Below are 259214 nucleotides of genomic sequence, written 5' to 3' on the forward strand. Positions count from 1 at the left end.
TATCTGGCAAACATTATTTGTTCCACCATTTCAATTATTTCTTTTTAGATGTGAATCTAAAATGTGAAGAATGTGAAGTCTGAAAATACATTTGTTCAATTTTGAATAATTTAGGGTATTTCTATTGGGGGGGGCGTGTCTCCCCGTCCCCCCCAGGATCTGCACCCATGATTGTTGAAAAAAAACTCTCACAAAATTGAATACAATTTTATTTAGCTTTTATCACGTCAACAAAAGTCAAGTAATTTTGGACAAAAACCATGACATCACAAACACATGATACTCACATCACAGAGCAGTGCATCTATATGTTTCACACCTGTTAAAAGATATGTTTAAAGATATTCTAAATCTCATCATAAATCTTGTACATGTTTTGAAATACTGTCTGCACACAGTTTAATTAAATCTAGTGGTTCTTATCACACCATCATAAATGCTGACCTTGCTGTCATTTAGCTGCACCTAGTAATAATGAATCTTCATTTAACACTGCAGTCTGGTTAAAAATTTCAAATTATGCTTCATATGTTTTGGGGGTTTTTTGTCAAGAGTCTCAGCAAGCATTCAGTAATTCATCTGTAGTTTGATATTTATTCCAGACACCAGTGAAATGTTTGTGATGTTGTTTCACATGTTGGTCATTTTGGTGACTGCTTGCTCTGATTGTGTTGATATTTGCATCTGTTTGTCTAATATAAAGAGATTAGAACATCACTCTGTCTGTTACAGATTCTCCATGTTGTCCAGCAATTTCTCCCTGTCAAGTATCTGTTTCTCCAATTTTTCTCATCTCAATCTCATCCAGTTTCCACTGAGCCTGTAAGAGGTTTTCCTATTCTCTTTATAATTCCTCCGGTTTGTCAAACATCTTTTGTTATTTCCCTCTCCACTGACTGAAGCTTTCTCTTTCCTCTCTCTCTCTCATTTTCATCAAGTTGTTCCCTAAGTCTGTGTCTCTGTTTCTCCTGTACGTCTTTCTGTTTCTCCATTCTTCCTTCTGTTTCTCCTGCTTTTCCCTCTTTTTCTCCAGTTCTTCCCTCTGTTTCTTCTGTTCTTCCCTCTGTTTCTCCAGTTCTTCCCTCTGTTTCTCCTGTGCGTCCTTCTGTTTCTCTGTTCTTTGCCCTGTTCATCCAGTTCTTCGCTATGGTTCTCCAGTTCTTCCCTCTGTTTCTTCTTTTCCCCCTCCTGTTTCTCCAATTGTTCCCTCTGTTTCTCCAGTTCTTCGTTCAGTTTCTCCAGATTTTCACTCTGTTTCTCCTGTATGTCCTTCTGTTTCTCAACTTCTTTCCTCTGTTGTTCCCTCTGTTTCTCCAGTTCTTCCCTCTGTTTCTCCAGTTCTCTGCTAGGTTTCTCCAGTTCTTCGCTCTGTTTCTCCAGTTCTTCACTCGGTTTCTCCAGTTCTTCACTCGGTTTCTCCAGTTCTTCGCTCAGTTTCTCCAGATTTTCACTCGGTTTCTCAAGATCTTCGCTCGGTTTCTCAAGATCTTCGCTCGGTTTCTCCTGTATGTCCTTCTGTTTCTCCAGTTCTTCCCACTGGTTCTCCTGTTCTCCCCTCTGTTTCTCCAGTTCTTCCCTCTGTTTCTCCAGTTCTCTGCTAGGTTTCTCCAGTTCTTCGCTCTGTTTCTCCAGTTCTTCACTCGGTTTCTCCAGTTCTTCGCTCAGTTTCTCCAGATTTTCACTCGGTTTCTCAAGATCTTCGCTCGGTTTCTCCTGTATGTCCTTCTGTTTCTCCAGTTCTTCCCACTGGTTCTCCAGTTCTTCGCTCTGTTTCTCCAGTTGTTCCCTCTGTTTCTCCTGTTCTTCACTCTGTTTCTCCAGTTCTTCGCTCAGTTTCTCCAGATTTTCACTCTGTTTCTCCTGTATGTCCTTCTGTTTCTCAACTTCTTTCCTCTGTTGTTCCCTCTGTTTCTCCAGTTCTTCCCTCTGTTTCTCCAGTTCTCTGCTAGGTTTCTCCAGTTCTTCGCTCTGTTTCTCCAGTTCTTCACTCGGTTTCTCCAGTTCTTCGCTCAGTTTCTCCAGATTTTCACTCGGTTTCTCAAGATCTTCGCTCGGTTTCTCAAGATCTTCGCTCGGTTTCTCCTGTATGTCCTTCTGTTTCTCCAGTTCTTCCCACTGGTTCTCCTGTTCTCCCCTCTGTTTCTCCAGTTCTTCCCTCTGTTTCTCCAGTTCTCTGCTAGGTTTCTCCAGTTCTTCGCTCTGTTTCTCCAGTTCTTCACTCGGTTTCTCCAGTTCTTCGCTCAGTTTCTCCAGATTTTCACTCGGTTTCTCAAGATCTTCGCTCGGTTTCTCCTGTATGTCCTTCTGTTTCTCCAGTTCTTCCCACTGGTTCTCCAGTTCTTCGCTCTGTTTCTCCAGTTGTTCCCTCTGTTTCTCCTGTTCTTCACTCTGTTTCTCCAGTTCTTCGCTCAGTTTCTCCAGATTTTCACTCGGTTTCTCCTGTATGTCCTTCTGTTTCTCAACTTCTTTCCTCTGTTGTTCCCTCTGTTTCTCCAGTTCCTCCCTCTGTTTCTCCAGTTCTTCACTCTGTTTCTCCAGTTCTTCGCTCAGTTTCTCCAGATTTTCACTCGGTTTCTCCTGTATGTCCTTCTGTTTCTCAACTTCTTTCCTCTGTTGTTCCCTCTGTTTCTCCAGTTCCTCCCTCGGTTTCTCCAGATCTTTGCTCGGTTTCTCCAGTTGTTCCCTCTGTTTCTCCTCTTCTTCATTTGGTTTCTCCAGTTTTTTACTCGGTGTCCCCAGTTCTTTGCTCAGTTTCTCCAGATTTTCACTCGGTTTCTCCTGTATGTCCTTCTGTTTCTCAACTTCTTTCCTCTGTTGTTCCCTCTGTTTCTCCAGTTCTTCCCTCCGTTTCTCCTGTTCTTCACTCGGTTTCTCCAGTTCCTCACTCGGTTTCTCCTGTTCTTCACTCGGTTTCTCCTGTTCTTCACTCGGTTTCTCCTGTTCTTCCTTCAGTTTCTCCAATTCTTCACTCTGTTTCTCCAGTTCTTCCCTCTTTTTCTCCTGTTCTTTGCTTGGTTTCTCCAGATCTTCGCTCAGTTTCTCAAGATCTTCGCTCGGTTTATCCTGTATGTCCTTCTGTTTCTCCAGTTCTTCCCTCTGGTTTTTCAGTTCTTCGCTTGGTTTCTCCAGTTCTCCCCTCTGTTTCTCCAGTTCTTCCCTCTGGTTCTCCAGTTCTCTGCTAGGTTTCTCCAGTTCTTCACTCTGTTTCTCCAGTTCTTCACTCTGGTTTATCAGTTCTTCGCTCGGTTTCTCCAGTTCTTCCCTCTGGTTCTCCTGTTCTTTGCTTGGTTTCTCCAGATCTTCACTTGGTTTCTCCTGTTTGTCCTTCTGCTTCTCCAGTTCTTCACTCGGTTTCTCCAGTTCTTCACTCTGTTTCTCCAGTTCTTCACTCTGGTTCATCAGTTCTTCGCTCAGTTTCTCCAGTTCTTCCCTCTGGTTCTCCTGTTCTTTGCTTGGTTTCTCCAGATCTTCACTCGGTTTCTCCTGTTTGTCCTTCTGCTTCTCCAGTTCTTCACTCGGTTTCTCCTGTTCTTCACTCTGTTTCACCAGTTCTTCCCTCTTTTTCTCCTGTTCTTTGCTTGGTTTCTCCAGATCTTCACTCGGTTTCTCCTGTTTGTCCTTCTGTTTCTCCAGTTCTTCACTCGGTTTCTCCTGTTCTTCACTCTGTTTCTCCTGTTCTTCCTTCAGTTTCTCCAATTCTTCACTCTGTTTCTCCAGTTCTTTCCTCTTTTTCTCCTGTTCTTTGCTTGGTTTCTCCAGATCTTCGCTCAGTTTCTCAAGATCTTCGCTCAGTTCATCCTGTATGTCCTTCTGTTTCTCCAGTTCTTCCCTCTGGTTTTTCAGTTCTTCGCTTGGTTTCTCCAGTTCTCCCCTCTGTTTCTCCAGTTCTCCCCTCTGTTTCTCCAGTTCTTCCCTCTGGTTCTCCAGTTCTTCCCTCTGGTTCTCCAGTTCTTCCCTCTGTTTCTCCAGTTCTCCCCTCTGTTTCTCCAGTTCTTCCCTCTGGTTCTCCAGTTCTTCCCTCTGGTTCTCCAGTTCTTCACTCTGGTTTATCAGTTCTTCGCTCGGTTTCTCCAGTTCTTCCCTCTGGTTCTCCAGTTCTTCCCTCTGGTTCTCCAGTTCTTCCTTTTGTTTCTCCAGTTCTTCACTCTGTTTCTCCAGTTCTTCCTTTTGTTTCTCCATTTCTTCCCTCTGGTTCTCCAGTTCGTTCTTCTGTTCCTGCAGTGCAGCAACTGTGTCGTCCCATTCTTTCTCCATCTTTTGTGATTGAATTTGAAGAAGCATATTTTTCCTCAGTAAATCAGCTTTGTCACCTTTTGTGAAGAAAAGATATGACATGACACCAAAAAGGTGTTTTTAGACAGCAAACAACATCACAGTAAATGAAACATGTCCTCCTGTCTTTTTTATCAAAGACATTTCTGATACTGTATGCTTTGAACGAACTATGAAAGTAAAAACCATGATGTAGTGTAAGTTTTTTCCACAACACACAACATAAAACTAGACAAAATATTATTGATATTATCAAGCTTAACACTGGGTTGGTGCTTTATACTGACACATGCTTATAATGTAACCATCAACAAGCTGTAGCTCATGTATACATTTCAAAATGAGACAAAAGCTATTCATTATTGGAATATCAGTTTCAACAACGTTTCTATGGTATTTGAAGTGATAAAATCTGTGTTAGTATTCATTGTTTTTTACTAGAAATGAATCATACTGCATATCACTGAAAATGACAGTAGTGGGACTTACGTTTCCATTTATATGTGGCACAAACAGCAAGAATAAAACTAAAAGCCAATTCAGCCAAGACGACAATCGACCACATGTGTTGAGACAGTGTGAAAATGGATTGAACCAAATCAGCTGAAATGAAAAGACAAATAAAAATTAAGTAGTAACACCTTTTCAATGATAAACAGTGTCATCTGTTATAGAGAAATATGCTTTGATTTTTAAGCAGTTGTCATAAAATTATACTTTCTGTAAACCACAATACAAAATGATGATGCAACAATGATGCACTGGAAGGAGCTTCACTCCAGCCAAATTCATCATTGTGTATAAATCTTAGAAGTCAACTTGAAATTTATCGATAACATATCATGTATTATAGTATATATTACTATTATAGTAAACATTACGGAAAAACCAAAGTGTTTGAGTTACCTCCACAAGTGTGTATTAATAGAATGAAGAATACTGTGTCAAGGTCGAGGGCTGTGAAAGCAGGTTTAAAGAACAGTCTGTCCTTCTGGTTCTGCATTGTGTTATTCTGTAAAATGGAAAAAAAAAACAAGCTATAATTCCTGCAAAAAGTAAAAAAGGCAGATAAAATGTTTGATAACAGTGATATCCCTATTGGCTTCAGCAATCTCTCTGTGTGTAGTAGCTATCTATTATCATCTTTCTCTGTCTGGTCCAGTTCAAATTCTGAAAAAAATTAAATAAACCAGCTGTAATTCACAGAAAGCAAAAAACAAAACAATTGACAGATTTTTTTTTCCAATAAAACTCCTAAAACTAAATGTATAAAACAATTTAATATTGATTATAATATAATACAATTTCAGCTTTTTTCAAGTAGTATACTAGTCCAGTCAAGTCAGTTATTAAAGCAGGGGTAAATATATCAAACCAAAAATAATCCCCCATCAGGTCTACTTCTGAGAACTTCCTCCAAAACACATGAATGTGCACTGCTTAACCACTTTGACACAGACGGCCCTGTAGCTGTCGTTGGTCAGCTGGGAAATATGTGTTAACAGCTATTGTAAATACATGATTTGATATATTTTCATCGCTGCAATCACAAACACAAGCAAAATAGACTTGACGAACAGGCCTTGGTCAAAAAATGCTACTTAGCGTGATAGGTATTCCCTATTTCTGTAGGTGTGTGTTTTGTACTGCTGACCTGGCTACTGACCAATCACATTGCTGCTGGAATGACTCTGTTCTTTAGCTAAGGTGTTATTTGCTTTGTGCTACTGAGTTAGCTGCTGGACGACGGGCAAAGAGGCTGCCTGGATGTGCTTATTAGTGGCCTACAACAGCCACAGACTTTTGATTTATTACCCAGCGTGTTTAATTTGAGTGCTCTCAGTATGTTAAGAGATTCACTCCATGTATAACAAAAATGCCTCTAGAAGAACTTACCAACTCATGCTGTAATTGGCATTATTAACTTACATTTACTATACAGAACACTAATATGATAGGATATATGCATAAAAACTGAAACCAATGTCATAATGGAAAGTTATTTGACTGGAGTGAGTTTGTCAGTCCTACAAGATGTTTGCAGCAGCAATGTGTCAGATATGTTGTTAGAAATAACATCAGAAATGTACATCTTTCTTAAGCTGGTGTTATTCCTCATTTACTGACGCTATAGCAGAGAGCATAGGCAGCTTGTTGAAATTACAGAAGTAACTGAGGAGAATAAGAGAAAATTCTTACATATTTACACTTTGAGCTCATATATTGTAGTCTATGATACATGTATGACATGTATCATATGTTGGCTAGTATACTCAAGATAATATAAATGATTATTCCAATTACGTTTTTGCACAAAGCCTTTATCAAAGCCTTGACAGTTGCATGAGGGCGAAACACACCATGCAACAAAGGTCCTCAGTGGGATTCAAGCCTTCATGTTTATTTTAAGATAAAGTTGCTTGACCAGTTTCCTTTATTTGTGCAGATTTTATCTAAGAAGAATTACATTCATATGCAATTGTCTCTCATCCTGAAATGAACTACTGTTTTGACATACAATATGGCACATTCGTATTGAAAATCTACAAAATGGTGATTGCAAAGTTATATTGTCTTTCCCTGTTTCAGTTTCTGCCTAGTCTGTGCAACATTCAGTCTTACCTTTTGAAATTGTGGCTGGAGTTGAACTGTCAAGATCTCATTGTCCTTCATCTGTTCTGTCAAAGTAGTCAGTGCTTTTTCTGATTCTTTCTCTTTGTCCTGTGACTTGATCGTGTCCTGGTCCATGTTCTCATCTTTTCGGAATCACAAAAGCACAGCAGGGATAAAAGCAAAACTTGAACCAGTGAATCATTATATGGCCGGAGATAAAATTATAGTAGCAAGTCTTTCACCTATAATTCCAATAAGAACAGAACAATACAACCAGATTTATTTTCACAAACAGTCCTCTAAGCCTACATTTTTGTAATGAATATGTTTGTATCTAGTATGATCATCAAGAGCTGCTACTTACATTTCCACATGGGAATGAGTACAAGAGCCACCAGTAAGATGTAACGCATCATGATGACACAGGAGGTAGGACTGGATGAGACAGAGTCAGCAAACAGCACGGCTTTCAGAGTCACTTCATATGAATAAAACAGTTATGCTGCAATCCAGGCATGATAGTTATTTTTATGTAACAGTGTTGTACAACTTAAGTAGAATAAGCAGTTTAATATAACTGAGTTATTGAAAAGCGTACGTACCTGCAGTTTGTGTCAAAGTGGCCTCCTGTCAGAGAAGCATGCAGTAACCTGCTGATCAAAGTCCTCCAATAAGAGAAGTCGTACTCTGATCCTGTTCATCTGTGATCACTAAGGTGTGTTCTCTGTCTGATTTTACCACCTGCCTGCTGTAGCTTTAACACACTGTATGTGAAGACTTTTAACAAAACAAACTGTCGATCACACATTACTCTAGTTTATCTTCTCTCTATTTGCTCCCTGTCACTTTAACCCTCATGTTGTGTTCGTTTCATGTTAAACAATTTAGTGTTCCCGGTCAAAAATGACCGGTCCATTTAAACTCATCATAAAAACTGTATAATACATATATTATCACTACTTGTTGTATTAGATCTTTTTATCAACTTCAGTTCTTGTGACCATTACAAGTTTTGAACTTCTATTTGTTATTTATGGCCTGTATACCTCACTGATCTGAGCGTATACATCTTGAATTCGAGTTCTGAAAAGCATAATTTCTGGATTATTTTGACTATAAAAAATAATCAGATGAAACATAGTATATTGTTTATCACAGACTACTTAGGGTCAAAGTTACCAAGGACATTTGTTTTGAAACCATTTAATTTTTTTATACAGTCACATAAAGTAACACTAGTCGTGTTCCCGGTCAAAGGTTAAGGTGGGTCTCAGGTGGGGATGAAGACCAGGATAAGTTCCCATTCTTTGACCTGAATGTGACAGCAGCCTCAGCATGGCCATCCTCTTCATCACTGGATTCCTTCCCATCAGTTAATTCTTGGTCTGGATTATATTCTGTGTAGTCTTCATCTTCTGACACTTCCTCCTCTAATCCATCCTCACTGTCAGTTTCCTGGCCTCTCTCCTTCTCACCAGCGTGGTGGTGATCACATCAATAGCCTCACTTATGGTATATCGACGTGCCATGGTGCTGCCACACAATGAACTGTGAGCAAGGCCTAAAAAAAGCATTTATATAGGCTACCAAAGCTGCGAGAAAAGTTCAATATTATTGAAACAATGTTCCAACAACTTTCTGAGAACAGGTGTTGTTCCCGCGGGAGAGAGACTCTACTGGGCTAAGGGTCCCGTGGTGGTTGCCTGGGAACCAAGGTGTGTGTGTGTGTGTGTGTGTGTGTGTGTGTGTGTGTGTGTGTGTGTGTGTGTGTGTTTGTAGGTGTGTGTGTGTGTGTGTGTGTGTGTGTGTGTGTGTGTGTGTCCATATGACAAATGAGGATGTACCTGAGATCGGTTTTTTACACTAATTGTAGTCTCACCCATTCATTTTAATGACTGGTCATTTTTGACCGGGAACACCAAGAGTGTACAAAAGTTGAATAAAATACACAAAATTGTATGCAAATAAATACTATTTATTTTGTGTGTTGAAATCCTCTTTGTGGACAAAGTCATGGACTCTTAGGTCAGTCTGATCAAATTAAGTACATTTTTCAGAGATAAAACTTTTAAATCGGACAGATTTGACCGAAACACAACATAAGGGTTAAGGATTGATTACATTGTTTTACTTGATAGTGAATGATCAATAACAGGGTGTGCTCTTGTTTTATGTATTTTCTTGATTTTGAAACTTGATATTAACTTCACAGTATAGATAACTTTGTTGTGACATGTACACTTGTACTTATTCCTCTCCTCAGCGTTTTTCCTCCTGTGAAGCACTGTAGGTTTTGTTTTTTTTTAAACATCAGTTATTTCATCATTGCAGTTGCCTCCATCACAGAGAACAGAGAACAAACTTATGGTAAATTGGGATTAATGTTTAGAGAATCCAACAGTAATTCATTTTTCTGAAAAAAATAACTCCCACAAAACCTTATTAAATTAGATTTTATTGAGATTTTTAACATGTCTTCAACAATCAAGAAATTGTGAACAAAAACCTTGACCTTAGAAACACATGATAAAAACATCACAGAGCAGTTCATCCATATGTTTGACACCTTTCATAGATATGTTGAACGATATTCTAAATTTCATTAATACATTTTGCAGATGTTTTGAAATACTATCTGTACACAATTAATTAAATCTAGTGGTTCTTATTACACCATCATACATGTTGTGCTTGCTGTCAGTTAGCTGCACCTAGTGATAATGAAACTTCATTTAACACTTGTGTCATAACATTTCAAATTATACTGCATATGTTGTTTTGGTTTTTTTGTCAACAGTCTCAGCAAACAGGAATTAATTCATCTGTAGTTTGATATTTAATCCAGACACCAATGAAATATGTGTGATGGTATATTTTTTCACATGTTGGAATTTTGGTGAGTATTTGCTCTGATTGCGTTGAAATTTTCATTTGTTTGGCTAATCTATAGAGAATCGAACATCACTCTGTCTGTTACTTCTCAACAGATCCTCAGTGGGCTCCAGCAATTTCTCCCTGTCAAGTTTCTGTTTCTCCAACATTTTCTTAGTGTCATCCAGTTTCCACTGAGCCTGTAAGAGGTTATCCTTTTCTGCTGCACCCAGTGATTATGAACCTTCATTTCACACTGTGTCATAACATTTCAAATTATACTGCATATGTTTTTTTTTTTTTTTTGTCAACAGTCCCAGCAAGCATTCATTAATTCATCTGTAGTTTGATATTCAATCCAGACACCAAGTATATATGTGTGATGCTGCATTTTTTCACATGTTGGTCTTTTGGTGACTGTTTGCTCTGATTGCGTTGACAGTTGCATCTGTTTGTCTAATATAAAGAGATTTGTCTGTTACTTCTCAACAGATCCTCAACGGCCTCCAGCAATTTCTCCCTGTCAAGTATCCGTTTCTCCAACATTTTCTTAGTGTCATCCAGTTTCCACTGAGCCTGTAAGAGGTTTTCCTTTTCTCTTAATAATTCCTGCGGTCTGTCAAATATCTTTTCTCTCTCTGTTATTTCCCTCTCCACTGACTGAAGCTTCTGCTTATTCTCTTCCCTCTCTCTCTCATTTTCATCAAGTTGTTCTACAAGTCTGCGTCTCTGTTTCTCCAGTTCTTCCCTCTGTTGCTGCAGTTCTTTCCTCTGTTGCTGCAGTGCAGTAATGGCGTTGTCCCTTTCTGTCTTCAGCTTTTGTGCCTCATCACCTTTTGTGAAGAAAAGACATGACAATGAAGAACACAGAAACACAGCCAAAACTGTCATTAGACAGCAAACAAAATGTAAATGAAATATGTCCTTCTGTTGTTTTTTATCAAAGTAAGACATTTCAGAGACTGTATATGCTTTGGATAAACTGTGAAAGTGAGAAGCATGATGTAGTTTTCAGTTTTTTTCCACTACACACATCATAAAACTAAATCAAATGTTATTAAATATGAACAAGCTTAACACTGGGTTAGTGCTTTACACTGAAACATGCTATTTATGTAACCATCAACAAGTTGTAGCTTACGTTTACGTTTCCACAGAACAATGAAGATTACATAACCAATGAGAAATAGACCAGCCAAGCAATAACCCACAACCATGGTAAAAGAGGTGACAGAAGTGAGACTAGATTTATCCAACTCGGTTGACATTTCACCTGATGAGGAGAGACATGAGCAGAAATGTCAGACTGTTGAAAAAAGCTGATCATATGAAACTTATTTAACTCGTCAGTTAAACTCTAAACAACAACTGATATCAAGATTTTACTTTGGTGACTCCTGGTTGAAGTTTTAAAACACAACTAAAGAAATTCACCAATCATCTAATTGTCACCATGGATCTGACTGTACAGTTTATATATACATGCAGAGCAGATTGAGTGTGTGTGAATCAACAGCTGCAACTGGCAAATTGAAAGATTTTGCTGATGTCGCAGCACATCGTCAAACTACAAGCAACAGATAATCAGTGATAACCTAATGGTGCCTTGTTGTGTTACACTCGTGTCTGTTTCTGTATCACTTAAACATAAACCATGGTATAAGTAACGTAGTTGTTTGTAAGCGGCCTCCACAAATGAGTGTTAGGAGAAGGAAAATAACAGCAGGAAGTTATGAAATAGTGATTAGTAGAAAAACAGGTATTAGAAGCATTATTTATTTTCCAAAAATCTAAATAAATGTGCAATCTGTTTTAGTGTAGAACATTTATTGTCATTATGATTGTCACATGTGAATAAATAATTAAATGTGCAGCATCAGCAGAAACATAATTCCTGATTAGCCTGTCACACTTTGAATTAAAAGCCTTATTCAGAAGATATTAAGGAATGAAATGAAATTCATTTGAACCTTTCATTCATTAATAGTGTCTGTACATTCAATAGTATATTTCAAACAAGAATTGCTAATAGCTTATTTGCCATAGTTTAATACTTTAACCCATTTGTGGCTGACAGAAAAACAGTCCATTTGATGAGATTATACTGGGTTTACTTTTCTGAGGGCATCATATACTGTATATGTGTCATCCATAAACCATATGGATGAGACAGAGTCAGCAAACAACACGGCTTTCAGAGTCACTTCATATGGCTCTTAGAACAAAAAGGTTATGCTGCAATCCAGGCATGACAATGATTTTTATGTAGCAGAGCTGTTTGTTGTTCAATTTAAGTAGAATAAGCAGTTTAATATAACTGAATCATTGAAAAGCGTACGTACCTGCAGTTTGTATCAAAGTGGCCTCCTGTCAGAGAAGCATGCAGTAACCTGCTGATCAAAGTCCTCCAATAAGAGAAGTCGTACTCTGATCCTGTTAATCTGTGATCACTAAGGTGTGTTCTCTGTCTGATTTTACCACCTGCCTGCTGTAGCTTTAACACACGGTAGGTCAAGACTTTTAACAAAACAAACTGTCGATCACACATTACTCTAGTTTATCTTCTCTCTATTTGCTCCCTGTCACTTCAAGGATTGATCATATTTTTTTTACTTAATAGTGAATGATCAAAAACATGGTGTGCTCTTGCTTTATGTATTTTCTTGATTTTGAAACTTGAGATTTAACTTCACAGGATAGATAACTTCGATGTGACATGTACACTTGAACTTATTCCTCTCGTCAGCATTTTTCCTCCTGTGAAGCACTGTAGGTCTTTTTTAAAACGTCAGTTATTTCATCATTGCAGTTTCCTCCTTCACGGAGAACAAAGAACCAAATTGTGGTGAATTGGGATTAATGTTTATAGAATCCAACAGTAATTCATTCTTCTGAAAAGAAAAATAACTCAAAACAAAACCTTATTAAATTAGATTTTATTGAAATTTTTAACATGTCTGCAACAGTCAGCAAATTTTGAACAAAGACCTTGACATTAGAAATACATGATAAACACATCACAGAGCAGTGCACCAACATATTTGATAGACATGTTGAAAGATATTCTAAATTTCATTAATAAATCTCGTACATGTTTTGAAATACTGTCTGCACACAATTGATTAAATCTAGTGGTTCTTATTACACCATCATAAATGTTGTCCTTGCTGTCAGTTAGCTGCACCCAGTGATTATGAACCTTCATTTCACACTGTGTCATAACATTTCAAATTATACTGCATATGTTTTTGTTTTTTTTTTGTCAACAGTCCCAGCAAGCATTCATTAATTCATCTGTAGTTTGATATTCAATCCAGACACCAAGTATATATGTGTGATGCTGCATTTTTTCACATGTTGGTCTTTTGGTGACTGTTTGCTCTGATTGCGTTGACAGTTGCATCTGTTTGTCTAATACAAAGAGATTTGTCTGTTACTTCTCAACAGATCCTCAACGGCCTCCAGCAATTTCTCCCTGTCAAGTATCCGTTTCTCCAACATTTTCTTAGTCTCATCCAGTTTCCACTGATCCTGTAAGAGGTTTTCCTTTTCTCTTAATAATTCCTCCGGTCTGTCAAACATCATTTCTCTCTCTGTTATTTCCCTCTCCACTGACTGAAGCTTCTGCTTATTCTCTTCCCTCTCTCTCTCATTTTCATCAAGTTGTTCTACAAGTCTGCGTCTCTGTTTCTCCAGTTCTTCCCTCTGTTGCTGCAGTTCTTCCCTTTGTTGCTGCAGTTGCTGTCCCTTTCTGTCTTCAGCTTTTGTGCCTCATCACCTTTTGTGCAGAAAAGACATGACAATGAAGAACACAGAAAAACACCAAAACTGTCATTAGACAGCAAACAAAATGTACATAAATGAAATATGTCCTTCTGTTGTTTTTTCTTCTTTTTTATCAAAGTAAGACATTTCAGAGACTGTATGCTTTGGATAAACTGTGAAAGTGAGAAGCATGATGTAGTTTTCAGTTTTTTTCCACTACACACATCATAAAACTAAATCAAATGTTATTAAATATGAACAAGCTTAACACTGGGTTAGTGCTTTACACTGAAACATGCTATTAATGTAACCATCAACAAGTTGTAGCTTACGTTTACGTTTCCACAGAACAATGAAGATTACATAACCAATGAGAAATGCAGAGCAGATTGAGTGTGTGTGAATCAACAGCTGCAACTGGCAAATTGAAAGATTTTGCTGATGTGGCAGTATACTGTCAAACTACAAGCAACAGATAATCAGTGATAACCTAATGGTGCCTTGTTGTGTTACACTCTTGTCTGTTTCTGTATCACTTAAACATAAACCATGGTATAAGTAATGTAGTTGTGTGTAAGCGGCCTCCACAAATGAGTGTTAGAAGGAAGATAACAGCGGGAACCATCCTGGAGTGATAATAATTCAAATACGTTGTTATGAAATAGTATTTTGTAGAAATACAGTTATTAGAAGACAAAAATGTATTCTAAGATTGTTACATGTGAATAGATCATTTAATGTGCATTATCTGTTACAGTATCTTAATTCCCAAATAGCCTGTCACACTTTCATTGTAAAGCCCTATTCAGACATTATTAAGGAATTAAGAAGAATTAATTAGAAGAATTAAGACTTTTTCAGAAGAAATTCATTAATAGTGTCTGTACATTCAATAGTATATTTCAAACAAGAATTGCTAATAGCTTATTTGCCATAGTTTAATACTTTAATACTTTAACCTGTTTGTGAAAAACAGAAAAACAGTCCATTTGATGAGCTTATACTTTTCTTGCTTTCCTGAGTGCATCATATGGTGTTAGCATGTCTTTGCCTAGCAGATTGGTAAAACTTTTTAAGTGTTCAAATTTCAAATTGAGATGATTAAGCACAAGAAAAATCAATGCTTCATGCAAAAAAAAAAAAAATAAAAAAAAATAAAGATAAAACCTTAGATGTTCACTTTAAACTGCAAGGACAAGTTCAGGAGGAGTTTGCTGGAAATCGGTGATAAATCACCTCATACGGGCCACAGACTGGACTCTATAAATATAGTGAATTTAACTGAAAGCATGATAGCAGCAATCTAAAAAACAATGGATTAATTTTAGAAAATTAAAAATACCTGTTGCGTGCTTAAAGGTGTCGCCTCACTTCTCAGTAAACTACACAGTCAAAGTCCTCCAAACGATTTGTACTTTGAACTTATCCGTGTATAGTGTTGCTTTCGTCAACGAAAATTATGACTAAATATCGTCGTCAACGAACCTTTATCACGTGACGGAAACGAGACGAGACGCAACGTAAATGTTGGTCATGTGACGAAAACTATAACCAAATATATAATGCAATATTGTTGACGAATAAAAACGGGACTAAATGTGGTTTACAAAATAAAAACTCTGCTAAAATATCTCTTCATTTTCATTGACCAAAACGAGACGAGATGAAATGTTATAACGTTATTTCGTCTCCCTGTTGTTATTATTTTGCAACATTTCTCTTGGGTTGCATCAGGTCGCACTGCGCAGACGCAGGCGACGTTACTTCCTCAATACCCACTCGCGCGGCATTATTAAGAAGATGCAGCTGCGGTGGGTTAACGTTAACGACAGCTCAAGACACAAAGTTAAGTCTGACACAAACAAAGGGACCGATGGCTGGCCAGTCGGGGTTCTGTGATTCCCAGGTGTGTCCCCTGTCACTCTAAACCCACGGACAGTTTGTAATCACATGGATGCTGTTATGATATGTAGTGATTGAGATCCTGACCCACTAAACATCCTGTAAAGTGACTAAGTTACGTTTTCGCTCTAAATTAAATAATTACATAATCGTCATCAGTAAACTGAAAGCTGTCTGACTCCCTCACTCGCGGGGACAGAGGCTGTTTTTCGGGGGAAAGTTCACTTAAGTCTCGGTCCGGAGGGCTGACCGCTGCGGTGATTTATGTTCATCACAAACACTCAGTGAGTCAAAGTTTTTTTGCCGGTGACAGACGCTGCTTTTCATGCAGAAATGTGGAGAAGAGTGGGTAGGACGGGCGGGAGGTCAGACATGAACATGACAGTCGGCCAGCCGTGTGTGTGTGTGCTGCTGTTACCAAAATGGGTACAACATAGCAAATGCAATACAAGTACAGATAGAAATTGCATTACTAAAAAGAAACTAAAGTACAATTTTCATTGACTAAAACTAGACTAAAACGTCATCAGTTTTCGTCGACTAACACTAGACGAAAATAGTCAAGGATAATTCTGACTAGAATAAGACTAAAATGCTCAGACTTTTGGTCAACTTAAACTTGACAAGACTAAAAAGAGTATAAAGGTGACTAAAACTAATAAAAACTAAAATGACAGTTTGACACAAAGACTAGACTAAAACTAAAATTAAAACAGGCTGCCAAAAACAACACTATCCGTGTATTATAATATGAGGTGTGTTCACTTCATTGCACAAACATGCACGTTTGCACAATCAAATAGATGTCTTGTATTTGTATACCATTCAGATTAAAAAAATGTATCCAAAATATTGAGGATATGTTTGCTTTCATGTCTTGAATCATCAGTGGATTGTGTGAAACTCTCCTCTATACAAATTTGTGTCTCAATAATTTTCTTACCCACAGTTGTAGGAAATAATTTACGAAAGGCTTTTACAATAATGTTGAAACTAAATATAATACACTGCCAACAACACCAGGTTTGATGTCAGGATGATCAGGTGACTGGTTGTTTTATTATAGTCCAGTGTTCCAGACTGTAATCATTGCAATGTGCGACCATTTTTTATAGACAGATCTTTATAACTAGGAGAACCTGTGTGACTTGCAAATGGCCATCTTTAAACCTAGCCTTCATTTTGATCTCAACTAAACCATAAAGTTGCTTTATCATCTCTGATTTAAATCTCTCTTCAAAGTTAAAAATATGTCCTTATTATTTAGTATTATTTAAAAAAAGTTGCATGAAAATAACATAAGTGAATCTTAACATAGAGCAGAAAACTACATATGTGTACTTTATTAAACATGGTATGTCATACCCATAATACTTGATGAGCTCTATCTATGTTAAACTAAATAACTCACACAATAACTCCTGTGTTTCACAGTAGAATCCAATAGTATTAAGAAGAAAAAAGGAAAGCTTCCTCTTTATAGAAGATTTTATTCTGACACATTTTAAACATTGTGTGTACACAACAATTATACCATCATAACTATCGTCCTCACTGTCATTTTGCTGCACCTGTTGATCCTAAATCCCCCTTTTCCCACTCTACCCTGTTTAATGAAACTTTAAATTACACTCCATCTTTTCCACAGGAAGCATGAAAAGATTTGTCTCTGGTTCACCATTTATGCAAGTTCCAGGTGTACTAAGGAAATGTTTGTGATTTATTATCTTTTCAACTTTTGGACTTTTGGTGACCATGTTTGCACTGATTGATTTCAACTTCTCTATTCCGCTAATTCTAATTGAATTCTAAAATCCCTCTGCCTGTCAATTCTAGTAACCTGGTACTCTATGCGCCCAGCAATTTTTCTTTGTTCATCATCTGTTTTTCACAAAGTCTCTTTGACTCGTCCAGTTTCTACAGAGCCTTATTAGAGGTTTGTCAAATATATTTTCTCTCTGTTATTTTTGTCTCCACTCACTCTCCGTCTCAACTTTCTGGAGTTGTTCTTTAAGTTGATCTCTCTGTTTCACTAGTTCTTTATCCATTCCTTCATTTCCTTATTTTGTTCCATCACTGGTGCCGTTTCATCCTGTTGTTTCTTCTTTTGTGTCTCCTCCGTCTCCTTGTCTTCATCTTGAAGCTTCAAATCCACTTTTGTATCTTTTGTTAAAAAAAAGTAACATCACAGAAGCATCAAATCAGTAAATGATGATAAGTATATCAGAGTATGATTTTCTTACTTCCCTGATTGCATTTTATATCAAAATAAGACATGAAGTACATGTTTTATATACTAAAGGATTAAAGTAAATGAATGATGAAGTGTTCCATTTTCACTTACATTTATCTTTATGACTTATATTTATCTTTATACATGAAAGACCAAAACCAACAGCCAGGCAAGCGCAGCCAACAATGTACCTTGGGAACACTGCAAGTCAAACTGAATTGACCGATTTTAACTGGAATTTGCCACTGATAGTGAAAGCAGACATGTCAAACGTACGCAAGATCATCAATCATTAAATCAGAAAATGGCAATAAGAAAGACTGTGCTGCCCAACACTCCTTGATCATTCTTTTACTATTTATATTGTTCATTTGTATTACTGAGGAAGATTGTCACGTAAAACACCTTGAAACATTGCAATATATATTTATATATTTCAATGTAATAAAGCCACTCAAAACTTAAACATGTTTAAAATAATAATAACATAAAGAAGACATGCACTTGTGATGGCAGACCTGATCTTATTTGACAAATAGGTATTGGTTTGCTTGCTGTAGTTACAACTTCAAACTAAACCTCAGTGTGCAGTCCTCAAATAAAACAATTTGTTCCTTTTAAGCAGGTCAGCTGTAATCAGATAAGGTTTGTTCTCCTTATGTTCCTGTCAATAAGTTTCCATTGCATGAATGACAATATGTGCAACTTTTAACATTCACCATGTAACCACATGTCTAAGAGTTCACATGCATATCCAGTCTATATACTATCAATAATCACTCTGATTTAATGACTGCTTTTGTCCTTTTTCCTGTAAATCTCATGGGACATCGAGCTCAGTGTGTGATGAAAAAGTCCCAACAGCAGGATATTCCGAATGATTCAAGTTAATGAACAACTTTTAAGAAGCAGTTTAAGTTGGAGGTGAGTTGCACTAATAAAATACCCGCCTACGAGTTTAACTGTCACACCTTTATTGAAAAAGGGGGGAAGTCTGTTAACACAATTAAAACTGGGCCACAAGCCAAGAAGTTATCTCTTTGTCATGTTGTACAGTCTAGCAGTAATAGTGGCTGAGGGACTGCAGAGGGCAGAGTAGGACTTCTTTTAGATGTTTATGGAAATCATAATCTTATCAGAGCGCCTAGTTCTGCAGAGTGATGGATTAATTGCAAACGGCCAAATAGCAATACAGACCAAATTTCATGTACAAAAAAGTCACAGGCTCAATTCCCCAAACATTCTTAAAGACTGTGGTCTGGCTGGGTGTTCTTGATTAAAATACTGAATCTGTACCTAGTAAAACAATATTAAAGTCTAGAGTTTCAGGAAAAACCTCAGTGTTTTTTGGTGATACATTTTTGGGCAGGTTATGTCATCTCAAGAAAGACAAAACACTATTAGTCATTATTTAAATGCCTATATTGACTTGTGTTTACATATAACTGAAAAAGACCTCTAGTGGCTGTGTGGATTATGACTGCTGTTGTGTCACAGTAGAGCCTGAAAACTCTGTAGTGAGGTTTTGGTTGGTGGAAGGGTCAAGAAAAATAATTATTTCAGTTTTTTCTCAAATTATCATTTTGAATTTTTGTCTCAAACTAACAAAAAACGAACTCTTCCTAAGCTTACCCATTTAGTTGTTATGTGGAAAAATATAAAATTGATGTGTAAGGAAAGAAAATTAGTATTGGAATGGTGATTTGTAACAGTTATTGAAGGCCCTGACATGCTATATATGCTCGTGCTGCTATGGGCGTGGAAGGCCATCACAGACTACAAACAGTATGGAAGACATCAGTCAAAACATTTTAAAATTGCCAATGTTTGCTCCCATGGTAATCAAGCCAAGTAAATGATGTAGTCCAGATACTCAACACAGCAGTCTGTCATACTTTGAGTTTGACTTTATTCACAAATACCACTTCAAACATTACAATAATACAGTTGGGGCACAAAGTCAATTGGGTAGAGGGAATGGGTCCCCCAAAGGAAGCTAGAAAATCTTATAGGTGGGGGCCCATGGTTCATGAAAAGGTAGTGGTACAGACAATAGTATACACAGTTACCACCTGTAGCCAGATGATGATGAGTAAATGCATCCAAAAAGCACACCAGAACATACATAATATTACATTACATACACATACAACCATACACATACATCCCAGTAGTCCATGAGGAAACAGTTTTATATTAGATATAGGTTAATAGAAAGTGATTTTTTCATTGTCTTTTGAAGTTGGAGATAAAGGGCAACACCTTGAGGCCATCATCGATCCCGTTCCAGATCTGCGGCCCCCTACAGACAACAGTCATACTGGTGCGCACATGTCGGCGACATTTTCCTGATATAAGTGGTTTGATTCTCGTTTGGTATGTGTGCTAGGGGCTGGAGATGGGAACAAGACTACTCAATCTAGAGTTCAGCCTGTTGACAATTTGAAACATAAGGCAGGCATTATGATATTCATTTAGCTCAGCCAGTCTTAGTAACTCAAAGCGGTGGAATAGAGGGTGGGTACAGTTCAAACTGGATTCTTCTAGCTCAGAGAGTGAGTTGGTGCTCAACTCCCTGATTTTATCTTTTACACTGGGAAAAGAAGTTGTCATACACATTGTGTGTCATTTATGTAGATCGAGGATATCAAGTTTATATTTCTGAGGACAGTGTTTTTTGGTTGTGGCCATTGAGCTCTCACTTTACGTGCAATATTCGAAAAACAACAAAGGAGGCTCACCATCAGTATCAGGTTTTATGACTCTGGCTGTGAGAAAGCCAATGACTGACACTTTAGGCTGTTCCCCTTACTTTACAATAGCAGTTGTGCATCTTGAAGATATTTCTAGACCTACAGTTCAAACCTGCTGCTGCATCAACACCAGAAATAATACAAACAGGAAGAGGAGGTACCGACCTGCAGTACGTCTTAGTTGTACTTCAGTCTGTGCTGCAGCAATCAGCAGCAAGACATCATGGACATTACAGCCCTCTGCACCAGACAGTGTAAGTACTGAGACTTTTTGTCACTCAATTACTGTCACTAATCTGTATTTTTAGCCATTTGACAAATATTTCTATACTGTATTTGGTAGACAGCTCTTTTCGTCTGTCTCTTCAGTAATAGATGTGTTGGTCCTGCTGGTTGCACAAATTGGCCATAGTTACTCTGCTCAGAAAGCTGGTAAGTTGGATATATTGACTTAGTTTCTGGGCTAATATCCATAACACAGCTTGGCCATGACATATTCTTGATAACTATCTTCATTACTTAAACTTGCTCTCAGTACTGTGTGTAGCATTTGGTGAAATGAAAAACTCAGACTAGAAACCTTCCATATATGTTCATACTGAATCAGATTCCGATATGTCCTGTTGTGCTTTTTGTTTAGACCTTTGCAGCAAATTGATTAAACAAAGAGATTGCCATCAACAGTGCTTAGAGACCAAGAACTATGTTATGGTGTTACAGAGTGAAAGCTAATGTGGAACTTAACAGACATTGTAACCACAACCACAGCCACCTGCTTCTTTGCAAGTTGCTTAAAGTATATTAAATTGTAAGCAATGGTACATTTAAGGATGTGTATTGGTTTTGTAAATGGTGAATATTACATGTGGACCACATGTCTTCATCTGATTGTTGACTCTCTGTGTTTTTGTCTCAGATGAAGCTTTTCCCAGTGTTTCTCCAAACAGACTGCAATTTTTTGAATATGAGAATTTCACTGTAAATTGTGAAGTGTTCACTGGTTTGACTGAATGGAGAGTGATGAGGAATCTCCAAACTCCAATAACTCCAGCAGTTTCTCACACCTGGAACTCATCAGCCCCGTCCTGCAGCATTTATCCTTCCTATAAACGTCATAGTGGAGAGTACTGGTGTGAAGATGCAGAGGGAAGAACGAGTCGTGCTGTCAACATCACTGTCACTGGTATGTTTAGCAAAATGTAAATCAAGAGAGTCTGATTTATTTGAGGGAGAGACACAGTTAGCCCAACTTAGCATTTTGGAAGTCGCTGTTTGATTAAAGTAGATGTCAGGTAGTCCTGAAACACCTAAACATATTAGTTAGTTCAAGCATTATCAAACAGATGTGTCTTACTTTTTTTTTTTTTTATGTATATGTCAATTTTCTTCGACAGGCCAGCGTGTCTACATTTTGGGATAGTGTTGTTTCAAAGTGTTACGTCTGTTAAACTTCGCTGCTGTAGAAGTGAACAGTTCACCACTTGCTTGCATATCAGCAGTCACACTGGCTTAAGTTTAATTTCTGATTATTTTCTCAGTCAAAAGATTTTTTTTCTGTCTGTGAAAAGTAGAAAAATAGTCCGAAACAGTCCGACCTCCGAAGATATTGAGTTTACAATCATAAAACAGAAAGAAAAACTGTAGGTGCCCACATAACAAAGGGAGGAATTGCAGAATGTTTTTATCTTTTCTTTGCCATGTTTTTTAATCATGCGTCATCTGCTTACTGCATGACCAGGATCTCTGACTTTTGTACCCACAATTTACCAATCAACTGAGTAGTTGGAATTTGTAGCTCACACTGAACCCTTAGTCGGATTTATCCAACTGCAACTGAAGTAAGATTAATAAAACAAGTAATATAATCTCACTAATATTTCTTTAAACTCTTCGGCTTTAAGACAAAAGCCGGTTCTGACTGATATACAGTAATTTGTAAATGGGATGTTTACTTAAATATGGCACTTCTTGATGTTTTTGCTTAAAATTAAGGTTTATGCTGTTGTATTATTTCAGGATTTTCAATGTGTTTGCCTTTGCATTGTTGTTAAATTCAACAATTTTGTGTAATATATAAATAACACAGGAATGGATGAGGCATATGTTACTGATGTTTTCTAATGAATAAAAAAGGAATATAATGTTAATATAACACGTTTTTACCACATTGTTCAGATGGTTCTGTGATCCTGGACGTACCAGCCCGTCCTGTGGTGCAGGGACATGATGTGGTTCTTCACTGTTTGAAGGAGAAATCTGAGTCAGAACACAGTGCAGATTTCTACAAAGATGGTTCCCATCTTGGTACCTGGTATAAAGGTGAAGCAATGACCATCCAAAATGTTTCCATGTCTGATGATGGACTCTACAGGTGCGAAATCTCTGGAGCTGGAGAATCACCAGAGAGCCGGCTAGCTGTTTTAAAAGGCTATGAAGAGACTCCACCTTCCAGCAGCCCCTCATCTAATCTCCTCTCCCTTCTGTGGATTGTTGTCTGGGTTTTGTTGGGGGGTCTGCTGCTGTTGGTGATGGGACTACTTCTCTGCAGGAAACAAAAAGGTAGAGTGATGCTGTGTCCTACTACTTTAAGCTAGTACGTGTTAAGTGTTGTTAATCAGTCCTATTGTAGCGGTATGAATTACTTTATAATGGTGTTTTTCATGTTTATTCTCATCCACTTCTCCTCCTCTGATAGTACAGGATTTAATGTCTCCAGTGTCATTTCTAAAACACATACACTGAAGTTATTCTTTTAAAGAGTCATGTATTGATGACATTTGCTCTTTTCTGTCCTTCAGTATTGATCTGTTTTTCATCTGGAAAGCCAACACCAGGATCACGTTCACATGAACATCATACAGGTGAGCAACTCCAGTAATGTCATAGTCATTATCAAAGTCATGTTTGTAATGAAGGCAAACCAATACTTTACACATCAAGGCCTTTTCTGCAACTTGTTAGGCTTTACAGTTAAGAGGTACAACTTTTCACACACACACACACACATCATCGATCACAGATGGCAGAGGCTGCTATGCAAGGTGCCGACATGCTCGTCACCCATTGAAATAGAAACATATGTACCAATATAATAGCCATCTGGAGCAGTTTGGGGTTCAGTGTCTTCAGTGTAATTTCCTTCACTCATTTTAGATTCATCTCTTTCAGACTATGTGTGTAGTTGGTAATGTGTTGTGATATTTTGGTCTATTTAAGATATTTGATTTCATTAATACTCTCAACCCTTTTTGTCAGATGTTTTGCTGAATCTCAGCTCATTTTCAACTATTTTAGGCAAAGAAAAAATATTCTATTTGCACCTACTCACAGAAAAATAAAACCTATAGTTTAAGCTATCGTAATGTTAGGCCGGACTTTTTGAGACTTATTAGTTTACCTTTGTCTTCCTGTCTTTGATTTACTGTATATGTGGCTTTTTCTGATAAAATACAGCAGGTCAGTGAATGTTGTCCTTTTTTATGTTTCAGTTTCAGGAGAGAACAGTGTTGTCACATATGCTTTTGTCAAAAAACAGGGGAAAAAAGGTACATTTTGTTAAAGTTCTTCTTAGAAGTATTCTCTGGTGTTCTTGGGATATTTGTGGTAATCTGCACTTTTTAAATTATTTTACATGTAGTTTATTGCTCATTTTGTGCTTCATGAAATGTCTGTTTGAGGCAGAGGAAAGGCTATTGTTCTGGTAGAACTTGTTCAAAGAGGAAAACTCAAGGTTGAATTTGTCTTGATGTGTTAGGTCTGATTTTTTATTATTTTCTTTTATATTGCAATTACTGTATTCCCCCTATCTTGATGTTTTTACTATACTGTATACATTGTATGCAATATATTATCTGCAGCTTTTTCCAATAAAACACAGCATGACAGTTTTATGTTTCAGTTGTAGGTGCGGACAGTGTTGACTATCCACAACATGCAACATATGCTCTTGTCCAAAAAGGTACATTTTGAAAAAATGCTTCTACTTAATCTTAAGAGTTTGTGCAACAGTTAGTTTGTTTGTTTTTTCATTTGGTGTACTTTGAATATTTGTGTTATTCTGCATTTTTGCAGTTATTTTGCAGATATAGTTTTGGGCTCATTTTCTGATTTAAGAAACTTCTGTTTTAGGCAGAGGAAAGGCTATTGTTCAGTTAGAACTTGCTCAAAGAAAAAATTCAAGAATTAAATTTGTCTTGATATATTGGGTCTGAATTTATTAGATTTTTTATATAGCAATTACTGTATTCCCCCTATCTATCTGTCTTTGCTTTACTGCATACAGTATCTGCAGCTTTTTCTAATAAAATACAGCATGACAGTTTTATGTTTCAGTTGTAGGTGCGGACAGTGTCTTCGATCCACAACATTCAACATATGCTCTTCTCCAAAGACCAAAGGAAAAAGGTCCATTTCATAATGAAAGTGCTTCTTTCAAGCTTGTGCAACATTTTTATGAATTATCAAAAATGTGGTTTTAATCAATATCTGAAGTGCTATTTAATGCCACAGATGACAATGTGCACGAATACACAAACCCTTTATGATAAGACAGCTTGATAATGAAAAACAGGATGTGAGAAACTGTCTTTCTGTTTTTTTAATTTTTTTTTTTTATGTTACGTGGTCCACAGGAGAAAAGGCAGTTGATCCAGACGATGTGACATATGCTGTTGTTAAAAACCAAAGGAAGAAGAAAGATAGTTTCTGTTCCTTCCACTTCACTGTTAACTGGGGATCACTTCCTTTCAAAATGAGACCATATGAAGTTTTCGGGGTGATACTGTTTTGTGAATGTTCAGGTTAAAGCTGAATTAGTAATTAAAAATTAATCAGTTTCCAACTTGAACAGGGTCGCAAATGTCACGTTAGTCTTGCGCTAAAATGATAGAACTACATTAATCAAATATTTTCAGACATGTCTGCAGAACGCTGTTTCCTTTTAAGTACTTTGGTAGCAGTTGATAATTTATAGCTGTCAACCACATGAGAAAACCACATGGGCCCCTCAGTAGCCTAGAGGTTGTGAAAGGTGACATGCACGATGAGATGGAAAGTTTCAACATGAACACACTGAACAGTTTAAAATAGCCGACAGGTCTATGGTATATCACCTCTGCACAGTTTATTTCACTCACTTTGTTTTCTTCTAATGCTTTTAAAAGCCAGAGATGCAGAGTGTCCTGAAAAAAACACCAACCAGTGACAAAAACGCATCGTAAAATGAAGAATAAAAAAATCCTAAAGTAAAAATGAACTGCTTTGCCTGTTATCAGTAACATTTAAAAACAATGAACTTGTATGTTTATTTATTTCCTGAAACAGGAAGTGAAAGGACCAAGGCAAGTTCACCAGAAGAGAGTGTCATCTATTCTTCAGTCTACCAGAGGTGAGGCTGATTCAGAATCTCATTCCTCTAATATTACAGGTAATGTTCTTGCACTCAATCATGTGGCAACCAGAGGGATGGCATAACACTTATAGTACCGCTTTTAAAGTTTAGAATATGAACAAGCTTTGCAAAGACTCCAATGAAATATACACCAAATCGATTTATTTGGGGAGCAACGAACATTAACAGCTATAATCTCAAACAGTGATACAGCTGTCTTTGGCAATAAAATGGTCATGTTGTTTTTTATTTACAGTGAACTAAACATGGAATATTGATGACACTGTTGTAGGGCCATAGTGAGAGAAGTCATGTAGGATTATTTTCAGTTTAACTCCCATCACTTTTGGTCCAGTCAGAATGTATTTCTGTGAAATGTCACACTTACAGTCAGGCTGCCTAGATATGAAATTTGTTACAGATCATATATGTATTACTTGTTAAAAATCACAATGTGAAAAGTTTTGTCCAGTACTTTGGTCTATGGCCAAATACCTTAAAATCTAATTGAATTCCCATCTGCCTCAGCTGTCCTTTGTGTTTTGAGCTAATCATCAATTTTTACCATATTAACAGGCTAAACTAAGATGGTGAACTTGAACATGAGCATTGTGAGCACCTTAGCATGCTGACATCACTGTAGCTGCTCCCATATATGTACAAACCCCACATAGATTCTTAGTCTTGTACACTTTATAACAAACATTTTTTTTTTTTAATAAGGCAGAATAAGACATTATACATATGTATAACTTCCATGCTATTGTGTGTTTTACAGGCCACTTGCACCTGACTGAAGGACTGAGGACTACTTTACTATTTAATTTAGGGGCGGTTGGGGGGCAGGGAGGGCTACTTCTTCTTCTTTACTTCTTTTTTTAGTGTATATATTTCTAAAATTGTAAAAATAAAAAAAAAGTATATGTGAAAGAAAAACTGCTTTTATTACAGTGTGTTTCCAAGTCATTGTCTGGCTGTTTGTTGCTGAGACAAAGAAGAACACACATCTGATCCAGACACCAGAGTGATGGCAGAAAACCTTTCAGTTCTTTAACAACTACGATAGTTAAGGCCGGCTTTTGGGTTTAAGCTCTCCTTGTTCCTCCTTTCTAAAACCCACACCCACAAGAGGATTGTCAAGATTTTAAGGGAACAAAAACTTTTTTTTGTTTGTTTGTTTTGTTTTTGACCTCACCTTTGGGAGGTGAATTGATCTCACATTGTGACAGTATATTGTACATGGTAGATTTTACTTTTAGGGCAAGATTATACGTACTTATACTTATGTACTTATTTTCCAATCAACTTGCTCTTGCAGCAGAAAGTAGTCGAGCTGTTCACAGTTTTGGAAAGGGTCGTGTGGTTTATGGTCCTCAGCCTTTATCTGTGGTCACTGACTTTGTAACGCCATCAGTGAGTACTTTTAAGAGTCGGTGGTTTATTAGTGTGTGACAGTTAAACCACATTGTTCCATCTGCTCTGTCTGGTCACGTTGTTCCATCTGATCTATCTGTTCACACGTCTTGCGATGACGTTTATAAGATCGGAGCTGCTGCTGCTTCTTAAATACACTCGGTGTGGTCAGCAACCGCGCTGATACCGTTGCAGCAGTTTGACATGAAGCAGACACGCTGAGCTTAAAAAAACATTCATCATAGGTTGCATTGATATATTAAACCACTGATATCCTACACAGAGCCCCTCTTTGAAGCTAATGCAGATACAGAGACTATACAGCACGTTCCATTCTTTTTTTTAAAACCCACTCCCCAGTGGTACACTCCCTAACAGTCCAGTTCTCTCTGCTTTTGCAGTTTTACATCACTGGACAGCTGGTATTGTTGTGACTATCAGTGAGTGTACTGCATGTGGTGAAGATTTTGTTCCACTTCATGAATTCTTAGTAGTGTAATACAATGTCAAATAATATGTTTGCATGATCAGCCTGTCTCTGGAAGAATCAAAAACCTAAAAGTTACAGCAACTGTAACTCTTCAAATAAACTTCTCTATCATTTTGGAAATGTGCAACGTTTTGAATTATTTATTAATGATTACTTGGTGATGATTAGGACATTTTAATATGTTACAAATACTAAATTCTCCTGATCATTTAATTAGAATTGTTAAATATACTCTCTCCTCTGTGTTCCATCCCTAAGTGAAGGACAGCTCAGTGCTGCCCCCCGGTGTTCAAATGTTATCAATCCAGGGTTTTACTGTTCTGTACTCTTCGACAGTCAACTGCCTTCAACAATTAGCAGCTATAAGAATCTCAGATTTCTCAGACAGTACAAAGAAGGTAGTGTAGAGTGTTGTATATTAATAATGGTTGAATCAAACAAATGGATCAGTCAATTATTAGAATCAGAATTTGCATTGTTCGTGTTCATAAGAGGAATTTGATACAGTACATATTAACATTTTATAAAACATGAATACAACAGTACACCTCGTTTACAATGTCTGCAAAGAAAAAGCATGTCAGCAGCAGCTGCAGTCCTCTTACAGGGTTTTAAAAGTACAATCAAGCCTCAGTTTGCAGAACACGAGTGGAATCAGAGCTGCAGTTTAGGTAACTATTCATTAAGACCAATTTTTCAGAACTCAGATACATATGACACTCCATGAGTTCACTCAGATGCACTTGGAACAAACTAGGAACAACAACGCTGCAAAGATGTCTGCTTCATCTCTGTTCCTATAAACTTAATGTGAAAACATCATTGTCTAATGTTATTTATCCGTATGACTAGCAGATTGTAACTGCAAATTAAATATGGCCAAGTAATTGTGAGTGGTGAACTAATTTTTTGTTTTCAGTATGGTCAACAACACCACCTGGGGGAATTTGACCCCTGTGAACTCTTAGTTTAATCATTTTGGAGACCTAAAAAGGTCTCAGTGGTTCCACAATACACAAACACCACTGTGTACACAACTAAGAGTCCTGCTCATGGTTCCATACTATAACAAAGCTAGTAAACAATAAACCCTTTACACAATTTAAAGAAAAATGAAAAATTGGCTTTGCTAGTGTGTAGTGGGGAAAGAAATTGAACATGTTTTTAGAGCATAATGATGTTGACAACATGAGAACACTAAATGTAAACAGAACTGTTCATTTACAAGAAAACTCCAGGGGGCGCCTTTAAGCTGTACTGTACTGATGTGAGAGAACTTTTTAATAAACCATATTATTTACATTGAAGTGCTATGATTGTATCCCCTATTTGTGCGTGAAACATTTTCACCTTTTTCTTACATTCTGCTCATCATTATTCATCACCTATGTTTTAATAATCACATCCTCTGACATCTCTGATAGTTTCTGTGTTCAGTACGTAGGCTAATCTCAAGTCTGTCCTTCAGGTGTCACATAGATATTATTCCGTAATATGTCCTTCAGTTTGTCATTCTCTGCCTTGAGCCACTGCTCTTCAATTTGTGAGGTCATCTTGGTTTCTGATAGGTAGAGAAAGGTAACTGTTGATTTGATTTCAATGTGTACATTGAGATTATGTGTGTTCTGCAGTTCTGTTTTTGCATGGAAACAGTGTTTGAGTAATACTGAGTAGGAGAGACACACATATCTGAAAAAATGACTACTAAAACTTACAGTGTCTTACAAGTACAGTGTGCTAGTTAAATGTAAACCTAGAACTGATGGCAGGCAGTCTTTATGGGTTTCTTTCCAAAACACAAACATTTCTAGCAGGAATATAAGTCAGCTGATGTTTACTGTTAAACAACACGGACAACGGCATCTGCAACACATTTCTGTTCTGTCAGAAAAGGACTTTAGATAGTCAATAACTCAAACAATATTTCACGAGGTTTTTTTTTTTCTTTTAATATTTGCATGGATTCATTTTTGTCACAAAAAGAAAGATGCCAATTTTCACAAATGGTGGCTCTAATATGCATGTTTGATCCCAACGGCTGTTGAAACGCACTGTTTTAACTGATTTGATCAATTACATTAAATATACACGAGGCATTTCATTTTAAAAAAGCAAATATTTCTCATATTACAAACACAGAAAACTAACTTTTTTTGACTCCTGAGAAGAAGAAAGTATTGACTCCTTTAAAAAAAATGGATCAGTTTTGTGTTCTGTTCAGTTTGCAGAAACTTTATCAACTGGAGAAATGCCGTCTACAAAATCCTTTTTTACTTTTGGTTATGCATGAAGCTTTGTCCTTCTGTGTGTAGAAAACATATCGGTTTCTACCAGTTATGTAGCCTTTGTATTTATTTGCATACAGCGAGGAAGAGACCACCCCTGGTGATGTAACAACTCTTCACACCTATTCATTTTGAAAGGGCATCAGCCAATGGGGGGGTGCTACTTGACTGTCTGCACAAATACATTAACTGCGTCACTCACTCAGTCACAGACAAACACGTGTCAACATCAGAAATAATCTCCACCGGAAGAGGAAATTCTCAACTAAAATTCACTTCCTCTGCATTTCAGTCTGATTTTCAGACAGTCAACAGAAAGAGGACATGGAGGTCACAGCTCGCTTCATCAGACTGTGTGAGTACTGAGTCCGTCTCCTGTGCAAGAATTGATTAACAAAGTATTACACAAGCTAAAGTATTCTACGCAATGCTTTATTTTTTTAATCAAACCTATTTTTATTTGCAGCAGAAATGCTTGTCTCCGTAAAGTGTTTTATGCATTGTACTGATGTTTTAATCCATTTGCTAAAATATCTGCACATTTCTTTGTTGGCTCTGTTATTGAGAAGTTATTATAAAGCTGGGCACTATTACTATTACAGTATACATATTTATATTCAGTCTATTTTTTCTAACTGACTATGTCAAGTAAATCCACTGACATCTAATCATATACTGAAGCGATGCTGATCAACAGAGCAGCAAAATACATAGTTTTCCAAAAAGAAATTCATTTACATGTAAAATCATCTACGTCCGATCCACACGTCTCTTCCTTTGTCTCTTCAGTGGTGAATGTGTTGATGGTGCTGGGTGCTCAAGTTCAGAACAGCGATTGTGCTCATAAAGATGGTAAGCAGCAGTTAGTTCAATTAAGAATTTTGCTCTTGAGTTCAATACCAATGTTTTAAAAAACATGTTTTTAAAAATGAAATTAATGATAGTAAAGAATTCAAACAAAACACTGAAACAAATTGTTTTAAAGGCAATTTGTAAAAGAAAGCAAAGCACACACACTGTTAACCTAAGACTGCCCACTCTTATATGCACAGTAGAAAAGAAATTTGAACGTACATGTTGTTTTTCTCAGCCAGCCGCCTCATATTCTCCATCGCACACATGCACTCCTATTAATATCTGAACAGTTGTAGAAGCAGGGTGCATAATGGCTCGTGCTTTATGAAGTACAGTGCAAGTTTAGAAAAGTAACCAAAAGATATTTTACGCTTCAAGTCTATTTTCTTCAGTTTTATGCCCTCAACTACAGTAATCATGTGTTGTGCTCTACTTTCAGACAGCTTCTGCAACCTGCATGGATGATGCATACTAATTCTATACAAATAACTGTGTTTTGTTAAATTTATGAATTGTATTAATTTCTGTAACATAACCAGCAGAGTTTAAAAGGTGAATCTCTTGCGTTTCTTAGGTGCAGCTTTTCTTCATATTGTCCCAAAGAGACTGCAGTTTTTTGAATACGAGTCCATCTCTTTTAATTGTAAGTCTGATGGCTCAGGCGAATGGAAAGTGATGAGGACACTCACTGAAATCACCCCAACAGTCATTTCTAACTGGGTGACATCAGCAGGATCTGGCACCATTAAACCTGCCTTTTCATCAGACAGTGGAGGATACTGGTGTGAAGATGGAGATGGACTAAGAAGCAATGCTGTCAACATCACTATCAGTGGTATGTTTACCCAGTGACTCAATATATATTAGGATGCATTTCAGAACAATGAAATCTGATTGATACATGATTAAGGCATTTTTATCACACATTTACACAGTAGAGGAAGTCTGAACGATGTGTCAAACCTGCAAAACCTATAACGTCAGGATTTGCAAAGCCCAAAAAGTCTACATAAACATACTGTACGTTTACCATGAAATATGTGTTTGTTCAGCTGGTTCTGTGATCTTGGAGAGTCCTGTTCTACCTGTGAAGGAAGGCGACCATGTGACCCTGTACTGCAAAAAGAAGAAAAGCTCCGCTGAACTCATCGCTGATTTCTATAAAGATGGCCGCCGAATCAGGACTGGCTATAAAGGGAACATGACCATCTACAATGTTTCCACATCAGATGAAGGCCTTTACAAGTGTAACATCTCTGGAGCTGGACAATCACCAGAAAGCCTTCTGGCTGTCAGAAGTGAGCGTAAGTGTACATACATGATTGTTTCTATCATGGTAGACCAAGGTCCGATTTGTAATTGTTATTTTTGCTGTCTGTGTTACAGCAAACTCTACGTCTTAACGATAAAGAATGTTCTTTATGTTGTTTTATTCAGAACCTGATAAAGAGACTCCCCCTATCCATAGTCACTCCCTGGATCTCCTCGCCCTGCTCTTACTGCCCGCCCTGCTGCTATTGGTGTTTGGACTACTGTCCTGCCGGGAACCCAAAGATTCAGAGGACACAACTGAAGGAGGCCCCAGCAGAGGTAACTGTTCACTGCTGTAGATTAAAGGAAGGCTGTTGAGTTTAGTGTAAGGAGACACTTCTTGCTCTGATCATTTAATTAATTTATGATTGATAACATAATATCATCATATAATGATAGCCATGCAAATCTGTTTTTATATGTAAGTAATAGTTCCCAGATGATGGATCATAATGATTCCATGACATTTCCACTACTGCCACCAAGAGGTTGATACGTGAAATTGTTGCATGTTAACAGTAACTGATAATCACAAAACACAAAGAACAGCTGAGGCTGTTGGAAATGTAACCAGTTTGTCAGGCATTTGGTCAGGAAGTTAGGAAATCACAACACTTTTTGCAGACGGGGACATGAACGTTTCAGATTTCATGGTAGTTCATATCACAACCTTTAACACTATAAATCAGAACACGGTAGATATTATACATGCTAAGCTTCAGTGTTTTAGCATTGTCGCTGTGAACGAGTTGGCTCAAAACATGTAAATAAATAAATGTGGAGAGCTCAATAAACAATAATTCATCACATGCTTAACTTCACAAGCTTGCCAGTTTTCTCACGGCATGTTTTTTTCTGGTTGAGAACTTATAGATGCAGGTGATAATTTTAACCTCTCGGTTATAAACCACATGAGTAAACCACACACAGAAAAGAAGACAGCCCCTGAGTGAGTTTATTTAGCCATCTGCTTACAACACGTTTCATAGCTGACCGAGTAACTATGAAATGGACGATTTTGAAAAAGCCATACAACATAAAACCATCTGCAGCTGGGGTGTAGGAACCCTAAATATACCTTTTTGATATAAACAATATAACAAACATGCAACTATGTAAATGTTTCAATCATTCGTACATAAAACATGACTTACAGGGAGATTGCAGTCAGGTTTTAATTAAAGTTTTTCTTTAATTTTATCTTATCTATCTTTATCTTTATCACTATAGGAGAAGACATTTACTGACACATTAAGCTGAAGTTGAATTTCTTTGTTTCCAAAACGGTACCAAAAGTGTCCAAATCAACTACCAGGCCATGTGCACCGGAGAAGAGTGCTGTTTATTCTTCAGTTTATTACACTCAAGGTAAGACTGATGCAGCATCTGTTTCCTTTAATGTCTCAATAGTCACTGTATGTCTGGCCTTTCTGCAGCAGTGAGGGAGTAACTTGCTTTTCCTAGTTTACAAATAAACAACACAACACATAATATACTGAGCACTTTGTGTACCTCCTTCACTTTATAGAAATTAAAATATGATGACTGTAGGGCTGTCAAGTCTCAGCAAAGCTTAACACTATCACGCTACAGCTAATTTGTGTTCCCCCGAATGTAACTGAATTAGTTTCAGTCCATCTCTTGTACTGAATGCTTCTTTTTTAAAATACGATTTGTATTCCCTTACAGGAAGCGTGTCTTACAGGCCACCGAGAGCAGAAACGGCTGACTGAAGGAAGGAGGAAGATGTGAACCAGTGCCTTTTTTATTTTGTTGTTTTGTTATTTTCCATCACTTTAAAGCCTTGCATGTATTACCTCACCATCATTGATAGTGTTTTAATGACTTGAGTAGCTTTGTCTTTTTCAAGAGGCTTCTTGTTTTATAAAACCATGTGCAGTATCAGCACGAGTCAGGAATGCATTTATGTTCAGAGCTGCTTTTCAGCATTTTTGATAACTTTATGTGCAATTTGAAAATAAAAACAGTTGAATAGAAACAGACTTTAAGGCAGTTGACCTGAATTGACAATGTAAAAGTTGTCAAGTCGTTCACAGCATCTGAAAAGGATCATGTTGCTCATTGTCCTCTGTCCTAATCTTGGGGTGTTTGGCTCAGCAACGGTGTCAGTGGCTGTTCTAACAGCAGCGTGCTGGCTGCTGACCACAGTGAGTGTATTTAAAAGCTGCAGCAGCTCCACTCTTATAAACAGCGTCTTCAGAGATGTGATCAAACAGAGCAGATAGAACAGTGTGGTTTAACTGTCACATTTTAAGTGACCGCTTATTCTTAAAAAATATGTGCTAATGACTGTGACACACGTGCTCTTGTTGATGCTACTTTGGGATCTGATCACTGAAGTGTTTTTAACAGCGAGACTTCTCACCACGGTCAAGTACATTTAAACTCAAACAAAGCGCTCAGCTCGAGTTCAACTGAGTGTCACAGTAGTGCATTTTTTAAATCACTTTATTTTGTCAGCAGTCTGTCGAATTCCAAGATTTGGACACAAACTGACATATTGTGTAGATTTTAATGTATGTACAAATCTGTGCACAAACAAACTCAGAAGAGTTTCAGTCTGGTTTCACAGCAAAACACAGCACAGAGAATGTTGTTGTCCAGGTAATCGATGATCAGCTTTTAGCTGCTAACTCAACATGCTTATCCTCCCACATCTCACTGCTGCTTTTGATACACCCTTGCATGTGCCACTTGTCCATCACTTCTGCCAGTTGGTTCTACACGGTTTGACTCGTTGCGGCCAAGATTTTGCATTTTCCACCACAACTGAGTGGCTTAAAACAGAAGGTGTGTCTTAAACTAATGAAGCACTCAAACAATGAAATAATCAATGGTTCTTTACCCTGTGATCTGATGAATGGAAACGTGTTGAGTATTGTTTCTTTTAGTTTTTAACGTTTTGGCTTTTTTTCTATTTGCAATCAATAAATCATCTCCACTTTGGAACACTGGCATCAGTAATATTCTTTTCATGATCTTTAGTCCTGCTTTGGCAGCGCTTTTAGACATCAGGTGGACAGGCCTCTCTTTACAGATTGCCGGCGTCAAAGTTCATGCATTGAGGACTTTGACTGCCGCTTACGTTACCGCAGTGAGGCGATCGTTGACATGAACAACAGGTATGACATTTTGAAAAAATTTACTTTTTTATCATTTAATTCCTAAGAGTATTGATGTTCTCATAAATGTTTCATGTTAAGGATTTAGCTGTCTGTAACTTAAGCAGGTCCATCATAAAAACTCAACAGTATTTTTCTCATCTCAAGGGTACAAATTCTATACAAGTGATAATGATAGTCATTTGAATGACAAAACAGTTTTAAGTTGAAATTTGAGTCATTTTCTTGTCTGCAATATCACTTTGAAGCCCAACAACAAATACAGCAAAGTTTAGCGAGGTGTGTTTTTTTTCCCCCTTTTTAAAAAGTATAATAGAAACAAGTCTCATATTATAGGCGGTTCACAATAAGAATTACAACAAAACGTCAGTTTTAGAAAAATGTGTTTTTGTACATAATTACTCTGAATGTAAACATGCAGTATGAGAGTTGTTAGAGGTTTGTATGCAGCTAGTAAATGTTTAATTGTTTTTTAATGCTGCACAGCATGGGTTTGTCCATGTTGGGGTGAGACGCCTACACATATTGACGGTTGACCTCACAAAATGGACGTCTGAGGCAGGCACGTGCACACATAAGGCCCAAGGGGTGCTTGAGCCCCTGCCCTTTTTACCTCCTATTATAAAGTGCCCTTTTTGTGTGTTTTTTTAATGAATAAATAAATTCCTGTTGTGCAAAGGGATGTCAAAAAACGGCGGTAGAAAAACGCCACTGTTATCTGCCGTACGCATTTCATACGTAATATGGTGTTGTGTGTGTGTGAGTGTGTTGAGCCTAAAGCCTCTTCTCTGTTCGCTGCTCTGCTCTGTCTCTCTCCATGAACGGTCGCTACTTTCAAATTAAAAGCCCCTCGCTAAGAACCGAATTCTAAACTCCAATGGGGTGCAATGCAAAGGTCTGATTTTGAAGAGAGATACAGAGAACTCCACCGTGCACGTAGATGAGACGTGACAGTGGAGCGACTTGAACCTTTGTGAGTTATAAATCCATGAACATAACTTCCTTGTGGGGGCTAAAAAGTCGCCTTTCACTTATTCAACGTGCTTAAATATTAGTCATATTTCAGAAGAGTGTCCATTTGTGCTTGTTAAGCTAACTGCTTGTTATGGTGTCTTTTTCCACCAATAGGTACGTGTTCATATAAGGAGCAGAGGAGATTGACTTGATGTAGCTTGACCTAGCTGTAGCTTGGCGTTTACCTTTCGCCCCCAAGTGTTGGCCTTTGCTAGCTTCGTCAAACTTTGCAAACTCCGCCAGGTGATGTCGTTTTAAGTGTTGGATGAGATTGGTGTTATCCCTTCACGCCCAACTTTGTCCTTGCAGGTGTTTCATATTGTATACTTATTGTCTTATTCACTCACGATGAAGAATTTACATACAGCTGACATGTAATGTCATGTTGTAATCCATGAGGTCTACTCTACTACATGTGGCGTGCACATGTGGTGCCGATGCTGCGCAATGTTGATCACATGACACGCAAGATCATTAAGACGGGCATAAAATTGGCATATCTTTTACTAATCGGCAGGTCGCAGGTAATGGCCGATCACGTGAAAATCTGCCAATTCCTGTCACTGGCCGATCAATTGGTGCATCCCTATTTATCAATGACTTATACCACATACATTACAATGTCAGGCACAGTTTGTGAGTTGTACGTAAGTTACTAGAAGTGTTAAATCATGTGGAACGCTTGTGAATATTCTCAATTCACTTTAAAAAGATATTCTAAAAGATGCTTCTCATATAATTTTTGTCTGTTTTCCGATGATATTACTGATCACAATTTGTGTCATCAAATCAGAAAGAGCAAAAAAACGTCCTTTCAAACAGTGAGTATCGGTGTGCAGTGATGTTTCTGCATCTGCACACAATAATATGCATGTTCTCAGGAGTCAGTTCCCTGTCAAGAAGAAGGCTCTGTCAGTGAACTGGAGCTGGTCCCTCTGCGCTATACAATGGCAGCTAATACTGAAATGAACTGAAATTTCATTTCCCTATAACAAAGTGTGCCTTTTACCTTTGCTTTTACATGCAAGGGCGGCAGCAACCAAGCTGCGCCTGATAACAGTGTATCAGCCTTTGTTTGTATCTGAAACAATTTGGACAGTGTTGTCAACTGATAGCTGTATGGTAGAACCTTTACTTACTGTTGGTGACAGCCAGTAGCACTTTGCCCTGAGTGTTCCTGTTTTCTAAGTACCTTCTTGTTCTGTATCATTTCAGCTGATCCCACCAGTTCTCCAGATTGTCCCGGCTCCTTTTACTATGATGGCTTTATTGTTGCGGTTGTTGCTGCCGTTGTTTTCCTCATAATGGCTGTGTATTTTTGTTACAAATGGAAAGGTAATATACAGTACACAACACACAACTACAAAATAGGGCCATTGAATTTGAGTCAAGTCTCAGTTTTATGTCTAGTTTCTTGAATAAAAGTCTCATACTATTTATTTCTTCCTATAGGTGCAGTATATTTGATTTATTTTTTAATCATAATGGGTACATGTATTAGTGTCAGAGACTACACAGATGTAAGTGTATGTTGGTGCCAGGTTATCGGGGAATCATGTAAATGAAAACAGAATAATCCCTGCACACTTACTCCATGCCACAAAGTGCTAGTATTGTCTGATTATCAACACAAGCAGTACTGAAAATAGGTACACTAGCTCTCCAGTGTTGTGTGTGGTTGGCTCTCAAGAAGCCTAGAATTTAAACCAAATCTGCAAATGAAACGTTGTGTAATTAGTATTAAAAGTGAGGGACGTTTTACATTTAAATGTATATTTTATTTTTATTTTCATTTGTTCTGAAATAGAGAATCACCTATTTGTATTGAGAATAGCAACTTCAGGACAATGTCAAGACAATCATGCCCCTGACCATCGCACCCCTAAAATGGTTAATCCAGGCTTACAAAAGAAAAAAAATACAGATACAGAAAGAAAGGCAAAAATGAGAATGGGAGACCCCATTCACTTTGCCACCATATCTTACAGTAAATATAACCACTGGACAACATTATTCTAGTTAACTTGAGCATCATCCCCTTTGTTTCAGAAACAGCCAAACAAGATCTCTCACCGCTTACCACCTCAGCTGAAGGGACACAAGGTTGGTAGGATATGAAAGTAATTTCATGCTATAATTTATTACAGTTTACTGAAAGGAGGTTACTTCAATTAAATGGTTTTAATGTATTGTATAAAGTTTATATAAGTAGGTTGATTTCGATCATATTTCTTTGCAACTTTTAGAGGGATCTGTACTTGTAACAGAGAGGGAGTAAGGATGCATTCAGACCAAATCCAGCTAAATGCCACCGGGCAGTGTCATATATATATATATATATATATATATATATATATTTATCAGGGGTGTGCAAAGCAGCCGGTTTGTATTTGTTGAGGGGGGAAAAGTATTTGTATTTGTATTCGAGTAAAATTCAAAATAGGCGTAAAAATCCAATTTTTTTGCATTACACTTCTAATTTACGTTATAGTATAGTAAGTATTCTGAAACATGAACATGTAACAAGGAACGTCATTTAAAAGAAAATAACACACAATTCGACACAGCTACACAAGCCTTGTTTTAACCTTTTTAACCGAACGTTAACATTACTCTGTCAACAGCCTATTGTCTAAATCAGTGGTTCCCAACCTTTTTTCCTTGAAGCCCCCCTTGCCTGTGTCCAAGACAAGCCAGCCCCCCCAACCCGCATACACTAAAAGAATAAAGTGGTTAATTACAAACTTTTATTTGCAAAAAATAAACAACAGCTATATTCTCCTAGTTTTACAATGTATATAGATACATTTCTTCCTTTTTGTGTCATCAGGTGTATCACACACACACACACACACACACACACGACCAGAATAGGCCTACCAGAGAGCAGAATAGGCCTACCTCACAGGGGTGTTGGTAATAAATAGCTTAATGAATTTAAATGTGGACCAAGAAATATGTTTCAATTTGGATTATAGAGAGTTTTTGATTGGGTGTGTTACTGGGATTTTATGCAGTCCAGGGTATAATTGGCCATTTTGACTATTTTTGATTTTACCATTATATTTCACCTTAAAAACTATTTACCTTGCCTTGTTTGGTGTCATTATTTTCAGCACAACTTCACATGTGTGACTGTACAGTTATTTTTTTCATTTTGACACACATCTCTCAACTCTCTCACCGTCACTGTCGGTCCCTCCACAACTTCCTCCTGTCTCCCAGCAACCAAATCACCTGTCTTGCCATGTAATTTTGTGATTGGCTGGTGTGGTGCCTTTTTCCACCAATAGGAACGTGTTTTACCGCTCGCAAACTTTTCCTGCTTGCCGGCACTTTCGTGAGAGAAGTTCGTGTTTGTCTCTTCCTCCACCAAACGCGCACCAAACGTGACGGTAATGTTACCAAAATAGCGTGCCGTACATAACTTATCATAAGTCCGGTTTTACTTGGCCTATCAACACAATTTAAAAACTGGTACACAGCTTGAAGGCTGCTCCAACACGTCGGACCGAGACTCACTGAGGCTCCGTCTTGCTGCAGACAAAGTTGTGCACCCCCCCTGTGATCTCTGGGCCACCCAGGTTGGGAACCACTGGTCTAAATTACCGAGCTAACAGAGCTACCTAAACAGAGCGAACATGAGAGCACCCGACTGCAGACGTCAATACTAAAGGTAGGAACACACCGGCCCAACCGTTGGACGTCTGAAGCGTTTGGAGAGGCTCGGAAGAGGTCGGGAACATATATGTTTGGTGTGTGCAGCTGTGTTGGAAGCTTTCAGAGCCGCGCGGACGTTGTCGGATCCGACTGAGCATGCGAAGTCTGAGGAGGAGGGCCGTCGGACGTCTGAGCCATTGGATCCTCTGATTGGTTGTGTGCCAGCTGAATGGCCGTTCTGATTGGCGGTGTGCTGGCGAATCAGCGCGGTGTGTGGGAGGGACGGAATACTGTGTGCGCTTTGTTTTTCTATGCACTCCGTTCCGTCAATTAATTTGTGTAAGTTTGGTAATGCCTCGCTGCATGTTTAGTATGCAGCTGTTTTTTATCGTTAATAGTTAAGTTTCGTTTTGATCGAAAGTAAAGAGAGTTGCGTGCATAAGGTTCTCGTTTACAACTCACCCCCAATTTCCACTGGATACGTGTCCGCTGCGTTGCAGCTCCGATCCGGTTTTGCTCCGCTGTCCGCCGTCCGGCAATCTCCACCGGTTGCGGTTTGAGTCCGCTGCGGCGCAGTACGGTAGACAGCTGGCTCACGAGGCAGAGGAGTTCCCGCGATAATCACATGATCACTCACGACCGCAGTTACAGGTCTGTGTTATTAAAATCAAGAACACGAAGTGTTCCCGACCGAGGGATTAGCAGAAAAGCTTGTGTTTGTCTCTTTTTTTGAGATTTATGTACTGGTGTCAACACCGAGTGTTTTATTTTGAAAGGTAACCGGATGCTGTTTGTTATTTTAGCGCTTGACTTCCTGTCTGCTCGGTGCTAAATTCAGCTGAATTGCTGCGTCGCACTCCGGCATCCGCCAGATATAGAAGTCCTGCGTATCTGTTCCGGAGAGCTCCGGACTGCCGGAGCTGGGACGGAGCGGATACGCAGCGCAGCGGACCTGGTGGAGATTGACACATTGACGAAAGTGAAACGTATTTGCTCCGCTGGCGTGGCGGAGACGCAACGCAGCAGAGACGTATCCAGTGGAAATTGGGGGTAACAACACAAGCGCCAGCCGCTTATTGCATCTCGCGCAAGCGCAGAACGTACACGCTACTGTGGCGTAGGCAGCACGTTGAAGCGGTGTGTTCAATGCAACTTTTCTGCCGAACGGGTCAGAAAAGAGGCAACGGAGTGGTCGGAGAGTGGTCGGATAAGGCAGTTGGACGTCTGGGCGGTGTGTGGGGGCCTTAAGCATAATGGAATAATCTCCCGATCAAACTCCGCTTCCCGAAAGTTATAAACTGCCCCCAGAACCCAGTTAAGGTACAAAAATCTATTCAACAAAAATAGTGATGCAGTTAAGTCTTTTTTCGCTCAGCCGAGCCTTCTCTGTTGCTGTGTGGAGCAGCCTGTGTCAGTCACCTCTTTTACTCCCCCCGTCTCCTACTGACCGTCACTCACTCACTCATCCGGGCATGCACTGCGGTCTCATGAGGAAATGCAGCTTTTTGATATAATGTTTTTCTTGCTCCCGAATACAATATTTTTAAAAGTATTTGTTCTAAATAAGTATTTGTAAAAAACACATTATTTGTGCCTTTCCGAATACCGTATTCGGGTTCGGCTCCACCCCTAATATAAATATATATATATATGTATGTATATATATATATATATATATATATATACATATATATATATATATACACATATATATATATATATATACATATATACACATATATATACATATATATACATATATATACATATATATATATATATATATATATATATATATATATATATATAATTTTTGTTTATTATTTATATTATATAGACAAGAATACAGACCGGAGGCAACCATGAATGGAGTGATATTCTTAACTGTTATGACCCCCTCCCCTCCTTTAGTAAGAGGGTATGTTTGCAATAGTTTCACAATGACATTTCTGTTCTTCCTCTCTTTCTTATTTAGTGAATGACACGCACCATACAGAAGATGAGAAACAGAGCATAATTTCTGCACTGATGATGCTGAAACCTGAAACAGCAAAGCTACAAGATGAGCTTCAGTCACAGCTAAAGGAAGTAGACACTAAACTGAAGGGGAACAAGAAGAGGCGTCAGTCAGTGGAGAATAAACTTGGGAATGAGACCGTTGGCCCAAAAGGGGAATTATTAAAGGATAAAGAAAGTATTTTGTCATCCATTGACCAACTTGATGAGAAGAAGAAATTATTGGAGAAAGTGCAGCTGCCGATAAGTGAACTAATGAAGATATTAGATAAACTCAAAGAATGAGAATAAGAAACACAATCTGATGTTTCACGTTAACTGATGACTCTGTTGACTGACCCTGAGCCATTGACAGTTACTCAGGTCAGTATGTCAACAGCAGTTTGGTACTGTAGAAGCAGGTGTTTGTAGATCCATTATTATCCTTACTAATCATAATGCTTTTGTGTGATTTAAGTGTATTCCTTTTAGGGAAGCACAATATGAACTTTTTCAGCAGACAGTATTATCTGTTATATTTATGGGCTATAATGGCATTATCTGTAGATAAGCAATAATGTAAATTTTACATTATAAATATATTGTGCATCCATATTTCTTTCTATATGACAATGGACTTTGTGATGAAAATTACCATTTACATTGATTAACAGATCCTTGTAATTAAATATTTGTTATATTGAGAGATGAGCCCAGACAGGCCTGTCAGGAGTCAAACCTTATCACAGCCTAATGTAAAAAGCTTTTTACTTCTGGTTATTTACCCTTCAAAAATCATAGAAGTGAAGATTTTCTTGCTAAACCAAATGTGTAAGTATCATAAACTTAGTTAATGGATGCAGTAGATGCATGTTAATGTATCTCCATAACTATGTATGGGTATATGTACATTTATGTACATCTATGTAAATTTACTGTATATCATTTTGACATTATGGGGGAATCAGTAGGTGTGGGAGTGGCTAGGCTTAGGAGAGCTTTTGTCTGCATATGTGTGAATGTATTTGTGTTATCTGGCTTTATGCACTGTATTTTCTGTATATTGGCATCAAGGACTCTCCTAAAAAACAAGATGGTTTATCTCAAGGGGTTTAACCTTCTAATAAACTTAAATTTTTACTACTTATTTTTTGCAATAATCCAATTCAATCCGATTTTTGTCAAGGAAACCAGGGCAATGCTAAATTCTGGGTTAAACCTGACTTTAACCTTTGGGACTTTGTTAAAACATTTAGTACAGAGCACCATGAATCACACCCTGCAGCTGGTTGGTTAGTCTGATGGATGTGTAGAAATGAGAGGCATGACTTTGTGGACAACTGAGTCATGTTAAGATGGTCAATGGGAAATAATATAACAATTATGACGTTATTTAACCCAAAAATACTTTTATATGGATTTTAGCATTTCTTTTGATAATGATTTTATCATTAAATATTTAAAGATTTTAACAGAAGATGTCATCTCTGTTCATCTCACATTTCATACACAAACTGCATAAACCATGTGCACTCGCATTTTAGTGTGACATATATGAATCTGTATTTGTTGTTTTGTGAATATCTTTTGTGCCCAAAAATAATGCAATATTCCAGTCTCCAACTCAAAGTATACTGTTTGTACCCATATCCCAATATCCATAACTCATTTTGAGTTTTTTTCTGTGTAGTTTAAAATAAAATGTGAGGTGAACTTTCTCAAGGTGTAAAATGTGAGTTCCACTCTTTGGTTTATCATTTCAGCTTTTTTGGTAATAGTTCTATTTAAAAAATAATCTAGGTGATGTATCGTAGGCAACTGGACTTGTTTCAGTTTCTTGAAGATTTTTCACCCAGTTATTTAGAACTGAGGGAGTGTATTCAAGAAAATGAAACAAGTCCAGTTGCCCACGATACATTAGCCAGATTTGCCATGACCTGGGTGGCTGAGAATGTCATCAACAATGAAAAATTTAACTCCTGAAACCTGAGCGAGGGGGGTAATCTATCTAAGGAGGGTCTATGGCACCAGTCCTGGCCCAAAGATTCTGAGCATCAGTGCCTCACGTTCATCAAAATGCATTAACTCAACTATAATAATAATTGATAATTGATGATAATAATAATAATTATACATTTTATTTACAAAGCGCCTTTCAGGACACTCAAGGACACTTTACAGAGGGACATCCGAAAAAAACATTGGATAAAAAAAATAAAAATAACAAATATCAATTTAAAACATTCAATAAGACAACATTCAAACATCCAAATACAAAGAAAGAGAAACATACAATTAACAACATTTCAAAAACATCAGTGAAAATACAGTGTGCAACAAAATTGAACAACAATAGAGGTAGGGCGGTGTAACAGTTAGGGGTGGAGTGAATAGGCAATTTTAAACAGGTGGGTTTTGAGTCTGGTTTTGAAAGCAGGGAGGGAGTTGGTGTTACAGATGTCGGGTGGTAAGGAGTTCCAAAGCTGGGGAGCAGAGTGACTGAAAGCTCGGCTCCCCATGGTGCGGAGGTGTACTGGGGGGATAGTGAGGCGGAGGGAAGAGGAGGATCTGAGGGAGCGTGCTGGATTGGAGATGCGAAGGAGATCAGACAAATAAGGAGGGGCGATGTTGTGAATAGCTTTGAAAGTGTACAGGTTTCAGGCTACAGGTTTCTTTCATCTACTAGATTCTTAAGAAGATTGGCAGTAGCAGATCCTATAAAGAGCAATAAGACCTCCAGCCCACACAACACACACACACAATACAGGTTCATGGAAGATAGAAGAAACCTTCATGTATGTATAGTGTCAAAAAATTACTCAAATAACTCAATTGAATTTTCCACATTCAGAAATTAAATGCGCAACTCAGTATTTTCAGTTTCCAATCTTTGCCCTTTCAAATTTTGAAATTCTTCCAGTTAGGGTCCTTTAATAGAAAAAAATAAATAAATATCCTTCAAATAAATTGTTCCTTTTTAAGCTGCCTCACAGCATCGGTCTGTGTTCCTTTAAAAGGCAGTATTAATTGTCAGTGTCAGTGTTGGGACCAAAAAAATGAATAAATAAATCTCAGGATAGATCTCAGGAAAAAAAAGTGCAAATAAAATTAGAAATCCTCTCAGTCAATTTCAAGGTCTCATGCTTTCTACTGCCCCCTTGGAACGGCATACATCAGCATCCAGGTGAAACCGCAGCATCCACAGGCAGCAAAGGTCTGGATTGCAGTTGAATCATCCCTCAAAAAAAAAAACAGCCTGCACGAAAGTATGCAGAGCAGTTATTTTTCAGTTCAAAAGTCCCTCTTCACTTACTCATTGAAATTAAATGATAACTTACAGCACAGTATAAATACAATAACTTTTTTTTTAAAATGAACTTTCTTCAGTGTCTTCCTTACAACTCTCAACCTTCTGAATTGCAAAATAATACACATTCACACTTTACAGTGCATACTTAACAGCTTTAAACAATGCAAATACTCACAATAACCTCATGAGCTTTACCTGAGCTACAGCAGCGGCTATGAATGTAGCACTTCATTACCTACACTCAATATCCTGACTGGTTTTTGTCTTACGACTCTTGGAAATAAAAGTAACACAATACTTACCAGTTTCACATCGGCATTTTGATGCTAGTCAGCTAACTCGTGAAGCTAACTCACCAGGATATCCACGTTAATTGGAGACAACGCCGGCCGGAGTTTCTCTCGCTGAATCCTCTCAACAATAATTTAGCAACTCAGTAGTTTCCCTCTCTTGGCTACACTGCCAAGTCCTCTCACTTTCACTACAACTTGGAAAAATCAATCATGAAGTTGTTCTATATCTAATCCGACCGATCAGATGTCTGTTTGTCTTTACAATCAAACCAGATACAGCACCAAGTGAAATCACTGAACACATGGGGGGGTGAAAGGGAACTGTTCCCTCCAGACAGGTGAGCCAAACAGTACACCTTATCTAACACAATTTAATCATTGTGGTAAATGGTTAAAGTCCACTCCTCATTGACGTGCAGGAATGAAGGAAACAGCTGTGGCACACTCACGCGGTTCTGGTAAGTTTTCGTTTTGCGCTGAACCTATTTGGTTTTAGACACAAAGAACATGTTTGGAATGTTTTAGTCACAGTTTGGTTAACAGTTCCAGATAAGATGAATAATTGTTAAATTGTTCTAGATATGAAGATGAGATTTTAACTAGATAACCCATTTTGCAATATTGAAGTGATCTAATACATCTTCCTGAAAATGGCCACTGTCAGAATGTTGTTCTCCTTTCACAGAACTTTAGTTGTCAATATGAGCAGATTTATTGTGATGTTCATCTTGTTCACGGCCTTTTCTGAGAGGAAAGGGCATGACCTCAGCTCTCTATTGCCAATTCAGTTTTGATTAAACCATTTTCTCAATTTTTAGTTTAACTTATAAAATTAGGGTACCTTGACCTGCTGGTGAAAATGAGAATTATTCTAATGAATATTTTTGGCATCCATCCGTTGCAATGGCAGTTGCAGATGATATTTTCCATGATATTGTTGGGGCTTTTCCTACATTTCTTTTGGAAAGTAAGTAATAGCTCATTATAACCTGTTAGAGTATCACAGTAAAAGCTTCAATTTCAAAATAAATCTGATAATACTCATGGTTATAAAAAAAAGAAAACAAAACTGTAATTTATATTGCATTTTACTTTGATGCCGTATCCAAAAAACTAGGGATCATGGAAGGTATACCTCATCTTATCCTCCAACATGACATGATGATGACACTAGACCAAAAGAAGAACATGGCAGTTAAGCCTGACTCGGCCAAAAATGTGTTGAATGGATGTGAAGATTTTTGTGAGTGTGGGAATACCTTTAATTACATAAATAAAATGGGTATCATCTTCTTGACAATAGATAAGACAAAAGAGTTGGATGAAACGAAGGCAGAGTTACAGAGGACAAAAGAACAACTGAGAGATTTAACGGTGAAACTAGAAAACCAGGAGAAGAAAGTTTCAGGAAAGTCCAACTCCACCAAATAATAGGAGGAAATATTTTAGTGAGTTTGAAATTCGGGAATACCTGCAAACACATTAAAATGGGTCAAATTAAATGCCTGATATACATACATTGTGCATAGGAAAAAATTTTCTATGCTGAATTCTATTTTTATATTCAAATTGTCCTCATGGTTTAACAGATTTGGAAAAGAAATCATCAAAACAAGATGAAGAATTACAGAAGAAAAATAACATTGTTCATTTGCTGAATGAACAAAATGTGGAACTTGAGAACTTCAAAGGTCAACTCAAATCACAGCTTGAAGAGGTGGAAGGAGAGAAGAAAGAGAGGAGGAAGAAAATAGCCAAGAGTGAAATAGAAAAGACAGATGAAAACCAGGGATTATTAAAAGAGAAAGAAAACCTATTGGATGTCAGATGGAAACTAGATGAGCGAAAGACAAACCTGGAACAACTGGTAATGCATATGAAACAACTACTGCAGAATATCTTGATTAGTATTTTGACAAAGTAGAAGGAAGGACCACAAGGATCCTCAAGGCTGGAGGAGAACAGAGGATGGATTTAGCTCCAATTAGACTCCTAAATCTGATTCTATTTCATATATATAACAGAACTTGCTGACATTGTCTCCTTGCACTCCCTATCTACTTATTGAAATATACAGCATGTACATCTCATTTGAAATAGAAAAATGCATTGTAAAGAAAATGTAATGCTGGGCGCATTTTATGTTTTATGTTGTAAATACTGTTTATCAGTCCTGTCAATTTGAAAGCATCTGCATCTGTGGTATCTGATACTGTCATCTGAAACATGATGAACATTTGTATGGCTAAATTTGGCAGCTGATTTTATTAAAGGTGAGGGAAAGATGCATGTCTGTTTTATTTATACATTGCTGAGCTGAAGCAAAAGATGGGAGGTGATAGGTTTGTCAATAATTAACCAAATCGTCATGGGGAGCAGGATGAGGACCTTGGTCTTAGTAGCCACAGTTCTATGCCTTCATCCAAAAATTATATCATCATATATTTCATTTAGTCACACATTTAATAAAAAATAATCAACTGTTCTTTTATCCCGTAATTAGATGAAGAAAAATGTGTAGAGTATTTTTTTTTTTTTTTTTTTTTTTGTTATTCTTTGTTTTACATTTAGTCTTTTATTTTCTATTTTCACTCAGTCAATCATCCCTCCTTTGGAACACTGACAGGAGTGATACTAAGTTGGGGGTCTTGCTATTTCATGATGTTTAGTTCTGCTGCCTGATGAGGTGAAACGTGGCTTTTAGTCGTTAGGTGGACACGCCTGTCTTTTTAGATTGCCGGGATCAAAGTTCTTTTATCGAGGACGTTGACTGTAGTCTATTTTACAGCAGCGAAGGGAACATTTACGCAAACAACAGGTATGACATTTTCAGAAATGTATTTTTTATCATTTAATTCCTGAGAGTATTGATGTTCTCACAAAATTTTCATTGTAAGGATTCAACTGTCTGTAGCATAGGCAGATCCGTCATAAAAAACTCACTGTATTTTTTTCATCTCAAAGGTACAAATTTTATATAAGTGATAATTATATTTATTGCAATTTGAATGTAAAAACTGCTGTCAGTCGAAATGTGAGTAGTTTTCTTGATTGCAATGTAACTTGGAAGCTGTACAACAAATGCATAAAAGTACAGTAAGTTCTATTTTTTTCCCTTTTAAAAAAATCAAATAGATTAAAGTCTCAGTTTGGGTCACAATTATAATGAAAATTAATCGTTTTAGAAAAACGAGTTTTTGTGCATAATTATGCTTAATGCTAACGTACACTCTGAGAGTTGTTCAAACAACAGTAATAAACTGAAATTTTATTATGAGATATTATAAACCGCCACAGTACAAGTTTATATGCAGCTAGTTAATGTTTCATTGGTTTTACTGCTGAGCATTGTGGGTTTGTCTTTAGACAGTAATTGTGAGTGGCTTCAGGGCACCATCTTGGGGTGAGACACCTACACAAATATTGACAATCGACCTCACAAAATGGATGCCTGGGGAATGTTAAGCACCTGTTTGAGTGTATTTCCCAGATTTTTCCTGTGTATCTTTACCTGTGTGTTATGTTATGCAGCAACATAATGCATAATGCTCCTGACTTGAGCACTCACTTGTTTTTTTTTGTTTTGTTTTTTTTGCAGACCTCCACGATGCTTCTCCTGAAAACGAGGCAGTTGAAATCTAAGCTCACTGCTTCTAGCTCTTCAATTTTTTTCTACACCGCTGTGCTGCTTCTCCTGACACACTGCTGTGGAGGTAACTGACACACAAACACAATGTTTAAAAACCATTTAATTCAAGTGATAAATGTTACATTGCAACAACACACAAAATCAATGTAGTCCAACTGTATTGCTCAGCGTAGAAAGACATTTAAACTGGAGCATTTTCTGTTGTTAGAGATATTTTGCGTAATGTGTTACTAAAAAATGTTGTCAGGTCTTACATGTCTGAATGGTAATGCTATTACAGTAAACTGACAGTGTTAAAGGGATGATATAGAAAAGTTTGAAATGGCCTGATTATGTCTGTATGATGTTTGTTTCCAGGTCAGTTTCAGGTAGTTGGTCCACTGCAGCCAGTGATGGTAACCATCGGTGAGGATGTTATTTTGCCATGCCACCTGAGACCGGCTGGGGATGCTGTGGGTATGACGTTTGAGTGGGCGAGACCTGACCTGAATCCCAGATTTGTCCATGTGTGGCATGAACGTGAAGACCTTCATGTCAATCAGCATCTGTCCTACAAAGGACGAACATCAGTGTCTATCGACAAGCTGAAGCAGGGAGACATTTCCCTGAAACTCTCCAGAGTCAAACTCTCTGATAAGGGGACATACAGATGTTACTTTCCAGATTTGGATAAAGACTCAACTGTTCAGCTTGTTGTTGGTAAGCATGCACACATTGTTTTTATCATTATTATTATTATTATTATTATTATTATTATTATTAGTTGTCGTTGTTGTTGTTATACTGGTGGTATGAACATAACCAGCAATACAACAACCACAGGTACCAAGTTTATATGATGTGACAGTTGGGATGGAAAAGATTATCACAAAATTCATTATGTGACTGTTACATATCTTCCTCCCCTCTTCAGCGACTGCTGCTTCGCCGACCATCAGTTTAGCAGGGATTGACAGAACCTCCAGTGGAGTGGTTCTACAGTGTGAGTCCACGGGCTGGTATCCAGAACCTGAGGTGTTGTGGCTGGACGGTGAGGGAAACCTCCTCTCTGCTGGACCTACAGAGACAGTCAGAGGTCCTGATGACCTCTATACTGTCAGCAGCAGAGTGACTGTGGAGAAGAGACACAGCAACAGCTTCACCTGTAGAGTCCAACAGAACAGCACCAACCAGACCAGAGAGGCACACATACATGTTCCAGGTAGGAAATGATTTATAAATGTATGATGTGTTCATCACTTTCACATCAAACAGTGGAGTTGTGTTTTTTGGAAATGTGGCTCAACATTTTCTGTCTTTATTTCAGATGATTTCTTCGTGGTCCCGTCTGGTTCTGCCGCCTGTATCACCATCAGCTTGGTTGCTTGCTTCACATGTGTTCTTGCAGTTGTCTTTGTTGTGTGGAAATTGAGGCGGAGCAAAACCAGTAAGTTACAAAGTCATTATTTTTTACCTTCTGCCCTTTTTTCCAAGATAAAAGATGGACAGGCGGAACAAACAGCACAACATCAAACAATATATTCACACTTGGAATAAAACTGTTCCTGTCTTTATTTCCTCACAGAAACCAAGATGATCTCACAAAGAGAAGAACAGCGACTGATGGCAGAGAAGGACAAAATGAAGGATGATGAGAAGAGACTGGCAGGGATCAATGAAGAACACAAAGGCATGGTTGACACCCTGGTGAAACAGAAGGAGGAACTGAAGAACCAGAGAGATCAACTGAAACAGCTACGGACGAAAGTAGAGAAACTGGTGGAAGACAATGAACGTCAGCTTCAGTCAGTGGAGAAAGAAATGACAGATAAAGGATTGACTAGTGCACCAAAGCATAAAGAAATGATATCTAACAACAAGTGGAACCTGAGTGACAGAGTGAAGGAAGTTGACACTATGGTCCTGAACACAGAGAAGTTATTATTGATGACAGAGGATGTGATTTTTAAAATGACAAAAAAGAAGGAAACAGAGAACCATATAAATGAAGAGTAATGTGGACTGAAGAGTGTTAAACACTAAACATGCACATTGAAAGATATAGTACAAACACAAAGAGATAAGAGAAAATATATCTTTATATACATGTATATATATGGGTGTGTGTGTGCGTGTGTGTGTGTGTTTGTTTTTTTAATTTCTCAAAAAACTTGCAAAACCAATATCTTATTTTATCTTATTAGTTTTTATTTGTTTAATAGCATGTTCTTCTGTTGTTTTTTATAAATATAGTTATGCATTATGTGCGTATTGTTATGATTTCATGTTGTGAGTTGTTTCATTGAATTTCTGTCTTTATGTTTGACTGGTATAGCTTTTTTGTGCTTTGTTGATATTGAGATGTCAATTTGAGCATTTGTGTGAAGGTTAGTGACCATCTAGTGTTATAAGTAAGTTAACTAACAGTTCAGAACAGTGTATCTGTGGTATAATGTGAAACCATCAGGACTGTATTTACCGTTCCTCGTGTACTCGTGCAGATGCACAATGCAAACAGAATGAGGACCCATGGTACAGTGAACTGCTGTGTGTGTGGTTTTAAAACTGAAATGAATGTGGTGTGAGTTCTTGCTGTTATCGATGCTCTTGTGAGCGGACACCAAGGGGAGAATCAGCGAGCTGTGACGGTTGGAAACTTAATATAAATGCGTCTCTGAGCTCGGTGTGTCTGCTTCAGTTCAAACTGCTGCAACCACATCATGTTGGTTGCTGACCACACTGAGTGTATTGAAGAGCTGCAGCAGCTTCGTTCTCATAAACAGCATCTTCAGACGTATGAACAGAAAGAATGATGTGGTTTAACTGTCATGCTTCAATAAACCACTGGTACTTAAAAATGAGGATGAAGGCTGAACCGAAGATGATACGAGTGTGCTTCATCACTCTGAATCTCTTTACCCTGAGAAAAACGGTAACAATGTAACGGACAGTTCTTACGTACATTCAGCTGTGTGTTCACTGATTTTATTGAACAACATGAGATAAAAAGTTTGCGTAATTTACATCACAAGTCACTTTATGATAAAAAAATGTATATATAAAATGGTAAGAAAATCAAGCATATTACTATATTTTCAAATCGTTACAGATTTAATCATATATAGATTAAAAAATAAAAAATACTGAGCTACCATAAAATCATCAACTAAAAGTTAGAAAGGGAGATAACTTTACACAGATGATCTCCTCTGTACTTCAGTCAGGTGTCAGAGGCCTGTAACACACAGGAAAGACACAAACTAAGAGATTTTATCTCAAAGGGAAAATGAAAAGAGCTTCAGAGTTTAAATCATCAGGTCAGTCTACCTTCTGGCATTCCGTAAAACTGGAATGCGAAAAACAATTGTATTGTTATTGTAATAAACAGCTGTTAATTTTCACTTTGGTTTAAACCTCCAACGTACATTTCACCAACTCCATTATAGTCATTGCAAAGCTTTTTTTCTAGTGGAGAGCTTTTTCATCATCTGCGTGGTAAGTATGAACATTGTGGTCGTAACTCAGTGCAGATACATAAACTGTAATATCAGAGGAAACAGCCTCAGTCTTACCGATAGTAGACTGAAGAATAGACTCTCTTGTCTGGTACATGTGGCTTGGCTCCATCTCTGGATACGTCTGGCTCTGTTTGGTGAAAAGTCGGAATAATTCCCCACATAGTATTAAATGATGTTTGCTCAGGTTAAGAGGTACAAAAGATGAAATGTGGGAGAGAAAACTAAACGCTGCTGAAGTGTCAAACCATAACATCTGTAGATAACTTCGGACTCTTTGGTCAAATCGACAGTAGAGTATTACGGACAGAGGTTTTTTCCATTATGCAAAAAGTCAATGTGAATAAATCAAATAAAATCAAATCAAATCAACTTTATTTATATAGCACCTTTCATACATGTAAAAATGCAACCCAAAGTGCTTTACATTAAAAGAAAAGAAAATGAAACAAACCCCCTTAACATCCCCACTCCGCACCCTCATTCATGTAACAAGAACACACACACACACACATACACAAGCACACACACTCTTGAGCGTAATACACTGATACATACACCCCACCCCCACCCCCCGCAAGATACAATGGAATTCGGCCGAGCACTGATAGATCAAGTGCGGAAACACCATCGTATGGGAGCCATCCCCACCGAGAGCCGTCCAAGCCCACGTCCACAGGGGACGCCGCCAGAGACCGGCCCGACCCAGACAGATAGGGGCTAGTACCACCTCCATAAAGCTCTGGGGCAGGACTCCCCAACTGACGGGGCCCAGACAACCCCCAGGACGGTACCCCCGTAGGCAGGCTAGACAGAGCTCCCGGTGTTGATGGCCCCCATGAGTAGAACACTGGAGCTGGAAACTAAGAAACAATAAATAAAATAAGTATTTAAAGAAATAAAAAACCTCCTAAGACAACATAAATGAATGTTAATATAAATTACTAAGAGCAGAATATAACTTTTAAGCACTAAATCCGTAAAAGCAGCATTAAAAATATAAAAATATAAAAATAAAAAAATAAAAAAATAAATGAATGAATGAATGAATGAATGAATGAATAATAAAACCTTTAAGAGAAAATAAAAGGACAAAGGAAAAATGACAGGACAGTATAAATGAGTGGAACTAGATGAGTTGACTCAGTTAAAGTAAATTCTTCCGGTCCATCAACTTCAGTTAAGGGGGCGACTGACAGCTATGCACAGTCCTCATACTGATGATACACTGTGTTTATGAGCTAAAAGATAAAATTATGTCTTCGTTACTGAAGCTGATTGTGAAGTACAGATTCACCAGTTTATCCACACAACGCATTTTGTTGATGCAATCATATGAGCTGACTGATCTTGAAATGTCGATTTTATTCTCTATAGTTAGATATAAACATAACACATTGGTAAAAGTCGGAGGATAACCAAAGTCAGTATTCATCCTACTGACTTTGGTGAGCTCTGGCCTTTGTCGAGGTTCTTTGAGAAAACAAATCAGTACAATGTAAATGTAATATCTAGAAGTCAAGGTGACATTACCTGTGTCTTTCCAACTGAGAAGAAATCCCATCACCAACAACAACGGAGCCACGAGTACAACAGTCCACAGCAGAGAGAGGAAATTAACGGGCTGACTGACGGGAGGATGAGTGTCTGCGTAGGAAATGAGACATTAAACATGTTTTTATCATCTCGAACCTGGAAAACATCACACATGCTCACACATGAAAAGAAATTAACAACCTAGTCGCCAGAATACATTTTGCCAAAGTGAAATGTAAAATACATACAGTAGCGTAACATACGGCTACGTTGAAACTTTTAATTTTCAAAACCTTAACTTTAAAAATATTAACAGCATGGCTGCAGTGTGGCTGCAACAAAACAAATCACCTTCAGTCCTTTGGAGAACAGTCAGCCGGCTCTCTGGTGATTCTCCAGCTCCAGGGATTTTGCACATGTAGAGTCCTTCATCAGACGTAGAAACATTTTGGATCATCATTGCTGCATTTTTATACCAGGCACGAAAATGGGAACCGTCTTTGTAGAAATCTGCACTGCGTTCTGACTCAGATTTGTCCTTCAAACAGTGAAGAACCACATCATGTCCCTGCACCACAGGACTGGCTGGTACGTCCAGGATCACAGAACCATCTGAACAAGGTGATGAGAAGATATTTTGTGTTAAACGTTATTTCTATATATGAAACATCATCCAGGTACTATTCCAATTAAAAGCCTTAATAAGAGAGTTTAAGAACATCGCCGGATTAGGAATAAAACGTTCCATTCCTGTGTAATGTCTCAGTTTTAGGTAGTCAACAGGAATTCAGTCAATCAGTGGTGCTATTTAAATTGCATGTAAAATGAATTCATATCTTTTCTATTTGTCCATCATGGCGGAAAAATGTTGGAGACCTTTCTCGAATACCAGTAGCCTGTTAATGACTATATTTACTCAGTATTGTAACTCAGAAGTGGCTATTTTAGGTAGTCAACAGGAAATTCATAGGATTAAGATTGAAAATGATATTTGAGTTACTAATGTGTATCATTCTCCATATACCAGCCTTTAAGGGAAAAACAGCCTGGGAATTGTTCATCCCTGACTCATGTGTGCTGAGACCCTATTTGTACTGTTGGTGCTGTTCTGAGCATTATTTGTGGCATTTTGGTGGCGGTTTATATTTGGATCCATTTTCTGCAATGTATTGTTGTTGTGCGGTTGATAAAACTCCGTAAATTAGCGGTCTGCTAACTTGATCTCTCGAGAGGGAGTCTAACACAGATTCACAGTGTGTGAGACCATGGATTAAATTAACACCGGAATATCCCTTTAATGGACCTCATGTCAGTAATTTCATGGTCATATCCTCCACATGGCAGCCTAAGAAAATTTGCTGGGAAGAACTAAATGTAGTTAAATTAAGTATGTCTTCCATACATCAAAATGTTCGATTGTTTAGCTGAAACTCTTTTCCAAAATGCTAAATTACGCTAACTGTGTCTCTGCCTCAAATAAATCAGACTCCCTCAATTTGGTATAAGCTAAACATACCAGTGACAGTGATGTTGACAGCACGACTCGTTCTTCCCTCTGCATCTTCACACCAGTACTCTCCACTATGTTGTTTAAAGGAAGGATTAATGCTGCAGGACGGGGCTGATGAGTTCCAGGTGTCAGAAACTGCTGGAGTTATTGGAGTTTGGAGATTTCTCATCACTCTCCATTCAGTCAAACCAGTGAACTCTTCACAATTTACAGTGAAAGTCTCATATTCAAAATGTTGCAGTCTGTTTGGAGAAACACTGGGAAAAGCTGCATCTGAGACAAAAACACAGAAACACAACAATCACGTGAAGATATGTTCAAAAGACGAATCACAATGTGTTAAAAGTATCACAACACATTATAGTATAAAACAAACGCACATACCAGGAGCTAAGACACTTATCAGGAATATCACACCAACTGTTCGCAATTTTTAGACTGGCAGCTAATTAATAAAGTCCAACTTACCAGCTCTCAGAGCAAAGCAGCTGTGGTACAGCTGTACAACGAGCAGGACCGACACATCCGTCACTGAGCAACACATGAAGAGAGCGTTATGTGTTAACATTCTCCGGTGAAAAACTAAAACACGTGGTTGAATTACAAATCAAGAGAGTCAACTTTATGTTTTTGCTGTTATTTCTGTGTGTGTGTGTGTGTGTGTCGCAAGTAGACTAGTGGCCAATTAGTGGAAGCTAATGAGGAGCCAAATAAAACTAATAACAAATGAAGTGTGTGCAGATGTTAACAACTATTGACTGACAGAAGTACTCACAAAGCCTGATGCAGAGAGCTGGAACGTCCATGATGTTCTGCTGCTGACTGTCACAGCGTCAGACTGACACACAACTAAGACTAAATGCAGGTCGGACCCTCCTCTTCCTGTCTGCATTATTTCTGGTGTTGAGCCGCATGTTTAGAAATATCTACAAGAGGCACAGCTGATATCGCAGACGAAATTATCTCACTGGTTCAGTCCTGCAAAAAACAACAAGTGTAGCTGAAGATAAAAGCGTGGTGGTCAGTCTTGAAATACGCACGAGTCTACAGCGGTAAGATCATGAAACGTGAAGCTGCACCAACAAACACTTTCCTGATACACTCTAAATGACTGAGCAAACTAATACATACATGCGAAACCTACATGTGTATGACGAAGACTTCATTTCTCATTTATACTTTAAGATAATTTCAATATTAGGCAATTGAGCTCAGCCGAGCTAATTTGAACCTGGGCAGACAGCTGAGTCTTGGATCTGGGTAATATCACCTACCCAGGCTTGATGGCTGTTTCATTAGCTGCACACAGAGGCAGGAAAAGTAAAGCATGTTAATGTTTGGGCCCCCCAAAGAATTAAGCTGTACCGTGCACAGCTGCGACTCATGATCAGTGAGTGCATCGTGTTAATGATCGCTGGCTTTATCAAAAGGGTTATTTGAAATCAATTTGAAAGCCATCTTATATTAAGGTTTTAATTGTTGTGATTTTTAGTTACTTAGAATCTTCTAATATAAACATGGAAAATCATTAACAAGACATCTGGAGCTAACCCTTGGTGTCAAGAGTATGTATCTCATAAAATAACACTACTGAACACTGTTTGGTGAAGACCCCTTAATCGGACTCTACAATCGGACTCTACAATCGGACTCTACAATCGGACTCTACAATCGGACTCTACAATCAGACTCCACAATCAGACTCCACAGTCAGACTCTACAATCAGACTCCACAATCAGACTCTACAATCAGACTCCACAATCAGACTCTACAATCAGACTCCACAGTCAGACTCTACAATCAGACTCCACAATCAGACTCCACAATCAGACTCTACAATCAGACTCCACAGTCAGACTCTACAATCAGACTCCACAATCAGACTCTACAATCAGACTCCACAATCAGACTCTACAATCAGACTCCACAGTCAGACTCTACAATCGGACTCCACAATCGGACTCCACAATCGGACTCCACAATCAGACTCTACAATCAGACTCCACAGTCAGACTCTACAATCAGACTCCACAATCAGACTCCACAATCAGACTCCACAATCAGACTCTACAATCAGACTCCACAGTCAGACTCCACAATCAGACTCTACAGTCAGACTCCACAGTCAGACTCTACAATCAGACTCCACAATCAGACTCCACAATCAGACTCTACAATCAGACTCCACAATCAGACTCTACAATCAGACTCCACAATCAGACTCCACAGTCAGACTCTACAATCAGACTCCACAGTCAGACTCTACAATCAGACTCCCATTGTTGGGAGTAACGGCGTTTAAGTATAATTATAATAATTATATATATAATATTTTTTCAGCAACGGAGTAATCTTATAAATTACTTTTCCCATCGTTACAACACCGTTACCATTACCGACTATAAAATGTGGCACGTTACAAATTGAAGTTTCTCATTGAAGCTTTTGTCATCCGACTTGGCTCTCAGCAGGGCTGCTTTATTTTTCTCCGGTGAGGCAGGACGGAGGGGCGGGACAACCGCAGAGGTGATGATTGGCGCTCTAAGGTAGAGTGAGAGTTTGTAAGCCAATCAGAGACTGTGTTCGGTTTACACACAAACCACACGCCTCGCACACACAAACTAGCAGAGGTGAGCTTTCAAAGTGGAAGCACAGACACTACTTTAACCTCCTTTGTTCACGTCCGTTTTAAGCAACTCTAATGAAGCATCTCTCAACTGCACGCGCTTCTACAACACTAGTGGCCAAAAACCCGTTGTTGACACTGTTGATGATGATAGCAGGTGTGGCTACCGTGAGCTCCGCTAACACAGAAGAACACGGCCGTCCGAGCAGCTAAAGCTGGATGTTTCTGCTCCAGCTTCACTAAAACTTGTGACACAGACTGAACTGAATGCAGTGATAGCAGGTATGTTGTTGAGAACATGCTCCTGTTATCAACAGCTGACTCAGACTCCTTCATTGGCTAAATACCAGGGAGAGCAGGTGCCGGTCCGCCATGCAGAGAGACATGTTCTAAATACATAGATGCAGAGTACATTAAAATCAATGCCGAGCTCAAAAGGGGAAGAAAAGAAAGTAACGCAAGAGTTACTTTTCCTGGTAACTAATTACTTTTATATTGGAGTAATTCTGTTACTAGCTCAGTTACTTTTTGGGAGAAGTAACTAGTAACTATAACTAATTATTATTACTTAACTAACTATTTAAAAGTAACGTGACCAACACTGCAGACTCCACAATCAGACTCTACAATCAGACTCTCAAATCAGACTCCACAATCAGACTCTACAATCAGACTTCACTTCTTTTGGTGTTTTCAGGTACCAAACAGATTCAGGTGAAAAAAATGGAAATAATATAGTCAATTTGCAATAACTGATTGTGTTTAACAAGCATAAATATATTAATGTTATTCAAATGGTTGATATTCTTTTTGGCGCTACTCAAATGTCATAATCACATGGCCAGAATAAATGTTAGCCATGTAGGTTTCTGCAGAACCATGGATATAGCTGGATCTGAAGCACCAGATGTGTCGACTTGATCCTCCACATTTCGACTTCTTTCTCAAGGTGCATGATGAAAAACAAAAAGTCCTCCTCTTAATTTTTTTTTCTCACCCCTGGCCCTAATACTCTTTTGTCGTATCTGTATCTAACATTGAGCATAAATGAGCCATTAGACCGCCTGCTATTACTATGCAAGCAGGAAAGGCAACTTGAGCGACACTCTGACCCAGATGCAATACGAAAGGCTTTACATGAGCTGAAGAAATAGAATTAAATCACAGGTATGAGCAAACTTTAAAATCAATAAAGATTCATAGACTAGAAAACTGGTTAAGAGTGATCACTCCTTCACTGGATCAGTCTGTTACAGGGTATACATTAATTCTATACTAAATTAAATTAACCTTTTTTTTAAGAACATTTTAATCCAAAGTTTGGGTGGAGTGACGTGAAATCTAATGCACATCATATAAGCTTTAGAGTACAAATGTGTGCAGAATTACATATAAAACAATACAATTGCTCAGTGAATTCACTGTGATGAATTTATTGAAATATGTAAAAACAAACATTTTAACAACTAATTCAGTTCATGTCACATTTTCAGAATTCTTTGTAAGGACAAATATTCTGATAATATCATAAGCTTGCTTTCGTCACTCCAGTGAAAGACAGAAGAAAGGATGCTGATTAAATGTTCAGTCTGAAATACATTCAGCTATCAACTCTACACAACAGCAAAGGTCTACACGACCGTTGGTCAGACAGGCTATTGCAAGAACAATAATGATGGCGATAACCAGAAGAATGATCTTATAAGCAAGAGTACATGGGCGGGTTGTCATCTGTAATGATAAAACACAAAACAATGCTGTATTTACAGAGTGAGCATAAAGTCGATGAGGAAAAACTTTTGTCAACGACCTTTTGTCATAATAAATATGATGAGCTAAAAATAGATCTTCGATAATAAAACCATGACAAAAAGTATGTTTTCGTTGACGAGAAGAGACTAAAATGTGAGTGGACTGTTGGACCTTCAAACAATTGTGCATCTAGTCTATCCATCAAAAATATAACTATATACATTCCTGTTGACTGACGCTTTCCAAACTGACAGTAAAGGCAGACTGAGAGATGACCGGTGGATGTAATACAAACAACATAAAGAAGGCGTTCCTACTATTCGTGCCTCAGTGAGTGAGCTAAGCATATCTGCAAACATTAAGCCAGTGAAACTGAGCAGTCGGCCACGTCAACTTATGATGGAAAATTTGTGGTCTTAGCCTGTGTGGACAGCAGTTCTTCCCCTGGCAAGGTTTGCAGTTTGCAGTAACAAAATGATGTCTGAATGAGTCTGGCTTCAGGGCTAATGTTGGCTTGGAAAATGTCTTAGCTAACGTCAGTTTGCTAGCTTAGGTTGTTAGTGAAACATGCAGGGCTTTACTATTAATGGTATATCTTGCTAGGACTAGTCAACATTCTGGTCGGACAAATGGATTTCTTTATCATATATCGTCCTTTTGTTCAAGTGAAACATATAGGGAAATGTCATGAGTCTAATATATACCTCACTAATTGTTTCAGCACCGGTATCATTTTAATTGTAGTGTTTGTAAGTACAGATGACATAATAGCCCGATCAGACTGTCTGACATGTTTGAAGAGCATGGAGCTGCTCATTATGCAGAGGTTTGGTAGTCTAACTGAATGAGTTTAAAGAGAGAAAAAATTCATGTGTGATATTTGTAATTACCGTTCTTGTAGCTTCTAACCTCCACCAGCAGAGGACTCTGCTTCACAACACACTACCTTTTTAAACTCAAACTTAAAAGAATGCACATGTACAGTACTTGAATGCACACGTTGCAATATTTCTACTTACCAACATTGAGAGATAAGAATGATTCTTTGTTCAGCTCTTGAATATAGCATCTGTATATGCCGTCATCAGAGAGTTTCACTCTGGAGAGTTTCAGTGACAGGTCTCAGCTTGTCGATGGACACTGATGTTCTTCCTATGTAAGACCGGTTTTGACCCATCGGCACATCCTTGCCTTCACGCCACACATGGACCAATGCAGGATTTAGGTCGGGTCTCGACCACTCCAGAGTCATGGAGGTAGCATCCACAGCAGGTTCCAGGTGGCATGGCAGGAAGGTGTCATCACCTACTGCTGCCACTATTGGCTGAGGACCTTTAACTACCGCAGACTGACCTGTGATAGAAACATTAAATTATCCACCAGTAGCTGAGAGAGCTTAGTCATTAACCTGTCCTGTCATTTCAGATACCTGTTATTCACGGCCTACCCTGTAGTTGCCCTCTGTTTATTCCCACCACTTACCAACATCACATGACCACCTAACCTACCAACGCACCTGTTCCCCATTCCCGCAGGAGCTGCCCTGCATATACTATACAAGCTCTGTTGCCTTGAACTTTTGCCTGTTTAATGTTTTACCAAGTTTTACAATGCAGCCTTTGGTCCTGTATTGTGCCTACCCCCTCTTTTTTTATGTGATATTGTGTACGTGGGGCAGCAGCAAAATGCCTTTTAAGCCATCTACAAGAAGACTCATCTTCAAAAATCAACACTTTTATATTTTCCGTATGTGCAGTCAGTGCCAAGTGTAAAGTAGTAGTTTGGATTTGACTTCTTGAGAAAGGTGCGAGCAGGAATCGTAGTTCAGAACGGGTACAATTTGAGTGGGCACTGCACTTGTAAATATGTAGCAGAGAAAGAAACATTTTCAGTTGAATACTTAAAGATGAAAACCAATGTATTTAAGTCAGGACTGGATCTGTTTTCACCATTTATTTTATGATGTTTAGTATTATTTATAAAGAAATAACAGAGATCCTAATAACACACTTTTTTGTGGAGATTTTCCATGAGTATTCCCTTATTAAAAGTCCTGTTAACCCCAATTACAGACATAAAACACAAGAAAACCTATTTCATATCGCGAGTTCTTACAGCTGTGGTCTCTATATTTAAATTTGTATAGAAAAATGAAGGATATTGTGTCACAAAGTTACATTACCTGTAGAGAACTGCCTTAGAAGAAGGAAGATAAAGGCTTGCACAACTGTGAAGTCCCTGAAAGAGTTTCCAGAGGGCATCCTGGAGATCTCAATATGAAGTGAAATGAAAGAAAATCAATGACATGTCTCCGATGGATCAGAAATGATCAAGTTTGTGCACAGGTAAAAATAAAAAATCCTTCCTGACCTTCCTTTCCTGTCAGCACTCAAAGTTTCCTTGTAGTCAAGTGAGACGGTCAGTGGGAGCAGAAAAAAAGAGAAAGCAATTTAGACACCATAATTTTTAAAACCAACTGGCAGTGGCAATCATAAAGGTGGACAATCTCTATCTGTATCTTGACAAACGAAATAGGTGTTTTGAGCAAAACCATGATGTTTTCCTAAACCTAACCAAGTGGTTTAGTGCCTAAATCTAACCAGAGCATATGCACAGCCATGTGACAAAAGAAAAAAAGGGAATTCAACCTAAACAAATGAAAGTATCAGTTTTATTCAGTGAACATCAGTCAGATTTAACTAGCGTTGTCAAACGTTAGCGCAAATTCCTCTTAAAGCTGCTCATTTTTTTCACTCTGTTCGCTCTGTAGTTTGGGAAATCAGGAAGTGCAGCAGAACATTGTGGATGGCAGTAGAAACAAACCTCCTTGAGCAGAAATAGATAAAGAAAAGGGTCTTTTGAAAGGCAAGTTCAGCATCAATGCCCTGCCAGATGGTTCTCTCCACAAGATCAACGTTATTTACATTTACTGTCGATGTGAACTGAGTTACCAGCGGAGTATATCGAGGCTCAAATACCACTTGCTGGCACTAGCACACAGCTGGTATAGAGAGCCCTCCAGATTAATTTGCAAGTTAATGTGGCACTCTGGACATTTTATTAGTTCAGATTATGTCCAGAAGTAGTATTTTATTACTTCTGGTGAGTAACTTGGTCCCCCCACCAGTATTTTTCTTATTAGTTTACTTTAAAATACCTTGTGTTACTACAAAAACACAGGAGAAGCTCACCTGCTTCATTTTATGTACCTGTTGGGCAATACCCATGGTACATATAAACATGGTGTTCAGTGGCCATTATAACATTAACAGTGAAGATAAGCAGGTTATATAGTTACATGTTTTACAAATTAAGTCGGTGATTAGCAGCAGAGGTAACAGTGAGCGGATGATATAAGCAGCAAATTTAATCAATGCTTTATTGGCACGAGCAAACAATTTATATGGCACCGGCGTCTTTTGTAATCACCATCATCATCATCATCATCATCATCACCATCATCATCATCAGTGACACAGAAAGACAGAATATATTGAAACTAAGAAGCAACAATAAGAGAACTTTACTGACACACAAAATGACATAAGAAACAATATTTGTGATGTTTGTGCAGCTTGACTGTCACACACAGACTGTGCTGAACAATTAAAAGTGATGTTCTGTGGTGACGCCAGCCATGTCATCAACATGCTCGTTAACCATCTGCATGGTGACGGTGCATGATGTCGCCGTGGGGGAGGAGCTCGAGTGGAGTTTTGAGTTCCAGGCTCGGTTGCTGCCCATCTTCCTGCAGCAGCATATGGACACCATCAGGCCTGTAGAGATGCAGTACGGACTAATGGCCACTAGATGGCAGAGCAGTTTGACCAGAGGAAAGGCAGAGAGGGGGGCTGAGGAGTTGGTGGGAGGAAGAGAAGCAGCTGTGGAGGAAAGCCCTTACAGATAAATATGTTATATTATATAAGCAAGTTCACTGGAGTTCAATTGAAATTAGATCGGGCAGGGAGTTCAGCTTCTGTTATGACACAAATAATTGACACATTGGATTCTTAAAGGAGAACTTTGGTCGATTTAAACATGCAGCTTCATTGCTCAAGCTGCCCTTGACTTGCCAGTACCGAAGACTCGAACACATTTGGTCCAACCATTACAGAGCTCCGTGAACGGAGACTTAGCATTGACAGCTAACAGCATGGGGTCAGAACTTTACACTGTGTTTTAAGCGTCTTAACATGCTCCACATCTCACACCAAAAGTTATGCAACATCAGCATGTAACCCTGTTAAAATGTGTTCAAGACTAAGATAATATAATTTAATAAATAAGTTCATTGGGTAATAAAAAGCACTTAAGGTTAGAATGTTCAAATTCATTGACCAGCAGTGAAGTTAAAATAATGCTCATTGAGGGTAATTAGTATTGGATATTGTTCAGGTAATATGTAAGGTTTCATAAAATACAGCATTTAAAATGTTAATGGTTGGTTTTGTTAAAATATGTAAAATGCTTTGAATGTACCTGTAAGAATAGGAAAGGAAGAGTTATACAAATGTTTGTGAATTTGTCCTTCTTGGACCTTTGGTGATTTTATGTTATGTCAGGACCTTTCTTATTCCTGGACCAATCTCATTCGAGGTCAAAGGACCAGGGGCGGGATGAATGCTGCTGACCAGGAAGTGAGAGAGAGTGACGAGCGGAGGAAGCCGAGTGATGTACGTTGTCTGCTGTAAAGTAAAAAGAGAAGAACTTTCTAGTTAATGTCTACGCCAGTTCGAGTGAAGTTGTTCGACCAGGACTCTTTTAAAAGCTTGAATGGTGGTAGAGTTATGTTTTAGTGGACTACTCAGCACAAGAAGACATTCCGGAGTTTGAGTTAGCAGCTGACCTAGCGGCTAGCAGTGCGTGCACGGACTTTGCTAACAAGCTAGCGACGAGCAAACTTGATGAGTAGAGCCGGTGTGGAGCTGTAAGACCGACGACAGACACAGAGACCCGGACGGAGCCGGACAGCGTTGCCGAGTGATGGACTTTGTCGAAATCGTCAGCGGTGTGAGTCTTCTCTTCATCTCTCCTCCTGTTTCTGGCTGCCTGGATCGTGAGCGCGGGAGGCGAAAGCCATGAGTGACGGTACCAGTGTTTGATTTGCCTTCGTGGTGCAGCAGCCATTTTCTTTAAGGCTACAACGCACATGAGATACCTTCAGGCCTGCAACGTTGAACTGGGTATTTTCATTTAAGCTATTTTATTGCCGGCTATTTTATTTTCTTTGGGCCCATGTGTTTGAATGTGTCTGTGAATGCACTATTGTGAGTTGTAAAGCATTTGATAAGACCATTGAAAGAAATATTTAACCAGTGAGTTCATATTTTTCAAAGTAAATAACTCATACTTTTTCATAAAACAGGTGTGGTTATTGAATACTTTTGATGTTTTAAGTTAAGACAAAGAGTGATTTGTGTTTTTGATAGATTAAGAGTGTTTAAAGGATGAAAGTGTTTAAAAGGAACAAAAATAATCCTAAATACATTTCAGTTCATGGTAAAGTTTAGTTATTAATAGTGATCTAAAAGGTAAAAAGTATTGTATTTGAAGGTAAATGATCATACACACAGCAGGAAATCCCAAGCCACTTTGAATATTTAAAAGAACACAGGTTAGCCACCTCTCACTATAGTCAAACACGCTAGAGAGGCGCTACAAGCAGACATCAGCATTCGTCGACCGTGCACTTACACCCTCACTGGCGGAGACGGAAACGTATTCCAGCATTTTCGTGTTTCTGTTCATAATGTACATGTCCATGTTACAGCCTGTCATGAGCCTTGAGCCTTGCAATAGCCTGTTAAGTGCACACTCGATGGATATGCTAGTTTGGTCTAGCTACCGGAACACACGGATGTCAACAAACAGGTAAGTAGCTGCTTGCACAAACACACTGTTTTAACTACTTTTTTAATTCATTTTGAGTCATACACGCTACAGTGCTGTGTTGTAAGGTGTCTGCTGATGTTGCATAACTTTTGGTGTGAGATGTGGAGCATGTTAAGACGAAGAGAATGTGTTCGCGTCTTCGGTACTGGCAAGTCAAGGGTAGCTTGAGCAATGAAGCTGCATGTTTAAATCAACTGAAGTTCTCCTTTAAGGCTGTTTGTTTGGTGAAAAAAAGTTTTGTGGATTGTCTAGATGGCTGGTCTAGAGTCCAGTCAAGCCCAAGTCCAGTTTTCACCATTTAAAAGCCATTTGGCATGCAGTAAGCAATAAAGACCAATTCCCCTAACGTTATCAGCAGCCTTATCAGCAGAATAAAATGTTGGCAGTTAACGTTTCTGGAAACCATGGTTATGTTCAAATGTCTTTGTCCATACTACATACTATATACCATATTGGCATTTCTACAATAGCTGACTTTTATGACAGCCGGAGACCACTGTTGGAGACAGCGCCTGAACATCTGTAGTAGTGAAGCCACTGGATATTCTTTTAACAAGACTTCTCCAGCTGTGTTTGTGGCGATAAAAACAGGCATGTCTAAGCCCAAAACATGATCTTTCTTAACTGTAGGTAGTGTTTTTTGTTCCTAAAGTTAGACAGACCATAAACACAAAAAAATGTATCCTACACGCAAGTAAAGTTTCAGCATATCTGAAGTATACCGGTTCCTATCTTATTCTGCCCATTGGGTTGTCTAAATGAAGGATATCTAAAAAAAAAAGAAGAAGAAGAAAACTAGGTACTTAAGTTATTTAGCCATACTACAGGTGCAAATACTGACTTATCAGTCAACTGTTGAGTATGATATGTCAGATGAAGTGGATAAACTCATGAAATTATACAAATACAACCTGCTGTTTTCTTGTTATAAATCAGATCACGGTTGCTACATTCATTGGCCTCCACTATATTTGGAAACTCTAGAACATTTCTTTTTCAAACCTCTGAAACTACAGTCGACACTTCTTACTACGAGTTCATGAACACGGCTCCCTTGTTTCATTACCTCTGACACTCAGCTTGCTCGATGGTGATGTGGTCCGATCAGTAGAGCACCAGTAGTAACCTTCATCAGACCGTTGGACATTCCTGATGGTAAACTCTCCGTTAGGTGCAGCTTTAAACGGGGCGGTATGTCTGCCAAACTTGAAGAAGTTAACCGGGACAGTTGAACCACGTCTGTCCATGCAGCGCAGAGTCACATCACTTCCTGCCATCACAGGAAGTGCAGGGATCTCCATGATAAAAGGCCGTTCTGAAGCACACAGGGAACAAGCACATGAACAGGAACATAATGAGGAGACAGAAGTTCAGAGACTATTCTAGATCAATTTAGATTTTAAAAAATTGCCACTGGGGGAGCAGAAGAAGCTTTAGATAAAACATTATCATATCTTATAAAGCTGTTGAGTTACTTTAGCATTTGATTTAAGGTCATGTTTCTGGCCATCCAACATTCACTCTCCTTTTATCTCTGGTTTGGTCTCCTTTAAATCACCCAAGGGAAATGTTTGGCTCTTCGGTTGCTAAATGCTGAAGTTTGTTCACCTGCTGGTCGCTACACATGTCGTTACATGTTGGGCGAGCAGCCTGCAGAGGGTTTATGTAAGATTTCTTGCTGAATCTGATCTGCAGAGTTCTGTTGATAACTCCGTGGGATTTTTATCACCAACTACCCCGTACACGTTACACATGATCTTTCATCAGTTTTTAACGCAAAAATATGGTGCAGCTTTTAAACCGACGTAAGTAAAACATCTGCTCAATGACTGCTGTGGATTGAGATGTCATTGATCATTAAATTGTTTGGAGCCGTTCTTTGTCAGCTTGTTATTCAAATCGATCTGCCGTCTTGTTCTGTGTTCATCAGTAGGTCTCACATCGTGTTCCTCTTTGGGAGGGAAGTTATTTTCACCAACCCATGAACATAACTGTTCTATTGACTTAATTTAGTCACTATAGAAACTCCAGAATTGGTTGCTAGAGGCAGTTAACTCTTGACGTGACTTGCCACGTTGATCAAGTAAAAATGTTTACAGTATTTAAAATCTGTAGATCATACGTTTTACGCCTTTCTGTTAAGAAATACAGCAATGAGTCTCCAGCTTTCTGTGAAACTTCGACCACTATTAACACAAGACATGCTAACCCAACATACAGTCGCTCTTCTACCTGATACAGTGACGGTGATCGTTGTGCTCCTCTGTCCGCTGTGGTGTTCACACCAGTAAACACCTTGACCTGATGAGAGAGAGAGATCAGAGATGATGCAGGTTGAACGATTGAGTCTCCCGAAGCCTTCATCAGCCTCGCACGTCTCCGTCCGTATGAAGGATGTCCTCTTCAGCGTCCATCCAGCAGAGTTCCCGTCTTTCTCGCAACTCAGACGGACTGACTCGCCTGAGAAGAACTGCTGACGGTTTGGACTGACGTTCAGAGAGACTGGAGGAAAGACATGCAGGACAGAGTAAGATGGATGGCTGAGAAAAAGACAAAAAAGTGTGTTTGTATCAGTGTATCTTTGGTAGCATTTCACTTCTCTCAGCTTACTTGCAGAAACAGCCAATCCAGACACAAGCAGCACAGCCAGGTCTGCAAAAAGACAAGAAGCAAAGGTCATCAGTTAGCACAGGGCTAAACATGTCAAGTTCCTCAAATCTACTCTCATTATTCTCAAACAAGGTGTATACCACATTAACTGCATGCTGTGATCAGAGTAAGAACTTCATCGGATAATTGCGTTGCATCATTCGTTTTTCAACCTCTCAGACTTGTGTTTTGTGAAATTCTTCTTGCAGGGCAGAAAAGAAGAACCCTGCAAACCACAGATGTTTGCTTTTCTTCTGATTTCTGTGTGAAACTACGGGTCACTTCTGCAAAAGCCAGACATAACACCAGTGACATGTAGATCTACTGAATGTGACCAAGTAACCACAGCTGATAAAATCAACCATGACATGACCTGGGTAAGCTGAACTGCTGTTATCTGCTGTTGCAAGCTGTCTTTTGTATATTTATATGTATATGTTTGTTGTGGTAAACTAACTAACTATCTGAATTAAAGTATTTGGACACTGACTTGCATTCTCTGTTATTTTGTTTTACCTCATACGTAGATTGCAAGTAAAATAAAACATTATGTAAAAGAAGCAGTACAATTCGCTTGTTGACTGATGCTTATACAGCCTCTGGTCCTTTCAACTCACCATACCATTGCTAAGAAAAGTTCAATAGCTGGATACAAAAAATAAGTTTGTTGTATTTAGAAACAAGGCGACCAAAGACATCATTGCTGAGCTTCAGTCTAAACTAGACGAGCACAAGTTAGAAATGCTAGAAATGCTCAGGGGTGTTTTTGTATCAGAGCTTCAGCAGCAACATCAAGATACAAACTGAAATCAGAATCTTATTGTCGAGACTAAAAGAGCTCGTACATCCTTTCATCTCCTTGATACATTTCAGCTTCTTTCAAGGTCTTTGTTTGACTTACCGAGGAGCAGAGGGACAGATGACGCCTCCATTCTGTCACAATGAAGAGTGACTGTCATAGGAACATGGTCCTATCATACTTATGTTGATGTTGTGCCATTTTTAGTGACCGACAGTGTTAAACCACAGGTTCTGCATTCTTAAAAGACTTTACATGTAAATAGCTTTGTGTCTTTCGTCCTCACACAGGACATCACACATCCTTCGTGTTGACTTGCAGACAGAGACGTTTTATTTTGCTGCAGTTTGTTTGTTGCTTGTCATTTTAAGTTCCCACAGTGCCTCATCTTCTGCAAAACTATGCAAGTCTGCAGATTAACATTTACTCAAGTACTGATCTTAAATATAATTTTGAAGTACCTTATTGGGTATTTCTGTTATGCTACTTCTGCACCTCCGTGTTTCACAGGCCAATATTATACTAAACTGCTGTTGCTGGTTACATGTTAGTAACTTTGAAGATATGAGAATATGTTCTCTGTATGAAATAAAAACATATAAAAACAGTATAACAAGTAATTAAAATAAAAAAATAATGACCAGCTATAACATAAAACACTGAGTACTTCTTCAAATACATTTTGCCGCTCATACTTCTGTACGTCTACTTCAGTTAGGCCTTGAATGAAAGACCTTTCCTTGTAGTTGAGTGACCTTGCTTGACTCGAGGTGACCTTATTACTTTCTCAGCAACTGCAGATTTAACATTTTAGGCCTTTGCACACAAAGTCTGTTTGTTTTTAATGCGTTTTTTAATATTTTCTTCATCTGATAAATGCACAGAAACCTTGCACATTGAGGTCTGATGCCTTTATTATTATTTGTTTCAAATATTCACAAAGACAAAGCAGTAATAGCCAATCGGTAACAATGGCTTCATGGTTCTCAACCCCTATTGGATGTCCAGTCCCCCAGTTTCACAAAAAAGTGCTGTACTTCAAATTATTTCCTCCATCTGGACTTCATCGCAGTTTCTTGTCTCTTTAACTTGCCGTGCTGCAGAAACAAAATCACAGTTCATCTCTCTACAGTCAACAATGGAGCTGAAAACATCTTTAAAATCATCTCCATCCCCACAGTCACACTCACTTTTAGCCTTGCCTCTGTATAGGACTCCCAGTTTGATGGTGGACAGCAGGTAGGGAGTCCCCACCACTAGAAGACATATGAGTCTGGAGACATACAGGTGGGAAGCTGCAGGAGCACCAGGACCTGCTGGTGTTCAAAACGCAGCATGAGGTCATGAAACTGTGAACCTCACCTCTCCTGTATTCATAAATCTATCTCTGCTGGAATTCAACGTATTTAAAGCAGGAGACACATCAGCCTCAGGACCTGTGTAACATGTTCTGTGGTTAACTCACCTTCTGTCACGTTTCCAGTAAAACCACCAGAAGGTCGAGCTGAGTCCTTTTTCTCTGTGACTTGTTCTGTGCATAAAAAAAACAACATTTTCAAGATGTTTAAAGATAAAGCTAACGAGCAATCTCATATGACTTCATGCTGAAGATGAATGCACCTGCAGTCTGATCCTCTATTTACTGTGATTTAACACTGTAATAATACCAGCCCAGTCCTCAGAATAAACATTAAAGTCTATTTTTTGCAAAACCACAAACAAGTTCAAACTGAACAATGCTTATGCTGCAACTTTACGATTATTGCTTTTCCAATGTTCACTTGTGACAACGCTGCTTCTGCTCTGCTTGGGCGTAAAAGCGAAATGGAGTCAGGAAAACATCATTTTTTTGCTCAAAACACTTGTTTGAGTAACAATAATACGTCTGAAGATGTCCCAGGGTCTCTTTAAAAACACAGAGTTCCGCTCGCCAAACATACAGGTGCAGTCGTGTCGAGTTCATGTCCAACATATCTGTTTTATGTTACCACAAACACGGTGAGGTCTTCTTAAAAATATCAAAAATAGTTGCCAGTTCATTTTCTGTCCACAAGTTTATCGATTCAGCAGGTTATTTGTGCAAAACCCAGTTTTAGAAACTCTTTAAATATCTGAGTCTGCAAAGTAACATGGGTTTTCTTCCTGGATGTCTTCACACCACCATTAGTCTGCCGAGAGGATCCATTCTAGCTTTGAACATCAGATGGCAGTGTTGAGAGATGTTTTGCTGTTACCAAGCTGAGTGCATCTTGAACGGCCTCATCAGCAGCACAGTGGATGGTAAATAAAAGGTCAATATTAAACCAACTTTAGGAAAAATGGGCAACAAATAACTGGACAAGCTGCGAAAACTTCAGTGAAGATGCTGGAAAAACTAAATGTATTTACATTAAAAATGATTTAGAAATGGTTGTCAATACATTTCAATAGTACTGTAACCGTACAGCTTAAATATAGAAAAAAATGTTCACAAATGAGTCTGGAGACAGACAGGTGGGAAGCTGCAGGAGCACCAGGACCTGCTGGTGTTCAAAACGCAGCATGAGGTCATGAAACGGTGAACCTCTCCTCTCCAGTATTCATAAATCTATCTCTGCTGGAATTCAATGTATTTAAAGCAGGAGACACATCGACCTCAGGACCTGTGTAACATGTTCTGTGGTTAACTCACCTTCTGTCACGTTTCCAGTAAAACCACCAGAGGGTCGAGCTGAGTCCTTTTTCTCTGCAACTCGCTCTGTGCATAAAAACCAAGATTTTCAACATGTTTAAAGATAAAGCTGACGAGCGATCTCATATGACTTCATGCTGAAGATGAATGCACCTGCAGTCTGATCCTCTGATCCTCTATTTACTGTGATTTAACACTGTAGAAATACCAGCACAGCCCTCAGAATAAACATTAGTATTATATCAAAGTCTATTTTTGCAAAACCATAAATAAGTTCAAACTGACTTTTGACTGCTTTTGCTGCAACTTTACGATTGTTGCTTTTCCAATGTTCACTTGTGACAACTCTGTTTCCTCTCTGCTTGGGCGTAAAAGCAACATGGAGTCAGGAAAACATAATTCTTTGACTCAAAACACCTATTTGAGTCACAATAATACATCTGAAGATGTCCCAAGGTCTCTTTAAAAACACTGAGTTCTGCTCGCCAAACGTACAGGTACCTGTTTTATGTTGCCACAAACATGGTGAGGTCTTCTTAAAAATATCCACTAGATGACTTTAAAATAGTTTCCAGTTCATTTTCTGTCCACGAGTTTATCGTTTCAGCGGGTTATTTATTCATTTTTAGAAACTCTTTAAATATCTGAGTCTGCAAAGTAACATGGATTTTCTTCCTGGATGTCTTCACACCACCATTAGTCTGCTGAGAGGATCCATTCTAGCTTTGAACATCAGATGGCAGTGTTGAGAGATGTTTTACTGTTACCAAGCAGAGTGCATCTTGAACGGCCTCATCAGCAGCACAGTGGATGGTAAATAAAAGGTCAGTATTAAAGCAAAATTACGAAAAATGGAAAAGATTTGAACATATCTGAACAAGCAGCAAATCTTCACTGAAGAAGCTGGAAAAACAACATGTTTTTACTTTAGATATGATTTTAAAATGCCAATACATTTTCTGTCAATCAACTATTTTTGCAGCTGTTCTGTAACCGCATCGCTTAAAAGTTACAAAACAATGTTTACAAAAGCTGAAAAAGGAATCTGAATCTGCAACATAACAAAAGCTCTCAAAAATTTGTGGTGATAAAAGATGATGTGTGGGAAGTTAAACATCAAGCCACCATACGTCCACATGTTCAGTGCTTCATCTCACCTCTGACAGCGAGCCAACTCTCTGCCGACGCCCCGACATTGGTGATCACACACATATAGAGGCCTTCGTCAGACTTGGACACGGCGGAGACGGTCATCTCTCCTGTGATCGCGGCTCCAACCGGATTTCTGTCCTTCATGAAGATGCTGGCTCGCAGGTCCGAAGAGTTGCTCTTAGTGGAGCAGCGCAGAGTCACAGATTCTCCCTCCATCACAGGAGACACGGGACTCTCCAGGATCACATGGTTCTCTTTGAATCACAGAATAATTATGAAACGTTATCGAAACTTAAAACAGCTGCAGGTGTTCATGAACTGTAAAATACCTGATCACAGTGAATGCTGGAGCCTGTGCAGCTGTCTCTCTTTTGCTTCCTTTGGTTTCCTGCTTTATTTTGAAGAATTCATCCTCATGTCTTGTTGTGACTTTCCACTTCCTGTCCACCCTTTTTTTTTTCTGTGTGCACCTCATCTGTCAATCAGTCCAAGTGTGTTTATCTGTTAGTCTTTGTCAGTTTGTCTTTGTCTCTGTTGTGTTTCTGGTGTTGTCATTTGTACTTTAGTTGGTTTTTGTTTCTCTTTGGGGTTGTTGCTTTGCATTTTGGGTATTGGACTTTTTGGGTCCTCATCATTATTCAAGCTGTAACAGCTGATGATATTCTACTTTATATTATGTGTCTGAAATTAAATAAAATGCTGCACATTTAATATTGGAAATATGGAGATAATCCATAATCCATTATCAAATTATGCATCTGCTGTACTTTGTGTTACCTGTAGGAAAAGATCATCTACACAAACAAAGTCATGTCTGGAGCAAATGTACGGAAGTATGATTTGAAAATTAGCAGATTTCATTCTAAAGGATAAGAGTTCAAACGTTGTTTAACTGATAATTACAGGCATTTCTTTTTATTCTATTTCTTTGAGGTAGACTGTTGTAATTTTGAACAAAGAGAAAAACAATAACAGTGCATGAAATCATTCCTCTGCTGAGAGGTTCCATTTGTAGTTGGCAGCTTTGGACACCAGAGGGCAGATATTTTACTGTTAAAGAGACAAGTCTTGATCTTTCTGTTTCTTTTGGTGAAACAGCCTCATCATCATCATGGTGGACGGAGAATAAAATGTGATTATTACAACAATTGGCAAAAGAAGAGCTTTAACGGGATCATGGATCAGGTTATTGTTGAGAGTTTCTGAATATTTTGAGTTCAGATAATCAAACTGTTATGTTATTTTGTGTTATTTTGGTTTGATAGTAGATTCATCTTTTGGCTGCTTGTTTTTTTGTGTTGTTGAATTATCCCCCCCAAAAAATTGTCCTTTTGTTAAGTTTTAAGCCTTAAGATTTCAGATCTTCTTCCAAAATCAGCAATAGCCTTTCACTTCATTTACATTGTAGTTGCCTTGTTCATCAGTCAATTTCATATTCAGTGGTGGAGTCCACCATTCAAACTGTCTCCACATGCACAAGGAACAATGACTAAGACTAAGTGACTGCTGATGTTAACCCAACATGTCCTGCTGCTGCTGCTGCTTCACACTAAAGGCATCCACCTGGTGAAACACAGAATGGCTTTTATTGTGAAGCATTACCAGGAAATGCAGCATGTTAGTCACCCAACATAAATGCTAATGTTTATTAGCTTTATACAAATTCGCCTCATGTTGCTGGCAGGGTGTTTGCTCAGCGCCGCCCCTCCCTACACGCAGAACAGGCGCTGTGTGTAGGGCCCCACCAGCCATAGGGGGTCCCATTTTGCGCAAGGGGATGCATTCTTTGCAAATGCGTAAAGGATGCGCATCGCTGCAGTGAGGCACATGTAGAGCGCCAAGTCAGCCCGAGGCAGGAGAGAGAAAAAAAAGAGACGAGTGATCTGACACCACAGGCGTTAACGCAATGATTGACATCGTGGCAACGCAATTTCAAACATTGCCTTGCCACAATATTTACATTAATATTTACATTAATTTCATTGTGTAATTTACCATTAAGACCAAAACAAATCTCAATAATCTGCTTGTATGATGGCTTTCTTGTCATAACAGGGTCAATGCTGCAGTTTGTTACCAAGGGTGACACAGAGCCAGCACCCAGCACGTCATCAGGGCCATCAAGCACCATGTCATCTGTAAAAGGCTCATTTGATTTGTTCCTACTAATAAAGGTTGTAAACCTAAATGGCATTTTGTGATACAGTCATTTTGTAATGGGGGGGGGCTCAAAATACAACTCTGCTTAGGGCCCAAATTTGGCCAGGGGCGGCCCTGATTCTGAGTTTGACCTCACTTGAAGGACAGAACTCACCGGTGACGCTGATGTTGGCAGCTGGACTCGTCTCTCCAGATGTGGACTCACACCAGTACACCCCGCTGTTCCAGCTGTAGGCCTCATTGATGGTGCAGGTGGAGCCCTGCTGAAAGCCCCAGTCGCGTCCACACTCTGTAACTCCTCGGACGGTTTTGGCCTTCACTGTCCATCTGGAGGGTTCCCTGACGTCCTCGCAGCTCAGAGACAAAGACTCGTACTTAAAGAACTGAGATCTGTCAGGAGAGACGGTCAGAGAGGCTGCAGAGAAGACGGAACAACAAACCACTGGTGACTTCTGCTTTTAAAAGAACGCTCGAGTAAACACACAAAATATTCTCGGCGGCCATCCCAATCAACTCAGACCCAAAATGATCTTCTCTTACAAATAAGAGCTTCAACTCAGACCATGACATCTTCTTAGTTACTTTGAAAACAACAATTACATACGAGTACAGTTACAGACAGAAGAGTTACTTCCACGCCTGGTTTAAACCCCAGTCACATTTAAGTTAACCTTTGTACTTTGGACCTTCATCTTTCGGTGAAGGTTCAAACTCAGGTGATCACGCCAAATGTTGAATTATTAACAGATACTTAAATAATTACAGTATATAAGCCATTGTTAAGGATCTGTGTTTGCAAAAAGATACAATTCTTGACGAGACCTTCTGTTTTCACTGTTGAAGTCTGTTTAATATCACATGAGTGAATATTAAGTAGCATGTTACTCACAGAGGGTGAGGAGGAAACCTGTCAACTCCATCATGTCTCGATGTTGACTGACTGTCAGAGAACACGAAGAAGCATCGAAACTTCATGTCAGTTATTAATACCTGACTGACGTGTGGTTGTTTTACACTGAACGCAGTGAGACAGACGTGAACCACGCGGTTTTTTTCATCTCACCTTGAGAACTCAAACACTTTCTCAGCGTTTAAATACCACTAAACAATAAACTAATATCTACATATGTTTTATTATTTAACACTTCACAGGACAAATCAAACTAACTTGTCATTATTCGTTAATCAATAAAGATGATTTGATGACCCGTATAGACATTTTCACACACGGTTGGTAAATTAAGACATGTAGACTGTCAGCGTTGAGGTCGTGAATGTATTTGAAGTGCTTGTAAAGCCACCTGCATGTGGTGCAGAACAGACAGCACGTCCCTGAACACACAGGAAACACACGTTTATTTATGGCATCCATTAATGTTGTGCAGTATGTCGTTTTGGTGAAGCTAAATAATCAAACTCTCTGTTTTCATGCTTGACACAATTCAAACTGTTTTATTTAGTTTATATGTGGCGGACCCTGCCACCTTTCTAGCTTCAAGCAGTGTTCTGGGACCTTCTTTTCCTCTGAGAGCAGCTTGTTTATTCAACTCTGGAGAAAAGTTTGTATTATGACCTCATTATTATTGTAAATATTAGAATTCTGAGTTTGAATTTATTCTACAAAACTACATAGTGTCCCTTTAAGAAGTGTATTTGTACACCATAGTCTTTTAATCATTTAAAGGCTTCTGACCTTATTTCAGACTGTATTAAAGGTTCCATAAAGTTTAATTCTAAAATTTTTTTTATCTCACAAACTCCAACCTTCATTCTTAAAACTACATCGATAGTAGGGAAGGTGATCCGGGAGATAGTTGATAGTTGAGTCTCATTCCCAAGTCGTCAAATACTGTCGCTCTGGGTCAGAACTTCAGGCCGAACACCAACCAGAAGCTTTAATGAGACTAAACGATCCACTGTCTATCTGCAGAATCACCTTCCTTACAGTTCTGGTTTAACAGAACAACTCATTCATGAAGAAAACAGAAAATAGAGGCAGAAGTTCAGGAAGGTAAAAGTGTCCTGCAGGGGGTGCTATAACACATTTAACATGTGAATGCAGCTTTAAATAAAGTAGCTACTCAGAACCATGTAAACAGGACATTCAATTCTTACTTGCTTTACACGTTACCAAGTTAGCTTTGCTTTTTAAAACACATATTAACATAGCAGTAACATCACTGTTACAAGAGACATGATTGTTTAACACACCACAACTAAAACACAACCATTTACAGTCCAGTGTTGTTGGCACCAAATCCTCTAATATGGGATCCTGTAGGAACAAAGTCAAAAGCAAACGTTCCTGTCTCAGATAAATTAAATCCCTGCACAAGAAAAATCATTTACAGAATGAATTGTTGAAGAGTGGGTTTGTTCAGTGGAGAAAGATCATCAGCAGACCTCAGATCAGATCGCTCTGCTGCGTGATGCCAGTGTGAACAGTGTTGTGTAACAAAACATCTACTTCACTTTTCATCCATCTTCATTTAACCCCCAATTTCCACTGGATACGTGTCCGCTGCGTTGCAGCTCCGATCCGGTTTTGCTCCGCCGTCCGCCGTCCAGCAATCTCCACCGGTTGCGGTTTGAGTCCGCTGCGGCGCAGTACGGTAGACAGCTGGCTCACGAGGCAGAGGAGTTCCCGCGATAATCACATGATCACTCACGACCGCAGTTATAGGTCTGTGTTATTAAAATCAAGAACACGAAGTTTTTCCGACCGAGGGAATAGCAGAAAAGCTTGTGTTTGTCTCTTTTTTTGAGATTTATGTACTGGTGTCAACACCGAGTGTTTTATTTTGAAAGGTAACCGGATGCTGTTTGTTATTTTAGCGCTTGACTTCCTGTCTGCTCGGTGCTAAATTCAGCTGAATTGCTGTGTCGCACTCCGGCATCCGCCAGATATAGGAGTCCTGCGTATCTGTGCCGGAGGGCGCCGGACTGCCGGAGCTGGGACGGAGCGGATACGCAGCGCAGCGGACCTGGTGGAGATTGACACATTGACTAAAGTGAAACGTATTTGCTCCGCTGGCGTGGCGGAGACGCAACGCAGCGGAGACGTATCCAGTGGAAATTGGGCGTAAGGTTACACTCGTCAGTCCAGTGATCAAAGAATCAGCTGGATCACTCTGATTCTTCTGCATCTCCAGCTCATTTAATTTCATAATAATTTCCTCCTTTTCATTTGTTGCTTTTAAATTATTTTGTCTTGCAACAGTCTCCTTATTCTTTATGTCCTCCTGTAGTTTCTCAAACTTATCCAGTTGTTCCTGAAGGTCTTCCTTCTTTACATCCAAAGTCTCTTCCGTCTGTCTCTTCACCTCTTCCAGCTGCTGTTTGACTTCATTTATTGGCTTCTCTTTATCCTTCATCTGCCCCTCATATCTATAAATATATCTATCAAGTTTTTCCACTTCTCTTTCTTTCATCTTTAGTTTCTTCTTCAGGTGTTCCTTCTCTCTGTCCCTCAGTGTCTCTCTTTCTGCTGTCTGCTGCTCTCCATGTTTGTCTTCCTCAGTCAAACTCTGAGCTTCTGTTTCATCAGCTGTCTGCTGATTATTGTCTTTCTGTCTTTCTTCCACCATGGTCACAGTTTCAGTGGGTTTGTTGTTCAGATTAGTGCTGACTGGATGTAGAGAATCTGTCTCAGTAACTGCTTCAGTCTCTGTCTCTTCTTGACTCTGGTCCAAACCTGTTTCTGTCTCTCTTGTTGTTTGTCCTCCTGCCTCTTGTGTAAACTGAAGCTCTGTTCCTTCACTATCAGCACATTGAGCATTGTTTGCTTCTTGTTGTAGTGTTTCCTCGTCTGTTTCAGTTTGACCTGGTTCTCCTCTGAACTCGTCCACATTGTTCACTGTTTCTGTCTCTTCTGTTGGTTGTTTTCCGTCTGTGTCTCCTCCCATCAGGAGCTTCAGTTCTGGACTGTTTCCTCCTTCTTCATCCTCGCGCTGCTTCTTGTTCCCTGTGATCACAAACAATCAACAGAGTTCACATGACATGTTTCTTTTTTTGGTCAATGTGTTCACAGATCATTCTGTTGACTGGCCTCAGTCACATGTGTTTGATATGTTTGGTGCCTCTTGTGATGACTGAATAAGTCATAATGAGTTATGACCATTTTCTGACCCTTCAACAAGTTTTTTGGTTGATGGCAGCCATGTTTTTACACACGAATGTATCATTTAGACCTGGACCAGTGCTGCCACTCATGGTATTGCAGTAAAAGATTTACCTTTAGTTAAAGAGGCTTTTGTGGAGCATATCAAGCTGGACTTTAATGTCCAAAGTCAACAGCATTCGAGGTGTGAGGGGGACTGGGCTCATGTTTCTTGTCGAGCACTTTCTTCATTAGTTCCCAAGTTTTGTGTTTCTAGCCATGTTCACTTCATAGCTATTAGAGCCCAAAGAACATAATATCATACCGACAATTTGAGCCCAAAGAAAATCGAATTATACCAATAAACACTATAGTGCTGCACGGATCCATTCATGACCTTAGTGAGATGACTATAGCAAAAAAATAAATAAATAGCCAGTTGTATTTATGCAGAGCAGCTGAAAGAGACAGTTTGATATTTAAATAGTTGCAGACTTACTGATTTTGTTTGTCTCCATTTCCACACAACAACAGCAGCAGCTGCTATGAGAACAAACACGATGCAGAGCATCAAACCAATGATGACAGGAAGAGATGAACTAGAACCAGACGGACCCGCGAAGAAATCATCTGAAATGACACAGAACAGAAATGTGTGAGGTACAATCACAGTAATCTGAAGCAGAGACAGTGATTCTATTAACATTTTATTCTCTACCTGGAACATGTATGAGTGTCTCTCTGGTCTGGTTGGTGTGGTTCTGTTGGACTCTACAGGTGAAGCTGTTGCTGTGTCTCTTCTCCACAGTCACTCTGCTGCTGACAGTATAGAGGTCATCAGGACCTCTGACTGTCTCTGTAGGTCCAGCAGAGAGGAGGTTTCCCTCACCGTCCAGCCAGAACACCTCAGGTTCTGGATACCAGCCTGTAGACTCACACTGTAGAACCACTCTGCTGCTGTTTGTGGTCTTCTGGACAACAGGTGAGGAGGCAGCACCTGAAGATGAGACAAGAACAACCGACAGTCATGTTTATCATTCTGGGATGACCTCTCATGGTCAGGTGATGTGACAGAGGCTGTGTTCAGCAACCAGAACACAGTTTGAAGCCAGGTGAATGCATCAGCCGCTCATGTTAGCCACCATCAACAATCAAGTATATCATACTACTGTACATACTGTAGCCATTTCAATGTTGAAATATAAACATAATAGCAAGAAATCTCACCTTACCTACAACAAGCTGAACAACATGTTCTTTGTCCAGTGCTGGAAGGAAGCATCTGTATGGTCCCTCATCAGATATTCTCACTCTGGAGAGTTTCAGTGAAATGTTTCCGAGCTTCAGTTCATCACTGAACAGCGATGTTCTTCCATCATAGGACAGATGGTTACCCATCAGTTTAACACCTTGACGCAGCACATGAACAAATCTTTGGCTCAGGTCGGGTCTCGTCCACTCTACAGTAACTGTCAAAGCATTGGTGGCAGGTTCCAGGTAAGCTGGCAGAACGATGTCCTCACCGACTGTTGCCTCTATTGGCTGAGACGGACCAATCATATGATGCTGACCTGAAAAGAAACAAGTGATTGATTGTTTTATGTGCAGCAAAATGGATGGATCATGAACAACATCTAAACATTTTCTGTACATGTCGTTGGGACCCACAGATGTTTATTGTGGCTTTCAAACTGGACTCTGAAGTGAGCTCAGTTTCCCAGAACTCCCCAGTCTTCACACCTCAGTGCAAATTCAGCTTTGAGCTATAATAGGTCAGGATGACAGATCTCCCTCTGTCCAGATGTCAAAACTCCAGCTCCTCCTCTTTGTTCTCTCTCTTCTCTACCTCTCTGAAGTTCTCTTTTCCTGGATTCTTTTGGGCCCAACAGCTGCAGAGAGCTGCCAGCTATATTTCCAGCAGGCCCAAATAACTTCTCCTCACTAAGCTACACGAGGTCTTGTAACTATTGCAGATCAGATTAGCACCAGCAGCTGTGACACAAAGCTTGCCAGCTAACTCCATAATCTGAGGAACATGAAGTAAGTTAGCACTTAGCTGCAAAGGAACGGAGCCACCAGGTTCCTCCACCTGCTGTCCTTCATCAGCAAGAACAGCATTCAACATTGGAATTACAATCTTCTGTGCTCTGTAGAAAACTGTAAGAATATCAGTTCAGCATTTGAATATCCAGTATTTGTTGCATTCTAGTCAAGCTGACACAATTTGATCACAATTTAAGCGTTCCTCATGTCACATCATGCGATGTGATAATGAGATAGAGCTACAGTGTGCTACCAGCCCTGTGAACAGAGGTTTTGTTCTGTTCCTACCACGTGTTTCAGCCCAAGTCAACATTAAGAGACAATCCTCTGACTGTTACTGCCCTGTATTCCAGTTAGTGCATGTTTAAAGTCATTTGCAGGTTAAATCTCAGTGAGTGCAATGAAGAGATAGAGTCCCTACTTGAGAAGCTGTGTAATGGGCAGACCACATCCACAAGCCAGTTGTTAAGGTGTTTGCTTCTTATCTTCCAGAGGCAAACTAATCTTTCTGTTCAGAGCAAAACAAGACAACAGGAGTTAGAACTGACAGACTGCTAATAAGAAAACTATGCGCTATTTAGATGACCTGCACTCAGGAGAGTTGGAATTTTGCTCACAAAAGAAGGAGTTGTAGTAGAGTCCCACAGTAATGATCATCATTGAGCTGCGGAACTCTACTGCACTCGGTAATTGACTCACAGGGCTTCCCCACAACAAGGAGGGCTTCTCGGGTGGTGAGATTTGTTTATCTATTCCGACAAATCCGGCAATGATATCAAATGTTTGATGCCTTGAAGTATGTGCTTGGACCCTATTTCTAATGTTTCTGAAGTTTGGTGCTGTTCTGAGCATTATTTGTGGCTTTTTGATGGCGGCTGTATATTTGGACCCATTTACTGCAATGTATTGTTGTCATGCGGTCGTTTCTGAGGTTAATAAAACTACGTTAGCTAGTGGTCTGCTAACTTGATCTCTCAAGAGGGAGTCTAACACAGTTTCACGGTGTGTTAGACCATGGATTAAACTTACACCGGAATATCCCTTTAAGGCTTACTGTCAGAACGTCTTACCCTATTAGTCCATGGGCCAGACCAGATTTTGGACCACTCTAGGTGGCAAAACCTAGTAACATTTTTTGAAATGGTACATGTACACAGATGATATTTTGGTATGATAACCCATCCTAAGTGGTAGCTTTGTGACAGTTATCAGCACATGAAGTTAAACACCCCCTACAATAAATAGGCCTCCAGGCGTGGGTGCATATTCTACTTTATGCTACTTTTTCAGAGCTTTACTCATCTTTTATGAGGGCATGTTTGGTAGCATTTTAAAGGGTAGATTCATAGCTTTCATTTAAAACAGGTTTTGGGCCTGTCTAAAAAAGGTCACATGGGCTCTTCAAACTGTCAACAACAACTATTTTTCCACAATTTTCGCTTAAACTGTAGTCTTTTTTATAGCATTGTGACATGTAGGAACAACACTATAACACAAATAACAAACACTGAAATACTCACAGGACTGTAACAATTCAGGAAATGTATAATTCTCCCATATTATCCTACTATAAGGGGTGATTGTGGGCCTTAAAGTGGAACATGGGCCCAGGTGAGAATTGTCAATAATTGCTAATTGTTTGGTATTTTCAAAGAGTCTTAATTTAGCAGGCAGATCGGATCAGTACATTTTTATCCTAATATTTAATATTTAACTGCTCATCAGTTAAGATAGGTGGCTGTCCAGCTGGGTTGTATTTCAGCCTTTTAGGAGTTCTTTTTTTTCTTTTTTCGGCGTAATCCTTGGCTAATGGGATAAAGTTCCATGGTGGAGGAAGGCAGTTCAGGGCCTTGGCTGCTGCTAGTTTGCCTCTCAAGTTGCTTAGAGCCTGGAATGCCCCAGAAGATAAACAGGTATGGTTTATGATAGGAAGGATCTTATGAGTTTGTTCTTGTAAGGCTGGGAAGTTAACAATTGTGTGTGGCATTGGGTGTCAGTATTATCAAGTTTGCTGTTGATAGAGGTGGTGATTGTGATTTGTTTTCCTTACCAGTCAGGTGTAGGAAATTGAAGCTTAAAGATGGGGGGCAAAGACTGCCATTAAGATGAGCCAGCCGGAACTTCAGAAGGCCACAGTCTGTTCTCTTGTCGGTGCCCTGTCTTTTTCCTAAGTATTTCTTTGGTCTCAGTGTTTGTGAGTGTGAAGTTGACATTTACATTCACCTTTAGGGCATTTAGCAGTCCAAAGTGACTTACGATGAGTACATTTGTCACAAAACAGAAACCACAACATGTCACCGTCAATGGAAGAAATGTAGAAACAATTTTCAAGCCCTCATCTGAGGATCATAACTGCTATTTGTCAAAGATTTGTCAAAGAAGTGCATGAGTGCCCAAGTACTATGGTACGAACATACAAGTGCATACATTTTTTAAATTATTTTTCAAAGGGGGTTGGGAGGGAGTCATGCTATGTGGGGTTTAGGTGAAGTCTGATCAAATGAGTCTTGAGTCTTTTGCGGAAGATGAATAGTGATTCTACTGTCCTGACATTGGTTGGGAGTTCGTTCTACCACTTAGGTGCCAAAACAGAGAAGAGTTGCAACTTCGCTGAGTGGGCTTTGTTTGCTCTCAGCAATGGGGTTAACAGCCGGCCAGCTGATGTAGAAGAGCAAAGTGCCCCTGCTGGGGGCTGTGGCCTTACCAGTGTTTGGAGGTAGACGGTTGCAGTTCTGTTGACGTCCTTGAAGGCCAGCACCATTGTCACAGAGGAGGGAGGTCACATGGGAGAATTTGGGAAGATTATAATCGAGGCGCACTGCAGCGTTCTGGATATGCTGCAACGGTTTAGTCGCAGAGGCTGGGAGTCCAGCCAAGAGGGAATTGCAGTAGTCCAGACGGGAGATGACCAGAGCTTGGACCGGGAGTTGCGTCACATCTTTTGTGAAGAAATCAGGACTGACGAGTTGGATGAGGCTGGTGGCACCGAGTGACTCAGTCACCATGAGGAGGGCCAAAAGAAGAGATACAGGTCTGTAGTTTGGGATGTCAGCTGAGTCTAGGGTGGGTTTCTTTAGGAGTTGCTTAACTGTGGCTGTCTTGAAAGGAGCTGGAATAATGCCTGAAGTAAGTGAGGATTGATCCAGGTCTCGGGAAGGGCCAGGAGGTGGAGAGTATGCAGGGAGGCATAGGCTGAAATGGTGTCTGCCTTCTTGACTGCAAACTGACAGTTCCATAGCCCCCCTTGTACTTTGAGTTCAGTACTGGTGGAGAATGTCAGATAGGAGAGATTGGTTGGGTTACAGCCTCGAGCAATTTATCTCTAGTGAAATCTTATCTGGTTTGATGTCCTGACTGCAATTGGGTAGACTTGGGTAGTGAATTACGTGGACTTCCTCGATAGACTCACATTTCAGTACATTTAAGCATATTGCAGTTGCTTTGCAGTGGCCGAGGGATGTGTTATGCCATTTTGTCACAGTACAAATTAACTGGTAAGACTCAGGAGGCCTGTTCAATTGAGTACAGTCTGGTTTATGATAAGGTAAAGAGGGCTTTGTGTGTATGAGCTTGTGCCTGAGGCATACAGGCGGTGTTTTTGTAACTTTAAAAAAACATTAGACCAGTGTCACGCGTGTGTGTGACAAAACTATAAAATAACTGGACTTCCGGTTAGGTGCGCATGTAAACGGCAGGGCAATCTCACGCCCCCCCATGTTTACTCTAAAAATCAACCCCACTAGCCTACAGTTAGACAGTGTACGCCACTGATTTAATTTAAACTGGCATGATGGGGAAAAACACTAAAAAGGCCATTGAGGGAGAGACCTCAAACACATGCAACAACACCTGTGTAGCTAGCATTGCTAGCTTACTGGAGGACCACAGAGCTAGCATATCCACCGACTTCAAAACTCTGTTGCGGCTTTAGAAGCAAAACTGGAATGTACAAAAGCTGTGGTGACAGAGCACGGCCAACAGATTGACTAGCTGGAGGCCAAAAGACTCTCTCGTAACCGCCTGAACTAGACCGAGCACACGTGTGCTCACTGCCTAGCCACAACCGGTGTTGCAGCCGTGGCTGGTCATATCTCTTCTCCGCTGGTTCCAGACAAAGGAGATGATTGTACGGGAAGCCCACAAAAGACGAGGCAGCCTCCAATACCAAGGAACGCTGGTGCATATCTACAAAGACTACACTCCGGAGGTCCTGGAGCAACTACTGTGACACCATGTCAACACTGAACAATTTGGGCCTCGGACTGTCTCTCCTGTTCTCGGCGTGACTACAGATTACACTGGCAAACGGAGCCAAAAAGAGGTTGGAGCAGCCAATTATCAGCAGAGACCGGACGTTAAAGCTGACTAATAAACTCCAGCTTGACCGACTGCAGGCTGCACTAACTGTGCTGTCTAGCTTTTCATGGACTGGACCCACTTCGGTTTACCAGGGATTAGGGATCCTGGGCCCGCACACAACTGAAGCAGTGTTCAGCAGGTGAGCTCCCGGATAGTTTGGGGCTACCCGGCAGCTAATTGGTGGCCCAGTGGATGACTTTTCATAACCTTAGAGGGACAAAGACAATGAAGACACTAGACCAGAGACATGGTAAATGGATTTAGTAATGCAGTCAGACACTTTAATGCCCCCGCACACCACCCAGACTCAAACAACAGCCAACTGCCTTTATCGGACCACTCCGTTGCCTCTCGTCTGACCCATTCGGCGGAAAAGTTGCATTGAAACATACCACCTCAACAGCTGCCAATTACACAGTAGCATGTATGTTCTGCACTTGTGCGAGGTCGGGTGGCGCTAGTCTTGTGCCATTAATCCAAAACATGAAAACAGGAAATGATGGAATGGAGTGCACAGAAAAACAACCGCACATCATAGAGTTCAGTGGCGCACACTGAAGTACGCCCCTCCCACACACTGCACTGATTCGCTAGCACACCACCAATCAGAATGGTCATACAGCTAGCACGCATCCAATCAGAGTATCCAATGGTTCAGACGGCCAACAGCCAACGTTCTCAGACTTTGCAAGTTGAATTGGAGCAGACGCTGTCCATGCAGTCCCAAAAGCTTCCAGTGCAGCTGAACACACCGAACAGAGTTTCCCCAAACGCTTCAGATGGCCAATGGTTGGCCAAGTGTGTTTCAGGCTTTAAGATGTTCAGTCTATCTCCTTTTTTCCTTGAATTGTCGTAGGTGATATTTTCTGTTCCAATGTTGTTTTCTCTTTGGCTGTGTGCCTATACAATTTAGATAATGGTGAAAACAGCCAAAGTGTCTGTTTCATACACTGTCAAGATGACAATGGAACATGTTACTAGACGTGGGTAAAAATATGGATTCATCAATGCATTGCAATATATTTTTTCCTAATTCAATATCAATTCAGAAAATCCTCTGAATCGATTCCGGCAAGCAGCAGCCCCGACCACCCGCTGTCCCTCGCAGGACGCCTCTCCGTCCCCACTTCCAACAGCTGGAAGCGCCTCGCTCGAGGGTCGGAGGGTGATGCGCCTTGAAAACACCGTGGGAGCTGCAGAGGCGGGTAGCCGATGTCTGACGCACCGCTCTTTCGGAGAATGTAAATTCCCAGCGCAGCCGGTTTCACCCTGGCCACTGCACCATGCGCCTGCGAGTAGCACTCTCCTCCACTGAGGGGGCTCAGTCAGTGCGTTTACATGTACAGCTTAGTCAGATTACAGCCATAGTTCAACTATGCTACTCAATCGGACAACTGCAATTATCCGAGTATACATGCCGGTGAGAAAATCGAATTACTGGCCGAAAGCATGTCATACCCCGGTACGCTAGGTGGCGCTGTACCCATTTCAACCAGTGTTAACAGGGCCACCTCTGGCTGACCTCTTTACGTCACCAGCTGCCTCGGCATTCAAGAAAGATGGCGTACGAGGAGCGAGACGAAGCTACATCTTTGTACACTTCGTATATGGTGTACATGATAACTACACAAACTGAGTGCACTCTGACGCTCTTTCTTGCGGTGATTTCGGAGGAAAGATGCCGCCTCCGCCGTCCGTCTACTTCCCGCTCATGGCCCCGGGGAAAAATCTCGCGCCTGCGCAGAACGCAAAATCCGATCCGATCCGCTGGAAACATATACATGCAGGAGTAATGCGACTTTCAATCGAATAATCTACGTGGTGTATTTCGACTATGAGAAATCTGGTCCGATTTTAGTCAGACAAAGGTGTATACATGCATCTTAAAAATCCGATCATAGTCAGACTAACGCAGTAATTCGGTTTTCTTGAGTGTCATGTAACCCACTGACTGTCAACGTTTACCCCCTCGCGTCTAGCCGGAGGGCAGAGGGACTGCTGTTTTGTCGGACAAAAATGTACCATGCAGCCCCAGAAACAATAGAACTTTCTCAGCTTAACTATGGTTGCACTATTTTATGACTAAACACATCATGTGTCTTTGTTTACATTTCAATTTGAACTAGAACTTCCTAGAGGAAAGATTTATAATTTAAGAGTTTTTGAATTTAGAAATAGGTACAGGTACTCTAATGAATTATTTAAATCGATTTGAATTTTTGATCAATTTGAATTGATATTGAATCGACCTAAAGAATCAAAATTGAATCGTGAGGTTCTTAGCAATACCCAGCCCTACACGTTTCTGAGAGCGAGAGAGAGGAAGAGGAGGATGAAGATAAAGTTGCCTTGACCCTGGACAATGATGATGAGGATAAAATTCTACTGATCTGATCTGCCTGCTAAATAAAGACTTTTGAAAATAGCAAGCAATTATTGACAATTCTCACCTGGGCCCATGTTCCACTTTAAGGCACACAATCACCCCTCATAGTAGGATAATATGGGAGGATTATACATTTCCTGAATTGTTACAGTCCTGTGAGCATTTCAGTGTTATTTGTGTCAGTGTTGTCCCTACATGTCACAATGCTATAAAAAAGACTACAGTTTAGGTGAAAATTGTGGAAAAATTGTTGTTGTTGACAGTTTGAAGAGCCCATGTGACCTTTGTATTTTTTAGACAGGCCCAAAACCTGATTTAAATGAAAGCTATGAATCTACCCTTTAAAATGCTACCAAACATGCCCTCATAAAAGATGAGTAAAGCTCTGAAAAAGTAGCATAAAGTAGAATATGCACCCACGCCTAGAGGCCTACTTATTGTAGGGGGTGTTCATGTGCTGATAACTGTCACAAAGCTACCACTTAGGATGGGTTATCATACCAAAATATCATCTATGGACATGTACCATTTCAAAAAATGTTACTGGGTTTTGCCACCTTGAGTGGTACCGAAAAGTCAAATTCTGGCCTTTGGCCTATGGACTATATAGCTGTACACAAGTTCATACAATCACAACCTCCCTGTGTCAGAAATGACTACAGAGAGCTTTGTCAGGCATTGAAAGAAGAATTATCTTCCTCTGGTTATGAATGCACGGCAATGATTGCAGCTATCCAGGTTAAACATTCCCAGTTTCAGCATCCCAGAGATTTTACATGTGTTTGAGGCACATTTACTTTCAGGCAAGACTTCACCAGGCTTAGAAGTCTTTGTTTGTGAGTAACCTTCACCCATGTGTACACGCTCATGTTGTAATTAGGACATGTAAAGAAAACCTCTCACTGTATGAGATAAGGAAGATGGCACAGGGTGTTTGGGAAAATATTATCACTTTGTTAACATAGATGTGTCATATTTACCTCTACATGAGTGTATCAGGACCACCAGGACAATGAAGGCACCAAACTGAAAGTTCAGGGACCGGCTGAGTGTCACTTGAAGCATACTGTATTTAAAAATCAAAGAAAAATGGAAAAGAAGTGGTGTGAAAACTAAAGACGAATGATAACACAGAAATATAGCCTACTGTGTGTAGCCTTCTCAAAGGTTTAGTTTGGACTAGTTTAGATAGACATTAATCGGGGCTGAGGGTTGGTGATACATTATAACAATAATCAATCATACATAAAAACATACTTTTAAATGGCAAAATATGAATGTCATTAAAGCAAATACTTTACATACCTTATGAAATACTACAGATATATAATATAAATAATATATGCGGCAAAAGGGGGAAGTTATTCTGAAATTCATGGACATTTTCAAAGCGTCAACTTTTCACTTTAACTGTTGTTATGATCATTTGCAATGAAATAGAGTATTGTTACATTCAAAACAAATGCAAAATAAATTAGTTTTTATGAGTGATGGTCTCAGACTATATATATATATAGATATAGATGACCCAGTCTCCCCCCTTACAGGTCAAACCATGTTATGATCCTGTGTGTGACATTCCAGTCCACACCAGTCTCCATCTGAGTTCCTCTCTGTGTATAATACTTTTGTTATCTACCAGTAAAATGTCTCTGACATGTTTTGTTAAGATAGGACAAGAAGGAACATGCTGGTTGTTCACTCTGTAGGTGAATTCAACTGGAACGAGGCTGGTGTGTGAATCCAAACAGGACTTTGTACGACTGTACAACACTTTTAACACAGTTATTTTATTTAACACAGTTAGATAAGAGACAAAGCTCACTCAGAGTCCTTCACTGCGTCTTTACACTTAGTCTCACTTTACTTTCACTTGCTATGGTGAAACACGGAGCTGTTAATGTAAATAAAACGCGCTTCAGATCTACTGCAACTGACTTAATAACTAAATAAAAACGATATTTCTCAGTCCTGATGTCACGACTTTAACTCTGTGATTTGTATGAACAGACAGTTAAACTCGACGTTCACTAATATAAAAATATCCATAAATAACTTGCAGGTTCTTCAGTCTGTGATTTGGTCTTTTATTTTGAAAGTATATGATTAAATTGACCTGTATGTGACAGACAAGCACCTGAAACACATCGATTAATGAATAAAACGTGCGCATACCTGTTTTTATTTCCCGACAATCTCCACAGTCACAGGGAAAAACTCTAACAGACCTGGAGGAGCAGAGAGGAGGGGGAGGGGTGACGTCACGTCCAGTCACCAGGTGTTTTTGAAGTATTTTGTCAACATGCAGCAGTGGGATGTGGGTTTCCACTAATCAGGTTTATGCAGAGCCAGTTCAGACCTCCATGGGGCCCTAGGCAAAATTCTGCTAAGGGATCCTCCTAACTGAACTCAGAATAAATTCAGACCAAATCAGAACAAATCACATCAAGCTAAATGTGTAAACAAACAATCACACAGTCTTAAATGTTGGCTGACTGGCTGGAGTCTGTGCTGCTTGTGGTGAGAAACTTAAGCATTGCACCTGTAAAATATAGATAAGGCTATTATTATTTATTATAGAATTAATATTTATTTAGCACCATTGTCACAATATTTCACAAGTTTTGCTAAGATATGCAGATATCTTATCGAATAAATAAAACTCGTGAACAAAACGTGAAATGATATTTGCCTGTGGGCTATCCAGGCAAACAAAATTCAATCTTAGTCAATATTTATCCATTTCTTTCCATTTTGTTTAAGTGCAGTTGAAACTACACTACAACTAAAATGATAGAAGTCAGCAAGACGCACTCAGAGACCGGGGTTCACCAGGGCTCACCGCCCTGTTAATGTAGGTCAGACACGGACTAGTCCCTCCCACTCTCCCACCTGGAGAGGAGAGTCACCTGACTGCTGTTCCCGCAGTTCATGGTCATGCTGTTTCTTCCCCCTTTTTTCATTCCCAGAGGGATAACTCTGTTTCATCTTGCTAGGCTGATGCGCTGGGAATCTGGGACACGTTTTTTTTTTTTTTTTTCCACGGGCCTCTGTTAGTTTGCGGGGCCATACGCAACGTGCGTAGTGTGCGTATTGGGTGAACCTGTGCTGAATTTATGATATCTATATTCACAATCCTCCTCATGCCTCCCTCTTCACTTTGTGAGTTTGATAGAAGCATGAGACGTGCTGACCCTGATATTAAATGTACTTCAATATAAAGTAGACAACACCTATATTTACATGTATGTACTGTAGTGTGGCTGATTATCAGACACAACTTGTTTCTTATGATCTCTGTTTATTATTTGTTTAACTTACTTTGGCTCTCATCCAACATGTAATCTGCAAATTAACTAGTAACCAGAGTTATTGAATAAATGTAGTAGAGTAAAAGTACAATATCTGCCTCCAAAATGTTGTATAAAGCAGCAGAAAATGGAAACACTGCTGTAAAGTCCAAGAAGGTCTACATGTTATTTGCAGTGTGATGACAGGTGTTGAGCTGTTGGGTCTCTGTGTGATCACTCTCCACTCACACACACAACAGAAAACACTGTTTTATTGTTTGATTCTTAATGAGTCGTCCTTTAAGATGTCCTTCAAGTTTTATTGTTACTGTCTTCATCATGATACAGTGCACAGTACAGAGGCTTAACAGAACACAAAGAGTACCAGCAGAAGCATTTTAATAATATGTATTAAAATGTTGATAGGACCATTGGATATGAAATATGGAGCAACATGTCACATGAAAATGAGAATCATACAGGTAAACAGGTAACGCATATCATGTAATATACAGCAGCTCTGAGAGAGTATAGAGTATTAGTAGAGTTATAAAGTATATTCATTCACATACACACATACATTGGGATGTAATATAACGTGAAATAACTTTGAAAGTACAGTTGACGACACATGACATTATAGAAACAGCATAAAAGAGCTCAATAGTGTTATCTCTCTCTGCTTCAGCAGTTCCTGAAGTTCTTCCTTCTTCCTGTTCAGATCAGAAAGAAGTTTTTAATCTTCTTCCTCTCTGTTCACTGACCTCATCGTCCTCTCAGTCAGTTGATGTGTACCGACTCCTCGTTCGTTGGTTGTTCAAAAAGGTTTTCAGTTGTTCAGAAATCAACAAAAATCACCAAGAATCACTCAGCACAGGGTCTCCTCTGGGTTGTGTGCTGAGCCCTCTCAGTTCAACGTCAATCCAACAGGCTTTATTGGCATGACATTTTACATGTGTTGTCAAAGCACAATCACAACAATAAATAACAATAATACTATTCAACATAACAAAATCAATAACTAAACAGACAAAAGAGATAAAACAATATATGTACATGTAATATATATATGCGTTTGTAACATAGACATAACATTTATACAAGTACATATAAATGTATAGGTAGCATAAGCAATCAAGCTAGCATTAACAAAAACAGTGTAAGTTTCCGTTTACTGACAAAACAGATAACAAAAGCAAATCTACTGATAATAGAATAAAATAAAGAGATGTTGAAATAAAATTAAGAGATGTTTATAGTAGGGATAATACAACTAGTGATAATATAGATAAGTAAAATGATAATAAATAAATAAATAAATAAATAAATAATAAATAAATAAATAGAAATAAAATAGAATAGAATAAAAAATAATGGGAGATGGTGGCGGTAGAATATTGTACATATAAGTATATTTATAAATGTCTATCTGATTTTTTATCTATATCCCACTGGTTGCGTCTTTTGTTGTGGCAGGAAGTGACATATTTAACAGTCAACACTGCACATTCTTTCTTATCCCCCAGAATGAGGGGTAATTTCTCTCTTTTTGTCTGTACATCGTCAGTGTCTTTCTCAGGTTCTGATCAGTTACTGTGGTTAGGTACTCTGCCACAGTATACTGTCTGGTTAGGGTCAAATATTTTTCCAGTTTGTGTTGTGAGCGTGTAATATCATTCCAATAAGTTATGTATTTTTCTTTTCCTTTAGTTATAATTTGGTTAGGTCTGATGTTCTGAGTGATAGTGTAACTGCTCTGAGGCTGACCGGGGTTTGTGATGTCAGAAGGTGAAAGGTCAGCCAGCCTCAGGACCAGTTGGCTGAGGGGACTCCTTTCTATGTTCAACTCCTGGTAGGCAAGGGATTTATAATGGTAACAGGCAGGTCACTTGTTTTAATATGGCTCCAGAACTTTGTAGATCTTTTTTGAATATTTAGAAGTAAAGGATATTGGCCTAATTCAGCCCTGCACGCAGAGTTTGGGGGTTTTCTTTGAACCCGAAGGATACTGTACCTGACGCACTGCATTACAGCCTGGTATGCCAACTGCTCTGTGGCAGACAGGAAAAACCTGCAGAGGGTCATTAAAACCACTCAACACATCACTGGCAGCCCCCTACCCTCGCTAGAAGACATCGCCAGCAAGTTGTGTCTTAGGAGGGCGAGGACAATCACTGCTGACCCCTCACACCCAGGACAGCACCTGTTCAACCTCACGCCCTCTGGAAGGAGGTACCGGTGCTTCAAAAGCAGGACTAACAGACTCAAAAACAGTCTCTTTCCCTGGGCCATCAGGACCCTGAACTCAAAAAGAGTATGCCTGAAATGTAAATGATGTATATACTGTAAATCTCCTTTTAATCCTTTTATTCTTGTATGCTATTTTTATTTAATTCTGTTTTGATATTTAATAACTGCAACAACCAGAGAAGCACTGCAATTTCATTGTATACTTGACATGCAACGACAATAAAGCTTCTATTCTATTCTATTTACCGGCAGACAAAACACGTGATCTTCCACAGACGAAATTGATGAGCGTGACCCAAAGTGGAATACAGGGAGCTCTCTTTAAACACAAAGACAGGTGTGGGCCACCTGGTCCTCATCCAATCCCAGTTCTCCTGGCCTGTTCTATACATTGATCTCTTTGACTCAGGTGCTTTCTTTGTGTCTGGTCAGTGTCTCCTTTTATTTTTTGAATCTCAGCTATCTAACACACCATTATCTTTCCTGAGGGTTCTCTCTGGTACTTAGGATCTATGCCCTTATTAGGGATCAGTTACTCTGACTTCATTCTTACTTCTGACTATAAGTCTCCCTGTTGATATAAGTAAGTAAGTACATTTTATTTATATAGCACTTTTCACAGATAAAAATCACAAAGTGCTTCACAATAGCATAAAATACAACAGTAAAAACATAAAAATACAATGAATAAAACAATTTAAGATATTAACTAAAAGCCTGCTTAAATAAGAACGTTTTTTAGCTGTTTCCTAAAAGAGTCCACAGACTCGGAGCATCTTAGAGAGATAGGCAGGGCATTTAAATAATTTCCCAGTTTGGGATCATTAAAGTAATTCTATTCTATCTATCTATCTATTCCAAAGTTTGGGTGCCACTGCCTGAAAGGACCGGTCACCACTGGTCTTAAAGTGGGTGTAATGGACCACCAACAATCTCTGACCTGATGACCTCATAGTACGGGCAGGTACATGAAGTTTAATCTGGTCAGAGATTTAAGGGGGTGCTTGACCATGAAGGGTTCTAAAAGTAAGCACCAGAATTTAAAAATTGATTCTAAAATGGACTGGTAACCAATGCAGGAAAGCTAAAACAGGGGTGATTTGTTCTCTTTTCTGAGTGTGAGTCAAAAGCCGTGCAGCTGCATTCTGTACAGTCTGGAGACGGTTAAGCTCTTTCTGTTTATGCAGGTAAAAAGGACTGTTACAGTAGTCTATATGAGAAGAGATAAAGGCATCAATAGCCATTTCAAGTTCAGCTTTTGTCACCACATCACTCAATTTTGCAATGTTCTTCAGGTGGAAAAAGCGGTTTCTGAATAATTGTCTGGAGTGCTGCTCTAGCGACATTGCAGAATCAAAAATGACTCCCAACTTTCTGAGGCTTGACTGAACAGATGAGCCTAAAACATCACCATTTTTTGTCATCTGGCGCAATAATCAGTGTTTCTGTTTTATCAGAATTAAGCTTCAGAGTTGTCGTTTAACCATTTTTTGATGTTGGTCAGGCAGACACACCCCATTTGGTTATGTTTTCAGTTACTCTGAGAAAATAATAAGAATGCCATGCAAACTAATGTAGAGTGTACTTTGGTTATAATATTGTACACCCTCCCTCCCTCTGTTGCTCTTCTTCTTCTTCTGTCTGCAGATTATCTTCAGTCTGTCCTTCCATCAGATTCTCTGTGTTGTCACTTACAGATTCAGTCTCATCTTCTTTGTTGTTCTCTTGATCTGTTGGTCCGTCTGTGACAGTAAACTTAAGTATTATTCCTTCATTTTCATTTTCAACACCTTTAGAGTTGTTTCCTGTGTTCACAAATAATCAACAGAGTTCACATGACATATTTTCAAACACATTATCTGTTGATTTCTATATATGTCTGAGGCTGAAGAAGAGAGATTTTTTTTTAATTAAATTTTTTCTGTCATCTGTGAAAAAAGTCTCAGTCTTTGATTTGTTCTCTTCATTGGTTTGGTTGGTTAGGTTTCAGCATGAAGAGTGAGATTGGTTCAGGTTAGGTCAAAGGAACCACTCACCCAAAAGTTAAAATTCAGTCATTATCTACTTACAAGATTTATAGGGGGAAAAAATGACACAGTAAAATGAGCTTCACAGCAAAATAGTGTTGCAGCATTCTCTTAAACGACTGACGCAGCTGGTGACTTGTTTCAAAACGGAAAGAAAACAACCAAAAGAAAACATAAAATGGCTCCATACAGCTTGCAAATATTCATTGAAGACATTATTTACACTTTCATCTTCACACTGTAGCTGCGAGTCTTAAAGCATCAGTGGGCAGCCCATCTGAAGAGGGTGGACGAGCATGAGCACATGTTGAGGGTGTAAATAACAGCTGTATGGAGCCATTTTAGCAGAATGCTGCAACTCTGTTTTACTGTGAAGCTCCAGAAATGTTTTGTGGACTACGAGACTTCACCTGACTTTACATCAACATGGAGGGAGGAGAGGATGACTGGAATTACATTTTTGGGTGAACTGATCCTTTAAGACATTCAGGGTAAGCCAATCAGAGGCAGAGTAGGGTGGGTGTCTCTAACAAAAGCACTGAGCTCCATAAAAATACTCCTGAGGTTAACTTCACCCTCTGGTAGCTGAAATGAGTTTTACAACAACAAACGATCCAGAGCAAAAAAATATATAAATACTTTTTTCTTTGTTTTCTCATTTTGCCTCTCAGGAATTTCAGAGAGAATCAGAGCAGTGATGTAAAGAAGAAGAGATACTGCGGTATTTAAATTCAATTAAACTTAACTGATGTCAAAACAAGATAATTTCAAACCCATTCCTGAAAATGACAAGCGATTGCCTTCATGTAATCCTCAAGGTGACCTTAGTCAAAGTTGGACTTCTATGTGAAAAACTTTGGCATTTGACCGACTTACTGGTTTTGTTTTGTCTCAATTTCCACAGAACAACAACGGCTGCTTGAACTACAAGAAGAAACACGATGCCGATAATCAAACCAATGATGACAGGAAGAGATGGACGAGAACCAGACAGGTCTGCAAGAAATGATAAAGCACAGAACAGAAGTGTGTGAGGTACAATCACAGTTATCTGAAGCAGAGACAGTGATTCTATGAACATTTATTCTCTACCTGGAACATGTATGTGTGTCTCTCTGGTCTGGTTGATGTGGTTCTGTTGGACTCTACAGGTGAAGCTGTTGCTGTGTCTCTTCTCCACAGTCACTCTGCTGCTGACAGTATAGAGGTCATCAGGACCTCTGACTGTCTCTGTAGGTCCAGCAGAGAGGAGGTTTCCCTCACCGTCCAGCCAGAACACCTCAGGTTCTGGATACCAGCCTGTAGACTCACACTGGAGAACTACATGTTCACTGTTATTAGTCACAACCTCTATGAAGGGTGAGGAGACAGCACCTGATGAGAGGAGGAGAAATTTCAAACTGGGTTCAGATCAAGCCAAAATATGTACATCAACTCAATCAGAGTCTGACTCACCAACAATGAGTTGGACAGGAGCCTCTTTCACCATTGATGGAAGGTTGCAAAAGTATCTTCCAGCATCAGATATTTTCACTCTGAATATTTTCATAGAGACATTTCCATGTGGCAGTTCATCCATAAACAGTCTTGTGCGTAAAGAATAAGATGGGTTTTGTTTCTCAAACAGCAGACGTCCATCTTGATGATAATGGATGTACTCTGGAATCAGACCAGGTCTGGTCCACACCACTGTCTCATAATTGGCAGTGACTGCAGGTTCAAGGTGGCATGGAAGAAGGACGTCCTCACCAACCAGAGCTATGGCTTGATGTGAACAAATCAACTCTGATTTTGTTGATTTCTCTACGAGAAAAACACAAGAACAAGCAAGAAACAGCAGCACAGTTATAATTCCTGTCATAAGAATGAATCAATAGCAAGAAATCATCTAATAAAGATGAATCAAAGGAGGAGAGTCGGTTCTAGAGGACTAAACACCTGAAGTCTCATCAGATTCTGTTCTGATCTGGAACCGTTTACTGACGGGAGGAGAGCTCAGAGATTACTTTTCAGCAAAGTGGAGGTTTCCCTCACCGTCCAGCCAGAACACCTCAGGTTCTGGATACCAGCCTGTAGACTCACACTGTAGATCCACTCTGCTGCTGTTTTTGGTCTTCTGGACAACAGGTGAAGAGGCAGCACCCGAAGATGAGACCATTCATCTCTGTTATGTTTGCTGCGTGTGTTTGATGATTTGGTTTACTTGTTTGGTATATTTTGGTTGTCCATTTGAGTTATTGTGACTGAAATATTTGACCTCATATCATATGAACAAAACTTTATTTAGCTTATTCTACAGAGAGATGCTACTGGCCTGGGTGAAGGTGATTTCCTACTGCCAGGTTTTTAACAGTGGTTTCACTGATATTGGCTACTACTGACTGTGGGAACAATCTTTTACGCAACAGCCAAAATACCTGCTCAATCTTTTGGAGCTGAAATAGACTTAATATCAGTGTTGGGGAGACTTTAAGTACATGTAGTTGAACTACATAGCTTAACTACAATTTGCTGTAGCTTGCTGGTAGTTTAACTACATTCACATTTTGTGCTGTGTAAACTAATTCAACTACTTTTAGGGTCATTTTTTGTAGTTCAACTACTCAATTTACAAACTACAATTATGGCCAATAACATGAATCATGTGGGATCCAGGTACATCCACCTACTGTCCAGAGAAGTCTGGCCAGAAGTGGTCTTCATAGAGGAGTTGCAGACAAAAAGTCAAACCTCAGACGTGGAAACAAGACCAAGCGACTCAACTGTGCATGAAAACATAGGAACTGGTCTACAGAAAAATGGCAGCAGGTGCTATGGACTGTAGCAGAGGGCAGTTTGTCCGCCAAAGGCCTGGAGAGCGGTACAATATTGACTGTCTGCAGGTAACAGTGAAGCATGGTGGAGGATCCTTACAAGTTTGGGGCTGCATTTTTGCAGATGATGTTGGAGATTTGGTGGATTAATGGTGTCCTCAATGCTGAGGAATACAGGCTGACACTTATCCATCATGCATTACCATCATGATTGGCCCAAAATGTATTCTGCAGCAGGACAACAGAAAAAAAACATGAAGCTTATCTTGGGGTCACAACTTGTTCATTTTCCAACAATAGAGAGATTAAGTTATTAGCTTTACCATTAATTATACAAATAAAAGTTAAAACTCACTTTGAAAAGAAACTATATCCTCTCACCTACAACAAGCTGAATAATACAGCTTATCTTCATTTCTGGAATGAAGCATCTGTATGGTCCCTCATCAGATATTCTCACTCTGGAGAGTTTCAGTGAAACGTTTCCGAGCTTCAGTTCATCACTGAACAGCGATGTTCTTCCCTCGTAAGACGGATGGTTACCCGTCAGTTTAACACCCTGACGCAGCACGTGAACATATCTGGGGCTCAGGTCGGGTCTCGTCCACTCGATTGTCTTCCTCAAAGCATTGGTGGCAGGTTCCAGGTAAGCTGGCAGAACGATGTCCTCACCAACTGTTGCCACTATTGCCTCAGATGGACAGCTCACATGATGCTGACCTGAAAAGAAACAAGTGTTTGATTGTTTTATGTGCAGCAAAATGGATGGATGAACAATATCTAAACATTTTCTGTACATGTTAACATCAATTTGTCATATTTACCTCCACATGAGTGTATCAGGGCCACCAGGACAGTGAAGGCACCAAACTGAAAGTTCAGGGAGCGTCTGAGCGTCACTGGAAGCATCCTGGATATAAAAATCAAAGAAAAATTAAAAAGAAGCGGTGTGAAAACTTGACGAATGACAAATGATAACATAGAAATATACTGTGTTGACTTCTCAAAGGTTTAGTTTGGAGTCCTGTAGAAATTGTCACAGCCGGCTCAAAGCCATGACAAATAATAGGAGAGGACACAAGAAGTTAAAGCAAGGAAATCATAATTTATTAAAACCAACTCAAAAACCAACAAATCAGTGTGAAAACAAAGACAATAAGGAGCATGGAGAGCAGAGAGCAGGATTTCTCCCTTGTCCTCTCTCTCCCCAGCCAAGTGAGGTGTGCTCTTATAGTGCTGGGAACATCGGGCCAGGTCTTCCCAACAACTAACAACACCTGAACCCCTCCTACTGGGCTTCTGCAACACAAAGAGGACAAGCAAACAGCCCAACAACACAAGAGGCATGGCCGTCACAAAATAAATATGTGTGTAGAACGTAAATGGGGGCTGAGGGTTTTTTTGCAAAATGATACATTATAACAATAATCAATAATACATTTAAAAAAATTAAATGGGAAAGAGATACAGGAAAAAATGTGAATGTCATGAAAGCAAATATTTGACATCCCTAATGAAGTATTACAGATGTATAACATATATATGTAATAAAAGAGGGAAGTTATTCTGAAATTAATTGACATTTTCAATTAGTCAAATTTTCACTCAAACTATTCAGCTGATATCATTATTTGTAATGAAATACAATAAAATAAAATACAAATACAAAATAAAATATTTCAGAATATATATATTCATATGTATATGTAGTTGACTGTATTTCTATGACGGAATAGAAGGAAATGTGACATTTAGTGAGAATGTTTACTGTTTGTCCACATGCAGCAGTGGTGTGTGGGTATACAATCATCAGATGTCTGATATTAATATTTTCTGCTTTTGCTTGATTGTCAAAGCACTTTAAAAACTCTGTTCCAAAAATGCTCTATAGAAATAAAGTTTATTATTCATCATAAATAACAGAGGAGTTTAACACTAACAAACCTCTTTCATTGTTCTTCTAATGACATAAAGATACCCTCACATACACAAACTAATCGTGCAGCTGCGGTTTTCACATCACAATCATCAGCTATCTGATATAAATATCCACTTCCCTCCTCAGTGAGTGACAGCTGACCTGCAGCGCCCTCTGCTGGTCGTTCACTCACATGTCACCTTCATGTCAGCAGGTGAATTCAACTGGAACGAGGCTGGTGTGTGAATCCAAACGTGACTTTGACTTTACTGTCCAACACTTGTACAGTTAGATAAGAGACATAGCTCACTCAGAGTCCTTCACTGCGTCTTTACACTCAGTCTCACTTTACTTTCACTTTCACTTTCGATCGTGACTCGCATCACATCATCACATCATCACTGGCACAATATCGCCCGATGACACCACATCACATTCACCATGGTAGTAAAAGGTGAAGATGAAAGTGATCTTACCTGCAGCCTCTGAACACATACAGTACTCAGTGTGTAACCATGAAAACGTGTCCACACCTGTTTGTCTCCTGCAGGACTCACTGCCACTGTGTGAACGGAGGGGAGGTGGGGAGGGGCTCTGATCTGTGGTCAGCTGCTAGAAACGAGTCAGTGTTGCTTTAAGAACACATGATCAGGATGTTCACTGTGTTCATGTGATCAATGTGAGGAAACAAGAGCAGCTTCAACACAGCAGATCACAGAGAGAGACTTCTGATATCACACTGTAATGACTGATAAAGGATGATTTATGAAACATCTGAGAGCTTCTTCTTCTCCTTCCTCCTCTTCAATGTTGATTTATGATGGTAACTTGTGTTTAATGTGGTTTCACCTGATTTAGAGATGAATGCTTCCACTCCTTCTCAATCACTGATAAATCAACAATTCATGATTCATTTTTGAAGAGAAGTTTAATTTCTGAACACAACATGTCTCCCTCTTGAAGAGGGAGAGATGTTGTGTTCAGAAATTAAACTTCATCAGAGAATTATTCTCAGATTAATCTGATATTAAATGTACTATACAACACCTATATTTACATGTTTATTATCAGACACAATGTTCAGCTTTTTCTGATTAGCATTTTAATGAAATACTAAAATGTTAATAGGACCACTGGATATGAAATATGGAGCAACGTGTCACATGAAAATGAGAATCAAATGTGAATGTGGATCGTTAAAGTACCGCAGCTCTGAGAGAGTAAAGAGTAGTAGTAGAGTTATAAAGTATATTTATTCACATACACATACTAATGTGTAAGTATATAATGTAATGTGAATATAATAGGACATAGTTTGAAAGTACAGTTGACGACACATGACATTATAGAAACAGCATAAAACGGCTCAATATCAAATGTTAACAGTAAAAAGTGGAAGTCAGCTGTGATGTTTGTGTCTTTACCAAGATGGATATTAAACTACAGACGAGGATTAGAGTTCTGACTTTTTCAGAAAACTAAAAACCAAACGGTACCATGAGAGCAGCAGCACTGACACAACAGACAGGACTGTTTAACAGCAACACAACTCAAACACAACACATGCAGTCCAGAGTTCAGTCAGAGTCAGACCAGGATCACACTGACACACTGACAAATGTCCACAACTAAATCTCTACTGCACTTCACATCCATCTTTACTCTGATTCTTCTGCATCTCCAGCTCCTTTAATTTCATAATAATTTCCTCCTTTTCATTTGTTGCCTTTAATTTCTTTTCTCTTGACATAATCACACTCTTCTTTATTCCCTCCAGTTGTGTCTCTAACTTCTCCAGCTGTTCCTGAAGTTCTTCCTTCTTCCTGTTCAGAACTGAAAGAAGTTTAAAATATTCCTCCTTCTTCTCTGACCACATCCTTCTCTTAGTGTCCTCTGTCTGTCTCTTCACCTCTTCCAGCTGCTGTTTGACTTCATTTATCTCCTTCTCTTTATCCTTCATCTGCCCCTCATATCTAGAAACATATTTATAAAATTGTTTCACTTCTCTTTCTTTTGTCTTTAGTTTCTTCTTCAGGTGTTCCTTCTCTCTGTCCCTCAGTGTCTCTCTTTCTGCTGTCTGCTGCTCTACATGTTTGTCTTCCTCAGTCAAACTCTGAGCTCCTGTTTCATCAGCTGCACATTTTTTTCTTTTCTCTTCTTCCGTCTGCTGTTTATTGTCAGTCTGTCCTCTAACTTCTCCAGCTGTTCCTGAAGTTCTTCCTCCCTCCTGTTCAGAACTGAAAGAAGTTTATAATATTTGTCCTCCTCCTTCTTCACTGACCTCATCTTCCTCTCAGTCTCCTCTGTCTGTCTCTTCACCGCTTCTAGCTGCCGCTTGACTTCATCTATCTGCTTCTCTTTATCCTTTATCTGTCCCTCATATCTAGTAATTTGCTCCTCAAATTTTTCCACTTCTCTTTCTTTTGTCTTTAGTTTCTTCTTCAGGTCGTCCTTCTCTCTGTCCCTCAGTGTCTCTCTCTCTGCTGTCTGCTGCTCTCCATGTTTGTCTTTCTCCTTTAAACTCTGGGCTCCTTTCTTCTCAGCTGTCTGCTGATTATTGTCTTTGTGTCTTTCTTCCACCATGGTCACAGTTTCAGTGGGTTTGTTGTTCAGATTAGTGCTGACTGGATGTAGAGAATCTGTCTCAGTAACTGCTTCAGTCTCTGTCTCTTCTTGACTCTGGTCCAAACCTGTTTCTGTCTCTCTTGTTGTTTGTCCTCCTGCCTCTTGTGTAAACTGAAGCTCTGTTCCTTCACTATCAGCACATTGAGCATTGTTTGCTTCTTGTTGTAGTGTTTCCTCGTCTGTTTCAGTTTGACCTGGTTCTCCTCTGAACTCGTCCACATTGTTCACTGTTTCTGTCTCTTCTGTTTGGTGTTTTCCGTCTGTGTCTCCTCCCATCAGGAGCTTCAGTTCTGGACTGTTTCCTCCTTCTTCATCCTCGCGCTGCTTCTTGTTCCCTGTGATCACAAACAATCAACAGAGTTCACATGACATATTCTTTTTTTGGTTAATGTGTTCACAGATCATTCTATTGACTGGCTTCAGTCACATGTGTTTGATATGTTTGGTGCCCTCTTGTGATGACTGAACAAGTCATAATGAGTTATGACCATTTTCTGGCCCTTCATCAAGTTTTCCGGTTGATGGCAGCCATGATTTTATACATAAATCATTTGCTGCTAAATATTGCTTCCAATCTTGCCCAATGGCAACTCATGGTATTGCATTAAAAGATTCCCCTACGGTCAAAGAGGGTTTTTGTGGAGCATACTGAGCTGGACTTGTGAGTCCAATTTCAAGTCAGCTGCACTGACGTGACAGGCATGTTTTTTTTCTTGTACAGGCCACCATGTTGCTGACTGGGCTCATGTTTCTTGTCGAGCATTGCTCATCATTTCCCAAGTTCAGTATTTCTAGCTACACTCAGTTCGCTGCAATTAGAGCCCAAAGAAGATGATATCATACTGACAAGCACAATAGTGGTGAACGACTACATTCTAATAAATATGCTATGGATCAATTCATGACATTGTTCGAGTGATGTGAGCAAAAGAAACTACCAAAATCTATTTATGCAAACCAGCTAAAAGAGACAGTTTGATATTTAAAATAGTTGCAGACTTACTGATTTTGTTTTGTCTCCATTTCCACACAACAACAGCAGCAGCTGCTACGAGAACAAACATGATGCAGAGAATCAAACCAACGATGACAGGAAGAGATGAACTAGAACCAGACGGGCCCGCGAAGAAATCATCTGTAATGAAACAGAACAGAAATGTGTGAGGTATAATCACAGTTATCTGAAGCAGCGACAGTTCATGAACATTTGATGTCCTACCTGGAACATGTATGAGTGTCTCTCTGGTCTGGTTGGTGCTGTTCTGTTGGACTCTACAGGTGAAGCTGTTGCTGTGTCTCTTCTCCACAGTCACTCTGCTGCTGACAGTATAGAGGTCATCAGGACCTCTGACTGTCTCTGTAGGTCCAGCAGAGAGGAGGTTTCCCTCACCGTCCAGCCAGAACACCTCAGGTTCTGGATACCAGCCTGTAGACTCACACTGCAGAACCACTCTGCTGCTGTTTTTGGTCTTCTGGACAACAGGTGAGGAGGCAGCACCTGAAGAAGAGACAAGAACAACCGACAGTCATGTTTATCATTCTGGGATGACCTCTCGTGGTCATGTGACGTGACAGAGGCACATTAAAACAAGTCCAAAGCTTCCATGATTCCTCAAATGACGCTGATTTGCTGAACGGCTGTGTGTTTGGCCACCAGCACACAGCTTGAAGCCAGGTGAACGTATCAGCGGCTCATGTTAGCCACCATCAACCATCAGGTCTATCATACTGTAGCTGTTTCAATGTTGAAATATCAATATAAGAGAAATAAATCTCCTCTTACCTACAACAAGCTGAACAACATGTTCTTTGTCCAGTGCTGGAAGGAAGCATCTGTATGGTCCCTCATCAGATATTCTCACTCTGGAGAGTTTCAGTGAAATGTTTCCGAGCTTCAGTTCATCACTGAACAGCGATGTTCTTCCATCATAAGACGGATGGTTACCCGTCAATTTAACACCGTCACGCAGCACATGAACAAATCTGGGGCTCAGGTCGGGTCTCGTCCACTCTACAGTCACTGTCAAAGCATTAGTGGCAGGTTCCAGGTAAGCTGGCAGAACGATGTCCTCACCAACTGTTGCCACTATTGGCTGAGACGGACCAATCATATGATGCTGACCTGAAAAGAAACAATTTATTGATTATTCAAAGTGCAGAAAAATGGATGTGTGACAACATCTAAGCATTTACAGTATATGTCATTGGGACCCACAGATGTTTATTGTGGCTTTCAAACTGGACGCTGAAGTGAGCTCAGTTTCCCAGAACTCCCCAGTCTTCACACCTAGGTGCAAGTTCAGCTTTGAGCTACGATTGGTCAGGATGACAGACCCCCCTCTGTCCAGATAGTCAAAACTCCAGCTCCTCCTCTTTGTTCTTTTTCTTCCCCACCTCTCTGAAGTTCTCTTTTCCTGGATTCTTTTGGGCCAAACAGCTGCAGAGAGCTGCCAGCTATATTTCCAGCAGGCCCAAATAACTTCTCCTCACTACGACTACACAAGGTCTTGTTACTATCGCAGATCAGTTAGCACCAGCAGCTGTGACACAAAGCTTGTCAGCTAACTCCACAATCTGAGTAACACAAAGTAAGTTAGCACTGAGCCGCTATCCTGCAAAGGAAAGGAGCCACCAGGTTCCTCCACCTCCTGTCTTTCATCAGCAAGAACAGCATTCAACATTGGAATTACAATTTAAGCGTTCCTTATGTCACAACATGCGAAGTGATAATGAGACAAAGCCACAGTGTGCTACCAGCCCTGTGAACAGAGGTTTCTTACTGTTACCACCATGTGTTTCAGCCCGAGTCAACTTTAAGAGACAATCCTCTGACTCTTACTGTCCTGCATTCCAGTTGGTACATGTTTAAAGTCATTTGCAGGTTAAATCTCAGTGCGATGAAGAGATAGAGTCGCTACTTCAAGATGTGTCATGCACAGACAACATCCACAGGCCAGTTGTTGAGGTGTTTGCTTCTGAACTTCCAGAGGCAAACTAATTTTTCTGTTCAGAGCAAAACAACCCTAGAACAGGATGTGGAACTGATTAATGCACACAATTCTAGTCTCCTACATGAAGTTAAGATGGCTAATAAGAAAGCCATGTGTTATTTAGATGACCTGCACTCAGCAGACTTGGAATTTTGTTTTTGAGTTGTGAGTTGTTAAGGCTTACTCTCAGAACATCTTTCCCTATAGCTGTACACAAGTTAATACAATCACAACCTCTCAGTGTCAGAAATGACTGCAGAGAGCTTTGTCATGCATTGAAAGAAGAATTATCTTCTTCTGGTGATGAATGCACGGCAATGATTGCAGCTATCCAGGTTAAACTTTCCCAGTTTGAGCATCCCAGAGATTATAACATGTGTTTGAGACATGTGTACTTTCAGGTCAAGACTGCACCAGGCTTAGAAGAAAACCCAACCTTCAACTCGTTGTTTGTGAAGAACCTTCATGTGTACAAACTCACATTATAATTAGGACATGTCAAAAAAACCTCTCACTGAATGAGATAAGGAAGATGACACAGGGGGTTTTGGGAAACTGTTGTCACTTCATTCACGTCAATGTGTCATATTTACCTCTACATGAGTGTATCAGGACCACCAGGACAGTGAAGGCACCAAACTGAAAGTTCAAGGACCAGCTGAGAGTCACTCGAAGCATCCTGGCATTTAAATCAAAGAAAAATGGAAAAGAAGCGGTGTGAAGACTTAAGACAAATGATAACATGGAAATATACTGTGTGTAGCCTTCTCAAAGGTTTAGTTTGGACAGACATAAAAGGGTGCTGACAGTTTTTTGCAAAGTGATACATTATAACAATAATCAATATTACATAAGAAATACATTTAAATGGTAAAATATGAATTTCCAAATACTTTACATCCCTTATGAAATATTACAGATATATAATATGAATTGAAATATGTTGCAAAAGGGGGAAGTTATTCTGAAATTCGTGGACATTTTTTTAAAGAGTCAACTTTTCACTCAAACTGTTAAGCTGTTATGATCATTTGCAATGAAATAAAGTATTGTTACATACAAAACAAATGCAAAATAAAAGAGTTTTTATGAGTGCCCTCTGACTATATATACATATATACGTTTATATATTTTATGTTTGAATATCTGTATATACACAAGTTATTACACAAAGTGAATATATGATCCTCATAAAGGAATATATATATATGACTTCAAAACAGACATCTGAGTGAACAGTGGTGTGTGGGTATACAATCATCAGATGTATAATATTAATATCCATAACCCTCCTCAGTGTGTGACAGCTGACCTACAGCACCCTCAGAAGACAGGAAGTGGGGGAAGAAGTTGGTTGGGGTAAAGATGACCCAGTCTCCCCCCTAACAGGTCAAACCATTTAATGATCCTGTGTGTGACATTCCAGTCCACACCAGTCTCCATCCGAGTTCCTCGCTGTGTGTAATACTTTTGTTATCTACCAGTAAAATGACTCTGACGTGTTTTGTTAAGATAGGACAAGAAGGAACATGCTGGTTGTTCACTCTGTAGGTGAATTCAACTGGAACGAAGCTGGTGTGTGAATCCAAACTTGACTTTGTACTATTGTAAAACCCTTTTAACACAGTTATTTTATTAAACACACTTAAATAAGAGACAGAGGTCACTTAGAGTCCTTCACTGCGTCTTTACACTCAGTCTCACTTTACTTTCACTTGCTATGGTGACACACGGAGCTGATAATGTAAATAAAACATGTTTTAGATCTGCTGAAACCGACTTAATAACTAAATAAAAACGATATTTCTCAGTCCTGATGTCACGACTTTAACTCTGTGATTTGTATGAACAGACAGTTAAACTCGACGTTCACTGATATAAAAATATTTATAAATAACTTGCAGGTTCTTCAGTCTGTGATTTGGTCTTTTATTTTTAAAGTATATAATTAAATTAACCTGTATGTGACAGACAAGCACCTGAAACACATTGATTAATGAATAAATCGCATACCTGTTTTTATTTCCCGACAATCTCCACAGTCACAGGGAAAAACTCTAACAGACCTGGAGGAGCAGAGAGGAGGGGGAGGGGTGACGTCACGTCCAGTCACCAGGTGTCTATTTTGTCAACATGCAGCAGTGGGATGTGGGTTTCCACTAATCAGGTTTATGCAGAGCTGGTTCAGACCTCCATGGGGCCCTAGGCAAAATTCTGTTAAGGGATCCTCCTAACTGAACTCAGAATAAATTCAGAACAAATCAGAACAAATCACATCAAGCTAAATGTGTAAACAAACAATCACACAGTCTTAAATGTTGGCTGACTGGCTGGAGTCTGTGCTGCTTGTGGTGAGAAATTTAAGCATAGCACCTGTAAAATATAGATAAGGCTACTATTAATTCAGCTCCATCAGATTGGCTGCACTTATTTTACTTTCATATACTTCAAATGTAGGTGATTATTTATATTCTATTATTATTTATTATAGAATTAATATTTATTTAGCACCATTGTCACAATATTTCACGAGTTTTGCTAAGATATGCAGATATCTTATCGAATAAATAAAACTTGTGAAAAAAACTCGTGAAATAATATTTGCCTGCGGGCGATCCAAGCAAAAAAAATTCAGTCTTAGTCAATATTTATCCATTATTTTCCATTTTGTATAAGTGCAGTTGTAACTACACTACAACTAAAATTATAGAAGCCAGCCGGACGCACACAGAGACCGGGGTTCACCAGGGCTCACCGCCCTGTTAATGTAGGTCAAACACTAGTCCCTCCCACTCTCCCACCTGGAGAGGAGAGTCACCTGACTGCTGTTCCCGCAGTTCATTGTCATGCTGTTTCTTCCCCCTTTTTTTCATTCCCAGAGGGATAACTCCGTTTCATCTTGCTAGGCTGATGCGCTGGGAATCTGGGACACGTTTTGGTTTTTTTTTCCACGGGCCTCTGTTAGTTTGCGGGGCCATACGCAACGTACGTAGTGTGCGTTTGGGGTGAACCGGTGCTAGATTTATGATATTAATATTAATAAACCTCCTCATGCCTCCCTCTTCAATATGTGAGTTTGATAGAAGCTTCAGACGTGCTGACCCTGATGTTAAATGTACTTCAATATAAAGTGGACAACACCTACATTTACATGTGTGTACTGCAGTTTGGCTGATTATCAGACACAACTTGTTTCTTATGATCTCTGTTTATTATTTGTTTTTCTAACTTTGGCTCTCATTCAACATGTAATCTGCAACTTAACTAGTAACCAAAGTTATTGAATAAATGTAGTAGAGTAAAAGTACAATATTTGCCTCCAAAATGTTGCATAAAGCAGCAGAAAATGGAAACACTGCTGTAAAGTCCAAGAAGGTCTACATGTTATTTGCAGTGTGATGACAGGTGTTGAGCTGTTGGGTCTCTGTGTGATCACTCTCCACTCACACACACAACAGAAAACACTGTTTTATTGTTTGATTCTTAATGAGTCGTCCTTTAAGATGTCCTTCAAGTTTTATTGTTAATGTCTTCATCATGATACAGTGCACAGTACAGAGGCTTAACAGAACACAAAGAGTAACAGCAGAAGCATTTTAATAACATGTATTAAAATGTTAATAGGACCATTGGATATGAAATATGGAGCAACATGCCACATGAAAATGAGAATCATATAGGTAAACAGGTAAATCACATCATGTAATGTACAGCAGCTCTGAGAGAGTATAAAGTAGTAGTATAGTTATAAAGTATATTCATTCACATACACACATACATTTGGGATGTGATATAATTGAAATCACTTGAGAGAGTTTGAGAGTACAGTTGACGACACATGACATTATAGAAAGAGCATAAAAGAGCTCAATAGTGTTATCTGTCTCTGCTTCAGTTGTTCCTGAATTTCCTCCTTCTTTGTGTTCAGATCAGAAAGAAGTTTATAATCTTCTTCCTCTCTGTTCACTGACCTCATTGTCCTCTCATTCAGTTGTCGTGTACCGACTCTTCGTTCGTTGGTAGTTTAAAAAGGTTTTCAGTTTGATTTGCCGGCAGACAAAACGTGTGATCTTTCACAGAGAAGATCGATGAGCATGACCCAAAGTGGGATCCAGGGAGCTTTCTTTAAACACAAAGACAAGTGTGGGCCACCTGGTCCTCATCCAATCCCAGTTCTCCTGGCCTGTTCTCTGTGTTTATTTGTACCTATTCACTGTATTATCCACTGCCTTTGTATCATTTCACTTATTGTATAAAGATTATTTTATTCTATTCTAAAGCCTGACCAGGGACAAAGACTGCAAATTAGCTGAAGCTAGACGTCTTATGTGCATCACATTTTCCCATTCTCTGTGGCAATGCTGTATGTATCGTCCCTGTTAAATAAATATTAAAATAAAATAAAATACATTGATCTTTCTGACTCAGGTGCTTTCTTCGTGTCTGGTCAGTGTCTCCTTTTATTTTTTGAATCTCAGCTATCTAACACACCATTATCTTTCCTGAGGGTTCTCTCTGGTACTTAGGATCTATGCCCTTATTAGGGATCAGTAACTCTGACCTCATTCTTACTTCTGACTATAAGTCTCCCTGTTGATATAAGTAAGTAAGTAAGTACATTTTATTTATAAAGCACTTTTCACAGATAAAAATCACAAAGTGCTTCACAATAACATAAAATACAACAGTAAAAACATAAAAATACAATGAATAAAACAATTTAAGATATTAACTAAAAGCCTGCTTAAATAAGAAGGTTTTTTAGCTGTTTCCTAAAAGAGTCCACAGACTCGGAGCATGTTAGAGGGATAGGCAGGGCATTCCAAAGTTTGGGTGCCACTACCTGAAAGGACCGGTCACCACACGTCTTAAAGTGGGTGTAAGGGACCACCAACAATCTCTGACCTGATGACCTCATAGTACAGGCAGGTACATGAAGTTTAATCAGGTCAGAGATTTAAGGGGGTGCTTGACCATGAAGGGTTCTAAAAGTAAGCACCAAAATTTAAAAATTGATTCTAAAATGGACTGGTAACCAATGCAGGAAAGCTAAAACAGGGGTGATTTGTTCTCTTTTCTGAGTGTGAGTTAAAAGCCGTGCAGCTGCATTCTGTACAGTCTGGAGACGGTTAAGCTCTTTCTGTTTATGCAGGTAAAAAGGCTGTTACAGTAGTCTAGATGAGAAGAGATAAAAGCATGAATAACCATTTCAAGTTCAGCTTTTGACACAACATCACTCAATTTTGCAATGTTCTTCAGGTGGAAAAAGCGGTTTCTGAGTAATTGTCTGGAGTGCTGCTCTAGCAACATTGCAGAATCAAAAATGACTCCCAAGTTTCTGAGGCTTGACTGAACAGATGAGCTTAAAACATCACCATTTTTTGTCATCTGGCGCAATAATCAGTGTTTCTGTTTTATCAGAATTAAGCTTCAGAGTTGTCGTTTAACCATTTTTTGATGTTGGTCAGGCAGACACACCCCATTTGGTTATGTTTTCAGTTACTCTGAGAAAATAATAAGAATGCCATGCAAACTAATGTAGAGTGTACTTTGGTTTTAATATTGTACACCCTCCCTCCCTCTGTTGCTCTTCTTCTTCTGTCTGCAGATTATCTTCAGTCTGTCCTTCCATCAGCTTACCTGTGTTGTCACTTACGGATTGAGTCTCATCTTCTTTGTTGTTCTCTTGTTCTGTTTGTCCGTCTGTGACAGTAGACTGACGTCCTGTTCCTTCATTTTCATTTTCAGCACCTTTAGAGTTGTTCCCTGTGTTCACAAACAATCAACAGAGTTCACATGACATATGTCCAAACACATTCTCAGATGATTTCTATATATGTCTGGGGCTGAAGAAGAGAGAAGTTTTTTCAATTGACTTTTTCTGTCATCTATGAAAAAAGTCTCAGTCTTTGATTTGTTCTCTTCATTGGTTTGGTTGGTTGGGTTTCGGCATGAATTGTGAGAATGGTTCAGGTTAGGTCAAAGGAACCACTCACCCAAAAAAAATTCAGTCATTATCTACTCACAAGATTTATAGTAAAAAAAATATGAGCTCCACAGCAAAATAGTGTTGCAGCATTTTCCTAAATGACTGAAGTAGCTGGTGACTTGTTTCAAAACGGAAAAGAACAACCAAAAGGAAACATGAAATGGCCTCATTCCATACAGCTTGCAAAATTAATTGAAGACATTATTTACATTTTTATTTTTAAGTCTCCACTGTAGCTGCGAGTCTTAAAGCATCAGTGGGCAGCCCATCTGAAGAGGGTGGATGAGTGTGAGCACATGTTGAGGGTGTAAATAACAGCTGTATGGAGCCATTTTAGCAGAATGCTGCAACTCTGTTTTACTGTGAAGCTCCAGAAATGTTTTGTGGACTCCGAGACTTCACCTGACTTTACATCAACATGGAGGGAGGAGAGGATGACTGGATTTACATTTTTGGGTGAACTGTTCCATTCAGGGTAAGCCAATCAGAGGCAGAGTAGGGTGGGTGTCTCTAACAAAAGCACTGAGCTCCATAAAAACACTCCTGAGGTTAAATTCACCCTCTTGAAGCCAAAATGAGTTTTACAACAACAAACAAGCCTGACAAAACATTTACTTTTTTCTTTGATTTCTCATTTTGCCTCTCAGGTCTTTCAGAGAGAATCAGAGCAGTGATGTAAAGAAGAAGAGATACTGCCGCATTTAAATTCAATTAAACTTAATTGATGTCATAACAAGTCATTTCCATACATTTTCCAAAAATGACAAGCGATTATCTGGAGTCACGTAATCCTCAAGGTGATCTTATTAAAAGTCGGACTTGTGTGTGTGTGTAAAACCTTGGTGTTTGACCAACTTACGATTCTTTCTACATGTCCACCAACCGACGACAGCTGCAACAACAAACACGTTGCCAAGAGTCAAACCAACGATGACAAGAAGAGATGGACTAGAACCAGACAGGCCTGTGAAGACATTATAAAACACAGAAGAGATATAATCACAGTCATCTGAAGCAAAGACAGTGATTCTATGAACATTTTATCCACTACCTGGAACATGTATCTTTGTCTCTCTGGTCTGGTTGGTGCTGTTCTGTTGGACTCTACAGGTGAAGCTGTTGCTGTGTCTCTTCTCCACAGTCACTCTGCTGCTGACAGTATAGAGGTCATCAGGACCTCTGACTGTCTCTGTAGGTCCAGCAGAGAGGAGGTTTCCCTCACCGTCCAGCCAGAACACCTCAGGTTCTGGATACCAGCCTGTAGACTCACACTGTAGATCCATGGTCATCTGGACAACAGGTGAGGAGGCAGCACCTGAAGACGAGACCATTCATTTTGGTTGACTACCAACATTGTTCTGTTGGGGTGAACTTGTGCTCACCCCTCCTTCAGTTAAGTCTCTGTTATATTTGCTGCATTTGTTTGATGATTTGGTTTACTTGTTTGGTATATTTTGGTTGTCCATTTGAGTTATTGTGACTGAAATATTTGACCTCATATCACAAGAACTAAATTTTATTTGGCTTATTCTACAGAGAGAATCTACTGGCCTGGGTGAGATTGATGTCCTACTGCCAGGTTATTAACAGTGGTTTCACTGATATTGGTTCTTACCGACTGTGGGAACAATCTTCAACATGAAAGCTCAAATACCTGCTCAATCTTTTGGAGCTGAAATAGACTTAATGTACTATATTTACATCCTTGCATAAAACTGGGAGAGCTGCAACCACTACAAGGCCTATCTTGGTGTCACAACTTGTTCATTTTCCAATAATAGAGATTAAATTATTAGCTTTACCATTTCCTTTACAAATAAAAGTTAAAATTCCCTTTGACACTAAATATATCCTCTCACCTACAACAAGCTGAACAATACAGCTTATCCTCATTTCTGGAAGGAAGCATCTGTATGGTCCCTCATCAGATATTGTCACTCTGGAGAGTTTCAGTGAAATGTTTCCGAGCTTCAGTTCTTCACTGAACAGCGATGTTCTTCCCTCATAAGACGGATGGTTACCCGTCAGTTTAACACCCTGACGCTGCACATGAACATATCTGGGGCTCAGGTCGGGTCTCGTCCACTCGATTGTCTTTCTCAAAGCATTGGTGGCAGGTTCCAGGTAAGCTGGCAGAACAATGTCCTCACCAACTGTTGCCACTATTGCCTCAGATGGACAGCTCACATGATGCTGACCTGAAAAGAAACAAGTGTTTGATTGTTTTATGTGCAGTAAAATGGATGGATGAACAACATCTAAACCTTTTCTATAAATTTTAACATCGATGTGTCATATTTACCTCCACATGAGTGTATCAGATCGAGGACCACCAGGACAGTGAAGGCACCAAACTGAAAGTTCAGGAACTGACTGAGCGTCACTCGAAGCATCATGGACTTACAAATCAAAGAAAAATGGAAAAGAAGTGGTGTGAAAACTTTAGACGAATGATAACAAAGTAAAATACTGTGTGTAGCCATCTCAAAGGTTTGGTTTGGAGTCCTGTAGAAATCAATAAGTGTGTGGACATAAATGGGGGCTTAGGGGTTTTGCGAAGTGATACATTAAAACAATCATCAATAATACATAAAAAATACATTTAAATGGGAAAATATAAATGTCATTAAAGCAAATACTTTACACCCCTAATGAAATATTACAGATATATAATATATATATGGAGCAAAAGAGGGACATCATTCTAAAATTCATTGACATTTTCAATGAGTCAACTTTTCTTTCAAACTGTTAAGCTGATATGATCATTTGTAATGAAATAAAGTATCGTTAAATTCAAAACAAATGCAAAATTCTGTGTAATAGTTTTTACTTGTGGTTTAAGACTACATACACCACTGTATATATGCAGACATATATATGCATATATATATGCATTTATACATATGCATACACACATATTTACATATACATACATATCAATATAGAAATATATGATATAAAGATGCATATGCATAAATATTAAACTAATGTTATCATTTGTAATGAAATAAAGTGTTGTTAATCATATATATATATATATATATATATAAAATACAGATGGCCATGAACTTTGGGTCATGACCGAAAGAATAAGATCCCGGATACAAGCGGCTGAAATGAGTTTCCTCCGCAGGGTGGTAGGGCGCTCCCTTAGAGATAGGGTGAAGAGCTCTGTCACCCGGGAGGAGCTCGGAGTAGAGCCGCTGCTCCTCCACATCGAGAGGAGCCAGCTGAGGTGGCTCGGGCATCTGTTTCGGATGCCCCCGGGACGCCTGCCTCGGAAGGTGTTCCTGGCATGTCCCGCCGGGAGGAGACCCCGAGAAAGACCCAGGACACGCTGGTGTGACTGTCACTCAGCTGGCCTGGGAACGCCTTGGAATCCTCCCGGAAGAGCTGGAGGCAGTGTCCGGGGAGAGGGAAGTCTGGGTGTCCCTGCTCAGGCAGCTGCCCCCGCGACCCGGCCCCGGATAAGCGGACGATAATGGACGGATGGATGGATGGAATAAATATAGATAGATACTATCTATCTATCTATCTATCTATCTATCTATCTATGATAGATAGATACATAATAAGGACTCTGAGTGAGCTCTGTCTGAGCTCTGTCTCTTATATATCTATCTATCTAGATAGATATATAAGAGACAGAGCTCACTCAGAGTCCTTCACTGCGTCTTTACACTCAGTCTCACTTTACTTTCACTTTCACTTTCGATCGTGACACATCACATCATCACATCATCCCTGGCACAATATCGCATGTACAGATATGATACCACATCACATTCACCATGTAAAAGGTGAAGATGAAAGTGATCTTACCTGCAGCCTCTGAACACATACAGTACTCAGTGTGTAACCATGAAAACGTGTCCAGACCTGTTTGTCTCCTGCAGGACTCACTGCACTGTGTGAACGGAGGGGAGGTGGGGAGGGGCTCTGATCTGTGGTCAGCTGCTAGAAACGGATCAGTGTTGCTTTAAGAACACATGATCAGGATGTTAACTGTGTTCAGGTGATCAATGTGAGGAAACAAGAGCAGCTTCAGCAGAGATCACAGAGAGAGAGACTTCTGATATCACATTTCAATGTTGTCAGTGATGATTTATGAAACACCTGAGAGATTCTTCTTCTTCTTCTTTCTTCTTCTTCTTCTTCTTCTTCCTCCTCTTCAATGATGATTTATGATGGTAACTTGTGTTTAATGTGGTTTCACCTGATTTAAAAATGTCAGAATGCTTCCACTCCTTCTCAGTCACTGATAAATCAACAATTCATGAGTCATTTTTGAAGAGAAGTTTCTCTTCAATATGTGAGTCTGATAGAAGCTTCAGACGTGCTGACCCTGATATTAAATGTACTGTGTACTGCAGTTTGGCTGATTATCAGACACAACTTGTTTCTTATGAACTGTGTTTATTATTTGTTTTACTTACTTTGGCTCACATTCAACATGTTATCTGCAAATTAACTAGTAACCAAAGTTATTGAATAAATGTAGTAGAGTGAAAGTCCAATATTTGCCTCCAAAATGTTGTATAAAGCAGCAGAAAATAAAAACACTGCTGTAAAGTAAAAGAAGGTTATTTGAAGTCTGATGTTCAGCTGTTGGGTCTCTGTGTGATCACTATCGTCTCACAGAGACGAGACCCGCAGGACCCTAACTGATGGCAGAGGGTGCCACACAGGTGCCAGCCTCACATCAGGAGCAATTTTGGGGTTCAGTATCTTGCTCAAGGATACCTCAACATGTAGCTAAGTTGCGCTGCGGGGAGCCGGGATTCGAACCAGCAACCCTCCGATCACTAGTCAACCAGCTCTACCCACCCAGAGGAAATGAAAATTGGAAAAGAGATCTCAGTAGTGTCTCATTCATTTCTCCTAGACAACTATGATATCTCTGTGAGACCAAAGTGAGGCTGCGGCTGATTTCCTCTGTTTCTCAATTGTTTCTCCTGAGAAACAGGTGCAGAAAATCTCAACTTGGGCTCCCTGTAAGTTTCAAAGGAGATCTCATAAAGCTCTCAGTGAAGTTTCAGAATGTCTCCTCAGTGCTGGAAAGGAGCAAGGTTTAAGTGGTAAAGTCTCATGTCTCACCTATTGCTCCTAAGGAATTTTAGGAGAAACAAATGAGAAATGTTTGAGACCAAAAAAGGCGACAACGAGACTGAAATGAGAACTCTCATTGAGCTCCTTTACGGCTCCATAGCCATAAAGGAGAAAGCTTTGAGCAGTAAAATTTTCCTCTGGGCACTGAGCTACAGCCGCCACTGTTTTATTGTTAGATTCTTAATGAGTCGTCCTTTATGTATCCTTTATTGTTCCTGTCTTCATCATGATACAGTGCACAGTACAGAGGCTCAACAGGCCACAAAGAGTAATCAGATAGGTAAACAGGTAACACATATCATGTAATGTACAGCAGCTCTGAGAGAGTACAGAGTATTAGTATAGTTAAAAAGTACATTTATTCACATACACACATACATTGGGATGGAATATAACATGAAATAACTCTAGAGTGTTTGAAATTAAAGTTGTAAACACTTGACATTATAGAAACAGCATAAAAGAGCTCCATAGTGTTATCTGTCTCTGCTTCAGTTGTTCCTGAAGTTCTTCCTTCTTCGAGTTCAGATCAGAAAAAAAGTTTATAATCTTCTTCCTCTCTGTTCACTGACCTCATCGTCCTTTCAGCAAGTTGTTGTGAACAGACTCCTCGTTCGTGGTAGTTCAAAAAGGTTTTCAGTTGTTCAAGAATGACCATGAATCAGTCTTCAGGGCTGAGTACCTTAGAGTTTGATTTGCCGGCAGACAAAACACATGATCTTTCACCCTAACCTTGACCCTTTCACAGGTCACGATGAGCGTGACCCAAAGTGGAATACAGGGAGCTCTCTTTAAACACAAAGACAGGTGAGGGCCACCTGGTCCTCATCCAATCCCAGTTCTCCTGGCCTGGTCTATACATTGATCTTTCTGACTCAGGTGTTTTCTTCGTGTCTGGTCAGTGTCTCCTTTTATTTTTGAATCTCAGCTATCTAACACACCATTATCTTTCCTGAGGGTCCTTTCTGGTACTTAGGATCTATGCCCTTATTAGGGGTCAGTTACTCTGACCTCATTCTTACTTCTGACTTTAAGTCTCCCTGTTGATATTCCCCATTAGGTTATGTTTTTAGTTACTCTGAAAAAATAATAAGAATGCCATGCAAACTAGGGGTGGGTAAACATATCGATTCATCAGTGCATTGCAATACATTTTTTCCCAATTTGATATCGATTAATAAAATCCTCTGAATCGATTCCGGCGAGCAGCGGCCCCCGACCACCTGCTGTCCCTCGCCAGACCTTTCTGTCCCCGCCTCCAGCAGCTGGAAGCTCCTCACCTGCGACCTCGCTTGAGGGTCGAAGGGTGATGCGCCGCGGAACACCGTCGGAGCTGCGGAGGTGGGTAACTGATGTAAACTGTAAACTCCCAGCGTCAATATTGAATCTAATCGATATTAGAATTGCGACCTAAAGAATCAAAATCGAAATCGAATCGAATCGTGAGTTTCTTAACAATACCTAGCCCTAAGGCAAACTAATGTAGAGTGTACTTTGGTTATGATATTGTACACCCTCCCTCCAGCTGTTGCTCTTCTTCATGCCCTGTCTGCAGATTATCTTCAGTCTGTCCTTCCATCGGCTTCTTTGTGTTGTCACTTACAGATTGAGTCTCATCTTCTTTGTTGTTCTGATCACTGTCTGTTGGCTTCGGAGCATCTCTTGCTTCATTTATTGGTTCAGTCTCTGTTCGCTCACTTTTAGCACATTGAGCATTGTTTGCTTCTCGTTGTAGTGTTTCCTCGTCTGTTTGAGTTTGACCTGGTTCTTCTCTGAACTCGTCCAGACTGTTAACTGCTCCCATCAGGAGCTTCAGTTCTGGACTGTTTCCTCCTTCTTCATCCTCGCGCTGCTTCTTGTTCCCTGTGTTCACAAACAATCAACAGAGTTCACATGAAATATTTCCAAACGCATTCTCAGTAGATTTCTATACATGTCTGGGGTTGAAGAAGAGAGATTTTTTTTCAATTAACTTTTTCTGTTATCTATGAAAAAGTCTCAGTCTCTGATTTGTTCTCTTCATTGGTTGGGTTGGTTAGGTTTCGGCATGAAGAGTGAGAATGGTTCAGGTTAGGTCAAAGGAACCACTCACCCAAAAGTTAAAATTCAGTCATTATCTACTTACAAGATTTATAGTAAAAAAAAAAAAAAGAGCTTCACAGCAGTCAGTGTTGCAGCATTCTCCTAAACGACTGAAATAGCCGAACACTTGTTTTATAATGGAAAAAACAACCAAAAGAAAACATAAAATGGCTCCATACAGCTTGAAAATATTCATTGAAGACATTAATTACACTTTTTTATTAATTCTTCGCTGTAGCTCTAAGTCATAAAGCATCAGTGGGCAGCCCATCTGAAGAGGGTGGACGAGCGTGAGCACATGTTGAGGGTGTAAATAACAGCTGTATGGAGCCATTTTAGCAGAATGCTGCAACTCTGTTTTACTGTGAAGCTCCAGAAATGTTTAGTGGACTACGAGACTTCACCTGACTTTACATCAACATGGAGGGAGGAGAGGATGACTGGAATTACATTTTTGGGTAAACTGTTCCTTTAAGATATACAGGGTAAGCCAATCAGAGGCAGAGCAGGGTGGGTGTCTCCAACAAAAGAATTGAGCTCCGTAAAAATACTCCTGAGGTTAACTTCACCCTCTTGAAGCCAAAATGAGTTTTACAACAACAAATGATCCAGAGCAAAAAAAAAAAAAAATCACTTTTTTCTTTGTTTTCTCATTTTGCCTCTCAGGACTTCCAAAGAGAATCAGAGCAGTGATGTAACGAAGAAGAGATACTGTGGTATTTAAATTAAACTTAACTGATGTCAAAACAAGATAATTTCAAACCCATTCCCGAAAATGACAAGCGACTACCTTCACGTAATCCTCAAGGTGACCTTAGTAAAAGTTGGGCTTCTATGTGAATTGGCATTTGACCGACTTACTGGTTTTGTTTTGTCTCCATTTCCACAGAACAACAACGGCTGCTGGAGCTGCAAGAAGAAACACGAAGATGCAAATCAAACCAATGATGAGAGGATGAGGTGGACTAGAACCAGACAGGCCTGCAAGAAATGATAAAGCACAGAACAGAAGTGTGTGAGGTACAATCACAGTTATCTGAAGCAAAGACAGAGATTATATGAACATTTTATTCACTACCTGGAACATGTATCTGTGCCTCTCTGGTCTGGTTGATGTGGTTTTGTTGGACTCTACAGGTGAAGCTGTTGCTGTGTCTCTTCTCCACAGTCAATCTGCTGCTGACATTATAGAGACCATCAGGACCTCTGACTGTCTCTGTAGGTCCAGCAGAGAGGAGGTTTCCCTCACCGTCCAGCCAGAACACCTCAGGTTCTGGATACCAGCCGGTAGACTCACACTGTAGAACCACGGTCATCTGGACATCAGGTGAGGAGGCAGCACCTGAAGACGAGACCATTTTGGTTGACTACCAACATTGTTCTGCTGAGATGAACTTGTGCTCACCCCTCCTTCTGTTAAGTCTCTATATTATATTTGCTGTGTTTGTTTGATAATCTTGTTTATTTTATCAGTATTTGGTGTTAGCACCCTTTGCCTTCAAACCAGCATCAATTCTTATAGGTACACTTGCACAAACTCAGGGATTCTGTAGGATTATAGTCAGATGTATGATCAACCAGTTATACCAAACAGTTGCTAATGATCATCACATGTAGGTTGAAACACAGTCATTAACTGAAACAGAAACATCGGTGTAGGAGGCTTAACAGCCAAAATCTGCTACCAAGGTGAGGCTATGGAAGAAAGTTTCATGTCACAGGTCATAAACCATGGCGAGACTGAGCAAAGCAACAAGACACAAGGTAGTTATATGAATCAGCAAGGTCCCTCCCAGACAAAGACTTCAAAGCAGACCGAGGTTTCAAGATGTGCTGTTCAAGCTATTTGAAGAAGCACAAAGAAATGGGCAGTGTTGAGGATCATTGACGCAGTGGTAGACCAAGGAAACTTTGTGCAACAGATGAAAAACACATCAAGAATATTTCCCTTTCAAATCGGAAGATGACCAGCAGTGCTATCAGCCCAGGTACATCCATCTACTGTCCTGAGAAGTCTGGCCGCAGGTGGTCTCCATGGAAGAATTACAGACAAAAAGCCAAAACTCAGACATGGAAACAAGGCCAAGCTACTCAGCTGTGCACGAAAATATCAGAACTGAGCTGCAGAAAAATGGCAGCCGGTGCTTCGGACTGATGAGTGATTTTAAATATTGGACTGTAGCAGAAGTTAGTTTGTTTGCCAAAGGCCTGGAGAGCGGTACAATTATGAGTGACTGCAGGCAACAGTGAAGCATGGTGGAAGTTCCTTTCAACTTTGGGGCTGCATTTCTACAAATGGAGTTGGATATTTGGTCAGGATTAATGGTGTCCTCAATGCTGAGAAATATAGGCAGATGCTTATCCATCATGCAAAACCATCAGGGAGGCATATGCAGGCGGACAACTACCCCAAACGTACAGCCAATGTCATTGAGAACTATCTTTAAACTAAAGGAGAACAAGAAGTCCTGGAAGTGATGGTATGGCCCCCACAGAGCCCTGATCTCAACATCATCGAGTCTGTCTGAGATTACATGAAGAGACAGAAGGATCTGAAGAAGCCTACCTCCACAGAAGATCTGTGGTTAGTTCTCCAAGATGTCTGGAACAACCTACCAGCAGAGTTCTTTCAAAAACCATGTGCAAGTGTACCCAGAAGAAGTGATGCTGTTTTGAAGGCAAATATTGAGATTTCTCTTCTGGTCATTCACTGCATCACTCTATAAAAGCAAGGAACGAGCTGGACTGGGATTTTGCCGGCAGTTTGGTCCCGTTCTGTTCTGTTCTGTGCATCTAAACTGACTGTTGTGGATTAATGAGACTAAACGAGTCCAGACCGAGTCTGTTCGGGTCTGAGGAGATCCGGAAACGTGCGGACAACAAAGTGGAATCGGAATCTGTGGATGTTCGTGTGTAGCTAGCTGCTAGCCCACCCACACGGGCCACCTCTGGACGGCACGTACAAAACCGGACATAGGGTAAATAATGTCCGCCATGCTTTTTCGCGAACATTGCCGTTACTTTTGCTTTGTGTCTGGTGGAGGAAAGTGTCCAAGCAGCAAGTTTGGTTGTTGAGGGACAGGAAGTTGTGGGAGGGACGGAGGCGGATGAATGACAGGTAATGACAGTCGGTGTAGAAACAGTGATAGAGACGGCGATATTGAGAGTTGAGAGATTTGTGACATTTAGAGTGTATAGTTAGTTTGTTATTTAGTGTTTAGTGTGTAGTGGAGTCAATTTTTTGTTTAATGAGGCAAAACAATGAGGAGGCAGGCAGTGCAGCTCTTCATTCAGCTGGAAGGAGCTCAGGCAGACTTGAGCATTGCCTGCATTTAAATGTAAATAGTTACATATAACTTTGTAAATTTTTAAAATGTATGCACATATTTGTTCTTTATATTTGCATTACAAGTAATAAAAAATGGTTTATTAAACATATTTCTGGTTTTCACAGTAAAAAAATCAAACTTTTTCTACTCGGAGTTTATGTTTTTTTGTGATTTTAGGTCCATTGTGTAATACAGTATGTCAAAATGAAAAAATAACCCTACAGTCACACATGTGAGGTTGTGCTGAAAATAATGACACCACGTAAATAGTTTTTAAGGGGAAATATAATGGCAAAATCTAAAATAGTCAAAAATGGCCAATTATACCCTCGGATTTCACAACAAACCTAAATATCCCTGACGTCCCACCTTCGAACACAGCCTCATTTGGCCATCCATGAAAAAGCTACTCAACCTCCCACTTTTCTATAGGAATACATATTTCCTAGGGGCACTGCACTAGTTTTGTTAATTGATGAAAATAAACTATTACCACTTTCATTTTTGAAGGCATTCTTAGTTTACAGCATTTTTTATCACATTTGCCTAAAACGTTTGCACAGTACTGTATATTTATGTCCCTGCGTAAAACTGGGAGAGCTGTAACCACTACAAGGCCTATCTTGGGCTCACAACTTGTTCATTTTCCAACAATACAGAGATTAAGTTATTAGCTTTACCATTTCCTTCACAAATAAAAGTTAAAACTCACTTTGAACACAAAATATATCCTCTCACCTACAACAAGCTGAATAATACAGCTTATCTTCATTTCTGGAAGGAAACATCTGTATGGTCCCTCATCAGATATTCTCACTCTGGAGAGTTTCAGTGAAATGTTTCCGAGCTTCAGTTCATCACTGAACAGCGATGTTCTTCCATCATAAGACGGATGGTTACCCGTCAGTTTAACACCCTGACGCTGCACATGAACATATCTGGGGCTCAGGTCGGGTCTTGTCCACTCGATTGTCTTTCTCAAAGCATTGATGGCAGGTTCCAGGTAAGCTGGCAGAACGATGTCCTCACCAATTGTTGCCACTATTGCCTCAGATGGACAGCTCACATGATGCTGACCTGAAAAGAAACAAGTGTTTGATTGTTTTATGTGCAGCAAAATAGATGGATGAACAATATCAAAACATTTTCTGTACATGTTAACATGAATTTGTCGTATTTACCTCTACATGAGTGTATCAGGACCACCAGGACAGTGAAGGCACCAAACTGAAAGTTCAGGGACCCACTGAGCGTCATTTGAAACATCCTGGATATAAAGATCAATGAAAAACGGCAAAGAAGCGGTGTGAAAACTTAAGACAAATGACTAATGATAACGTAGAAATATACTGTGTGTAGCCTTCTCGAAGGTTTAGTTTGGGGTCCTGTAGAAATACGTATGTGTGTAGATATAAATAGGGGCTGAGGGGTTTTTTGCAAAGTGAAACATTTATCATCAATAATCAATAATACATAAAAAATACATTCAAATGGGAAAGATATGGGAAAAAATTTAGATGTCATTAAAGCAAATACTTTACATCCCTAATGAAATATTATAGATATATATTATATATACAGTATGTGGCAAAAGGGGGAAATCTTTCTAAAATTAATGGACATTTCCAGAGTCAACTTTCTCTCAAACTGTTAACCTGATATGATCATTTGTAATGAAATAAAGAATTGTTACATTCAAAATAGATGTGGCCAAAAAATTTAATCTCTGTTTTTTTTTCACACCAAACTCAATTTAAGATTTGAATATTTTTTTTCCTTCTCCAGAACCAACTTCAAATTACAAAAAAATTATTAAAAGCACTGCGTTTATTTTAATGCTCTGATTTTAAACAAATGTTTGTGCCATTGTAAACAGTGCAGATTCAAACTCACTTGAAAACATTAATAAAAGTGCATCCTTTTAAAAAGAATGTGTCCCTTTTTGATAAAATGCTTTCGTGAACATAAATGTAACATGTCAGACTGCTTGCTATTATAAAAACAGATCAGCCTCCATATCGTTATTGATAAAGTGTCAACATAACTTTTATCAAATACTTTATTATTCCAAAACATATCACATATCCCTGAAGATACGTAAACTAAATTAAACATCTGAATGCATTGCATAGTTAACACGACATGTTGGTAGATGTACAGGACATCAGGTGTATGCTTGCTGTCTGTAACACATTTTTGGACAGAACACCCGTTTTGACTTCGTAGCACAAACCTGGGGTCGAACATTTTCAGCATGTGGATGAACCTCCAGCTTTTTAACGATATGCACCGTGACTGCCTCTGTAGCTGTCCACCAGGACCCTTTCTTCTCATATGGGTCACAATGATTAAGCTAATGTTAGCTGCTTTATAGCGGGTGTTTGTGGCTGCTGCGGTCTTCTTGTAGTGAACAACAAGTGTCCCACTGTGATCCAGGCGTCTGTTTCAGATGCTGAAATAAATGTGTCGGTCCGCTGACTTTAGTTGCAACAACTTTTCGTGGTTTGTTCGAGGTCTGACGCCACAAAACCAAACTACTGACGAGACAGTGCTGTGTCTCAATTCAGGGCAGCATCCTTCAAGGACCCTGCCTTCGTCATCCTTCGCCGCCAGCAAAGGCAAGGGTCCTTCAGAGAGACCTGCAGGCAGCGTCCTTTGCAGGATTTCCTAGTTGCGTCACCAGATGTTCCCGCCTCTATCCGTACGTCACTATTTCTGCAGCCCCGGTCCTCGAAAGTGACAAGAAGAATCTGATTGTCATACTCTCGCACTCTTTTTGTTACTATTATTTCTCTCTCTCTCTCTCTCTCTCCTCCCTTTCTCTTTTTCGTCACCTTTCATGTCCCGTTGTTTACCTTTTGAATGTAAACAATTTGTTCTATTTCTGTGTTCTCATGATTACACCAACATAATTGTATCGTCGATATGCATTTGTATGTGCTGGCAACTTTCAATAAAGTTTTTGAAAAAAAAAAAAAAGAAAGAAAGTGACAAGAAGAGTAAAGTTTGACAGTCAGATCTGTTTGAGCTTCAGGAATTCCTGATTTCCTTTTTAATCCTCCTGCTTGTGGAGGAAGAGTAGAAGCGGCTCTGGTTTATCTCCGGCTGAGAGGACCGTGGAGAGGTAAACCTGTTATTGAACCCACAGTAATGTTATCAATATTATCATTATTATCATTAGCTAACAGTTTGGGCTCATTAACATACCGATACATTACGTTAGTGCTGACATGTAAACTGCTGATATTTTAAAGGCATTATTCCTATTTAAAGTGTTTGGTGGATAGTTTTGTTTGTTGTAATTTATTATTATTATTATTATTATTATTAATATTATAATTAGAGTATGAAATTATAATTCTTGCCTCTTTCTTAAAACATTCTTAATGACATGGCAGCCGTGGATGGAGTCAGAACTGCAGACCCAGTTGATGGAGGATGTGGTGGACAGAGGAGACTGGACCCCCAAACACCCTGAGTACCGACCCAGATGATGTCCCACTGACACCATCCAGCCCAGCAGCACTGCAGGGACTCCTGCTCAGCCTGTTACTGTCCATCACCTGTTACTGTTTTAATATTGTTTTTAATAATAATTGTTTTTGTTAATAGTGAATAATAATCTGTAAATAGTTATTTATGCTGTAATTTTGTAAATAGTCGTAAATGGCAGTTAATATAGAATACAAACACAATTAACATATATACATAAATATGTTTATAGATGTATTAGACTGTATTTCTATAACTGAAAGAAATTAGACATTTAGTTTACTGTTTGTCCACATGCTACAGTGGGGTGTGGGTTAACAATCCAAAAAACCCTCAAATATACAAAATAAACGTTCAGCTGCGGGTTTCACATCACAATCATCAGATGTCTGATATTAATATCCACTTCCCTTCTGAGTGAGTGACAGCTGACCTGCAGCGCCCTCTGCTGGTCGTTCACTCACATGTCACCTTCATGTCAGCAGGTGAATTCAACTGGAACGAGGCTGGTGTGTGAATCCAAACGTGACTTTGACTTTACTGTCAAACACTTGTACAGTTAGATAAGAGACAGAGCTCACTCAGAGTCCTTCACTGCGTCTTTACACTCAGTCTCACTTTACTTTCACTTTCGATCGTGACACGTCATCACATCATCACTGGCACAATATCGCATGTACAGATATGATACCACATCACATTCACCATGTGAGTAAAAGGTGAAGATGAAAGTGATCTTACCTGCAGCCTCTGAACACATACAGTACTCAGTGTGTAACCATGAAAACGTGTCCAGACCTGTTTGTCTCCTGCAGGACTCACTGCCACCGTGTGAACGGAGGGGAGGTGGGGAGGGGCTCTGATCTGTGGTCAGCTGCTAGAAACGAGTCAGTGTTGCTTTAAGAACACATGATCAGGATGTTCACTGTGTTCATGTGGAACATGTCATTAATGTGAGGAAACAAGAGCAGCTTAGACACAGCAGATCACAGAGAGAGAGACTTCTGATATCACGCTTTAGTGTCGTCATTGATGATGTATGAAACATCTGAGAGATTCTTCTACTTCTTCTTGTACTGTTTGTCTCATGATTGCTAAAATGATATGTTTGTCTTAAACAGGCAGACTAACTCAGTGAGATATAAAGCCTCATTATATTTTTAAGGACACTCATGTGAATCCTGCAGGATTTTATTTGAACCAGCAGAATTTGATAAAATATATAATTAACAAATCCTGTCTGACTTTCTGACGAGGGATGTAAAGTGTGAACATCTCTTCCAGATGTTTGACCACCTCTACAAACACTCTGCTCTGATGGTAACTTGTGTTTAATGTGGTTTCACCTGATTTAAAGATGTCAGAATGCTTCCACTCCTTCTCAATCACTGATAAATCAATGATTCATGATTCATTTTTGAAGAGAAGTTTAATTTCTGAACACAACACGTCTTCCTCTTCAATTCTTTAATTAATCTGATATTAAATGTACTTCAATATGAAGTAGACAACACCTATATTTACATGTGTATTATCAGACACAATGTTGAGCTTTCTCAGATTATAAGCATTTTAATAACATGTATTAAAATGTTAATAGGACCATTGGATATGAAATATGGAGCAACATGTCACATGAACATGAGAATCAAATGTGAATGTGGATCGTTAAAGATCATGTAATGTACAGCAGCTCTGAGAGAGTATAGAGTAGTAGAGTTATAAATCATATTTATTTATACACACATACTAATGTGTAATGATGTGATATAATGTGAATATAATAATACAGAGTTTGTTTGGTGACGGCACATGACATTATAGAAACAGCATAAAACGGCTCAATATCAATTATAAGCAGTAAAAAATGAAAAAAGTAGAAGTCAGCTGTAGGGCTGGGCGATATATCGATATAAAACTTATATCGATATATTTTTGAAATGTGATATGGAATTAGACCATATCGCATACATCGATATAGTTCAAATTTGCGCTGTGATTCTTGCTCCGGGCAAACCGCTGACCCGGAGCTCTCTGCACTGCTCCCCCCGCCCCTCCTCCTCCTTCATGCACAGAGAGGGGAGGGGCTGGAACAGACACTCCGGTACTTCAACAAACACTTTGGTGGCCGCAGTTGCCCCACACTTTGGCCTTGATACCCCGTGAAAAAATATCATCGCACGGCCACAGTGTCCTCTGTGCCCCTGGCCCGGTCAGCGTAGTGTTCTCGCCTTTAATTACAGCCACCTGAGTGCACAGTAGTCACTCACAGTAACTTCAGTGAGTCCGCGGTTCGCGCAGGTGGAGTCTCATCATCACGATGATCTCACGTGAAAGCCTCTCAAACAGCAGCAGCGTCTCAAAACAGAAGAACGAAACTTACAGCACAGCGAGCGAGCGCAGCCGGTTTTGACTATGATACGTAACTGACTTATGTGGTAGGATTTAGTCCGGTAAAGTTGGAAATATATTCACAGATTCGAACTTCCCGGATCAATAACTCATAAGTGAAACCTTGTTAAAACACAACTGACGGCTCTTTCCTACCGTAGTAAGGAAGACAACGAGCTACAACCTTATTTTCATCTAAACGAGCGGCTGGACATTAACTCTGGTCTGTATGGTCAGCCAGCTGTGAGACGAGGGCGCAGGGACCGTCTACAAAGTGCAACACTGAAAAGAGAAACTACAAAAAATATTCAATAACTTCACTATTATTCAGAGTGTAGTGTCACCAAAATCACTCCACACATCAGTGGTCTCCTGCTGGTTATTCTACAATATTTTGTTTGGAAAAAATGTGCTTTGCCATAATTTTGGGGAATTTCTATTTGGGAGAAATATTCAGTAACACTAATATTCAGTATAGTGTCACAAAACTCACCTCACTCTAACCCTACTTAACAAAAACTACTTTATAATGTAACTTTAACTTGATATTGGTATTAAAAAATTTGTTAATACATAATCCATGTCTTATTATAAATTAGGATGTTATGGTATCAGTCTGAAAGGTAAATCAACACATTTTACTCAGTGGCCTTTGTGCCCCTGACAAAAAAAAAAGTGAAGGCCAAAAAAATGATGAAATTCCCACCCACATGTCATATTTGGCTTTGATTTTGACTGAACATTTGCTCTCACTTTGCATAAAAATATCGGGATATATATCGTATATCGATATTCTGCCTAAATATATCGGGATATGACTATTAGTACATATCGCCCAGCCCTAGTCAGCTGTGATGTTTGTGTCTTTACCAAGATGGATATTAAACTACAGACGAGGATTAGAGTTCTGACTTTTTCAGAAAACTAAAAACCAAACGGTACCATGACAGCAGCAGCACTGACACAACAGACAGGACTGTTTAACAGCAACACAACTCAAACACAACACATGCAGTCCAGAGTTCAGTCAGAGTCAGACCATGATCACACTGACACACTGACAAATGTCCACAACTAAACATCTACTGCACTTTACATCCATCTTCATTGAAGGTTACACTCTTCAGTCCAGGGATCAAGAATCAACTGGATCACTCTGATTCTTCTGCATCTCCAGCTCCTTTGTTTCCTCCTTTTCATTTGTTGCTTTTCTTTTCTTTTGTCTTGACATACTCTCTCGTTTTCTTTATTCCCTCCAGTTGTGTCTCTAACTTCTCCAGCTGTTCCTGAAGTTCTTCCTCCTTCTTGTTCAGAACTAAAAAATGTTTATAATCTTTGTCCTTTTTCTTCACTGACCTCATCGTCCTCTCAGTCTCTTCTCTCTGTCTCTTCACCTCTTCCAGCTGCTGTTTGACTTCAGTTATCTGCTCCTCCTTATCCTTCATCTGCCTCTCATATCTAGAAACATATCTAACATTTTTTTCCAGTTCTCTTTCTTTTGTCTTTAGTTCCTTCTGCAGGTTTTCCTTCTCTCTGTCCCTCAGTGTCTCTCTTTCTGCTGTCTGCTGCTCTCCATGTTTGTCTTCCTCAGTCAAACTCTGAGCTTCTGTTTCATCAGCTGCACATTTTTTTCTATTCTCTTCTTCTACCTGCTGTTTATTGTCAGTCTGTCCTTCCTGTGGCTTCTCTGTGTTGTCACTTGTATTTTTGTTTTCATGCTCTTTGTTGTTTGGATCATTTCTTGCTGGATCTGGAACATCTCCTGCTTTGACTGGTTTAATCTCTGTCTCATCTTGACTCTTCTCCAAACCATTTCCTATCTCTCCTTCTGCCAAGGACGGATCTCTTTGTCCATCTCTGACTGTAAACTGAGGCTCTGTTCCGTCAGTTACAGCACCTTTAGCATCGTTTTGTTCTATCTGTGGTGTTTGAGCGTCTGTTTGATATTGAGGACTTGTTGCTTCGTTGTTCCTGTGAACATTAGTGTCCGCTGTCTCTACCTTTGGCTGCTCTCCATGTTTGTCTCTCTCCTTTAAACTCTGGGCTCCTTTCTTCTCAGCTGTCTGCTGATTATTGTCTTTGTGTCTTTCTTCCACCATGGTCACAGTTTTAGTGTCTTTGTTGTTCAGATTAGTGCTGACTGGATGTAGAGAATCTGTCTCAGTAACTGCTTCAGTCTCTGTCTCTTCTTGACTCTGGTCCAAACCTGTTTGTGTCTCTCTTGTTGTTTGTCCTCCTGCCTCTTGTGTAAACTGAAGCTCTGTTCCTTCACTCTCAGCACATTGAGCATTGTTTGCTTCTTGTTGTAGTGTTTCCTCGTCTGTTTCAGTTTGACCTGGTTCTCCTCTGAACTCGTCCACATTGTTCACTGTTTCTGTCTCTTCTGTTGGTTGTTTTCCGTCTGTGTCTCCTCCCATCAGGAGCTTCAGTTCTGGACTGTTTCCTCCTTCTTCATCCTCGCGCTGCTTCTTGTTCCCTGTGATCACAAACAATCAACAGAGTTCACATGACATGTTTCTTTTTTTGGTTAATGTGTTCACAGATCATCCTGTCGACTGGCTTCAGTCACATGTGTTTGATATGTTTGGTGCCCTCTTGTGATGACTGACCAGTCATAATGAGCAACATCTACTGCATGACTGTCCGTCCTGGAAGAGGGATCCTCCTCTGTGGCTCTTCCTGATGTTTCTTCCATTGTTTTTTTTACCCTGTTAAAAGGTTTTTTTTTCCATCAACATGTGAAGTTTTTCCTCACTCGAATCGTGGGTTTAAGGACAGAGGATGTTGTTCACTGTACAGATTGTAAAGCCCACTGAGGCAATGTGATTGTGATTTTGGGCTATATAAATAAAATTGATTTGATTTGATTTGAATGAGTTATGACAATTTTTTGGCCCTTCATCAAGTTTTTTGGTTAATGGCAGCCATGATTTTATACATGAATGTATCATTAAGACCTGACACAGCAGTGCTGCAAAAACTAGCTTCCAATCTTTCCCAGTGACCACTTGTGGTTTTGCAGTTAAACAATTCCACATCAGTTTTTTTGGTAGACCATACTGAGCTGGACTTCAATGTCCAATTTCAAGTCAACAGCACTCAGGGCGTGAGGGATGTGGTTTTTCCAAAATTGTGTTCTTGCCCAGGCCACAATGTTGCTAACTGGGGTCATGTTTTCAAGTTTTTTTGTTTCTAGCCACGTACAGTCCACAGCTATTAGAGCCCAAAGAACATAATATTAAACAGACAATTTGCCCCGAAGGAAAATAATATTATACCAACAAACACATTCTGACAAATTTGCCACAGATCCATTCATGACATTGTTCAGGTGATGTCAGCAAAAAAAAACCCAGCCAAAATGGATTTGACTTCATGTGATTTTAAATATTTGCAGACTTACTGATTTTGTTTTGTCTCCATTTCCACACAACAACAGCAGCAGCTGCTACGAGAACAAACACGATGCAGAGAATCAAACCAATGATGACAGGAAGAGATGAACTAGAACCAGACGGGCCCGTAAAGAAATCATCTGTAATGACACAGAACAGAAATGTGTGAGGTACAATCACAGTTATCTGAAGCAGAGACAGTGATTCTATAAACATTTTATTCTCTACCTGGAACATGTATCTTTGTCTCTCTGGTCTGGTTGGTGTGGTTCTGTTGGACTCTACAGGTGAAGCTGTTGCTGTGTCTCTTCTCCACAGTCACTCTGCTGCTGACAGTATAGAGGTCATCAGGACCTCTGACTGTCTCTGTAGGTCCAGCAGAGAGGAGGTTTCCCTCACCATCCAGCCAGAACACCTCAGGTTCTGGATACCAGCCTGTAGACTCACACTGTAGAACCACTCTGCTGCTGTTTTTGGTCTTCTGGACATCAGGTGAGGAGGCAGCACCTGAAGACCAGACAAGAACAATCGACAGTCACATTTATGTTCTGGGGTGACCTCTTGTGGTCATAGTGATGGCAGCAATGGAGGAAGATATTACCTCTTACCTACAACAAGCTGAACAACATGGTCTTTGTCCAGTGCTGGAATGAAGCATCTGTATCGTCCCTCGTCAGATACTCTCACTCTGGAGAGTTTCAGTGAAATGTTTCCGCGCTTCAGTTCCTCAGTGAACACTGATGTTCTTCCCTCGTACAGTGGATTTTTTTTACTCTCAAGCTCCACTCCGTCACGCCACACAAAGACAAAACTGGGGTTCAGGGCGGGTCTCGTCCACTCCACTGTCATACCAAAAGCATCCATGACAGGGTCCAGGAAGCTCGGCATAATGACGTCCTCACCGATTGTTGCCACTATTGTCTGAGCTGGACCGATCACACGAGGCTGACCTGAAAAGAAAACAAGATTTTTATTTTAATTTCTGCAGTGAATGCAGAATACATGTGTTTATGAGGGCAACATCAGAAATGTTAAATTCACCTTTACATGAGTGTATCAGGAGCACCAGGACAGTGAAGACACCAAACTGAAAGTTCAGGGCCGGGCTGAGTCTCACATGAATCATCCTGGAGTTCTGAAAGTAGAAATAAAACAAAAGGAAAAGTTTATCAGAATGACGATACAGAAACAGTTTTAATTCACATGAATGATCCGGCTTTTCAACAGCTAAAACAAACTCAATTGACACCTGTTTTGTTAGGTTGATTAACTTACCTACTTTTTTACTGACTCAGCTCTAACCTGGTTCACATCATACCTAACAAATCCTTTCAGGTTACATGGAACGGCTCCTTGTCTAAACCCTGCTGTCTGGAAACTGGTGTCCCACAAGGTTCAGTAATAGGACTACTTCTGTTTTCACTATACACTAGATCACTAGGCTCTGCAGTCACATCACATGGATTCTCTTCGACTGTTATGTAGACGACACCAACTGGTCCTCTCTTTCCCCCCCATCTTCTAACACAAACGTTGCAACGTGCATCTCGCAAATATCTGCAGACATCTTCGCTTTGACAGCTGCTCATCACCTCAAACCCAACCTTAGTTAGACTGAACTCCTCTTCATCCCGGGGACAGACTGCCCTCGCATGGACCTGCCGACCACTGTCGAGGATGTCACAGTATCGCCTTCATCAATAGGGCTGGGTATCACCAGTTACCTTGTGATACGATACTATCACGATATTTTGCCCACGATAACGATAATATCACCATACAGCGATTCTGCGATAAATATTGCAACTGCAATATTGCAAGAAATTTAATCCACGATTCACCACGATATCTGTGTCACTGAAGAAATTCAAAATTTACTGACTGCACTGAATCCATTTCACAGGAATTACAAAACATTGTCAGTCAATTTCACATGAATGACAGCCAAGTAAACAAAGAGTATATTGCACAGTGTCTCTTCTTAACACACACACTGACTACAACTATCATTAGGTATCTATATGTGTGGGTTTTAGAGCTACTTAAACCATTCTTTAAATTTCATTTGGTTGTATACCTATGTTTGAATAAAGATAAAGCTGTCCTCCGAAGAGGGGTGGTGGTGGTGGGCCCAAAAAAATAAAACAAATTTAAATATTTATTTTAAATATTGATATTTGGCACATTTGTCTATCGATAACATACCTCAAGACGAAATATTGTGATATATCGTGGTATTGATATTTTGGCACACCCCTATTCATCAACAGCGAGGAACCTGTTTATAATCCTCAACAACATCACTGCTGTGGGCTGATAATGCATATTTGGCCTCTACAACATCCGCAGTATCCGGTCATTCCTCACAAGAGACGCAACGCAACTCCTGGTCCAAGCGCTGGTCATCTCCCGTGCTACTCCCTCTTGGCTGGACTCCCAGCCTCTGTGACTAAACCTATCCAGAACGCTACCTAATCTATCAGTCTGACCAAATTCTCCCATGTGACCCCCCTCCTCAATGACCTCCAATGGCTTCCTGTTGCAGTCCACATCCGTTTCCAGACGATGGTGCTGGCCTTCAAGGCCGTCAACAGAACTGCACCCATCTACCTCCAAACACTGGCAGACCACACGTCCCAGCGTGAGCGCTCTGCTCATCTACATCAGCTGGCCGATGGGTACTGCCATCGCTGAAAGCAGACAAAGCCAGCTCTGCGAAGTCCAAACTCTTCTCTGTTTTGGCACCTCAGTGTAGGAAACGAAGTCCCAACCAATGCCAAGACAGCAGAGTCACTTGCCATCTTCCGCAAAAGACTCACTTGCTCCCTCACTCGACCCCGCACAGCTTCACTAAATGTAAATGTTGGACAACTCTTCCTTGTGTTTATTCAGAGATATCTTCTTACTGAGTTTCCTGTTTTTGCTTGATTGTCAAAGTGCTTCAAAAACTCTGTTCCTAAAAGTGCTCTATAGAAATAAAAAAAATCTTATTTATTATTAATAACACGGGATTAAATAATATTATACCCATTATTTTTTCTCTTCTAATGACATTAAGAAACCCTCAGATATACATACTAAACGTTCAGCTGCGGGTTTCCCATCACAATCATCAGCTGTATGATATTAATATCCACTTCCCTCCTCAGTGTGTGACAGCTGACCTGCAGCGCCCTCTGGTGGTCGTTCACTCACATGTCACCTTCATGTCAGCAGGTGAATTCAACTGGAACGAGGCTGGTGTGTGAATCCAAACGTGACTTTGACTTTACTGTCCAACACTTGTACAGTAAGATACGAGACAGAGCTCACTCAGAGTCCTTCACTGCGTCTTTACACTCAGTCTCACTTTACTTTCACTTTCGACACACGGAGCTGATGATGTGAGTAAAACGTGTTTCAGATCTACTGAAACGGACTTAAAAACTCCATATGAACGACATATCTCAGTCCTGATGTCTCGACTTTAACTCTCTGTGATTTGTGTGAGCAGACAGTTAAACTCGACGTTCACCGATATAAAAACAAACTATAAACAAACTGCAGGTTCCTCAGTGTGTGATTTTGTCTTTTATTTTGAAGATATACATATAAATGAGCCTGTGTGTGATGTAAAGAGAGAGACAAACACCTGAAACACATCTATTCATGAATAAAAACATGCGCATACCTGTTTATATTTCCTGACAGCCTCCACAGTCACAGGGAAAAACCCTGACAGACCCGCAGGGAGGAGGGGGAGGATGACGTCACTTCCGCCACTCAGACAGAACTCAGTTACAATTTAAGTCAGAACGCTCTGGATTTTCAAAGACCAATTTTTTTTTTTTTTTCAATGTATGTATGTATTTATCTATACCTATTTATTTGTTAGTATCGCCAAATGTGATTTCTGTAGATGATAACAGCAACAAAACTGTAACTAGATGAAAATAACTTCTGCAACTGCATTTTATTTTACTTATACAGCTACAATTAATACACGTTTATAAGGTTTTGTGCATATGTCTCAGGCTGTATGGTATTTAATGTCCAAAAGTGTAAAGATTTCAGAGGCACTGCAGTGAATAAATACATATGAATAATATTTTCTGTGATTCAGTCTGATTATTAATTTCCTTGGCTTTAATACTACTCCAGAGTCTGTTCTGTTCCTGTCAGTCAAAGAAAACATTCAACATCCTGCTGTTGGTTTTATAAAACACTTTATTATCTGCTGCTTCTGTCAGAACCATCCAGAACCTCTGAGGTCGTCAGGTTCAGGTCTGATTTCAGTCCCAAGAGCTAAAACTAAAGACTTTTAGTCTCTTTTAAGCTTCTTCTATTTTATCTTATTCTTTAACTTGCTTTAATGTTTTGTTTCTTGGTGTCTTCTTTACTGTTTTAAAAGTCATTCTACGCTCTTTTAAAGCACCTTGTGTTGCTTGTATCTGAATATCCTACACTGTATCCAAAAATATGATTTATGTAATTTGTGGTATGTGGATGAACATACAAAATCCTCTGAGGAGCACGTTAATAACTATTATTACTATTAATATAGTTATTTAACATTTTAACATGATGGTACAAACCTAAAGTTTTTTACATTTCAGTTGTTCAGTATAGTTTAAAAGTAAGAATCAGTGTTTCCTCTATTTATGTCTAATATCATGTAGTACCATGTTCTATTAATGTTAGACGTGTTTGCATTTAGATGAAAAAAGATGAGCTGATAATAAAATTACTGATCACATTATTGTGACATGTGTGGAGATTTTCTTCTCCCTCTTACTGTGATTTAATGTAGGAAACAGAATCAGTCAGCTTCTCTTCTGTGATTTCTCTTTACAATAATTCCTCACAGTTTCTCCTTCATGACATGACAGTTAATGTGCAGCAGGGGGCAGAGTTGGACTTTACATGAACTTTCACTACATCTGCAGTATGTGAATGGGATGGAGGACAGATGAAGGGAGGCAGAGAAAGAGAGAATAAGGGAAGGAGTTGTTTTAATCATACATCACAGATTCATTTAGTTAAAACACATTCAGTCTTATTGCATTAAAGGAGCATTCTGTAGTTTAAGGGAAGAAATGTTGATCAGAATAGAGAGATCTTAATTAACTGACTTTTTAATGCCTACTCAAACCTAACAATAATAACAAATAATGGATAAACTGACATTAAAGTACAACACAATTTATACTGTTTTACTGTGTTTATATGTGGCGGACGCTGTCACTTTTCTAGCTTCGAACAGTGTTCTGGGACCTTATTTTCCTCTGAGAACAGCTTGTTTTTTCACTCATGTAAAAAAAGTTTGTATTATTACCTCATTAATATTACAAACATTTCAACCTTCTTCTCCAAAACTACAGAATGCACCTTTAAAGGCCAGTCAGAAGGTCCAACTCCTGTTTGGATCATTTACAGCAGAGGAAGCTACAGGCGAGCTGAAGACAACAACGACACTTTCAGTCAAAACAGCAAAAGTGTTTCTGACCCCGATAGACTCATGGATGATCTGATGGGAGACTGAACACGACTTGCTGCAGTGTAGCTGTGAGGTTTGAGGATAACTCTGTTCCTACTCCAGACGACAGCAGCATTACTGGTGAGTTCAATATTGACTTACATCACAACATTTGCTAACATTAGCTCAATAAACACGCACATGAAATATGGAAACAGAATATTCTCAAAAAGTAATTCCTCCTCTGTTATATTTCCATCAGATCAGACACTCGACAGCAGCTGGATGCACTCTGCATCTAGCATGCATGTAAACAGTTGGAAACTCTTATCAGAATGATTTCGATCATTTTGTAGAAATATTGTCCATGTAAAAGCAGCTAATGACTGATTTGACTTGATTTCATGAATATAGGCCAACATTATAATTTCACTGCCTCAACCGGCTTTACAATCTATGCAGTGAACGACACCCTCTGTCCTGAGATCCTCCATCCTAGAGAGGAAAAACTTGCCATGTTTAGAAAAAAAAAACCCTTTTAACAGGGGAAAAAAACACAAACATAGAAGAAACCTCAGGAAGAGCTGCAAAGGAGGGATCAATCCTCCAGGACGGACAGACATGCAATAGATGGCGTGTGTACAGAACAGAAAAACAAAATTGCAGTTCATAGATATCGTTGACAAGAATATCTGATGCAAGCGAATGATATGAAACAGGCGCCGCCAAATGAAGTCCAAGCCACACGAGGTCCAGTAGGCAAAACAGTTAAGATGGAAACTCTTATCAGAATGATTTCAATCATTTTGAAGAAATATTGTCCATGTTAACGCAGCTAACAACTGATTTGACTTGATTTCATGAATATAGGCCAATATTATAATTTCACTGCCTCAACCGGCTTTACAATCAGTACAGTGAATAACACCCTCTAACCTAAGATCCTCCATCCTAGAGAGGAAAAATTTGCCATGTTGAGAAAAAAAAACCCTTTTAACAGGGGAAAAAAACCCAAAACATAGAAGAAACCTCAGGAATAGCAGCAAAGGAGAGATCAATCTTCCAGGATGGACAGACATGCAATAGGTGTCGCGTATACAGAACAGAACAACAAAACAGTTCATAGATATTGTTGACAAGAATATCTGATGCAGGTGATTCATAGGAAACAGGCGCCGCCAAATGGTGTCCAAGCCACACGAGGTCCAGTAGGCCATGGTGACCTAGAAAAGAACAGGTCACACAAAATAATCAGCACAAAATTATTAGGATGTAAAGATATTTTGTACCAGTACAAGAAGATTGTAAAACAGAAGTTAGTAACGAGGGGGGCTGGCCCGTTTGGTACGACGATCCACAGAGGTTCCTGGGTTTCAGACAGTCCACCAGAGAGAAGCCTGGATGAAAAAAGGGGAGGAAGAGGAAAAAGCTAGAGACAGGGAAAGAGAAAAGAGCGGCTTACGTAGCGACCTTGAGGGAAACAAATAAAAACAGAAGTTAGAGAAATGCAATTTTAATTAGATGTTAACTGTTTTCTCGTCAGCAGGACAAACACGAGTTTGAAATGCTGAAGTTAATTAATTGACATTGAGACGGACCCACCAAAAAAAAAATATTATACTAACAGGTGGGACAGGTTGAAACAATCAAATAATTCAGCAGCAGGATCTTCCATTAAATACTGACAAGCTGGCCTCTGAACTTTTAATATGAAAATGCGAATTGGTGAAAATGTTTTCCATAACTGTGAATAATTTGACCAAGATGTGCAATATATAAAGAGCAGAGCAAAGGGCCAAGAAGAGAGCCCAGAGGAGCTCCATACGCCTGATTTTACACATCACGATCCATGCATTATTCCCAGAGGAACTTGTAAACAAAGATGCTGAAAAAATGCCCCATCTGTCAATGTTGAATGAAGTGAGAAAACAAAATCCTGGATCTGTCCCTTTATCCAGATTTGTGGCAACAGTTAAGGGTGTCTTTTCTGGGCTGTGACCCATCCTCTGTCCAAGTTTGGTGGAGTTCAGCAGTTTTTGAGTAATCCAGCCGACGAAAGGAAAATAAATGTGTGACCTACGTTTCTTTATGCATATGGTGATAATGATGATGATCAAAGCACCACTCACAGAAAGAATCCAAATCCTATGAGAAGAGTACTGATCCTTGAAGAAATCAGCTGAAATGATACAACACAGAACAGCAGGACATTTTATAAACAACCTCAATCGTTTGAGATATGATTGGTACAATATGACCAGAATTCAAAGGTAGCTCCCAAAATATAAGGGGCAGCGTTTCAGCAGAGCTTCTGACAACTTCTGCTCTATACTAGCTATACTTGGATGCAGCTTTGTGGTTACCAGATTAACCAGATTAGCTCGACACTGAACAGGGACTGAACACAGCCTCCAAAACTGACAGAGGTCAGTTTTAAGACAGGGGATACAGTATGGAGGCGATTTACAGTGACTCTGACCAGGACTATTACTCCATGACACCAGCAGTGAGTGAAAACGACGTGCAAAGCTGGAACATTTTCAAATCTTACTATGTGAAATGAGGATTATTTTCCGTTCTTTACATTTTGTGAGTTTATTTTGCTCATGTATTACACTAAAGCTAAGAGAGTTTGTGAAATGTAGAAAACTATTACCTCCTGTGCTACAAAGTTGTATAGACAGGATGGGCTAGCTGGTTAGCATGCTAACTTCAGTACACATCGCAAAACATTCCATAGACGTCTTCAATAATGCAGTTATTTTTCTGACCGTTTTGAACTACATTTCTGACCATATCTTACAACAGACAGTATTCAAAACTGATTCTCTACCTGGAACATGTATGTGTGTCTCTCTGGTCTGGTTGGTGTGGTTCTGTTGGACTCTACAGGTGAAGCTGTTGCTGTGTCTCTTCTCCACAGTCACTCTGCTGCTGACAGTATAGAGGTCATCAGGACCTCTGACTGTCTCTGTAGGTCCAGCAGAGAGGAGGTTTCCCTCACCGTCCAGCCAGAACACCTCAGGTTCTGGATACCAGCCTGCAGACTCACACTGGAGAACTGCATGTTCACTGTTATTAGTCACAACCTCTATGAAGGGTGTGGAGACAGCACCTGATGAGAGGAGAAGAATTTCAAACTGGGTTCAGATCAAGCCAAAATATGTACATCAAGTCAATCAGAGTCTGACTCACCAACAGTGAGTTGGATGGAAGACTCCTCTTCCATTGATGGAAGGTTGCAAATGTATCTTCCAGCATCAGAGATTTTCACTCTGAATATTTTCATGGAGACGTTTCCATGTGGCAATTCATCCATAAACAGTCTTGTGCGTAAAGAATAAGATGGGTTTTGTTTCTCAAACAGCAGACGTCCATCTTGATGATAATGGATGTACTCTGGAATCAGACCAGGTCTGGTCCACACCACTGTCTCATAATTGGCAGTGACTGCAGGTTCAAGGTTGCATGGAAGAAGGACGTCCTCACCAACCAGAGCTATGGCTTGATGTAAACAAATCAACTCAGACTTTGCTGCGAGAAAAACACAAGAACAAGCGCGAAACAGCAGCACAGTTATAAATCATGTCATAAGAATGAATCAATAGCAAGAAAACATCTAATAAAGATGAATCAAAGGAGGAGAGTCGGTTCTAGAGGACTAAACACATGAAGTCTCATTAGATTCTGCTTGATTTGGCTGAAACAATAGTCATGTGTTTCTTATATCAAATTGATCATATTGCCAGGTGTGTTCATACTCAAGTGTTGGGCTTGGAAATTACCTCCAAAAGACATCGTTAGAAGAATGATAGCGAGACAGATCATCAAAACACTGAGGACGCTGAAGGACACTTCCTTACTGTGTGTTGTCATTGGAGTGTCCTGGATTTCTGAAATTTAAAAACAAAGTGGATGCAAATCAAAAATCAAGCTTAACCAAAAAAGGACCCAAATGCAAGACTTAACAACACTGGAGGAGTAAAACAGAAGAACAGACTGAGAGTCTGGAAAACATGTTTAAATATCATCGGTAGGAAAGACTACTGTGGGGCGGGTGAAACTATGAAGGCAATCAAAAAAGACCTCAAACCACATACAGACAGGACGCCTCCCCCTTATTCTGTGTGACTGATCCTTCCTTGAGTGTATGTTAACCGGACGTGCCATCCCCGGTCTCTGGTTGGCTCTTTGGCTGCAACCACACCGCCACCTACCGGCTCTCCACCCTCTGGAGCCTGATTGGTGGAGAGTCACTTAGCCTGACCCTCCAATAACTGCATAGCAATTAAGGCAACAAAGCTACAAGAAGCCCAGCTCAGATAGATAAATCAGCTGACTCACTTCTGGCCAGCCTTTGTGTGTGCATGCACACGCTGAACTTGTAGTAGTGCTACTGGCGGTGATTAATGCAATTTGACTTCTGATTTACTTGTGGCTGGGCCAGGTATTGATTAAAGAACTGATAACAGTCATTGCACCATCACAGTCAGTACATTTGTCGTGTAGATTGTTTATTTTAAGATCATCAGCTCAGTTTTTGAAGAGTCCTCATGTGGTTATACTTAGTTCTGTAGTGTGACAGCAGCCGTTGGCCCTTGCTGTCAGAGTTTTGACTCACTGTTCTTATTTGCAACCTCTTTTGAAACCCTGTCTTATGAATAACTTTACTTGAACCACGTGGTTCCTCTGTTGCTTCCCTTTTCCCTTGGTGCACTGGGTTTTAACACAGAACATGACACGTCAGCAAAAAACCTCCAAATTATAACAGGAAATAACTGAAAACTTTAAACTCAGGACCATACCATCAAAAATGTATCTTTACACAACTTTACACTGTCTGACTTCCTGTCTTAAACAGACAGTCTTGTGATGCCTGACTTTGTTGAAATTAACGTATAATTGTCTTGTTCCTCGTGGCATGAAACACAGACTGACTCATCTGTGGGTCTCAAAATCCCCCCTTTGGTCTCAGGATGTTGCTTAACATGTGAGCAGAATCCACATGCATAATTCATAGTTTGAAGGCGTTCATCTGTCAGTTCATAAATATTGGTAACATCTGGGCAGTTCACTAACCAGCTTGGCAGTGGCTATCTCTCTTGGCTAAGCTACTCCCATCTTTGATACTGAGGTGGTAAGCCATTAGCTCATTAATAAAAATTACACTGACCAATAACTCTTCAGAAAGTGTGGGTTTGTATTAAGATGAATTAACAAAACTCTAAACCTATTTTAAAGATAGTTTCAACTGTAGAAATGGTGTTCAGTGTTTCCTTTCAAAGGTTTGAGTAAGAACAACAATATAAAAATACAGGCACACTTTGACACAAATGCGATTTAACAGTCAGACAATATGAGATTATGACACATCCAACATTGAACATAGTAGTTTGACTTTAGCAAGAAACTCTCACCTGTAGTTTGATGTATTCGACTCAGACTCGATGAAATCAACGTGAAGTCGTCTTTCTTCCATGTGGCAGGATGTGAAACAGCAAATGCAAAATCAGGAAGAGAAAAAAAACACACGCCTCCAACTGGTTCCACAGATTACTCACAGTTTATTGCACTTTGTTTCATACTGAAGAGCTTCACAAAAGCCCAGTCTGTATCTTTTTAACCACAGCACAAGTAACTGAAGCTTGACTTGACCATGAAACTGTGAACTCTGTGACAGTTGTAGGAACAACTAACTTAATGCAACTCTGTAGAAATGAATGGACTTCAGGTTGCGCACATCTTTAGCTATATGTTGAAATGAGGCGTGAGAGTTAGTGTGTTCATCTGTAGTAACTTCTGTCCTGTCCTGCCCATGCAGCAGATATCCACCATCAGCCATGTGGTGGAGGATGGACTGATGACAGTCATTGTTCTAAATTCATCAAGGGTCAAACCTTTGCAATGAAGCACAGGCGATTCCAAATACAGACATCATCAGATCAGTTTGGTCATTTCCTGGTTCCTCCCTTCCTTCTGGGGCACAGTTATGTTCTGCATTACAGATTAATTCCTCTCCGAGCCTGAGGGCCAACAGAGGAAGAGTCTGTTAAAATGAGCTTTATTGATGTAGTTCTTTCAGAGAATAGAAACATGTGAAACAAAGAAACAAATGATGGTCGCGTTAATTTTGTTTTAAAACCAAATGAAAGAGAAAAGACAGTAACATGCTTTACAGGTGTGACAGTTATAGTCTCTGGTGTTGGGCGCCTGTTCAAACCTCTGCACCACCTCACCCACATTTAATATTTACCATTCTGGTTTGAATTTTACCTACATGATTTTACACTTATTCAATATTTCAGCTGCACAAAAGGCTTACAGACTGAAGACAGAAATCCCCACCCCATCAAAAGAAGTTAAGTGCCACTCTATTCAGTTCCCGTCGTTAGTACTTAGTTGAGTTCAGTGCGGCACACAGAACAACAGTAAGATGATGTGAAAATTGTGATGTGACTTACGTTTCAGTATGCAAACAATCAGCATCCAGGCAAAGATGGACAGAAAAATGGTAATGCACAAATTCAAAATCCAGTAAGGAGGCGACCTAACTTTTAAGGAATCAGCTGAAACACAGAACAGAGTGAACCCGACTTCAATTGTTGAAAAACAGGCAGAATGTTTAATGACTGCAGAACTGATTCTCTACCTGGAACATGTATCTTTGCCTCTCTGGTCTGGTTGATGTGGTTCTGTTGGACTCTACAGGTGAAGCTGTTGCTGTGTCTCTTCTCCACAGTCACTCTGCTGCTGACAGTATAGAGGTCATCAGGACCTCTGACTGTCTCTGTAGGTCCAGCAGAGAGGAGGTTTCCCTCACCGTCCAGCCAGAACACCTCAGGTTCTGGATACCAGCCTGTAGACTCACACTGTAGAACTACATGTTCATTGTTATCTGACACAATCTCTATGAAGGGTGAGGAGACAGCACCTGATGAGAGGAGAGAAGGAATTTCAGACAGTGGAGTGTTTGGATCCAGCTAAAATATATACGTTCATTTGTGTCTTTAAGCATTTATTCAAAGTACTCAGTGTGACTCACCAACAATGAGTTGGACAGGGGCCTCCTTCCCCAATGATGGAAGTTTACAAATGTATCTTCCTGCATCAGAGATTTTTACTTTAATGATTTTAATGGAGACGTTTCCACGCGGCAGTTCTTCCAGAAACAGTCCAGTGCGTAAAAAATAGGATGGATTTTGTGTCTCTGACAGCAGATGACCATCTTGATGAAAATGGATGTACTCTGGAATCAAATCAGGTCTGGTCCACATGACTGTCATATAACTGGCACTGATTGATGGCCTAAGATGACATGGAAGAATGACATCATCACCAGCCAGGGCTATGATTGGCTGATCGGAGGAAATGATCTTAAACTCCACTGTGAGAAAAAAGCAAAGACAGAGCACAGTTATAATTCAAGTCGTCAAAATGAATTCATGATTTTTTTTTCTTCTTCTAAAGGTAAGAAATCATTTAACGAAGCCAAATTAAAACATTCAGAAGACTGATGTGCTCATCACAATATGAGGTATTCTCCAGCCACAGTTTAAAACTGCTGCACACGTGTTGGAGGGATTACTACAATACCACTGAAGAGATCTACTGCAATGATTCCAGAACTGTTGGTTCTTATGAATCATTCAAACACTAACTGTGTAAATATAGGGCACAGATATAGAAAAAAACAGACATCCAGACCAAACATCTACATTTACCTCCAACACACGGTATGAAGAATATGATGTACAGCAAAACACTGAAGGTACTGAAGGACACTCCATCTGTCTTTGGATGCAGCATCCTGGAATCCTGAAAATATATATCATTATATTTTAAGTTTTATAAAGTTTTAAGTTGGGGTGGTTGAATAACATATCTTGACCTAGTGGAGAACAGGTCATGATTAAGCTAGAAATCTAAAATTGTCTTTCTTTGTCTTTGGTTTCACTTTGTTGCTCATTGCTCTGCTCTGTTCATTCCGGACCGATGTAACTTCCTGCTTTTACAGAATTATGAACAAAAAGCAGTAAGAAGTTTGCTTGTTTTTGTTTTCAAATTTTTCACTTTGAATTTTTGTGTAAGTTGTCATTGTCTTCTTCCATTCCTAAAGGTAAATGTTTTATCTGCAGCATTAAAAACTGTTCACATGTTAAGAAATTAACTTACTATTATTGTAAAAAAAGTGAAGAAAAAAACATTTAGATAAACTCTAACTGCTAAAAATACTTATTTACTCAGTAAACACAATCAGTAAACACTTTCACTTCCAAATGTCTGAGTAACAATATCCTCTCAACACACAGAACACAAGAATGAAATACTCGTACACATGAGAGAATTTACTTTAAATAATCTACACATTGATTTAACAGTCAAAGATTGTGACATTAAGATATAGTATTTATTTTAACAAAGAAATCTTACCAGCTGTCGAAAGCAAAGCTCCTATCTGAAACAGACTAATGTGTAACTAACACTTCCTCACAGCAACTGATGAAACTAGTGTTTGAGAAACCACAAAAAAGAACAACAGATCAGAAATGAAAGCTTGTTTGTTCCAACCACTGACAAAATTGAAAGTTAAACCCTGTTTACAAAAGAGAACATTTTACATCTATATATTTTATTAACAATAAGAGATTATGACACATCCAACACTGACAATCGTAGTTTGACTCTTACCTGTAGTTTGATGAATTCAACTCAGACTTGATGAAATTACCGTGAAGTTGTCTTTCTTCCATGTGGCAAGAAATGAAGACATATCAGCAGGATGTGAAACAGCAAATGCCAAACCAGGCAGAGAGAGACAAAAAAGCCCAGTCTGTATTTTTTTTAACCAGAGCACATGTAACTGAAGCTTGACGTAACAATGAAACCGAGAAGTCTGTGACAGCTATATATTGAAATGAGGCGTGAGAGTTAGTGTGTCCATCTGTAGTAACTTCTGTCCTGTCCTGCCCATGCAGCAGATACCCACCATCAGCCATGTGGTGGAGGATGGACTGATGACAGTCATTGTTTGTGCCTTTGCAATGAGGCACAGGTGAGCCAACTACAGACATCATCAGATTGGTCATTTCCTGGTTGCTTCCTGGTTCCTCCCTTCCTTCTGGGGCACAGTTATGTTCTGCATTACAGTTTAATTCCTCTTCCTATTTACCATTCTGGTTTGAATTTTACCTACACAATTTTACACTTTTATATTCAATATTTCATCTGTACAAAAGGCTTGCAGACTGAAGACAGAAAGCCTCGTCCCATCAAAGGAGTGAAGTGCCACTCCATTCAGTTCCAGCCGTTAGTCCCAGTGTTATTTTTGGCAGCCATTTTAGATATGGTCTTATTCTTACTCTTTTGGACTAAAATGCATTTTAGTGTTAGTCAAATTTTAGTCATTTCTGTATCTGATAGTTTCAGTCCAGCTCTGGTCGACGAAATCTCAAACAGGTTTTAGTCAGTTTTAGTTTTTTTTTGTCAAGTATAGTCTTTTATCAAATTAATTTAAGCCAATAAGTACTGTAGACTCACACTGTAGAACCACATGTCCACTGCTGAAACAAAGTTGAGTATTTTGTTGTATGCCAGTCAGAAAGCCAGCGCTGCCCCCTGGAGCTGTTTATGAGATGACATGTTGACATGAAGAGGCAGACGATAGAAGAGACGCTGACAGAGGACAAAGCAGTTCATCAGAGTCAACACGAGCAAAAGTTCTGAGTCTCCTGAGGGAAAAACACCTGGACCAAAACATCTGGATCATCATGAAGTGAGCTGACTCACAGTCCTGTTATGTCTCCACAAGTAAAAGTCCTGCATCACAATGTGTTTGTTTAGTTTATGATCAAATAAAACTGATGAATATCGACAAATTTGTCGAATAAGCCTCAGTCCTCAGGAAGCTTTGTTTTATTGCAGTTATTCATCAAAAGGTGCAACAAAGTCAAAATATAAAGTATTAAAGTAAAAACATACGATGGAAGAATCTGATGATTCCAGAAACAATATCAAGATCAATTTAATCTGCACATGCAGAGAATCAGACTGCAGAGCTTTGTTACAGGATGACAGGAGATACAGCTCAACACAAACCACAAGCTTAACAAATATATTTATACAAAATATACATTCTCACATTTACAAAAAAATATATTTACATAAAGTGCATAAGGTGCATGGAGAAGGGAAAATACTGTATGATACGATATGAAAACATAATCATCTATGTTTGAGGAGATGAAGAAATCTCCAGCAGCACATGAAGGATAAAGAACATCTTTGTCAGACTGAAGTGTTTTCTCTCCTTCCCTCTTCACAGTTTATTTTAAACTGTTCACCAGCATAATAGCACTGAAGTGTTACAATCCATCAAGGTTCAGCATGATGACGGATTTTTATTCAATTTTATTTTGTATTACATTCTATCATTATCCCTATATTTATAGTGACCGTGGCTCAGTTGGTAAAGCAGGTAGGCCTGTGTTCGGAAGGTCAGTGGTTCGATCCCCGCCCCTGCTAGTTGGGTCATGGTCGTTGTGTCCTTGGGCAAGACATTTCACCCACCTTGCCTCGTGTAAATGTGAATGGCTGCTGTATGTTTGCGATGGTGGTCGGGACAGTTGGCGCTGAATGGCAGCCACGCTTCCGTCAGTCTGCCAGGGCAGCAGTGGCTACTATCGTAATTCACCACCACCAGTATGACTGTGTGTGAATGAATTGACCCGGAACCCTGTCAGGCACTTTGAGTACCTAGAAGAGCGCCATACAAATCCAATCCATTATTCTTACGTGTATAACTAAGTGGTACTGCAGCCTTCACTGTAAAATCTTTGTAAAGAAAACTTTCGTGAAACTTGTGTTATTATAAATGTTTTTGTTATTATCAATTATGGTATTGTGTATCCTGATAATCCAAAAATGTATATATGTCATGCTGAGACAGTTTCATGAAGCTAGCAGTCAAAACAGGAAGTGCTGCATGTCTTGGCAACATTAACAATGATAACCACAAATAACAAACAAAGAAAAACCTAAATTGAATTTTCTGAGTGTGACATGTCGGGGGACTGGGGTCCTTTTCTTCCTGCTCACAGGTCTACTCATAATTGTTGTTCCTGTTCTTCACCCTCACAGCCTTTCTCGCTCTCTTCCTGCTCCTTCAGTTGCTTCTTTGGTCCACTGAGTGACTCTCTCTCGTTCTTGACTGAATCATTTTGATCCCTGTGTGCCAACAGAAGAAGAAATGCAACACTTGCTTCTGAGAAATGTCAGTTTACTTGCTTTAAGTTAAACTGTATGAAAAATATTTTTTAATTGCCTCACTTACTCCTGCTTTGACTGAGGTTCGAGTTCTGTTTCTGCTCTCCTCTTCCTCCTCCTCCTCCTCCACCTCTTCACAATATCAGTGTGCCAACAGGAGAAGAAACCTATAAAATGTTATATCATATGTTAATTTAGTTTTTGCTACAAACAAAAAACATGAAATGATGAAACTACATCATCAGAGATGATGGTTGAGTTGAACCTTGCTTTTTGTATACTTTTTGTGACTTACATTTCATGGTCAGTATGATACTAATGATGATGCAAACAGAGCTGACAATAAAAATGATCCAATTCGAATGAGAAGAGGACTGAACTGTGATGGAGTCAGCTGAAACAAAACAACACAGAACAGAATGAGAACTTAAACCTCAGCTGTTTGAAACATTGATATGTATTGAATATGTGTAGAACTGATTTCCTACCTGGAACATGTATGAGTGTCTCTCTGGTCTGGTTGGTGCTGTTCTGTTGGACTCTACAGGTGAAGCTGTTGCTGTGTCTCTTCTCCACAGTCACTCTGCTGCTGACAGTATAGAGGTCATCAGGACCTCTGACTGTCTCTGTAGGTCCAGCAGAGAGGAGGTTTCCCTCACCGTCCAGCCAGAACACCTCAGGTTCTGGATACCAGCCTGTAGACTCACACTGGAGAACCAATCCACTGCTGTCTTTGGTCTTCTGGACAACAGGTGAGGAGGCAGCACCTGAAGATGAGAAGGAGAAGATGACATGATGCTGTAATTACATTTTCAACAGGTGGCAGGTTAATGATCTGTCTGATTGTAGATGTGTAACCTGGATTCAAACATTTGATATGCAATGTTTTACTAAAATAACACCAAACTTCATATTTGGCAGTAGAACAAACTGACTGATCCTTGAAGAATAAAAATATGATTCTGTGGTTTTCAACAGAGAGATCAAATTTAGTTGTGCATTTGAAATTTTAACATAAATCAGGAGTGTTAAAACACGCCTTTTGGTTGTGGTTTTCCAGCTGAGTTATTTATGTCTGCGTCTCATGGTTCCTCAGCAGAGACTTCAGGAAGTCACTGTCAAGTCACAGAATGCAAAAACCACATGTTGTTTCTGCACCAATCAAACAAAGGCTGTGTTGTTAGGCAGACTTTGTTACCCCGTAACAGAGCCAGGCTAGTTGTTTCCCTCTGGTTTCAGTGTTTGTGCTAAGCTAAGCTAACAGACATGAGAGGTTTCATCTATCTCTCATTAAGAAAGGGAATAAGTGTCAAACTATTCCTTTACATAAAGTATATGACTATCTAAACATTTCTGAATATTTTCCTCATGTTTGTCATTCTGCTGTATTCCTGATTTATTTGCAACATTGAGCAACATTACATCTAAGGGTTAATTCAGGCCAGTCTGTTACTTCCCACCTGACATTAACATGCCTCTGATTGAACATGTGGATGTCTTATTACACAAAACAAGAAAGAACTTAACATTTGCCAAATTTAAAAGAGGATAAATTTAGCACAGACAACGTTCCACAAAGTTTGTATAGTTTCTCAACAACTCACAAAATGGATCGAGTCTGGGGACTTTCTCAGCAGTCAACAAAGACGTGTCCTATATTGTTTACTCTTTAGTGTATTTGTAAAATATTTGCAAGGAAACATGTTTTGGATTCAATGCTGAATTCATAAGAAGGCTCCAATGATTTAGAATTTGTTGTAACTGTTTCACCAAGTTTAAGTTTCTCCTCACTCAACAAACCTTCAAATTGTTCAGTGTGTTGAAGTGACTACAAGGAACTTTTAAGTCGTTACGAAACAGTCTGGTGATTCCTCTGATGATTATAAATGAACTGTAACAGCAAATGACACCATCAGTGTAAAGACTGCTGTTTTTATGTAATTACATACATCAGTTTACATCACTGTGAACCACATGAAGTTCAGACATCCTGCCTTGAATCCATCTATGTCAAACTGGAAAGGGCCAAATTTGAACAGAGGAGGTGGCCTAAGACATTACTTAACACCCACTTACACTGCAGTACTGAGTTCCCTTCCCAGAGAGCTTAACAACCATTCACATGTGGGCTCACCAAGCCACAGCAACCCACATGAAGGCTTGAACGGTACAATCATAAGTTGTGTAGAAACAAACATGCTCCATCTCATATTATTAAAAGTTCACTTACCAACGATAAGGTTGATAAAAGCTGCTCGACCCAGTTCGGGGAAGAGGCATCTGTATGTTCCTTCATCAGAGACTTTGACTGTGGCGAGCTTCAGTGAAACGTCTCCATCCTTCAGTCTGTCGATGGACACTGAAGTTCTCCCTCTGTAGGATGGCTGTCGGTGAGCTACACGTTCTTGACCCTTTGCCCTCACATACACAAACCCAGGGCTCAGGTCAGGTCTCGCCCACTCCAGCCTCATGTCAGAGGCATCAGTCGCAGGTTCCAGGCGGCATGGCAAAGTTACATCATCACCAACCAGTGCCACTACTGGCTGAGATGGACCTATCACCTGAAGTTGACCTGGAGAGAAACAGATGTGTAGTTGAATTCCTGCAATGGATCCTGACTTATTCTCAATGACAGGACTATTGTAGATCAGTTTGAGGGTCAAATACAGGCCCAGTCCTGAGATTTGTTCTCAAATAATTGCAAAAACATTCCTTGCAGAAGACTCTTGGTCAAACCCAGGTATGAATCTCGGCCTCCAGAAGGAAAGTCCACTATGACCCATCCAAGCACCCAAAACACCTTTTCCTGCTCTTACTGCATTATGAGGCGCTTCATGATGTGACATGAGGGCATTGCTTTAAGTTACGTTACTTTACTAGGTAATAATAAATATAAAACTATAAACCACAGCAGCACACAACACCATCGTGGTAAATGGTTAAAAAATGCTAATTTGTCCTTCAAGTGTTGATAAAACCTGATTGACAGGACTTTTTGAATACAACACCCAGTGTGGTCCCACTATGAGACACAATGACCTGTCAGTGCCACAGAGAATGAAATAATCTGTTGGCTATCATCATTTGGGACACTAACGTGGAATTATAGAGTTATATTTGATAAATTAGAATGGTGTCCTTTGACTATCAGTGCACATAAAGTTGTGTTGTTCACTGAAGTTACCTCTGTGTGACTGGAACAGCAGAAGGAAGACAATCACATGATGGAAACGAAGAAGCGTGAGATCACCGAAGGCCATCGTTGAGCTGCTTCATCCTGGATTTCTGAAAATGACTAAGAAAAGGTTGTATGTATGAGATTTACACAAACCGACGATTTGCCATAACACTCGAATACACAAATGATGTTTACACTGCTGTTGATGGAGTTGCAGCTTGGTGAGACAGTTGTCAAGCCAGCGACCACAGAGCGAATCTGCCTTTAAATATTTGGACCTCTGGATACTTTTCGGGCAGGCGACCTCAGGACGATTTTCCGATTTTTTCGATCCAACAAACAGATCGCTTTGACGCCTCCAACCATGTTCGAGGTGACAGGTGTTGATTTGTTTTAAGTCAAAACATGTTTTCCAAACCCTAGTCAGATTCGTCGTGTGCCTAACCCTAACCAGAGCAAAAAAACTGCATTGTCATAACATAAAAACTGAACCTGACTGTTACGACCCTAGAGGTCATAAATGTTTGTCTGTCTTTGAATATCCCTCTTTTACCTGAGTGAGAGTATGTGTGATTGGGTGCAGGTATGTTTGAGTGGTTGCAGGTTGCCCAGGTAGCTGATTGGCCACTGCCTTGGAACCAGAAGTTTAAAGGCCAGCTCCGCCCAGTTCCTGTGGACTCTCCTCCATTGGACCCAGCATGCATGCTTGTCGAAAATGTGTTTGTTTTGAATACAACTTTGTTAAAACGTTCGCTGCTGGTGGTGTTTAAGGAAGAGGGGAATCTCAATTTCTTGTTGCGCCAGGGTTTCCCCTAGGCCCTGGCCGTAACAAATACATGTCAAGTTTCAACATATCTGTGATTTGCAGAAACCTACATTGCCAACATTTATTAGGTCATTTCAGGTTTATAAATCTCTTCTCCTAGCGTACGTCGTATTTCTGTTTTATCACTGTGTTTTCTTTCTCCTCCCACTCTGTGTGGTGTACTGTTGAGAAATGAGTTGAATACAACAAAGGTTCCTTTATTCGTGTCTTGAAATGAATCACGTATCTCTTCTGCCAGCAAGCCTCTGTCCTGCTCTTGCTGCAGTCAATTGTGGTTAAGCTTCATTGTTTAAACCGCACGGAAGTTAGACTCCATCGATACCTTTAAGATTTAAAGAGGAAGTTGAAGTAGGCTGAACTTGTAAACATGTTTTGTGCACAGTTTGTAGGATTATTTGGTCACAGAGGACAACAGAAAGCTACATTTTCATATTGTAACCAAGATTTATGAAGATAATAACATAGTGATAGGAGGCTCACACTTTTATTCTGCTCAGAACTTCAGCACATAGAGACACTACATAAATTCTTATCATTATTAATTTGCCTCATATTTGCTAAAACTGAAGAAAAAGCCCATTGTTGCTGTCCTAAAACACCTCTTAACATCCATTATGTGCAAATAATCATCATTTCTGAGCCTGATTAGGAAACTGCATCCAAATTTCTCAGTTCAAAGCCAGTAGTGACAAATCCCTGTAAAATATCTCCAAATAGTTAAAAACTTTCACTTTTGAACGTCTTGTAACAGTAAAATGCTCAACGGGTGCAGAGAGAAAAACCAGTGTGTCATCGACATAATGTGTTTAAAAAAAGAGCTGACAAAGACGACGCACTCATGCTGCTCCACCATCACACAGTGCGTCACATTAGAAATTCCCCTTCATTGTCCAAACTAAGAACTCACAAATTTGAAATAAATCAGCCAACAGTGCAAACGCCTCCTCACTCCACGTTTAATTGAGTTAGTTACAGTTAAAACAGTATTAATGGAGTATCTTGTGTATCTTTGACTAACTTCTCCACAGTGTTTAAAGGACTTCCCCCATCAAATATGAAGCATAAAACAATATTCAGTATGCATTTCATATGTTTATGTCAGAGTTACACATTTAAAGATAATGTGCTGTGGTTTTGAAGAGCAACATTAGATTTCTCTGAGCAAAGTCACGAACACGTCCTACCTGAAGCAGATCATGTCTTGTTTTGTTGTTGTTGTCGTGACGCAGTTTCATGTCGAGCTCATGTGCTTGAAAACCACGAGAGCGCATGTACTTGCACACTTCCTTGTTTTGAGCCTTTTTCTATGACACCGTTAGTTTGGCCGTCTTCTGCAAACCCTTGCTCCTCCCTTTCATTTGTAGAAAAAAACCCCTCCTTCAGCTCTGTTTGTATCAAGTAGACGGAGCGGGTCACAACAGCTGATTTCTGGTCTTTACTAAATCATCATCCTTTTTGTGATTCAGGGTTCAAACACGTTCTACTGGGGTGAGTAAACGCAAATCCTTGACTCACAGTCCTGTTATGTCTCCACAGGTAAAAGTCCTGCATCTCGATTTTTTTGTTTAGTTTATGATAAAATGAAAATTTATGAATATCGACAAATTGGTCAAATAAGCCTCAGTCCTCAGGAAGCTTTGTTTTATTGCAGTCATTCATCAAAAGCTGCAACAAAGTCAAACTATAAAGTATTAAAGTAAAAACATACGCTGGAAGAATCTGATGATTCCAGAAACAATATCAAGATCAATTTAATCTGCACATGCAGAGAATCAGACTGCAGTGCTTTGTTACAGGATGACAGGAGACACAGTTCAACACAAACCACAAGGGTAACAAATATATTTCTAAAAAAATATAAAGATTCTCACATTCACAGTACAAACATATTAACATGCAGTGAAATATTTAAGTTGGTGATGAAATTAAGCTTATTTTGTTCTTCTTACTCCCTCCTCCTGGTAGTTGTGCCTTCTGATGCAGAGAAGAGTTTCTGGCACAACTTCCAAATGTGCATGGAGAAGGAAAAATACTATACCATACTGTAACTAGGTTACAACATGATGCGATACAATACAATATGCAAATGTTACGTAAACTCAAATGCTGTGCACTTGTAGCTGTCTTTACTATGGAGATAATAGCACAAAAACATAAACTAGTCCCCCCAGGAAAATACCGCAGATTTCTCAGCCGTCCACGGATTCAAAGACCTTCCGCGCAATATCACATTTCGCATGTAGTTTTCATCCCGGCCGACTTGATTGCACATTTTATGTCAGAATTTCATTACTGTAACTGATGTTTACATTTACTATCTGCAGTATGCAGTATGCACTTTCTGTTCCTAAACCTTCACCCATAGTTTGGTGAAAAGTTTTGCACTGTTTTATGTTGCAAATAAATCTGCCCAACAGGGACAAAGTAAATGTTTATGTTGATTGATTATTTTAAAACCAGTATTAGTAGGTTCCACAATGTTTTACAGTGTTCTGGTTTTACAATTCATTTCATAAGAGAATATTTAATTCATTATTACATTACAAAGGTATGTTTTTTTTAATGTTTGTGGAATTTTAACTTTAAAGCCGCAGAATCAAAATTGCTCTCCGCGGAATTTAAACTAATTCTCTGCAGATTCCTGGGGGGACTAATAAATATCTAAGTCTAAAGTCTAAAGACATCACAAAAGCTCCAGCAGTCTGTCGGATTGACACTTTTTGTTCTTCATCTTGGTCATCAAGACATGAATTACAAACAACATTTAAATGAGGTCGGTATGAAAGAAACATTGCCTGAATTTTCACATTTCAAACTTCAAAATATTATTAAAAAGTCACATGTACGACCTACAGAGCTGAAAAGTTCTCAGACTTGTGACAAAACCTGTCTTACACTGCAACCTGCATTTTGTATTTTTTCAAAATATAAAAAATTCATAGACTTCTATAACTGTAACTTCTACCATGAGTCTGACTTGAATGTTTACCAAAACTGACACAAACATACTTTTGATGATGTTTATCAGGTCCTCATATTCTGTAGTTATATTAAATATATTGTTGTAATTTGGACTGTATAGTCAATATTTTCTTGTTTCATTCAATTTTAGATATATTTTGGTTGACAACACCACCGAAACCAGCAGGATGATGTGTGAGATTTTCCATAGTTCTAATTCTAATAGTCTAGAATTCCAATTCTGCTGTACCTTGTAAACCTGCCTGCAGGTCTACTCGTTATTCATGGTACTATTCTTCACTCTCATGGTCTTTTCCAGTTGCTTCTTTGGAACTGTATAACTCCTTCCCTTTCTTGACTAAATCACTTTGATGCGTGTGTGCCAACAGAAGAATGAAATCTCTTAAAATTTGCTGTGTTGATGTAGTTTATCCTCAGAAAATAGCTAAAGAAGAACACTTACTTCTGAGGAATATGTCAGTGAACTTGCTTTAAGTTAAACTGTATGAAAATATTGTTTAATTGCCTCACTCACTCCTGCTTTGACAGAAGTTCCTTATCCAATTCTGCCCTCTGGTTCCCTTGATCCCTGTAAGCAGACAGAAGAAGACACCTGTTAAAGTTCACATGTTAATTTAGTTTTTACTTTGAACAAAACACATGAAATTATGAATCTACATCAGCAGAAATGAAATAATAATGCAATAAAAGAAAAGAAAAAAATCAGTCAACATTCTATACAGGCCACGACTACAGTGTACATTTCCCACAACATAATTTAAAAATTTTCAGCATCATATCATAAACATTGTGCTCTGACAGTTGGTTATTGTAAAGAATGGAAAATGTAGATGTGACTTACATTTCATGTTCAGTATGATAAGAATGATCATCCAAACAAGAACAATGACAACGGACCAATTCAAATGAGAAGAGGGCTGAAGTGTGGAGAAATCAGCTGAAACAAAACAAGAACGAGAATTTAAACCTCAGTTGTTTAAAACATTGACAATATACTAAATATACGTAGAACTGTCGCTGCTGTTCTCCACTATTCCCTCTCCCACCTGGAAAATAAAGACTCCTACATCAGGACGCTCATCTCTGTTGATTACAGCTCCGCCTTCAATACGGTCACCCCCACAAACTCACTGACAAGCTGTCTACACTTGGTCTGCACCCCACCATCTATGACTTGCTCCTAGAAACAAACATTGGCACTCCACAGGGATCCGTTCTCAGTCCCATCTACTACACCCTGTTCACCCATGACTGTGTCAACTCCCACAAAGACAACACCAGCCTAAAGTTTGCGGACAACACCGCAGTGATAGGATGCATCACTGGGGGGGACATAGCGGCCTACACAAGGGAGATGGCCGGTCAACCCCACCCTCAACGCGGACAAGACGAAGGAGATGATGGTGGACATGAGGAGGAAGAGGAGACCTCATCGGCCCACTGCACATCCGGGAGTTTGAAGTAGAGAGGGTGAGCAGCTTCAGATACCTGGGCGTCCACATCAGTGATGACCTCACCTGGTCACTCAACACTGCACAACAGGTAAAGATGTCCGACAGCGGCTGTATGTTCTGAGGAGGCTGAGGAAGTGTGGCGTGTGGCAACTTCTTCAGCTGCATTGTTGAGAGCATCTTGTCCGTCTGTATCACTATCTGGTACGGCAGACGCCTGCAGAGAGTGTTAAAGACTGCAGATCACCAGGACTCCACTGGCTTCTCTGCAGAGCATCTACCATCGCAGGGTCCACAGGAGAGCTGCCTCCATCCTCAAAGACCCCACCCACCCCCATCACGGACTGCTCACACTTCTACCCTCAGAAGTGTAAAGTCCAAGACCACCAGACTAAAGAACTCTTTCTTCCCCACTGCCATCAGACTCCTAGACAACAGTTAGAACTCTGTTATTATTATCTACCTCAGGACTGTCACTACTGTTTACACTTTTACATTTAACACTGCACACTTTTCAGATTTGCACTGTTTTATGTCGTTGCTGCTTTTTCTATTTACTATATTGTATATTTCAGATGTATATATTTCTTGGCATTCTGTGGAAAACAAAGAAAGAATTTCATTGTATAATTGAGAACATGTTTCTTTATTGTGCACATGACAATGAACACTTTGAATCTTTGAATCTTGAATCTTAAACTGGTTCCCTACCTGGAACATGTATGTGTGTCTCTCTGGTCTGGTTGGTGCTGTTCTGTTGGACTCTACAGGTGAAGCTGTTGCTGTGTCTCTTCTCCACAGTCACTCTGCTGCTGACAGTATAGAGGTCATCAGGACCTCTGACTGTCTCTGTAGGTCCAGCAGAGAGGAGGTTTCCCTCACCGTCCAGCCAGAACACCTCAGGTTCTGGATACCAGCCAGTAGAGTTACACTGTAGAACTAAATGTCCTTTCTTATTAGACACAACCTCTATGAAGGGTGTGGAGACAGCACCTGATGAGAGGAGGAGAGGATCCATCTGAAATAAGTCAGTTGGTACCTGTACATATTTCATCATAATACTCAGTGAGAGTCTGACTCACCAACAATGAGTTGGATGAAATCTTCCTTCACCATCGGTTCAAGAACACAGTGGTATCTTCCAGCATCAGAGATTTTCACTCTGAAGAGTTTCATGGAGACGTTTCCATGCGGCAGTTCATCATTAAACAGTCTAGTGCGTAAAGAATAAGATGGATTTTGATTCTGAATCACCAGATGTCCATCATTATGAAAATGGATGTACTTTGGAATCAGATCAGGTCTGGTCCACACCACTGTCTCATCACTGGCACTGACTGCAGGTTCAAGGTGACATGGAAGAAGGACGTCCTCACCAACCAGAGCTACGATTGGCTGATGTCGACAAATCAACTCTGTAGCCACTGCAATGAAAACTAAAGAACAGACAAGAGACAGCAGAGTCGATATCATTATGGTTCAAGTTATCAGAGCTTCATTTAAAGAAACATTGGGCAGGATCAAGAAATAAGACTTAATAGTGACACAATGGCCACTTTGAATCTTTGAATCTTTGAATTCTAGACTGAGTAGTCTTGTTCCCATCTCCAGCCCCCAGCACACGTACCAAACGAGAGTCAAACCACTAATATCAGGAAAATGTCGTCGACAACTTCAAAAGACAACTAAAAAATCACTTCCTATCAAGCTATATCTAATATAGAACTGTTTCTTCATGGACTACTGGGATGTATGCGTATGATTGTATGTGCATGTCATGTATTAATTATGTATGTACTGGTGCGCTTTTGCGTGCATTTACTCATCATTTTTGCTTACAGGAGGTAACTGTATATTTTTGTCTGTACCACTACCTTTTCATGAACCATGGGCCCCACCTATAAGCTTTTCTAGCTTCCTTAGGGTGCCCCATTCACTCTACCCAATTAACTTTGTATACCAACTGTATTATATTATATTATGTTTGAAGTGGTATTTGTGAATAAACTCAAACTCAAACTCAAACTCAGACAAAAATATTGTCTCTGATACGGGATGACTGTGTGTAAGCAGCTAATGTGACACAAAGAAACTGTTAGCCTGTGGCTACAGCCAGCTGCTAACATCACCTCCTGGATAACAGGTTGGGCTTTTGGTCTCTTACATAAAGGGTCATATTTCTAACTATTTGGTTTCAGACTAAAGGACCGTAGAAAATGTGCAGTTTGTAATTATTCAGTGTTACACATGTGAGAAAATTACATAGTCTTCCTTTTTGTTATGAACTGTATTGTAAGGACAGGATGGGGGAGAGAGATTGTCACACTGCCTGAGGTGTCACAAGAGCCACAGGTGGGGGCACATCCCCACATGGAAAGATACACAAGTTTAGATAAGATAACATTTGCTGTCCCATCTGTTTACATCAAAGGGTCACTGTCCTGGGAAGACAGGACACACCAAAATATCAAAGAGCCATTATTCTGTAAAGAAGATGTTTTATGACTGTTGTAAATGAAGGTAACCTCCTCTCTGTTCTGTACTTAAGGGATAACAATTTAGAGTTTGTGAGAGAATGCTTTTGCCTTCTCTCCACGCTGCGTGTATTAAATGACATCTGATTCATACGCTGAGATCTGAAATTCTTCGGAGATTTAGCACTCTCTACTCAAAGGAGAATTTCCACGACACACAGCGGTGGACTAATGATGTTTCTGGGCTTCCCTCTTCAAAGGTGTCAGCGTGTAGTTCGATAATAAAGGATTCTGCGGAGGCAAGGCTGGTGGCACTAGAGCAATCATTATTAAAACAAAACCTAATGTCTTGAGTCCGGATCAGAAGCGGCCGTGTTGATATTATCAAATCTGTGGACAAAACAATGCCAAAATGCTTGTCCTCTGCTCCATCAAAACCTCAGTTACTAGGAAATTAGCCATGTCAGCATCTGTTTTAGTCCCAATTTAAGTTGAGCCTGCCTCCATGAGTCGAACACGTAGCTGATGTTTATTCGGGTGCCAGCCTGGTTTTGGTCATAATTTTGTTTTCGACTCACGAAATAAAAGTGATAAAAAGTGGACTTTGTTTGGTAGTGGGTTGTTTGCTGGCTGTAGCAGAATCCATTACTACCCAAACACTAGTTAGAGTCCACTGCGCTTGTCTTCTTCCAGTATCCAAGTCGAAAGCTGTCGATGACCCACATTCAACGTCATCTGACGACATGTTCGTGGGACTGCCCGGGAAATTCAAACCGCGAGTTGCGGTACATTATGCAGCGCACGGCCTGTTCAAGGCAGTGGAGAGATACGTGCGTGTGCTCATTCTTTTTTTGGTTTTGAACGCTTCATCACTCATTAGCATTAAAAAAAAACCTGACAGACAATATGTGTGTATGAGTGTTATGCACAGAAGTTACCTCCAAAAAACTGCATCAGAAAGACGATGAGAAGTGAAACACTGATGGTTCTGAGCTCCATCACTGGGACTCTTCTTTCCATGCAGCATCCTGGACTCCTGAAGATGAAATAAAGAAAGTGTTAAGAGGACAAAATCTCAGTCTGGTTACACTAATAACACATCTGTCTTCATTCAGTGGTAGATTTTTCTAGATTTGTCTTTCCCTTTGCTTTAATAATCTCTCCTTCTTTTTTTTCAGTTTTCTTACAGTATCATCTGTGATTCACTCTTTCGGACTGACTTTCTGTCACCACAACACACAAAACCAAAAACAGATCACATGTAAACATGCAGCACTGGTGGAAAATGCGAGGACTTAATTTCTTGCTTTGGACTTGTTCTCCTCCTGTTCAGTGTATAGGAATACTACTAATACTCCAAAACTGTACTTTTACCACCACTGTTGGAGTATAACACTAACTTTTACTAGTGACCGACCGATTATCGGCCACCGATATATCGGGGCCCGATAGAATGGCTCAATTTCTATTGGGGGTTCTATCGTATCGGTGACATGTTGCGCCGATAGAAAAAAAGTGTGACAATGACAAAAGCACGCGCTGGTGTACTGATTTATTTTGTCCGGTGGGGCGCGCTGAGCTCAGCCAGAGACTTTGACTGAGCTCACATTTCAGTGAAGTCCCTCCCGAACTCTACACCACGAAACCTCCCGACCACCTGACCAGTCAGCCAATCTGTTTATCTATTTTTATCTATTTATTGAAAGTTCTGATACATGATTTATTTTATTTTTGTTTGTGTGCCAATCTGCACTTTTTCTCAGCTTGACGGAACAAGTTCAAATGTTAAATGTCATTTAAAAAAAGTCTGTTAAATGTTAAAAGTCTTGAATAAAGACATTGGTTTAAGAAAGCATCTGTCTGTACTACTGTCACTGTGACTGTACTATTGAATAATCATATCGGTGCAAAATCTATGCACAATCCAAGGCCTGTTTTCATTCCAGCTCAAAAACTCACTATATCGGTTGCATATTGGCTATCGGTGATTGCACCCCCTCTAATATCGGCTATCGTTATCGGGCCAAAAAATCCCTATCGGTCGGACACTAACTTTAACCTGATGTCACAGGTTTTTTTATGGTGAGAAGGACGCCAAGGAGTAGTTGTTTTTCAACCACATGACCACATACGCGCATGAACGCTTGACCATTTAATTGAAATTGAAAGAAAGAAAATTTTAGTTGTTTGTTGTATAAAAACAAAGATTGTTTTTAATTTGATATAGAAAACCCCTTCGGTTTGTTTTGTTTTGGTGTACATATCGAAATACTTGATTTATATTTTGGTTTAGCGATAGTTAATGGTACACCATTAATCCCAGTTCATCACCGTTCATCATTTCCTCATCCCAACCCGACCTTCAGCCAACAGCAATTAAGTGCTGCGCAGTTTTATAACTATAGAGGAAGTGTGTTAAATAAATCTGCCCTAGGGCATACCGTGTGCTTTAAAGCCTTGACAGTCCACTTTATACAAAGTTCACTATATTGAAAAATCCTAATAGACAACATATAATTGACTTGAGAGTGCACAAATAATCAAGAATATCATTACATATATATTTCTTTAAACAAAGAGCTCTTACCAGCAGTCTGTAGAAGAGGAACACTGTCTGAGAACTGATGAGAGGGATGTTTCAGTTCTCACATTTGAAATTCAACAAAGCAGTCACACTGCTGCTTAAATGTGATCATCTAGGATCAAACCACAATCTGTCTCCACCTCTCAGTATCACACGTCAAGCTGCTTCTCAAAGTCCACCCTGTACAAATAATTGAAAGTAAAGAGATGTGTTTACAAAAACTTCAATGTTTTCTTTCAGGAGTATTCTCTTGAAAATGTTTCCATCTCATCTGTAACAGACAAGTGAGCAGTTACACTGAGAGAAGTAAGACAACACGAGGGGGAAGGAACTCTACAAGCGAACCACCACCGGAACAACACGTGACAGTTTGTTCAGTATAGTTGTGGGTGCAGATGAAGAAAAAAGGTAATGTGTCCAATGATTTTACAGAAACTGCTGATTTAGACACTTCAGGATCATTCCTCATGATAAACCACAAGACTGTTGGGAAGCTTTCTGAAAAGTTACTCTCTGTAACTCAAACTTCATTAGAGGTTAAATACAGAAATATCTTGACTTCCACTTCACACTTGATATAAAGATTGTCAGACTGTTGTATAAAGTAAACAGTGTCATGTGTTGTGTGTGTGTGTGTGTGTGTGTGTGTGTGTGTGTGTGTGTGTGTGTGTGCGTGTGTGTGTTGTGTGTGTGTGTGTGTGAAAGCCTGTCTCGCCCTCTGGTGGTTAAACTGAAGCTGTTCACCAGGAGACATGTTGACTCAGAGGAAGAGGAGAGGAGGTCAAAGATCCTGACAGGATCAAGCTGTTACCTGCTGACAACAACTGAAGACACATGAACCAAAGCCAGTTGTCAGCCCGAGTGTCCTGAGGGAAAAACACCTGGACCAAAACATCTGGATCATCATGAAGTGAGCTGACTCACAGTCCTGTTATGTCTCCACAAGTAAAAGTCCTGCATCACAATGTGTTTGTTTAGTTTATGATCAAATAAAACTGATAAATATCAACAAATTAGTCAAATAAGCCTCAGTCCTCAGGAAGCTTTGTTTTATTGCAGTTATTCATCAAAACAAAGTCAAAATATAAAGTATTAAAGTAAAAACATACGATGGAAGAATCTGATGATTCCAGAAACAATATCAAGATCAATTTAATCTGCACATGCAGAGAATCAGACTGCAGTGCTTTGTTACAGGATGACAGGAGATACAGCTCAACACAAACCACAAGGTTAACAAATATATTTAAAAAAAATATATAGATTCTCACATTTACAAAAAGATATATATTTACATACATTTACAAATGTTGAACTTGGTGATGAAACGATAAGCTTATGTTGTTCTTCTTACTCCCTCCTCCTGATAGTTGTGCCTTCTGATGCAGAGAAGAGTTTCTGGCACAACTTCCAAATGTGAGAAGGAAAATACTGTATGATACGATATGAAAACATAAATGTCTGTTTGAGGAGATCAAGAAATCTCCAGCAGCACATGAAGGATAAAGAACATCTTCGTCAGACTGAAGTGTTTCCTCTCCTTCCCTCTTCACAGTTCACAAGGTTCAGCATGATGATGGATTTTTATTAAATTATATTTTGTATTATATTCTATCATTATATTTATTTCTTCTTACGTGTATAAGTAAGTGGTACTGCAGCCTTCACTGTAAAAGCTTCGTTAAGAAAACTTTCATGAAACTTGTGTCATTTTTAAGGCTATTGTAATAATAAATCATGGTATATTATCAAGTTATTAAACATAAATCTTAATAATCCCAAAAAATGAACAGATGAACGAGCCACGTTCATCTGTTCGAACAATTATATGCAAGTATAAACACCACAGGAATATCCAGCCATCGTACCGTTGAGGAAGGAGACGGGTTCTGTGTCCCAGAGATGAACATACTTTGGTCAGAAATGTGCGTATCAACCCAAGAACAAAAGCAACAGACCTTGTGAAGATGCTGGCTGAAGCTGGTAAGAGTGTGTCATTATCCACAGTGAAACAAGTACTGTACCAACATGGGCTGAAAGGCCACTCTGCCAGGAAGAAGCCATTACTCCAAAAGAAACCTAAAAAAAACCATATGCAAATGCACACAGGGACAAAGACCTTAATTTTTGGAGACATGTCCTGTGGTCTGACGAAACTAAAATCGAACCATAATGACCATCGTTATGTTTAGAGGAAGGGGGAAGCTTGCAAGCCTGAGAACACCATCCCAACTGTGAAATACGGGGGTGGCAGCATCATGTTGTGGGGTTGTTTTGCTGCAGGAGGGACTGGTGCACTTCACAAAATAGATGGCATCATGAGGAAAGAACATTATGTGGAAATACTGAAGCAACATCTCAAGACATCAGCCAGGAAGTTAAAGCTTGGGCGCAAATGGGTCTTCCAAATGGACAATGACCCGAACCATACTGCCAAACTGGTTACAAAGTGGCTTAAGGATAACAAAGTCAATGTTTTGCAGTGGCCATCACAAAGCCCTGATCTCAATCCTATTGAAAATGTATGGGCAGATCTGGGTGGCCTACAAACTTGGCTCAGTTACACCAGTTCTGTCAGGAGGAATGGGCCAAAATTCCTGCAAACTATTGTTGGAAGCTCGTGGAAGGATATCCAAAATGTTTGACCCAAGTCATGCAGTTTAAAGGCAATGGTACCAAATACTAATGAAATGTATGTAAACTTCTGACTTTGAAGAAAGTAATAAAAGAGTGTCTAAAGAAGTCCTTCTCTCATTATTCTGGCATTTGGCAAATAGAAAAAATGTTGGTAATACTAACGGACCTAAAACAGGAAAAGTGATTGTCTGATTTCATGTCAAACAGTGAGAAAAAAAGCATATGTGTCTTTTTTATACAATGTATGTAAACATCTGATTTGAACTGTACGTCATGCAGAGACATTAACAATGATTACAAAAAATCACTTGAATTTCCGACTGCGACTATTCTGCTTCCTCACAGCCTTTCTCGCTCTCTTCCTGCCTTTTCAGTTGCTTCTTTGGTCCAGTGACTGACTCTTCTTTTCTTGACTGAATCATTTTGATGACGCCTGTGTGCCAACAGAAAAAGAAGAAATCTGTTAAAGTTCACATGTTAATCTAGGTTTTACTTTGAACAAAAAACATGAAATGATTAAAACTACATCAGCAGAAATTATGGTTGAGTTCAACATTATTATTTTTATATTAAAATGAAAAGAGAATATCAGTTAACATTCTTTACATGCTCCACTACATTTAAATTTCTCACTCATTTTGAATTCTATCATCATCATTTTTCAACATCACATCATCATTTTTCAACATCATATAAACATTGATAAACATTGTGTTGAATTATGTATTTATGTTTTGGAATGAAATGCTGCGCTACAGCCACTGAAGAGCTCTGACAGTAAGTTGGTATAAAAGATGGAAAATTAAGATGTGACTTACCTGTAATGATCAGTATTATCATAGTTAAGATTAAAACAACAGAAGTAGTAATGATCAAAGTCCAAAAAGAAAAGAAATGATCTGTGGAGAGATCAGCTGAAACAAAACAACACGGAACAGAATGAGAATTTAAACCTCAGCTGTTTGAAACATTGACAATATATTGAATACATGTAGAACTGATTCTCTACCTGGAACATGTATGTGTGTCTCTCTGGTCTGGTTGGTGCTGTTCTGTTGGACTCTACAGGTGAAGCTGTTGCTGTGTCTCTTCTCCACAGTCACTCTGCTGCTGACAGTATAGAGGTCATCAGGACCTCTGACTGTCTCTGTAGGTCCAGCAGAGAGGAGGTTTCCCTCACCGTCCAGCCAGAACACCTCAGGTTCTGGATACCAGCCTGTAGACTCACACTGGAGAACTACATGTTCACTGTTATTAGTCACAACCTCTATGAAGGGTGAGGAGACAGCACCTGATGAGAGGAGAAGAGCATCCAGCTGAAATAAGTCAGTTGGTACCTGTAGACATTTAATCATAATATTCAGTGAGAGTCTGACTCACCAACAATGAGTTGGACAGGAGTCTCCTTCTTCATTGATGGAAGTTTGCAAATGTATCTTCCAGCATCAGAGATTTTCACTCTGAATATTTTCATAGAGACGTTTCCTCTCGGCAGTTCATCCATAAACAGTCTCGTCCGTAAAGAATAAGATGGGTTTTGTTTCTCAAACAGCAGACGTCCATCTTGATGATAATGAATGTACTTTGGAATCAGACCAGGTCTGGTCCACACCACTGTCTCATCACTGGCACTGACTGCAGGTTCAAGGTGACATGGAAGAAGGACGTCCTCACCAACCAGAGCTGCGATTGGTTCATGAGAACAAATCAACTCTGATGCTGCTAAAGAACAGACAAGAGACAGCAGCAGAGTAGATGTTATTATAGTTCAAGTTATCAGAGCTGCATTTAAAACAGGTAAGTGTGTCAGATGATGACCTCTGTGGTCTCAGTCACACCTGACCACACATTCTTAGTCATACAAAGAGGAGAGGAGTAGTTTTTAATGTCTGTGGTTGGTTAATAAGGTCATGTGAGTTCTTGTTCCTATCATCACACAGAATAACCAAACATGTTATTTTCTCATCTGACAACATTATAGAAGTTATATAATATCTTTGCTGATCATCAGCAAATGTTGGAGACACAGCAGAAGCTGACACACACAGCAATATGTCACCAGAGTGTTCTGCACAGAAGTTACCTCCAAAATACTGCATCAGAAAGACGATGAAACACTGACGACACTGAGCTCCATCACTGGGACTCCTCCTTTGATGGAGCATCCTGGACTCCTGAAGATGAAATGAAGAAAGTGCTAAAGTAAAACTCTCGCCAAAAAGCAACCAAGGCTTTATTTTGGGATTGAATATGAGTCAAACCTTCATGTGAAAGCATAATTATAATGAAAGAGGCACTTTTAAGATTTACCGTAGTTTCCGTTTTGGGCACTTTCATTTTGAACGGGAGTGCTAAGGGGCATCATAAGCTAGAATCAAAATCGCTCTTTTTAGAACACTAAGAAGGCTCAACACAACATGAAACTTTGCTCGTAGCATCACCAGGGTCTCTACTCATGAACATGAGCATTGAGAACATTGTTTGTGTACACAGAGTTTTTGAAAAAGAAGGTTTTTACACAAAGGTTTGACTCATATTCAGTCCCAAATAAAGCCTTGGTTGCTTATTGGAGAGAGTTTCGCTTTAAGTGTTGTTTTTCTAGATTTGTCTCTCCCTTTGGTTTTATAACCTCTCTCTCGCCTTTTTCAGCGTTCTGAGAGTCTGATCTGTGATTCACTCTGTCTGTCTGACTGACTGACTTTCTGTCACCACATCAGACAAAACCAGATCACATCTTTGCATGCAGGCAGCACTGGTGGAAATCACCAACAGTAAAATTATAACTAAATGTAAATGAGAGGAATTTCCCCACTTCTCCTCCTGTACAGTGTATGTGAACTTTAAAGACGTTTTACTGATGTTCTCACAGTATTTATAACTACACTGAGGCTGGTATTTGTTCAGCATTGTGATGAAAAACCAGTTCAACAAGCCATCATGAGTCTCCCTCCAGTGTGATGTGACAACAGATATGAGTGATTTTTCCATTTAACAACTATCAAATGTCTCTCAGTAAAGTCTGCGCTTCAACATCATGAACAGATCTTACAAGAAGTTACCAGTATTGAAAAGAGGAACAGTGAGATAAACATCAAAATACTACTAATTTCTACAAAAGTACTTTTTCCACCCCTGCTGGAGTATAACACTTACTTTTACCTCATAATGTCCACTTTATACACAGTTCACGATATTGAAATCCTAACAGACAACATGAATTTACGTTTGAGTGCACAGATAATCAAGAACATCATGATGTATATATTTCTTTTAAGAAAGAGCTCTTACCATGAGCCTGTAGAAGAATAACACTGTCTGAGAACTGATGTGAGGGATTTTTCAGTGTGAAAACACCCCCTCGTTTCAGAACACAAGCTGCTTGATAAGGACATGTCATCCTCTCTGGTCTATTAACTAAAATCTGTCTCTGTTCCTCTTAGCACCAGATGTCAAGCTGCTTCTAAAAAGTCCAGCCTATAAATATAATTGAAAGTAAAGTGATGTGTTTACAAAAATGTAAGTGTTTTCCTTCGGGAACAGTTCTATAATGTTAATATTACAAAGAAGTTTTCATCTCAGCTAAAAGTCTGAGACTCAGTCAAAAGGACTCCTGGAATAAGAAATCAGTTCCGTCAGTTTTAGTGAGTTTCAAAAATCAGGTGTTATCTACCCAAACAAGAAAAAGAAAAACTTACAGAAGGTATGATACCGTTACAAATGAGCAGTCTAAACTAACAGAAGTGAGACATCACAAGAGGGGACCAACAGCAGAACAACACGTGGCAGTTTGTTTATCTATGTAAATACCAAACCACATATTTCACGTTTTCTCTTGACTTTGAGTTTTAATTTGCTCTGTGTTAACTAGAATATTTACAGTGTGCCATCATTTTTGTTTACCATCTTCAGATTCAAACATACTAGATTAAGTTAATGCAAACATTCACACAGATTCTGTACATCTTAACGGTTAACAGAGCTGTCATCGAATAGTTAACAAGTTTGTCAACGCTCGAGATCATTTCACATGATAAACCACGAGACTGTGGGGAAACTTTCTGAAAAGTTACTTTCTGTTTTGGAAATAAATGTTTGATTCAAACTTCATTAGAGGGTAAATACAGAAATGTTCCAACTTCCACTTCACACTTGATATAAAGATCGTCAGACTGTTGTATGAAGTAAACAGTGTCATGTGTTGTGTGTGTGTGTGTGTGTGTGTGTGTGTGTGTGTGTGTGTGTGTGTGTGTGTGTGTGTGTGTGTGTGTGTGTGTGTGTGTGTGTGTGTGTGAAAGCCTGTCTCGCCCTCTGGTGGTTAGTGTTTCAAACCAAACCAAAGCCAGTTGCTCCCCTGGAGCTGTTAATGAGATGACATGTTGACATGCAGAAGTTCTGAGTCTCCTGAGGGAAAAACACCTGGACCAAAACATCTGGATCATCATGAAGTGAGCTGACTCACAGTCCTGTTATGTCTCCACAAGTAAAAGTCCTGCATCACAATGTGTTTGTTCAGTTTATGATCAAATAAAACTGATGAATATCAACAAATGAGTCGAATAAGCCTCAGTCCTCAGGAAGCTTTGTTTTATTGCAGTTATTCATCAAAAGCTGCAACAAAGTCAAACTATAAAGTATTAAAGTAAAAACATACGATGGAAGAATCTGATGATTCCAGAAACAATATCAAGATCAATTTAATCTGCACATGCAGAGAATCAGACTGCAGTGCTTTGTTACAGGATGACAGGAGATACAGCTCAACACAAACCACAAGCTTAACAAATATATTTATACAAAATAATAAAGATTCTCACATTTACAAAATAATATATTTACATACATTTACAAATGTTTAAGTTGGTGATGAAATGATAAGTTTATTTTGTTCTTCTTACTCCCTCCTCCTGGTAGTTGTGCCTTCTGATGCAGAGAAGAGTTTCTGGCACAACTTCCAAATGTGCATGGAGAAGGAAAATACTATATGTTACGATATGAAAACATAAATGTCTGTTTGAGGAGATGAAGAAATCTCCAGCAGCACTTGAAGGATAAAGAACATCTTTGTCAGACTGAAGTGTTTTCTCTCCTTCCCTCTTCACAGTTTATATTAAACCGTTTAGCATAACAGCACTGAAGTGTAACAATCCACCAAGGTGCAGCATGATGACGGATTTTTATTAAATTATATTTTGTATTATATTCTAACATTGTCATTATACGAAAACTTTCATGAAACTTGTGTCATCATTGATGTTATTGATCATGGTATTATCAAGTCATTAAACATAAATCTTGATAATCCAAAAATGTATATATTATGTAGGGCTGTCAAACAATGAATTTTTTCAACCGCAATTAATCGCAAATTAATTGCAATTTTTTTTTGGCACATTTCTTTCTGTTCTCAATGTACCTTAATGTATTATTTTCACGTTCTGAATACTTTCAACAACATAAGAAAGGGCAAATACGCTTGCTTTATGAAAATGGTTATTCAACACTTCAAATCATGCAGGAAAATAAAAGACTCAAAAAATATCCCCTCACCCTAAATGGGATCAAAACATGGTGATGTCTGCTTTTGGCGAGGGGGGCGGTGGGCTCTCTACATCTGCCGTGTGTTTGGCTTGCAAATGATATCTGAGACTCGACGTACTTCAATGGTAACTCATTTCATGTCAACAGTACGTGCAGATAACTTTTGTCCTATCGACCGAACCATCTGGCAGTGTTTTGAAAGTGAATTTGCCGTTCATAAGTCCTTTCTCCATTTACTTTCACTTTTGCTTTTCAGTCCACCGTGTTTTTCCTGAACGCCAACCCTGCTTCTTCTTCTTCTGCCGCCCTCTGGATCAAGACTACAGGTGCCACCGACGGCCGTAAATCAAACAATGCGTGTTTCTTTAATACCAAGCGTTAAACGCGCGTTAAAAAAGTTAGCAGAGTTAAGAGGATGTTGCGTTAACGAGTTATCAACGCGTTAACTTTGAAAGCCCTAATATTATGCAGAGACAGTTTCATGAAGCTAGCAGTCAAAACAGGAAGTGCTGCATGTCTTGGCAACATTAACAATGATTACAACAAATAACAAACAAAGAAAAACCTAAATTGAATTTTCTGAGTGTGACATGTCGGGGGACTGGGGTCCTTTTCTTCCTGCTCACAGGTCTACTCATAATTGTTGTTCCTGTTCTTCACTCTCACAGCCATTCTCGCTCTCTTCCTGCTCCTTCAGTTGCTTCTTTGGTCCACTGAGTGACTCTCTCTCATTCTTGACTGAATCATTTTGATCCCTGTGTGCCAACAGAAGAAGAAATCTGTCACAATTTGTGTTGTTGTAGTTTTATGGACACTGAAAATGGACACCAAAGAACTAAAGAAGCACAACACTTGCCTCTGAGAAATATGTTGGTTGGTTAAATATTTTTGATTTGCCTCACCAACTCCTTCTTTGACTGAGGTTTTAGTTCCACTTCTTCTCTCCTCCTCCTCCTCCACCTCTTCACAATATCAGTGTGTCAACAGGAGAGGAAACCTATAAAATGTTATATCATATGTTAATTCAGTTTTTGCTTCAAATAAAAAAATGAAAATAGAAAATCCTCTAACGTTCTCTACAGTTGTACTGAATGGTGCCCGACCAAACCTCAAACACAGCCGGTGTCCAGAACTCTGTGCTGTTGGACGACTGCTTATAACGCCTCAAATACAGTTTATATTTCCACAACATCATTTCACAATTGTTCAACATATCATAAACATTGTGCTATTTCATCTATTTATGTCTTGGAATGAACTGCTACACTTCACCACAGCCACTAAAGAGCTCTGACAGTAAGTTGTTGTAAAGAATGGAAAATGAAGATGTGACTTACATTTCATGGTCAGTATGATAATGAAGATCCAAACAACAACAACAATAACAACAACACCGATCCAAAGCCAAGGAGAAAAGAACTGAACTGTGGAGAAATCAGCTGAAACTATACAACACAGAACAGAATGAGAATTTAAACCTCAGCTGTTTGAAACATTGATATATATGTAATTCATGCAGAACTGATTCCCTACCTGGAACATGTATGAGTGTCTCTCTGGTCTGGTTGATGTGGTTCTGTTGGACTCTACAGGTGAAGCTGTTGCTGTGTCTCTTCTCCACAGTCACTCTGCTGCTGACAGTATAGAGGTCATCAGGACCTCTGACTGTCTCTGTAGGTCCAGCAGAGAGGAGGTTTCCCTCACCGTCCAGCCAGAACACCTCAGGTTCTGGATACCAGCCTGAAGACTTACACTGTAGAACTACATGTTCACTGTTATTAGTCACAACCTCTATGAAGGGTGAGGAGACAGCACCTGATGATCAGAGGGAGGGAAAATAACATACGTCACTAATTTGAATCGTAGTCTATTTAAGAATAACTGTTCAGAGAAGAAGTTGAGTCACATGTGCTCTGCTTCAGAGTTGTTAGGAGGTGGAGCGAGCAGGAACTCTCTGACTTTACATTCTGGAGTTCATCTTCTGTTTTCTTTGTGTTTCATGAGTCTGACTTACCCACAGTGAGTTGGACGGAAGCTTCCATCTTCTTTGAATCAATGATGGAGGTGTATCGTCCTGCATCAGAGAGTTTCACTCTGAAGAGTTTCAGGGAGACGTTTCCGTTCATCAGCTGATCCACAAACAGAGCTGTACGGTTATAATAAGACGGGTTCTGATCCATTAACATTGGTCGTCCAGCTCTGTGGACATGGATGTACTTCTGATCCAAACCAGGTTTGGTCCACAGCAACATCTCAGAACTGATACTGACTGCAGGTTGAAGCTGACATGGTAGAATGACATCATCACCAGCCAGGGCTACGATTGGTTGGTGTGAAGAAATCAACTCTGACGCCGCTGAGAGGAAAACAAAAGAACAAACAAGAGAGACAGCAGCACAGTGAAAACTTATGTCATCAAAATGACAATCTAAATAGTGAAGGTAAGACACAATGTAATGAAGCTGCATTAGAAGCCGGGAGAGACCATTAAATATGAGACATCATGTCCAGGGAGAGAACAGGACTGTCACCACTGTTTACTACTGTTTGTAATGATCAGTTTGTTTTAAATTGAAGTTATGTTGTTAATAAAATGCATTAGTTCTGATGTGAATATTAAATGTCACTGAATTTTATTACCTCTTCTGACTGAGTCGTTGTTGTTACAGTGATGAAAAGGAAAGTTTACAGAAAGGATTTAGTTTCAGGTCTGAAGCTGAACATCAATCAGAGAGAGTTACCTCCATGAGAGTGTTGTATCAGGATCATGATGAGAAAGAGAAGTGAAACACAGATGGTCCCAAAGGACCATCCATCATCTGGCTCCAGCTTGCAGGATCTTAGGATGGAGCAGCCTGGACTCCTGGAAACAAAGCAAAACAAAACAAAACAAGAGTTTGTCAATTGTTTAAAAAAATAAGTACACAAAAACACATCTTTGCATAGTGGAAATCAGGTTAACAGTGATCACCAAATAATCATTTTTTAAAAGTTGAGAAAAATGTACATGATACAATGTTACACAACAACTGTCTGGTGCCCGACATGTTGTAAGTTTAAATGTCTGCACACAGTTTGAACAGTTTGAGAGGATTAAAGTCTGACAGGTGAACATTTACCGCTCCAGTGACTTTAACAGCAGCTCCTACCTGCAGTCAGACTGTTGCGGTGGAGAACTGACGTGAACCAGGAAGCTAATTTACTTAGTCCCTCTAACTAAATAGAGAAATAGAGAACTAAATAAAAACAAAGTAACAGAGAACTGAACACCTGAACACAACACCTGTGTGACGACAACAAGATAAAACCAGAGAAACTACTTTAACAGCTCTAACTGTGAACGTACCGAGTGTCTTGACGTTAGCAGTTCGTCCCAACGGATAGAATGGAGGGGGCGGGGCCAACATGGAGGAATAATATAAAGGGGGCGGGGCTAACAGCTGTACTGTGTGACGTATCTATTTAATCATGCGCAGCTGTTCAGTAAATGAGTAAACAACCTCCTCAGACCTGCAGCACCAGAGGAGCTGGGATTCTGATTCCAGAGCTGATCGAAATTGCAACAATCGAATGATTATATAATCTTTAAGGTTTTGTTAAATGTGTTTTTTGTTTTTAAATAAATACTGGACTTATATTTAAATTGAGCTTCCAATATTGATGATTAACTCATTAAGATATGGAATATGAGACTTCAACCACAAACAGTACAAACAGTATGAGTTTTAATATTGTGATGTTGGAGGACAAATTTCCACTTTAACATTTTATTAAACGGGAACTCTGATATTTTCATGTGCACTTACAAATATTGTTGTGTAATAAATGACTGATCGTTACAACAGATTTGGAATTGGTCCAGTAGATTGCCTCAGCCAACGGCCATGATCCTCGGGGGGAAACTTCAGAACATCAACGTACGTCCATTAAAAGTAGTTTTAACCACTGACAGGTGTGTGACAGGTTCCCAACAGAGAGAGACCTTTATGTTTGAGTCAGAAACCTGAACTGCTGTGCCTACAGACTGTCTCCTGTTGTGGATTTGTTACTGAACATTGAATTAAATATGTTTCAAAGCAACATGGCTGCCAGAATGTGTTACTGTGTTCATGAATGAAAAGAGGAACAGGTTTAACTGAGCGAGGGGAATGTAGCATGTATGCTACCCTATTAATGCACAGTTTATGTACTAACAGATAGCCACAACATTATTATCTGGGCTAGGATCAGAAAACTAGATTCAGCTCTAGGAGCGGAGAGTGAGACACGGAACACAGTAAGATTTTAGTGACACCATATATTATAATAGTGGAATACCAATAACATTAAATAGAATAACAATAGAAATATGGAATGCAAATACAAATGACCATTCGAAAAAAACATCAGTATGTACAATTAATTTCGTCAGTAAACATCGGAGGACTCACAGCGCACATATAATTCATGAGCACCTGGTATTCCCAGGCAGTCTCCCATCCAAGTACTAACCAGGCCCAAATGCCAAAGAACAGAGTTCAAACTCTACCGCAATGCAACGGCCCAACGGATTAGAGCCCAATGGGGAAGGGGAAAAGTCCAAGGGTTGGAAGGTGAGTGTGTGTGCTGTGTGTAGTGAGTTAGTGAGTTGCGAGGGGCCAAACAATTAGGAAAAGGGAGCGGCTGCCTAAAGGAGCCTCCTACCAGCCTGACCAGAGCAGTGGGGGTTCTGTTGGCTTTTCTCGAGACACAGTCTTCAGGCTTGGTGCCCAGGCTAATTCTCAGCTCGCCATCAACCTGGCCTGTATGGAAAACAGGTCCAATTAAATATCTAGTGTGCACACAACATTCAAGAAATACTACAACCAATTAACACAGGCTGCATTAAATAAACAGCAGCATCTCAAATTCAATAATTCCAATATTGTACAATATAATCACAGCATGATATATATAAATCGATATAAATCATTAACATAATATTTGTTATATCAAAATATTCATCACAGTACGTCAGTATCACCAAGACAAGCATCCAGACCAAAATGCATAGCAGTACCAGCAACTACCTGGACTGCATGTAAGTGACTAGCTTAAAGAGCTTCAGTACATTCAATTCTTGCCACAAAGATAATACACACAATCATAAAATCACGTCACACTTCTAACACTTCATGTGGCAGGACACATTCAGAGAACTAGGCATACAAGACACTTAACCGCACCGACAATCAACAGGTAGCGGCTAGGCTAAGCCAACGCCATTCAAATGAATAGCGTTAGCGCGACTCACCAAAGTCCGTGATTAAATCGGCATACGGCTCCAATTCTGGGGTTCAGCAGCTCTGGTAGTCGGCTCCTATGTTTCAACAGTTATTGCATTTAGATCTGGAATGGCTGATGTTGAATTAAATGAACGATGATACGACGTACCTGCAGCAAACATTTCCCCTGCCTGCTCCTCTCGCTACTGCTGGCAGCAAGCCACAGCCGGGTCATGTTACCGCGACTGGTCGCGCTCTAATGACGTGACGTGATGACGTACAGTGCAATCACATGACCTCTTGCTTTATAAGGGAAAATATTATAAATAAATAAGGGTTTTCCCACCCGGGTTACAGGAATGTTTACAGGAAGTCATGAAACAGGTTAAGATCATTTATTTTTTTAATGAAAAAAGTTCTTACTAATCACAATGTGATGCAGATGACACAAGCTACAGTGATGAAGTACAGTAAGAGCAGGTAAGCTGTTAGCTAAACATTAGTATCATGTTGGATAAACTGAATTTTCCATCTTTAAAACATTTCCAGTTTTTTACAAATCAGTGAGTTGACTGATCGTCTGCATTATGTTTCTCAGTAACGTTCTCCATTGAGCTTTTAAAGTGACTTTTATCGTGACATCAGGGAAACAATGATCTGATATTTTAACTCATGAAAACAAAACAGTTCAGAGACCTCACAGCATTTCTCGTCTGCAGTCTTTTCACTGGCACAAATTTGTTTCATCTCTATATTTTTTTAGATGAGTAAATTGCAGCAGCCTGGTCTGAATACAACCGTAGTGTTTTCAGCTTTATAAAACATAAGTTGCACCCACAAGCAGAGGAAAGACCCTGGACTGGCTCAGAGACAAGCACAACACTAACCTACACATGACAAACTTAATGTAGAAATAAAATGTTAAATAAAATAATAATAAAATACTTGTGTAAAATACTTTAACATTGTGTGCATTTAAGTACATGATGCAGTACTTTAACATCATTTATCTTTAAGGTGCTCGATGCAGTACTTTATCAGTCTGTGCTTTGACCTACATGATGCAGTACTTTAACATCATGCACTGCACCAACATCCTTACAGGACGGTCACTCTATCCAGTTGGTCTCCCTGATCCTCCAGTTGCTTCTTCTTCAGGTTCAACATGGGATCGTCTTCACATGAATTCTCACTGACATCATGCTTCCTGACCTTCTGATTTATTTTCAACAGCACCACTGCCTTTTTCTCATCATCCTACTGGCGCCTCCTGATGCCTGTGTGGTCATATAAACAGGGAAGTGTCAGTTCATGTGTCTTTTACGTAACTAGAACTATGTGTTATAGTAAGAGAACTGCACAGAAATATCAAAGTGACCTGGATAAACAGTGCACCTGCAAATAAAGCTACATTAGCTCTACACTGTCAGAACCACATTGTGGTCTCTCCCACAGACCTTTTGATAAATCTAGTGAACAAGACTGCTTTAATATTAAACACTGAACAATGTATTACAATATATAATCTATTGGTGCACTGGAATTAATCCCTATAAATCAGTACAGCCAATAAAAAGCTGTAACCTGACATAAAATAAGAAAATAAATGTGACTTACGGGATATCACCATCTGATATAGTCTGGTACTAACAAGACTGCAGCCGCAACACCAACAGCACCAACACCAACAGCAACAACAGCATAAAAACCCACAGCAAAACCAACAGCAAAACCAACAGCAAAACAAACAGCAGCAGCAACACCAAAACCAACACCAACAGCATTAGCGATTGGCAATAGGTCCACGCAGGAATCATCTGAAACATTAAAACAGAACAGCACAACATTTTAGATCTCATCTTGTGTGAACAGCGACAGCATATTTAATGACTGTAGAACTGATTCACTACCTGGAACATGTATGTGTGTCTCTCTGGTCTGGTTGATGTGGTTCTGTTGGACTCTACAGGTGAAGCTGTTGCTGTGTCTCTTCTCCACAGTCACTCTGCTGCTGACAGTATAGAGGTCATCAGGACCTCTGACTGTCTCTGTAGGTCCAGCAGAGAGGAGGTTTCCCTCACCGTCCAGCCAGAACATCTCAGGTTCTGGATACCAGCCTGAAGACTTACACTGTAGAACCACTCCTCCTCTGATTCTGTCAGTCCATGTTATGTTAACAACAGGTGAGGAGGCAGCACCTGATGATCAGAGAGAGGGAAAATAACATACGCCTACGTCGCTAATTTAATTGGTAGTCTATTTAAGAATAACTGTTCAGAGAAGAAGCTGACAGAAACATCTCTAAACCTCCACAAACATGTCGAGTCACATGTGCTTCTCTTCAGATTTGTTAGGAGGTGGAGCGAGCAGGAACTCTCTGACTTTACATTCTGGAGTTCATCTTCTGTTTTCTTTGTGTTTCATGAGTCTGACTTACCCACAGTGAGTTGGACGGAAGCTTCCATCTTCTTTGAATCAATGATGCAGGTGTATCGTCCTGCATCAGAGAGTTTCACTCTGAAGAGTTTCAGGGAGACGTTTCCGTTCATCAGCTGATCCACAAACAGAGCTGTACGGTTATAATAAGACGGGTTCTGACCCATTACCATTGGTCGTCCAGCTCTGTGGACATGGATGTACTTTGGGAACAAACCAGGTTTGGTCCACAGCAGCGTCTCAGAACTGATACTGACTGCAGGTTGAAGCTGACATGGTAGAATGACATCATCACCAGCCAGGGCTACGATTGGTTGGTGTGAAGAAGTCAACTCTGATGACACTGAGAGGAAAACAAGAGAACAAACAAGAGAGACAGCAGCACAGTGAAAACTCATGTGATCAAAAAGACAATCGAAATAGTGAAGATAAGAAACAGTGTTTTAAAGCTGCATTAAAAGCCGGGAAAAACCATTAAAGATGAGACATTATGTCTTATTGTAAAGAGTCGCAGACTTCAGGACTGTCACCACCAGTTTACTACTGTTTGTAATTATCATTCATTTTATAGTGAAGTTAAATTGTTAATTAAAGCTGCAAGCAGCACCGAACGGGCCCTCGCAGTCCACGCACATCGGGGCATGCTGCTATCAGGGCTTGTTCATGCAACACCTTCCGTTGAGGAAGCCATTCCTTTATCATTGTTCGGCCTGCTCCTGCTGGTATTAAATAACGTACGCTGAAGTCAGAAGAACTCCCTGCAATCTACATAAAGAACAAATAATTAGAGGACTACCACTGTGTTACCATACAGACTATTAAACAGAGGTTTTTATCCATTAGCAAGGCAGCACTGCCCTTTGGTGGAGAAAGCTTGTCCACTCAAAATTGAGGAATTCCAGCTGTTCTTTCCTCATGTAAACATAAAAGCACCACCTGTTGGCCAATTCGCACCAAATTTTGCACAAAGCCTCATCGGGCAATGGAACATAATTAACAAAAGTGTTGTGGTAATGGGACTGCATTTGGTCAAGATATGCAAGACTGTCTGTTTTGAACACAATGAGCAGGAATTTGTTGTTTTATGATATAAAACAACAAATTCCTGCTCATTGCTGCATTCCTGCACAAACGTCATCAAAAGAATTTTAATAGTCCAAAACGGGCGTGTTTTGGACTATTAAAATTCTTTTGATAACTTTTGTTTTCTGCACGAGGACAATTCATGTGTAACACCACGCAGCCACACAAACTCACAAACAACAATGGAGGGAGGACAGAGATGCAAGTTTCTAGCTGGAAATACAGTCATTATTTTGAGTACGTGTCAGCTAAAGATGAGAATATTCAGGTTTGTTGTACTCTGTGCTGACGACAAAGGGTTAGAAGAAGTTGGTTGGGCGGTATGTTGTAGAGGAAATGCTGCACTTAAATAGGTTGATTTGCCCTCGTTTCGTGCCATAATAAACAAGATCCCTGCTGCTGTCAATGCCGTGCTGCCTCACAGAACATAATTTTATTCCTACCTGGAGGAGTGTGCAGAGATGGAGGAGCTGTCCACACCAGCCTGGTTAAATTTGCAACCGTGAAGTTATGTTCCCGGTTTTACTGTTCTGTCCACATACAACCGTGCTTTAGGAACACTGAAACCGTGGTCGTTTGAAACCGGAGTCCAGGGTGAGGTTTCGTCCGATCCAGGTTTCAGCGGTTGCGTGTGGATATGACAAACGTGAATATTTCCATTGCTTACATCAAAGCTGAGCGCGTGCCTCTGTAAATATTGCACGCGCAGCAATGTAAATACAGAGTTACGACAGTTAGAAGGTGGTTAGAGGTTAACTAGCTTCGCTTAATACCTTGGCTAATATGGACGTGACAAAGTTGTTGTTTATTGTCTTGCTGTCAGCTGTGTTCGGCTGTCATGTCCAGCTGCTCAACATGATGCAACACAACGGTGCCTTGATGAGCAACGAAGGTGATGCACCCTTGCGAGTCGCCATTGTTGTTTGTGTTTTGGTATTTGCCACACTTCCCCTTTCCAGTTTTAAACTATTTTGATTGGTTTAAACAGCCTTCCTGTTTTACCTTACATCGCCACCTACTGCTGTGGCATATGTATTACACGTATATTGAATCACTCGGTGGTGGATTTTATGGTTGCGTGTGTACAGAGTTATTCTCGTGAGTTGTTCTCGGCTGGATAGAAATCTGAAGGCCATGCTGAATGTTCATGTTGGGGGAGGGGGGCTGCTGAATAAAAGTAACTTGTTATCTAACTTAGTTACTTTTAAGAACAAGTAATCAGTAAAGTAACTCAGTAACTTTTTAAAGGAGTAATCAGTAATCAGATTACTTTTTCAAGGTAACTGGCAACACTGACAATGGGCGACATATTATGCGGGAGTTATTGGACAAAAACCATTTTGTCTACACAATGGCGCCATCTGCTGGTCGTTTATGATGTGTGAGTTACAGGGGCCAGTCTATAGCACCCCAAAGAATTATAATTTCATAAGTGTTATGGTGTGGGCTCCACAGATGCTACATGCAAAATTTCTTGCAAATCGGAGAAATTGCCTTGGAGGAGTTCGAAAAAGTAGGTTTGTGACATTTTGCAAATTTGTGAAAAAAATAGGTGGAAATGGGCGTGGCCTATACAACAAGATTCACTGAACGCATGGATATAAGGATTTTAATGTGCGACAAAGTATATGGGAGTTATCAGCCAAAACGCACTTTCCTTGATTATAGCGCCGCTCAGTGGTGGAAATTGAGGATGACAATAGATTATAAAATTTTCGCCAGGTGTGACTTGTATTCCAAGTTTGGTCAGTTTTGTGGTATGTTCAGGCAGTGAAAAATGCGATCATTTGGGAGAAAGAAAAAAAACTAATTATTCGAGAAACAATAAAATGAATAGTCACTGAATGTCATTGCCTCTTCTGACTGAGTCGTTGTTGTTACAGTAATAAAAAGGAAAGTTTACAGAAAGGAGTTAGTTTCAGATCAGAAGCTGAACATCAATTGAAGCTTAATTGGCGAAGTTTCAGGAGCAGGACCACACCTCAACAGCGCCAACTTCCGCATTTCTATAAATAACCACCTGACCCTCTCCTCTGCTTCGCTCTTGTATTCTGCGCTCTCGCACCCAGAAATTAGATCACGCGACATCGCCTCGCCCGAGCACATCCAAACTTTTGTACGAGCAACATCAGGCTCTACTCACCTCATCATGGACTTCGTATCACTATCCCCGTGGGACGATCTTTCAGACGAGATCAGGATCACCATTCATCTGAAGCCGACAACTTTCCCGTCACCTCTGTACCCGAGACCCTGATTCCAGTGGCCCAACAGCCGCCTAGGACGCGAGCGAGTCCGAAGAGCACCAACTTCGTCTCATCCATGGTTCGCATCCCGCCTGGTTCATCTCTCCTCAACATCCAAGATTATCATAGTTCGTCCGACGACTCTCCCGTGTCTCCCAGCCTCTTCCGCAGCAAAGAGAGGACGAGGAAATTCCGGAACAGAAGGTCACCGTCGCTGCAGTTCGCCACAGTTCGCCGTCTCCTTCACCTCCAAGGAGCGAAGCTTCCCACCATCGTTCCGCTAACACCGGCGGAACAACTCGCCGGTTGCAACGTCTCCACGCTCCGGTGAGTTCCCCCGACCGGCTTTCATCTTCTACAGTCACCGATTGGACAGTAGCCACTCCCCAGAAAACTTTAAACGACAAATGAATTCTGTTTCACCGAATGGACTACAAAGCCAAACTTTCTCCACACGCATGTGTGCTTCTTCCGTCAACACCAGTTCTCTTCCGGGTGACGTCATCACGCGCACGCAACACACCGCGATGTCGACGCTTCTGTTAAAAGGGACAGTACAATTAAATACTACAGCCCAAAGACAGCAGAAAGCTCATAGACAACAGAAAGTGCAGCAGCAAAAGTGGAGACCGAGATCCTCAGCCAGATCAAATGACTCTAGAGTTTCTGCTACCACCTCTCGTCATCACTCCACTCCAAAGGGAGTGCCCAGATGGATTTCAGGACCTTCCAATCCCCATCAGGATTTTCATCATCGACACCAGCAACCTACAACATGGTGCCCACTGCCATCCAGTTCTAGCCACCACAACAGCCAATCTTTTAAAAAAAAAAAAAAAACTCATGGCTGCTTGTTCCGTTAACACCAGATCGCTTCCAGGTGACGTCATCACGCACAGCCCTACAGGCAGTGACGTCTACGCTCTTGTTAAAGGGAGAGTACAATCAAATAACACAGCCCAAAGAAAACAAAGAGCAGCAGCAAAAGCAGAGACAGAGATCCTCTGCCAGATCAAACAACTCCAGAGTTTCCGCCACCACTTCTCGCATCACTACACTCCAGAGGGAGCGCCCAGATGCATTCCAGGACCCTCCAACTCCTATCAGGATTATCATCATCAGCTACAGCAACCCTACAACCTCAAGGGCAAACGCCACAGTGCCCACCGCCATCCAGTTCCAGCCATCACCGCAGCTAACCTTTGCGGGGGCTCCTGGCACCGGGATGCCAGCGCCCCCCGCTGCTTTTTCCAACAACCACAGCAGCTCGCTTCAACCGGGGCTCCTGGCACCAAGATGCCAGAGCCCCCTGCTTCCTGTTTCCAGCAACCACAGCAGCTCGCTTCAACTGGGGCTCCTGGCACGAGATGCCAGAGCCCCCTGCTTCCTGTTTCCAGCAACCACAGCAGCTCGCTTCAACCGGGGCTCCTGGCACGAGATGCCAGAGCCCCCTGCTTCCTGTTTCCAGCAACCACAGCAGCTCGCTTCAACCGGGGCTCCTGGCACGAGATGCCAGAGCCCCCTGTTTCCTGTTTCCTGTTTCCAGCAACCACAACAGCTTGCTTCAACCGGGGCTCCTGGCACGAGATGCCAGAGCCCCCTGCTTCCTGTTTACAGCAACCACAACAGCTCGCTTCAACCGGGGCTCCTGGCACCGAGATGCCAGCGCCCTCTGCTTCCTGTGTCCAGCAACCACAGCAGCTCGCTTCAACCGGGGCTCCTGGCACTGAGACGCCAGTGCCCTCTGCTTCCTGTTTCCAGCAACCACAGCAGCTCGCTTCAACCGGGGCTCCGGTCTGTATATAAAATTACTGTCAATTCTTGCACTACATCATGTAAATATGTATATACGTCGATTCGATTCTATTTTCTTCCCCTTTCTAATTATAGTGTCTATTCTATTGTCTATTTTGCTATTGCGCTGTTCTTGTAATATTCTGCTGCGACAAACAAATTTCCCCGTCCGCGGGACATTAAAGGATTCTGATTCTGATTCTGATCCTGGCACCGAGATGCCAGCGCCCTCTGCTTCCTGTTTCGAGCAACCACAAGCAGCTTGCTTCAACCAGGGCTCCTGGCACCGAGATGCCAGCGCCCTCTGCTTCCTGTTTCCAGCAACCACAGCAGCTCGCTTCAACCGGAGCTCCGATGCCAGAGCCCTCTGCTTTCTGTTTCCAGCAACCACAGCAACTCGCTTCAACCGGAGCTCCTGGCACCGAGATGCCAGCGCCCCCTGCTTCCCGTTTCCAGCAACCACAGCAGCTCGCTTCAACCGGGGTTCCTGGCACCGAGATGCCAGCGCCCCCTGCTTCCCGTTTCAAGCAACCACAGCAGGTCGCTTCAACTGGGGCTCCTGGCACGGAGATGCCAGCACCCCCTGCTTCCCGTTTCAAGCAACCACAGCTGCTCGCTTCAACCGGGGCTCCTGGCACCGAGATGCCAGCGCCCTCTGCCGCCTATTTCCAGCAACCACAGCAGATTGCTTCAACCAGGGCTCCTGGCACCGGGATGCCAGCGCCCTCTGTTTCCATCAACAACAGCACCTCGCTTCAACCAAGTCTCCTGGCACCAAGATGCCAGTGCCCTCTGCCGCCTAATTCCAGCAACCACAGCACCTCGCTTCAACCGGGGCTCCTGGCACCGGGTGCCAGCACCCTATGCCGGGATGCAGGGAGCTTCCATCTCCCAGCTCCAGCAGTCCCAGCAGCTCATGTCGGCTGGGGTCGTCAGCACCGGGATGCCGGCACCCGTTCTTCCCCCTCAGCAGGCAACCACTAATTTCACTTTATACACAGCTACCCACACTGGGCCGCACAAAAAACCAAACGAGAGCTTCAGCATTCTCTCGCCTGTTGTCGGCAGCTCCACCAGCACCCATACCTCCAGAACAGATGTCATCTACCCCTTCTGTCATCTTCCCGTAATCAACGGCGTATATAAGAAAGGCAGGCCCGTCATGCACCAAGGAGGTCGTTCGATTTGCAACGGCTTCAACAGTACCGGATGCACCGTGTCCCAGTGCCGCTTCCTCCACGTTAACTCCTTCTGCGGCGGGGGCCACGCCCACCCCGAATGCCCGTACAACCTACCTCGCCAAAGCTAGTTTCTCATAAAGGACTTGAAGAAGGTCTTCACCCGGACTTCCACACAATCATCTATCTCTTTTGAAATCAAAAATCTTCAGTCGACCATAACCGAGCCAGATTCAGTTGACTGCACGCTCGCTAAGGAAGTTAAGGAAGGTCCAGGAACAGACCAGTGCTCTTAAAGTCCTCCCTATTCACACCGACTTCTGCCGTTTCTTCAGCATCCACTGGCGTGGTATATATTACTTCGCCGTTAGGCTCACCTTTGGTCGCAAAGCAGCCTAAACTCTTCGACACCCCACCTGAAGCCCTCAGCTGGATCCATTCTAACAATTTCCCCCCACCTCATCGCCACCCGCTTCAGGCCTGGTTACCCTGACTTCAGTCTTCTCCAACCTTGGGGTCCCATCGCCGCAGAGAAAACAGAGGGCCCCTCCACATCCCTCGAGTTTCTCGGAATCATTCTCGACACTAACAAGTTTTAGACTTCATTCCCGGTCGAAAAGCTCAACTGAACCTTCTTCTGCGCCCCACGCCGCACCAAACGTCAACTTCTGTCCCTTCTGTCCCATCACTCTTGACCTCCATCTCCCTGGATAGCTCGAGCCTTGCTGAAATCCGTCCGTGACTCAACCCTCTCACCAATTGGAACGGAATCACTTTCTTTTACGATGACCAACCGACTCACCCGCATGACATCCATCTGTACATCGATGCTGCTCCTTAGGCCGGTTTTGGGGGGTTTCAACAATGGAAGATGGCTTGCGGCAGAATCGCCCCCGAAGCTCGCTAATGAATGCTAGATGTTCAGAAGCTGGCACCTCACGCAGATACCTTCCCTACGCCAGTCGGGTGTCGACATTCAATTCGTAAATCCTGCGCTTATACCCCTGAGCGACTCCCAGAGCTCCACCATCAACAGCCTACCACCATCGACCCTCTCTTCCTACTGGACAGCTTGGAAAGCTTCCATTACTTTCACGACCAATACAACACAACCTTTCCGTCATTCGATCTCATCACCACGACTTCTTTCAGTACTTATGCCCATTCCTCATGACAAATCATGCATCACCAAGCTTACCATAGTGGTATCAGCTTCTTTCCAAGACAATAACCAGCTGTTCGTTAACAGTTCGTTAAGCCCTCGCCGTCTTCCTCTTAATGCCGACTTGCTGTTAATCTGCCTCCACACAATCCGTTCCGGGTACGGCACTCCTCAAGTCGCCCAAACCTTGGAAGCCACGTTCTTGCTTGCCTTTTGGTTTCCTCAGATGCTCCGAATTCACCTCCTCAACCATTCACTTCGACTCAAGCCTTCATGCTTGCATTTCTGACTTGTCTCGCTTTTCAGACGACACCATGGTGTTCCACTTAAAGCAAACCAAAACCAATCAATTTGGTCCACCTACACCCGTCTTCTTCTTCAAGGTCCAATCACCACTGAATCCCTTCAAATTTCTTGCAATTCCATAAATCTCACAACAATGACAGATCCTCTCTTCATCTCCGAATCCGGCCAAGTGGCTACTCGATTCTGGTTCCACCATCACTTTCGCCATGTGTTGTCATTGTCTGGTATTTTGCCCGACAACTACTCTGGGCACTCCTTCAGAATCGGAGCTGCCACTTCAGCCTCCCGTAATGGCTTCCCAGAACACTTCATATGTCTCATAGGCCGCTGGTCCTCCCAAACGTACCACCGTTACATCCGTTCAGATCTCAAAGATCTCAGATCCGCTCAATCTCTTCTCAAGTAATTGGAGGTTTTTGGAGGTCCGTCGCTGCCCGGGAGCGGCGGCGGATTCTCTACAAGAATCCCCACAACGCACTCGAAGAACTCAAAAGAACCAAGATCTTCGACACTTCGTTTTCCTTTGTCACTAATAAATCGTTAAACGCATCTCGTTGACGGTGTGGTCCTTGCTAGTGAATCAGTGGGAGTTACCTCCATGAGAGTGTTGTATCAGGATCATGGTGAGAAAGAGACGTGAAACACGGAAGGTCCCAAAGGACCGTCCATCATCTGGCTCCAGCTTGCAGGATCTTAGGATGGAGCAGCCTGGACTCCTGAAAACAAAGCAAAACAAAACAAAACAAGAGTTTGTCAGTTTAAAAAACAAATACACACAAACACGAATTTGTCTAGTAGAAGACCAGGTTAACAGTGATCACCAAAGAAAAATTTTCAAAAATGGCCGAAGAGGGCATGAGGTTAATTAAAAATAAAAAATGTTTTAACTCATCCGCAGCTTTTTTAAAGTTTATTATCATCATCACGTCACTCCTGTATGTGGCTCGTGCAGCAGCACTGATCCTCCATCAGGTCTGAACCGGCTTTTACTGAAACATTTCCTCAGTGTGAAACATGACGCTGAAGTTAGCCTCCGATTCTCCATCTTCCGATTCGGCACTTAAGGGGAAAGTTAAGAGGAAATTAAAGTAACGTGCAGTGCGACTGTTTGTACACTGATTGTCTGTTTTTTGTGACACTTCTTGATGTAAAAACATTTTAGACATTTTAGATAGACATTAACTTTGCCTGACACCTGCTGTTGTATTTGTGAAACGTTTATTTTATTTGTAAAAATGCTAAAGGGGAGATCTCACCGTTTTTGTTTGAGACCTACAGACCTAATTAGACCATGTCCTGATCAAAAACCACTGTACCCAGACTTCTAAAATCTGGACTAGATTAATCTACAGAGGCTAAACATTCATTATAACACAGTTTCTCATCTGTGAAACCTTTTTTCTATTTGTGAAAATGCAAAAAGGGATAATTTCTGTGAGAAAATTACATAGGTTTCCTTTTGTTATCAATGTACTGTAAGGACAAGAGGGGGAAGAGAGACTGTCACACTGCCTGAGGTGTCACAAGAGCCACAGGTGGGGGCACATCCCCACATGGAAAGATACACAAGTTTAGATAAGATAACATTTGCTGTCCCATCTGTTACATCAAAGGGTCACTGTCCTGGGAAGACAGGACACACCAAAATATCAAAGAGTCATTTATCTGTAAAGAAGATGTTTTATGACTGTTGTAAATGAAGGTAACCTCCTCTCTGTTCTGTACTTAAGGGATAACAATTTAGAGTTTGTGAGAGAACGCGTTTACGCCTTCTACTCCACGCTGCGTGTTAGTAAATGACATCTGATTCATACGCTGAAGTCTGAAGTTCTTCTGAGATTTAGCACTCTCTACCTCACAAAGGAGAATTTCCACAACATTTTGGCGACGAGGTGATGGGATGGACGCTTCGCTGACTGCCGCCTGCACCTGAACTGAAGGAAAACTGCCGGCAGGGAAAATTCCACTCCGACAAACGGAGGATTGGATCCCACCTGAAAATTCGGGCGCAGACGTGGCCAGCGGACGCTCCACAAATAAGTGAGTACGGCGTTTTGAATCATTTGCTCAAATTCTGAAAGCCAAGGTTTGACTTTCGTAATGCCTGTGTGGTTGAAAGCAAGTTATAACAGGTCCGCGTTATAGAGGCCTAAATTTCCATGTAAATCCTAAAAAGAGGTATTGACTGTGTGAGTTTAAAACGTCCGCGTCCAGAGGCGTCTTTCCATATAAAGCTGTGTGTTTATGGAAAGTTTTGAGGTAAAGGGCTCAATGAGGAGCGCCTTTTTATTTCCCATGTAATACCTGTGTGGTTTTGGGTAGAAAACTAGAAAAAAGAGAGAGAGGAGAAAAACAAAAAACAAAACTGAAAGGCAGCGCAAGGCTGTCAGCACTTAACGAGTACAACAGGCGAATGAATTGATTATTATATACCTACGGTGTGAAGAAAATTTCAAGGGACTGTAGATTTTCAGATGCTACTTACTGATGAGTAGATATTAAATAGTGGTCGACCAAAACCTGATAACAGGTAAAATAAGAATATAATAGAATATAATAATGATATGATCTTATGTGAGATACTGTAATAATGATATGATGCAGTATACCATTATACGAGGCCCCACTATGATAAAATGGGCGTATGAGTGATATAAATATACAAAATAAGTATAAAGAATAAACTTTGTTGTGACATTCAGTGACTATAGTATACAGATTGTATGCTATAAAACGGTGCGTTGCTTGGAACGAATGTGTCATACAAAGCACCTGGCTGAATAAGTTGCTCAAAGTTAGTGTGTGATTTGATGAGATCCAACCATACACTGTATGGAAAGATCAGTGTGATTGTGAAATTTTGTGTGAATGATAAGCCCATTGAAAGTTTAAGCAAATCTGTCCCAGTGAGTCACTAAAAATATGAGGAACAAAATGGGGAAATTAATAAATGTATCTGACCTTTTTACAGGCTCTGCTGAATTAAGAGCAGACAAATGGGGAAAATGTGGTTGAGGATTTCAACTTTGGCATTTTGTCACCCTTGAGGTGTTTCCAATAAAAGGCAAATTGAGCACAGAATGTTTTGAGATGGTGTAGAGTATGTTGAAAGAAAAGGTAAAATGAAAGTAGGGAAGAAACAGATGGACTGATAAATTGTTTTTTCAAAATCAGTAGCACGATTGAAAGAAATGTGAAAAGAGGGTTTGAGTAAGAAAAGAAAGAGAGAAAAGAATGTAGGGCTAGAATTTTATGAAATGGACCTCCTCCCTGCTGTCTCCACACCTACATCCCTTCAGCGACACCTTCTCCACATGTGGTCAAACACCCCAAGATGACTTTAAGAAAGAAGGGGAGAAACAAATACACCCTGACTTTTCAGCCGTCTTCCTATCTCCTAAACAGCAACAAATTAACCTGCTTCTCCAAGAAAGACTTTTCTCCAATAGCAGATTCTGCTGACGGCTGGGTGCAGAGTGAAGATCACAGAAGGATGATGTTTCCCTAGCTCCATGCCGAGGCAAACAGGAAAGCAGACTGTCATCGAGATCCAGAAGTGTTTGTATACAGGCCATACAAACTGAATGAAATGAAGGAGGTTGCAGAGGAGGCACCTGACAAAGACTGGAGTTTTGGTCTGCCACAGAATCCTGGATAGAGATCACAGTCTAATAACAAAAAAGCAAGAGGAGAAGAAGACTGAATCCACATCCATCAATGAGAATGTAACAACACTGGAAGAAGACTGATGATACAAAGGGAAGCTGATGGGAGCCCTGAGTTTTAATCAGCAAGAAAGGCAAGATCCAGAAGAATCCTGACCACATGCACCACATGAAGGTGTCTGCTCATTCACCAGAACACAACCAGAGGAGACAGTGGAGGAAGGTCAGAGCATTTGAACAAGCACGTAGACATGAGCAAAATTAGACACAAGTACTGATGACACACACACACACAGAAACACTGATTGACTGATAAAGACAAGGAAATTGCTTCTAACACTATTAATAGCTTGAGGCTGTAAGCAAGTTAAATTTCTGGGGATAAAAGATGCAAAATTCCCTAAAGTTGTTGAAGTCAGTATTTTGTCATTCAGCCTACCATAAATTAAGATGCCATTGTTGACTTCCTAAATCTCACCATGTACCTCCCCCATCTTGCCTGACAGGAAAACAAATGGGGGGTGGAGATCATTAAAACACCTTAGAGTCGTAAATGAAGCTGGTCAGCATCCAGCAGATGTTTTAACACTAATGTTAAACATTCTATCAGACTGGGTTTTTCAGTTATTGATTTAATAAATGCATATTCTAGCATTTCTATTCATCCTGACTCACAGTTCTGGGTTGCTTTCACTATCAATGGTAAAATGTTATTCTTGGATGCAGATGCCATAGGGTTTTCTTCTCCAATTTTCACTTTGGATTGCAGTAGAGCTGAATCTTATCATTGGCGGCCATTGTGTGTTAATACACTTGTTCAGTAGTTGACAATGTTTGTGCATATGTTTTCCTATGCAGGAGCATTGTCAAACTGAGACAGTGTTTCCATTTTAGTTTTCTGGCAGAAAACGATCCTAAATTTTTAAAGGAAATGTTGCAAATTCTCTTTAAAATGAAATGCTTTATTTTACTCCGGAAGATCATGAATTGGGTACCGATTACATCCACAATCTTGGATGTTAAAAAAATCTGCGAATTAAAATAAAATAAAGTGATTGCCTTATTGAATTTAGCAGGCTATTGTTGTCCATGGATTTGATAAAATTGTGGAGATCTCCCAACCCCTATATAATCACATATGGGGGTAGACAATTGGCCATGACTGACTTTTTGACTTGAGATTTAGCACTCTCTACCTCACAAAGGAGAATTTCCACTACATTTCACAAAACAATACTTTAGCAAGACTGTATTCACACACCCATTGAGACAGGCAATGAGTTCAGTGTCTTGCCCAAGGACACTATGACATGATGACAGAGTGGAGGAATTGGGATTCGAAACACCAACCTTCCTGTTGGACGACCCGCTCTACCTCCTGAGCCACAGCCACCGTAAGTAAAGCTAAAAAGCATCCAGCAGTAGAAAATAAGTTTAGCTTTGGTCTTTGGTCCACTGAGTGACTCTCTCTCATTCTTGACTGAATCATTTTGATCCCTGTGTGCCAACAGAAGAAGAAATCTGTCACAATTTGTGTTGTTGTAGTTTTGTGGACACTGAAAATGGACACCAAAGAACTAAAGAAGAACAACACTTGCTTCTGAGAAATATGTCCGTTTACTGGCTTTAAGTTAAACTGTATGAAAAATATTTTTGATTTGCCTCACTCACCCCTGCTTTGACTGAGGTTCCAGTTCCACTTCTTCTCTCCTCCTCCTCCTCCTCCACCTCTTCACAATATCAGTGTGCCAACAGGAGAAGAAACCTATAAAATGTTATATCATATGTTAATTAAGTTTTGCTTTGAACAAAAAACATGAAATGATGAACCTACATCAGCAGAAATGATGGTTGAGTTGAACCTCACTTTTTGTTAACAGTAAAATAAAAATAGAAATCCTCTAACATTCTCTACAGTTGGACTGAATGGTGCCTGACCAAACCTCAAACACAGCCGGTGTCCAGAACTCTGTGGTGTTGGACGACTGTTTATACAGTCTCAACTACAGTTTATATTTCCACAACATCATTTTACAATTGTTCAACATATCATAAACATTGTGCTATTTAATCTATTTATGTCTTGGAATGAACTGCTACACTTCACTACAGCCAATAAAGAGCTCTGACAGTAAGTTGTTGTAAAGAATGGAAAATGAAGATGTGACTTACATTTCATGGTCAGTATGATAATGAAGATCCAAACAACAACAACAAAAACAACAACACCGATCCAAAGCCAAGGAGAAAAGAACTGAACTGTGGAGAAATCAGCTGAAACTATACAACACAGAACAGAATGAGAATATAAACCTCAACTGTTTAAAACATTGACAATATATTGAACACATGTAGAACTGATTCCCTACCTGGAACATGTATGTGTGTCTCTCTGGTCTGGTTGGTGCTGTTCTGTTGGACTCTACAGGTGAAGCTGTTGCTGTGTCTCTTCTCCACAGTCACTCTGCTGCTGACAGTATAGAGGTCATCAGGACCTCTGACTGTCTCTGTAGGTCCAGCAGAGAGGAGGTTTCCCTCACCGTCCAGCCAGAACACCTCAGGTTCTGGATACCAGCCTGTAGACTCACACTGTAGAACTACATGTTCACTGTTATTAGTCACAACCTCTATGAAGGGTGTGGAGACAGCACCTGATGAGAGGAGAAGAGGATCCAGCTGAAATAAGTCAGTTGGTACCTGTAAATATTTAATCAAAGTACTCAGTCAGAGTCTGACTCACCAACAATGAGTTGGACAGGACTCTCCTTCACCATTGATGGAAGTTTGCAAATGTATCTTCCAGCATCAGAGATTTTCACGCTGAATATTTTCATAGAGACGTTTCCACGCGGCAGTTCATCCATAAACAGTCTTGTCCATAAAGAATAAGATGGGTTTTGTTTCTCAACCAGCAGACGTCCACCTTGATGATAATGGATGTACTTTGGAATCAGACCAGGTCTGGTCCACACCACTGTCTCATCACTGACACTGACTGCAGGTTCAAGGTGACATGGAAGAAGGACGTCCTCACCAACCAGAGCTACGATTGGTTCATGACAACAAATCAGCTCTGATGCTGCTGAGAGGAAAACTAAAGAACAGACAAGAGACAGCAGCAGAGTAGATGTTATTATAGTTCAAGTTATCAGAGCTGCATTTAAAACAGGTAAGTGTGTCAGATGATGACCTCTGTGACCTCAGTCACACCTGACCTCACATTCTTAGTCATACAAAGAGCAGAGGAGTTGTTTTTAATGTCTGTGGTTGGTAAATAAGGTCATGTGAGTTCTTGTTCCTACAGTCATCATCACACAGAATAACCAAACATGTTATTTTCTCATCTGACAACATTATAGAAGTTATATATGTGTCTTTGCTGATCATCTGACTTTTCCCCCAGCACCACCTTCAGTGTTTTATGACCAAATTAGTTAAATAACTGTGACATTCACATCAGACTCAGTAAATGTTGGAGCTAATGCAGAAGCTGACACACAGCAATATGTCACCAGAGTGTTCTACACAGAAGTTACCTCCAAAATACTGCATCAGAAAGATGATGAAACACTGACGACACTGAGCTCCATCTCTGGGACTCCTCCTTTGATGGAGCATCCTGGACTCCTGAAGATGAAATGAAGAAAGTGTTAAGGCGAAACTCTCGCCAAAAAGCAACCGAGGCTTTATTTGGGATTGAATATGAGTCAAACCCTCATGTGAAAGCATAATTACGACGAAAGAGGCACTTTTAAGATTTACCGTAGTTTTGGTTTTGGGCACGTTCATTTTGAACGGGAGAACTGGGGGCATCATAAGCTAGCATCAAAATCGCTCTTTTTAGAACACTAAGAAGTCTCGACACAACATGAAACTTTGCTCGTAGCATCACCAGGGTCTCTACACAGGAACACGAGCATTGAGAACATTGCTTGTGTACACAGAGTTTATGAAAAAGAAGGTTTTTACACTAAGGTTGGACTCATATTCAGTCCCAAATAAAGCCTCGGTTGCTTATTGGCGAGAGTTTCGCTTTAAGTGTTGTTTTTCTAGATTTGTCTCTCCCTTTGGTTTTATAACCTCTCTCTCGTCTTTTTCAGCAATCTGACAGGCTGATCTGTGATTCACTCTGTCTGACTGACTGACTTTCTGTCACCACATCAGACAAAACCAGATCACATCTTTGCATGCAGGCAACACTGGTGGAAACACCAAGAGTCAAATTATAACTAAATGTAAATGAGGGGAATTTCCCCTCTTCTCCTCCTGTACAGTGTATGTGAACTTTTAAAGATATTTTTCTGATGTTCTCACAGTATTTATATCTACACTGAGGCTGGTATTTGTTCAGCATTGTGATGAAATACAACCAGTTCAACCAGCTGTCATTAGTCTCCCTCCAGTGTGATGTGACAACAGATATGAGTGATTTTTCCATTCAACAGCTGTTAAAAGTCTCCCAGTAAAGTCTGCGCTTCAGCATCATAAACAGCTCTTACAAGGAGTTACCAGTATTAAAAAGAGGAACAGTGAGATAAACACCAAACTACTACTAATACTACAAAACAGTACTTGTACCACCCCTGTTGGAGTCTAACACTAACTTTTACCTCATAATGTACACTTTATACACAGTTCACTGTATTGAAATCCTGATAGAAAACATGAATTTACATTTGAGCGCAGAGATAATCAAGAATATCATGATGTATATATTTCTTTTAACAAAGAGCTCTTACCAGCAGCCTGTAGAAGAAGAACACTGTCTGAGAACTGATGTGAGGGATTTTTCAGTGTGAAAACACCCCCTCGTTTCAGAACACAAGCTGCTTGATAAGGACATGTCATCCTCTCTGGTCTATTAACTAAAATCTGTCTCTGTTCCTCTTAGCACCAGATGTCAAGCTGCTTATAAAAAGTCCAGCCTATAAATATAATTGAAAGTAAAGTGATGTATTTACAAAAATGTAAGTGTTTTCCTTCGGAAACAATTCTATAATGTTAATATTACAATGAAGTTTTCATCTCAGCTAAAAGTCTGAGACTTAGTCAAAAGGACTCCTGGAATAAGAAATCAGTTCTGTCAGTTTTAGTGAGTTTCAAAAATCAGGTGTTATCTACCCAAAAAAGAAAAAGAAAAACTTACAGAAGGTATAATACCGTTACAAATGAGCAGTCTAAACTAACAGTAGTGAGACGACACAAGAGGAGACCAACAGCAGAACAACACGTGGCAGTTTGTTTATCTATGTAAATACCAAACCACATGTTTCACATTTTCTCTTGACTTTGAGTTTTTATTTGCTCCGAGTTAACTAGAATATTTACAGTGTGCCATCATTTTTGTTTACCATATTCAGGTTCAAACATACAAAAATAAGTTAAAGCAAACATTCACACAGATTCTGTACGTATTTATGGTTAAGACAGCTGTCATCGAATAGTTAACAAGTTTGTCAATGCTCGAGATCATTTCACATGATAAACCACGAGACTGTGGGGAAACTTTCTGAAAAGTTTCTCTCTGTTTTGGAAGTAACTGAACTTTAAAATGTTTGATTCAAACTTCATTAGATGTTAAATACAGAAATGTTCTGACTTCCACTTCACACTTGATATAAAGATTGTCAGACTGTTGTATAAAGTAAACAGTGTCATGTGTTGTGTGTGTGTGTGTGTGTGTGTGTGTGTGTGTGTGTGTGTGTGTGTGTGTGTGTGTGTGTGTGTGTGTGTGAAAGCCTGTCTCGCCCTCTGGTGGTTAAACTGAAGCTGTTCACCAGGAGACATGTTGACTCAGAGGAAGAGGAGAGGAGGTCAAAGATCCTGACAGGATCAAGCTGTTACCTGCTGACAACAACTGAAGACACATGAACCAAAGCCAGTTGTCAGCCCGAGTGTCCTGAGGGAAAAACACCTGGACCAAAACATCTGGATCATCATGAAGTGAGCTGACTCACAGTCCTGTTATGTCTCCACAAGTAAAAGTCCTGCATCACAATGTGTTTGTTTAGTTTATGATCAAATAAAACTGATGAATATCAACAAATGAGTCAAATAAGCCTCAGTCCTCAGGAAGCTTTGTTTTATTGCAGTTATTCATCAAAAGGTGCAACAAAGTCAAAATATAAAGTATTAAAGTAAAAACATACGATGGAAGAATCTGATGATTCCAGAAACAATATCAAGATCAATTTAATCTGCACATGCAGAGAATCAGACTGCAGTGCTTTGTTACAGGATGACAGGAGATACAGTTCAACACAAACCACAAGCTTAACAAATATATTTAAACAAAATCAGAAAGATTCTCACATTCACAGTACATAAATATGAACATGCAGTGAAATGTTTAAGTTGGTGATGAAATGATAAGTTTATTTTGTTCTTCTTACTCCCTCCTCCTGGTAGTTCTGCCTTCTGATGCAGAGAAGAGTTTCTGGCACAACTTCCAAATGTGCAAGGAAAAATACCGTAGCATAACATAGGTTCCAATATGATGCAATACAATAGGATATATGTATTTGTCATACACTTAAATGCTGTGCACATGTAGCTGCCTTTACAGTGGAGATAAAAGCACAAAAACATAAACATCTAAGTTTGTTTAAAGTCTAAAGAGATCAGAAAAGCTCCAGCAGCACATGAAGGATATAAAACATCTTTGTTAGATTGACACTTTTTGTTCTTCATCTGGATCATCAAGACATGAATTAAAAACATGAATTTAAATAAGGTCGGTATGAAAGAAAAACTGCCTGAATTTTCACATTTCAGTCTTCAAAATATTATTAAGAAGTCACATGTACGACCTATAGAGTTGAAAAGTTCTCAGAATTGTGACAAAACCTTTCTTGCACTGCAACCTGCAGTCAGTTCAGAAGTCCTCAATGTATTTTTTTTAAACATGAGAAATCAATAGACTTCTATAACTCCACAACTTCACTTGAAATATTACCAAAATTGACACAGACATATATTAAATATATTGATGTAATTGGAACTGTATGGTCAACATTTTATTATTTAATTCAATTTGACATGTATTTTGGTTGACAACACCACCGAAACCAGCAGAATGATGTGTGAGATTGTTGAATTCTTCTGTACCTTGTAAACCTGAATGCATGTCGACTAGTAATTGATGGTACTATTCTTCACTCTCATGGTCTTCTCCAGTTTCTTCTTTTGTCCAGTGACTATGATGACTCTCTCCCTTACTTTATCAAATGTGTTAAATTCAGCATTTGATGCGTGTGTGCCAACAGAAGAAGAAATCTCTTAAAATTTGCCATGTTGATGTAGTTTATCCTCAGAAAAAAACTAAAGAAGAACAACACTTGCTTCTGAGTAATATGTCAGTGAACTTGTTAAACTGTATGAAAATATTGTTTAATTGCCTCACTCACTCCTGCTTTGACTGAAGTTCCTTCTCCTGTTCTGCCCTCTGGTTCCCTTGATGCCTGTAAGCAGACAGAAGAAGACACCTGTTAAAGTTCACATGTTAATTTAGTTTTTACTTTAAACAAAACACATGAAATCATGAATCTACATCAGCAGAAATGAAATGATAACAACAAAATGAAAAGAAAAAAATCAGTTAACATTCTATACAGGCCTCGACTACAGTTTATGTTTTCCATTGTGCTGTATAATCTATTTATGTCTTGGAATGAACTGCTACACTTCACTACAGCCAATAAAGAGCTCTGACAGTAAGTTGTTGTAAAGAATGGAAAATGAAGATGTGACTTACATTTCATGGTCAGTATGATAATGAAGATACAAACAACAACAACAATGACAACAATCCAAATCAAATGAGAAGAGGGCTGAACTGTGGAGAAATCAGCTGAAACAAAACAAGAACGAGGATTTCAACTTCAGCTGTTTATAACATTGATAATATATTGAATATATGCAGAACTGATTCTCTACCTGGAACATGTATCTTTGCCTCTCTGGTCTGGTTGGTGCTGTTCTGTTGGACTCTACAGGTGAAGCTGTTGCTGTGTCTCTTCTCCACAGTCACTCTGCTGCTGACAGTATAGAGGTCATCAGGACCTCTGACTGTCTCTGTAGGTCCAGCAGAGAGGAGGTTTCCCTCACCGTCCAGCCAGAACACCTCAGGTTCTGGATACCAGCCTGTAGACTCACACTGGAGAACTACATGTTCACTGTTATTAGTCACAACCTCTATGAAGGGTGTGGAGACAGCACCTGATGAGAGGAGGAGAGGATCCAGCTGAAATAAGTCAGTTGGTACCTGTAAATATTTCATCATAATACTCAGTGAGAGTCTGACTCACCAACAATGAGTTGGATGAAATCTTCCTTCACCGTCGGTTCAAGAACACAGTGGTATCTTCCAGCATCAGAGATTTTCACTCTGAAGAGTTTCATGGAGACGTTTCCACGCGGCAGCTCGTCAATAAACAGTCTAGTGCGTAAAAAATAAGATGGATTTTGATTCCGAATCACCAGATGTCCATCTTTATGAAAATGGATGTACTTTGGAATCAGATCAGGTCTGGTCCACACCACCTTCTCATCACTGGCACTGACTGCAGGTTCAAGGTGACATGGAAGAAGGACGTCCTCACCAACCAGAGCTACGATTGGTGCATGAGAACAAATCAGCTCTGATGCTGCTGAGAGGAAAACTAAAGAACAGACAAGAGACAGCAGCAGAGTAGATGTTGTTATAGTTCAAGTTATCAGAGCTGCATTTAAAACAGGTAAGTGTGTCAGATGATGAACTCTGTGGTCTCAGTCACACCTGATCACACACAGTGTACACAAAAAGCAGAGAAGTGGTTTTAAATGTCTGTGGTTGGTGGTAAGGTCTGTTAGTTCCTGTTTCTACTTCTCTTTTCTTGACCACAATATAGACAAAATGTTATTTTCTCAGTGTCTGACAACACACAGTCATATATGAAGTTATATATGTATCTTTGCTGGTCATCTGACTTTTCCCCAGCACCACCTTCAGTGTCCAACACTTTGTTTTATGACCAAATTCACATGATGACATTCACATCAGCCTCAGTAAATGTTGGAGATACAGCAGAAGCAGACACACACAGCAATATGTTACCAGAGTGTTATGAACAGAAGTTACCTCCAGAAAACTGCATCAGAGAGACGATGAAAAGTGAAACACTGTCTGTTCTGAGCTCCATCACTGGGACTCTTCTTTCCATGCAGCATCCTGGAGACACAATTTGTTTTTTAATTATTAAGAGGACAAAGTCGTATTCTGATTAGACTTATAACACATCTGTCTTCATTCAGTGGTATATTGTTCTAGATTTGTCTCTCCCTTTGGTTTCATAACCTCTCCCTCGTCTTTTTCAGCGTTCTGACATTGTGATCTGTGTTTCACTCTCTCTGACAGTTAGAACCTGCGCCAGTCCTTTTGTGCCAGTTAGCACGTTCCTGCAGGCTGCCGAAGTTACAGCAGCAGCGGAGTGAGAGAAAGACATCGTGTGATAACGTTACAGGTGCGTGATTGACCCTAAAGTGAGTTATATACTTCAATCCTGCATGTTCCTTGTTTGTAATGTAATATATGTTAATACTTGTCAGAATATTATCTTAAAGCGTCATTGAAACATGTTTAAACTTTGATCAAAGACGTAACGAAGATTAGGCCTAAATGTGTTTACTTTCACTTTGCATATTTTGTATTTACTCCAACTGTATCCTTCAAATATTCCTAAGTTTACATCTATATTGTATTAGTTTGTGGACATGATGTTGGTTAGAGTGATTACATCCCTTTTGTTGAGTGTTTAATGTGTGTAACCACATTCTTAGAATATTCCAGAGAGTGATTATATGCGACCATTGCACTATTATTTCTAGATAGAAATCCTAATTTGGTATTAGAGGTAAAGTTGCACTGTTATGAGGCCTGTTAATCTTATTATATTAATGCAAGTGATTTGGAACTTTGTGCAACTTTATTTGTGAGATTAAGATGAATATTATTTATTTGTTATTTATTTAATTGCAGACCACACACCTGCCAAATCACACGTCAAATCACAGATTAATACTCCTGTACCAGTGTGTGCTATGCTGTGCTGTGTTACAAGCATCCAGTAAAGAATTGGATTTCACATTCTTTGGGTCCTGTGTTCTGACTCACACCCCAGGGAGACACCCATCCTAATTACATCATTCTCCATACAGTCCATCCATCTTATTGCTAAACCACAACCATTCAACTGACTGACTTTCTGTCACCTCAAAAGACAAAAATAGATCACATCTTCACATGCAGCACTGGTGGAACACACCCACAGTCAAATAATGACTGAACAGTAAATGAAAGGAATTTTCCTCCTCTCCTCCTGTGCAGTGATTGTGATCTTTTGAACACATTTTTCTGATGTTCTCACAGTATTTATGCCGACACTAAGGCTTGTCCTTTATGAAGGTATTATTGATGCAAAAGGTTTGAGCACCTGTAACAGAGGAATTTGTGGTTGTGTACAGTGATTGTGTATGTGTATCAGTAAATTCGAGGTCACATACTCTCTGAGTTGTGTACTTGTAGATTGTTTTCTCTCCATGAATACAACACAACACTTGCACAAATCCTGTTTTACAAGTCACAGATTAATAAACTGACATGCTCACATTTTCGCTCCACTTGTTGGTAGGTATATTTGGTGCAAAACATATTTGTGCGCCTGTATCAAACAATGTGAAGTTGTGGACAAAATGTGAATAAGAAAAGATTTCTTCAGCATTGAGATGAAATGAGTCAGTCTCCCTCCAACAGCTCTTACAAGAAGTTACTACTATTGAAAAGATGAACAGTGAGATAAACATCAAACTACTATGAATACAACAAAACAGTACTTCTACCACCACTGTTGGAGTACAACACTAACTTTTACGTATAAAATATACAGTCCACTTTAATAGACGACGTAGAATTGACCTTTGAGTGCCCAGATAATCAAGAATATCATGACATATATATTTCTTTTAACAAAGAGCTCTTACCAGCAGTCTGTAGAAGAGGAACACTGTCTGATGAATGCAGGGAGGGAGTCTCACTGCTGCATGATGGGGAAGTGTGATCATCTCTGATCAACAACACACAATCTGGCTCCACCACTTTGTAGCCTCTAGTATCTAGTAGCCTATTTTTGGAAACCTGGGCGATTCAATAGTCGTCAGGGGAAGCATGTCTTCTACAATGAACCCTGCAACCAGCCTGTTCACTTCTGTCTGTGTTACCTGCTTCTGTGCTCCAACACTTGAAGAAAGCTTTGCCTGTTTAGGCGTGGTGCTGCTCATCGACTCCTGCAGATGACCGGCGAGCAGGATCTTTATGGGATCTTATGCCACAAGTTTTGTATTGCCATGCTGGGCTGACAAATGCTTGGACAGGTTGCTCATTGACTTGGCAGCAGTTGAAAGAAATGTGTCGGCCTGGGCATAGAATGCATTTCACTCCAATATTTATGTCCTTTCAAACTATAAACTGAAAGTAATGGGAATATCGCCACTGTCCGAAACCCCCAGTCTCCATCTCCATTTCCCTCTCTCCTGTTCGCACCAGCAGCAACGTCACTCGACTCAAATCGATACATGGCAACTCACACAGGCAGCACGCACACATGCTGCACCACTTAAACAGATCACAACTCTACACACAGGCAAACACGGCGTGGGTAACGTTCCTATCAGTGTTGTCCCTGAGCGCGTTCAATGAACGATCGTTCATGAACTCATTCATATTTTGCGTGAACGTGAACTGAACGAATTGTATTTCTGCCTGATGAACGTTATTGTGAACGCATTCATTCTGGCGTTTGAGAGTGCCAGATTTCCACTGAGCCTTCCAGGCGAGAACCGGCTGAAACACACCGTGAACTTGCTTAATATGTAGCGGGAAAACACCCAATCTGGCTGTTGTGTATAAAAAGGACGCTGGACGAGGTTTGTGTAACTCGCTTTACTGCTGCTTGATGAGGACATGTCATCCTCTCTGGTCTATTAACTACAATCTGTCTCTGTTCCTCTTAGTACCGGATGTCAAACTGCTTCTAAAAAGTCCAGCCTGTAAATATAATTAAAAGTAAAGTGATGTATTTACAAAAATGAGAATGTTTTCCTTCAGGAACAGTTATATAAAAGTCAGTGACTTCAGTCAAAAGGACTCCTGGAATAACACAATCAGTTGAGTCAGTTTCAATGTGGAGTCATGTGGTGGATTTTCAAAAATCAGGTTTATTCACCCCAAAAGTAAAATGACAAACTTACAGACTGTATGATAGAGTTAAAAGTGAGCAGTCTAAACTGACAGAAGTGACACAAACACAAGTGGGAGGCAACACTGCAAAACTGAACCAACACCAGAGCAACACGTGACCAAACCACATACAACCATCTTTCCTGTTGAGTTTCATGTTGAGTTAACTTCAATGTGCCTCCATGGTGTTTACCATACTCAGGTTCAAACACATGTTAAAGCAAACATTCACACAGATTATGTGCATCATATATTTATGGTTTAGAGAGTTTAGTTATATCATCACATAGTTAACAAGTTTGTTGATGTTCAAGAGCAGTTTCACATGATAAACCACGAGACTGTGGGGAAACTTTCTGAAAAGTTACTTTTTTGTTTTTAGAGTAACTGAACTTAAAAATGTTTGATCCAAACTTCATTAGAGGTTAAATACAGAAATGTTCTGACTTCCACTTCACACTTGATATAAAGATTGTCAAACTGTTGTATGAAGTAAACAGTGTCATGTGTTGTGTGTGTGTGTGTGTGTGTGTCTGTGTGTGTGTGTGTGTGTGTGTGTGAAAGCCTGTCTCGCCCTCTGGTGGTTAAACTGAAGCTGTTCACCAGGAGACATGTTGACTCAGAGGAAGAGGAGAGGAGGTCAAAGATCCTGACAGGATCAAGCTGTTACCTGCTGACAACAACTGAAGACACATGAACCAAAGCCAGTTGTCAGCCCGAGTCTCCTGAGGGAAAAACACCTGGACCAAAACATCTGGATCATCATGAAGTGAGCTGACTCACAGTCCTGTTATGTCTCCACAAGTAAAAGTCCTGCATCACAATGTGTTTGTTTAGTTTATGATCAAATAAAACTGATGAATATCAACAAATGAGTCGAATAAGCCTCAGTCCTCAGGAAGCTTTGTTTTATTGCAGTTATTCATCAAAAGCTGCAACAAAGTCAAAATATAAAGTATTAAAGTAAAAACATACGATGGAAGAATCTGATGATTCCAGAAACAATATCAAGATCAATTTAATCTGCACATGCAGAGAATCAGACTGCAGTGCTTTGTTACAGGATGACAGGAGATACAGCTCAACACAAACCACAAGCTTAACAAATATATTTCTAAAAAAATATAGATTCTCACATTTCTAGTACATATATATTTACATGCAGTGAAACTTTAAACTTGGTGATTAAATGATAAGCTTATTTTACTCTTCTTACTCCCTCCTCCTGGTAGTTGTGCCTTCTGATGCAGAGAAGAGTTTCTGGCACAACTTCCAAATGTGCATGGAGAAGGAAAATACTATATGTTACGATATGAAAACATAAATGTCTGTTTGAGGAGATCAAGAAATCTCCAGCAGCACATGAAGGATAAAGAACAATTTTCTTTATAGCATAACAGCACTGAGGTGTTACAATCCATCAAGGTTCAGCATGATGATGGATTTTTGTCATATTATATTCTATCATTATATTTATCTCTTCTTACGTGTATAAGTTAGTGGTACTGCAACCTTCACTGTAAAAGCTTTGTAAAGAAAACTTTCATGAAACTTGTGTCATTATTAAGGTTATTGTAATTATTAATTATGGTATATTATCAAGTTATTAGATGTAAATCTTGATAATCCAAAAATGTATACGTTATGCAAAGACAGTTTCATGAAGCTAGCAGTCAAAACAGGAAGTGCTGCATGTCTTGGCAACATTAACAATGATTACAACAAATAACAAACAAAGAAAAACCTAAATTGAATTTTCCGAGTGTGACATGTCGGGGGACTCGGGTCCTTTTCTTCCTGCTCGCAGGTCTACTCATAATTGTTGTTCCTGTTCTTCATCCTCACAGCCTTTCTTTCTCTCTTCCTGCTCCTTCAGTTGCTTCTTTGGTCCACTGAGTGACTCTCTCTCGTTCTTGACTGAATCATTTTGATCCCTGAGTGCCAACAGAAGAAGAAATCTGTCACAATTTGTGTTGTTGTAGTTTTATGGACACTGAACATGGACACCAGAGAACTAAAGAAGCACAACACTTGCTTCTGAGAAATATGTTGGTTTACTGGCTTTAAGTTAAACTGTTTGAAAAATATTTTTTAATTATTCACTCACTCCTGCTTTGACTGAGGTTTTAGTTCCGTTTCTGCTCTCCTCCTCCTCCTCCACCTCTTCACAATATCAGTGTGCCAACAGAAGAAGAAACCTATAAAATGTTATATCATATGTTAATTTAGTTTTTGCTACAAACAAAAAACATGAAATGATGAAACTACATCATCAGAAATGATGGATGAGTTTTTTACATTTCATGGTAAGTTCCATTATAATGAAGATGCAAACAGAGCTGACAATGAAAACAGTCCAATTCGAGTGAGAAGAGAACTGAACTGTGATGAAGTCAGCTGAAACAAAACAACACAGAACAGAATGAGAATTTAAACCTCAGCTGTTGAAAAGATTGGTAGTATATGTAATTCATGTAGAACTGATTCTCTACCTGGAACATGTATGAGTGTCTCTCTGATCTGGCTGATGTGGTTCTGTTGGACTCTACAGGTGAAGCTGTTGCTGTGTCTCTTCTCCACAGTCACTCTGCTGCTGACAGTATAGAGGTCATCAGGACCTCTGACTGTCTCTGTAGGTCCAGCAGAGAGGAGGTTTCCCTCACCGTCCAGCCAGAACACCTCAGGTTCTGGATACCAGCCTGTAGACTCACACTGTAGAACTACATGTTCACTGTTATTAGTCACAACCTCTATGAAGGGTGAGGAGACAGCACCTGATGAGAGGAGGAGAGGATCCAGCTGAAATAAGTCAGTTGGTACCTGTAAATATTTAATCATAATACTCAGTGAGAGTCCTACTCACCAACAATGAGTTGGACGAAATCTTCCTTCACCATCGGTTCAAGAACACAGTGGTATCTTCCAGCATCAGAGATTTTCACTCTGAAGAGTTTCATGGAGACGTTTCCACGTGACAGTTCATCAACAAACAGTCTCGTCTGTAAATAATAAGATGGGTTTTGATTGTCAAACAGCAGATGTCCATCTTGATGATAATGGATGTACTCTGGAATCAGACCAGGTCTGGTCCACACCACTGTCTCATCACTGGCACTGACTGCAGGTTCAAGGTGACATGGAAGAAGGACGTCCTCACCAACCAGAGCTACGATTGGTTCATGAGAACAAATCAGCTCTGATGCTGCTGAGAGGAAAACTAAAGAACAGACAAGAGACAGCAGCAGAGTAGATGTTATTATAGTTCAAGTTATCAGAGCTGCATTTAAAACAGGTAAGTGTGTCAGATGATGACCTCTGTAGCCTCAGTAACACCTGACAACACAGTCTGAGACTTGTTACCACAAAGTGAAAATTTGAAATGTCTGTGGTTGGTTAATAACGTCTGTGAGTTCCTACTTCTCTTTTCTTTAACACAGTTTTTCACCATTAGACATTATTTATACCAAAAGAAGCCTCTGGTGTTTTTGAACCTGAGCCCTGTTTCTACATGTTCTGGTGTGTACATGATTCATACAGCTAAAAGTTTCAGAAACAGTCCTTTAAATCGTCTCAGCTGGCAGCTGTGACCTGCTGTAATGTAATCCTACAGGGAATTGTGACGGTTAAAGTTACTTGTTTTTGCCACTGACAGGATATTATGGAAGACAAACTGAATATCTTTGCTGATCACCAAGTGCCAGAACAAAGAATATTTAATAATAATATATTATCAATAAATCTAAAATTAAACAATTAAACAATAGTACAAACCCTTGAATTCTAATATATATATATATATATATATATATATATATATATATATATATATATATATATATACATATGTATAGAGAGAGAGAGAGAGAGAGAGAGAGAGAGAGTTATTATTATCATTGTTATTATTATTATTATTATTATTATTATTATTCTTGTCAAGGATTAAGGTTGTAATTGAGGACCCAGACCATGGACAAGAGGCAGAATGGGGGGAAATGGAAAGCGAGTTTTAGAAAACAAAAAGCTGAAATCTACAAAAAACAGGAGCACAAATGAAAATGATTCCAAGAACTGAAACCAAAGTAGCAAATTAAACAGTTAAACAAAGTGATACAAAACAGCTTCAACAAAGATCAAATCAAAATGCAAAAATCAAAATCCAAAAACACAATGCCAAACAGACCAGGGACACGAGAGGATACACAGGAAACTTGCAGGGGAACATCACACGAAGCACACACAACGAACTGACAAGGAGTGAACGGTGAACAAAAGCTTAAATTCACTGACACACTGATGAGGGGATGAGGAGCAGGTGAGGAGACAGAGAAGGGAAGAGGGCAAGTGAGAGAACGACGGGAAAGCACAAGAGAAGTCTGGCTTACAGACAGAGGGAGACAAACATTCAACAAGATAAAACAAGACATCGAACCATGACAATTATTATCTTTCTGCATATTCTGAAATTTAAATAGGAGCAGCTGTAACACAAGCAGTTTTCCCTCTGGGATCAATAAAGTATTTCTGATTCTGATTGTGATTCCTGCAGTCTGCTGATAATTTTGGTCCCATTTATCTGAAGCTAGTAATAAAGTAAAGTCCTTTTCTCTGTGATGAGTTTTTTAAAATCTTTACTTGTATGAAGGATGGCCCCAGACAAATGACAGACAGTCCCAGGCTTCATCCAGTGGCTATCAGAGAGCTTTAAGACGTAGACTCCTTGAAAAGATTTATAACTTTAGTCTCATAGTGATCTTTTCAAGTGTGTATTTGTGTGCAAGTTACCTTTACAAATGTGCGTCAGGAAAAGACAGACACCGATGGACCTGAGAGAAGGCTGAAGGGACAGTTTGTCTGTGAGGAGAGGCATCTTGAAGTTCTGTAAATGAAGCAGATGAAACAGTGTAAAGAAAACAATGCTTTCAGGTTGGTGTCAAGACAAATACCAACTTATCCAGTCAAATATCCAGGCAACATAAGACGCCAAACTCTTGAGCCTGATCATGTTGATTAATAACATAATCAACATGATCAGGCTCAAGACGTTGACATTTATCTTGTATCGTCTGATTTTCTACTTGCAACAACTTTACCTACCTCCCTATCTCCCAGGCAACCCAATCACCAGAATAAATGTTTGCAAAGAACACTTAAACATGATATATGTTAAAATATAAGTTTTTTTGTTGCAGCTTTACACCTCCTTTGGTTGAATTTGCAGTTGTGTGTTGGAACACAGTGTCTTTACTGTCTGGTCTTCAGTTAGTGTTAGGAAAAGATCATGTTGTGGAGTTGCTGGTTCTGTTGCCAAAACAACAGCTGGAAAATGACTTTGTTGAGCATGAAACCAAAAATATCCACATGTCGATGTTATGGAGTCATACTTTCACTTTGGTCAGCAGACGGTCCTATAGCTATACGTTACCCTAACTGTAGTATATTGAGCAATAAATATATTGTAACACTTTCACTTTGTTCCAAACAACAAAGGCAACACTCAACTGTATTTGAACGTTTCTTAAGGATAACAAAGTTCATTATGTGTTCAAGAGCATTATCTTCTGGGTTAACAGCAAATAACATGTTTAAGGGTAAGAGATTGGACAGAGTTAGCAGCATCACAAAAATGAGATTCAACATCACTCCCAAACTTTTTAGATATATCATAATAAAAAAATAGATGTGAAGCCTTCATGTGTTTTTGCCTCCATGCTTAGCACATTGATGACGGATGCGGCGGTGCGACTCTGTGGTGGCTGGTGTTATGGGTGTTTCCAGTGTTGTGTCCGTTCAGGACGAATTAACCTGTGTTCGTTTGGTAATGCCTCACTGCATGTTTAGTATGCAGCTGTTTCTGTCTGAAATAGTTCAGTTACGTTTTGATTGAAAGTAAAGAGAGTTGTACAACCCTCACGTCCAGTGTCCTTTGTATACACAACAGCCAGATTGGGTGTTTTCCCACTACATATTAAGGCCTGTTTATGGTGTGTTTTAGCCAGTTTTTGCCTGGAAGGCTCGATGGAAATCTGGCACTGTCTTGAACGAAGTTAAACTGTGAGAACGCGCCGTTCCTAAACGCCACAATGAATCAGAGATTTAAGCAAAGAGCTCAGTTCCAGGAGAAAAGGAGCAAATTTAGGTAGTGATTTTGCAAATTGTTGTTTGTGAATGAAACATTTTGCACAGGATAACAAAGTTCATCATGTGTTCAAGAGCATTATCTGCTGTACGAGTTCATGAACGATCGTTCATTGAACTCGTTCAGGCACAACACTGGATCTTATTAGCACCTGTGCTCGGTCTGAATCCAAAATTAATCTTACATTGTCACATTAAAATACAGTACCTCATCGATATCCATCCTGCACTCTCTCACTGCAGACAAACGCAGGCCCCACCGACAAACTCTAGCAAAAATCTTTACAACAGCAGGAGCTGGTGTCGTACTGCTTTTGTCCAAATGCGGCACTAGAATCAACAACACTTTAGGGGAGTCTGGTGATATTGTGGTTACCAGCCCCATTCACACTGTCCTTTGAGTGCAGGGACCCTGCACCAATTCTCCACATCCTCCCCTGTGTGAGAGTCTCAGAGGCGCATCATTGGAGAACTAAACCTGTGTGAAGCCGGCTGTGTGTAGCGAGGGTGTGTCGGTCTGATTGCGTCGACAGTCTAATAACTGCACATGTCCTTCACCGATCAAAATGAAGAGAAATGTCCCACAAAGCAAAGTTACATGGTCAAACTAAAGTAAAACATAGTAACTGTAACTTTCTTTGGCAACTTATATGAGGGAAAAATTACCGCCGATATACGTGGAGAAGTGTCTGTCCCCCTGTCTGTCCTCCTGTCTGTCCTCCTGTCTGTCCCCCTGTCTGTCCCCCTGTCTGTCCTCCTGTCTGTCCTCCTGTCTGTCCTCCTGTCTGTCAATCACTGTGACGGTCTGCCCTCCCAACCGAGACTATTCCCTAGAAACAGCAAGTGGGGGAGTCAGACAGCGTCCTGTTTACTGATGGCGATTACATAATTATGTAATTTAGAGTGAAAAACATAAGTTTGACACTTTCCAGGATGTTTGGTGGGTTAGTATCTCAATCATACACATTATAACAGCATCCATATGATTCATAAACAGTTTTTTGGTACACCAAAGAAACACAAGATGTGTATTGTCTAGTGACTGAGGGCTACTGACTTCTTTTTTAATGTCAACATTAAATAACAGCCAGAACATTTATTGTAGAATATTACTGTGTTAATATTAATGTCACATTGAATGTCACAGTAACATTTTTTGTATGAATTCCTGGGTTATGGCCAAAAATGTTGTATTGAACATTTGTACCAAATTTGAAGAATTTGCTTCAAGGTAACATAGCGTAATTGTCTGTTGAATTGTTCCTGATGATATCAATCATTTTTTTCAAGATCAGTGAAGAAGGTTCAACTTGAACTGTATAAAAAGTGGCATTTATGTAATAACAAGTATAAAACTATAAACCCCAGAAGCACATACCAACATCTGTAATCAAAATGGTTAAAAATGGCTGATTTGTTGATAAAACCTGACTGACATGACGTTGTATAATACAACATCCAGTATGATCCCCCTATGTAACACAGCCACAGAGAATGAAATAATCTGTTGGTTATCATCAATATGCCAATATTTGGGACACTAATGTTTCAAGTGAAATTTGATAAATTAGAATGGTGTCCTTTGACTATCAGTGCACATAATGCTGTTTTGTTCACTGAAGTTACCTCTGTGTGACTGGAACAGCAGAAGGAAGACAATCACATGATGGAATCAAAGAAGTGTGAGATCACCGAAGGCCATCGTTGAGCTGCTTCATCCTGGATTTCTGAACATGACTGTAAAAAGGTTGTATGTATGAGATTTTTGACAATTTGCCAAAGCTTAAATGTAAAGAAATCTTTAGACATTATAAACACTTGAATACAGAGATGATGTTTACACTGGTGATGATGGAGTTCAATAGCCAGCGACCACAGAGTGAGTCTGTCTTTCAATATTTTGACGGATAAAAACCACCGGATACTTTTCATGCAGGCGACCTCGGGACGATTTTCAGCCATTGTTGTGGCAACAAACACATGGCTTTGACAAGGCCATGGTTCGTGGTTTACCAAAACCGGTGTTTTAAGTCGAAACTAAATGTTTTCCAAATCTTAAGCAAGTGGTTGGGTCATCACTTCTCCCACCAAATATAAAGCATAAAACAATATCCAGTATGCATTTCATATGTTTATGTCAGAGTTACACATTTAAAGACAATAAGCTGTGACTTTAAGAAAATAGTTTTCACTGAGGAAAGTCACCAACACTTCTTACCTTAAGCAGCTCGTGTATTGTGATGTTTTGTGACGCAGTTTAATCTTGAGCTGTTCTTAACAACGATGTGAGCGCATGCTTGCTTTTTTTCACATGCTGCTTCATCTGTACCATTCGACAAAAACAGATAACATATTTCCACATGCAGCGCTGGTGGAAAACACTGTAAAAAAGAAGACTTTCATTTATTGCTTTTCCCCACTTCTTCTCCTCCTGTTCAGTGTATATGAACTTTTAAAGACATTTTTATGATGTTTTCAAAGTATTTATGTCGACACTGAGGCTGGTACTTGTTCAGCATTGTGATGAAGTAAAACCAGTTCAACCAGCTGTCATTAGTCTCCCTCCAGTGTGATGTGACAACAGATATCAATGAGGTTTCCATTCAACAGCTGTTAAAAGCCTCTCAGTAAAGTCTGCGCTTCAACATCATAAACAGATCTTACAAGAAGTTACAACTATTAAAAAGAGGAACAGTGAGATAAACATCACAGTACGAATACTACAAAACAGTACTTCTACCACCACTTTTACTTCATAATGTCCACTTTATATAAAGTTCACTATATTGAAATCCCAATAGACAACATAGAATTTACTTTTGAGTGCACAAATAATCCAGAAAATCATGACATATATATTTCTTTTAACAAAGAGCTCTTACCATCAGTCTGTAGATGAGGAACACTAGAACTGATGTGAGGGGTGATTCAGTTCTCACACGGAAATGCAGAGAGAAGGTAAGTCACACCCCATCATTTTAGAACACAAACAATCAGTCAAAATGCTCCACCTCTCAGTAACAGATGTCAAAATGCATCTCAAAGTCCAGCCTGTCAATATAATTGAAAGTAAAGAGATGTGTTTACAAAAATTATAATGTTATATAATGTTATTCCTCAGGAACAGTATATATATATATATATATATATATATATATATATATATATATATATATATATATATATATATATATATATATATATATTGATTTTACAGAAACTGCTGATTTTGGAAGTAAATGAAATAATGTTTGATTCAAACTTCATTAGAGGTTAAATACAGAAATGTTCCAACTTCCACTTCACACTTGATATAAAGATTGTCAGACTGTTGTATGAAGTAAACAGTGTCATGTGTTGTGTGTGTGTGTGTGTGTGTGTGTGTGTGTGTGTGTGTGTGTGTGCGTGTGGGTGTGTGTGTGTGTGTGTGTGTGTGTGTGTGTGTGTGTGTGTGTGTGTGTGTGTGTGTGTGTGTGAAAGCCTGTCTCGCCCTCTGGTGGTTAAACTGAAGCTGTTCACCAGGAGACATGTTGACTCAGAGGAAGAGGAGAGGAGGTCAAAGATCCTGACAGGATCAAGCTGTTACCTGCTGACAACAACTGAAGACACATGAACCAAAGCCAGTTGTCAGCCCGAGTGTCCTGAGGGAAAAACACCTGGACCAAAACATCTGGATCATCATGAAGTGAGCTGACTCACAGTCCTGTTATGTCTCCACAAGTAAAAGTCCTGCATCACAATGTGTTTGTTTAGTTTACGATCAAATAAAACTGATGAATATCAACAAATGAGTCAAATAAGCCTCAGTCCTCAGGAAGCTTTGTTTTATTGCAGTTATTCATCAAAAGCTGCAACAAAGTCAAAATATAAAGTATTAAAGTAAAAACATACGATGGAAGAATCTGATGATTCCAGAAACAATATCAAGATCAATTTAATCTGCACATGCAGAGAATCAGACTGCAGTGCTTTGTTACAGGATGACAGGAGATACAGTTCAACACAAACCAAAAGCTAAACAAATATATTTACACAAATTATAAAGATTCACACATTTACAAAATAATATATTTACATACATTTACAAATGTTTAAGTTGGTGATGAAATGATAAGTTTATTTTGTTCTTCTTACTCCCTCCTCCTGGTAGTTGTGCCTTCTGATGCAGAGAAGAGTTTCTGGCACAACTTCCAAATGTGCATTGAGAAGGAAAAATACCGTAACTAGGTTACAATATGATGCAATACAATAGGATATATGTATTTGTCATAGACTTAAATGCTGTGCACATGTAGCTGCCTTTACAGTGGAGATAATAGCACAAAAACATAAACATCTATGTTTGTTTAAAGTCTAAAGAGATCAGAAAAGTTCCAGCAGCACATGAAGGATATAAAACATCTTTGTTAGATTGACACTTTTTGTTCTTCATCTGGGTCATCAAGACATGAATTACAAACAACATTTAAATAAGGTCGGTATGAAAGAAAAATTACCTGAATTTTCACATTTCAAACTTCAAAATATTATTAAAAAGTCACATGTACGACCTGCACAGCTGAAAAGTTCTCAGAATTGTGACAAAACTTTTCTTGCACTGCAACCTGCAGTCAGTTCAGAAGTCCTCAATGTATTTTTTTGAAATATGAGAAATCAATAGACTTCTATAACTCCACAACTTCACTTGAAATATTACCAAAATTGACACAGACATATATTAAATATATTGATGTAATTGGAACTGTATGGTCAACATTTTATTATTTAATTCAATTTGACATGTATTTTGGTTGACAACACCACCGAAACCAGCAGAATGATGTGTGAGATTGTTGAATTCTTCTGTACCTTGTAAACCTGAATGCAGGTCGACTGGTAATTGATGGTACTATTCTTCACTCTCATGGTCTTCTCCAGTTTCTTCTTCTGTCCAGTGACTATATTGACTCTCTCCCTTTCTTTATCAAATGTGTTAAATTCATCATTTGTTGCCTGTGTGCCAACAGAAGAAGAAATCTCTTAAAATTTGCCATGTTGATGTAGTTTATCCTCAGAAAAAAACTAAAGAAGAACAACACTTGCTTCTGAGTAATATGTCAGTGAACTTGTTAAACTGTATGAAAATATTGTTTAATTGCCTCACTCACTCCTGCTTTGACTGAAGTTCCTTCTCCTGTTCTGCCCTCTGGTTCCCTTGATGCCTGTAAGCAGACAGAAGAAGACACCTGTTAAAGTTCACATGTTAATTTAGTTTTTACTTTAAACAAAACACATGAAATCATGAATCTACATCAGCAGAAATGAAATGATAACAACAAAATGAAAAGAAAAAAATCAGTTAACATTCTATACAGGCCTCGACTACAGTTTATATTTTCCATTGTGCTGTATAATCTATTTATGTCTTGGAATGAACTGCTACACTTCACTACAGCCAATAAAGAGCTCTGACAGTAAGTTGTTGTAAAGAATGGAAAATGTAGATGTGACTTACATTTCATGGTCAGTATGATAATGAAGATCCAAACAACAACAACAATGACAACGATCCAAATCAAATGAGAAGAGGGCTGAACTGTGGAGAAATCAGCTGAAACAAAACAAGAACGAGGATTTCAACTTCAGCTGTTTATAACATTGATAATATATTGAATATATGCAGAACTGATTCTCTACCTGGAACATGTATGTGTGTCTCTCTGATCTGGTTGGTGCTGTTCTGTTGGACTCTACAGGTGAAGCTGTTGTTGTGTCTCTTCTCCACAGTCACTCTGCTGCTGACAGTATAGAGGTCATCAGGACCTCTGACTGTCTCTGTAGGTCCAGCAGAGAGGAGGTTTCCCTCACCGTCCAGCCAGAACACCTCAGGTTCTGGATACCAGCCTGTAGACTCACACTGTAGAACTACATGTTCACTGTTATTAGTCACAACCTCTATGAAGGGTGTGGAGACAGCACCTGATGAGAGGAGAAGAGGAATTTCAAACTGGATTCAGATCAAGACAAAATATGTACATCAACTCATCAGAGTCTGACTCACCAACAATGAGCTGGATTGAAGACTCCTCTTCTATTGACAGAACGTTGCAAAAGTATTTTCCTGCATCAGATATTTTCACTCTGAATATTTTCATAGAGACGTTTCCACGCGGCAGTTCATCCATAAACAGTCTCGTCCGTAAAGAATAAGATGGGTTTTGTGTCTCAAACAGCAGACGTCCATCTTGATGATGATGGATGTACTCTGGAATCAGACCAGGTCTGGTCCACACCACTGTCTCATCACTGACACTGACTGCAGGTTCAAGGTGACATGGAAGAAGGACGTCCTCACCAACCAGAGCTACGATTGGTGCATGAGAACAAATCAGCTCTGATGCTGCTAAAGAACAGACAAGAGACAGCAGCAGAGTAGATGTTGTTATAGTTCAAGTTATCAGAGCTTCATTTAAAACAGGTAAGTGTGTCAGATGATGAACTCTGTGGTCTCAGTCACACCTGACAACACAGTCCTAGCCTTGTTTACACAAAGAACAGAGGTGTTGTTTTGAAACTGTGGTTGTTGGTAAGGTCTGTTAGTTCCTGTTTCTACTTCTCTTTTCTTGACCACAGTATAGACCAAATGTTATTTTCTCAGTGTCTGACAACACACAGTCATATATGAAGTTATATATGTATCTTTGCTGATCATTTGACTTTTCCCCAGCACCACCTTCAGTGTCCAACACTTTGTTTTATGAGCAAATGCACATGATGACATTCACATCAGCCTCAGTAAATGTTGGAGATACAGCAGAAGCTGACACACACAGCAATATGTCACCAGAGTGTTATGAACAGAAATTACCTCCAGAAAACTGCATCAGAGAGACGATGAAAAGTGAAACACTGACGGTTCTGAACTCCTTGTCTCCACTATTTTCCATGCAGCATCCTGGACTCCTGAAGATGAAATAAAGAAAGTGTTAAGAGGACAAAGTCTCAGTCTGGTTACACTCAGAACAGTGTTCTGACAGTCTGATCTGTGTTTCACTCTTTCTGACTGACTTTCTGTTACCTCAAAAGACAAAAACAGATCATATCTTCACATGCAGCACTGCAGGAACACACCAACAGTCTTTTAAAGACCTTTTTTCTGGTGTTCTCACAGTATTCATGTCGACACTGAGGCTGGTATTTCTTCAGCATTGTGATGAAATAACAGCAGTTCAATAACAACAACAGCTCTTAGAGGAAGTTAAAAAGAGGAACTGTGAGATAAACATACTATGAATACAACAAAACAGTACTTCTACCACCACTGTTGGAGTACAACACTAACGTTAACGTATAAAATATATACAGTTCACTTTAATAGACGATATAGGATTGACTTTTGAGTGCACAGATCATCAAGAATATCATGATGTATATATTTCTTTTAACAAAGAGCTCTTACCAGCAGCCTGTAAAGAGGAACATTGACTGAGAACTGATGTGAAATACAGGGAGGGAGTCTCACTGTTGCTGCATGATGGGGACACGTCATCCTCTCTGATCAACAACACACAATCTGTCTCCACCCCTTAGTAGCAGCTGTCAAACTGCTCCTACACAGTCCAGCCTGTAAATATAATTGAAAGTAAAGTGATGTGTTTACAAAAATGAGAATGTTTTCCTTCAGGAACAGTTATATATGAGTCAGTGACTTCAGTCAAAAGGACTCCTGGAATAACAAAATCAGTTGAGTCAGTTTCAATGTGGAGTCACGTGGTGAATTTTCAAAAATCAGGTTTTATTTACCCCAAAATAAAATGACAAACTTACAGACTGTATGATAGAGTTTAAAGTGAGCAGTCTAAACTGACAGAAGTGACACAAACACAAGTGGGAGGCAACACTGCAAACTGAACCAACACCAGAGCAACACGTGACCAAACCACATACAACCATCTTTCCTGTTGACTTTCATGCAGAGTTAACTAAAATATTCACAATGTGCCTCCATGGTGTTTACCATACTCAGGTTCAAACACATGTTAAAGCAAACATTCACACAGATTATGTACATTATATATTTATGGTTAAGAGACGGATCATCGAATAGTTAACAAGTTTGTTGATGTTCGAGACCATGTTTCACATGATATGTTTCACAGAAATGTTTTGACTTCCACTTCACACTTGATATAAAGATTGTCAGACTGTTGTATAAAGTAAACAGTGTCATGTGTTGTGTGTGTGTGTGTGTGTGTGTGTGTATGTGTGTGAAAGCCTGTCTCGCCCTCTGGTGGTTAAACTGAAGCTGTTCACCAGGAGACATGTTGACTCAGAGGAAGAGGAGAGGAGGTCAAAGATCCTGACAGGATCAAGCTGTTACCTGCTGACCACACATCAACACCTGAGATGAAGCACTCCGACTCAGTCTCCTGGAACAGTTGGTTCTTGTATCGAGAATCTGAGGCTGAATCCCATTTCACCATTTGGCACTACCCTCCATTTTGCATGTTCATGTATAGGGGTGGGGGTGTCCCAATTCCCGTTAGGACGGAGGGTTGGGGGGAAGTGGTACGGCTATATACCCCTTCAAACGGAGATTTTCCAGAGGCACACTCCAAACACAGGGCTACTACTGATTGCCCAAAATGCACTGCAAATCACCGGCAAGATGGCTGCTACCGCGAAAGAAATTCACAAATATTTTCTCCATAAATAAAGTTTTAAAATTTACGAAAACCGTTGTATCGTCTAGTTTAACGTTGTTTTTTTAATGTGTAATGGTCATTTTCTTCATAAAATAGACACGAAAAAAAAATCGCTAGTACTTGAGGCTTCAGGTTAACGTTACCAGGCTGAACGCTACAAGTGGTGCTCTGTGGGCAACCCTGATAATCTACAGTGATAACGTTATCAATAAAAACTTTGGCAACCTCACTGCTGGTATTCAGTTACATTGATAGCGTTATGGGATACGCAGGAATGTCATGCACAAATCGGATGTAACGTTAACATAAGCCTGTGCAGTGCATGCATGAATTTGAAGTTGTGAACGAATTGCGAGTGACTACTGATGACGTACGTGATTGTCGAAGGGGTGTCCCAATTCGGAGGGGTTGACTTTCAGCCCTACCCCTTGGCACTCCGTTTCAAGGTGCAAGGGGTAGGAGTTGAGAAGAGAAATGGGATTGGGCCTAAGTATCAAGTTACTGATGGTAGTTCTAAGTGCCGTATCGTCGACACCTGGACTTGTTTCACCTCTCATCCGGGGGGCTTCTTTACTTCTAACTAGGGGACTTTTTCACTTAAACTGGAAGGCTAATAAATATAATAAGTTGTATGTGGTGTTTAAATCACACAACATGAAGGTAAATCAGTATCATCACGTGAAGCCGTGCTGCTGCCCTTATCATTGTGTTGGACTTTACACCGTGTCACATGACTTCCTGTCTCTGACAGCTGTGTGAAGTGCATGAACCAGATGTTGCCTCATCTTAATGTAACGTTCAAGCTTGTCTCAAGAACTGGGAAATTACAATTCCGAATCAAACTAAAACAACAAGAACAATCTAGAGATCTAAAGAGTTTGAGACGAGTGTCCTGACATCCTCACAGCAGAACAGAGTGGCAGCATTCTCCTGAACAACTGAGGAAGCTGGAGACTTGATTTAAAATGGAAATAACAACCAAAAAGACATAAAATGGCTCCATACAGTTCGTCTGATGTAATCCAAGTCTCCAGATGCCCTGAGATCCTAACTTAAAGCTTTAAAAAAGGTGTATATTACATCTGTTCTGGTCAATTTGTGAACTTGAGGCTTACAGAGACTTGGATCAGACTGGACAAGCTGTATGGACCCCAATTCTGAAGGTCGAAACCATACTCCCTCATTAATATATCAACAAAGACAGAATATTTCCCCTAAGAACAAGCAATAGTGGCAAGAAAAAAATGCTGCTTTTGTATCTGCTTCTATAAAATCCAGACCTACAGCTGTTTGTGGTATTTTTCAAAGCTGTGTTTTCTGTGTATGTTACTGTCGTGTAAAATATTGAAATATCAAGTTGGCATATTTGAGTTAATTTGGATTTTTCGCTCTTACACTCAAAGCACACAGCGTTTGTTGTTCTAGTCTTTTAATCAAAATCTAGAGTTTTATGTCTTAAGGGTTTTTTTTTTTCATTTCTGTCACAGTGATTTCAGTTCAGTTTCCAATGTGTTGCATCAAAATCAGAAGCTGCAGTGTTGTGACGACACTTGTGTGTGTTTAGATACCAGTACACAAGTGAGAGGAGGAAGCAGCAGAACATCCGACTTTCCCCAGTGACCCTGAACGCAGCATCAGTGACGGTAGTAGAAACGTGTGAGTGAACTTCAGTCTGATGAGAGCGCCCAGCTGATCACACCTGCTGGAACTAACACCTGTCTGCACAGACTCGACGTTTTCCCGGACCGGTTCTCCTGCAGGCTTTGGGTTCGGTGATGTATCACCGGGTTCTGCTGGCTGCCTCTCTGCTGTCTGCGTGCTCAGGTCGGTCACAGTTTGAATCCTCTCTAAAGCTTTTACTTTGGAGGGTTTGTCTGGTAAAGGCTAAACAAATGTACACACAACAAACGTAGAGGAAGGTGAGTTCGGAACCGCCTGTCGTGTTTGAGTTGGTTCTGTTTGTGTGTTGATAAAGAACCTCTGAGCTGGAGTCAAACTACTTCCTTTATCTAGAGGCCAGAGTGGCACAGTGGAGCACATGTTGAATGAGTTTTATCATTAACTCATTCACTTTTCACCCAGCAACAGTAGATTAATCTGATAACTTATCTGGTTACTTTGCAGATTACATGCTGCATCAGAACCAACGCAGAACATTTTGAAATGTGTTTATTTCATCAACAATTAGATTTAAAATAACTTATTCTGATAATCATACAGCACATTTTAGTGTAATGTATGTAACAGTTACTTTTACTGGTCATTTTAATACTTGAGTACATTTAACATCAGATACTTCGTTCAGTTTGTCTGGACAGGAAGGTAATCTGAAAAGTAACTAGTAACTAAAGCTGTCAGACAGTTAAAGTGGAGTAAAAAGTACAATATTTACCTCTGAGATGTAGTGAAGTAGAAGTATAAAATTCCAGCAAATGGAAATACTAAAGTAAAACCCTTGAATTTGAACCTGTGCAGTACTTGAGTAAATGTACTGAGTTACCTTCGAGGAAGTGTTTCACCTCAGTTACACAAATAACAATAACTTTTAAATGTGACTGAGTACATTTTAGTCAACAAAATGTATGTGATTACTGTAGTTACTGGTTACTTTGCAGATTACATCATCTGCTGCATCAGAGTATCCCTCTCGGCTACAGCTGAACGTGTCAGTAACCACAAAGCATGAGAAACGGATGTGTGTTATTGTTGCGGAGGCGTGAGGGGGTTTTGTTTTGGTGAAATGACTCCATGTGTTTGCAAAAATCCTCTCAGCTGGAGTCAAACTACTTCCTTTATCTTGAGGGAGTCAGAGGTCAGACCGACAATCAAACACACTCAGACACATGATGAAGTGAGTCAGTCACACTTTCATTAAGCGGCGTTTTACTATTGCTGTTATCGGACTAATTCAGGTATAATCAAGCTGATAAAGACAAATGTGCAGCGGTGGACTATAACTCAGAACTTTTACTCAAGTATTTTATACAATTCTGAGGTGCTTTACTTGAGTATTTGACCCAAACCCTACATGTATGTATATACTATATATATTTACAGTATATTGTAACGCACAGGTCGACCCGTAAGCAGCCGGACACGGGAACACACCTGTGGGTCGGGCGGGTTTGGGTCAGTTTTACCAGAATATGTCAAAGTCAATGACGGGTAAAGCAGTCCTCACAGTTGGACTGAGTTATTGATAATGTACAGAACAAACATAATATATGCAATAGTCAACTTTCCACTTTGTTTCCCATCTTTCTGAGACACACACACACACACACACACACACACACACCACAGACACTGTTTAATTTATCAGTCATCATTTATACTTCTGTGGTTTTTACGAACACTATCTCGTGTCAATCATCCATTCTGAGAGTGTGTCAGCTGATTGATGCTTGTTGTCGTGAATGAAATGTACTTCTGCTTTCTAGTACTCTGGACTTTATTTACATTATTAACCCTGTAATCACTGACAGTGCTTGCGGCTCTACATCAGAGCTCTGTGATTGAAAGATAGCAGATTTTTATAATGGATAGACTGCAATCAAATGAACAGTGGAAACTTTCATGACATGTTTATGACCTCCGGAGCACGAGGAACTGCTCGTCCGCCAAGTGTTTCACAATGGTTTGTTTGGAGGTTCCAGTTGGTTAAGATTCCTTCATCAGACCTGCTTCCTGTTCTCGTGGAGGGGGGAAAAGGGGAAATCGTTGTTTTAAGGAGTATGTGTTGCCTCTGATTTATGACTGGCTTATAAACACAACAAATGTGTGAGTCAGAACGGACGCTTCCACTAGACCGTTACAGACGTGCCCTCATGCGTTTACAGGATGGTGGGAGGATGAAATATCATACAAACACACTTTCACACTCCTGTCAGTCCAGGTCAGACTGGGATTGCGTAGGCCGAGGCAAAGTACGCACAAATATTTTTGTCTTTCTAGAGAATCTTTGGCCTGTGACAACGCAAAATGAAGCACTACATGCTGCCCAGTCTTTGAGTTGTGAGTCTTTAATTAAACCAACATTTAAAGGCCTGAAAGTTGCAGGAGGTTCCGACTTACTCTCAACCCAGTTAGCAGAATGAACGTTGGCTATATATGTCTCTGTATATGTTTCTTTCAGGTCCATTTTTACTTATTATGTGACTGTCTCCGGTCTGGTACGGTTTTGGCACAAAACCACTTGGTTAGGGTTAGGAAAAGATCATGTTTTGGTGGCCACAAAACAAGGCTGGAAATATATCAATGTCTTGTTAAAAAGATTTGGTTATGTCACCACAAATAAGGTTGGAACTATCCCAATGTCTCATTAGAAATATTTTATTTTGTTGCAACAAATAAGGTTTGAAATATCCCAACATCTTGTTCAAAATGCTGTGTTTTGTCTTTACAAATGCGACTGGAAATATCCCAACGTCACCAGAAACAGCCCCCACCACAACACTGTACTGGATGAGTAACGTATGTCTCTAACTCAATTGTACGTTTTGTGTTTTCCCAGGAGAAACCTCTGTGAATGGTCCAACAGAGACCGTCTACGCCTTCGCTGGCGAGGATGTCGTTCTTCCCTGCAGTTTCAAGGTCACTTCAAACAACGACTTTCCAACGGTGGAGTGGTCCAAGGAGGGCCTGCAGCCGAACGTCGTCTTCTTGTACCGGGACGGCTGCGAGACTTACGAGATGAAGCATCCGGCCTTCCACTACCGGACGAGCTTCATCACCAAAGAAATGAAGAACAGGAACATCTCTTTAAGGATCTCTAACGTCCAGCTGTCTGATGCAGGGAAGTACCGGTGCATGAGGCTCTGGAAGAATGCCCCACGGGACATTACGACAGTGGAGCTTGTTGTGGGTACGTCCGGTCTAGTCTAAATCTAAAAAAAATCTAAAATGTTCCATCACGGAGCAGGGCCCTTCTGTAAATGCTGCCAAGGTCTGAAAGTTTGGTCCTTTCCCAATTTGGCCTGATTCATTCAGGCCTGAGCTCGATCAGACGATTATTGAGTTACACTGTACAGGTGTGGATCACACCTAGGAGCTATAGTATGCATCAAAGATTTCATTACCTGTACAAACTCTCAGGTGTGGCTCCATTCTTCACTCAGTTATCTTGTTCTCAGTTTTTTCCTGGAGCTAAGAAATGCTGCCAAGGAATGTGATGAAATCAAGACTTAGAACCACTTTTACAACTCTTTGGGTGCGGTGCCTTTAAACAGTTAGTTATTAACTTAATTCCATGTGGGTGGAAACTGTTTTTCCAGTTTCCACTGTGTGAATGAAAAGCTGTTTTTCATTGAATATCAAACTTGCCGATCTTGTTTAAGATTGTTCTCCCACATCGCTCAGAGAGCCTCTGGAAGGTAAATAGTTGTGTTACGCTTGTTTTCATAGGTGCTGTCTCAGAGCCAAAACTCTCAGTGGTGCCATCTGAGAGCGGAGGAGTGACTCTTCACTGTGAGGCCACCTGCTGGCTGCCGGAGCCCGAGATCCAGTTCCTGGATCATCAGGGAAACAACATCACTGCTGATAATGAGAATAGAACTCAAGACGCGAGTGGATGTTACACTGTGACACGAAGAGTGACTCTCCAGGATGCTACCCACAGGTTCACCTTTACTTCTTCATTCAAACTTAGATTAATATTCTACAAGAGGCCTTTTGTAGCTCCATCTTTAAAACTTAGTTGTCCTTTATCTTATAAAACATATCCAAGAAGGTTTGGTTTCAGTCCCTCATCTGAGACCTTTAGTTCATCAGCATCATTTATCTCTAATCCCGCGCAAAACCATGGAAAGAGGCGATGCAGTCTGGATGCAGCCTCTGGATTTTAGGCGTTAGCAGTGAGTGTAGAACAAAATGCAGCACGCCCTCATTCTTAAACCACTGAATAGGTCAGTTGCTAGTGACTGCCAACCCTGCTCTAGACCAGGGCCGGCAATTCCTGGGCTAAAGTCCGGGTGAGCCCTCTTCAAAATGTACTTGTGTAAAAGTTTTCTTAACTAAGAAGTATCTGACACTTTTAGTCGGAGGCATAAGTGCGAGTGTTAATGGGTGCAGTTTATTTTCCCCAGAAGAAACTCTACAGTCGCACAAATATAGGTTGAATCATGAGTCATGTTGTTGAAATTTCAGTGACTCAACCAACTGTAACACTTGTTCTCCCATTAGCAAACATAACATCTATGATTCACTAACGGCAAGCTTGTTTTCATCACAGGGTCACCTGCAGTGTCCACCAGCCAGAGATCAACCAGACCAGAGACACACAGATACACATACCAGGTACACCACAGCTTAAACAACACACCTGTACAGACTGGATCACGAAAAACAAAACAAGAAAGTCACCATGTCAAGTGTTATAGTAGAGTTTAATTATTATGTTATATGTTTTTATCAAAGGTCCTGTTTGTAGGAGAAGTTGATTTGAGAGTAATTTCTTACACTTTGGGATTTTCCTACAAATAGGACCTTTGATATATGTTGTAACACTTTTAATGTTCCCAGGGTTGTAACATGTGATGTGATGACAAGGTTTTCCAGTTATTCTCTGGATAATAACAAGCTGAGATTACATGTTAAGTTTAAATATATGACTGAAATGCATCAAACTCCACTAAGTCTCTTATCCACGGACATGGGAAGACCTTAGTTTTATAGAATTGCCCGCAGTAGAAAAGCAGAATGAAATCTGCCGCTGACAACAGATAATGTGGTGTCCATGTGTGTTGTAAATCTACGTTTATGTCATTTCAGTCGACTGCATGAAGCCCTGGTCTGTATCCACTTATATCGCTGTTGGAGAGGCCATATTACTTCTGTTAGTGTTGTCATGTGGCTTAACTGTCTTGGTAAAGACGAGATGCAGAAAATCTGGTAAGTCAGTATCACTGAGACAGTACTGCCACAGAAACTCGCCTCCCAGCTAGCATAACAATACTGACAAACATACTGTAATAACACAAGAGTCCCAGATGGGTCGGGAACAATCAGCCAAAAATCACATACAAATCAACACATTCTTAGCATCGAACTTCATGTCAGAACAATCTTTATTATCACAGCACAGTCTTGATGTCTGTGTTATTTTCTAATTGTTTTGTGTTGTTTTGACACCAGAGTTGTCCTTGAATACAATTCTGCCAGTACTTTTTCTCTGCTGATTGTAGAAACGTGTCGAAACTTGGCCACAATTTAAGCAGAGTGCACAGTTTTATTTAGCACTCAGCAGGAACGTGGTTTACAGCAAGTCTGTACAGTCACGAGAGTATTTAAAAACCCTCAGAGATAACAGTTAGGGCGGATCGAGAAAAGAGTACGTAAATGTTCTGGCATGAGGCCGACTGAAAGTCATGCACTAGGCGTATTAGGTCACAGATCAGGAAGCAGGTCTGTTGAATCTCAAACCCTGCCGTCATCCATCTCCTCATACCTAAAATAAACATTCTCAATATTTAACCAGACATTCTTTAGATATGCCGAAGAGTGTTCTAGTGGGAGAAATCACTTTTAAAACTTGTGAAGTTAATGTTTAAAATAATTTTCCTCGAGTGCAATATGAGGTGTGCCTCTCAACATTCAGACTTTTAATGTGAAACAGTGGCAGGAAGTATTTATTTTAATGAACAACCATCATTCCTGCACGCATTTCTAACCACTGCATTGATTTAATAGGCCAAGACAAACAAGATGGCAAACATTACATTTCCTGTAAATACTTTCAAAGTACACCTAAGTTTATGAAAATATGTTTTTAATTTACTGTATATAAAACAAGGATTGTCATTCCGGCACCCTTTCTTTAAGATTGCCGTGATTTATTTTGTGACGGAAACGTCGACTTTTAAAAAAAAAAAAAATCATTCTGTGTCCTCCTTTTCAAGAATCATTCCAGGACATTTTTACAATTTGGGCATTATTTTTGTTTTGAACTCTCTTGAACCTAAATTATCTTTTAGTAAAAGACAAATGTGAAACTAAAGATGCTTTTCTTTATTTTTTTTTGTACTCACACAGAAAAGGGACCAAATTTCCTGATGAGTAGGCAGTCGTCAGATCAGAGTACAGTGAGTACCGTGAATGGTTCCTGTGAAGATCAACCCTTCCTGCAGAGTGTCAGGGTTGACAACGACAAAATTGGGAAGCTGAAACGAGAAATTGCTGACCTCAAGTCAAAGCTTCGTGAGAAGGAAGAGACCATCCAACAACTACAGAACAACAACCCTCCAATAAGTCCTGTTGTTTTCCAGCTTGGCTCGCAAACAATGTTCTTAAGTCATGCAGCTTCAGCCAACAGCAACCACCCAGAACCTGGAAACGTACTGCAGACTCGGGGTCCAAAACCTCGCCTCTCACGACAAAACAGTACCCAGGAACCCGACCGGCCGAAGCAACGGAACCGTATCAACAGCAGCCCTGCTATCTTTAGGTTTGATGATGTGGTTCCGTCTGCTCCTTCCTCATCCAACGCTTCAAAGAAAAAGCTTGGACGTTCCAATAGTGACCGTGTTGCCTGTCCTGGTCCGAAAGTTCCCAAGACTCAGCGTCGACATTCCTCATCGTCAAGCTACAATCACCACTACACACCCATGGCAGGCTTACCCGAGGAAACCGAGCTGTTAATATCTCCAGAAAAGAGCACACCGTTTAACACAAAGATGTAGAAGGTTACGTCTGGGATTTTTCGATCCTTAACATAGAAAGAAAACTTTCTGCACAGCCAAATGCTTCTAGCAGTAAGTAATGAACAGATCTGATCAATTCTTGTATTACATAAGCTTTCCCTTTCCTTTATCCCTGTTATATATGTCTCAGAACAGCTCAGGTATAAAGTTTAAAGCTACCGCTTCTTCCTTTTAGAACAAAGCAGCTCCTCGCTCGTCACTACAGCATCATTCTCAATGTCTAACTTTAAAGTTTTCTTCTTCATTTTAATTATTCAACTTTGGAGGTGCTAGTAGACACTGTGTTTGCTTTGTATAGAGCCAAGCTAGGTTTTTTTTTCCATTTTTCTAGTCTTCATGCTAAGCTAAGCTAAATCGGTGCTACCTCCAGCTACATATTTAAGGGTACAGACAACATTTCCTTCAAGCATAGCAAGAGATTTTTAAACAATATTTTATTTTTTGCTTTTTTTAAAAAAAAATCTCCTTTTCTCTGACTTTTCAAATTGTCGTTCCGACTCGACATGTTTAACTTGTTCAATGGAATTTTCCCAGTTGGTTAAACATTTTGACTCCAATTATTCCGACACCCCATGAACTCACCATTCAATTCAATAAAAAAAACTTAATTTGTCTCTGGGGGGCAATTAAGAGACACAAACAATTCCTCACATTTAGTATTTGATGTGTAGCTCATAATTAGCCAGCTTGTGCTAACTAGCTACCTTATGCTATATTTCTAAAATGCAAGATTACAGCACAGTTTTCAGGACAATTGATTCACTACAGAAAATACTTTTTTACATGATAATCACAGGAATAAGTCATTTGTGGATTTAACAAATGGAGACTAAAGTCGTGTTAGCAGACCAAAGCTAACTGGCCTTTAGCTACAATCTAGAATCTAAAATGGGTACAGCTGATCTGAGAGCAGCTCTTTAAACTGTCTGTAATGATGCACTTGTGTCTTTTATTTAAATTACTGGTGAAAGTCTGACTTTAGAAGACTTCTGATGAGACGGTTCTGCAATAATTCACATCAAGCTTCATGTAAGAGATCCTGTCCTTTACAGAAGGACTTCACACCTGCAGGTCGTTACACAGCGACTTCATGGACGGCATGTTTTTATGAAAATGACACTGCAGGTTACGTTGCACAACCAGGACGGAGGGTAAAAGTTTGTGTTCCGGGAAGCATTTAAAATTTTTAACTGATTTATTTATTCATGTTTGTGCAAATATCTGAATTTCTGTAAATCTCTTCATGTGTTGACCACATGAGCTTTAATGTAAATTATGAATGTATATTGTAATGTGATACAATAAGAGGTTAGGGGTTAGGAAACTTTTATTTAGAATTGCTTTGTATTTATGATAAAGTATTAATTCTTTATTTAATCTTTGTTATTTTTCATATGAATTCTGTAAATATGGCTTAGATTATTGTATGCTTTTCTCCTGTTTTTATGTTAACTACATGAAATAAAGCACTCTCACTTTTTTAAAAAAATGCTCACTTTATTCACACAATACTGGACTTAGACCTGAAACACATAAGGAGCTCCCCCTAGTGATTTAATTATAACACTGCAGTTATTTGTGATTCAATCCTGGATCAAGTAAAAGTTCATATTATAGCTTAAATATGAAAAGTAAGAGCACTCAGAGCAGTAAACTGTTCCCTGACAGTGTTTAACCATCATATCTGATGTTTATGATTAATATTACGGCTGCATTTATGTGTATGTTGATTTTGGGGGGTTTAATTTTTAATTTTAACCTGAGACAACATTTTGCTTGTGGTCTGGTAAAGTTTATATGGAGTTTATTAGGGTTAGTAAATATAATGTATTTGCCCCCACAAACACGGCTGGAAATTTCTTGATATCTCATTAAAAACACCCAGTTTTGCTGCCACAAATATTGTTGGAAGTGTCCCTCTTCAGAAGGAACATGATGAAGTGCCCTTCCGGAGAACAACATGTAGTGAATTGTTCTCTGTACCTTAAGCAGAAAATAAATGACATGAAGGAAGAAGATGTTTTCAATGAAATCAAGGTGTTCCACTCTTCCTACATTGTTCCAAACAACAATGTGCTCGCTCTGCTAAGGTGCCTTAAAGTCAACAAAGTGAACAGTTTTCCCTATCCTGACCAAGCTCCTCAAAATATATGTTACATTGCAAGTGACAACTGCTTCAGTGGCACAGTCAGTGAAGCAGAGCCCGGCTCAGGAAGCTATTTGTGGAAGACAGACTCCCAGATCTTATGCTGCTCTCCACTGAGAGATGCTGGTCACAGATTTTGGCTCTAATGATTAACATTTCTGTGAAACCGGACATGAGCAGCCACATTATAAACCTGAGCAAACTCAAACACAAGTGTCCTCTGAAACCATGCTCAGGGTTCATCATATCAGTCTTTGAATATGCAGCACTGCCCGACTGGACCACAGTATATTACAGTAATATAAGCTATACTGCAACACAGCATCAACCGAGCAGCATTCAGCTGAGATAACAACAGCGCTCTCTACAACACTGAGTGAAGCCTGACTGATAAAAGCTTCTCTTCTGTCAGTGAGCTGTAGTTCAAGGTCTGAACTGTGGGAGGCAGCAAAGTGTCGATCTAGTCCAAGAACACCAGATGAAAAGCCAGAGTTGCCAACTCTGCTCATTCTAAGCAATCTTTGGCTTGTTTCTCAAAATGAATTGCGACTTTGGGCTTTTCCCCCGTGTGTTGGGGGAACTAGTTGAAAACTAGTAATCCTATCTTGTCATGCTGTAGGAGTCATCTACAACACATTTCTTGAAACTCACATCCTCCAAGTTGGACAAAACATGATGTGTTAGAGAGATCTGTATTGCTCCAGCAAGTTGAATACTGCAGCCATCTGACAAAAACAAGTAGTGAAATTCCTCATTAGTAATAACATATGAACTGATATCTGCTTGTATTGTTGCTGCTGTAGTTAAACTATTTGTAAGCAGGACAAACTTACCTTGTTGTGCTTAAGATGGAGTGCAACAGTTGTGCTGTTTACTTTCTGTTTCCAGAACTTTTTGTCTGCTAAATGTGAAGTGTGGCTGCTTTGGGGGAAAACTAATCTTAAAGCTGCATTCAGTGTCTGAGGGGATTTTTCCATGCTGGGAATTCAGTGCACATGACAGATTGTTAATTAGGACTCCAAAGAGAGTTTTTGAAACAGATAATGAATTGTGACATGTACTTGTTTTTTTCAAGTGATATAAAGACTAACACTCCTTGTCTTTATGGCACACGGTTGCCTGTCCCTGATGTAATGTGATGAATAAGATCTGAATATGAATGCAGTTAGGTTCAGGGCCGTAGCCAGGATATTTTTAGACATGTGTGTTTTGACAGGATCAATATTCACTTAGGAAATGATATCAGTGCAGCACACAGATGAAAACTGGACTCAAATTCCCACAGAAGGTGGTAAGTAACAAATTCGACTGAAATGTTATAAACGTATTTCATTGCTGAAATTAACTTTATGACATGAGTAACACTTTATAATAAGCAATATTAATTATTTATTACAATATTTTTTTTACCATTTACAAAGTAACATCAATTGTTACTTTCCATAAAGAATTGCTAATAGTTTATAACACACACACAAAAAAAATGGTATTTCAGCGATTATCTCTCACATTTTATATACAAAAGAAAAACATTGTATTACACAGCATATACTGAATACATTTCGTGGATACGTCACCAAAGAAGTTCTTATATGGTAAATGTATTTCTATTTCTGCTCAAAATGTTCCTGACCGTGACTATATTAAATGTTTTACGAAGTTATTTCATTGCAAAGTTCAGCCCAGAAGTCAAAACATCGTAATGCAGTATATAACTGTTGGACATCGTTACAGTGGAATAAGAAATGTAGATAATATTTGGTACACAGAATCAAGCATATTTACAATGTGTCCGCCATCTTTCTGTATGTTTAAACAAATGACTCATCAGATTAGAGAACCAGAATGTTTGTGGCTGGTTCAGTGCACGCATCATTTTTTTTAAAACTATGTAGGCGTCCTGCATTACTGGCAAAGAGATGATTAAAGAAGATAAATGAAGAAATAAGAATATTAGCCTCTTTCCATTCATATTGGGCAGCAAACAGGCTCTTCTTCTTCTTCTTCTTCTTCTTCTTCTTCAGTATTGATCAGACGCTCTCTTAACATCAGCTCGAGCTGCAGGAAAACCAGAGCAGAGAAAGTCTGAAGTCAGTTTAAGAATTTAATTCCACCCTTTTTTTCTGTTTTCAGTCTTGCATGACTTTGTTTCACTTCCTGCTTGCTGTGACAACCAGCTCTGCTCTGTTGGCCTTGTTCACCCTGTTAGCCACAAACTAGGACGGAGAGTAAAAGTTTGTGTTCCGGGAAACATTTTAAATTTTCAACAGATTTATTTATTCATGTTTGTGCAAAAATATCTGTTGAATTTCTGTAAATCTCTTCATGTGTTGACCACATGAGCTTTAATTTAAATTATGAATGTATACTGTAATGTGATACAATAAGAGGTTAGGGGTTAGGAGACTTTTATTTACAATTGCTTTGTATTTATGATAAAGTATGAATTATTTATTTAATCTTTTCTTGTAAACATGGCTTAGATTATTGTATGCTTTTCTAAATCGCTCCTGTTTTTATGTTCACTACATAAAATAAAGCACTCTCACTTTTTAAAAATGCTCACTTTATTCACACAATACTGGACTTAGACCTGAAACAGATAAAGAGCTCCCCCTAGTGATTTAATTATAACACTGCAGTTATTTGTGATTCAATCCTGGATCAAGTAAAAATTCATATTAGAGCTTAAATATGAAAAGCAAGAGCACTCAGAGCAGTAAACTGTTCCCTGACAGTGTTTAACCATCATATCTGATGTTTATGATTAATATTACGGCTGCATTTATGTGTATGTTGATTTTGGGGGGTTTAATTTTTCATTTTAACCTGAGACAACATTTTGCTTGTGGTCTGGTAAAGTTTATATGGAGTTTATTGGGGTTGCTAAATATAATGTATTTGCCCCCACAAACACAGCTGGAAATTTCTTGATGTCTCATTAAAAACACCCAGGTTTGTTGCCACAAATATTGTTAGAAGTGTCCCTCTCCAAAAGGCACATGATGAAGTGCCCTTCCGGAGGACAAAACGGACCACAGTACAGTACAGTGCTATAGGCTATGCTGCAAAACAACAACAACTTTACAACCGAGCAGCATTCAGCTGAGATAACAACAGCGCTCTTTTCAACACTGAGTGAAGCCTGACTGATAAAAGCTTCTCTTCTGTCAGTGAGCTGTAGTTCAATGTCTGAACTGTGGGAGGCAGCAAAGTGTCGATCTAGTCCAGGAACACCAGATGAAAAGCCAGAGTTGCCAAGTTTGCTAAATGTGAGGTGTGGCTGCTTAGGGGGAAACAAAACAGCTTCACTCAGTGCCTGAGGGGATTCTTCCATTCTGGGAATTCAGTGCACGTGACAGATGATGAGGTGATAATGAGATCATAGATCGGTAATGATAATAATGATAATGAGGACTCCAAAGAGAGTTTGTGAAATAGATAATGAATTTGTCTTTATGGCACACGGTTGTCTGTCCCTGTTGTAATGTGATGAATAAGATCTAAATATGAATGCAGTTACGTTCAGAGCTGATCCAGGATATTTTTAGACATGTGTGTTTTAACAGGATCAATAATCACTTAGGAAATAATATCAGTGCAGCACACAGATGAAAACTGGACACAAGTTCCCACAGAAAGTGGTAAGTAACAAATTTGACTGAAAATAAACATATTTCTTTGCTGAAAAGAACTTAATGACATGAGTTACACTTTATGATAAGCAACATTAATAAACATGAATTGATAGTTTACAAGTTAGTAATTTTACTTATGGCGTCCAAATAATGTTTATAAATGAACTACACAATATTTTTTTTACCATTTACAAAGTAACATCAATTGTGACTTTCCATAAAGAAAGACACACACAACAGTATTTCAGTAATTATTTCATTTTTATTTTAGTATTTCATTAACATTTTTACTGTTTGCCTGCTTGTTTTATGTTAATGTTTGTTTGTTGTTAAATCATTTGTTGTTCAATGAAAAAAAAACAGTCTATTGATCCCTTTAATTTGATAACAGTAAGAAAGAATCTCAGGTTACATTTGATTATGATAAATACTCATTAAAATATATAACTTTTTTCATAATTTAATGAATAATCAAGGTACATTCATTATGGTTTCTTGTCCCTCTTTGGACACTGTATTAAACAGTTCTTAAACTCTTCTTTCATTCTTTTCCTTCACTGGGCGCCGGATGGTTTCAGTCTTTTGGACCTTGTGGTTCGATAAGCCAGCTTGGGGAGACAGTAAGACCAAACAGGAAGCTTCATGGTGACGGCAGAGTCAAATGTTAGAGAGTGGGCGGTGTTAAACGTTTAACTCCGCCCACATCGAGGTCTGCCGTCAGGGAGTAGTAGTAAGGTAAAGAAGGTAAAGCGATACATTAACATAATTATTTAGCACAGGTGATGACAGGACTCGTCATTCTGCTCTTCATCGAGCTGGTGGACGTATGTGGAGACTCAGGTGAGCGGAATCAAACTATTATAAGTGGATATTACTTTGTAGCTTAGGTGTAATAACAACAAATGTATAAATAGAAAGTATACCTGCGCCAAATCAAACCACAGCATAATGTTGACCTGCATGTAGAATAAATACGTGAGAATACCGTCATTATCTTTATTATTTGTCTTATTTTCAAAGGAAAATAAAGTACGTTATGACGCAGCAGCTTCCGGGTTGATTTATCCTGCTGGCCATGAGCCAACAAAGTCAGATAACTCTCCGTCTCCGTGTCTTGAGTTGAATTTCCAGCATTATTTTAAGGCAAACAAGAGAAGAACCGATATGGACACAGTAAATAGTGTTGGTGGTAACCTGGAGGGTCTGTGAGCCGACTAATGAGGAAGTTAGCCGCAAGCTAGCTGGACCAAGAAGATTTGGTTTACTTCCATTTTTGTGTTAACATTATACCTTGAGGACAGTGAGATGCATTTCTCGGCTTTCTGGTGAACAAGCTATACAGGTTATACAAGTCTTTGTATCACAGGTTGATCTGATCTTGGCGCTTCCCCCATTTTGTTCTGGCTGAATGTCAACACACTCTGCAGACTGTTTGACCAGCAGGCTGTATGACAGTGTACAGTCTTCACATCCCCTGACTTCAGCTTAATAACGATGTATGCAGCTGAGAACGATGAAAAAATTCCAATCATGGCCACTTTTCAAATGTAATATTTTCCCACTTTTTAACCCTTGCAGTGTTTCTGTGGCTTTCTCCTTGTCTGTCTCTCTGTTGCTCACCTCTGCTGCATGTCTCTGTTAACATGAATGAATGAATTGAATGAATAAACATGAATGAATTTAATGAAAATGAACCATCTCTCTATTATCATCCAAACTTTCCTTTTAGTGTGAATCAATGAATTGAATTAAATGTAGGTGTACTATTTCTATTTCTATTTCTCTACTATCGGACAATTGTTCTGCAAGGCCTTCATCAGGATCCTGCACAGCTGAGAGGGGGGAGGGGGGCAGAAAGAGAGAGTGAGTTGTGGCTAACACTCCAAAATCAAAAAGATATTTTACATGAGAAGTTGGATTTTCTAATTGTACATGAGAAAATTGATTTTCTCATACAAAAATGTTATATATTATATATTTAATTTGTGTATCACTAGATGAAACAACTATCAACGTCCTGCAGAGCCACTGCATCAGGGTCATGACATGAAATGTGACTATTATTGTTGTAAGGTCTGGCTCAGATTAAACCCTTTATAAAACATGAATGAATACAGCAAAACAAAGACATTTAACCCTGTTGGCTCTATTGAATGTTCTTCTATTTTCCTCTCGCCTGGTCTCTTTGTGTATGAATTCTTATAAATTCTCAAAGTGTGAGGTACAATCAAATGTTTTACATATCTTTTTTTTTTTAAAACAACCTGCGATTTAAGATTATGGATGCTGTGTTGTCCAGTGGCGGTTCTAGACCAATTTTAATAGGGGGGCCAGGTTGGGGCCGGCTTTTTTGTAAGGTAGATAAAAGGATAATTCCCTCATTCAGACAAAACAGTGTTTACAAATTCAGCAATTTTGATTGGGTAGTAAACTGCTGAGACACTTTATTTCTGCCTTTCCCTTCAAAACAAAATCATGGCAAGAAATCTGTCATTGTGTTATTAATGCAGACTCCCTGTCAGGGGGGCCACAGGGGGGTCCAGACTCGGAGTTACGGGGGCACTGGCCCCTGTTGGCCCCCCCGCAGAACCGCCCCTGGTGTTGTCATATGAAAAATTTAAATGACCAAATATAAAATTGATATGACCAAATATAGAAGGGAAAATAAAAAAATTGAAAAATAATTTCACACATATGGTAAACACAGAAAATTATTATGCAGTTGTTTTTAAATGTTATATAGCTGTTCTTTAAGGTCTTGGGGATTAGGGGAAAAGTAATCAAGGCTCCTTCATCTCAGGCCCATTTACTGGTCTCAACTTGTATTAAATGGTAATTTACACATTATTTATTAGGATTTATGCGAGATTTCGTGATAAATGGTTTTCACACATACTGTGTAGCCTGCAGTTTAATTTTACAGCTGGTACACACGTTTGTTTTCACTCTGGTCCAAATGCAGCACCATTGACGGAGCGTCATGTTTCCATGACCACTGACAGGGAAATGACGTGCGGTACGTAGTGTCACTTTACTTTTAAATAGTAATTAGTTATAGTTACTTCTCCCAAAAAGTGAGTTAGTAACGTAATTACTCCAATATAAAAATAAATAAGGGACAACCGTCCTGTCCCCCCCGGACGGCTTGGTAACTTTTTTTTTTGGCCCTTTTTGTGTGTGAAACGATTTCCAAATAATTTGACTCGAATGTGAATTTAGTTTGATGCATGTTTTTGAGTGATACGAATACATAGAAAAAAATATTATTCAACAATTCATTTTTTTGTGCTAAATAAAAGATATTTTTAACAGAAATCTGTCCTGCTTAACTTGACAGAAGGAAATAAATATTCATTTATTTAACAGAACTGTCCTGCTTAACTGAAAACAGTATAAAATTACAGAAAACAATAGAAAGTTGTTACTTTCTTACTGATATATAGTTCATGTGTAGTATATCAACTGCCTGTGCAGTACAAATTATGCACATCACATCCATCTATGGACTGTTTGAACTGACATGTGTAAGGTTGTATATATGTATGTATAGTATAGTGTGTATTCTTTATCTATTTTTCATCTATGTATTACTTTTATGTATTATTTATCTATGTTATGTATTCATCTATCAATTGTGTGTATTTTTTGGCCACAAAATACTGACATTTATTGGACTTAAAAAACATTCTTATTTTTTCTACATACCATATCTGCCTCTGGTGTTGCCTGGTGGACAACAAACCAGTCAGGGGTCCACCTGGTTGTCCCTCACGTGTAGACCACTAGATGCATGCTGTTTCACGTCAAACAGTTCACCATGGGCCACAGAAAACGTGTGCCAGCAGACATTATCTATACTTTTTCCAGCCACGTTTTCTTTTTCCCATTCGAGTCTGTATTTTTGCAGCCTTTTCTTTTTTTATCGGGGGAGTAACGTTACTGCTCATGGTGGAAGGCGTACCGTCTGCAGTGTCCTGTGAACCTGAGTCGTTGTGAGCCATGCTGGATTGCTTTGCCAGTTGCCTCAGTCTCTTGTCTTCCGGTATCTTCTTGTAAGCGACAGTACCTCGACCAATGAGAAGAGCCGGATTCTGCATTGTTATTCTCGTGTGTGAGTGTGCTGTCAGCTCATTGGTCACAGAGCAGGAGAGGGCTGGCAGTAAGATTACCGTATAAAACGCCCTGTCATTCATTGATTCCATTGAAATTTTAAAGACCATTTTGATACTCACGGAAATACGGGACAAAGTGCGTCCCTTTTAAGCTCAATACGGGATGAGTAACTTTGTTTCTAAAGCGGCACGGTGCTAGGTGGAGTTATGTCAATCAGCCGAGTCATTTCACGGCTGTTGTGACGCTCAAAAAGAGCTTTAAAGATTATTATTTTACAATGTTAGAAAATGGGACGATGTAGTTTCACATTTTGGCCACTAGGAGAGATGGCATCAAGATTCAAAAGTTTATTTATCACATGCAAATATACAAGTACAGCAGCAGTGAAATGAAATTGCAGCCACTCCGTATACTGTGCATAGAAATAGTGCAACCAGAAAACAAAATTTGAATAGAAAATAAACTGGAAAAGAGAATAAATTAATAGACTTAAATGTAAATAGAAAAAACAGGGTGTGTATACATGTGTGTGATATATGAAGTGTGCTGAGTGTGTGTTGTCTTTGTTAATGAGAGTCTTTGTCTGAATGGCCTGAAGGGGAGAAGCTCTTCCTCAGATGCTCAGTCCTGGTCATGACACTGTGTAGGTGCTTGCAAGAAGGCAGCTTCACAAACAGTTCATGGTTAAGATGGTGAATGTCCATCATAAACCTGGTTGCTCCGGACCCACAACCGCCTGGTGTGAATGTCCTGAAGGCAGAGCGATGCAGTTCTAGTGATGCACTCAGCACATCTGATCACTCTGTGGAGAGATTTACAGTCCTGGAAGCTGCAATAGATCCTGGTGCTCCTCCTGAGGGCTTGACGGCTACCTGGCATATAAAACTAAAGCTGCAAACGCAAGCTACATTTAAAAGTATCCACCTCATTATGTGTAATATTTTAATGTGAAGCATTATTATTATGTTCTCTTTGTAAGCTACATGCTTACAGAGACAGTTTTAAATGCCCCTCAGGACCCTCAGGTTACTGGTTTCACTTCACTCATGAGTCGAGTAAATGTTTATTTATTCATGATTCCAGAACAGCTTGTGTATAAAGCTGAGGAGAAGTTACTGGAGGCTAAATAATGAATGAATGAAATTTATTTATATAGTCCCAAATCACAATCACATTGCCTCAATGGGCTTTACAATCTGTACAGTGAACAGCATCCTCTGTCCTCAGACCCTCGATTCGAGTGAGGAAAAACTTCACATGTTGATGGAAAAAAAACCTTTTAACAGGGTAAAAAAAAACAATGGAAGAAACCTCAGGAAGAGCCACAGAGGAGGGATCCCTCTTCCAGGACGGACAGACATGCAATAGATGTTGCGTGTACAGAAAAGAGCAACAAATCACAGTTTACAAGTTACATCAACAGAAAATCTGATACAAGTTATGTAAAGTTAGTGGATCCAGGACACAACCGAGCAGGACGAGGCATCACCAAGTAAACTTTTGTTTTACTACAAACACTGGATTCTAAAACACAGCGACCAGCGTCTTGTGTTGTGTGTATTTTTCCAAAGGGTCAATGCAATCAAAATCTGTGTTTTTATGTCTGTGTCACCTGTTTGTTGCACAAAACCGTGTAAAACCTTTGAATATGTTAACTATGAATCATCTTATCTGCAGTCAGTCACAACTTGGAGAACAAACTGAGCTCATGTTCTAACTCTTCTTTTCCCTGAAATAGATGTAATAAATGTGCTGCTTGCTTCTTAATACCTAAAAAAGTTTCCCTTTTTTTTTACAGTCCATCCAGAGGAAAATACACATCACCATGATCCATTTAACCCAAACAGTAAGTTGAATTTGCTTCTTAATACAGCTCCAGATTATCATTGTGAGGTGAAGACTGTGCAGCTGTTGCCAGCTACTGATTTTTATAGTACATAATAACTCAAACACTGGATTCTAAAACACTGGCGATCAGCATCTGTGTTGTGTATTTTGTTGTAGACAATCCAACGGCTCGATGTAATCATAATATTTTGTTTCTGTTTGTCTTCAACAGTGTTGCAGTGCCAAAATACAACCATTGAAGGAAAAGCTGGTGACACAGTGATTCTCCCATGTTCAACAAAGAACAAGATGAATATCAGCCTTGAAGAAGTTAAGTGGACATTTATGGATCCAACTACAGGGAAAAAGACTGTCCATCTGTATTTTCAGGGTAAAGATGACCTTCACAAACAGAGAGACGACTTCAAAAACCGAACATCTCTTTTCCAGAAAGAACTGTCCTCAGGGAACTGTTCTCTAAGTCTGCTAGTAAACACATCTCATAGTGGCAAATACCAATGCCATGTTGGAGGGCTTCTCTGCTGTACTGTAACACTCAAAGGTACGTACTAATACTATTTTATTATAATGAGGTTTGTAACCAAACTGTGCACAAGATGCTTCACAGGTACTAAACAGCTTTCTTACAGTTGTTTGATGCAGTGATGTGACATTAAATCAGATGTCTAGATAATGTGTGCACAAATTGTGTTTGACTATCATTTCATTGTTAATTACAATCACCTGCAGTCAGTCACAACTTGGAGAACAAACTGAGCTCATAAAACTGTTATTTTCCCTGAATAACCAGATGTGATAAATGTGCTGCTTGCTTGTTAAAACTTAAAAGAGTTTCTCTTTTTTAACAGTCCTTCCAAAAGGAAAGAACAACACCTCTCAGAAGTATCAGGATGTTACTGTGTCTCCAGATGACCCTAACAGTAAGTTGAACTTGCTTCATAATAGGAAGCCGCTGATTTTTATAGTACAGATGTTAAAGGAAGTCTTGTTATTAAAATGGCCCCGACAACAACAACAGGGTCATATTTGGCACCATTGTGTCAGTGAATCAGTTTGAGCACACCTGCAGCACAGTTCACCTTAACATGTGCAGCTGTACGCATGAAAAGTGATGTTTGCTTTTGTTTCCCGTCCTCTCCACATGGTGAACTGAGAAATGTTGATTAGAAATCTGAGGCAAAGCACTGACACTAAAACTCTCCTACATTCTTTCAGATGATACAGATGGACCAACTCAGAATAACTGGATTATTGGTGTTGTTGCTGTTGTTGTTGTTGCTGTTTTCACCACTTTGGGGGTCTACCTTTACCGTAAGCATCATAAGTCAAACGTCTCTAAATTATTTTATCATTATTGACACATTTCCTGTTAAACAGACACTCAAGTTGTAAAGTTGCTTCACTCGCCCTGTTGTTGGTTTAAATGTTGCTGCTCCTCTGAGCTCAGTCAGTATCACTGATAGTTAACATCCACTGTCAGTCAGTGTGACTCTTTTAGTGACGTAGGACGTAACATTATAGAAATTAAGTGGGAGGGTCAACTTGTAGCCTGACTTTCATACAGGAGGTCAGAGTTGATGTCCTGTCACAGACAAACTACTGATGTAGGTTTTTAATTAAAATATTCACTTAAAATACAATAAAGTGAACACTTTGTTGCATGTGAAGGTGCATGGATAACAGACTGAGGTGTGTCACACACCAAACAAGCACATAAACATCCGTGCCCCCAGGGGGGGCTGTTGGCTGCATAACATTACCCTACAACATCTTCCTTCCTTTAGCAGAATATAATACCAACCAATAACTGGATAGTATTAGCCATTAGAACATTAGTGCTAATTATTAAAATATTGAAATAGCGCAATGGAAATAGTGCATCAAAAAGAGACAACAAGTCAATCAACCAGAACCTTTGTAGAACAATAACCACAAAATAGTATTATCAGAGCATCCACACAACAACTGAATAATAACATCTGAAGTGAACATCACACTTTTGTTGCCCTTTCTTTTTTTTTGTAGTCCACTGTCCAGCGTGTGTGTGTCTCAGTACCGTGTATGACCTAAAGGTCAAGTCTGTCTGGAGGCTTAATATGTCTCCCGCACCGGATCACAGCCCATGGGGGAGATGGCAGTGACCTCGGGACTGACAACCTTGGAGACATCGCAGGGCGGCCGATGACTTCCTCCACGTTGCCCCTGCTAGCATGGCCCCCTTCAGCTGCAGTCATGTCCGCAGGCTGCTCAGGTGGCCGCTCTGTGTGTGCTGACAGCTGCGGAGGGGCAACCTCTGCTGGACGGATATCGACCCTGTTGCGACGATACGCCATTCCCTCCACATTGACGAGAAAGGACCACGGTCCCACCCGCTGCAGACATACACCTCTCCGCCATCGGCCCGTCCTGTCGTCCGGGAGCGGTTTCATCCTGATGGGCTGGCCGATGTTCAGCTCTGGTAAATCCCTCGCAGATCTGTCATAAGTCAGCTTCGCTGCCTGACGCTTCACTCTCAGCTTGTCTGTAACCCCTGTGATGACCTGAGGCTCTAGCAGCTGGTCGGCCACAGGGAGAAGAGTTCTCAGCCTCCGCGACATCAGCCGTTGTGCTGGGCTGCAGCGCATGCCCTCAGTGGGCGTGTTCCTCCAGTGCAGAAAAGCCTTCCAGGGGTCCTCGTTGGCACAGTCTGCTTTTCTGCATAGGCCTTTCACAATCTTTACTGCTGACTCCGCCTTGCCGTTAGCTTTTGGGTGTCTCGGGGAGGACATGACATACTCAAAGCCCCACTCCCTCGCAAACGCCCGAAACTCTCCACAGTCAAACTGACCTCCACAGTCTGAAATGACCCGGTCAGGGATGCCGTACCGTGCAAACTGCGCCTTGCACCTTCTGATGGCCATTTCTGCTGACAGGTCTGGAAGTAGATCGATCTCCCAAAAGTCAGAATAGTGATCCACAATGAGCAGAAAATCCTGCCTTGCGTAGCTGAACAGGTCCATGCTCACCAGCTGCCAGGGACGTGCGGGGAGCGGGTGTGACATCATGGTCTCCTTCTGTTGCTCGTGTGCATACTCGTTACACACTGAGCACTGCTGCATATAGTCTTTGATTTCTCCCTGCATGTTCGGCCAGTAGAGAGTGTCGCGGGCCTGTCTGAAACAAGCCTCACCACCCACGTGGTTGTAGTGGATCCGTCTCAGCATCTCAGGACGCATAGCTTTCAGAATGATGACGCGCTGGCTCCTAAAAAGTACACCGTCCTGTGCGCTTATTTCATCTCTGATGGCCCAGTAGTCTCTGATGGCTATGGGGCTCTCTTCTTTGTGTTCTGGCCATCCCCCCAGCACGACCGACTTGAGTGTCTGAAGACACACATCCTCCTCTGTGTGCTTCCGTATCTGTGCAAGGCGTTGGCTGCTGACGTTAAGATAGTCTGCTTGCTGAATGGCTGCCACGTCACACTGTTCCTGCTGCATGCTGCAGACCATTTCACGTCTGTACTGAGTGTCCGTTCTCTGTGGCGGGGTGGTGGCCCTGCTGAGCGTGTCACTTATGTACATTTCAGGGCCTGGCTTGTAGACCACCATAAGGCAGTAGTTCTGGAGCGTAAGGAGCATGCTCTGCAGGCGCTTTGGTGCACTGAGAAGGGGCTTAGTGAAGATTGACACTAGCGGGCGGTGGTCGGTCTCTGCAGTCACATCACTCCTCCCATATAGGTAGTAGTGGAAGCGTTGACAAGCGAATACGATGCTCAGACACTCCTTCTCAATCTGCACATAGTTTTGCTCCGTCTGTGTCAGCGCACGGGAGGCGAACACGACCGGCTGTCCCCCCTGAAGCAGGCAGCAGCCCAACCCAGTCTGACTGGAGTGGCTCTGTATGGTGACCGGCTTGCTGACATCATAATAACGTAGTACTGGCACCGCTGTGACCAGCGTCTTGATCTCCTTCATAGCAGCATCATGTTTAGGCAACCAGTGCCATGGCACCTCTTTGTCCAGCAGCCTCCTCAGTGGTTCACACACCTCTGACAAACGGGGCATGATAAATAGTTAACGAAGCCGACACACTGCTGAACGCCTTTTGCATCCGTGGGGTTTGGCATGTCCATGACCGCCCTGACCTTCTCGGGGTCAGCTTTGAGGCCTTCCGCCGACAGTATGTGGCCATGGAAGCGGACCTCCCTCACACAAAACTGCAGCTTCTTCAAGCTCAGCCTCAGCTTCACTTCCCTGCATCTGTCCATCAGAGCAACAAGGTTTGCATCGTGGTTGCGTACAGCTTCCTCCTCCGTGTCCCCACAGCCAACTACGAGGATGTCATCAGCTATGGGCTCAATCCCTGCTAACCCGGCCAGCAGCTCATGTTGTTTCCTCTGATACAGCTCTGGTGCGACTGACACGCTGAAAGGGAGCTTCAGCCATCGCTTTCTTCCCCACGGCGTCCAGAACGTCGTCATCAGGCTGCTCTCCTCATCCAGGCTGCTCTCCTCATCCAGGCGACACTGCAGGAATGCGTCGCGCGCATCCACCAGGGTGAAGACGCTTGCCTTTGGTAGCTTGTGCAGAACGTCATCTGAAGTGGGCATGAGGTAATGGGACCTCTTCAGGGCACAGTTAAGGGGCTTAGGATCGATGCAAAGCCTCAATTTGTCGCGCCTCTTCACTATGACCAGATTGCTTATCCAGTCCGTGGGCTGAGTGACTGTGGTTAAGTGTCCATCCCTTTCATATTGGTCCAGCTGCGCCTTAACAGCTGCCTTGAGGGCCACTGGGACATTTCTCGGTGCGCACTGGACTGGCGCTACTGTGCCATCTAACTCGAAATGAACATCACCCGGCAGCGACTCGACTGGGCTGGTGAACACGTCATTGTAAGTGTTAATGAGACAGTCTCTGGTCAGCTCACCTGTCTTGCAGTGCTCCATTTCGTTCAGCTCTTCCGGAATGGTGAAGCGCATCAGGCCAAGTCTCTCGCATGTTTCCCCTGAAAGCAAAGGCTTCTGGCTGGTGCACACAATCTCAAAGTCCAGTCTATGTGTCTTGCCCCTGATGACACACTGTGTGCTGTAAACACCCATTGAGCTCATCCACTCACTATTGTAAAGCCTCAGTCTGGTGAGACTTTTCTGTAGCTCTAGTTGCCAGTCTCATCTTGTCTTTCATGCTCATCACGTTGCAGGTGGCTCCGGAGTCAAGCTGGCACCTCTGTACCCCTCTATGCAGTGGCAGGTTTACAAACCCCTTTTTCCTTTGGGCGTTCCCAGCCCCCACACTCTCAGCTGTGTAGACCTCTCTCTTGTCGCGGTCGCTGTCCTCTGGGTCCCCTGGCGTCAGGTCGTTTTTTCATGCAAACTTTGGTAAAGTGATTAGCAGTGCCGCACAGGCGACATGACTTTCCAAACGCGGGGCACAGGTCTCGCCCCCGTCTGTGCAGTGTGCCACAGTACTTGCATTCACCTGTGCCTCTCTGTGGCTGTGCAGAACTGCTGGTGGACTCGGATGGCCTGCTGGTAGGTCTCCGTCCAGGTCGCTGTCCATATGCCACATTGATGCTCTCCCCAGGCATAGAGCTGTTAAGTGACATGAATTTTAACTTATTGTCCAACACCTCCACTGCGCGGCCAATGTCAATAGCCCCCTCCAACTGAAGGCCCTTTTCTCTTAGCATGCGTCGTCTGGCACCCTCATCAGTTATTCCAAGAACAAGCCTGTCCCTTATGAGCTCATCTCTTATGGCGCCATATTCACATGTGGCAGCTTTCTCCCTCAGTCTTGTGACAAAGGCATCCAGGGATTCTCCTTCCTCTTGTTTGAGGTTGCCAAAAACATATCTCTCAAAGATGACATTTTTTGAGGGTGTGAAGTATTGTCCCAGTTTGTCGAGTATTGCTCCCGCGTCTCGCTGCTCTTCCATCGTGAGTCCTAGGTTGTGCTTGTAAACATGATGGCAGTCCCTCCCCATTAGCCTCCTGAGCGTTGCTGCCTGCACCGGCTTCTCTGCCTTGTTGATCCCGGTCGCAAGCAGATAATCCTCAAACTCTGATCGAAAGCTAGCCCAGTTGCTGTGAAGATCCCCAGTCATCTTCATGGGCTCCGGAGGCGGAATGTTAGAAGCCATCGTCTCTCGGTGCGATGCTAATGATAGCAGGCTAACTGAAACTTCTAACTAATTCTAAAAAAAACAAATTAACGCACGTTGTTCAAGCGATGGGCACCGTAGGTCTCACTCTGGGTTCAACACAACTTCTGACACCATGTTGCATGTGAAGGTGCATAGATAACAGACTGAGGTGTGTCACACACCAAACAAGCACATAAACATCCATGCCCCCAGGGGGGGCTGTTGGCTGCATAACATTATCCTACAACACACTTTGTCATCATCACCTTCATAACATGAACATTTAATGCCTCATGCTGCACTCATAAATATGAACATAAAGTTGACCCAATGAAGTCATCACATGTTTTTAAGTTATCACTGTGAAATATGTTTACTTAGTAATAGTGAGCTGAGAGGAAATTTGAGGTGATGGAGGAGAAATAATACTGACTATAAGGTGGACACAAGATGATAACTGAGGTCGAAAATGAGGAAGAACTAACTTGGAGACCAAACTGAGATCATTAAACTCTTCTCTTCTTGAAATGAGGATAAATGTGCTGCGTGCTTTTTGAATAATTAAAACGTTTCTCCCTCCCTCTCTCTCTCTCTTTTTTTTTTTTTTACAGACTGCTCAGGAACAAATTCCAACAACCCTCAAATCTATCAGGGCGTTCCGCTCCAGGATCAGCAAACCACCTCAAGATGAAGGTAACTCAAAATCTGAGGTCATGTAGGAGCTTTAATATCACCAGATGATAACTGGGGTAGAAAATGTGATTCTGCTGCACAAAGTTTAATAGAATCCAACAGATTGTTGTTGTCTCACCAGTGCAGAAAATAAAAAAGAACAATAAAAAACAATAAAAGGCACAAAAAAGTTATAGTACTGATTCTTCAGTACAAAGGAAGAAGAACCATCAGACAGAACTGCAGACTGATGACTTACAGTTTATCAAGATGGACGACTGACAGCTCATCAAAGTGAATCCAGCACATCATGATCGCCTCCTGGTGGCTGAATGTGATATAGCTCATAAACACAACTCCTCCATGTCAGCAGAGGAACTAACATGTCAAATACATTTTTACAAAAGATGTTTTCTGATAATTAAGCTTGTTCTCATCTTGCTGGTGATATTTTGGCTTCATATTTGCTCAGTGGAGGAAATGATGTCTATTTTAATGACAGTCTGTTGTTCTATGTGCATTTTCACTATTTGCTCTCATATTAAATGTCTCATAAATAAGATATTTACAAGATACAGGGGACTGTTTTTGAGTAAATTATGTAGTTAATGGAAGGACTAAAACTTCAGAAATGTAATACACTGTCAAACAAAGAAAATAATAAAATAATTCAAAAACTAACTGGGACTGAGAAACATTGCTCTCTGTCCCAAAGATCAAAACTAGAAGATATTTGACCTTTTTAAGAAGACTGATGTAATTTATAAAGAAATACTTTGCTTTGATATTTTGGGAATTCATTACCTTCATGTAAAACTGCTCTCACCTTGTCTTCTCACAGAGAATGAACCAGTCGACCCAAACCAAAATGAAGAGCGGAACCAGATGCTTGAAAATGAGGACCAGGACGATCCTGCAGCTGGCAACAAACCGGCAGCTGACAACTGAAGCAGGAACGTCATTGTTCCACCAAGAATTGAAGTAAAACACTCCAGTGAAAAATATACAATATAAGTCCTGTATCATTTCACCCAAAGATTTTGTCTACAGCAGGTGTTCTCTCTCAGGTTTATCTTGCTGTTAGCTTAGCGTAGTTAATGAGGCTTTAAGTGCTGATGCTGCATGTTAAACACTGATGATAGTCCCAGTTTGCACGACTCTCCATGTAAAAGTAAACTGGACCGTGCATGCAGACATTTTGGCAACAAAGAAAATTGCTGAAGATGCCAAATGAAGCCAGATTGTAGAAATTAAATCTGAGAGGCGTCATCATACCTAACATACTATAATGACGCCTCAGAGACATTTCACTTCACAGCACATATTGTAATAGATTCACTTTATAACAAACATTCAAACCAGCGATGTAAGTAAAGGATAATGTATAGGCTACAACGGCGGTCACGATCAGGAAAATAAGTCCTGACAGGACGAACCGTCGCGTCAGGGTTAGGTTCGTCCTTCACAAAAGAAAACTTGACACAGTGTGTCGTTTTACAATGTATTTGTTACCGTTCATAGTGTTTTTTGAGCAGAGAAATATAGTTCGCCAAACTGACGCCGTTTCTCTTCTCCCTGTGAAGTGTTTCAGTGTTGATACATAAACTCAAATACTCAAACATCATGACACATAACCTGAGTTTACATGTGACAATGATGCTGCACACACTGATTAACTGCCTCATCGTTTACACAAATCTACAGATGTAAACAGAGTTTCTGAACATCTTCACTCTGGGAGAAATTTTACAACAGCTGAAACATTAACATGAGCACTGAAGGCCAAAACACAGGAAACAATCATGTGTGTACGTGTGTACGTGCCATTGTTCTAGAAACAAAAGTATTGATTATAATGTGCCTTAACATATGAATCCATCCATTGTTCCTGTCATGTGTTCATTCATCCAGGGATTATAAACTGAATGTAGACTGATGCTAAATATGTGATACTCATCTACATCAACATTTTGTTTTTTTACTGAAAATTGTTTAATAAACATTGTGGTTTTTTACTGTAGCTGTAAATAAAAAAAAAGCACATTGATTGATTTAATTATGTATTAATAAAAAAAACGTTGTCCATGTGTGTGTGTGTGTGTGTGTGTGTGTGTGTGTGTGTGTGTATATATATATATATATATATATATGTATATATATATATATATATATGTATATATATATATATACATATATATAAATTCAACCGATGATGATGATGATGATGGTGTTTTCACACCTGTAGTTCGTTTGCTGTGGTCCGAATCAGGAACCAACTTGTTACAATGTTGTATGTTGCCTCCAGTTTAGTTTGTGTTCACAAGGCAGGATTTACAAGTGGACCAAAATGTGTGATAGCTGAGGAAACTGCTCTCTAATTGGTCTGAATTTCGAAAACGAGGCAGCAATTCAGCTGAATTTAGCACCGAGCAGACAGGAAGTCAAGGACCGAAACAACAACAATATGACATCCGGCTACTTTTCAAAATAAAACTCAGTGTTGACACCAGCACACAAATCTCAAAAAAGAGACAAACACAAACTCTTCTGCTAATACTTCGGTTAGGAACACTTCCTGCTGTTTGTTTTTGATAACACCGACCTAAAACTGCGGTTGCGAGTGATTATGTGATTATCGCAGGAACTCTTCTTCCCGAGATGCCAGCTGTCTACCGTACTGCAGCATAGCGGACTCCAAACGCAACTAGTGGGGGTTACCGGATGGCGGACGGCGGACGGCGGACGGCGGAGCAAAACACCTGATCGGGCCGTAACGCAGCGGACTTGTGCTTCCTGCAGTTGGGATGGATCGCGGTTGGATCATGTTCTCACCACAAACAAACCGTACCAGAGTTTGTTTGTTTCAGAGCTGATAACTGAAGTTGATAAGGAGTGGGACGTTCAGCGTCTGTCTGATCTCTGATGATTTGCATGTTCAGAACGACAGACGGCATGGAAACATCCAGTTCTCTGTCCTGAGATTTTATAGAGAGATTACACCTGGAAACACTGGAGATTTTTATAATTAACAAGTTGTTTGAACAATTACCCAGAGATGACCTGAAGACTAATTTTATGTATAGATCCATGAACATTTTCAGTTTTTTGGGGGGAGTCTCTTCCCAACTGAGTCGAGGGTCTGAAGATAAGAGGCTGACCTACACTGTGACAGCAAAGTTTGATTTGTAATACAGAACTATACAAATATAATAAGTGCACTTACTTGACTTTGTTTACATTTTAGTAATTAACTCAATGACTGAACATTGAGGAGGAGCTGAATAATGAAAGAAATGACACCTAAAGCCAAGATAATAAAACTAAACTGTACCTTAATAATCAAAGTAAAATTAAAAGTACCCCCTGTATTCTATTTGACAGTATCATATGTTGTTGCTGTTGTACATATATGTTTGTGTGTATATATATGTGTATGTGTGTGTGTGTGTATGTGTGTGTGTGTGTGTGTGTGTGTGTTTCATATGCAAGAATAACAACAGTACCAACAGAGATGTACCTGAGTCACAGCTGCTCCCTAAAGTCGGCAGGGTCTGTTGGTATGGAAAGAGAAATAAATGTGGAAATTCCCCACATGATATAAATCTCTGGTTCACAGAGCTGAACAACCAGACAAAACAACAACATTTTTTTCCCATCCTGTTGTGATGTGGTTTCTGGCGCTGTTGAAAAACAACTTTTTTCTCATCTTTATAAATGTTCTGCAACCATACAACTGTCACTGGACAGAAACCATACACATATCTATTATTGTTAACTTTCATATGCAAGAATATCATATCAAAATAATAAAAAGGGACTTTAGAGAATTTCCTTCACCATACACATCAACCTAACAGGAGCATTTTATTGCTGTAGCTGCATTACGGGTTTAAGTTTTAAAGAGTCATTTAATCATACAAGTTTTATTTTCACATTCAATCTGGAGGAGCAAATCTCTTTACAGTCGGCGGGGTCTGTTGGTATTGAAAGAGAAATATAGGGAAATTCCCCATATGATAGAACAACCAGTCAGACAACTCTATTGTGTTTTTTTGTTTTTACTTCTCGTTGCAGGACACTGACATGTAAAGATGAAGTTTCTGCTCTGTTGAAAAGTAACTTTTTCCTGTCATTATGAGGAAGTGTTGTGTGACAGGTGTGGTCACACGGGGCTGGTTAAGTCTCTACATTACATCAATTCCTTATCGTTTGTAAAGTGTCATATCTTTTATCATATTCCACGCACTGATTTGATTGAGCGTGATGAAGGAGACAGTAGGATTCATCGTGTTGCTGCTCACTCGAGCTGCTGTGGCTTCAACAGGTAGGAAACTCTTTTGGACCGTACAATCAGTTGAAACATTTTTTTAAAACATCCATTCAAACTACTAAAATGTACTTTTGACTGACATACTTATGGTAGTATGTTTAGAAGCAATATATATATGATATGCACTATTTAATTGATTTAGTGTTTATACACACACAATATGTTATATATATTTTATAAACCATTTATATTAAATATTCTATTGTAATGCTGCAACTGATAAACTAAAAATGGTTATCAAATCCTTTGTAGTTCATCTATAAAGACAATATTTAGAAAATAGATGTTTATAATCCTTTAACAGCTGCTTAACAAATGGTAGATAAAGCATGGCATTGTTTGTTAACTAAAGTTTAATTAACTATACAGTTACCATTTGTTAATGATGGTTATTATTATTATTATTATTAAAGTGTTACCACCCACTTGTGGTCCCACTGAGATCGAGAGGTCAAGGGAGACCCTGTTCATGATGCTACTTTATACAAATGAATATATTAGAAATATGCCAAAAACCAGTTTGAAGCAGAACTACCATCACTCCCAGTGGCTTGAAGCGTAGAGAGATATATACATGTAATCTTGTAAATTCAGCATTGAGAAGACTCAAAACATGTCCATCAGCAGGACTGGAGCCTTCTGCCATGGTAACACTTTTGTGTGATTTTTCAGAAAATGGATTTGTAAATAAAAGAAGGACAGGATAGATTACATTAAATGTTATACAAAAATGTATTTGATAGTGACAAAGGAGGTGTCGTTATGTCATATAGGTGCTGGTCCAGATTCTGCTGGAACAGGATCTGGGACGGATCAAGCACTTAACACACTTGGCAACTGTCCAGAGGTCTTGTTAAAAAATATGGTTCACACTTACAAATCACTGGTTTGAACAGCGGTCAGAGTGTGGCAGTACTGGCTGTAATTTTCTTACAGGCCAGCTCAACCTACATACAAATATAAACAAACAACATGTAAAAACTAGGGGAATTCCCAACGTCTACTATCAGGACAACACACCAATAAACAAATGTGCTCTTACATGTCTCAGGGAAATAAAAGGTCAAACTGAATGTATAAAGGGGCTGGGGCTTTAAGGGGTTCCCAAATAAACAAAGTCTCCTTTCTAAAAACTGGTTGGGGAATGAGGTTCTCAGTGATTAAGAGCATGTCCACACGTACCAAAACAATCTTTTTTTCCCCGACTTCCTCTGCATCATTTCAAGAGTATTTGTTTCCAGAATACTGACTCAGAGCACCGCTGCTACAAAACAATTTAGGAGAAACACTACTATAGCATATCGGATTATCAAACATTGTTAAGTGTGTGTGTTGTCATGTAGGATAGACTGATTGTCTCTGTATTCATCCATGAAATATTGTAATGTTACATGCCTACTGCATGTTGAGAACATTTAGATTGGTATTGTGCAACAATCGGGAGATGGGCTCTCCCCGAATATTGACATTCGCACACTGATTATATTATTACCATCCCTAGTATCGGGTTAAACCGTGTTATTGTTAAAAGTAATAAATTATTCTCCCAGAAATGTTCACTGAAGTCCAGTATTTATGAAATGTTATATAAAGTATGATCAAGTGGCTTCTCTCTTTCTCAAATGAGTGTAAGTCGCTTCTGTTGGGCTTGTCTCCATAGACTTTATTTATTGATTTTCAGATCTGGCAAACTGGAAGACGTCACTTCCGCTTTACAGGTGAGCTGTGACGTTGTTGTTGTTGCCTCCTGCGGGCAGTCCGTGTGGTGGGAAGAAGAGCAGCTAAACGGTACCACAACAAGTTGGCCACAGAGGATGTCACCTCGTCAGCAGCTGCTGCTTTTACTGCTCTTTATGGGGCAGGGGGACGCTTCTGGAGACTCAGGTGAGTGGAATCAACATGGAGAGAGAGAGAAAAAATGACCGTCATTATCTTTATGATTTGCCTTATTGTTACTTTCAGTGGGAAATAAAGTCTGACGGCGCAGCACCCGGACTGTGCTAGAGCTAACGGGTGTTAACGGTGACTGAGTGCTAGTGGTTAACGTTAGAGCCAGCTAACATTCCACGGTGACTGAAGCAGTCCGGAATTTGCTCCCATAGATTTCCAGCATTATTATTAGGCAAACAAGAGAAGAAATGAAATGGACACAGTGCATAATGTTGGCATGGGTGCAGATTCCCCATTTTCTGAAAAACATGAATTACGCCCCCCAATAAAAATACCATAAATTATTCAAAATTTGACAAATGTATTTTCAGACGTCACCTTCCTCACATTTTAGATTCACTTCAAAGAAGAAATGATTGAAATGGTCGAACAAATAATGTTTGACAGATATATTTCTGACTCCACATTCCATCTCTGCTCTCCTCCACTACAATGCAAATGAATGGGTAGTTTCTTACATTATCTTATATCTTACATATTGTGCTCTTAGAACCGTGTTTTTTTTAGAAATGTTTACCAGCATAACTGGCATTGTAAAAACATGATCAGTAAGTTTATACAACTTAGTGAGGGCTTCATATTTTGATATTCATCCATATCAATTAATCATGCATAAAGTAGTCCCTTACACTGGGAGAAAAGGAAGATGGTGAGAAGAATTGGGGATCTGGGAGGGTTGGAGGGAGGCGGAAGATAAGAACATAGGTAGATATTACAGACCCTTAAAATTATGATTTACTAATATAACAGTTAAGTAAGCAGTGATACACGCTGTTGGCTGTTTATGACAAATAAACAAGAAAGTTAAGCACAATAAATGATTCCCTGTGCAGTACTTTTTGAATTATATGGCGAGCCTCTACGAAGGTGTGATTTATGGTGGCATGGTATGAGTTGCATACAGGCAAATTCTGTCTCCCCCAATGCTGACATGGGATCTGCACCCCTGACTGTTGGTGGTAACCTGGAGGATGTGTGAGCCGACCGACGAGTTAGTAGTTAACCATAAGCAAGCTGGAACAATAACAGTTGACTAACCTTCAGCTTACTTTCAGTTGAGGTGGGATAAAAATAATGTATCAACTGGTTATCAACCAAGACATTTCTCGGAGGTAGTGACGCTCAAAAAGAATTAATCTGTTTTACAGACACTTCTTTCACAATGCTATCTTATAGGAGGACGTTTATGGGAAACGTCTTTGTGACAATGTTTTTACAGTTTGGCCCCCAGTAGACAGATTCTCCTCCTGGTGGTTTGAGTACTACCTGGCACATAAAACTGCAAAACAAGCTTCATGATGAAAGTATCTAACTCACGCCATTGTTAACACATCATGTGTGATATTTTAATGTAAAGCATCATTATTATTTTTTGGTTTCATTTCACTAATGAGTCGAGTAAATGTTTCTGTATTCATGATTCCAGAAGAGCTTGTGTGTAAAGCTGAGGAGAAGTTACTGAAGGCTAAATTGGCTTTTGTTTTACTACAAACACTGGATTCTAAAACACAGTAACCAGCGTTCTGTGTTGTGTTTTATTTTTCCAAAGGGTCAGTGCAATCAAAATATGTGTTTATATGTCTTTGTGTCACCCGTTCGTTGCACAAAACTCTTATCATCATATCTGCAGTCAGTCACAACTTGGAGAACAAACTGAGCTCATCAAACTGTTCTTTTCCATGAAACAGATGTGATAAATGTGCTGCGTCTTTTTAATACTTAAAAAAGTTTCTCTTTTTATTAACAGTCCATCCAGAGGAAAATACCCATCACCATGATCCATTTAACCCAAACAGTAAGTTGAACTTGCTTCATAATACAGTTCCCATATGGTGGTGAGGTGAACAGTGTGCAGCTGTTGCCAGCCACTGAATTATATAGTACATCATAACTAAAACACTGGATTCTAAAACACAGTAACCAGCTTCCTTTGTTTTGAGTATTTTGTTGTAGACAATCAGACGGCTCGATGAAATCATAATATTTTGTTTCTGTTTGTCTTCAACAGTGTTGCAGTGCCAAAATACAACCATTGAAGGAAAAGCTGGTGACACAGTGATTCTCCCATGTTCAACAAAGGACAAGATGGATATCAGATGTGAAGAAGTTGAGTGGACATTTATGGATCCAACTACAGGGAAAAAGACTGTCCATCTGTATTTTCAGGGTAAAGATTACCTTCACCAACAGAGTGACGACTTCAAAGACCGAACATCTCTTTTCAAGAAAGAACTGTCCTCAGGGAACTGTTCTCTAAGTCTGCTAGTAACCACATCTCATGATGGTTCATACCAAAGCTGTGTTGGAGGGCGTCTCTCCTGTACTGTAACACTCAAAGGTACGTACTAATACTATTTTATCATGAGATTTGTAACCAAATGTAGACAAGACGCTTCACAGGTAATAACAGCTTGTTTGATGCAGTGATGTGACATTAAATCAGATTTCTAGATGATGATGCCCACAAATTGTGTTTGACTATCATTTCATTGTTCATAATCACAACTTGGAGAACAAACTGATCTCAAAACTTTTCTTTTCCCTGAAACAGATGTAATAAATGTGCTGCTTACTTGTTAATACATAAAAGAGTTTCTCTTTTTTTAACAGTCCTTCCAGCAGGAGAAGACAGCTCTGAGGATGATCCTGTGTCTCCAGATAAACCAAACAGTAAGTTAAACTTCATAATTCAGCCTCCAGATCATCTTCACACCTTCAGTGAGGTGAACAGTGTGCAGCTGTTGCCAGCCACTGATTCTTATAGTACAGACTAGTGCTGCTCGATTATGGCAAAAATCACAATCACCATTACTAAAGATGATTAGTCGTTGATTGAGAACAAGCATTTATTGAACTTTTAACTCTGGTATTTCTTTTAACACAATAAGTTTGAACTGAAAAACAAGAAAAATGCAAATAAATGAGAAAAATACATCAATAAAATGAATTAAATAATATGTAAAAACAAAAGAAATCAACACTATCCCGGTGCGACTCGACCATAGGTCCGTTGTGGTGGCAAAATATAATGCTGTTGACACTTCCAGTGATGTTGATAAGTTTTCAATGTAGTGAGTCCCCGGGACCCACAGCTGGTGAGTTGAGTGGGTCCCTGGGAAATTCAATGGGTCCCGAAAAAATTTCTCTCTTTCTTATATTATTCTATTTCTTAATTTTTATTGCGTATTAAACTCCTTTGATGGTGGTATGATATGGTTATAACAAACGGATATATTCATGTATGTTCAAAATGTATCTGAAATTAAACAAATAAAATTCAAAATCTGAAAAGTTTATTGCAAAACAACTGTCACAGGGGCATGACATATGACATTCAAATCAAACAGCATGTTTGTAGCAACATAAATAGCACCAAAATAAATTACTAAAATTCAAATAGTCTGCTGACCTGAAATAGGTTTTATCTTTTTCTTTGGTGGCATTTTTGCGTTCTCCTTTTCCTGCTTACTCGAGAAAAAAACGGGATCTCGTTGGAAGCGCGATGTATGCGCAGACGCTGTTTGGGCATAAAAAAAATGGCGGATGCCATTCAATGTAGTTATCACCACCACCGGATTATGTTTTATTTATTTCATTACAGCACGTCCCCTAAACGTTAAAACATAATCGACATGAATGAGCACAGCATCGAGCAGTGGAAACATGGGTTTATTTACTATGAAGTTTGTATTTTTAATTGTTGAAATCAGAGGTGTAGCAAGCTTTTCAAAAGTGCGGGGAATGGAGGTGGTGGTGGTGGTGTTTTTTTTAAAACAATTTTGGGTCGGGGGGTGATGATTAATGACACTTGAATATTAAATCTGTGTCTAAAATAACCACACCCTGACACGTAAAAAACGTTTCCAGAGAATTCACAGAGAAGCTGGAGAAGTTTGTGACATTTTCATCCCGGATTTTTGTGAGGAGGGAATTAAACGCCTGTCCCAAATAAACGCCTGGTCTGTTAAGTGATTGAAACAAATAAACGCCCGACTATTATTTGGTATTTTAAGGTAGATAACGCCTCATCCGCACGAGCTGAACAATAATCTAACATAGCAAGAGAGGCGGGACTTAAGGCAGAACAGCCAATCATCAGCCAGTCAGTCCCAAAGCCGGTGTCATGTTTGAAGCAGCAACAGGAGAGGGAGGAGAGAGGAGGCAGCTGCAGCGAGAGCAGACACAGAGCGGCCAGAGAAAGTGACTCCGGCCGCAGTAAGGCGTTTGTGCAAAACTGCAGAAAAAGTGTGGGTGTTGAACCCTCTCACCGGTGTTATGCCGAGAAGTGCCTGCATGCCGGGATCTGCATGCCGCTCGCAGCATGAGGGGGTGCAGTATTCGGCAGAGCTGGTTTTGAACTTGCCAAGATATGCATCCCTGGCTGCTTAAGACAGACACACTGCTACATGTATGGAGTCCATGTTCATATGAATAAACACTCTTATGAGGTTAGAGAAATTGTAATTAAGTTCAAAACCGGCTCTGCCGAATACTGCACCCACTCATGCTGCGAGCGGCATGCAGATCCCGGCATGCAGGCACTTCTCGGCATAACACCGGGAAAAGCGTGGGTGTTTAAACACACACATCCCCCACGGGTGGGGTTGAAATGAAATCAGCAGTGACGGGCTAGTTGTTTTGGTAGCGGCTAAATTAGCATGTCGCGATACTTTGTACAGGGGATCACGTCTGCGACGAGTAGATGCGCAGAGGGTTGAAACAGCACTTATCCTGTCTGCAATGTGGCGAGGTGAGAGTGTAGGTGGGAGGCCACCAAAATCTGACTGCCGTTTGACTGAGATAAGACAGAGACGTGCTTTCAAAGTAAGAGGAAAAATTTATTAATTGAAGTGAAATCGTGAATAGATGAAAATCTGTGTAGAAGCGGGTTAATAACTCAGGGAAAACAAATCAAATTATGGAAATAACAATTTTATTTAAGTATTCTTTTTGTGAACACAGTAAAATGGTGTCTTTTGAAGCACATTCCAAAATCAACAAAAGAGTGTATAGAAGCCAGCTAAAGGGAGGCAAGCCTACTTAAGGATGTGTTCCAGGAGTGCAACAACTTACCCACCACGCGTGCTCACGGCAATCATCAATCACTGCAAACTGTGCATCACTGCAAACTGTGTCCCGGTGAACTTTAACACTACAAAAAGTGAGGGAACCACTCTAATGTGCCTAGCCTCCTCTATAAGCTGACCAATGCCACTAAAAGGGAAAAAAAGGGCAAAAAGAAATATTACTACAAACAATTAAAAACACACCAGTGGTCCAGCCCTAAAATGTACAACAAAACCAATCAATGAAGGCAATACTAAAGTAAAGCAAAACAGCAGCTGATAATGACCTATAATTCAGGAAAAGGGTGAGTTAGTACTAAAAGCAAGTGGCATTTCAGTTATCCTGCTTTGTTAAATTACATACCTTTTATTAAAAGGTGTACGGGCTTATCAATGAGCATCCAACAACATTGGAGGGCAAACTATAAAGAAGAATTCAAGTTTGTTTATACCGCTTCACAGGCACCTCATGCATCAGCTTTTAACAACATACCATCATTCACTAGTTGATGCAGACACCAGTACGACCAGGCAGGAAGGAGAGGAGAGCAGCTCAGACAGAGGGCCCACACAAACTAACCAGGGGAGAGACAAAGACAGCAATGATGCCACAGGTGCCCTTAAATGCCCTCAGACTAATCAGGAAGGGGTTGGGCAGAGGGAGTTGGCCTGAACACAAGGTGTGTTCAAGAGCCAGCAGCTCTGATTAACATGAGGAAACACTGGTTTCCCCATCACAATAAAAACAAGGTTTCTTAGCCAGTTAGTGTGATTAAACACGAGTTGTTTAATGTTCACCAATGTATCGATTTTCATGGGAAAAATGAGGTGCGTGGATATTGTGCATGGATAGTGAGTTTAGTGCATCCTTTCAGATTTTAGTGCGTCAGGGACGCGGGACGCGTACCTAGCAACATCACTGCACTTCTCTTGCAACTTTCTGCAACATTCGTCATAAAGGGCAGGCAGCACAATTCTGCTAAAATGGTGACGTGATGGTGACACATACCGCTTGTTCAATGTGTTAATCAGTTTATTGAACCCCGGGTTGCTAACAGTGTTGATAGGTCACATGTCTTTGGCATCATGTATGTGACGGCATTCGTTATTTCTTTATGCCTGTAGGAGCTGGGTGGATATGCGGTGTAAAGTGTGTCTTTAACTGAGGACTGTGTGGCGGTGGCAGGAGTCGAGGAGCTTTTCATTTTTGAGTTTTTTGTACCTTCACTACTTGGTCATGTATTACTCAGTGTGTGGAGTTTAAATAGTTAAATAAATTGGTTGTGTTCCCTTGAGGTGCAGACACGGTCGCGTGACATATCTTCACACTATCTTTGTTTGTTCCGAGTCAGACTCCTCGAAAACAAAGTGTTTCCACACCACAGAATTTGCTTTACCTTTCTTCCCTACCAAAGGCTGCATTTCTGCCATCTTCTACCGTCTTCTTCTACACGTTTTTACACGCACTGGGAATACGCACCAGTGTGGCTGAAAGCGAAAATGTTCAGGTGGGGGTGGAGCGGAGCGCACAGGTGGAGATGGAAGGGTTCGCTGCATTTACCACACAAGACACGGAGTGCGGCAGAATGATCGTTTTATTACGATTGTCTTGTTTTCATGATCGAGGGAAGCCAAAATCAAAATTGAAAGTCAATTAATTGCCCAGCCCTAGTACAGATGTTAAAGGCCCCCCAAAAAATAGGGACATATTTGGCTTTATTGTTTTCAGTGGTCAGTTTGAAGTATTTCAGGGGGAGAAACAGACAGTTCACCTTAACATGTGCAGCTGTTAGAAATCACTAACATCTCTCCTACATTCTTTCAGATGGCACAGACGGACTGACTACGACTCTGATCGCTATTTGTTGCTGCTGTGCCCCTTATATGTATCACTTTGGTGTTCTGCTGGCTTTGTAAGCAACGTAAGTCAAACGTCTCTAAACTTTATCATTATTGACACATTTCCTGTTAAACAGACACTCAAGTTGAAAAGTTGTTTCACTCGCCCTGTTGTTGGTTTAAATGTTGCTGCTCCTCTGAGCTCAGTCAGTATCACTGACAGTTAACTAGGGCTTCCGTTGTCCCAAACAAGAAGTGGTAGTACCTGCGGAGGCTGAGAATAGCCCCTCTCACACAGAGATGCTGCATTAACGTTGCAGCGCCAGTTCGTCAATTCTCCGCTGTTGGTCATTCGCACAGAGCGAAGCACAGCTGGAGTAAAGACGAACCGTCATGAAATTCACACAGAAAGCTGTGCTGCGGCTCCTAAAGAGACGTGACGGTACATGTCATGATGATGATGTCGGGGGTGTTTCCCAGGTTTTTTCCTCATATAAGTTACCAACGACAGTTACAGTTACTACGTTACTTTTGTTTGGTCATGTAATGTTAAATTAATCGTTAGATTAGTTGACTAATCGAACGAAAAAATAATCGCTAGATTAATCGTTTGGGACAGCTCTACAGTTAACATCCACTGTCAGTCAGTGTGACACTTTGTGACGTATGACGTAACATTTTAGAAATTGGGTAGGAGGGTCAGTTTGTAGCCTGATTTTCATGTAGGAGGTCAGAGTTGATGTCCTGTCACAAGCCCTTTTTAGATAGAAAAGGCGGCACATTTGCTCCAAGGTAAGGGCGGCAATGTGCCGGCCTGTCTTTCTAAAATGGAGGCGTAATATTCCTCCTTTTCCAAAAGCCGCCTCTGAGGTAGGCGTAAACATGTGACGTCACGTGAAGTTGACAATGAATTTGACTTCAAAATAAGAGCTTTATATTGCACCCCATTAGAGTTTAGAACTGGGTTCTTGGCGGGGGCTTTTAATTTGAAAGTAGCGACCGTTAGTAGCTTTCCGACACAACATCAAGCTAACACAACCAAACAGCTACAGAGACCGAGGAGACGCTGCATCTCCTGGATCTCAGCGGCTGTCCAGTTGTTCATCTTAATGTCCGCGGATGAAATGATGGACTGACTGCTGTGATCAGCTGTTTCCTGGTTTTAAAACTCCCCGGCTGTGGGTCGCACAGCAGTGCAGGTCATCGACACCTCCGCCCACCTCACGCAGAGGCCGGCACATTCCTGCCTCGTTTTTAGATAGCAGGCGAGGCGGAAATAAGTGTACCCTCCGAGGCGGAAAATCGGCGGACCAAAACAGACCCCTGATTTGCCGTCCTGTGTCTAAAACCACAGACCGAGCCGCCAAAAGTACAGGCAAATTGGCGGCTTGGTGCTCTGTCTAAAAACGGCTACAGACCAACAGGTTTTTAATTAAAATCTTCACCTAAAATAAAATGACGTGAATATTCTTTCATAATCACCTTCATAAAATGAACCTTTGATGCTTCATGCTGCTCTTGTAAACATGAACATAAAGTTGACTTAATGAAGCATCACATTTTAAGTTATTCCTGTGAAATACTCACTATAAAGGTATACAAAAGATGGTAACTGGGGTAGAAAATGATGAAGGGACAACCAAACTAAGCTCATTAAACTGTTCTCTTCTTTAAATGGTAATAAATGTGCTGCGTGCTGTTTGAAAAGTTTCTCTCTTTTTTTTTTTTTCTTTAACACAGGCTGGTCAGGAATGAAGCCCACCACACTCAAATCTATCAGGGCGTTCCGGTCCAGGATCAGCAAAGCACCTCAGAATGAAGGTAACCCAAACTCTGAGGTCACGTAGGAGCTTTAATATCACCAGATGATAACTGGGGTAGAAAATGTGATTCTGTTGCACAAAGTTTAATAGAATCCAACAGATTGTTGTTTTCTCACCAGAGCAGAAAATTACAATTGCTCTACATGCATTTCTACTGTTTGCTCTCATATTAAATGTCTTATGAATAGGATATTTAACAGAGAGCGAGGAATGTTTTGGGGTAAATTATGTAGTTGGTGGAAGGACTAAAACTTTCACAAATTTAATACACTGTCCAATATGTAAGGGGCAATGTATAGAACGGCGGTCACTACCGATTCATCCTGTCGGGA

At 39.9% G+C, this 259214-nt stretch overlaps 15 protein-coding genes and 2 long non-coding RNA genes across 25 annotated transcripts; 5 read left to right on the forward strand and 12 right to left on the reverse strand.

The window, feature by feature from the left end:
* Window positions 1–288: 288 nt before the first annotated feature.
* LOC115589316 (golgin subfamily A member 6-like protein 22) lies at window positions 289–7584 on the reverse strand. The gene is made up of 8 exons (XM_030430162.1): window positions 7488–7584; window positions 7250–7320; window positions 6895–7028; window positions 5179–5284; window positions 4762–4875; window positions 3970–4310; window positions 1843–3831; window positions 289–1797 (listed from the first exon to the last, which is right to left on the reverse strand). Exons 2-8 carry the CDS (start codon window positions 7299–7301, stop codon window positions 946–948), a joined length of 3588 nt encoding a protein of 1195 aa, XP_030286022.1. The 5' UTR covers window positions 7302–7320; window positions 7488–7584; the 3' UTR covers window positions 289–945.
* Window positions 7585–20618: 13034 nt separating this feature from the next.
* On the forward strand, window positions 20619–24378 carry LOC115589816 (Fc receptor-like protein 5). Its single transcript, XM_030430977.1, has 7 exons — window positions 20619–20663; window positions 20779–20841; window positions 21326–21592; window positions 22585–22968; window positions 23208–23270; window positions 23904–23954; window positions 24314–24378. Exons 1-7 carry the CDS (start codon window positions 20633–20635, stop codon window positions 24376–24378), a joined length of 924 nt encoding a protein of 307 aa, XP_030286837.1. The 5' UTR covers window positions 20619–20632.
* A 5923-nt stretch (window positions 24379–30301) lies between these two features.
* Window positions 30302–35072, forward strand: LOC115589818 (high affinity immunoglobulin gamma Fc receptor I-like). The gene is made up of 7 exons (XM_030430980.1): window positions 30302–30341; window positions 30776–30838; window positions 31416–31676; window positions 31894–32145; window positions 32279–32431; window positions 33449–33520; window positions 33842–35072. Exons 1-7 carry the CDS (start codon window positions 30311–30313, stop codon window positions 33883–33885), a joined length of 876 nt encoding a protein of 291 aa, XP_030286840.1. The 5' UTR covers window positions 30302–30310; the 3' UTR covers window positions 33886–35072.
* Window positions 35073–45992: 10920 nt separating this feature from the next.
* LOC115589804 (butyrophilin subfamily 3 member A2-like) lies at window positions 45993–51306 on the forward strand. Its single transcript, XM_030430965.1, has 6 exons — window positions 45993–46025; window positions 49166–49280; window positions 49574–49915; window positions 50130–50417; window positions 50523–50642; window positions 50781–51306. The coding sequence occupies exons 2-6, from the start codon at window positions 49175–49177 to the stop codon at window positions 51209–51211; spliced, it is 1287 nt and encodes a 428-aa protein (XP_030286825.1). The 5' UTR covers window positions 45993–46025; window positions 49166–49174; the 3' UTR covers window positions 51212–51306.
* Window positions 51307–52152: 846 nt separating this feature from the next.
* On the reverse strand, window positions 52153–62542 carry LOC115589828 (high affinity immunoglobulin epsilon receptor subunit alpha-like). Of its 4 annotated transcripts, XM_030431001.1 has the most exons (10): window positions 62506–62542; window positions 62318–62397; window positions 61155–61488; window positions 56532–56734; window positions 56225–56287; window positions 55763–56029; window positions 54598–54858; window positions 54244–54357; window positions 52768–52840; window positions 52153–52430 (listed from the first exon to the last, which is right to left on the reverse strand). In XM_030431001.1, exons 4-10 carry the CDS (start codon window positions 56560–56562, stop codon window positions 52412–52414), a joined length of 828 nt encoding a protein of 275 aa, XP_030286861.1. In that variant the 5' UTR covers window positions 56563–56734; window positions 61155–61488; window positions 62318–62397; window positions 62506–62542; the 3' UTR covers window positions 52153–52411. The 4 variants fall into 4 exon arrangements, with proteins under 4 accessions (XP_030286861.1, XP_030286859.1, XP_030286860.1 ...); XM_030430999.1 differs by lacking the exons at window positions 62318–62397; window positions 62506–62542 and adding an exon at window positions 61565–61651; XM_030431000.1 differs by lacking the exons at window positions 62318–62397; window positions 62506–62542 and having other exon boundaries at window positions 61155–61542.
* A 954-nt stretch (window positions 62543–63496) lies between these two features.
* On the reverse strand, window positions 63497–69608 carry LOC115589317 (roundabout homolog 2-like). The gene is made up of 5 exons (XM_030430163.1): window positions 69578–69608; window positions 68638–68679; window positions 68260–68529; window positions 67094–67342; window positions 63497–64016 (listed from the first exon to the last, which is right to left on the reverse strand). The coding sequence occupies exons 1-5, from the start codon at window positions 69606–69608 to the stop codon at window positions 63742–63744; spliced, it is 867 nt and encodes a 288-aa protein (XP_030286023.1). The 3' UTR covers window positions 63497–63741.
* A 785-nt stretch (window positions 69609–70393) lies between these two features.
* LOC115589822 (Fc receptor-like protein 5) lies at window positions 70394–76406 on the reverse strand. 4 transcript variants are annotated; one of them, XM_030430986.1, is made up of 7 exons: window positions 76348–76406; window positions 75613–75873; window positions 73304–73552; window positions 72147–72212; window positions 70941–71006; window positions 70666–70788; window positions 70394–70572 (listed from the first exon to the last, which is right to left on the reverse strand). In XM_030430986.1, the coding sequence occupies exons 1-7, from the start codon at window positions 76379–76381 to the stop codon at window positions 70514–70516; spliced, it is 858 nt and encodes a 285-aa protein (XP_030286846.1). In that variant the 5' UTR covers window positions 76382–76406; the 3' UTR covers window positions 70394–70513. The 4 variants fall into 4 exon arrangements, with proteins under 4 accessions (XP_030286846.1, XP_030286845.1, XP_030286848.1 ...); XM_030430985.1 differs by having other exon boundaries at window positions 70666–70791; XM_030430988.1 differs by lacking the exon at window positions 70941–71006.
* Window positions 76407–79115: 2709 nt separating this feature from the next.
* LOC115589806 (butyrophilin-like protein 2) lies at window positions 79116–101363 on the reverse strand. Its single transcript, XM_030430968.1, has 7 exons — window positions 101120–101363; window positions 99550–99635; window positions 99107–99445; window positions 97368–97715; window positions 97005–97286; window positions 80057–80187; window positions 79116–79422 (listed from the first exon to the last, which is right to left on the reverse strand). The coding sequence occupies exons 2-7, from the start codon at window positions 99632–99634 to the stop codon at window positions 79372–79374; spliced, it is 1236 nt and encodes a 411-aa protein (XP_030286828.1). The 5' UTR covers window position 99635; window positions 101120–101363; the 3' UTR covers window positions 79116–79371.
* Window positions 101364–102257: 894 nt separating this feature from the next.
* On the reverse strand, window positions 102258–125472 carry LOC115589788 (butyrophilin subfamily 2 member A2-like). Its single transcript, XM_030430944.1, has 7 exons — window positions 125004–125472; window positions 123952–124037; window positions 105052–105390; window positions 104488–104766; window positions 104272–104403; window positions 103027–103603; window positions 102258–102616 (listed from the first exon to the last, which is right to left on the reverse strand). Exons 1-7 carry the CDS (start codon window positions 125102–125104, stop codon window positions 102280–102282), a joined length of 1851 nt encoding a protein of 616 aa, XP_030286804.1. The 5' UTR covers window positions 125105–125472; the 3' UTR covers window positions 102258–102279.
* A 3929-nt stretch (window positions 125473–129401) lies between these two features.
* Window positions 129402–146579, reverse strand: LOC115589786 (DNA ligase 1-like). 3 transcript variants are annotated; one of them, XM_030430942.1, is made up of 8 exons: window positions 146490–146561; window positions 146192–146246; window positions 145934–146008; window positions 145225–145318; window positions 144546–144887; window positions 144153–144434; window positions 132057–132188; window positions 129402–131129 (listed from the first exon to the last, which is right to left on the reverse strand). In XM_030430942.1, the coding sequence occupies exons 4-8, from the start codon at window positions 145307–145309 to the stop codon at window positions 129850–129852; spliced, it is 2121 nt and encodes a 706-aa protein (XP_030286802.1). In that variant the 5' UTR covers window positions 145310–145318; window positions 145934–146008; window positions 146192–146246; window positions 146490–146561; the 3' UTR covers window positions 129402–129849. The 3 variants fall into 3 exon arrangements, with proteins under 3 accessions (XP_030286802.1, XP_030286801.1, XP_030286799.1); XM_030430941.1 differs by lacking the exon at window positions 145934–146008 and having other exon boundaries at window positions 146490–146579; XM_030430939.1 differs by lacking the exon at window positions 145934–146008 and having other exon boundaries at window positions 146192–146547.
* On the reverse strand, window positions 143045–162557 carry LOC115589825 (butyrophilin subfamily 1 member A1-like). The gene is made up of 6 exons (XM_030430994.1): window positions 162264–162557; window positions 160615–160712; window positions 158285–158638; window positions 157914–158195; window positions 143965–144069; window positions 143045–143526 (listed from the first exon to the last, which is right to left on the reverse strand). Exons 2-6 carry the CDS (start codon window positions 160694–160696, stop codon window positions 143510–143512), a joined length of 840 nt encoding a protein of 279 aa, XP_030286854.1. The 5' UTR covers window positions 160697–160712; window positions 162264–162557; the 3' UTR covers window positions 143045–143509.
* Window positions 147398–154149, reverse strand: LOC115589812 (butyrophilin subfamily 1 member A1-like). The gene is made up of 7 exons (XM_030430974.1): window positions 153954–154149; window positions 151950–152060; window positions 150996–151337; window positions 149254–149532; window positions 149061–149159; window positions 148833–148932; window positions 147398–148726 (listed from the first exon to the last, which is right to left on the reverse strand). The coding sequence occupies exons 2-7, from the start codon at window positions 152023–152025 to the stop codon at window positions 148606–148608; spliced, it is 1017 nt and encodes a 338-aa protein (XP_030286834.1). The 5' UTR covers window positions 152026–152060; window positions 153954–154149; the 3' UTR covers window positions 147398–148605.
* A 3278-nt stretch (window positions 162558–165835) lies between the features above and the next one.
* Window positions 165836–173482, reverse strand: LOC115589318 (CD276 antigen-like). Its single transcript, XM_030430164.1, has 5 exons — window positions 173466–173482; window positions 173177–173298; window positions 172450–172791; window positions 166278–166619; window positions 165836–166188 (listed from the first exon to the last, which is right to left on the reverse strand). The coding sequence occupies exons 1-5, from the start codon at window positions 173480–173482 to the stop codon at window positions 165845–165847; spliced, it is 1167 nt and encodes a 388-aa protein (XP_030286024.1). The 3' UTR covers window positions 165836–165844.
* A 1235-nt stretch (window positions 173483–174717) lies between these two features.
* LOC115589871 (uncharacterized) lies at window positions 174718–175948 on the reverse strand. Its single transcript, XR_003985609.1, has 2 exons — window positions 175708–175948; window positions 174718–175216 (listed from the first exon to the last, which is right to left on the reverse strand). It is a non-coding gene; the product is annotated as an uncharacterized LOC115589871 (long non-coding RNA).
* Window positions 175949–176057: 109 nt separating this feature from the next.
* Window positions 176058–215442, reverse strand: LOC115589787 (uncharacterized). The gene is made up of 12 exons (XM_030430943.1): window positions 215393–215442; window positions 214802–214896; window positions 204683–205036; window positions 204312–204593; window positions 191721–191822; window positions 191220–191313; window positions 190899–191045; window positions 186478–186599; window positions 178116–178457; window positions 177589–177876; window positions 177296–177495; window positions 176058–176955 (listed from the first exon to the last, which is right to left on the reverse strand). The coding sequence occupies exons 1-11, from the start codon at window positions 215413–215415 to the stop codon at window positions 177302–177304; spliced, it is 2043 nt and encodes a 680-aa protein (XP_030286803.1). The 5' UTR covers window positions 215416–215442; the 3' UTR covers window positions 176058–176955; window positions 177296–177301.
* A 2867-nt stretch (window positions 215443–218309) lies between these two features.
* LOC115589799 (butyrophilin subfamily 3 member A2-like) lies at window positions 218310–226777 on the forward strand. Its single transcript, XM_030430957.1, has 6 exons — window positions 218310–218462; window positions 221152–221502; window positions 222042–222255; window positions 222868–222932; window positions 223407–223526; window positions 224667–226777. Exons 1-6 carry the CDS (start codon window positions 218414–218416, stop codon window positions 225311–225313), a joined length of 1446 nt encoding a protein of 481 aa, XP_030286817.1. The 5' UTR covers window positions 218310–218413; the 3' UTR covers window positions 225314–226777.
* Window positions 226778–251906: 25129 nt separating this feature from the next.
* Window positions 251907–252233, forward strand: LOC115589900 (uncharacterized). The gene is made up of 2 exons (XR_003985637.1): window positions 251907–251949; window positions 252163–252233. It is a non-coding gene; the product is annotated as an uncharacterized LOC115589900 (long non-coding RNA).
* The last annotated feature ends 6981 nt before the right edge of the window (window positions 252234–259214 follow it).

Source organism: Sparus aurata, chromosome 10 (assembly GCF_900880675.1).
Source record: "Sparus aurata chromosome 10, fSpaAur1.1, whole genome shotgun sequence".
In the NCBI taxonomy this organism is placed as follows: Eukaryota; Metazoa; Chordata; class Actinopteri; order Spariformes; family Sparidae; genus Sparus; species Sparus aurata.

Excerpts from the sequence above, each read along its gene's own strand:
- LOC115589812 (XM_030430974.1), bottom strand. The coding sequence starts at position 152,025 with ATGGCCTTCGGTGATCTCACGCTTCTTCGTTTCCATCATGTGATTGTC. Across the intron at positions 151,338-151,949 it reads GCTGTTCCAGTCACACAGAG|GTCAACTTCAGGTGATAGGT; the intron begins GTAACTTCAGTG and ends GTTTCTCTCCAG. Across the intron at positions 149,160-149,253 it reads GACACTCATACATGTTCCAG|CTGACTCCATCACAGTTCAG; the intron begins GTAGGAAATCAG and ends GTTTTGTTTCAG.
- LOC115589828 (XM_030431001.1), bottom strand. The coding sequence starts at position 56,562 with ATGGACGTTCCAGCTCTCTGCATCAGGCTTT. Across the intron at positions 56,030-56,224 it reads CTGCTTTGCTCTGAGAGCTG|ATGCAGCTTTTCCCAGTGTT; the intron begins GTAAGTTGGACT and ends TTTTTGTCTCAG. Across the intron at positions 52,841-54,243 it reads TCTCAGTTGGAAAGACACAG|AGCCAGACGTATCCAGAGAT; the intron begins GTAATGTCACCT and ends TTCACCAAACAG.
- LOC115589317 (XM_030430163.1), bottom strand. The coding sequence starts at position 69,608 with ATGGAGGCGTCATCTGTCCCTCTGCTCCTCG. Across the intron at positions 68,680-69,577 it reads ATCTGTCCCTCTGCTCCTCG|ACCTGGCTGTGCTGCTTGTG; the intron begins GTAAGTCAAACA and ends GTCTTTTTGCAG. Across the intron at positions 67,343-68,259 it reads GATCACCGTCACTGTATCAG|AACGGCCTTTTATCATGGAG; the intron begins GTAGAAGAGCGA and ends TGTGTGCTTCAG.
- LOC115589799 (XM_030430957.1), top strand. The coding sequence starts at position 218,414 with ATGTATCACCGGGTTCTGCTGGCTGCCTCTCTGCTGTCTGCGTGCTCA. Across the intron at positions 218,463-221,151 it reads TCTGCTGTCTGCGTGCTCAG|GAGAAACCTCTGTGAATGGT; the intron begins GTCGGTCACAGT and ends GTGTTTTCCCAG. Across the intron at positions 222,256-222,867 it reads CTCCAGGATGCTACCCACAG|GGTCACCTGCAGTGTCCACC; the intron begins GTTCACCTTTAC and ends TTTTCATCACAG.
- LOC115589787 (XM_030430943.1), bottom strand. The coding sequence starts at position 215,415 with ATGTTCCTCTTTACAGGCTGCTG. Across the intron at positions 205,037-214,801 it reads TCTGATGCAGTTTTCTGGAG|TTTTCCTCTCAGCAGCATCA; the intron begins GTAATTTCTGTT and ends TCTGTTCTTTAG. Across the intron at positions 177,496-177,588 it reads GACACACATACATGTTCCAG|ATGATTCCTGCGTGGACCTA; the intron begins GTAGTGAATCAG and ends TTAATGTTTCAG.
- LOC115589806 (XM_030430968.1), bottom strand. The coding sequence starts at position 99,634 with ATGCTTCCAGTGACGCTCAGACGCTCCCTGAACTTTCAGTTTGGTGCC. Across the intron at positions 97,716-99,106 it reads TATTATTCAGCTTGTTGTAG|AGAAATCAACAAAATCAGAG; the intron begins GTGAGAGGATAT and ends TTTTTCTCGTAG. Across the intron at positions 80,188-97,004 it reads GACACACATACATGTTCCAG|ATGATTTCTTCGCGGGTCCG; the intron begins GTAGAGAATAAA and ends GTGTCATTTCAG.
- LOC115589818 (XM_030430980.1), top strand. The coding sequence starts at position 30,311 with ATGGAGGTCACAGCTCGCTTCATCAGACTGT. Across the intron at positions 30,342-30,775 it reads AGCTCGCTTCATCAGACTGT|TGGTGAATGTGTTGATGGTG; the intron begins GTGAGTACTGAG and ends TTGTCTCTTCAG. Across the intron at positions 32,432-33,448 it reads TGAAGGAGGCCCCAGCAGAG|TGTCCAAATCAACTACCAGG; the intron begins GTAACTGTTCAC and ends CGGTACCAAAAG.
- LOC115589822 (XM_030430985.1), bottom strand. The coding sequence starts at position 76,381 with ATGATGGAGTTGACAGGTTTCCTCCTCACCCTCT. Across the intron at positions 71,007-72,146 it reads TACTGGAAACGTGACAGAAG|AACAAGTCACAGAGAAAAAG; the intron begins GTGAGTTAACCA and ends TTTTATGCACAG. Across the intron at positions 70,792-70,940 it reads TACTGGAAACGTGACAGAAG|CAGGTCCTGGTGCTCCTGCA; the intron begins GTGAGTTAACCA and ends TTTGAACACCAG.
- LOC115589786 (XM_030430941.1), bottom strand. The coding sequence starts at position 145,309 with ATGCTGCATCCAAAGACAGATGGAGTGTCCTTCAGTACCTTCAGTGTT. Across the intron at positions 144,435-144,545 it reads CCCTGTCCAACTCATTGTTG|GTGCTGTCTCCTCACCCTTC; the intron begins GTGAGTCACACT and ends TCCTCTCATCAG. Across the intron at positions 132,189-144,152 it reads GGCAAAGATACATGTTCCAG|ATGATTTCTTTACGGGCCCG; the intron begins GTAGAGAATCAG and ends GTGTCATTACAG.
- LOC115589804 (XM_030430965.1), top strand. The coding sequence starts at position 49,175 with ATGCTTCTCCTGAAAACGAGGCAGTTGAAATCTAAGCTCACTGCTTCT. Across the intron at positions 49,916-50,129 it reads AACTGTTCAGCTTGTTGTTG|CGACTGCTGCTTCGCCGACC; the intron begins GTAAGCATGCAC and ends TCCCCTCTTCAG. Across the intron at positions 50,418-50,522 it reads GGCACACATACATGTTCCAG|ATGATTTCTTCGTGGTCCCG; the intron begins GTAGGAAATGAT and ends TCTTTATTTCAG.
- LOC115589816 (XM_030430977.1), top strand. The coding sequence starts at position 20,633 with ATGGACATTACAGCCCTCTGCACCAGACAGT. Across the intron at positions 20,842-21,325 it reads TTACTCTGCTCAGAAAGCTG|ATGAAGCTTTTCCCAGTGTT; the intron begins GTAAGTTGGATA and ends TTTTTGTCTCAG. Across the intron at positions 21,593-22,584 it reads TGTCAACATCACTGTCACTG|ATGGTTCTGTGATCCTGGAC; the intron begins GTATGTTTAGCA and ends CACATTGTTCAG.
- LOC115589825 (XM_030430994.1), bottom strand. The coding sequence starts at position 160,696 with ATGGAAAGAAGAGTCCCAGTGATGGAGCTCAGAACCATCAGTGTTTCA. Across the intron at positions 158,196-158,284 it reads TTTCATCCAACTCATTGTTG|GTGCTGTCTCCACACCCTTC; the intron begins GTGAGTCAGACT and ends TCCTCTCATCAG. Across the intron at positions 144,070-157,913 it reads GACACACATACATGTTCCAG|CTGATTCCTTAAAAGTTAGG; the intron begins GTAGGGAACCAG and ends TCTGTGTTTCAG.
- LOC115589788 (XM_030430944.1), bottom strand. The coding sequence starts at position 125,104 with ATGAGAAGAAAGGGTCCTGGTGGACAGCTACAGAGGCAGTCACGGTGC. Across the intron at positions 124,038-125,003 it reads CTGAAAATGTTCGACCCCAG|GATGTTTCAAATGACGCTCA; the intron begins GTTTGTGCTACG and ends CTTTATATCCAG. Across the intron at positions 103,604-104,271 it reads ATGGAGACAAAACAAAATCA|GGAACAAGAAGCAGCGCGAG; the intron begins GTAAGTCTGCAA and ends TTGTGATCACAG.
- LOC115589316 (XM_030430162.1), bottom strand. The coding sequence starts at position 7,301 with ATGATGCGTTACATCTTACTGGTGGCTCTTGTACTCATTCCCATGTGG. Across the intron at positions 7,029-7,249 it reads ACTCATTCCCATGTGGAAAT|ATGAGAACATGGACCAGGAC; the intron begins GTAAGTAGCAGC and ends GATTCCGAAAAG. Across the intron at positions 3,832-3,969 it reads TGGAGAAACAGAGGGGAGAA|AGGGAAGAACTGGAGAAACA; the intron begins CTGGAGAAACAG and ends CTGAAAAACCAG.
- LOC115589318 (XM_030430164.1), bottom strand. Across the intron at positions 166,620-172,449 it reads TTCCGTCCAACTCACTGTGG|CAGCATCAGAGTTGATTTGT; the intron begins GTAAGTCAGACT and ends TCTGTTCTTTAG. Across the intron at positions 166,189-166,277 it reads TCCTGTCCAACTCATTGTTG|GTGCTGTCTCCTCACCCTTC; the intron begins GTGAGTCAGACT and ends TCCTCTCATCAG.